Genomic DNA, 278,629 nt, shown 5'->3' on the forward strand with positions numbered 1-278,629 from the left:
GCCCCTTTGCATTTTTTTGCTTAGGGCCCTCAAATGGCCTGGGCCGGCCCTGCCCTAAAACAAACCAAAATTACTGAGAAATATCTTTTATTCAGCAAGTTCAGAGCCTCCGAATGATCTAAGGGCTGACTTGGATTGAGTTAAGAAAGAGTCATGCCATGCCATGTTACCGAATTCCTTTCAACACCACATTTGCTGGCATCATTTGATTTCATCGCATTCCAACTCCCAGAGCAGCTTTTCCAGCATGCAGTTTTAAATACAATGTTTGGCTGGATGAACATTGAAGTTAAAACAAACAAGCCATGGCTTTTTAGTTATGTTTTAGTTAGTAGGATCCAATTCAATTCAATTGTTTTTCTTCCACTACTTTTTATTCTTTCATCATTTCACACTTCATTTGTCCTTGCAGCGATCCCCAAAACGCTTCGGAACCAGTTGCCAAAAGCTGGTTTTAACAGTACTTTAATGAAATTTTAGTGTAATTTAAAATACCTTTCTACTAGGGTTGGGAATCTCTGACATGAAGCCGATTCGATATGTATCTAGATACACAGGTTACGATTCAATTTTAAAAAAGATACATTTTTAAGGCCAAGTGATTCGATACGATTTGATACAGTTTAAGAACGATACGGTTCGATACAGAGTGAAAACGATAAGATAGTAAACATTTGTTGTGTGTGTTCGTACAGTATTTTAAACATATAAAAAAGACCACAATTCTAATGGCAAAATTAAACAAAATTTCATACCAATGTTATGTTTTATTTTTTCTAAAAAAAATAAGGCTTACTTTATGACCGTCATTTTGTTGGATGGGATTGATAATAAAATAAAACTCCAGTGACAGACAACAATAAAGTGCAGTCATTCAATTACTGTATTTCCTGGTGTTTTGAACAAAAGAGGTAAGTAATTTAAGTGCAAACTTTCAACGTAATCATCTTACAAACAAAAAATATTTATTACATGCAGCAGAAAGTACACGTCCAGGCCATAACACATTCTCCCAGTCCTCTTCTGGATCATCCAAATGCTCTCTAGCGAACCGCAGACGGACCTGGACGTGTACTTTCTTCAGCAGGGGCACACGTCTGGCAGTGCTAGATTTGAGTCCCTGGCAGCACATTGTGTTCCCAGCTCTCTGGAGGTCATTCACTAGGTCCCCCCGTGTGGTTCTGGGATTTTTGCTCACCGTTCTTGTTATCATTTTGACGCCACGGTGTGAGGAGGGAGTTGAAAGTCCGTGTTGCCCAACGACAGCCCCAAAACATCACTGCTCTAGAGGAGATCTGCAGGGAGGAATGGGCCAAAATACCAGCAACAGTGTGTGAAAAGCTTGTAAAGAGTTACAGACAACGTTTGGCCTCCGTTATTGCCAACAAAGGGTAAATAACAAAGTATTGAGATGAACTTTTGGTATTGACCAAATACTTATTTTCCACCAAGATTTGCAAATAAATTCTTTAAAAATCAAACAATGTCATTTTCTGTTTTTTTTTTCCACATTCTGTCTCTCATGGTTGAGGTTTACCCATGTTGACAATTACAGGCCTCTAATATTTTCAAGTGGGAGAACATGCACAATTAGTGGTTGACTAAAATACTTATTTGCCCCACTGTATAGGCTACTCAATGTAAGTCGCGTTGCTATCTCGATATGACTACGCGGTAAAAATTTATTTGACAGTGGGTTCATAAGACTGCCATAACTATGACATGACACCGTCATGAGCATTAATTAATGAAACTGATGATAATTTGTCGGATGACACTAACTGACATCTGTCATAAGCATTCAATACTGCCCTGTGGGGAAAGGATACCTATGTAGAAACCAAAGGATGAGAAGAGGGAAGATAGGTCAGATCAGAGTGAAATTGGGTAAGGTGAGTAGGCAAACAATGTTGTCATTGTGTCAAGGGGAACCCAGTATTACAACAAATCACGTGAGTATTGAGTCACTATCCTACTTATTGCTTTCCGTGTGTCTAGTGGCACCCAGACTTGTGTGTGTTCCCACTCCAACACGTGTGTTAGTAATGCAGAGCGTGAAACTGCCCCCGCCAACACATAGGGGAACACGCATGGCCACGCAAGCCAATTGAACACTATCCACACCCCAGGACCCAGTGCGGTCCTCCAGCCCATCCGAGTCACCCCCAACAAGCCATCGGGAATAGGATGAGTTATTTTACGAGCATCACCAAATTGTATTAATAAAACAAGGGCAGGAGGAGGTGTTTTTGCGGTGTGGGGACAATCATTGGGACTTCCGCTAAGTGAAAAGATTGTCTTCATAACCTTAATTTGTCCACTTTTCTTCCTCCACTTCACTCATTATAAGAAACACTGAGTCATCTGGATTAGTTTTAAAACGTATTTCCACAGTACCTATCAAATCTAATTTCCCTGATGGGATAAATACATCTATTTAATCACCACATTAGCGATATTGGGAAGAAAAAAAAAAGTGTGTGTGTGCATGGCGGAATGGTCATGCACAAACAGTCCCCTAAAAAAGTTTGCCCAACTTTATGAAACTGGCAAATTAAAATCTTGAAAGAAAATGTATTAAATTGGACACCTACAGAGGTTGCACTAGACTTTTTCGTTGTCTGTCATTTTGACTGACAGGGTCATAAAAATCCGGTCATAATCTATTTTTACCCGTCACTTACATTTTTAAAATGATAATAATGACATATTCAATGGTATTTAGTTTTCATTCATTTTTAATTAATATTCTGTCCGAACAAGCTTAACAAGAGGCAAACAGACAGCGGAGTGCACCAATCAGCGACGGGCAGACGTGCCGTTAGCAAAGCGACGAGGGCAGGACGAGGGACTTGCGCGCGGAAGTAAACATACGAGAAGAACAGAGTTTATTCAACATGGCTAGCGCGAGGCAGACTGTTATCAATGACTCGTGTCGATGTGTTTTAGCTCATTTAAAACTGAATTTACCGCAGATTGGAACATATTCTCGGCTCTCCCGTTCGCCATCCGTGTTATAGTAGAGACGACTTTCGGCGCGCAAGAGTGACGTTGCTCGTGAAGAACACGTCACGCAAATAAACAAATCTGATTTGTCGATTGATTTTGTACCTACTCGAGAGGCTGTGTCCCAGACTTATCTCCCAGTGTTTGAAAAATACAGGCAGAACAGTCTGGCCGTGCCAGGCAAACACTCAGTTGCCTTGACATTTTTCCGAGTAAGGCCAACGACGTCATGCATCAAGAGAGACAATAGCTAATTAATATACTCACTCGCCACCCTGTGGTCTGGGGTGTGAATTGGAACCTGTCAAAATGACGGATGGACTTCAGTTTTTTCCGTCACCGTTTTAAAAAACCGGTCAACGACGGAAAATATTCGGTTAACGCGACCCCTGGACACCTATCAATATAATCTATGCAAAAAAAATGATTTTTTTCCCCTTTTTTATCAAATGAGTCCGCATGTAGTTCTATTACATGTATGCGTTCAGCAAACAATCAAGGTCTGGGCTTTCAAAATCATTATTTAGTTCAAGTCAGGGGCGGACTGGGACTAAAAAGCAGCCATGGACTTTGACTCAACCCAGCCCAAAAGAATGGCTGTATAAAGGGAAACACAGACCCTCTAGGAGTGTCCGGGGGCATGCCCCCCCAGGAGAATTTTTCATAACATTTTATTGTAAAATGCATCAATTTCGTGCACTTTGAGAGAAAAATGAAGAAAATTTGTCTAGTTGGGGCGCTCAAAGTACTGCAAGGCTGAACTGGAGTTGGATTCATCTTCTGCCCTAGCTCTATAATCAACCTGAATAAACAAATGAAAGAATTTATTTTTATTAAAGCAAGTTTTATGTATCCAATTGATTATAATAACATCAATCCCCTGTGTCTATAAAATGACTTCATTGTTTATGCCATAATTAATCTTGCCACACAAATAATACATTTCAATGAAAATACAATAAACATTTCAAGACAAATCCTGTATACATAACCTTCATTGGAAAGTATTAACCAGAAAACAAAACGATATATAAATGATTAAAAATATATATCATATCAATTTAACTACCTAAACTTTAAAGTGAAACCATTCATTTTATTAATATTTTAATGGGCGGTAATTAATTTTTTAAATTAATCACGTTAAAATATTTGACGCAATTAACGTACATGCCCCGCTCAGACAGATTTAAATGACAGTAGAGTGAAATGCCCACGTTAATTGTGTTTTGTGGAGTTTTGCCGCCCTGTGCTTGCGCTTGGGTGCGACTGATTTTATAGGCTTCAGCACCCATGAGCATTGTGTAAGAAATTATTGACATCAACAATGGCGGGCTACTAGTTTTTTTTTTTAATTTAAATTTTTACAAATTTTATTAAAACGAAAACATTAAGAGGGGTTTTAATATAAAATTTCTATAACTTGTACTAACATTTATCTTTTAAGAACTACGTCTTTCTATCCATGGATCGCTTAAACAGAATGTTAATAATGTTATTAACATATTAACATATGTTAATGTTGCTTGTTGATTTATTGTTATAATAAACAAATACAGTCCCTATGTACCTTATATTGAATGTATATATCCATCTTGTGTCTTATTTTTCCATTCCAACAATAATTTACAGAAAAATATGGCGTATTTTATAGATGGTTTGAATTGCGTTTAATTGCGATTAATTAATCTTTAAGATGTAATTAACTCGATTAAAAATTTTAATCGTTTGACAGCCCTAATTTTGTTATATTTCTTCTGAACTAATATTGCTGCTGCGTGTGCATACGTTGTTTTACAGCATACTGTAACTCAGTGTTTTTCAACCGTGTTTTCAACCTAGTGTGCTGTGAGAGATCGTCAGGTGTGCCGCGAGAAACTATCTAATGTCGCATTTATATATATAAATTTTGTAATGTCCGTAACCGTGCGAGGCCTTGAAGGGGCCATCAGACTGCAGAGTGGTGACGTAACGGGAAGCAAGCTAGGAGGGAGGGAGAACGGCATGAGAGCGAAGTTAGCGGTCGCATGTTGCGGATGCCGCTGTTATTTTATTATTTTCAGTTGTTGCCACAATAAAGTGGGAAAGTCATCACCGACTCCTCTCCTTTCTATTTCCCCATTCGGGGCTATTACAATATTGTTTTTACGTCCACGGGCAGAGTTGCAGTAGGAAGGAGTAGAAAGTTCTCGGTCGTGTCGCGTTCAAAAACTGCTCGGATTTCTAGCCATCAACGACCTTCCTGTCCGCGACAATGTGGACCCCAGCACGTGTACTGCACATTATTTGGTTGGACTCGTCATGTGTCGATATACTCGAAAGTGTCCTTTCTATTTTATCCATATGTCACGTCGTCAATCCTCCTCCTTTGTTTTATTCCAACGCATTGTCAACGACAGCAAAATGGCTGACGGCTAGAAATCCGAGCAGCTCTTGAACGCGACACGAGCAGCTCTCCTAAACGTCATCTCCAGACTAAACACCCGTCACTTCAAAACTAATCGATGGACTATTTTGTTCGCCTTTGTGAAAACACAGAGAAACAGGCAACTTTTTTGATAAAAACTACGAAGGTAAATGAGAAAGCACTGAAAGGCAGTCACCTTGTTGCCAAATCCAAAAAGTCCCACACCACGACAGAGAAATTATTACTGCCCGCCTGCAAAGCCATTGTCTGCGAGATGCTCGGCCCTGATGTGGTTAAAGACATTGCTCAAGTCCCCCTGTCTGATAATTCCGAGCTTTTTCAAGCCTAACTGCTATTTAAAAAAATTAAATAAAAACAGAGACTGAGAGCTGTTGAAGAATAAGGATATCGACTTTGCGTTCATCTAAACAGGCTCAAGTTTCACACTGAGTAAGTATACATACAGAGAAATTATTTTATAATTAAATATACTGTACAGAAAATAATTTTGGATAATTTTTGGTTTGTGGTGTGCCGCGAGATTTTTTGCAATGTAAAAACGTGCCGTGAGTCAAAAAAGGTTGAAAAACACTGCTGTAACTAACACGACTGCAAACGGGGACATTGAAAAGCTGGCACTAGCCCTTTAATTGCCATTTATTTCATTTAAATTGTAGCTACCTGGTGGACAACAATTGCCAATATACCTAGCAGGTAACCCTCTTCATTCCATCTCAGCCCGGTGGCAACTAGAAAGTCCGCCAAAGCTCTTATCGCTCTATCCTGCCCCTTCGTGGGCCACAGCAAGTCTTTCAGAGTCACGGCGCCTTGCGGCAATGGCCCACTTCTTCTTCGTTCTCCTCCTATCAGATTGGCGGTTAACAGCCAGGCGCATTGCTGCCACCTGTCGGATTGGATACGAACTGTAGATAATCATAGAGGATGGGGGGATAAAAACAGTGATGTATTTATGGTGGCCCGTCCAGAGCCGTTCTATGATCCTCCAGAAGCTACAGATTAACAGTCCGCTCCTGGTTCAAGTTATTAAAATCCTGAAATTACACTGTGAGGGCAAACTGGTAATTACCTTAGTTTACCTAACTCATGACCATAAATTGGAATCAAATTGGGAGGAGAGGAAAAACTAATGACTGGTATATTTATTAAAAAGTATGACCCTCCATCCATTCGCTTGCTTTGATATTACACCAGTGTTGGGAAAGTTCATTTTCTACATGGACTAATTCAAATTGCAGTTCACAAATGTTAAAATGAAATGTTCAGTTCATAATTCAACATTTTGTACTTAAGTTCATGGACAAAAAAAAAATAACTTACATAGTTCTTTTCCCCAATAATTGCTGCAAGCTATTGGGAATTGTTTACTGTCATCATCATCGGTTTCATTGACAGTTACAAGATAGCATTGTGATAAGATTAACCCGAAGAATCCCGAAGAAAAGACAAGGGCTGACGGGAGAAGCCTGGGCTTATTAAATCCTGTCCCCATTAAGCCAAAGGAAGCACATCATTGCATGATAGAGTAGGCATTTCACATTGTGGTACCAGTATAGTTTTTTTTTTTTTTTTTTTTTTTTTTTTTTACAAATCCTGTCAAAGTACTTAGTGACCAGTTAAGCAGTTCCATTTTACAAAATTTGTTACAGATTTAATCAAGACTCGACAGCATTCACATATGTCAGCAGATGGAATGTTCTGTCTTTGCGACAGAGCTGATTTTTAGAGCGTGTTATGACTACCTTATCTTTGGTCACTGAAATTCCTCCACTTTTTGTTATGGGAACAATACAGTGGGGCAAATAAGTATTTAGTCAACCACTAATTGTGCAAGTTCTCCCACTTAAAAAAAATAGGCCTGTAATTGTCAACATGGGTAAACCTCAACTATGAGAGACAATGTGGGGGGGAAAAACAGAAAATCACATTGTTTTATTTTTAAAGAATTTATTTGCAAATCTTGGTGGAAAATAAGTATTTGGTCAATACCAAAATTTCATCTCAATACTTTGTTATTTACCCTTTGTTGGCAATAACAGAGGCCAAACGTTGTCTGTAACTCTTCACAAGCTTTTCACACACTGTTGCTGGTATTTTGGCCCATTCCTCCATGCAGATCTCCTCTAGAGCAGTGATGTTTTGGGGCTGTCGTTGGGCAACACGGACTTTGAACTCCCTCCTCACCCCATGGCGTCCAAATGATAACAAGAACGGTGAGCAAAAATCCCAGAATCATATGGGGGGACCTAGTGAATGACCTACAGAGAGCTGGGACCACAGTAACAAAGGCTACTATCAGTAACACAATGCACCGCCAGGGACTCAAATCCTGCACTGCCAGACGTGTCCCCCTGCTGAGGAAAGTACACGTCCAGGCCATAACACATTCTCCCAGTCCTCTTGGGTGGCAGGGATGGGCAGTGCCCACCCACGGACACACTCTGTCCACCCAATGAAAACTGGATGTAGTACTCACGGCAGTCAGGGCACCGCATATCGTATCCCATTCATATAGCACTGATGTGTTCTAAGTTTTAAACTTTGCGTTGTTAACTCCTCTTTCACCTTAATTTTTTTTTTTTTTTTAAATGGGGCAGACAAAAGTATTGGCACCCTCAGCCTAATATTTGGTAGTACAAGCTTTAGACAAAATAACTGCGAACAACCGCTTCAAGTATCCATCAATTTCTTACAATGCTCTGCTGGAATTTTAGAACATTCTTCTTTGGCCAACTGCTCCAGGTCTCTGAGATTTGAAGGGTGCCTTCTCCAAACTGCCATTTTCAGATCTCTCCACAGGTGTTCTAAGGGATTTAAGTCTGGACTCATTGCTGGCCACTTTAGAAGTCTCCAGTGTTTTCTCTCAAATCATTTTCTAGTGCTTTTTGAAGTGTGTTTTTGGTTCATTGTCCTGCTGGAAGACCCATGACCTCTGAGGGAGACCCAGCTTTCTCACACTGGGTCCTACATTATGCTGCAAAATTTGTTGGTAGTCTTCAGACTTCATAATGCCATGCACACGCTCAAGCAGTCCAGTGCCAGAGGCTGCGAAACAACCCCAAAACATCAGGGAACCTCCACCATGTTTGACTGTGGAGACCGTGTTCTTTTCTTGGAAGGCCTCATTTTTTCCCCTGTAAACTATGTTGATGCCTTTTCTCAAAAAGCTATACTTTTGTCTTATCTGACCAGAGAACACTCTTCCAAAACGTTTTTGGCTTTCTCAGGTAAGTTTTGGCAAACTCCAACCTGGCTAATGTATGTCTCTGGGTCACAGAAGTGGGGTCTTTCGTATCTATCCTACCATGGAGTCCCTTTTCATTCAGACACCGACGTATAGTACGGGTTGACACTGCTTTACCCTCGGACTGCGGGACAGCTTCAAATTGTTTGGATGTTAGTTGAGGTTCTTCATCCACCATCTGCAAAATCTTTCATTGAAATCCCCCAATTTTTCTTTTCCGTCTACATCTAGGGAGGTTAGCCACAGTGCCATGGGCTTTACACTTATTGATGACATTGCGCACGACAGACACAGGAAAATTCAGGTCTTTGGAGATGGACTTGTAGCCTTGAGATTGCCCATGCTTCCTCACAATTTTGCTTCTCAAGTCCTCAGACAGTTCTTTGGTATTCTTTCTTTTCTCCATGCTCGATGTGGTACACACAAGGACACAGGACAGAGGTTGAGTCAACTTTAATCCATTTTAACTGACTGCACGTGTGATTTAGTTATTGCCACCACCTGTTATGTGCCACAGGTAAGTAATAGGTGCAGTTAATTTCACAAATTAGAGAAGCAGCACATGATTTTTCAACGGGTGCCAATACTTTTGTCCGGCCCATTTTTGGAGTTTTAAGTAAAATTATAATGATTTATCTATTTTTTTTCCATTCTCGTTGGTGTTTCTTCATTGCATGCAAAATAAATGAAGATATTACTACCAAAGCATTTGTAATTGCAATCATTTTCTGGGAGAAATTGAGCATTATCTGACAGATTTGCAGGGGTGCTAATACTTTTGGCCAGCACTGTAGGTCCTCTTGGGTGCAAGATGTCGGAAGGAGTGGGCAGATAAGGAGATGTTGCAGGTTCTGATCCTCTCCACACAGACAAGCGATGTCGCCATTCTCATTAAACCCCCACTTTGTCAGGTCTGTTTTGCATCGGCCGACAGCAGTTCTCAATCGGTTACGGCAAGACCAGAGTGGCCATGCTTCACTAGCACCATATGGAAAAGATTCGCATGGCCTTGTAGAAGAGACTGTGTGTCGGGCTTGGGCAAGATGTTCGGTCCACAGAGCGACATGATGCTTGTCCGGATTTCTGTCCAGAGCCTGAACAGAGTGCAGGAAGCTGTGCCTATACTTTAGCCCAGGGGTCCCCAAACTTTTTCCTGTGAGGACCACATAACCTTTCCCTTCTCTGATGTGGGGCCGGGGTCAGTTTGTAACAGAAAAAGTGTGACGATTGCAGGAGTGCCTAAATGTAAAAAATTGTTTTTCAGAAAGCCACAATCAAATATCCCTTTCGGGATTCTTCACGGAACAAAAGTAAATGAAATAAAAATAATAATATAATAATAATTAGGGCTGTCAAACGATTAAAAATTTTAATCGACTTAATTACAGCTTAAAAACTAATTAATTTAATTAATCGTAACTAATCACAATTCAACCCATCGATAAAATATGCCATATTTTTCTGTAAATTACTGTTGGAATGGAAAGATAAGACACAAGATGGATATATACATTCAACATACGGCACATAAGTACTATATTTGTTTATTATAACAATAAATCAACAAGATGGCATTAACATTATTAACATTCTCTTAAAGCGATCCATGGATAGAAAGACTTGTACTTTTTAAAAGATAAATGTTCGTACAAGTTATAGAAATTTTATATTAAAACCCCTCTTAATGTTTTCGTTTTAATAAAATTTGTAAAATTTTCAATCAAAAAATAAACTAGTAGCTCGCATTGTTGATGTCAATAATTACACAATGCTCCAGCAGAGGGCGACAAAACTCCAAAAAACACAACAAGTTGGCATTGCACTGTTGTGTCATCTTCATCTGTTTGAGCGGGGCATGTGCGTTAATTGCGTCAAATATTTTAACATGATTAATTTAAAAAATTAATTACCGCCCGTTAACGCGATAATTTTGACAGCCCTAATAATAATAAATAAAAATAACACTATTAATTAAATAGATAATAACCCTCCCTGAGTTCTTCACAGAAAAAGGCCAGGAAATAAATAACACTATTGAGAAAAAAAAATTCAAAATGCTCTCTGGTATTGTTCAGGGGGCCGGACCAAATGTGGAGGCCGGCCGGCCCGCGCGCCATAGTTTGGGGACCCCTGCTTTAGCCTTTTGACTGTTTGCTTATGATTGTAGAGTTGGTAGTAAGTGTCAGTTTCTTGTCTCAGCTTTTCCTTCTGGGATGCAACCATCCTGCTGATGCTTGGTGGAGCAATCCCACAAAGTAGGTATAGGTCATCAACCTTTGTAGGCTTCAAGCGGCCAATAACAGCACGGCAAGCAGAGTTTAGCGCTGCATCAGCCTTGGTTGCATGGGCTGATCTACACCAGACAGGTCATGCGTGCTTCGCTGCAGAGAAGCATAAAGCCACCGCTTTTGTACGTACTGTCTTGGCATCAGCACCCCACTTTGTGTTGGTAAGCTTCCTGAGAATGTTGTTACTCGATGGCACTTTGGCTTTGTGATGTGTTCCCTGTAGGTGAGAGACCTGTCAAGTGTCACCCCTCGGTAGACTGGCTTTGAGATGTGCTGCAGCCTCTTCCCGAACCAGCTGATCTGTAGCTTGCGATCGGCTTCCCTTTTTTCCTTCGGTCGCTGGTTCGTATCCGGCTCGAAGGACGGTTATGTTTGGGGGCCACTGAAGGAGTGTTCACGTCGCGGCCCCAGTCAGGTGTTTTTGCACTTGCTAATCCTTCAACTACACTGGGCTATCAACATAACCAATGGGATGAGACTTGGGGGGATGAGGGAAATCACTGTTCTATTATATCTAGTGAGATGTGCGCGAATTACGGTGCATTAAAGAAAAATCATATATACCACATTAGTCGTGTATGTTCTTTGCTACACAACACCAGTACTTGACAATAAATGAGGTTATGCACGCCACTCACAACCGCTAGAATTAGCGCATTCAGTCACGTTCAGGAGACAAAAATATGACGCTTTTAGTTCACGTTCGCCCAAAATATGAACGTGTTCATGCACAGCACTGTATTGCACTGCCTGGGTGGTTGCTCGTCAGGGGTCTTTAACTATTAAAATGACAATGTTCGCATCAAAGATTTCATGAGATGGCTGTCAGTGTAAATCTGTTGCGTATGACTGCAACGTCTTGATTTACACTACAAAACCGCACGTCGACCAGAAATGCATGGTTGAAGACAACCACAATTAGGCTCGAGCGTATGATGTGGCACTCGCGAGGTTTCCGCCGCTATCGCCATTATGGAAGCGGTAAACATAAACAGTGAGGCATTTCAACACAGGTCGCTCTTTAAAAATGGTTGGAAATTATTGTGCGGTAAAGAATTGCAACAACCGATCGAATAGAAAGGAGAATGTACAGCTCGACGGAACACCATTGAGTTTCTTCCGGATCCCTACATGTAGAAAAGGCGAGGGAAAGGTCATATCTGAACTTACCAAACGTCGAAGAATGGCATGGGTGGCCTCGATCAGAAGGAAGGGCATAACGTTTGATTCTCCAGTTACACACAGAGTTTGCTCTATGCACTTCCACTCCGGTAAGTTAATTTCGTTTGTTTATGCAAATTTCGGTGACTTTATGCCCTAAGTCGGCCTGTTGTTAGCTATAGCTACAGCTAAACAACTAGCATGCATACATGTGCATTGTCTTCGTAAGACATCATTCCTATCGTTGCTAAATGAAAAAGCTGTAATATTTTGACGTGAGAGAGTGGCAAAGAATTTGTACACAGGCTACATTTTCTGCAACGAAAAAATTGTACATCCGTGGTCACAGACTAATGTAAACACACATTGCCTACCTTTGCTAGAAAGATGCTGTTGCCGTTTGCTATGGTCATAATGTGCAGATCCTGCACCCATCCGCAGCAAAACTGTTCGTAGCTTTGTAGCGATTTGTAGTTTTGGAATTGCTGATGAGTGTAGTAACTTACACCAAACACTAAATACAGCACGATGTCAGTTTCGCGTAGTGGTGGAAGCTTGTCATTTGTGTTCGGCTTGCTCGTAAGGGTCAACATTGTTCACATCCTTAAAATTGCTCACATATCTGTCCTTCGCCGTGGTAACAAATTTGTCTCTGTATCGAACTGGCAAGTTTTCCTTACTTTTTTCCATCTTTGGCACTCGTAATTGAATTGTATTTGCCGTTAAGTTTAAATGTCCCGTGATGCAGACGTGCTTCCGAAATGGCTGGGTTGTCGCAAATCTCGCATGATCCCGTGCTGCTGTGACGTAAACGCTCGAGCCTAATACATTCCAATCAGATTTCCAAAACAAAGGGGAGAATCCGTTACTCTAACAAACATGTCAAAACTCGAGATAAAATTACAGCTTCTGTCATAAAAAAAAGACATAAGACTGAACTATCATGGTTTTGTATTCTGTTGGGATGCAGTGTGTTCTATAACAATAACAACAACAGTTAATGACAAAGGAGTATAAAAGTGTACTTTGTAGTCTTCTCCTGAATCGCCAAAAGTCATCCATGATTTTGTATGATCCAGCAAATTCTTCATAACGATTCACATAATTTTCTGTCATGTCCATATAACTGTGACAAAAGCACAACACTGTGCCTCAAAGTCCATCCTTGATTTGAGGTCGTCTTAGATTTAGGGGTGATTGTATAGGGGAAGGGTGACATCCGGTCCTCTGTATCCTTTTCACCTCTCCTCCTGATTACAGCTGACAGCATTCTGCAGGCCCACGACCCTCTCTAAATGCTTTGCTCTTACAGGAGGCAACTGACTGTACATTTCAAAGCCAAACTGGGAACCCTGTTTAGGCTGGTGGAAGAGCAGCAAGTGCTTCTTTAAAACCTGCATTTTAAGACAAAATAGAAAAGGAATGATGCACATACACATAAAAATAGGGGTGCACGATATCCATTTTTTGAAACCGATATCGATAACTTACTGCTCCTCAAAGCCGATACCAATATGGATAACCGATAATAAATACTGTGTATCATTTTTTAAATGTCTAACCTGAGTTTTTGAACACCTGGAGGTTTAAAAAAAAAAAAAAAAAAAAACTAGTGGTGGATTCGACATAGATTTGCCTTTGATCTCACCACATTTTTCAATGAACAAAACAGTGCGTTTCACTTCTGCACTGCCCGACAGCCAGCTAAGAATGAATGCACTTCCATAAACAACAAGGCTTGGTCTTTTCTTGCTTTTATGGGAAGACACTTGTCTTTTTTGTGAAAGTACAACAGAAAAATACACATATTCAATACTCAATATACAACAAACATACACAACTATTATATGTATAACATAGCACACTAGCTTGAGCTACTAAAGCATTGGCAGGCTTATATAACACAACAACATATAAAGTTCTGTACATATGACCCTTCACCACAGAAGTAAACACATGTTGCACATCCATATGTTATAGTAAACATAAAATACTTACTGACATATATTTCCAAGGCGGAAACATAACAGAAAGCTTTCACGATTGTCAATGCTACCGCTAGACACTGCAATGTGTAAGTGAATGAACCAAACTACTGTAACAAAAAATAGAAGCAGCGAAATATTCTGACCAGCAGGTGGCAGCAATGCCCCGCAAATGGTCAACTGATTTCCAATACTAGTGTGTAAACTGTCAAGCCAGCACAGTACATACAGCGCCCTCCATAATTATTGGCACCCCTGGTTAAGATGTGTTTTTTGGCTTCTAACAATTTTTTTTAATTCAAATAATATGGGACCTTAATGGAAAAAAAAAAAAAAAGAAAAATCCAACCTTCAACACAAGTGCATTCATTCAGTGGGGGAAAAAAATCCCACATAAAGAAATAATTATTTGACATCAAATAATGTGTGTCACAATTATTAGCACCCCTGGTGTTAATACTTTGTACAACCCCCTTTTGCCAACAAAACAAGGTCTGGGGACTGAGACGGCCATGGGAGGAGCTTGATTTTGTGTCTGGTGAACCATTTCTGTGTAGATTTGGCCATATGTTTAGGGTCATTGTCTTGCTGAAAGACCCAGTGACGACCCATTTTCAGTGGCCATTCACATCTGTGTCTTGACACTCCGTGATACATGCTACACAGAGTTTTTGGATCGAAACAAGATAGATAAGCGATAATATCTCGTAAAATAGTGGCGTCTTTAATTCTGCTCTCGCGTGTTCTCATCTCCAGTTAGTAGGGGTGTAACGGTACACAAAAATCTCGGTTCGGTAAGTACCTCGGTTTTCAGGTCACGGTTCGGTTCATTTTCGGTACAGTAAGAAAACAAAATGCAAAATATAAATGTGCTTGTTGTTTATTACACACTTTTGTGCTTTCAACAATAGGAACATTAGCCTATACAAAGCTAAAATTCTTCTCAAAAACTAGCAGGTATTTAAAGATAATCCAACAACAATTTGCTTTTCAGACCCCGCGTATTGGTCAGCTTTCTGAAAGAAAGAAGAAAAAAGAAGTCTTGTGCTAAAGAGAAAAGCAATCCCAATGACAAAGATTTTAACATGTTATTTTCCAAATGAAATGCCTCAATGAATCATTTTTTTTCTTATGAACGGTTTTCAAAAGCTTTATTGGTGGATTTTCACTAGTTAAAGCGCCACACAGAAATTAATAAATTTAATTGTGTAAGCAGGATCTGTGTATTATTCTTATTATTTAATTACAGGTGTTTTAGCTCATTTCAATTTATTTTATTTAACTGGGCTATTATTTATTATGTGTTTATATTTTACAAATGTGATGTAGTATTCATTTATATTGTATATGTTATGTTGTAACTTTTTAGTTCCTATGTTAATATTAGTTCCTACTTTTTTTGTTGTGGTAGGAGGGTTTTGCATTGAACACGGAGCCGTGTTGGTTATTATTATAGCAGAGAAGACAGCAGTAAATCAACAAAGACAAGCCAACTGTGCCCCGATCTACCACTCAAGAGATCTGATGGACTCAAAAAGTGGGTTACGATTGCATATTAGTTTGAAAATCGACCAGATCCACCATATTTTTACACGAGTGACTTCCGGTTTGCCCGATCCGAGCTACCGGTAGTAGTATTGACGGAGGAGGGTCGCGTCTCGCGTCAAATAATAAACTCTGTCGTCCTTTTCGCGTGCGTCGTGTTGAGCCGCTTCTGGGACGCCTCTGACACGCGGCCGCACTGCGACTGGTGTGCATTGGCTGATTGACTTTAACGCCCGCGTTTCACTGCGTTCTCGCGGCGGCCATATTGTCGCGCCGTTGACGTTTCTGGGTTATACTGTTCTACCGTGTTGGTCCTCATTATAGTAGAGAAGACGGAGTAAATATAATCTACACAAAGAAACTGTAACCCGATCGACTCACAGCCTCGAAAAGTAAGGGTTACATTACGTCAGAAACTCGTTCGGTATGCCTCCGTTCCGAACCGAGCACCACGTACTGAAACGGTTCAATACAAATACATGTACCGATACACCCTTACCAGTTAGGGTTTTCTTTTCTTTTTTTTTTTATTTCTTTTTTTTTTATTTAAAATGCCCTCCTGTTCAAAATGTTTCTTCCCCCAGAAAATTGAGATTTTAAGCTTTCCAATGATGTATCACACATGCATATCGGACAATTTTGAAATTTGGCCAAATTGAGAGTCTGAGAGCGGGACTTCAAGTCACCTGAATGTTCCGCCGTATATTAGGCCTGAACGATATTGGAAAAAACTATTGTTGCGATTTTTGGGGGGTTTGCGATATATCGCGATATTATATTGCGATATTGAAAAAAAATTTTCTTTTTTTTTTTTTTTAAAGAAATTTTTACTAGATGACTTGAATAGCTGTTTGGAAAGACTTTGGATGACTCACCATCACCACAGTGTACAGTGATCCTTCGTTTTTCGCGGTTAATGCGGACCAGAATCCGCCGCGATAAGTGAAAAACCGCAAAGTAGCACCCCCCCTCCCATTTTTTTTGGTGTGTTTTTTGCGCTCAATGTATTCAGATTTAGCATTGAAAAGAGATACATATAAGACATGTTTTTTTCTCACTTTTTCCCACAAATGATTTAAAAAATGGATGTAAATAAATGGTTTTTAAGCACTTCAAATGTCATAATTATGATCAGTTTTAAACATAACTGTCCAAGCAAATCATTTTTGAACAAGAAGAAAGTACTGTAGTAGATACATGCTTGGCTTTATTAAATGCTTGTTTATCTCCCTTAGCTGTGACCGTTGGAGTGACATGTAGAAATTTCAAACTCCTCATGATCACTTCTGGCATTTACTGTATATGTCTCCAACGTCTCCACACACACACACGGATTCATTCCAGCGCGGCTTCCTTGCAGAAACTGTTTAACAAGTTAAACGATGATTGACAGATGCCTGTGAGAAGTCTGCTTCTTTGGCTAGATCAAAGCCATCGTTAACTTTAATAAGCAAGTGCCGCAGTGACTGAAAGGAACAAAGGGCTGGGAGAGGGAGCGTGTGAGGCTGTGTGCAGAGCAGAAAGCAAGGCTTATGTGGATGAAAAAAAAAAAAACCTATCGCACGTGCTTGCGATGGCACTATCGCGCACGTGGACATCGCGATGGCGATGTTTAAACCATATATCGTTCAGGCTTACCGTATATTTAGGCATTGTGTGGCAACACACAATTGACCGAACGTATACCAGACAATGACAGTTGCAAGAAAGAGAAAGCAAAACATTCTACAAAGGAATAAACTGTATCATTGAGATGAGTGAGGAAAAAACACAGCGCAATTATGCAATAGCTGATGAGAGAATTTGCCGCGATCAATAAAAATCTCCCACTGTGTCTGCAAGCAAAAAAAGACTATGAAAAGTGTAATTACATGAAGAAAAAAAAAAAAAGTACCTCATCAGTCATGTAGTAGATTTTCCTCAGCATGCTGTGCCGTGCTGCTGCATGCCCCTGGAAAGGATGAGGGAAAATAAGATCAAAAGGCTCCAGTCCTGGTGCTCTGCATGCCATAAGTGTTTTTACAAACTATCAACTCGCGTGAATAACGGCAGACTCACAACTATAAAATGTAATCCGATTGATTTTTGCATTTCAAGAGACGCTTTTTCAGTTTGGGAACAATTTGCACTTTTTAATTTCTCCAAAATAAAAAAATATCTTACGTGCGAGCTAGAGCAGGGCGGTAAACCGAAAATTTACTGAATTTCTTCATGATGACCGACGTAATTTTGACCATGTCGGTAAATTCGGTAATTTAATTTAACTTTTTTAATTTGACTCTGTGTTGTTCGGCTCTGTTCATTCCCCTTTAAGAAAGCAGACAGTGTGCTTACGTATGGAGTCACGTGGTTTTCAAGAAGCCAAACAAACAGAAGCCCGGTAGGCTAACGCTAGCGGCTAACGCTACAAGCAAACGTGATGGAGTCGGGCTTAAGGGATCTTCGCCAAACTTTCACCCGACAATAAGTAAACTCTTGGCGGGTTCCGGACGGGCTTTCACCCGCTGTCCTCCCTGGTTCTCACGATTTCAGGAGAGGATGCTTTCAGTGCTTTCTTCTGGTAGCCAAGCCACAGGCTAACGCTAGCGGCTAACGGTACAAATGAACGTGATGGAGTCGGATAGCGGCTCTAACCTTGTCAAAACGGCTGAAATTAATGAGTGGACTGGGCACGGACTTCATGTAGCAATCATTATGTCGCGTTATTTGGTATCTCTGTGTGATTTCTCTGAAAGCTTTCATGATGGTAAAGCACTCAGCATAAAGTATAATCCAACAGTGAAGCCTATATATGACAGCTTAACGGCCACAGCTATTTTTCTGTATGTGTTTGCTTTATTCTGCCATCATACAATCTTAAATGTTTCATTGGCATCAGAGCAATACAGCTTTAATCTGGTTATGTCTGTGTGGGGGGTGCATGTATTAAAAAATGTTCTGGGAAAAAAAAAACTGAAACCTTGACATAAACACTTGTGTTGAATAATTATGTCACAGCAGCCATTACCAATAAGTTGTCTGAAGTGTATTGTTAAAGCTGCAAGTCATTTGTGTTAGAATGACATGTTTGCACAGTCGTCATATTGATTTTTATGTTGTGCATTTTTCAAGTCATACAAGCTGTTATAAATGTTCACACTAGAATTCTTATTGTTTACAAGATTTTTTTTTAATACTTAATGTTTAGACTGCATGTGCAATTGTTAAATAGAAAGCTGGTAAATAAATTTAACGAGAAATGGTTAATTTGTATTCCATGCATTGATTCAAATTTTCAAATTTTATAACAGTTCGCTTGGGCGAATTTATCCCCATTTATTGTTATCGAGGTAAATCTGCTCAATTTATCGTGATACGTACTTAAGACCATATCGCCCAGCCCTAGTGCGAGCGCATGTTCACTGGTAATGGTAAAAACTCACACATTTGCTACTTTGTGCAATTAGCAATTTTCTTGACATGAAATAAGTACCTGCACCGCAGCATCCTGAGAGAAGACAAAAGCGTTAACATGAGCCAAAGCCACCACGTACAGTACAGGACACCAGGAAGGCTTGGCGCTTCCAGTGACAAGCGAGCGGAAGTAGAGGCGCACAAGAGGGAGGGAGCCTTCAGGTGGAGAGGTAAAGCTCTCCATGGGGATACCAAGCTTCAATTGAAGAAATGCAAAAATCATATTAAAGAAACCTTGAATAGCAATCAAATGCTGGAAATTACAAACAAAAACACCTGGTCACCTGTTCTATGGTCACACCCAATGACCTCAGAATCCCCACATGTTCTCCAAACACAGCCAACCTCATGGTGGCGCTGTACTTCCTTTGCAGGGGTAGCAGAATCCAGCAGCCGAAAAGACGGTCTCCGAAAGACACGGCCTCGTACTGAGCCAAAAGTGCGCAATACAAATCCTGAAAAGAGGCCAGACCTGGAGGTGGGATGGTGAGATCTAAAGATTCCAATTTTGATGGCCTGCACACCAGAAAAAAAATGATTTCACAAGATCATTTTCACTTTTACCAAGAGATTATTTACCAGAATTCTCCAAAAAGTGAACAGTAAGTAGCAAGCCATTAGTTGAGTTAAAGTACAGTACAAATCCATTTGATTGTGTATAGATTCTATTAGGGTTGTCTCGATCCGATATTTGGATCGGATCGACCGCCGATATGCCCAAAAAAATGCGTATCGAATCGGCCGACACGGAAAAATTCCGATTCAGACTCCCGATCCAGTTTTTTTGAAAGTCCGGTCTGGGTTTTCCAGCACACCAATTTACATAGGCAAGGCAAGGCAAGGCAAATTTATTTATATAGCACAATTCAACACAAGGCAATTCAAAGTGCTTTACATCACATGAAGATCATAAAAATCACATTTAAATAAATACAATGTAAAAACCAAGACAATCAAAATCGAAAAATAAAATTATACATAAAAATCACATTTAATCACAAATAGAATGAAAATAAATAAAAATAAAACAAAAACTAATAATAATAATATTAATAATAATTGAAATCAGCATGGATATGCAGTGCTAAACAAAAGCGTCATTAGCCCTGATTTAAAAGAGCTAACAGTTTGAGCATACTTCAGACGTTCAGGTAACTTGTTCCAGAGGTGAGGCGCATAATAACTAAATGCTGCCTCACCCTGCTTGGTTCTTGTTCTTGGAACATGCAGGAGACCGGTTCCAGACGACCTTAGGGGTCTAGATGTCTCATAGGAATCTAACAAATCAAGCATGTATTTTGGTCCAAGGCCATTAAGTGTTTTATAGACGAGCAGTAGTATTTTGTAGTCTATCCTTTGACTCACTGGAAGCCAGTGTAGCGATTTCAAAACCGGTGTAATGTGGTCCAGCTTCCTTGTATTTGTGAGGACTCTGGCTGCAGCATTCTGTACTAGCTACAGCTTCCTGACTGATTTTTTATCAAGACCCGTAAATATACCGTTGCAATAGTCCAATCTGCTGAAAATGAATGCATGCATACGTTTTTCCAGGTCTTGTCTTGTCCATGTCATAATCCATTCCAGTTTTTGCTTTGGTTTTCCTAAAATCCGGTCTGCATTTTATGGCACACCTTCAGCACACTAGCATTACCGTCTCCCAATTTACCTCCGTGGCATCTCCTACATTATGACTGCAATGTAAATTTAATCGGTAAAAATGTCAGCTGTCACCTGAGCATCTTGAAATGCTTGTCTTTGTCAAAAAAAAAAAAAAAAAAAATCTCCCCATCATGCTGGGACTGCATCCAGGGCAAACAGCTGAAGGGAGTGTGTAGAATAGATGGAGATGGATCAACAAAGTGTGGAGAAGATTGGGGAGTAGAAGCCATTTTTGGTTTAAAATAGTATTATTTGCACAGATTTTTTTAAAGCCTTGGTACAGTTATTCAAGAGCAAAGAACTGATACTGAGTTAATAGTTTATTTTCCACTGAGGTTGTTTGTGTGTTTTGCTTTTTTAAGACAGTTTACAATATTTGCACGTTTTACTGACTGAATATGCCATTTCTGTTTGTTATTTATAATGTTTTGTGTTTATCACTGAATAAACAGGTCAGTTTCTTGTTGCCAACCATTGTGTGTTGTTCAAACTCACCTAACTCAACTGGCTAGTTGTTATCAAGAGTACTAAAACCCTTTTCAACATGAGTCTGACAACTAAGTAAGGAGGCTAAATAACTTTAACCTTTAATTCATGCTCAGATAGACCGGTATTGGTATCAGCCAGTATCAGTATGGGATCGGAAGTGCAAAACAATATCGGATCGGAAGTGCAAAAACCTGGATCGGGACATCCCTAGATTCTACAGCATTTACCATTGTGATAGTTCAAAACTGTGCAAAACCGTTGCTTTCGTCCACGATGACGATAACAAAAATATTTCGTCAAAAAACAATTTTTTCATGACAATGACGTCACGATGACGCGCTAAAAACGTGTCTTGGGAGAGTAAACCATAACGAGATGGATGCTAGTTGTCGTCTGACGAGACGAGAACGAGATGAAAATTCGCCATAGTTTCCGTAACACATTCACACTGTGTGATAGGGCGGCACGGTGGAACAGTAACATGTTTGGAACTTTTGGCTAAAAAAAAAAAAAAAACTTTTTGGGGGTAACAGATCAGGACACGGTATTATCAGATTCTCAAAATCAGGTGATTCGGAATCCGGTGCAGAAATGTGCGAACAGGTCATCCCTACAAAAAACTAAAGTCTTACTAAGAATTAGGCCTGTCACGATAACAAATTTTAGTAGGAATAATAGTAGTAGTATATTATCTCAGAAATTATTGCTGATATGCGATATTATTGTCAATTTTTCTTAACCAATTCAACCACTAATGTAGTGACAATACATCATAAGAAATCACCCATTCAAATGCAATAAATTGTTGTTCCCAAATAAAACACAAACACAATGCATAATAAGTCATTTGAAAGCAAGCTAAGTGCAGAATATGAAATAGATGAGAAACCCAAACCATTTTTGTTCTCTGCCAATTAAAGTCCATCAAAAGTGTTTTCACAGTATCTGATCCAAAATGACTCATCTTGTTTTGCAAAGTGCACGTTAGCAAATTTGAAGCCAAATTATTCATTACCAAACCGATTTTTCATAAAGGGTGTCATTTTAAAGCTAATCTTAGCATAGAATCTGAAGTATGTGAGATTAACTCCAGAAATCTTTATTTATATGTTGAACATGACGTGCCTTTATTTTGAAATGTTCACCAGTAGTAAGTTCGCTAACCCGCTATCTGTAAGCTTTACACTACAAATTTTAAAAAAAAAAGTGCATTTCTCTTTTCGTCTTGCATGTGGTGTCAGTAATATATATTTTTTTCTCTTTTTTTTCTTTTGTAAATGCTGTTAACCAGTGATTTTTCATGTTAAAGAGTCACCTTTTAACCGCAAGGTTGCGTTTTGGAGAAGACTGCCAATGTTTTATAGCAGGCTAAAGTGGTTCGTACATTGTATTTTGTCCCCATTAGCCTCAATGTAGCGAGGCTAAAATTTTACAGCGTTTAATATAGATGTGTTTTCTTATTTTGTATGTCTGAACTTTAATTCTACGGCGTGTTGATGACCAATAAACATCTGTGAAATGAACTGGGGTCTCTTATGCCATCAACCTGCGCGTGTAAACGCACGCACTAATGTATGCACACACGTGGCAATAAAAACCCGTGAAAATTACCGCCCTCATTTTTATCTAACGTGCGATAAATGCATATCGCGACAGGCTTAGTAAGAATAATTGTTAAGTTTGTAGTTTTAAAAATAATATATTAACACGTTCAGATAAAATCCCTTAAAAAGTACCATTTCAATAGGATATAAAGCCTTACTTTGGGTCAGTATTTACTTTTGTATTGGCAGATTTTTCTACTTTTTATAAGCAAAAAGTAAATGGTTTATATATTAAAAAAAACATCTTTGAAGTGGCATTTTTTCCAATAAATGAACAACTGACCTTCAGGAAAATGTATTGTTCCTATGTTTCCATTGCTTAGAAATTCACAAACTCAATCTTTAGTATTTTGAACAATGTTAAATCAAGGAAAAAAACAGTAAGTAAAGCTTTTTCCTACTAACCTGGATAGTAATCGGAACAGACCCCAGGTCAGTTTCTGAACAGGCCTCTCCAGGAACAAATCACTGGAACATAGGAACACGCAGGATAGCCGGGCCAGCTTTGCAACTGGAAGTATCCCCTAGGCAGAAGTGGGTAGAGTAGCCAAAAATTTTACTCGAGTAAGAGTTGAGTTACTTCCAAATAATAATACTCCAATAAAAGTAGTCAACCTGTAGTCATCGGTGAAAAAGATACTTAAGTTATGAGTAGCTATTTAAAATGTCTGCTTTAATTTGGTGTATTTTATTTCTCAGCACAATGTCATCTCAATGAACTGTTATTATACTGTACTTTAACCCATTACATGACCATTTTAGGCCGATAAAAACATGAAAAAAGCTACAAAAAATGAAAAATCATCCGTTTAAAGAGCATGAGTGCCCTCTAGTGGAGAAAACGTATTTCCTACTCTGAAATTAAAACGATCATATTGGCCGGTTTTATATGGTAATGTTGCCGCAGCGCTCAATGTGAAATAGTTGATTTTTTACAGTGGTTTAGACGCCATGTGATTGAACACGTCGGCGTGATCATAGGACTTCCAACTGCAATCTTGTGTGTGGTCATGTGACTGTACTGTAACGTCTGATTGTTATAATGGAGTCATGTGATTATTGTTGTGATGTTGAGAACTTTAGTGTAGCCCAAAGTCGCAGAGTCAGAGTAGTGTTCTTCACAAATCGAAGTAAAAAATATGGCGTAGTAAGAGTAATCTTAGAAGTACAATTTATCAAAATGTTACTCAAGTCATTATAACAGACTAAATGTAACGTATTATCAACCACCTCTGCTCCTAGGTAATATTAAACCCAAGATTTAGAAATATGTTCTCCTTAAATGCACAATAAAAAGTGGTTGATGTACCTTCAGGGCGTCTTCCCGCCAGACTTCCAGCACCAGCAACCACTGCAGACATTGGGTGACTGCCAAAAGAGCCCCTTGTGGGAGCTCCTCCACGGAAAGCCCTCCACCTGACACGCCGGTTTTCTCATAGAGGCTGACAAGTGGAAGGAAAGGCCAGTCCAACGGCAGGATGGGCCCGGTCAATTCTGGCAGGAGGTGGGATTTGATCCAGGGGTTGCGGCCGAAGAGAGCATCCTGGGAGACCAGAGTGGAGGACTCCAGGTGGGCGAGGTGAGTGAGAAAGCAGCCCCGGATGGAGGGCAAGTTGGCACAAGCTTCTCTCAGGAGAGCTCCCACAGTTTGCAGCGAAGGAGAGTTTTGTTGGCTCGATTCCTCGTGGAGCTTGAGTTCCCCGATCTCGATAGCCTCTGGACCGCCACTACGGCTCTCACTAAAAAAAAGTATTAACAACAGTGTTGTTTTAAGCAGCCTTTCTAATTTCCGTCTCGGTCTTTTGAACGAAAATACTTATTTGTCATTGTCATATTTTAGTCCTCGTCTCGTTTTAGTCGACGTATGCTCAAAAATGTTTTCCTTTGTAGAATTTTAGTCCGAAAAGAAAGAAATAAAGACAACAATTTGGAATGAACATTGGCAGACAAGCACATATTGTAGTGTCTATACCAGGGTTCACTAAATCCGGACCTCGGTGCCACTTTTCCTGTCGTGTTTTCCACGTCTCTCTCCCCTAACACCCCTGAATCAAATGATTATGTGATCAGCAACCTCTCCAGAAGCCTGATTATGATCCTGATTATTTTCATTCAGGTGTGTTGGAGGAGGGAGACATGGAAAACACGACAGGAAAAGTGGCACCGAGGTCCGGATTTAGTGAACCCTGGTCTATACGGACAATACCAACTTCAACAGGAATACAGAACATTATTTTCAATTAACCGGGATGCCATGAACTGCGTCACGATGATCGACATAATTTTGACTATGTCGGTAAATTTGTTTTTTAATGAAAAAAAAAAGAGTCTTTTTAGCCCGCTTTGACCATGTGTTGTTCGGCTATGCACATTCCCCTTTAAAAAAGCAGCCATTGTGCTTACGTGTGAAGTCATATGGCTATCAGGAGATCAAACAAACAGAGTACGCTAACGTCAGCGGCTAATGCTACAAGTGAAAGTGATGGAGTCGGATAATAGTGATTCGAGAAGGACGAAGTCGCCATCCCCACCTGTGACAGAGCCTTGAACCTTGTCTAAGCGGCTGAACTTAGTGAGTGGATTGGGCAGCATAAAGCATAAAGTATAATCCAACAGTGTCGCCTATAATAAGACCGTTTAATGGCCAAAGCCATTTTTCTGTATGTGCTTGTTTTACTCTATGTCATTACTGCCATCATAAAATCTTAAATGTTTCATTGGCATAGAGTTTGAGCAGTATAGCTTAATGTACTTGTGTGTTGCATGTTTGCAAAAAAAAAAACAAAAAAAAACCTTGAAGTAAACACTTGTGTTGAGTAATCATGTCACAACAGCCATTAAAATTAAGTTTCTGATACTCAGTCCTCTGTTTGAAGCAGTATTGTTAATAACGACGTTAGAGTATAACGGCGTTAGTAACGGCGTTATTTTTTTTCAGTAGTGAGTAATCCAATAAATTACTTTTATAATCCCGGCAACGCCGTTACCGTTACTGAGGATGTAAAGGCATGCGTTATTACGTTGATTGAATGACGCTAGAAAAGTGAGAGGCACGTACTCACGGGGAAAGCAGAGCGGGTGTGGGGCGGAGAAAAGGGAGTTGTGACACCATTGGAAACACGATGCTAGGTGGCTCCAATAATAACTGACTGTAGCCGATAGCCTACAAACTACGCCCACATGAAGCTACGGTAGATATTATATGTATATAGAACTAGATGTAAAATGACAGACACGGCCGCGTGAGCACATGTATAGAGAACTAGATGCGAAATGATATACTTGCCGGCAGCCACCGTCTTAAAGCAGTAGACTTCTCATGAAGGCTCTGTTGTAAAGACCCTTCCTAGCGAACCAAAGTAACTTTTTATCTAAAATACTCTTAAATCGGCAAAATCTTGACTTGAATCCATCGTTAAATGATGAAACAGTTTTAAAACTTTCACATGTCGAAAGAAGGCAGAAGAGAACTAATGCAATAACGGGAGCAATTTTAACAACTTTAGCAGTTGATTCACAACATTAAATGACTTCCAAACATAGCAAAGGTTCCTTTTTTTTTAAATGGGAAAAAAAAAAAAAACATGAAAGGTAACACCAGTTACTTTGCCAAGTAACTAATTACTCTCACATTCTGGTAACTAAGTTACTAACTCAATTACTTTTTGGGAGAAGTAATTTTTAACTGTAATGAATTACTTTTTTAAAGTAAGATTAACAACACTGGTTTGAAATGTACTGTTCAAGCCCCTCTTGCTGCAAGTCATTTGAGTTACAATGCATTTTTTTGCACAGTGGCCGTATTCATATTTGAAAATGTTGTTCATTAATCAAGTCATATTAGCTGTTATAAATGTTCCTACTTGAATGCTTATTGTTTACATGATATGTTTATTTACTTAATGTTTACACTGCCTGCATAATTGTTAAATTGAAAGCTAGTAAATAAATCAACGAGAAACTGTTCATTTGTATTTCATGCATTCAGATTTTCAAATTATATAACAGTCCGCTTGGGAGAATTTATCGTCATTTATTGTTATCGAGGTAAATCTACTCAATTTACTGTGATAAGTACTTAAGGCCATATTGCCCAGCCCTATCCTCACATACTAAATGCAACTCGTCGTGTTAGCATTAGCATCAACTTAAGCATGGGGGACAACTTTTTTTTTAGCATACAATTCTTGGCCTCTAGGTGAGTTTCATTAAAAATATTGTACTGCTTTTCCTCCTCAGTGTGTAATATCACGAAGTTGCCGTTACAATATGTGTTCGTCTGTATGTTCACTCAAAATTGTTGGAATTTTTAAAAAAGATTTTTAAATTTTACAGACGAAAACATTTTGAGTAACCGTCGACTAAAACTAAACAACATTTGAAAGGGATTTTGTCCGCAAAAACTAATCTGAGAGGTCATGGGACAAGCCAAGTTAGAGGAATTGCAAAACAATCAGATTCACTCATTTGGTTTTCTTTTGGACGCATGCCTTATTTTTGATGAAATATTTTGATTTTAGACCATGTACTAAGTTTAAACATATTTGCATGTTCTGTGATACAGTTCTATGCCATGTTTTCAAAACCTTATTTTATACAGTGTTTCAAAATGAGTTAAATAACAACCTAAAAAGTGTCGAATTAATGACCTTCCACCAATATAGAGTAACACTCAATTAGTGTGGCTCATTTTTTTTCCTGTTTTAAGTGGGTCATCTGCTCTTCTAATGAAATTCCGAATACATGAGGCTTAATGAGATTTATAAAATTATATTATATTTATGGGCTCCATTTCGCATGTAGTACCTCCAGGGAGTATACACAAAGAAAGCGTTGTTCCTAAAATGTCCAAAATAGAGTTAGACCTCCAATAAAATTCAATGTAAAGTTAAGAGTTTTTGGAAACTCACGCTATAAAGTCCTTGCTGAAGACGATGGTTGAGAGCAAGTCTTGAGCAAGCTGCTCGCTGCCAGGCAATAACCATGGGAGAAGAACGAGCGCCACCTGGTGGTAGAGCGGGGCATGCTTTGCCACTTGCTGCTCAACAGAGACCTGATTAAAAAACAAACTTGATAAAACAAGGAACTTAAATAGCCCAAACATGACATTGTTGATGATTTTTTTTTGTTTAATATTACAGTGCCCTCCATAATTATTGGATTTATCATAATTATGTGTTTTTTATTTTCTAATATTTTTTTTCTCAATAATATGGGACCTTAATGGAAAAAGAGAAAAATCCAACCTTCAATACAAGTGCATTTATTCAGTGGTGAAAAAAATCCCACATAAAGAAATAATTATTTGACATCAAATAATGTGTGTCACAATTATTAGCACCCCTGGTGTTAATACTTTGTACAACCCCCTTTTGCCAACAAAACAATCTTCTATAATGTTTCACAAGATGGGAAAAGACAGAAAAAGGGACCTTGAGACATTCCTCTTTGCAGAATCTCTCTAAATCATCCAGAGACCTGGGTCCTCTCCTCTACAGCTCACCCCACAGGTTTTCAATGGGGTTGAGGTCTGGGGACTGAGATGGCCATGGGAGGAGCTTGATTTTGTGTCTGGTGAACCATTTCTGTGTAGATTTGGCCATATGTTTAGGGTCATTGTCTTGCTGAAAGACCCAGTGACGACCAATCTTCAGCTTTGGGGCAGAGGAAAACAGATTTTGATTTAAAATGTCCTGGTATTTGACATTATTTGATATCAAATAATTATTTCTTTATGTGGGATTTTTCCCCCACTGAATAAATGCACTTGTATTGAAGGTTGGATTTTTCTCTTTTTTTCCATTAAGGTCCCATATTATTTAGAAAAAAAAAACATTAGAAGCTAAAAAACACAATTATTATAAATCCAATAATGATGGAGGGCACTGTATTTAAAACTAGAGGTGCAATGAACTGACAACTAATCCATTAGCAAATTAATCGACAACGATTTTGATAACCAATGAATTGTTCACGGACCTTCTTCACCTTAAACTTGCCTAAATTCTTGAAAGTAAAACATACATATAACTTCTCAGTTGTAAATATGATCAGATTTCTTCATCTTATTTAAGTTAAAGCGTGACATGAACAAAAATCTGCTTTTACTTTGGAAAACAATAATTCAATTTTTTTACCCATTTTCTCCACTAGCTTCTTAAGGCAACAACTAATCAATTAAATCGATTAATAAATTAGTTGCCAACGAATTTGATAACCGATACAGTTGTAGACTACAGTTAAGTCAGGAAGCTGTAATAAAATATAGTTCTTTAAGGAAATACTCATCCATTTTGTCTTCATTGTTACTTACAGCATGCCTAGAACAACTTCAAGGTAAAATCGTGAAGGTAATTGAAAAAAGTGACATTTATCCGATTAATCATTTAATTAATCAATTAAGAAAATAATTGTTAGTTGCACCCCTAATAAAAACAGGTGAACTTACTGATCTATATGCCAAGCGCAGCAGCAAGTAGATGAGGTGGTGCTCGTGACGGAGAATCCAGGAGCGTGCGTGAGCCAGGGTGGGCGTGGCCTGACTGACACTTTGCAGGTAACCAATCACAGGCTCTGACACAAGGAGGCCAGTGAACTAGAGGAGACACATCGTAAAAGAATTAAGTATAAGCAAATTGGTTCATTGTGGACAAGTACAACTATAAAGACCAATCACAAGTACACAGTTGTACATGATCCAAAATGTTGTGTGCTATTTTCAATTCCCCAAAGTGGGCGTGGCACCCAAATTTTGAAGGACCACAACACGAAAAACGTTTGAGTTATGAGGCTCAAACTTTAGATTCGATCATTTACCATTATGAGACACCAAGCCCATCCCTCCTCCCGCAGCCCAGTAAAGGAGCCTTCGTCACCCCCCCGGGATCCAGGGTGGTCCCCCGGGCCACCCGCGCTCCCATCAACTGGCCTTCGGGGATGGGAAGAGGGGACGCACCACCAGCCCAGGCAGAGGGGAGGCCACGCCCCGGGAGCCACGCCATAGAGAAAAAGCGTGGGACCCTCCTACCACCCTATTACTGCGCTAGGTTCCCGGGTGGCAGACATTACCCAGCACAGTGATGGGATTGTGTGGGGAGGGTAGTGCAATGTATGCATTGAAATAGGAGCGCTCGGCTTGGGCCAGTGGGACCACTGCATGGAATTTCTACCCAGCCGCCCTGTGCCGCAGCTCTCTCGTGGAGTATGATGTGTGTGGTGCGTTAAAAAAGGTGCAGGAATGGCGGGGCCTGCCGTGAGGAGGTGACCGTGAGCACCCCCCCAACAGTGGACTCATTCAATAATTCATTTAATAAAGCCAAGCATTTTTCTGCTTTATTCTTGTTTAAAAATAATTCAGTGGGGCAGTAACATGTTTCAAACTTATCATTCAAATTCATCTTTCCAATGCTAAATCTGAATAAATACATTTTTAAAAAACATTTTGAGGGGCGGGGGGCCCTACTAGAGCTGGGAATCTTTGGGCACCTAACGATTCGATTACGATTACGATTCAGAGGCTCTGATTTGATTATAAAACGATTATTGATGCACCCCCCTCCCTTTTTTTTTTTTTTTTGTTTAATGTTTTGTACATTAGTTCCAAAATTGTTCAAAAATCCTCTCAGGCTAAACCAAACTATTATTTCAGTATCAAGTTAACATATAACAGTAAAAAAATATACAAAAATAACAGTAAATAAAAAACTCCAGTCCCCATTCTGTATCAGCAGCTTTAAACTACATTCAATTAATTTAATGTTGTGAATCAACTATTACAGTTGTTAAAATTGCTCCTGTTATTCCATAATTTCCCTTCTGTCTACTTTTTTCAAAGTTTTAACACTTATTCATCATTTAAAGATTGATTCAAGACAAGATTCTGCCGATTTAGGAGTATTTTAGATAAAAAGTTAATTAGGTTCTCTACAACAGAGCCTTCTAGAGAGGTCTACTGCTTTAAGATGGCGACTTTTTACTCACGCCGGAAAGTCCGTCATTTCGCATCTCTGTTCAATAATACAAGGTCTAACACCGACGTCGTCTTTCATTTTGCATCTAGTTCTACATATATATGATATCTACTGTAGCCGTATGTTTGTAGCAACTAGCAACTGGGCGTTCTTTGTAGCGGCTATCAGCCGCAGTCAGGTATGATTGTTTTTTTTTATCTAGCAGCATGAGTTGAACATGATATTTACTCTCGGTCCGTTCCTTATTGCGTCCCAAAGACCGCACTGACTGTGTTTTACTTCCGGTTTACCTGGTATAATTCAATAATCGGAATTTGGATATTTGTGAATCGTTCTCGAATCTTCCACAGCTGAATCGCGAATAATCTAAGAATCGGAAATTTTGCACGCCTCTAGACGCTACGTTGTGATTTTTCACTTATCGCGGCTGATTCTGGTCCCCATTAACCGCGAAAAACGTGGGATCACTGTATCGCTGTATCCCGAGATTATCTGTGTCGTGAGCCTTGGATCGCGATTTGTATCATATCGTGAGGTACCTAGAAGTTCACACCCTTAATTTACACGACAATGAGTTAGATTGTTCCTAATGTGAAATGACAGTAACTGCAGTTCTTTTGGCATGGCTAACCTTGCAGATGAGCCCTTTGTGGATGCCCATGATAGTTTCCAAGAACAACGCCAGGCTTGTAAGAAGAGGGAAGGGAGAGCCTGGAGACATCAAACCCGGCCGGTCTCTCCATCCTGGGCAGGCTAAACCAGGAAGACTGGGAGAGGTGTCCGGACCCACATGACCAGATCGGACATTACATACTACTGAGGAGGACCTGGTAAGAAAAATAGTAAGAATTTGTCTTTTAAAAAGCTTCTTGAGAGAATGGTAATCATAAGGACGTTATGAGTTACATCACTGAGCATACTTTAAGTTCTTTATTAGGTCTTGCACAACACTGTGGGACATTAGAGGAAGAAGAACATCAGATGTCAGCTGCTCAAGTTCGTGAAGAGCTTCTACAGGCTTGAAACAGTTCTGATGAGGACAAAAAAACATAAGATGACAAATCGACACAGCGGCAATTAATCAGAACATTTTAGCTTTAGCAGTGATCATTCCGAGTCTGAAGGACTGAGTTCTGTTAAAATATGCAATAATGTCTTGTTCTCGAGCTTGTAATAGACTACAAGGTCACTGCAAGGCAAGCTCAGTTTCCCTCAAAATGTAAAAAAATAAGTGTCCCAATTTACTGCTGCAATGACTAATCGATTAACTCTGGTAATTCGATTAGAAAAAAGATTTAAATTAAAATTTTGCTGTTTCGAATATTCGTTTAAAGTGGCGTTGAAATGGTTTGTTTTTTAAAGTGTTTGCATTGAGTTTTATTTATTTGCGTGGATACCCTACCCTATGGTGGCAACAGTGAATATGACAACTCATTTCACATGGCTGAATCCAGCTGCTTCCTGTTAAGACCAACATAAATTAATAATTAAACAGTTTCTGTCATAAGTTCGCAATGTGTGACATTTTTTTGTTGTATTACACATACATTAGCACACATCATAGCACAGCACACAAGCTTACCGGTGTCCTAACTCTCCAGGCTTGCCTCTCTTTTTAAACACGTTCGGTGCTGCTTGGTAGGTTTTCTTTTCTTATCTTGACTCGGTATGCCATGTTGCTTTAGCCTTTAAAGTTCCATGCTGTGTGATCATTCATCACACACTAAATGTAACTTGTAGCATTAGCATAGGGTTCGCGTTGGCATTAGCATGGTGTGTCTCATCTTAAAACTCTTGGAAAACTTTTTACTTGCAGTTCGGGGCGTCCAGGGCAGTTTAATTCATTACTTTCCTGCTGAGTGTGTATTATCATTACGAAGATGATGATGTCCTTTTAGACTCTACAAATCTGCGCTTGCTTGTCAATGTTCATTTGAAATTGTTGGAAACCTTTGATTTAACCTCTTATTTATTCATAGAATAAAACTTTTGAAGTTTACAAACGAAAACATTTTGAGTCATTACTGATTAAAACTAGACAAAATTTGAGTTTTCATTGACTAAAACTAGACAAAGACGAAACACATTTTCAAACGACTAAAATTTGACAAAGACTACAAAGTATTTTCGTTCAAAAGACAAAGACGAAAATTAAAAGAGCTGCCGAAAACAACACAGCTTCTGGCACTCTATTTTCTTTCCCTACCGAGCGGCGGGTGCCGCTGAGCTCACAGGCTGACACACTTTGAGCTTCCCCTCATTGAAAAACCAGCAACTGCCCCTGAGATAGTGGGTAGAATAATGCAAAAAAACATAAGCGATGAGGAGAACCTGTTTGGAACGCTGATGGTAGAAGGCCTCAAAGTAGACCAAGTAAGCTGGTATCAGTGCCAGACAGCAGTCTCTCTGTAGTGGATTATCAAGCCCCTTTACAAAACTCTTCAAATGGCCCAAAAGTGGTGCAGGCAATCCTGTGACATGACCCCATGACACCGGAGGAGGAGGAGGGCATTCATCTCCTGAAGAACTTGAAAGAAGAACAGAATGACCATGATGTCAATGTGGAGAAAAAAAGATTAAGAACTAAACAAATAGTCACGGTTGGTTACTGAGGTTGGTAACATGACCACAAAAAGATAACTGATAGAGGCACCACTTTCCAAAAGCAATTGCAACTTTACTTGTTACTATTTACAGTTCTTCTTCTGATCATATGATGAAGCAAAATTATGATTCAACTTTGAATCTGCGTCTGCGTGTAATTGTTTTAAAAATCTCTCACGGGGTTCCAGGTTTTAATCCAAATGTAATCATGCTTGAAACCATTTTCTTCATTTTGTGAAATGATATGAAAAAAATACATGCAGTCATACCTCAAGATATGAAATTAATTCATTCCGGAGTGTCTTTCGCATCATGATTTCTTTAGTATGATGAATCATGTTTTCGACACCTAATTTGTTCCAAACTGTACAGAGACAGATTAAATTCACCGTTATGTCCTCTGATTGATTTTCATTACTTGTAATTATTTGCTGCCTCCTAGTGGCGTTTAAGTGTAACTAGTTTTTCAGGCTCATTCTACACCAGACATGTCCAAAGTCAGGCCCGGGGGCCAAATGCGGCCCGTGGTCAAATTTCATCCGGCCCCCAGCGTCTGTCGTAAAATCAATAACGTCTGGCCCGCACACAGACTTAATAAATTGGTCAGCAGTACTGCAACCAGCATATGAAGTAGCTTACACACGAAATGCTGCTCCTCATTTACCCACTAAAAGGCAGCAGCACTCGAAGCAACAGTACCCCGTGTGACCCTTTACTCCATATTTTTTTTAAATGGCGACAAGCCATATATACATATAAAATGTATATATATTTACTAGGGCTGTCAAAATTATCGCGTTAACGCGCGGTAATTAATTTTTTTAATTAATCACGTTAAAATATTTGACGCAATTAACGCACATGTCCCGCTCAGACAGTATTCTGCCTTTTGGTAAGTTTTACAGCAAGGCTTTTTGTGCTGTCTAACAGCGAACTCTTGTGGTCGCTTTGCGACATGGTTTATTGTCTTCTTGCCAGTTCAATATGGCTGCACGACGTCTCGGGCTGACGCCTACGTTGTAATGTTGTGCTTATATGATCCTTGGACAAGATTTGTCCGTAAGTATGGTTGTTGTAAAGAATGTACATATAATGTTAGTAAGCAAATGTTCTATTTTTTGTATGAGACACTTTTTATGTTTAGTGAACCTGTATAGCGTGCTAAGCTAACGTTGTTGCTAATGCAATGCTTGTGTACTTTTTTTTGTAGTTTTTCGACAGTCTAAAGAGGACAATGGTTTGAGGCCATTTTATTAATAAATCAGATGAAAAACAAAGAAGTCTGATTATTAAGGCGTCGTTCACTAAGCTGTCTAGCTTTGGAAAAAGTAAACGCGAAAGGCATCACTCCGAAAGTGATGACAGCATAGAGAGATTTAAATGACAGTAGATTGAAATGCTCACTACAGTCCTAATGTACCGTATGTTGAATGTATATATCCATCTTGTGTCTTATCTTTCCATTCCAACAATTTATTTTACAGAACATATATATAATTTACAGAAAAATATGGCATATTTTATAGATGTTTTGAATTGCGATTAATTGCGATTAATTACGATTAATTAATTTTTAAGCTGTAATTAACTCGATTAAAAAATTTAATCGTTTGACAGCCCTAATATATACATAAAAAAGAAAGTTGACTGCGACGACCGACGCTTCAAGGATAAGTTGAAATTGTTCTATTTCTTCACTAAAATACGCAACAACTGTGTCTGCCTCATTCTCAAAGAGACAGTCGCTGTTTTTAAAGAGTTCAATGTGAGGCGATATTACCAAACAAGACACACTGACATGTACGACAAGATTACAGGGAAGATACGTCGTGAGAAATTGAAGCTAGTTTAATTTTACACCAGCATTATTTCACAAGAGCCCGACAGTCGAAAGAGAACGCTACAAAGGCTAGTTGCAAGACTGTTGAAATTATTAATTAAAAAACATACTGTATTGGCCCGAATATAAGACAGTTTTTTTTGCATTGAAATAAGACTGAAAAAGAGGGGGTCGTCTTATATTCGCGGTCTAGACATCATACCCATTCACGACGCTAAATGGCGCCAGATATTGAAGCGATGTTCTGTCATGACAGATCTCAGCTACTCTCGTTTAACCAGTTAGCTTTATTTTATTGCAATGTTTTTCCTTATTCAGATTTGTTTCAAGACTACAGTTACAGTTATGACTTCACTTTGATGGTTAATGCAGTTATCGCAATTTTGTTTTATCATCACTATAGATTGGTTTATTTACATTTCAAAAACCAGATGCCATTCATTTACGAACGTGATTGCACTTTAGTTCACATATTTAAATATTCAGATATTAAGATTTGAATGAAGCAAAATAACATGCTTTTTCTCTCAAATATATTGTTATAATCATTTGTTTTGGATGTACTGTAATTATTTTCTGTATAAAAATTTGGTGTTCAAAAAGTCTTTTTTCAAACTTGAGTCTTGTAAAAGAGGGGTTGTCTTATAATCAGGGCCGTCTTATATTCGGGGCAATACGGTAATAAAGCAAATGTGACACACAGAATGGCTTGCTAAAATTTGCTTAAATATATTGTTCTATGTAAAAGACGTCAGCCAAGGTCGGCCCCTCACATTTTTACCACACCAAATCTGGCCCCCTTTGCAAAAAGTTTGGACACCCATGTTCTACACGTTACCACATTCCGACTGGGGCTCATACAATGAATGCTCAAAGATGACCTAACTTCGGCAGCCATTTCATCTCACTGTTTGTGCCTTGTAAGTTATATTCTTCTTTTGTTTCATAATGTGTAGTGAGAGCATATTTCGTGTTTACATTTACAGTGCTGGCCAAAAGTATTGTCCCCCCTGCAATTCTGTCAGATAATGCTCAATTTCTCCCAGAAAATGATTGCAATTACAAATGCTTTGGTAGTAATGTCTTCAATTATTTTGCACACAGAAGGGAATGAAAAAAAAATTAAATTGTTATCATTTAAACAAAACTCCAAAGAGAAGAAGAAGAAGTCCAGTGCCAGAGGAAGCAAAGCAACCCCAAAACATCAGGGAACCTCCGCCATGTTTGACTGAGGGGACCGTGTTCACTTCTTTGAAGGCCTCCTTTTTTTCCTGTAAACTATGTTGATGCCTTTTCCCAAAAAGCTCCAACATTCTTCCAAAACGTTTTTGGCTTTCTCAGGTAAGTTTTGGCAAACTCCAGCCTGGCTTTTTTATGTCCCTGGCTCAGAAGTGGGGTCTTCCAGTGTATCCCACCATAGTCCCTTTTCATTCAGACGCCAGCGGATAGGACAGGTTGACACTGACTGTTGTACCCTCAGACTGCAGGACAGCCTCAACTCGTTTGGATGTTAGTCGAGGTTCTTTATCCACCATCCGCAGAATCTTTCGCTGAAATCTCTCATCATTTTTTCTTTCCTTCCACATCTAGGGAGGTTAGCCACAGTGCCGTGGGCTTTACACTTATTGATGACACTGCGCACGGTAGACACGGGAACATTAAGGTCTTTGGAGATGGGACTTGGAGCCTTGAGACTATTTGTGCTTCCTCACAATATTGCCTCTCAAGTCCTCAGACAGTTCTTTGGTCTCCTTTTTTTTTCCATGCTCAATGTGGTACACACAAGGACAAATGACAGAGGTTGAGTCAATTTTAATCCATTTTAACTGGCTGCAAGGTGGATTTAGTTATGCGCCACCGGTAAGTAACAGGTGCTGTTAATTATACAAATTAGAGAAGCGTCACATGATTTTTCAAAGGGTGCCAATTAGGGTTGTTCCGATCATGTTTTTTTGCTCCCGATCCGATCCCGATCGTTTTAGTTTGAGTATCTGCCGATCCCGATATTTCCCGATCCGATTGCTTTTTTTTGCTCCCGATTCAATTCCAATCAATCCCGATAATTTTTCCCGATCATATACATTTTGGCAATGCATTAAGAAAAAAATGAATAAAACTCAGACGAATATATACATTTAACATACAGTACATAAGTACTGTATTTGTTTATTATGACAAATCCTCAAGATGGCATTTACATTATTAACATTCTTTCTGTGAGAGGGATCCACGGATAGAAAGACTTGTGACTTTGTATATTGTGACTAAATATTGCCATCTAGTGTATTTGTTGAGCTTTCAGTAAATGATACTGTAGCCATGCCCAAATGCATGATGGGAAGTGGAACCATGAGTGTGCGTAGTGCTACCAATTGATATATCTTCTCTGCGTTGGGAAAGAACATAAGTAGATCAATTGCTACCTTGCTTCCCATGATATTCCTAATCGTAGGGAGAGGGATTGTGAGGTTTTAGCCAATTAAAAAAAGGCTCCAAAGGCTGCCAAAATTCACTCTACTCATTTTACGCTGCCTTTTAGCTCTCTATACAGGTAAAACGGCGCCATTACAGATTGAGCGTGACAATGCGTGAGTGGGTCGTGCAGCGCATGCATTAATGGCGTTAAATATTTTAACGTGATACATTTTTTTAAAAATTAATTACCGCCATTATCAGGATAAATTTGATAACCCTACCTTAAGCCTAAACTAAAGACTCTGGATGAGTGTAACATATTATGTAACGTTAAATACAATTAGAAAACAATTTAATTAAAAAATATATATATATATTGAAAAAAGGCATGGCCGATATTTTTTTGCCGATTCCAATACTTTGAAAATGACGTGATCGGACCCGAGATGCCGATCGATCGGGACATCTCTAGTGCCAATACTTTTGTCCGGCCCATTTTTGGAGTTTTGTGTAAAATGATAATGAAATATGTTTTTTCCATTCTCTTTTGTGTTTTTTCATTGCAAGCAAAATAAATGAAGGTATTACTATCAAAGCATTTGTAATTGCAATCACTTTCTGGGGGAAATTGAGCATTATCTGACAGAATTGCAGGGGTGCCAATACTTTTGGCCAGCAGTGTATAGTCCAACGTAGTTACATTATTGCATTGCAAAGCATATTACTCATCTTTTTTGTTTTTTACCTGACCATGCCAGCCTGGAGTTCCTGGTGGCACCCGGCAGTATGTGTGACCTGAGTAAGGAGAGTAAGCAAAGCCAAAACTTTCTGGAGTTGAAGATGCATAAGTGGGTCAGAGGGTGCCAGAGCTCGACGAACAGACTGCAGCGCCGTCAGTAAAGCTGGATATATGTCTCTGTGGAATAGGAGTGTGACAAAATATGAAAATGGTGATTTTATCATAGATCCACTTGGATCCAGAAAGATTATCGATTTGCTCCTGCCAAAAATCGATATAACCTGGGGTGCACATAATTTTTTTGCCCAGGTTCTCAGAGGAGGACCTGGAGATGTGACTTGGTCCTCATTGAGCTTGAGAGCCGACCCGCCTGATGCGATAAATTTATGACAAGCTTTACTTAGAGCCAATTAACTTTAATTAATTATATTAACAATTAATGCTTGATTAACATCAACTGGCACAACAAAATTACCATTACTTTGAAGTGAAATGTAAAGAAATAAAAAGCACCAATTCAAAATAAAGGGCTTTATGCGGCTCCCACATTAACTCCAACCCTTTTTAAAAGTGGGATGTCCTCCTCATAGGACCTTATTGAACGTGCATGTTTAGCTTTGTAAAATGCGAGCAAAAACACGTTTGTCAGTGCATGTCGCTGTTCATTACCTTTATTCCGCCACTTGTCCATAGGGCGAGCGGGGTCCTGTTTGGCATCGATAGTTTGCTTAATTGCCACATACTCTGTTTTTTTCGTGCTTTTCAAAGTTTGGATGGCTGAAATTCTTTGACCCTACATAAAATGTGCTGCTCTCATCGGCGACATTGGGATTCTCACAGCACATTTTGTACCGCATTTCCGTGCGAGCATCATTTGCTTCTAGCCATGGTACCTCTTACTTTTCAGCAAAAGTCCTTTTTTTCGGTAGCTCCGGTGACGTCTCTGTCGTCCGTCTGTCTTTTGACGGGGGTGGGGGAACACGGAAGTAATTACTCAGTGTGGCCTGCCTCTTTGACATTTTGAGAAGTTATTTTCTCGTGTCCGCCGCAAATACGGTGGTCAGCCATCGGTACGCAAAAGCGTATGGAAGTCGTTGAGGGCCAGCGCGTTTGTCTACGTCCGGTACGCATGCGCGCATGCGGACCACTTATGTGCACCCCTGACTATAACAATAAATCAACAAGATGGCATTAACATTATTAACATTCTGTTAAAGCGATCCATGGATAGAAAGACTTGTAGTTCTTAAAAGATAAATGTTAGTACAAGTTATAGAAATTCTATATTGAAACCCCTCTTAATGTTTTCGTTTTAATAAAATTTGTAAAATTTTCAATCAAAAAATAAACTAGTAGCTCGCCATTGTTGATGTCCATAATTACACAATGATCATGGTGGTGAAACCCACAAAATCAGTCGCACCCAAGCGCCAGCAGAGGGTGACAAAACACCAAAAAACACAAGTAACAAGTGGACATGACACTGTGCTGTCATTTTAATCTGTTTGAGCGGGGCATGTGCGTTAAATGCGACAAATATTTTAACGTGATTTATTTAAAAAATTAATTACCGCCCGTTTACGCGATAATTTTGACAGCCCTAATTTAGACTTGGATGGCCGAATAAACGTTCATTCATCTGAAACCAGAGCATTCGCAGCAAGTCTTTCTGATTTTCTGGGCATTTACAGGTCATGTTCTGTCCATTTTAGGGCATTTACAAGTCACTTCATGTTGAGTCTGAGTCAGAAGCTATTCATTTGGGGAGATTCCTGGGTCCTTCCTCTTCTGTATCCCTAAATCAACAGGTAAATGCCCCAAAATACACAGAAATTGACTGAAAAGTCAACAGATAATAAATCTTATATGCCCCTAAATTTAACCAAAATCTTCCAATACAATAGTGTCTACATTAGCTCACTGGCTGCCATTGACGGCGCTAGACGTCTACAGTACATACGTATATAGTACATACATGTACAAGTCGCAGGCCTGGCCGTAGCCAGCTGCCACAGCCCACATCCTGTAGGCTTCCGTGGTGATCTTGAGGGCATCGTGAGGCTCCAAAAGGAGCTCGCTGGGCTCAGCACTGAGCAGACAGGACAGACGCTCCCTCACACCGACGGAGTTCAACTACAAAAAGGAAAATCATTACTGAAAGACTACAAACCAAAGCAACGAAGAGCTTACAAACAAAATTTACCAGTCTGGCACATGCGTGTCTGCCAGAAGTAGCCAAAACTCTTAGGAGCTTCATGGCACAAGCAAGGGGGAGTCCATAATAAGACTGAGGGAGGGGAAAACATTGCAGCGTCCAAGAAGTGGGGAGGAACTCCGACATCACCGTCTCCATCAGGCGAGGACAGTCCAACACCTAAGAGAAACATCCTCATCACAACTACATCCACAATCTGACAAGAGGTGATTTTAGTCACTACCTGAGTGGCAGATGATGAAGAGTGTCTGGCGATACGGGTCAGGACCTCCAGAATGTCCTGAACAACCCGGGGAGAGGGTCGAACAACCTCCAGGATGTAACGTAATCTGGGGAGAACTTTCATTCTTAGGAGACCCTAAAATCAGCAGAATGTGACAAAATCATGTCAATTGTCATACTAGCTTTGCTAATATAGAGCACAGTATTCTCCCAGTCCAGCCCAACCGCATCATCTCCCCAAGCGTGCATTGTGCGTGTAAAACCTTGGCGCTAGGCCTGCAAAATATATCATTTGAACAACGCCATCGCAATGTGCGCATGCGCAATAGTCCTGTCACAGGACATGTTGTTTTGTTGTTTTTCTTTTTGTGTGTGCTTCATAAAAACAGCAAGTGTGCAGAGACATGGCCTTTTGGATCCCTTTTATCAGAGCAGGTTAGAGTAGCCCAAAATTTTACTCAAGAGTAGCGTTACGTCAAAATAATATTACTCAAGTTAGAGTGGTCATCATCCCAAAAGGTACTCAAGTACAAGTGAAAAAGTATTTGGTGAAAAGAATACTCAAGTAATGAGTAACATGGTACAATGGAGTTAAGCCTGAACGATATATCGTTTAAACATCGCCATCGCGATGTGCGTATGCGGCATAGTCCCATCGCAAAGACGAGTGACATTTTTTTTTGTTTTTTTAATCCACAAACCTTTGTTCTGCTTCTTGTGCTTGCACAGTCTCTCTCCCTCCCTCCCACTCCCAGCTATCAGTCACTGTTGCACTTGCTTAGTAAAGTTAACGATGTTGACAGATGGTTGTCTTTGATCTTGCCAAAGAAGCGCTCTTCACACGCGCAGCAATGTGTCAATCATCATTTAACTTGTTAAAAAGTTTCTGCAAGGAAGCGCACGGTGGATGGGGGGTGTGTGTGTGGGGGGGGCTTTTGAGACATATAAAATAAACGCCAGAAGTGATCATGAATAACTTGTAATTTCAATATGTCACTCCAAGGATCACAGCCTAGGTAGGTAACAGAATCATTTAATAAAGCCAAGCATTTTTCTACCACAGTACTTTATTCTTGTTTAAAAATGATTTGGTGGGACAGTTATGTTTAAAACCGATCATAACTATTACATTTGAAGTGCTTAAAAAACATTTATTAAAAAAAAAATATATATATATATATATATATATACATATATATATATATACACATATATATATATATACATTTTTTATATGATACTTTGGGGAAAAATAAGAAAAAACATGTCCATTAATTATCTCTTTCCAGTGCTTAATCGGAATAAATACATTGAGCACACACACACACACAAAAAAAAAAAAAATGGGGGGGTGGGGGGGGGGCGCTACTTCGTGGTTTTTCTTCGATGGGTGGACTGTGTATATAAGTATGTATGGATGTATGTATGTATGTACAGTGGGGAGAACAACTATTTGATACACTGCCAACCATTGGCAGTGTATCAAATACTTGTTCTCCCGGATGGATGGATGGATGGATGGATGGATGGATGGATGGATGGATGGATGGATGGATGGATGGATGGATGGATGGATGGATGGATGGATGGATGGATGGATGGATGGATGGATGGATGGATGGATGGATGGATGGATGGATGGATGGATGGATGGATGGAAGGATGGATGGATGTTAACTGAGTTAAACACTATGCTAGTGGAAGATTTTGGTGTCAACTTGTTGTTTCCTTGGTTTTTTTTTTAAACAGTGACACCTTTTTAAAACGATGTATCCATTCCATACAGGAGCATATTGATTATCATTAAGGATACAAAGCATTACGATACATCACAATTTCGATATTTTGTCATACTCCAAGTCGCAATACTGTAAATGAAATAGTAAAAGCACCTTGACGACATCCTGCAAAGCCACGTCATGATCAGTCTTCCGCTCCTCCTTCTCCTTGGCAGTCTCTTTTAAACTTTCATCTAGCCCTTCATCATCCTCCTTCTCTTCCTCCAGAGATGGCAGCAGTGGGAAGGCGGCCAAGCCGCGAAACCAGTGGAAAGTGAGGTCCAAACACTCCTAAAAAGCAAAATGAAGATCGCTAAATGTTTGTCCACAAGTGTGCGTTCTGTTTGGACTTCTGTAGTCTCACCTCGTCCTCTGCGCACACCAGAAGTGCTTTGAGTGCCTGTACAGTGGCGGCCATGACTCCCTCTACGCCATCATCCAGCGCAAAGCGAAGTAGGAAGACCAGGCCGGCGTCGAGCAGAGTGGCCAACATGCTGCCTTGCAGGGATGAATGGTAGTCCCCAGCGCGAGCCTGTAAACCAGTGCTTCTCAATTATTTTCTGTTACGCCCCCCCAAGCAAGACGTAAATGTTTCGCGCCCCCCCAAACTCTCTGCCGCCACTGTAAATAGTATTATTTGTCTATAAAATTACTATTATAAATACGCATCTGCCTAACATTGTGTCCTTTTTTTCTAATAAAGAAAAAAAGTAACAGATCAACTTATAATAAAGTATAACTTTATTAACATTGTTTTGTTTGTAACAGAGAAGACTTGATGTGCATCAATTTGCCTGAATTAAAAAAAAAAAAAGTCACATTCAAACTGTAAAAATACACTCAAGGTACATTTCTGACCATTTGATACAGAAAAATAAAATGTAATAAAATCCGTAAATAATAACAAATTCAAATTGATTAGAAACATTTACTCATGAGGACAATATGCCAAAAAATTTGACCGAAAAAACAAAAATGAATAAAGGAAAAAAAGAGTGTCCTTGGACAGAAGGACAGTTTTTATTTTTGCTGCTCACACTCAGTATTACGTCCTTTGCAATGGCGTGGAGACATTTCGCAATGAGCATGCTAAGAATGCTCACTGGTTTACTGATATAACACTGACAAAGCAGGACTATTGTTGGCAATATTCGGCATGTTTTCGCTGAAAAACAATCAAGCGGCTTATCAATGAGATTGGGGTCGAATGTCTTTAAGTGGCGTCTTAATTGATTTGGCTTCTGGCAGTCCGCTATAATTATTTTCAGACACAGTAAACAGTAGTCTTTCCTCATCACCCCACTGTATTAAAAGTCAAAGCTAAAAGGCAAACGGCACGAAAAAAGCGCATTCTCGGCGGCCGAGGTAGAACCGTAGGTGAGGGCGGTCGTCGTGACAATCCCAAGCCGAAAATGGCACTTCTCGGGCGGCGACGTGAGAACCGGACAAGACAGTGGGTCGCTGCGTGAGTGAGTCCGGTCGGAAAACGGCTTTCGAAAACGGCGGCGGCGCACTGCTCTTCATATCTGTTTTCTGTGTGCTGAGTGCTCTTCCTTAGTTCAAAAATACTGCACGCACTCTGAAAATGAGAGCGCCACTGCCAACCACTGAGTGGATGTGCAAGTACACTTTATTCCAGTCCGGCAAAAAAAAAAAAAAAAAGAAAGAAAAAAAAAAAGAAAAAAGCATGTTCCCCGAGGACACATGCGCCCCCCCTGGCATCGCTCTGTGGCCCCCCAGGGGGGCGCGCCCCACTATTTGAGAAGTACTGCTGTAAACCATGCACATTAAGTAGCAATGCATTCCACTGATGCACACAAGACTGCATGTTTATTTAAGGATGCAACAATACTCGGTTTTATATTGACTCATTCGATACGCCTTCTTCGATTCAATTCGCAAAAACATTTGCTCCAAATGAAAAGCTCCCAAAATGTATTTTCTGATTTTATTCTCTTTCCTCTCTATAATGTCCGGCGCTGCTTTGCCTTGAAATAACAAACTGCCGCGAGCAGCCCCCCCCCCCTCCACCAAACTGCATGAAAGGTGGGAGCTGTGGGGTACGAGGGTCATTGCTCGTGAGGAAAGACAAACTCAAGGAGGCGACTTGCCGGTTTGATATCATACAGATTCATTGTTTAGCAGTATTTTGAGTAACTGATATGCTACCCCCACTCATACATATTAAACAAAGACTGTCTTTCCAGATACGTACAACAAAGTACGCCAATATATTGTTGCCGACTTGGCTACTACGAATAACCTAGCTTTGACAAAAGACAGGTTAAGACGGTAGGTGACAGAGAGCTAACTCACGGTTACTTGATGAACAATGAATGGCAAGTTAAGAGCGCTGTACTTCAAACTCGTCCTGTTTATGAAAGTTGATTGTCAAATGCTGGTGTTGTGCAGTAATGAGCAGACGTGACTTATGTGGTGTTTGTTAACTTTTTTTAATGCCCGACAACACTCGCGTGCACACACTAGATATCATCAAATAGCAACCTAGATGTGCTACGTTAGACCCCTCCCTAAGTCCCATGCCATTGGCTGCGTGAGCCCAGAGCGATCATGGGACACGTAGTCCATATACTACATCAATGAATTAAAAACCACCATGACTGAATGGAAGTTAAGCAGGCCAAATCAATCCATACCAGTGACTATAGATAATGCTGCAAAAATTGTTAATTCAGTACGTAACACAGATGGACTCGGACCACAAATGTGGTAAACATACCTGTTAAGAGAGTAATAGCAATCAACAGTGTGCCCCGCATCACTTTACAAACAGTAAAGATTGTCCTCAGCACTTTTATACAAGATTTCTTCAGATCAGATAGAAGCAAGCACATAAATATTATGCACTATTATGCGTGTGGCATTGTTATTTTTGCTTGTTAGGAAAAAGAAAAAAAAAAAAAACATAATTTTTTTTTTTTTTTTAAAATAAATAACACTTGTATTTTTTGTTTCAGAGCATTAAATCGAATCAAAAATTGTGTTCCTCGTATCTAAAATCGTACCGAACCGCGACTTAACTGTATCGTTGCATCCCTAATGTTTATGTACCTTTGAAAGAATATTGCCAAGGGTGGAGAGAGCCAAACTCCTCTGCTGGATGAGCTGGCTACGAGACAAAAGGAAAAGCTCCTGTAGGGAGTAACCTGCACGCTGAAAAAAAACAAATAAAAAAACAGAATGAGACACCAAAAGAGTGATCAGCAAAATGAATCACATTTTGTTAGGGGCTTAACATTTGCAAAATTCTGCCGTAAATTGGAATGAGTTTTATTTAGTAGACGTCCAATCTGTTTGAACTGGGAGGATGGCATCGCTGCTACCCCTCCCACTTCAAACGGATTGGACGTCTATTGACGTCAGTCACAGCAGATGCCAGGCAATGAGTTCATTTTCGGTCACTTCCTTTTCCTTTTGAGGTATTTATGGGTCACTTCCTGTTGATTTTGGAGCATTTACAGGTCATTTCCTGTTGATTTTGGGTTACTGAAAGAGAAGTGACTTATGAATGTCCCCAAATGAAAATGAAGTGACCTGTAAAAGCCCACAAAACAATGGTTGTGAATGCTCTGAATTCAGTGCCATTGATGGCTAGCACAGTCAGTGGAAGCCAGTGAATTAACGTAGATGCTATTCTAACTGAAGATTTTGGTAGCAACCTGTTGGCGCCGCTATTTTTTTTAAACAATGACACCCTTTTAAAACGATATATTTGGTAAGTACAACAACAACAACAACAAAAAACAATAATAGTTTATCGTGATTGAAACTGCAACTACAGGTAGTCCCCAGGTTACAAACGAGTTACGTTCCTAAGCTGCCGATGTACCCGAATTTCCGCGTGAGTCGGAATGAACCCTTTAAGTACCTTTAAATACAAAATAACTGTCCAAAAACATGTATTATACATCATATTAATAAGATCTAGTAGAAAATAAAATACTGCGAGGTACGTTGTGTTAAATGCTGATATATTGAATGACTATTCGGGCTTAAAAAAAAAAAAAAAATTCAAGTCTTAGTCCCTTTGCTGAGAGAAAAGGTCCCTGTGGAAAGAGTATGGAGGCAAGGCCACTTAGGTCGCCTCTCAACGCGAGCCCCTATTCTAACTGAAGATTTTGGTAGCAACCTGTTGGCCCCGCTATTTTTTTTTTTTAAAACAATGACTACCTTTTAAAACGATATATTTGGTAAGTACAACAACAACAACAAAAAACAATAATAGTTTAACGCGACTGAAACTGCGACAACAGGTAGTCCCCAGATTATAAACGAGTTACGTTCCTAAACTGGTGATGTACCTGAATTTCCGCGTGAGTCGGAATTAACCCTTTAAGTACCTCTAAATGCAAAATAACCGTCCAAAAACATGTATTATACGTCATATTAATAAGATCAAATAAAAAATAAGATACTGTGAGGTACATTGTATTAAATGCTGTTATATTGAATGACTATTCGGGCTTTAAAAAAAAAAACTATTCGGGTCTAGTCGATTTGCTGAGAGAAAAGGTCGCTTTGGAAAGAGTATGAAGGCGAGAGACGGCCACTTAGGTCGCCTCTCAATACGAGCCTGCCGTTCGAACTCGAAAAAACGGATCAGGACCCACAAGAGGAGACGATGCCGGGGGAGAAGCCGCAAATGCAGCAGCAACATGAGAACAAGGAAGTGTGTCAGGGAAATTCAACTTTGAACTCCAAGACAAGTGTCCACTCGATAGCTCAATGAGAAATGAATCAGACCAACATAGGATTGCCTGCCTTGAAGACTTTATAAACATGATATATCAAGGGTACAAAATGATGTGATTCAGCCAGGAGCTGTGATCACCCAGAAGTACAAAGAAGTACAATAGAGGCTGGACATTTATACTGATGAAACGGTGTTACCCAAGGACGGTTACTGCGAAAACGATACCTATGAAAACGAAAGTGAAACTTAAGTATCAACTGGTGGTTTTCCACAGAAAAACATCGTGACTTAGAACCTTGAGAACCTGGCTGTGGCTGGCACCAAAGGGAGTGAAAATTATATAAGAAAGTCCACAGGAACCCTTTTGTGTTATGTTCAAAGAAATACAGCACATAAACATGGATGAATACAGTCTAACAAATGAATACAGTATCACACCGGTTATGTGTTTTATAAGCATGAATAAAATTTCTTTCACAAAGTGGGAAGTCTGAAAAAGTCGGAGGGCAGGGAAGAACCAGAGATTGGGGCGGGCGTCATGACTCTCCCAAGCTGAAAAGGGCGCTTCTCTGGCAGACACATGAGAACCAAGGATGACAGCGGGTGGCTGCTTGGGCCCAGTCCGAAAAATACGCTTTGTCGGCAGTCAGAGGAGAACCGCCAGTTGGGGCAGGCATCATGACGCTTCCAGGCCAAAAAGGGCACTTCTCAGGCGGACGCATGAGAACCACAGATAACAACGGGTGGGACCTGACGCCGTGAGGAACTGAATGACGGCGGCGACGCTGCTGGGGAAGGAGGCATGGCAAGAACTACGTACCGTTTAAGTGACAAAAAAAAAAAAAAAACATGACTGGTGACAGAATGGCGGACCAGACTTCAGCGTCGTAAAGTCGAAATCGCATAAATCGGGTAGGTCGTAACCCGGGGACTACCTGTACTTTAAAAAGTAAACTTAAGTATCAATTAGGCCTGTCAAAATGATCGCGTTAACGGGCGGTAATTAATTTGCCCCGCTCAAACAGATTAAAATGACAGCGTCATGTCCATTTGTTACTTGTGTTTTTTGGTGTTTTTTCGCCCTCTGCTGGCGCTTGGGTGTGACTGATTTTATGGGGTTTAGGCACCATCCATGAGCATTGTGTAATTATTGACATCAACAATGGTGAGCTACTAGTTTATTTTTTGTTTGAAAATTTTACAAATTTTATTTAAACGAAAACATTAAGAGGGGTTTTAATATAAAATTTCTTGTACTAACATTGATCTTTTAAGAACTACAAGTCTTTCTATCCATGGATCGCTTTAACAGAATGTTAATAATGTTATTGCCATCTTGTTGATTTATTGTTATAATAAACAAATACAGTACTTATGTACAGTATGTTGAATGTATCTATCCGTCTTGTGTCTTATCTTTCCATTCCAACAATAATTTACAGAAAAATATGGCATATTTTATAGATTAATTACGATAAATTAATTTTTAAGCTGTGATTAACTCGATTAAATTTTTTAATCGTTTGACAGCCCCAATGTTGTCGTCAGAAAGATTTTCAAGAACAACCATGTAAACGTGCTGCTACAATTTCATTACGCAAATGATAAATCATAACAGGATGTATATTTATGGTACCTCAGGCTCGTCTCCATGGTGGTGCAGGCCTAGGTGGGTGGGCAAATCCTCCGTGGGGGGAATCAGTGTTCCGTTAAAATCAAACCGGGCTTGCATCGCCTAAATAACATCAAAATACAAAATCTATTTCCTCAGGTCACTTAAATTCTTTCTCATCATTAGAGATAATAATCATACCTGTTTGGTTCGTGTTTTTCTGGGGGCAGGAATGTCCGTCATCCATTCTAGTTTCTCAGGCTCCAGTTTATCCATGTGCAGCCATTCTTTCTGAGGCTTCACTGGTAGATGACTCTCTTGAGTAACACATAAACCACAATGACTTATATTGACTTGATATTATGGGTGTGAAGATACAGTGGTGCATCTACTTTTGAAATTAATTGGTTCTGGAAGTAGTTTCTTAACTTGAAAATTCTGTAAATAGAGACGCGTTTTCCATCTAAATGCCCGAATCCGTTCTGCCCCTACTGTCCAATACTCCAAAAATAGCCGTATTGGGTGCCAATACCGATACAGAGTATCCGATCGGGACATCACTATTAAAACAGTAGGAAAAACCTCTTAACGAGCAATACTTTCATCACGGCTCAGCGTAACCCAATGCAAAGATTGGTGAGAGTGACTTTCCAGCTAATCGAAGTAAAGTCAGCGTTTAGCTTCATGCATGGAATTCGACCATGCAGCAGAATCAGCACAGTAATATCCTAATAGCATGGGTGCTTGGTGAGAAGTGAAGTGAAAGACCAAGAAAGATAATGGAATTTGAAGAGGAATTCCCCTTTAGGCCGACAGAGGACAACTCTATTTATTTAAAAAGCCTCAGTGAGACTGATTCCATTCTTCCCTTTTGAGTCACAAGATAATAAATTAGTTACTTGACTTTGGCTACACCCACATTTTTAAGAGAATTTATGGGACAGACAATGTCGAGGATGAAGACGGAGAATACTGGCAGGCTTTTAATTGAATGCATCTTATTGACAAAGTGGGACAGAGTCCAGTATCTCATCTGGAGCTCCAAGAATTTAGCCTGATTAAAAGGATTTCACAAGCTCAGCAATGTTTACAAAGTGTTATATTAATACTAGAAAATGCCATTTCTGCAGAAATTATCATGGTACCTAAATTTTAGGAGTAGCAGCGTTTTGAAATGTCACCTTTTTTCTTTCCAAAAAACTAGCATTTCATAGCATCGTAAGACTGTCATAAGACCAAATGAACCGCCATGAAGGTTCGAACCAATTGGCTGCAAAGCTTCATTGCTTCAAGAATTTTCATTTAGCCATCAATGCTCCCTTGAGGGAGACTGTCAACCTCTGCTGCCTCCTGCTGTCAACTTTGTTGTCTTCCAACATGCCTCCAAGCATGCATTGCAGCGCTACGGATGTAAATAACAATCAAAATACATGTTCTGTGCTAATTATGTCTTCAGTTACTGTTACAGTTCTTTACTCAATTTCTAGTTATGGTATTTGGTAAAAATATTTGACAGTGGCGCCATAAGACTGTCATAAGAACATCTTAATTATGACATGACACTGCCATGAACATTAATAAATCTTTATGAAAGATATCAATTTGTGTCATCCGGCAAATTATCTCCCTTTTGAATGGATGTTAAAGATCCGAGTTGGACATAAATGGAGTTAGTGACATAATTTGTCAAATGACACTTAAGGACATCTGTCATATGAATTCATTCAAGCCCATGATAGTGTCATGTCATAATTATGACGGTCTTATAGCAGTCTTATGAAACCGCTATCAAATAAAGTGTTACCAAATACCATAAGTAGCAATTAATGAAACAACTAGAACAGTAACTGAAGAAATGATATTAGGGCTGCAGCTATCGATTATTTTAGCAGTCGATTAATCGATGAACTAGTTAGTTCGAATAATCGAGTAATCGGATAAAAACCATGAAAAATTAAAATACCTGAGCTGAGCCTCAAACGGTATAAAAAAATTTTAAAAAACGAGGATCTATGTACAACAAAAGAACAGTCGGCTAACTTACATAGCAAAAGTCTGCTAGCTTAAATGCTATAAAACGCTAACTTTTTTTTTTTTTAAACAATGCTCTTAACAAATGGTACAGACACACAATCCCACAAAACACAGCTAAATATACTTTATGAATGCATTAAAAAAACATTCGATCAAGAAAAATGTATCTTATGTTGGTCTTAACAGGGAGCAGCTGGATTCAGTCACGTGAAATAAGGCAGACTAGAGGCCAGTGTATCCACCCAAATGAATAAAACGAAATGTAAACACTTTCAAAACAAACCATTACAACGCCACTTTAAACGAATACTCGAAGCAACAAAATTTAATTTGAATATTTTTTTCTAATCGAATACTCGAGTTAATCGATTAATCCTTGCAGCACTAAATGATATAGAAGTATAGAATAGAGGTGGAAATTAGGCCTGAACGATATTGGAAAAAACTATTGCTGCGATTTTTGGGGGGTTTGCGATATATTGCGATATTATATGGCGATATTAAAAAATATATATATATGCACACAGTATTTTTTTTTTTTTTTTAAAGAAATTTTTTGAATAGCTGTTTGGAAAGACTTTGGATGACTCATCATGACCACAGTGTACAGTATTCCATCGTTTTTCGCAGTTAATAGGGACCAGAACCCGCTGCGATAAGTGAAAAACCGCGAAGTAGCGCATACCCCTCACACCCCCCCCACCCCATTTTTTTGGGGGGGGGGGGGTCTGCTCAATGTATTTATTCAGATCTAGCACTGGAAAGAGATATACGCTCACCGGCCACTTTAGATACACCTGTCCAACTGCTCGTTAACACTTAATTTCTAATCAGCCAATTACATGGCGGCAACTGAGTGCATTTAGGCATGTCGACATGGTTTAAGACAATCTCCTGCAGTCCAAACCGAGCATCAGTATGGGGAAGAAAGGTGATTTGACTGACTTTGAACGTGGGATGGTTGTTGGTGCCAGAAGGGCTGGTCTGAGTATTTCAGAAACTGCTGATCTACTGGGATTTTCACGCACAACAATATCTAGAGTTTACAGAGAATGGTCCGAAAAAGAAAAAATATCCAGTGAGCGGCGGTTCTGTGGGCGGAAATGCCTTGTTGATGCCAGAGGTCAGAGGAGAATGGCCGGACTGGTTCGAGCTGATAGAAAGGCAACAGTGACTCAAATAACCACCCGTTATAACCAAGGTAGGCAGAAGAGCATCTCTGAACGCACAGTACGTCGAACTGAGGCAGATGGGCTACAGCAGCAGCAGACCACGCTGGGTGCCACTCCTTTCAGCTAAGAACAGAAAACTGAGGCTACAATTTGCACAAGCTCATCAAAATTGGACAATAGAAGATTGGAAAAACGTTGCCTGGTCTGATGAGTCTCGATTTCTGCTGAGACATTTGGATGGTAGGGTCAGAATTTGGCGTCAACAACATGAAAGCATGGATCCATCCTGCCTTGTTTCAACGGTTCAGGCTGCTGGTGGTGATGTAATGGTGTGGGGAATATTTTCTTCGCACTCTTTGGGCCCCTTGGTACCAATTGAGCATTGTTGGAACACCACAGCCTACCTGAGTATTGTTGCTGACCATGTCCATCCCTTTATGACCACAATGTACCCAACTTCTGATGGCTACTTTCAGCAGGATAATGCGCCATGTCATTAAGCTGGAATCTTCTCAGACTGGTTTCTTGAACATGACAATGAGTTCACTGTACTCAAATGGCCTCCACAGTCACCAGAACTGAATCCAATAGAGCATCTTGGGATGTGGTGGAATGGGAGATTCGCATCATTAATGTGCAGCTGACAAATCTGCACCAACTGTGTGATGCCATCATGTCAATATGGACCAAACTCTCTTAGGAATGCTTCCAGCACCCTGTTGAATCTATGCCACGAAGAATTTAGGCAGTTCTGAAGGCAAAAGGGGGTCCAGTCCATTACTGGTATGGTGTACCCAATAAAGTGGCCGGTGAGTGTACATATGATATCTATTATCTACCGTAGCATTACGTGAACGTAGTTTGTAGCGACTGTCAGCAGCAGTCACATATTATTGTTTTTTTTTTTTTTATCTAGCGGCATGAATTGAGCCAGAGCCGTGCAAGCATGGCGTTTACTCTCGGTCCGTTCCTCATTGCGTCCCGAAGACCGTGCTGACTGTGTTTTAGCCTCGCTTTACTTGACATACGTATTTCAATAATTGGAATTTGGATGTTTTGTGAATCGTTCTTGAATCTTCCACAGCCGAATCGCGAATAATTTGAGAATCAGAAATTTTGCACACCTCTAGCACTGAACATGAATTGTGATTGTTATTTACATCTGTAGCGCTGCAATGCATGCTAGGAGGGATGTTGGACGACAACAGCGTTGACAGCAGGTGGCAGCAGAAGTTGACTGTCTACCCTAAGGGAACAGTGATGGCCAAATGAGGATTCTTGAAGCAATGAATAGTGGTTTATTACTAACCCAATAAATCAACAAATACGCCGCACTGGACTATAAACCGCAGGATTCAAAATGAGGGGAAAAAAGTAGCGGCTTATAGACCGAAAATTACGGTACTAAGAATGTTTGTTTTTAAAAATCATCATACCGCTCACGGCAGATTGGGTCGACAGTTCTTTCTCTTCTTCCTCTTTCATCTGCACTTCTTTGGGTTTCGACAAGGTCGCCGTACCGCTGTCTGATTTTCTGGAGTCTGAACTGAGATGAACACTTTCCCCGCTGCATTTCGCCTCAGGGCGTTCGCGTGACGAGGAAGAAGACGGAGCGCTCTCAGCTCTGCGAGATCGAATAAACTCCACCAGCCTTGGATCTGGCATGCAGAAATAATTGTTTTGAACAAGTTTCCAACATAATAGAAAAACAACGGGACTATTTGTGCACTGGCTTCATTGAAGATCATGTCATGTCACACCGGACGGATGCAAAAAGCCTACCGAGTTGAGATAAGAGTCTCTCCTGTTCCTCCAGTATCTCAGATGGGGACATTGCTAGGATCTTCTCTTGGTTTTCCCTGTGGATCCTCCTGGTCTCCTCTGACCTATCGGGACACCCCAGTCCTTCACCAGTCACCAAAGTTGACACTGTAGATGGCGCTGCTAAGGAATATTACAAAATCAGCAGCTGAACAAATCTGAAGTATGATGCATGCATTTTTGTCTTAAAATGAGTAAAATCGATGATTTAAGTAATCGATTTATTCATCAGTTACTTTGAATAATTGAGTAATCTGATTAAGAACATTTAATGCGTTACCGAATCAATTTTAGGGGAATGCTTGCTGAGATTGCACTTTCAAAAGAGCATTCAATGCAAATAAAAAGAATTTAATTCCCGACTGTTTTTTCAAACTGCAGAATTGCACTTTTATTTCACAAGAGCTAAAAGAATACATTCAAAAATGAATGAAAATACCTGAACGTACCCACAAACAGTGTAAAAAATGAAGTGGTGCTGCAGCGATTAATCGATTAACTCGAGTAATTCGATTAGAAAAAAGATTCAAATGTAATTTTGCTGCTTCGAGTATTCGTTTAATTAAAGTGGCGTTGTAATGGTTTGTTTTGAAAGTGTTTTACATTAAGTTTTATTGCTTTGGGTGGATACACTGCCCTCTAGTTGCAACAGTGAATATGACACGACTCATTTCACATGGCTGAATCCAGCTGCTCCCAGTTAAGACCAATTTAAGGTATGTTTTTGTTTGCCCTAATATGTTTGTTTATGCATTTGTTATTTAGCTTGGATGTATATTTTGCAGTTTTTGGAGGGAACATGTGTTTGAACCATTTGTTAAGAGCATTGGGAAAAATATTATTTTGTAGCATTAAGCTAGCAGATTTTTGTTATGCAAGTTAGCCAATTGTTCTTTTTTTGTACTTCGAACCTCATTTCTTTTCCTCATTTTTGATTCATTTTAGGGCTGCAGCTATCGATTATTTTAGTAGTAGATTTTTTGATGAACTCGTTAGTTCATCAAAAGTTTTTGTTTGAGCTAATATATTTTAATGCATTTTTAATTTATTTTATAGATATATTTAGCTGTTTTTTGTGGGAATGTGTGTTTGAACCATTAACAAGAGCATTTAAAAAAAAAAAAAAAAAAAAAAGTTATCATTTAATAGCATTTAAGTAAGCGGACAGTTGCTATGTAAGTTAGCCAATTCTTCTTTCGTTGTACTTATACCCTCATGTATTTATTTATTTATTCTATACCATATGAGGCTAAGCTCAGGAATTTTTATTTTGTATGTTCCTTACCCAATTATTCGAACTAACTAGTTCATCAAAAAATCGACTACTAAAATAATTGATAGCTGCAGCCCTAAAATGAATCAAAAATGAAGGATAGGAAATGAGGCTCAAAGTACAAAAAAAGAACAATTGGCTAACTTGCATAACAAAAATCTGCTAGCTCAATGCTACAAAATAATAATGTTATTTTTCACAATGCTCTTAACAAATCGTTCAAACACATGTTCCCACAAAAAAACTGCAAAATATACATCTAAGCTAAATAACAAATGCATAAACAAACATATTAGAGCAAACAAAACATTAAATTGGTCTTAACAGGGAGCAGCTGGATCCAGCCGTGTTAGATGAGTTATATCATATTCACTGTTGCCACTAGACGGCAGTGTATTCACCCAAATGAATAAAACTAAATGCAAACACTTTCAAAACAAACCATTACAACGTGACTAATTAAACTAATTCTGGAAGCAGCAAAATTTTATTCAAAGCTTTTTTTCTAATTCGGTTACTCGAGTTAATCGATTAATTGTTGCGGTACAAACTGCATCTTGATATTTTCCACACACACAATAAAAAGACAACTACTTACAGTCTCCAAAAGGAAAAGTCGTATCTATTTCCATAGGTTTGTAGGTAGATGTAAAGTTTAATGGAGGCTTTCCCTCTTTAAGTCTCTGGGCTTCAATCTGTTGCGCAAAGATGCTTTTCTTCCCACCCATGGCCGACAGAGGGACCTGGTTGACAAAGTGAGAAATGTGCACCATTCAGGGCTCACACGCAGTATTTGGAACATATTTCTCAACTACGTTTTGTGTATAAACCAGTACTTCTCAAATAATGGGGCGCAGAGCCGGGAATGGAGCATGTGACGTCAGAGAATATACTTTTTGTCAGACTAGAATAAAGTGTAATTGCACATCCACTCCATGGGTGGCAGTGGAGCTGTCATTTTCAGAGAGTGCACAGTATTTTTGAACCAAACAAGAGCACTGGAGATATGAAGAGCTAAGATGAGGAAATATGACAAAGCGTATGTAACATCTGGCTTTGACTTTTAATACAGTGAGAGACTAGGAAAGATAGCTAGCTGATAGCGAACCAACTTTTATTATAAACACCAAATAATATACACATTACACATACACATACTATATTGGTATCTAAAGACAAAAAACATTGTTGTTCAATTTCTAATAGTCAAGTCGCTGAGCACGCTTGGCTGAATTCATTCAGCGATAAACGGCAAGAGTTCGGTTAAACTCCTCTAGACTTGTCCCCACCAGAGTGATCCTTGTTATGTCCTCTGTCGTAGATACTGCTGAGCTGCTTCTTTTGGAGCTCTTAATCTCAGCTGATATCGGTAGCACTAACAGGTCTACTACTAATAGCCACCAACCTTGGTCAGAATTTATTCCAAATTATGGATTTACAGTACCACAAAAATGAGAACTGTAACCTGATTAAAGTTTACGTGAAGGACTTATAATTCATTCTTAATAGTAGAAATGCATAGTTTTGAGTATGGCAGTAGTCAGAGAGGTCCACTACTAAGATTCGACAACCTTGGCTAGTACTTATTCAGATTTATGGAATTGCAGTGCCACAAAAAATGAACTGTATTGTAACCTACCACCTACTAAAAGCACTTGCCTTGACAAGGATGGAAAACTGCACGTTGCGAAGAGGAATCAAATACATTTTTCTCAAAGTGTTACTCAAGTAACTGTAATGCGTTACTACCCACCTCTGGCTACAATGCATCGCGATTTAACACCTTTTCGATATATTGTCACACCCCTAGTTTCTTAAGGTTTCTATGCCTTTCGCTCCCACTCTTATTGTCAAGACATAAAAACCTGTGTGCCATTTGAAGTGTGAATAAAAATCAATTTAGATTACATTCAAAAGATTACTTTTGTGTATTTTTACCTGAAAGCCATTTGCAGAGCGATGCAAAGCTTTAGGGAACGCCAAGCCAGTAAATTCCGGTAGTGATATGGGAATGGAGCTTGTATCTCGCTCCTTCAAACAAGTAAAAGAGATTAGCAAATTAATTTTCATAGAATTACAGTGGGAAAAAAAAAAACTATACATCCTGTTGGTTTTCCTTCAACTAGATCTAGCTAGAAATAAGGCTAATTTTAGTTAGGGCTGAGGTGAAACGTTTAAATTGCTTACAACAATCTTAGAGAGAACTGCACTGATGTGAGTGTCATGTCTGTCCAGCCTCTCTCCCGCATCTTCATCCTCGAAGGTGACACGGCTGTTTTTGAAGCGGGACTTCTTAGGAGGCGCCGGTGTCAGAGATGGAAGCTCATCGGGAAGATCTAAAAAGGAATATGGTGTATTTGTAATCGATCTGTTGTGGTGGTGACGCTACTGCCCTCTCTTTCTCATTCTTCCACATCGTCACCATTGAAGTTGAGCGTGCTGACAGGTAGGCATGTGCCGGTGCGAGATTCTGATGGTAAAACAACATTAAGCAACAGTACCACGGTTTCCCGGTATCACGGTATTGCAATTACAGCTCTAAAATTTTTATTTTGAAATGTGTTGGTTAAAAATAATAACTTTCAAACAACATTATTAACAAATTGGAACATAAGTATAATGGGAAAATATATATATATTTTTTTTTAAACAATAACTGAAATATTCTAAATAAAATTAAAATAAATGCAGTCGTTTAGGTGAGCGTAAACCCACAGCCACAGCTAAACATGTTGCTTCACTTCCTGTTTTTTTTTGTCTTTTTCATTTTTTGGGTCGCTTCTTCGTTAACTCATTGGCTGCCCCCAGGCTGTGGAATAGCCTTCCTACTGAAATCCGCACCACTACAGATCTAGGCCTTTTTAAGTCTTGGTTAAAAACACACCTTTTTAGACTCGCCTTTTACACAGATTAGGACAGACATGTCCAAAGTCAGGCCCGGGGGCCAAATGTGGCCCGTGGTCAAATTTCATCCGGCCCCCAGCCTCTGTCATAAAATCAATAACATCTGGCCTGCACACAGACTTAATAAATTGGTCAGCAGTACTGCAACCAGCATATGAAGTAGCTTACACACGAAATGCTGCTCCTCATTTACCCACTAAAGGGCAGCAGCACTTTAACCCTTTATTGCCAAATGTATCACATTTGATAAACCTAAAATTTCATGATTTTCAGACTTATTTAGAATTTTGACATTTCTTTTTTGGAAAAAAAAAAATGATGGATGCAAGACAACACATGCATCTGCAGGTTCCATAAGAAAAAAACATTATTTAGCATGGGTTATAGATATTAGAGTGCTTACTACACATATTAATTTTGACTTTTCTTTTCACAAATTTGAAAAAAAGGTTTCATTAGGACCTTATTTTTCAAATTTTGGGATTCTCTGATAATTGCTTCATGTTGCAGGTATTTAAGGGATAAGCAACATTACTCCGTGTGACTCTCTACTTCCAATTTCCTAAAATGGCGACAATCAACAAAAAAAAGTTGACTGTGACGGCCGACGCTTCAAGGATAGGTGGAAATTGGACTATTTCTTCACTAAAATACGCAACAACTGTGTCTTGCCTCATTTGCAAAGAGACAGTCGCTGTTTTTAAAGATTTCAATGTGAGGCGATATTACCAAACAAGACATGCTGACATGTACGACAAGATTACAGGAAAGATACGCAGCGAGAAATTGAAGCAACCTGAAGCTAGTTTAATTTCACAGCAGTAGTATTTTGCAAGAGCCCGAGAGTCGAATGGGAACGCCGCAAAGACTAGTTGCGAGATTGTTGAAATTATTCATTAAAAAAATAATAAAGCAAATGCAACACAATGAATGGCTTGCTAAATTTTGCTTAAATATATTGTTCTACATAAAGGACGTCAGCCAAGGTCGGCCTCCCACATTTTTACCACGCCAAATCTGGCCCCCTTTGCAAAAAGTTTGGACACCCCTGGATTAGGATAGCCTGGTTTTATTTGCTTAAGGGTTTTTAATGTTTTTGGGTTTGCTGGACTTTTATCGCGGTGCAGTTTTTGTTGCATTTCTTTTTTTTCTTAATGTCATTGTATAATACTTTCCTTCCTTCTATTTATCTTGAGCCATGTATTGTTGTAAATCACTTTCAGGGCCTTTCAGGTTTTGTAAAGGGCTATATAAACAAATTTGATTGATTGATTGATTGATTGATTGATTGATTGATTGATTGATTGATTGATTGATTGATTGATTGATTGATTGATTGATTGATTGATTGACATATTACCACAAATTATATGCAAATATTTTAGGAAAGGTTGAAAAGTTCCATAGTGTTGCTTTAATTAAAAACCTGATCCTTTTCACCCAATTCCAATCCTCTGAATAATGGCATGATCGGCCTGATTTCCAATTATGTGACAGGTATATCTCAATAATTATGTTGTTTGAGCCCCCCGTTACTTGAAAAGTAAATCTTGGAGCAAAAAACAATGATCAACACCACTGATCTAAGCAATGTTCTTGATATTGTACATAGCAACAACTTCAGTTTAGTTTTTCACATAAATCCAACTTTGTTTTCTGTACGGTTCACGATTTTAACTAGGGCTGCAGCTATCGAATATTTTAGTAATCGAGTAATCGACTGAAAATTCTATCGATTAATCAAGTAATCGGATAAAACAAATATATTTTTAGGTGAAGAGCAATTATAAATATACATGAGAAAACAAGACATTTCATCTAATCTTGAACCATTTTCAGTCAATCAATGTCTTTATTTTTCATGTAAATTGTTGACAACAGCCAACAATTGCATCTCAGATGTAACTAGAACAAAAAAAAAGACTAATTCACTGCTTTCACTCAAAAAGCCTTTAGATTTAATATATATATATATATATACACCTAAAAATGCCATTACGCTTGATAACACACATCACTTTAAAGTTTGGATTTTTTCCCAAGTGTTTCATTTGAATTTCTATTTGTGTCAAGCCATTTAGTCTAAACTCTAAGTCCTGATAGGATTTTGAGTTTTTCCAGTGTTCAAAATAAATGTATGATACAGGCTGTATTGGAGCACATTAGGGACCAGTGCTACTTGGTGTTTTATCCAGCAATGACTACTGAGCTAAAATTGATAGTTAGCATTATTGAGTTTTTATTTTACACCCTCATCACTCCACAATGCTATGTTATGTTAAAGCCTGTATGTAAGACACGTTAGCCACGCATCGACAGTGGTCATAATTAATAGAAACCTAGCCCTCCGCAGGGCTAACGTTGCGTGAGCTAGTGACAGTAACGTTAATCTTATTTATTAGCGCTTAGCGCTCTTTATTAGCGCTTAGCGCTCTACTGCTTTAAGATGGCGGCTGTTTACCAACGCTGCCCAGACGCGGCCTAGTCTGTCATTTCGCATCTAGTTCAACATACATGTGATCTCTATGAGACTCATCAGACGCTACCTGCTATCAACTAGCATCATGCGGGCTAGTATTTAGCAACTTCTGCGTCGATTGTTGCGGCTGTTGGCTGATATAAGTTTTTTATTTTTTTATTTATTTTGTGCTTATTCCTCTACGCACGTGACATCAGCGCGTTATCCCGCATTAAAAGTAGTCCGAGCAAAACGTGATGCTTAGAGCTGTCAAAATAAACGATTACTCGAGGTGAATAAAATTACTCGGATCAGTTTTTAAACTCGAGTTACTCGAGTTGCTCGAGTATTCGTTTCAGCTCTAATTTTAACTAACCTTCTATGGTAACCACATCCCTCTGACTTTTAGCATTGTGATCAAGCCGATCCTCTTCAGGATCTTCCCCCGCCTCGCCGCGCCTCTTGTCGGGGCGACGGGTGACACTAGCTGCGGACAGAGCACCAGACCTGATGAACTCCTCCTGCTCCCTCAGGAGATCCTCCTCCGAGCCGCCTGGTTTGGGACGTCGCAGCATCCCTGTGTATAAAGAAAGAAACGATCAGTTCGATTTTCATATCTTACTTTTTCACTCAATGTCACATTGAGACTGACAACCAATCAACTCACATTCATTCTAGAGCTGAAAGGAATACGCGAGCAACTCGAGTAACTCGAGTTTAAAAACTGATCCGAGTAATTTTATTCACCTCGAGGAATCGTTTAATTTTGCCAGCTCTACGCCTCACGTTTTGCCCGGACTGCTTTTAATGCGGGACAACGCGCTGACGTCACGTGCGTAGAGAAAGAAGCAATAAAAAAAAATTAAAAAAAACATTACTGCAGCCGACAGCCACGACAAACTACGCCGACATTGCTAAAAACTACGCCAGCATGATGCTACCGTAATATCAGGTAGCATCAGATGCGTCTCATAGATATCACATGTATAGAGAATTAGTTGCGAAATGACAGACTCGGCGGCGTTAGTAAACAGCCGCCATCTTAAAGTAGTAGACTTCTCAACGCTTATAAATAAGATGAACGTAACTGTCACTCGCTCACATAACATTAGCCCTGCGAAGGGCTAGGTTTCTATTAATTATGACCATTGTCGATGCATGGCTAAGGTGTCTTACATACAAGCTTTATTTAATCTGTGAAAACATAGCGCTGTAGAGTGATGAGGGTGTAAAATAAAAACTTAATAATTAGGGCTGTCAAACGATTAAAATTTTAAATCAAGTTAATCACAGCTTAAAAATTAATTAATCTTAATTAATCGCAATTCAAACCATCTATAAAATATGCCATATTTTTCTGTAAATTATTGTTGGAATGGAAAGATAAGACGGATAAGTACTGTATTTGTTTATTATAACAAATCACCAAGATAGCATTAACATTCTGTTAAAGCGATCCATGGATAGAAAGACTTGTAATTCTTAAAAGATAAATGTTAGTACAAGTTATAGAAAGTTTATATTAAAACCCCTCTTAATGTTTTCGTTTTAATAACATTTGTAAAATTTTCAATCAAAAAATACACTATTAGCTCGCCATTGTTGATGTCAATAATTACACAATTCTTGTCTTGCCTGGCACGGCCAGACTGTTCTCCCTGTATTTTTCAAACACTGAGAGAAAAGTCTGGGAACCAGCCCATTAACGGCCTCTCGAGCAGGTACAAAATCAATCGACAAATCAGATTTGTTTATTTGCGTGACACGTTCTTAACGAGCAACGTCACTCTTGCGCGTCGGAAGTCGTCTCCACAACAACACAGATGGTGAACAGGAGAGCCGAGAATATGTTCCAATCCACGGTAAAATCAGTTTTAAATTACCAAAAACAAATCGACACGAGTCATTGACAACAGTGTGTCTCGCGCTAGCCATGTTGAATAAACTCCGCTCTCCTCGTATGTTTACTTCCGCACGCAAGGTCCTCGTCCTGCCCTCGTCGTTTCACTAACGTCACGTCTGCCCGTCGCTGATTGGTCCACTCCGCTGTCTGTTTGCTGTGGCTTGCTCCGCCCTGGAAATTGTATCCACTGAATGGTAGCCAGACTCAATAGCTGGAACAGCGGTGAGTCTGGTGTACCAGGCAAACACAATTTTCATGGTGCTGAACCCATAAAATCAGTCGCACCCAAGCACCAGCAGAGGGTGACAAAACTCCAAAAAACACAAGTAACAAATGCACAAGGCCCTGTGCTGTCATTTTAATCTGTTTGAGCGGGGCACGTGCGTTAATTGCGTCAAATATTTTAACGTGATTAATTTAAAACATTAATTACCGTGATAATTTTGACAGCCCTATTAATAATGCTAACTGCCAATTTTAGCTCAGTAGTCATTGCTGGATAAAACACCAAGTAGCACTGGTCCTTAATGTGCTCCTATACAGCAGGTGTCATACATTTATTTTGAACACTTTAAAAACCCAAAATCCTATCAGGCCTTACAGTTTAGACTAACTTAAAACTTAACTAGAACTTAAACATTGTTTGACACAAATGGAAATTCAATTGAAACACATAGGGAAAAACACCAAATTTTTAAGTGATGTGTGTTATCAAGTGTTATGATATTCTTAGGTAAGAAATATATATCTTTAATAAAATCTAGATGTAATTTGAGAGAAAGCAGTGAATGAGTCTGGCCGTTTAAAACAATGTACATCAAAACTAAAGACATTGATTGACTAAAAATGGTTGAATATTAGATGAAATGTCTTGTTGTCTCATGTATATTTATAATTGCGCTTTACCCCCCAAAAAATGTTTTATCCAACTACTCTAGAATTTTCAGTCGATTACTAAAATAATCGATAGCTGCAGCCCTAATTCATACATGTGGGAAATTTAGACTTGGGTCTTTTCAATTAAAGACGATTCCTCCATTATTTCTACAATATGCCATCTTAAATTAACTCATAGCATGAATGTGAACGATAGCATGCTGTACAGACGTCAGAACCAATGTTACCTCTGCTTCTAGGACTGAATTAATCACGACTTCAAACTAATTAACAAGCATCAATTGTTCCATCACATGGCAAAGTTTGCATCCGAATACTACAAAGTGAACCGAACGTTTTCATTCTTTTAAACGCAACAATTTTCCAATATATGTGGAAACTATCTTGTTAAATTATCAAAACAACCACTGCACTATTATAGAGATGTTTTAAAAGTGACCAAATGATAGAGCTAACCTTTAGCTGTGCGATGACAAACTAGCGAAAACACGGAAGCTCTTCAATGTGACGCAAGGAAATGCGGTTTTCAAAATAAAACCCAGCTCAGAAAACGGAAGTGATTTATACTATTTAAAAGACTTGGAAAACACGTCGTTTATCCTCACATTCATATCAAACCAAGGCATTTTCCGCTTTCAAACTTAATGGCGAAATAACCTCCGTTCGGAATGTAAATACCTGATTAAACTAAGCGTTACGGGAAAGCGTTGCGCGGGGCAATTTCAAAATAAAAGCCTAGAAATGTATTACGTAGCTCTTTGGGAAGACGTGGTTTTTCAGCTCCCAAAAGATTTGCGGATGTTGCCATCACGCAACCCGAAGACATTTTCATCATGACTCCTTCCCTTTGTGCAACAGTGAAAGCGTGCAAATAAGGTTAAATCAGGTCAAGTCCAAGCCCATTACTACCGTTGACTTTTTTCTCCGACTGCACGATGGTCAACCTTTGCTGTCTCTGCTGCGGTGAAATCCCACAACCCCGCCCCCCTCGCTCGGGACCACCACGGGATCCCCCCATCATCACGATGCAGCTGCAGACCACCAGCACTACCACGAAGAGCAGATTGGGAAAGCGAGCCGAGGGGGATACTAACGCACGCGCATGCACGAGAGGACAAGCCGACCAAACGGAGTGATCGTGCACTTGCCTCCTGACATGCAAGAAGTGCAGGATGCTCTCCTCCGACCTGGACTCTGCGGAAGACAGCGAGGCCAGCGCGCTCAATGATGCCGAGGAAGAGGAGCAGGAAGCGGACACTCCAGCCGAGAGTGATGTGGGGGAGGTACAGTATATACACTCACAGGTTCACTCGCACCATTTTCATGAGATCCCAAATTCGGCATTTGGCAATGATGAGTTTTGATCACTATTGATTGTAGTTTGCAATAGTGTGCAAATTTGCTTATTTTTCAAATGCGGGCATCTTTGCACTCCGTTGTAAGTCACTGCGAAATCAGTGGTAATGTACTGTATAATTCAAGATGACAATAATAAATGCAGAAGAAAGTCGAAAAAAAGCAGAGTGTCTCCGTTTCGAATGTTGCTTTTTTTTTTCCTTCTTCTTTTTTTAAACACTTTGGGCACATTACAATTTACATTACATTCATCTGTACATTTGGATGTTGTAGACATATGCTACTCCAATTAATTTTAACATTTGTTGCCAATTAGGATGCTATATTTGCATTATTCTGACTGTGAGTATTGCCTCGACGTGTATAATTATTCATTCCCAAGGCTAATTGCATCAGGCATGGCACACTAGTTAGGTACCGCAAATGTATTCTTAAATGCAAGGGCGTAGGTTTGGTCTCAACATTGGCAGGGACGATATTACTGCATAACCTGCATGTACATTTGGGGCCGGGACATAAATAAGACCAAACAGATTATTGAACGGGGGTCAGGGCTAAATTTCTCATGAATATGAACCTAATTAATTGATAGGCTTAATTGGGGGTCAGCAACCCGCAGCTCAAGAGCCTCATGTAAGCTCATTAGTCTGGAGGACCAAGAGTGCAAAAATGAAATAAATACACAATTAAATTAATTATTAAATTAAAATTAAAATGCTTAAATTTCAATATTTATTTATTTATTTATTTATTTATTTTAATATTTATTTCAAGATTTATTTCACTTTTTATATATATACTAGGTGTGTCAAACGATTAAATATTTTATTCGAGTTAATTACAGCTTAAAAATTAATTCATCGTAATTAATCGCAATTAATCGCAATTCAAACCATCCATAAAATATGCCATATTTTTCTGTAAATTATTGTCGGAATGGAAAGATAAGACACAAGATGGATAGATACATTCAACATACGGTACATAAGTACTGTATTTCTTTATTATAAAAATAAATCAACAAGATGGCATTACCATTATTAACATTCTGTTAAAGCGATCCATGGATAGAAAGACTTGTAGTTCTTAAAAGACAAGTTATAGAAATTTTATATCAAAACCCCTCTTCATGTTTTCGTTTTAATAAAATTTGTAAAATTTCCAATCAAAAAATAAACTAGTAGCCCGCCATTGTTGATGTCAATTATTACTTACACAATGCTCATGGGTGCTGAAGCCTATAAAATCAGTCGCACCCAAGCGCCAGCAGAGGGCGGCAAAACTCAGAAAAACACAACAAGTACACCTTTCACTGTGCTCTCATTTTAATCTGTTTGAGCGGGGCATTTGTGCGTTAATTGCGTCAAATATTTTAACGGGATTAATTTGAAAAAATAATTACCGCTCGTTAACGCGATAATTTTGACAGCCCTAATATATACCTCAATTTTTATTTATTTCAAAATGAATTTCTTTAATCCAATACATATGCATTTATCTATTTCAATATGTATTTATTTATTTCAATATTTATTTCGATATTTATTTATATATTTCACTTTTTATTTATTTATTTCAATAATTTAATTATTTAAACATTGATTCTTTTTTTTTTTTTAAATTTATTCCAATATATATTATTTATTTATTTTAATTTTCATTTACTTATTTCATGATTAATTTTTTACTTTTAAACTTTTTTTTAAACTTTTTATTTATTTCATTCTTGCACTCTTGTTCCCCTTGTACCACATGAAATAATTTTATCTGTCATTGGCTCATCAAACTTTACAATCTGGCTTATTTACATCTTTTCGATGTTCATCAATGTGCTCTGTCCCTATTACATGAATAAATAAATAAATGAATAAAAACATGGCAGCATGGCAGCGATTGATGAGGTTCTAATGAGCTCTCGCTCGTGATAAACCGCCGTGTAAACTACGTTCTCAGGATCCGAATTTCCTGCGTCAACGTTTTGTACCAAGTCTAACATGTCTGTTATTAAATCCAGAGAAAGCTCATGCAGAACCCCAGTGCCCGAAAAAAGAATGAGGCCTACAAAGAAAAGAACAGTGCCTACGGTCAAACATGGTGGAGGTGTTTAGGTTGTTTTGCTGCCTCTGGAACTGGGTGCTTTGACAGTGTACTCAGATCAATCTCCGGGTCAAGGATGAGATCCTGCCCCAAGTGGAGGAGTTCAAGTATCTTGGGGTCTCGTACACTAGTGAAGGTAGGAGGGAGCGGGAGATTGACAAGCGGATCGGTGCAGCGTCTGCAGTGATGAAGACTCTGCACCGGTCCGTACTGGTGAAGAAGGAGCTGAGCCGAAAGGCAAAGTTCTCGATTTACCTGTCGATCTATGTTCCTACCCTCACCTATGGTCACGAGCAGTGGATCATGACCAAAAGAACAAGATCCCGGATACAAGCGGCCAAAACGAGCTTCCTCTGCAGGGTGTCCGGGCTCTTAGAGATAGGATGAGAAGCTCAGTCATCCGGGAGGGACTCTGTGTCGAGCAGCTACTCCTCCACATTGAGAGAAGCCAGTTGAGGTGATTCGAGCCTCCCTGGAGAGGTGTTCCGGGCATGTCCCACCGGCGAGAGGCCCCTGGGACGACCCAAGACACTGGAGCAGAGGTCCCCAAACTATGGCCAACGGGTCGCATACGGCCCGCCTCCACATTTGGTCCGGCCCCTGAACAATTTTTAAAAAAATTTTCTCAATAGTGTTATTTATTCCCTGGCTTTTTTTCTGTGAAGAACCCAGAGAGGATTGTTTGGTTATTATCTATTTAATTAATGGTGTTATGATATGATATGATATGATATGATATGATAAGATATGATATGATATGATATGATATGATATGATATGATATGATATGATATGATATGATATGATATGATATGATATGATATGATATGATATGATATGATATGATATGATATGATATGATATGATATTATAATATATTATATTTTGGGCTGTCAAACGATTAAAATTTTTAATCGAGTTAATTACAGCTTAAAAATTAATTAATCGTAATTAATCGCAATTCAAACCATCTATAAAATATGCCATATTTTTCTGTAAATTATATATATTCTGTCAAAAAAATTGTTGGAATGGAAAGATAAGACACAAGATGGAATATATACATTCAACATACGGTACATAAGGACTGTAGTGGGCATTTCACTCTACTGTCATTTAAATCTGTCTATGCTGTCCTCACTCCGAAGCGTCTACTTTTTCCAAAGCTAGACAGCTAGTGAACGACGCCTTAATAATAAGACTTCTTACTTTTTCATCTGATTTATTAATAAAATGGCCTCAAACCATTGTCCTCTTTAGACCATAGTGAAACTACAAAAAAAAGTACACAAGCATTGCATTAGCAACAACGCTAGCTTAGCACGCTATACAGGTTCATTAAACATAAATAAAAAGCGTCTCATACACAAAATAGAACATTTCGCTTACTAACATTATATGTACATTCTTTACAACAACCATACTTACAGACAAATCTTGTCCAAGGATCATATAAGCACAACATTATAACGTAGGCGTCAGCCCGAGACGTCGTGCAGCCATATTGAACTGGCAAGAAAGCAATAAACCATGTCGCAAAGCGACCACAAGAGTTCGCTGTTAGACAGGACAAAAAACCTTGCTGTAAAACTTACCAAAAGGCAGAATACTGTCTGAGCGGGACATGTGCGTTAATTGCGTCAAATATTTTAACGTGATGAATTTTAAAAAATAATTACCGCGTGTTAACGCGATAATTTTGACAGCCCTAATATATTAAAAACAGGCATGGCCGATATTTTTTTGCTGATTCCGATACGTTGAAAATGACGTGATCGGACCCGATCGATCGGCATCTTCTCTAATACTAATACATCTATTCGATGCTACTGGAAGTATGAAAACTCCAGTTCAAGTGCGAACATGTCAAGTTATCAGCTGCCAAAGGGTGTATCATTTTTTTGGGGGGACACCCTGTATATGACTTGGTGAAGTCTTGCACGGTGAAGTCCAGTGACCATCATTTGAACATCTCAAAAGCTATTTTATCTTACCGAAAGGTTCAGACGGAAATGGCGAGCATCAATTGAATTCCTCTGAGGTTTCGTCCCTTTGATTTAGTACGTGCTTAGCTGTTGGAAATCCAAATAATTTACAGCTTGTGATCATTCACGAACATTTGGGTGACAGGTCGTGATATCACTGCCATGTTTTAAGAGGCTCATTGCTCTAAGTGGCCCATTCCTCACCATGCTTTTCTATTTCTCTCTGCAGCAGCGTCCAGCCAAGCAGTCTTTGGGTGCCTGCGTGTGCCGCGAATCTCACTGGCGCTGCTTGCTGCTCTCCCTGCTGATGTACAGCTGCCTCGGCGCAGTCAGCTGGTGCCAACTAAGCCGCGTCACCAAGATCAGCTTCAACTCGGCCCTCACCTTCACGGCTTCCTTCTCCTCGTCCTTGCAGAGGGGACACCACCCCGGAGGTCACTCCATGATCTACCACGACAGCCCTTGCTCAGACGGCTACATCTACATCCCTTTGGCCTTCCTTCTCATGCTCTACATCTTGTACATGGTAGAGTGCTGGCATTGCCGGGCCCGCAGCGAGCTCCAGTGCAAAGCGGACGTGGACAACGTCTACGAACGCGTGGCGCAAATGCGGCAGGCGGAGCCGTGCATTTGGTGGAAAGCCATAAGCTATCACTTTGTGCGCAGGACGCGTCAAGTGACCCGCTACCGCAACGGGGACGCCTACACCACCACGCAGGTGTACAACGAGAGAGTCAATACGCACGTGGCGGAGGGCGAGTTCGACTACGGTCGCTGCGGGATGAAAGACGTGTCCCGTGATCTGAGAGGGTTGGAGGAGCATCCGACGACTCGCCTGCAGTTCACCAAATGTTTCAGTTTCACCGAGGCGGGGCCGGAGAACGATTACCTCAACCAGCGGGCTCGGTTCTTCTCGGAAATCGAAGGTTTGGATGATTACATGGAGGCCAGGGAGGGGATGCAGCTCAAGAACGTGGACTTCAGGGAGAACCTTATCGCTTTCGTGCATCCGGATAAGATGCCTTGGTACACCTCGCAAGTAGCCTTCTGGCTAGCTGCTCTCTTTATGCTCTCGTGGCCTCTGAGGGTGCTTATCGAGTACCGCACGGCGTACGTGCACTATCGCGTTGAGAAACTGTTTGGAATGGACTACATTTGCAGCAGTGACTCTCCTCTGGATGAAGATGGGAACGTTAGCTGCGCTATTCCCAGAGTTGACACGCTGGACAGCACGGAGTTGGAGTGGCATATTCGCTGCAACCGCCAGGTGATTCCTAGTTACTCCGAGGCTATGCTGATCAACATGAGCGCGGCCGACTCGCCGCTCGGCACTGAATGCACCACGTCTTCCAACTGCTATCTCCTGGATAGCAGCCCCACCACGCAGAGCTACGGGGCCCTCCAGTCGGGGAGGGAAGGCGGACGCGGTAGGACGAGGAGGAGGACCGTCACTAGCTCCAGCTGCTCTTCTCTCTTCTCCTGCCAGGGAAACCGCTTCCGATCCCGCCTTTCATTGGCCACGTCCCGCTTCTCCTTGTGCCGCATGTACGGGTCGCGTCGCACGGTGGCGCTATGGAGGAGCCGCAGCAGCAACATGACGGACCCCTGCTGCGCGGACGAGCAGGGGCGCCAGTCGGACTCAAGCCAGCTGGCACTCAGCGACAGTCCGCCTAATTACAGCGATGCGAGATTCTTCCCGGTGCTGATAGTGCATGGACCTGACGGGTGTGGGGGCGAGGATGGCGCAGGGGGGCAACAGCATTGTTACATACGACGGGGCTCGTCATGTGTGGAGACAGCCCTGTGAGGAAGTGACTTGATTTATGTAAATACAGAAACATAGGAAAATGGACTTTTGATAAATATCTTTCCAAAATTTAGGCAATAATAATTTTGAAACCTGCCATGAAAAACAGATAAACCATCATATTTTTTTTTTCTATGGTCAACCACACTTGACGAGATATTATTTCATTCATATTTGTCTTGTGCCGTGTTTGGCGAAAACACTGTTACTCACACTGTACTAATATCAGCCGAAATTTGCGCTACCAGGAACTGAATTTGGAGAGTTAAACTGAATTTGAATTAGGGCTGCAGCTATTGATGATTTAAGTAATCAATTACCGTATTGGCCCGAATATAATACGGTGTTTTTTGCATCGAAATAAACATTAAAAAAGAGGGGGTCGTCTTATATTCGCGGTCTAGACATTATAACCATTCCCGACGCTAGATGCCACAAGATATCATTGAAGCGATGTTCTGTCATGACAGATCTCAGCTACTCTTTTTAGTTTAACCAGTTTGCATTATTTTTAGGCTTGTTCCGATCATGGTTTTTTGCTCCCGATCCAATCCCGATCGTTTTAGTTTGAGTATCTGCCGATCCCGATATTTCCCGATCCGATGCTTTTTTTTTTTTTTTTTTTTTGTGCTCCCGATTCATTCCAATCATTCCCGATAATTTTCCCCAATCATATACATTTTGGCAATGCATTAAGAAAAAAAGGAATAAAACTCGGACAAATATATATACATTCAACATACAGTACATAAGTACTGTATTTGTTTCTTATGACAATAAATCCTCAAGATGGCATTTACATTATTAACATTCTTTCTGTGAGAGGGATCCACGGATAGAAAGACTTGTAATTCTTAAAGGATAAATGTGACTTTGTATATTGTGACTAAATATTGCCATCTAGTGTATTTGTTGAGCTTTCAGTAAATGATACTCTAGCCGTTTAACTGTTCTGCCCAAATGCATGATGGGAAGTGCAACCATGACTGTGCGTAGTGGTACCAATTGATATATCTTCTCTGCGTTGGGAAGTAACATAGGGTGTTAAGGAAAAGATCAACCACTACCGTTCTTCCCCACATTGCTTCCCACGATATTTCTAATTATTGAGACAGGGATTTTAAGGCTTTAGCCAATTAAAAAGAGGCTCCAAAGACTGCCAAAATTCTCTCTACTCATTTTACGCTGCCTGTTAGCTCTATATACAGGTAAAACGGCACCATTATAGATTGAATGCGACAATGCTTGAGTGGGTCGTGCAGCGCATGCGTTAATTGCATTAAATATTTTAATGTGATTAATTTTTTAAAAATTACGCGATAAATTTGATAGCCCTACTTTAAGCCAAAACTAAAGACTCTGGATGAATGTAAGACATTTTGTCTGTAACGTTAAATACAATTAGAAAATGATTTAATTAAAAAATATAAATATATTAAAAAAAGGCATGTCCGATATTTTTTTGCCGATTCCGATACTTTGAAAATGACGTGATCGGACCCGATGCCGATCGATCGGGACATCTTTAATTATTTTATTATGTTTTTCCTTATTCAGATTTGTTTCAAGACTACAGTTACAGTTAGACTTCACTTTAAGGGTTAATGCAGTTATTGCAATTTTGTTGTTTTATCACAATAGATTGGTTTGTTTACATTTCAAAAACCAGAAGCCATTCATTCACGAATGTGATTGCACTTTAGTTTACATATTTAAATGTTCAGATATTAAGATTTGAATGAGGCAAAATAACATGCTTTTTCTCTCAAATATATTGTAATAATCATTGGTTTCGGATGTACTGTCATTATTTTCTGTATAAAAATTAATTTGGTGTTCAAAAAAGTCTTTTTGTCAAACTTGAGTCTTGAAAAAGAGGGGGTCGTCTTATAATCAAGGCCGTCTTACATTCGGGCCAATACGGCAATCCATCGATTAATTAGTTCGAATAATCAGGTAATCGGATTACGAACATTTGCAGAATAAATTTTAGGAGATATAAATAAAGAAACAAGTGCCTGCAATAACATTTAGTTTTGCTGGCTAAGATTGGACTCTCAAAAGAGCATTAATGTGAATACAAAATAAAATTCCTGATTTTTTCTTAAAACTATGCAGAATTGCACTTTCATTTCACAAGAGCAATAAATGCAACCAAACCTATGTTAAAATATCTCTGTTTAGCAAACAAACAAATGAGGATCTAAGTACAACAAAAGAACAATTGGCAAACCTGCAAAAGTCGGCTAGCTTAAATGCTATGAAATGCTGACATTTTTTTCCCCTCAAAGCTCTTAACAAATCATTCAAACACATATTTCCACAAAAAAACTGCCAATTATACTTCTCAACTAACTCATAAATGCATAAACAAACATAATAGCTCAAACAAAAACATACTTTATGTTGGTCTTAACAGTATGGAGCCCCTAAAGGGACATAGACAGAAATAAAACAAATTTTAGCAATCTGGTGCGCACCAGATAAACATTAGCATTATATAGCATTTAAGCTAGCGGACTTTTGCCATGCAAGTTAGCAAGTTAACCCCTTTTGTACTGTTTATTGTCTGTTTTCAGTTGTGGTTGAATACTTGGGGCGAGTTTATGTGATTGTTTTTGATGATGTGCGGACGCTAATTGATACATGCTAATCTATTGTTATTGCTGTATCAGCAGCTACTTGTAAACACAAATTTGAATTGCCGTTATTGAAGATATGACTGATTTCATTTCATTTTAGTTTCATTCTGCAAGTGTTGATGTCATGAGCAAATGAATAAAGTCAGCAAACCACACTGACGTCTGACATCGTCATTTCGGAGCTTAGCTCACTGTCTAGCAAGGACTTAGCTCCAACGTCTTGGCGAGGACAGTACAATGACGTATCATACATGTTTTTGGATAGTGTTTTTTAGAGGGTGTTTTGATGTATTTAAAGGGTGAATTCCAATTTAAGCGGAAATCCGGGTTACCTCGTGTGTTCCGAAATTTCCAGGTTCGTGGTGAATCAGTAACAGGCACACTTTTGCTCAATAGAAAATGTTTATTGATTAGAAAATGCAGAATAAATGAGATTCATTGATTACAATCCCACAAGAGCAAGCATCAAGTATCAAAAACAAGCATAACAAATGTCAACGATGACGCTAGATTTGAGTTTGTCAACCCCAGAATCCCCACGCTACGTTACAGCACAACCAAGTGTCCCCTAGCAATGAAAATCGCTTACCGTGACAAATGAGTGGGAAGCCAGCAACACTCCGGCAGAGCGGCAAAGGAACAAAGCAAGGCGATCCTGTCCGTGACGCCACTAATGATTTCCGAAATTTCGAGGTCCGCCAGCGGGTCATGTACGGATCGCCCGGCTTTGTCCCTTTGCCGCTTTACTGGAATGTTGTTGGCTTCCCACTCGTTTGTCACGGTAAGCAATTTTCATTTCTAAGGGACAACTAGTTGTGCTGTAACGTAACGCGGGGATTCTGAGATTGACAAACTCAAATCTAGCATCACGTTACCATTTGTTTGCTTGTTTTTTATATCTGTTTGCTTGCTCTTTTGGGATTGTAATCAATAAATCTCATTTATTCTGGATTTTCTAATCAATAAACATCGTCTATTGAGCAAAAGTGTGCCTGTTACTGATTCACCGCGAACCTGGAAATTTCGGAAAACACCTCGCCAGTGCAGGAACTGAACTCGTTCGTAAACCAGGGACTACCTGAAGTTATTTAGAGATATCGGGGTACTTAAAGGGTTAATTCCGATTTGCGGAGTTCGTTCGTAACCGGGGGACTACATGCACTTCTGCTTTGTTATGTCCCACCTACTGCAATGTTTTTGGAAGAGCTTAAAGTGCGTATGACAACAAAAAGCATGTTTATTTCATATTTGACGCGGTGTTTTATTCTCCTGAATGAAATGGACTGCTTGGATGTGTGTGGAAATGATCGTTTTATATATTCAATTTCTGAATCCCGCGCCATGAAAATGAGTGACTTAGGGCTCCAGTCTTGGGTTTAGGACAAATGTGAATGTGACGTCACACGGGTCAGCATCTCGCAATAGAGCATTGCTTTATAGCATGCATATGGACTGCGGATTCAGTTGATTTTGGGGATTAATTTGTTTATTTTTCGCAGCGCGCTAGCCGAACGGCTGCAGGCTTTTGTAGCTGCACCAGGGAGAGGCGTGTGAGCTTTTTTGGGTTTTAGAAAGTTTCCGTTCACCCTGATATCGGCCAAGACAACTGTGGGACCACTGGACTTACGAGGAAGTGAGTAAACATTGTGTTTTGTATTATGTCAATTACTGGGATCATGGCACTCGTTTTAATACGGAGGTGGCTTGCATTTTGTGGCTGACAATGCTCCTTGTCCACCGAGAATGCCAAACACACCCCCCGCCGGGAAAGTGCTGTACTCTGCTTATTGCCCTCTTCATGTGCCCGGTGTTCTGTCAAATTTCAACCTCATCAGCAATTGCAACTTTGTGTTAAAAATAGCCGCGAATACAGCGATTACAAAATAAACACTACAAACTTTCTTTAAATAAAGGACTATTTACGTTTGATCATGGACTGACATGTAGAAAAGTTCTCCTCAGACACATCCTGACTTGTTAACTGCACAACAACTGCACGCCGCTCTCACAGTGTTTACGTCCTTCGCCTTGTAGTAAAGCATTATTTCACAGCATATTCGTGTAAACCATTCGGCAGCTACGTGCTCCTCCGACGTCGGCCGGTTTCCCCGGCGAACGAGCTCTCTTGCCCGCAGCAGGGTAACGAGTCCGACGAACCGTAACTTGCTCGTTGCCGTGCGGGTTGCCGATTGGCAAAGACAATCAACAACACGCCGCCGTGTGAAATGATCCTGGGTTGTTTTGTGTGATTTTTCGCTTTGAAAGCCGAGAATAAGACTGAAACAGCACTCTTTTCGGGTTAGCAAATTGGCTATCTGTCACACCTCCTGGTTTCTTTATGCTCTCCGAAACCGGGGCAGGGAAATGACATAGAACTCCGGTGGCATAAAATATAGTTTGGGAGGTGCAAGAAGTGGACCATTTTGACCATTATGAAGTAATTTTGCCATGTCGTACTGAATAAATACATTTTTAATGTTTCATATTCAATTTAGCACTAGACTGTTATTTGTCATGACCATAACATTTATTTAGCAATTGGGGACAAATACTTCGATAAAAAGAATATCCTATAAAAATATTGGAGTAGAGAGATTAAAACGACCTTAGGGGTCTAGATGTTTCATAGGAATCTAACAAATCAAGCATGTATTTTGGTCCAAGGCCATTAAGTGTTTTGTAAACGAGCAGTAGTATTTTATAGTTTATCCTGTCACTCACTGGAAGCCAGTGTAACGATTTCAAAACCGGTGTAATATGGTCCAGTTTCCTTGTATTTGTGAGGACTCTGGCTGCAGCATTCTGGACTAGTTGCAGCTTCCTGACTGATTTTTTATCAAGACCTGTAAATATACTGTTGCAATAGTCCAATCTGCTGAAAATCAATGCATGCATAAGTTTTTCTATGTCTTGTTGAGTCAGAAGCCCCTTAATTCTGGCTATATTTTTTAGCTTCTTCCACCAGGCTGTCAGGGCTCTGAACTCCCTCCCTGCACTACCCCTTCGTACCCCTCTACCTTCTGCCAAATAAGGTAACCCCCCCTTCCATCAACCCCTGCCGTCCAATGCAGTAGCGTACTTTAATAGTCACTCAGGACTGTTACATTCAGCAAATGCAAACAAATGCACTACCTAACTTCAAGTCACTTTTGCACACATCTTTTGCACCGTATTACATTTTTAAATTATATTCATTTTGTTTGTACATAGTCCAGTTGCTATTTTATTTTATTTATTTTTTTATCTATTATTATTATTTCTTTATTTTTTTATGCTCTGTGTTATTATACGCATGTTTGCACGTGGGGAGAGAGGAAAGCAATTTCATCTGTGCTGTATGTTCTACGTATATGCATATTTGACAATAAAGCTGAACTCGAGGTGGTAATAAGCAGATTTAGTGACGGACTTTAGATTGCTATCAAATTTTAGGTCTGAGTCAATAATTACGCCAAGGTTTCTGACTTGATTTGTAGCTGTAAGTAACATTGTGCTAAGGTGCCTGCTTATCTTTGACCTTTCCTTTTTTTGGCCCAGTCATAGTAACTTCTGTCTCCTCCACAGTCTTCTGTCCTAAAAGACTAATTTCTCATCATCTACACTTTACCAAATGGTTATATATAGTCTAATCGTTTAAAAATATGATTCTAATTCACATAATAATGCTATTTAAGACTTTTTATCCTACCCTACGCACTTTAAAGTGCTTGTGACACGAAAAAGCATGTTTATTTCATAATACACGCGGTATTTTATGCTGCTGAATGATATGGACCGCTTGGATGTGTGTGGAAGCGATCGCTATATTTATTTAGTTTTTTGAATCCCGCGCCAGGAAAATGAGTGACTTCCGGCTTCGGTCTCGCATTGAGGAGGAGGGCGCTGTGACGTGTACGGTAGAAGACGTCCTCTTCACGCTACAGTGTACTGTTGTGTATGAGGACGAAGGATTCAGCTGATTTTGCGGATTAATACTTTTATTTTTTGCATCACGCCAGCCAAACGGCTGCAGAAAAATCATTCTGTATGCGGGAGAGGCGTATGCGCCTTTTTGGAGTTTCAAAAGGTTCCCATTCACCGTGGATATTTACTGTGGGACCATTGGACTTACAAGGAAGTGAGTAAACATCTTGTTTAGTATTATGTCAAATACGAATACAGTGATTACAAAGTAAACACTATAAAATTCCTTTAAATAAAGGACTACTTACGTTTGATCATTGATAGGCATGTAAAAAGCTATCCTCACGCTCATTAGCAGTTAGCTGTTAGCACGTTAGCTACACAACAATTCCAGCCACCCTCCTCCAGGGAACGAACTGTAAATTGCTCTCCGCCGGGCGGTTTGCCGATCCGCAAAGAAACTCGACAACCGGGTCGTCATGTCAAATAATCCAGGCTAGTTATGTGTGATTTTCCACTTCGAAGACTTTGAAACATCCCTCGGTTCGGGTTAGCATGTCGGCTAGCTGTCACTCCTTCTGGTCTGTTTACATTCTCCGAAGCCGGGGAAGGGAAATGACATATGTCCGATTTAGGTGTCATAAAATATCGTTCGGCAGGTGTGACAGTAAAGGTAAAGTCGACTGTTTTGACCATTATGGAGTAATTTTGCCATGTCGACTTGAATAAATGGATTTTTATTATTTTATATTCCATTTAGCACAAGTTATTTGTCATGACCATGCCATTTATTTAGCAATTGGGGAAAGTACTTGGGTAAAAAGAATATCCTGTAAAAATATTGAAGTAAAGAGACAGAAACAATGACATTTTGCCGCTCTCTTCGTCGCGTTTTCCTCATTGTGAATAGTTCCCCCTCGACGGGCTGACTGGTCCTTCTCAAGCCATTTATATAGCTATTGGGGAAAATACTTGGATAAAAAGAATATCCTGTAAAAATATTGGGAGTAGAGAGACTGAAACAATGACATTTTGCAGCTCTCTTCGTCTCGTTTTCCTCGTTCTGAACAATTCCCCCTCAATGGGCTGAATAGTAAAACCGATGAGCCTAGTCTACCGCTGACGTCATCCACCTGTTGGGGACGCTAAAGCCCTATAATTGTAGGCGTGGCTAACCGGCAGATTAAAAGACTAATTTCTCGTCATCTGCCCTTTGCTAAATTGTTGTATATGGTCGAATCGTCTCAAAATAGGATTCTAATTCACATAATAATGCCATTTAAGACTTTTTTCTGGTGTCGTATGCTCTTTAAACTGTTATGAGTTATTTTATTGTGAAAGGGAAGCACGTCACTTCCAGCGCGCGGGTTTACGCTAACAGCGAAGAGCTAATCTGACTACCCTGTCATCATTCACATTTAATTAACTATTCAGGGCCGAGACTTGGTGCTACCAAACACATCACATAGTCTCGCCATGTTTTATAATTGACAACTTGTCCCTCCGTGGAATGGCGTTTAATGAATCGTGGTGGAAATGCGACTTTTCGTCTTTTTTTCGTCCCACACCCAAGACGTGAGTGACTGCGGCGGGTTGTTTGTATCGAAGTTTCCGCCCGGTGGCATGCGTCGTCCCGGCCCTTGTTAGCTCGTCGGCTCGGAGCTTGCTAGCCGAGCAGAATGAAACTGCAGTGCGATGTGGAGGTGGTGAATCGTATGCTGCCCACCTTTGGCATGAAAAGTCGCGGTAAGGGCGCGAGGGCGGTGCTTTCCATAGGGAAACACTTGGATAAGACCAGCCAACGCTGTCAAGTCTACATGATGATCTGCACCGCCAAGGACAGAACAGGCTCCAAGTATAAGGTCTGGCACAGCTCTCTTCTTTTCTGGCGTACTTTATTTCATGAATTATCCTCTAGTGGAGGAACATATGTCACTATACGTCGCTGTCAGACACACAGGAGACAGAAATGGATCCAATTTGAGGAATTGTGTTCATGAAAATAGTCGCTTAACATTAACATCGATTAACATTGACGGGGATAGACGTCCAATCCATATGGACTGTGAGGAATCGGGGTGAGAACATATGGGTACCTAACGATAATGATGATCTCACGATATGGTGATTAGGGTTGCAGCTATGGATTATTTGAGTAGTCGATTAATCTATCAACTAGTTTGAATAATCTTGTAATTGGATTAGGAACATTTAATGCGTTGCAAAAATACATTTTAGGAGATGTAAAACAAAGACTTGCTAAGAGCAATAAATGCGAATACTTTCATTTCAAAACGTAAAATACCTGAGTTTTGTCTCAAACGGAATAAAAATAAATAAATAAATGAGGGTCTAAGTGCAACAAGAGAGCAATTGGCTAACTTGCATAGCAAAAGTCCGCTAGCTTAAATGCTATAAAATGCTGACGTTTTTTTGTTTTGTTTTTAACAATGCTTTTAGCAAATCGTTCAAACTCATATTCCCACAAAAAAAACTGCTAAATACAGTGATAACTCGTTTTATGTGGTTAATTGGTCCAGAACCCGCCACGAAAAGTGAAAAACCGCGAAGTCACAACCCCTCACCCCCCAGTTTTGTGTGTGTGTTCAATGTATGTATTCAGATTTAGCATTGGAAAGAGATACACATGAGACTTGTTTTTTTCACTTTCATTCCCAAAGTATACTTTAAAAAAAACTTTTATGTATATATATTTTAAGAAATGGTTTTCATGCACTTCAAATGTATTAATTCTGATTTAAGTTTTAAACATGTTACCGTCCCACCGAATTATTTCTAAACAAGAATAAAGTATTAAAATGCTTGTCTTTATAAAATGCTTCATCGAGTCCACTCAAGTCCACTCAAACTGCTCACTTACACACAATAAGTTGCCACAAAAACTGTTTAACAAGCTTAACGATGATTGACGCATGCGGCGCTTTGAAGTTTTGTCATCCAAGCATTTATGGCAAGATCAAACCTTAGAGTCTGTCAATCATCGTTAACTCTAATAAGCAACTCTGGTGCACTGCCAGACCAAGAAAAGCATCAGGAAGTCCGATCCTACTTGATTGGATCGGGACAGCTTTTCCGTATTTATTTATTTTTTCTTTGAAGAAGAAAAAAGTCCGTGATGGACTGTGGGCGCAAAGCTTGAAGCGCTATGTAGCGGGGAACCACTGTAAACCTATAAGCTAAATTACGAATGCATAAAAAAACATTAGCTCAAACAAAACTTACCTTTTGTTGGTCTTAACTGGGAGGAGCTGGATTCGGCCATGTTAAATGAGTTATGTCATATTCACTGTTGCCACTAAAGGGCAGTGTATCCACCCGAATCAATAAAACTAAATGCAAACACTTTCAAAACAAACCATTACAACACCACTTTAATTAAACAAATACTCGAGGCAGCAAAATTTGATTCGATGGTTTTTTGCAAACAAATTACTCGAGTTAATCGATTAATCGTTGCAGCACCAATGGTGATACAACAGATATCTAAACATGGGTAAGGAAATCATTCAAGAATATTCTATCAAGCAACTAATAAACAGAAAAGCAAGCTATTTACATCCTTCTACTGTGTGAAATGGAAAGAGTTTTTCACTAGGAGACAACTCCAATTCATTTGAAATTGATTCAATTCAATTCAAAACTCCAAACGAATTGAACGTCTTTGGCCGTCAGTGGCAGCCAATGTCAGGGAGTGAGTTAATTTTGGGCATTTCAGGTAATTTTCTGTTGGCTTGAGGTCACTTTCTGTTCGTTTTGGGGCCTTTAGAGGTCAGTCCTTGATGATTTTGGGTTACTAATAAGGAAATGACTCAGGAATATCCTCAAATGAATCAGAAGTGACTTAAAATCAACAGGAAGCAACCTGTAAATGCCCTAAAATGAACTGGAATGGGCCTGTAAATGCCTACAAAAGACTGGCTGTGAATACTCTGGTTTAAGTGCCATTGACGGCGCTAGACGTCCAATCCAGTCAAAATGAATTGGATGTTTAGCACTGTCAATGGCAGCTAGTGGGCGTAGACACTATTTGAATGGAAGACTTTGGTACCAAGCTGTTAGTTCCTTTTTTTTTTTAAATTTAAACGTTGACCTTTTTAAAAAGGATACAGTACAGTTGTGGTCAAAAGTTTACATACACTTGTGAAGAACATAATGTCATGGCTTTCTTGAGTTTCCAGTTATTTCTACAACTCTGATTTTTCTGTGATAGAATGATTGGAACAGATACTTCTTTGTCACAAAAAACATTCATGAAGTTTGGTTCTTTTATGACTTTATTATGGGTGAACAGAAAAAAGTGATCAAATCTGCTGGGTCGAAAAATATACATACAGCAGCGCTAATATTTGGTAACATGTCCCTTGGCCATTTTCACTTCAATTAGGCGCTCTTGGTAGCCATCCGCAAGCTTCTGGTTAAATCTTTGACCACTCCTCTTGACAGAATTGGTGCAGTTCAGTTAAATTTGATGGCTTTCTGACATGGACTTGTTTCTTCAGCATTTTCCACAACTTCTCAATGGGGTTTAAGTCAGGACTTTGGGAAGGCCATTCGAAAACCTTAATTCTAGCCTGATTTAGCCATTCCATTACCACTTTTGATGTGTGTTTGGGGTCATTGTCCTGTTGGAACACCCAACTGCGCCCAACACCCAATCTTCGGACTGATGACTTTAGGTTATCTTGAAGAATTTGAAGGTAATCCTCCTTCTTCATGATCCCATTTACTCTCTGTAAAGCACCAGTTCCATTGGAAGCAAAACAGCCCCACAGCATAATACTACCACCACCGTGCTTGACGGTAGGCATGGTGTACTTGGGGTTAAAGGCCTCACCTTTTCTCCTCCAAACATATTGGTGGGCATTGTGGCCAAACAGCTCGATTTTTTTTTCGTCTGACCACAGAACTTTCCTCCAAAAGTTCTTATCTTTGTCCATGTGATCAGCAGCAAACTTCAGTCGAGCCTTAAGGTGCCGCTTTTGGAGCAAGGGCTTCCTTCTTGCACGGCAGCCTCTCAGTCCATGGAGATGCAAAACACGCTTCACTGTGGACACTGACACCTGCGTTCCAGCAGCCTATAATTCTTGGCAGATTTGCTTTTTGGTGATTCTCGGTTGAATCTTCACCCTCCCGACCAATTTTCTCTCAGCAGCAGGTGATAGCTTGGGTTTTCTTCCTGATCGTGGCAGTGACAAAACAGTGTCATGCACTTTATACTTACAAACAATTGTTTGCACTGTTGCTCTTGGGACCTGCAGCTGCTTTGAAATGGCTCCAAGTGACTTTCCTGACTTGTTCAAGTCAATGATTCGCTTTTTCAGATCCATGTGTGTATGTTTTTGACCCAGCAGATTTGATCACTTTTTCTGTTAACCCATTATAAAGTCATAAAAGAACCAAACTGCATGAATGTTTTTTGTGACAAAGAAGTATCTGTTCCAATCACTCCATGAGAGAAAAATCAGAGTTGTAGAAATAACTGGAAACTCAAGAGAGCCATGACATTATGTTCTTCACAAGTGTATGTAAACTTTTGACCACAACTGTATATTGAATCTTGGCGGGAGCATATCGATAACCTTTTGGGTTACAAAGTATTGTAATATGTCATCTGTTTCGACATATTGTCACACCCCAAGTGAGGATCGCTACCACCCCCCTTTCAATTCAAATGGATTGGACTTCCAGAACAGTCAATGAGTTATAATGCTAAATATCCTTACATATAAAACATTTTACTGTAACAATAAAGAAACCATAGAAAATGTATGTGGCTATCTCAGATGCTACCTTCACCAAATGCTAACTTTTTTTTTTTTGGTATAATTATTGTGAAACTGCAAAAGTGTTTCAACAACGTGGCTGAATTCCTGTCTATAACGCATGATTATTCCTGTTTTATCATGTTGTGAAATGGATTTTTCCGCTTTTTGACTTTCAGCTCAAAGACAACATTGAGAAGTTTTTCACATGGTTTGTGGAGGAGGGCAAGGCCACGGTGAGATTGAAGGAACCCGCTGTGGACATCTGTCTGAGCAAGGTAGATGCTTCATTGATTTGTTTAAAGTCATTGGAGGGGGGCATTTTATTGTCAACCCATCCACTGTTGTCAGCGTCCGCTCGCCCGTTTGTTGGCCAGACAAAACGCATGTTTGTTTTGACGGCCACGGAGAGACACCATGGCAGCCTCATTGTTTCCAGCGGCTGCTGAGCCTGAATGCATTGAGGCAGCAGTGACCTTTCACCTACATTTTTAACAACAATGTTCACTTTGCAAAAGTGTAGATTTGATGGTTAGGTACGGTTTTATTGCTTGAAATTAGGGGTGGGAACCTCCCGGTACCACACAGTAGGGCTGGGCGATATGGCCTTCTGTACTTATCACGGTAAATTGAGCAGATTTACCTCGATAATGATAAATGACAATAAATTCGCCCAAGGGGACTGTTATATAAAATTTGAAAATCTGAATCAATGCATGAAATGCAATTTAACCGTTTCTCGTTGATTTATTTACCAGCTTTCAATTTAACATAATTAGCAATTGTGCATGCAGTATAAACATTAAGCATATACAAATATCTTATAAACAATAAGCATTCAACGATGAAGATTTACAGTGGGGCAAATAAGTATTTAGTCAACCACCAATTGTGAAAGTTTTCCAACTTAAAAATATTAGAGAGGCCTGTAATTGTCAACATGGGTAAACCTCAACCATGAGAGACGGAATGTGGGAAAATCACAAATTAGAATGGAAAATAAGTATTTGGTCACCTACAAACAAGCAAGATCTCTGGCTGTCAAAGAGGTCTAACTTCTTCTAACGAGGCGCCACTCGTTACCTGTATTAATGGCACCTGTTTTAACTCATTATCGGTATAAAAGACACCTGTCCACAAACTCAGTCAGTCACACTCCAAACTCCACTCTGGCCAAGAGCAAAGAGCTGTCAAAGAACACCAGAGACAAAATTGTAGACCTGCACCAGGCTGGGAAGACTGAATCTGCAATAGGTAAAATGCTTGGTGTAACGAAATCAACTGTGGGAGCAATTATTAGAAAATGGAAGACATACAAGACCACTGATATTCTCCCTCTATCTGGGGCTCCATGCAAGATCTCACCCCGTGGTGTCAAAATGATAACAAGAACAGTGAGCAAAAATCCCAGAACCACACGGGGGGACCTAGTGAATGACCTACAGAGAGCTGGGACTACAGTAACAAATGCTACAATCAGAAACACAATGCACCGCCAGGGACTCAAATCCTGCACTGCCAGATGTGTCCCCCTGCTGAAGAAAGTACACGTCCAGGTCCGTCTGCGGTTCACTAGAGAGCATTTGGATGATCCAGAAGAGGACTGGGAGAATGTGTTATGGTCAGATGAAACCAAAATAGAACTTTTTGGTAGAAACACAGGTTCTCGTGTTTGGAGGAAAAAGAATACTGAATTGCATCTGAAGAACACCATACCCACTGTGAAGCATGGGGGTGGAAACATCATGCTTTGGGGCTGTTTTTCTGCAAAGGGACCAGGACGACTGATCTGTGTAAAGGAAAGAATGAATGGGGCCATGTATCGAGAGATTTTGAGTGAAAATCTCCTTCCATCAGCTAGGGCATAGAAGATGAGACGTGGCTGGGTCTTTCAGCATGACAATGATCCCAAACACAGCCAGGGCAAGAAAGGAGTGGCTTCGTAAGAAGCATTTCAAGGTCCTGGAGTGGCCTAGCCAGTCTCCAGATCTCAACCCCATAGAAAATCTGTGGAGGGAGTTGAAAGTCCAACGACAGCCCCAAAACATCACTGCTCTAGAGGAGATCTGCATGGAGGAATGGGCCAAAATACCAGCAACAGTGTGTGAAAAGCTTGTGAAGAGTTATAGAAAACGTTTGGCCTCCGTTATTGCCAACAAAGGGTACATAACGAAGTATTGAGATGAACATTTGGTATTGACCAAATACTTATTTTCCACCATGATTTGCAATTTTTTTTTTTTTAATCAAACAATGTGATTTTCTGATTTATTTTGTTCCCCCCACATTCTGTCTCTCATGGTTAACCCATGTTGACAATTACAGGCCTCACTAATATTTTCAAGTGGGAGAACTTGCACAATTAGTGGTTGACTAAATACTTATTTGCCCCACTGTATTTTGCAATTGTGCATGCAGTATAAACATTAAGTATATAAAAATATCTTGTAAACAATAAGCATTCAACTATGAAGGTTTAGAACAGCTCGTACATTATAAATAATGCTATAGCCACTGTGCAAAAAATGTCATTGGAACACAAATGACTTGCAGCAAGAGGGGCTTGAACAGTGCACTTCAAACAGATGACTGAGTATCAGACAACTTATTGTTAATGGCTGGTGTGACTAATCCTGTCGCGATATGCAATAAGACCAATTATCGCACGGTAAATAAAAATGAGGCTGGTAATTTTCCCGGCTGCGGTTTATCGCCGTGTGCGTGCGTGTGCGGCGTGCACTCGGCACACGTGGATGTTGATTACATATCCAGTAGCTTTCACAGATGTTTATTGGCCGTCAACATCCCATGGAATTTTAAGTTCAGACATACAAAATAAGGAAAAACATTTATATTAAACATTGTAAAACATTGTAAAGTATTGCTACATTGAGGGTAATGGAAAAAAGACAATATACTAACCACTAGGGGTGCACGATATCCATTTTTTGAAACCGATATCGATAACTTCCTGCTCCTCAAGGCCGATACTGATACGATAATCGACAATATACAGTATATAAGTGCTGAAACGAATACTCGAGCAACTCGAGTAACTCGAGTTTAAAAACTGATCAGAGCAATTTTATTCACCTCGAGGAATCGTTTAATTTTGTCAGCTCTAAGCATCACGTTTTGCCCGGACTACTTTTAATGCGGGACAACGCGCTGACGTCATGTGCGTAGAGGAAGACCCAATAAAAAAAATACCTTACTACAGCCGACAGCCGTTACAAACTGCACCGACGTTGCTAAAAACTACGCCTGCATGTTGCTACGTGGTAGCAGGTAGTGTCTGTATGCGTGTCATAGATATCACATGTACGTAGAACTAGATGCACAATGACCGACTCGGCGGCGTTCATAAAACAGCCGCCATCTTAAAGCAGTACACTTCTCAGCGCTCATAAATAACATTAACGTTACTGTCACTCGCTAACGTAACGTTATCCCTGCGGAGGGCTAGGTTTCTATTCATTATGACTACTGTCGACGTGAACTTTTACATACAGGCTTTATTTAATCTGTGAAAACAGCGCTGTAGAGTGATCAGGGTGTAAAATAAAAACTTAATAATGCTAACTGCCAATTTGAGCTCAGTAGTCATTGCTGGATAAAACACCAAGTAGCACTGGTGCCTAATGTGCTCCAATACAGCACAACATTTATTTTGAACGCTGCAAAAACTCAAAATCCTATCATGACTTACAGTTTAGAATAACTTAAAACTTAACTAGAATTTATAGCTTGACACAAGTGGAAATTCAATTGAAACACGTGGGAAAAACACCTAACTTTTAAGTAATGTGTGTTATCAAGCGTAATTACATTTTTAGGTAAGAAATATATATATATTTTTTATAAGATCTAAAAGTTTGAATGAAAGCAGTGAATTAGTCTTTTTTTTTTTTTTTAAAGTCACATTTGAGACGCAATTGTCGGCTGTTTTCAACAATGTACATCGAAAATAGTCATTGATTGACTGAAAATGGTTCAATATTAGATGAAATGTCTTGTTTTCTCTTCTATATTTATAATTGCTCTTTACCTAAAAAAAAATGTTTTATCCGATTACTCGATTAATCGATAGAATTTTCAGTCGATTACTCGATTACTAAAATATTCGATAGCTGCAGCCCTACAGTATATATAATTTTTCAATGTATATTCACCTAAGTTTTTGAACACCTGTAGGTCAAAAATACTAGTGGTTGTTTCAGCTTAGATTTGCCTTTGACCGAGCCAGAATTTTCATGATGACATGAACATTATTATAATGAGAAAAACAAAGACATTAACAAAAACTTTGCATACTGGAAAAACAGGAGTGGAAACAAACGCACAAATCCCAATCCGACACTGTGCCAAAAATACTATTAATAGGGCCAATAATATATTATGTTATATTATCGGACTAGTAATAGATTGGTTTATTTACATTTCAAAAAACCAGAAGCCATTCGTTTATGAATGTGATTGCACTTAAGTTTACATATTTAAAGGTTCAGATGTTAAGATTTGAATGAGGCAAAATAACATGATTTTTCTCTCAAATATGTTGTTATAATCATTTTTTTTTTCAGATGTACTGTAAATATTTTCTGTATAAAAATTAATTTGGTGTTCAAAAAGTCTTTTTTCAAACTTGAGTCTTATAATTCGGGCCAATACAGTAGTCATATTTTTACTTGTTGTATAATGACGTCAGCCATTCTGATTGGACGCTGAATAAGTGTTTTGAAATGATACAACCTTTTTAGAGCATGTCTACAAATGTCTCCCGATCAACCGAAACAACAAACTGATTATGTCGCCTCATGCCCAGGCCGACGCGAACAGCTTGAAGAACTTCCTGTCTGCCGCTCGCTTGGCAGACAGAGGGAGCGAAGCCAGTAGCCTTCCGCTCTCCACCCTCACGCCTGTTCGTGCCAGAGACGTGGAGCAACCCAAGAAGAAGTTGACCATCGTCTCCAAGAAGGACTACCCGCTCACCTCCAGTTTTCCTTACTCCCTGGAGCAGCTACAGGTCTCTTACTGCAAGCTGTCGCGTGTGGACATGCGGATGCTGTCGCTTAAAGGTATGAGATGTGAAATGACGACTTCGCATTGAGAGTGCTGACCCAGTAGATTTGGAACCAAATATCGTTTGGTGTAGGGCTGCAGCTATCGAATATTTTAGGAATCGAGTAATCGACTGAAAATGCTATCGATTAATCGAGTAATCGGATAAAACAAATATATTTTTAGGTGAAGAGCAATTATAAATATACATGAGAAAACAAGACATTTCATCTAATCTTGAACCATTTTCAGTCAATCAATGTCTTTTTTTTATGTACAGTGATACCTCAGCTCACGAACGCTTAAGCTCACGAACTTTTCGCCTCAAGAACATTAAATTTGCGAGCATATAGTCTCTGCTGACGAACTAGTTTTCGGCGGACGAACCAAACCACGCGGTGGAACAGCGCCACGGTTGCCTGGTACATCAGACTCACCGCTGTTCCAGCTATTGAGTCTGGCCACCATTCAAGCGGATACAATTTCCAGGGCGGAGCAAGCCACAGCAAACAGACAGCGGAGTGGACCAATCAGCGACGGGCAGACGTGACGTTAGTAAACTGATGAAGGAAGGACGAGGGACTTGCGCGCGGAAGTAAACATACGAAGAGAGCGGAGTTTATTCAACATGGCTAGCGCGAGACAGACTGTTGTCAATGACTCGTGTCGATGTGTTTTTGGTAATTTAAAACTGATTTTACCGTGGATTGGAACATATTCTCGGCTCTCCAGTTGACCATCTGTGTTGTGGAGACGACTTTCGACGCGCAAGAGTGACGTTGCTCGTTAAGAACACGTCACGCAAATAAACGAATCTAAATTGTCGATTGATTTTGTACCTGCTCGAGAGGCCATTAATGGGATGGTTCCCAGACTATTTCTCTCAGTGTTTGAAAAATACAGGGAGAATAGTCTGGCAGAGCCAGGCAAGCGCCACGGTGGCGGCCACAAGAAGCTGACGCACGCCCAGTTCGTCCCCTCCCTCCCACTCCATTCCATCAAGCCATCAACTACCATCACAAAGGTAAATAAAACGACTATATTATACAGTACAGTTTATTTCTTTAATTACAATACAATAACACATTTATTATACATAAAATAAGGTATATTTTTGTGTAGTTTTAAGGCTTATTTAGTAGAAAATTATGTTTTATGGGGACCTGGGAACGGATTATTCTCATTTTAATGGTTTCTTATGGGAAATAAATGTTCGGAAGACGAACTTTTCGCCTTACACACACTTTCTGGGAACCAATTATGTTCGTGAGCTGAGGTATCACTGTATATTGTTGAAAACAGCCAACAATTGCATCTCAGATGTAACTAGAATTTAAAAAAAAGACTAATTCACTGCTTTCACTCAAAAAAACCTTTAGATCTTATTAAAAAAAAAAAACTAAAAATGCCGTTACGCTTGACAACATACATCACTTAAAAGTTAGGATTTTTTCCCACGTGTGTCAATTGAATTTCTATTTGTGTCAAGCTATTTTTAAGTTGGTCTAAAATGTAAGTCCTTATGGATTTTGAGTTTTTGCAGTGTTAAAAAAAAAATGTATGATACAGGCTGTATTGGAGCACATTAGCGACCAGTGCTACTTGGTGTTTTATCCAGCAATGACTACTGAGCTAAAATTGATAGTTAGCATTATTAAGTTTTTATTTTACACCCTCATCACTCCACAATGCTATGTTATGTTAAAGCCTGTATGTAAGACACGTTAGCCACGCATCGACAGTGGTCATAATTAATAGAAACCTAGCCCTCCGCAGGGCTAACGTTACGTGAGCTAGTAGTGACAGTAACGTTAATCTTATTTATTAGCGCTTAGCGCTCTACTGCTTTAAAATGGCGGCTGTTTACTTGCGCTGCCCAGACGCGGCCGAGTCTGTCATTTTGCATCTACTTCAACATACATGTGATCTCTGAGACGCATCAGACGCTACCTGCTACCAACGTAGCATCGTGCAGCCTAGTATTTAGCAACGTCGGCGTCGTTTGTAGCGGCTGTCGGCTGCAGTAAGTTTTTTTTCTTCTTTCCTTCTTCCTCCCCGCACGTGACATCAGTGCGTTGTACCGCATTAAAAGTAGTCCGAGCAAAACGTGATGCTTAGAGCTGTCAAAATAAACGATTACTCGAGGTGAATAAAATTACTCGGATCAGTTTTTAAACTCGAGTTACTCGAGTTGCTCGAGCATTCGTTTCAGCTCTAGTTTGGTGATATATCGTGATACAAACGGTTTGAGCTACGTATATAGCCCATAAATATTATAGTCAAATAGCTTTTCTAATCCAAGAACTTTACCATGAGAAGCCAGCAAACATTTTGTGGCGCTCAATAGCCAGGACGGATCAATTCCAGGAATAATTTGTAAGCAGAAGAACAAGCGTCCACTCATTTCACAAGCAATGACAAGTAATAGTAGGTCATTAATCCAAAGGTTTTTCAAACTCACGGTTTTAAAACATAACTAAACTGATCACATAACAAATTAAAAAGCATAACTAGCAATTAATGAAACAACTGGAACAGTAACTGAAAAAACAATTAGGCCAGAACATGAACTTTGAAATGTTATCCTCAGCACCGCCTTGCATGCTGGGAGGCATGAAGCATGCGTCGCAATATTTTAGGATGACAACAATGATGATTAGCAGGTGGCGACAGAGGTTGTATGTCTCTCCTAAGGGAAGTCAGAGATTACATTGCGCAGTGATGGCCAAATGAAGCTTAGCAGCCAATTAGTCAAAGCTTCATGGTGGTTCATTTATTTTACGATGCTATCAATTGGTCTTGAAGTCCAAGAGGCCAACAGTGTTGGGTATTGTATCGCTATTTGTTTAAGAAAATCATATGAACTAGGGCTGCAGCTGTCGATTATTTTAGTAGTCGATTAATCGATGAACTAGTTAGTTTGAATAATCGAGAAATCGGTAACCTGAGCTGAGCCTCATACGGTATAAAAAATTGATAAATGAGGATCTAAGCGCAACAAAAGAACAACTGGCTAACTGACTGTTTTACACGTTTGCGAAATTTCGTTTGCGGGTTCGCAGTGAGTCAGTAACGCACACTTTTGTGAAATATACAATGTTTAATGTAGAAAAAGGAAGAAAACAAGAACAACAATAACGCTAGATATAGAGTGTCACTTCTAAAATCCCTGCGCTACTGTTAAAGCACACAAGATATTCCTTTGAGCAATCAAATCTCTTACCGTTGAGCTGCAGAGGAATATGAGCTCGGCGTCCGTATACTAACCACTAGCAGACTCTAACTGAAGAGGGAAAAATCCCAGCTCTTATAGTGGTGCATCACGTGAGATCAGAGATGGTCAGTCCCTTACCTCAGATGACGAGCCACTTTTGCATTTTTACACGTGTTTTGATACATGTTTTGCAATCACACATCCCCAAGACGTCAAGGTGGCGAGGAAAACAAGGTTACAGCCACAAAGGGAATCATCACACTAAGGGAATCATCACAATATGCTGATACAGTCACAAAGGGAATCATCACAAAATGCTGATTCACTCTGGGTCACACTATATTTCTCCCATCACTGACATAAAAAAAGTCTGCTAGCTTAAATGCGATAAAATGCTAATAATGTTCTTGACAAATGGTTCAAACACATATTGCCACATAAAACGGCTAAATATACCTAAAAACTAAATTACTAATGCATTTAAAAAAACATGAGCTCAAACAAAAACTTAGCTTATGTTGGTCTCAACAGGGAGCAGTTGGATTCAGCCATGTGAGATGGGTTATGTCATATTCACTGTTGCAACTAGAGGGCAGTGTATCCACCCACATCTATAAAACTAAATGCAAACACATTTCAAAACAAAGTATTACAACGGCACTTTTTAATGAAACGAATACCCGAAGCAGCAAAATTTCATTTGAATCTTTTTTTCTAATCAAATTACTCAAGTTAATCGATTAATTGTTGCAGCACCACTGTATTTACAGTAACTGTAATTCTGCAGCTCTTCGCAAGCTGGACCTCAGCAACAACCACATCAAGAAGCTCCCCGCTACGATCGGAGATCTTGGCTGTTTATCTCAGCTGGTTCTCCACAGCAACCATCTGGAAAACTTCAGTGAGGCCCTCTGCCTGTCCACGCTGCAGCGGACCCTCCAGCTCCTGGACCTCAGCCAGAACCGACTGCAGTCGCTTCCCGTTCAGTTCTGCCAGCTCCGGGAGCTAGTCAATCTCAAGCTGGACGACAATAAGCTGGTTTCTCTGCCATTCCATGTGGGACGCCTCAACAAGTTGAGGTTCCTTTCCGCCGCGCACAACCAGCTGGCCGTGCTGCCCGGCGACTTCCGCAAACTGAGGCTAGAGAACCTGGACTTGTTCGGAAATCCGTTTGTCCAGCCTAACCCTCTGGACCACAGCATGCAGCTCACTTTCCCGGTTTCTCTTCAAGAGATGGCTTCCAGAGCTGTAGCCGACCTCAGGTTCGAATGGTTTTAATTGTGTTCTCATCTTAGTGTCTGAGTGTCATGTCCTAAAAGAGGCACTCTACTCAATTTCCAATATTTTGAACTGTTTTATGTAGGGCTGCGGCTATCAATTATTTTAGTCGTCGATTAATCAATGAACTAGTTGGTTCGAATAATAGATTAATCGGATAAGGAACATTAAAAAAAATACCGGAGCTGAGCCTCAAACGGTATAAAAAAATATATGAATGAGGATCTAACTACAATAAAAGAACAATTGGCTAACTTACATAGCAAAAGACCGCTAGCTTAAATGCAATAAAATGCTAACTTTTTTCTACAATGCTCTTAACAAATGAGTCAAACACATATTCCCACAAAAAACAACTAAATATACCTATGAACTAAATTAAGAATGCATTAAAAAACATTAGCTCAAACAAAAACCTACCTTATGTTGGTCTTAACAGGGAGCACCTTGATTCAGCCATGTAAAATGTCATGTCATATTCACTGTTGTTTCTAGAGGCCAATGTATCCACGGAAATCAATAAAACTAAATGTAAAACACTTTCAAAACAAACCATTACAACACCACTTTAATTAAACAAATACTAGAAACAGCAAAATTAATTCAAATCTTTTTTTTTTTAATAATTGAATTACTCGAGTTAATCGATTAGTCAGCAGCACTCGTATTCATAATTAATAGGAACCTAGCCTTCCACAGGGCTAACATTCCGTGAAGCCGTTTGATCGCTGTCGACCTGAATAAATTGTCAACTTGTGTTTTGAAGCCTTTTTCCAGCTTTCAAAATGGAGTCAGTACAAAGAGTTAAGACTAAGGTGAACGTGCGGAGTTTGGCCTTTTGGCCAGCTTGTCGGAGTTTTGCCGGCCCGGGTCCAGCGGTTTGGCTGGCGTGATTCTGGCAATTTGGCTAAAAGGTCAGATTCCTTCAGTACATATCTTGTAGTATTTCCTTGCAACAACAAAATCCGTGTCAGCCCTTCTGCATTCGGCAGCTGTAATATAATTTGTACCGGTAATTTCACGTTATTTTGGTCACTTAAGTGGCCGGTGTATCAATCTCCACCTCATGTTAACAAAGGCTGACAGGTTGTTATAATTTTGTCCACGAATGATCAACGAAGTGATAAGAACATGCAATCTTTTAGGTAGATCTGTAGGTTTAAAACGCATCCTTAACTTATTGTCTGCAGCTGGTTTTCATTTAAGGCGTAAGGCGAGGTAGAGCCACTCAGGCGCTTTAAATCTGGTAGCTGTTCAAAACATTCCACTTCCAAGTTCCAACCATATATATACTGCAACGGTTCAGTTAGCCCACGGTTCGGTTCGAACCTCGGTTTTGGGATCACTGTTTCGGTTCGGTTTTGGTTTGCGTTTTTTTAAACTGCCTTTATTTTGCTTTCAAGAAAATGAAATAAACACTTAAAATGTAAACATTTTCGACTGTTAAAATACCTCTTTGCTCTTTGGCTAGTGTAGTGACTGACTACTGAAATACACACACAGCAGTAAAAAAGTTACTTGGCAAAGTAACTGGTGTTACCTTTCATGTTTTTGTTTTTTTTCATTTAAAAAATAAATAAAATAAAACATAGTAACCTTTGCTATGTTTGGAGGTCATTTAATGTTGTGAATCAACCGTTAAAATTGCTTCTGTTTTTGCATTAGTTCCCTTCTGTCTACTTTCGACGTGAAAAATTTAAAACTGTTTCATCCTTTAAAGATAGACTCTAGTCAAAATTTTACGATTTAGAAGTATTTTAGATAAAAAGTTACTTAGGTTTGCTAGGAAGGTTCACTACAACAGAGCCTTTCTGAGAAGTTTACTGCTCTAAAATGGCGGCTGTTCACTAACGCTGCCGAGTCTGTCATTTCGCATGTAGTTCTATATGCATGAGATATCTAGGCGTATGTTGTAGGCTGTCGGCTATAGTCAGGAAATATTGGAGCCACCTAGCCTCGCATCGCGTTTGCTACAGCGTCACAACAAACACTCTTCCCTCTCCGTGTCGCTGACTTTTCTGGCGTCATTCAACCAACGTATTAACGCGCATTGTCTCGTTACCGAAACGGTAACAAAATATCCGAACGGAGAGAAAAAAACGTAATGCACGAAAAACGTACAGATTTTGAACGTAATGTGCGGAGTGCACATTTAAAAATCAGTGATCACTTGTACAAATTAAGACGAAATCGTACGACTTGACAGGTATGAATTATAGTGGACCGTCACAGTTAGGTAGTAGCACTCTGTAGCACGGGACGTCCAACTATCAGTGGTCAGGGCGAAGCTATGTGCTTTAGCGAAATCATCTTCGAAGGCTTTGCGTGCCATTTCATAAATGTGGGGGATTACGTTGTTTGTCCGCGAGGGAACAATGTTACGCGGGTCAAGCGTTGCAAATAAATTAACGAAGCCCGCCGTGTGTTTTGACTGGTGTCATCTTCGGGGTTGTCCTGCCCTGAGAAAGTGATATCTGTGGGTGATTCCGGCTGAGGTGCCGGAGTCATGTTTTAAAAGTGTTGCCATTAGCATGGGGAACAATCGCTGAGAAATTTTTGCAATTGTTTTTTTTTTTTCTTCTTTTTTTCAATATTTTCTCTCCCTCCGCATTGTAGTTCATGGGGAAACCGAAATGTTTTGCCGGTGCTTCCTCAAAATTCGGTCTCTCCACTCCTCCGCTCGCCATAGCTTTTTGTTTTCTTTCTTGTTTCACTTTCACTTCGCTCGTAAGCGAGAGAGGGCGTTACTCTGCTTCTATTACACAGGTGCTTGAGAGCGATCGGACATTTACTTGCGGGGCGGGAATTTCTCCACAGCTGTGCTTCATGTCGCACACAGGCACACAGAGATCGACCAATTCATTCCGCAAGCGTTTGGAATAAATCAATTGCAAAAACGAAAAGGCGCGGTTCATAAAGGCGTATTGAACCGTACAGGGTGAACCGTACGGTTCGGCTTTGAACCGCAAACCGTTGTACTGCTAATATGCGCTTCCAGGAGTTCACGCACAGCACGGAAAGTCTCGGAGTCTCATCTACATCGTGCTGAATCCATTTTTGGAGATTCCGTGGGTTCCTCTGGTTTGATTTTGCAGTTTTAACTTTGTAACACACTGCTTACTTCAACCACACTTCATGTTGTTCTGTCTAAACCAGACGTTCGGAGCAGAAATGATCAAAGATGGCCCTGCCCGTGTTTCACTCAGGAAACTTGTCTATATTCATGCATGGTTGGAATCAAATCTATCCGCTGCCTCTTCTTCCTGTACACACGTGACGAAAAGGTCATGCTTAGAGCTGGCAAAATTAAACGATTCCTAGAGCCGGAAAAAAAAATCAATTTTTAAAATCGAGGTCCTGGAATTATTCGAGTAATTTTTTTCAGCTCTACTTTCGATGTAATGTCCCACCCCTAGTTTTAACGCAAATTATCGCGCAAACCTGGTAAAATGGCATTGAATTTTATGGGAAATAATGTAAAAATGCACGTTCCTCCTTTATTTCATAAATGTACCATGACAGTTTATAATGGTGTTTCAGTACGTGTTTAATAAAGTTGGATTTTGTTTTCCCAGAATCTCATACGGACCTCACCTCATCCCTGCACACTTGTGTCGAGACCTGGAATCGGCCAAAATGTGCGATTGTGGGCGCTTTTGCGTCAGCTTCTACATCAAGACGGCTGTCAGCATGAACCTTCACCAGGTTTCTCACACGGTGGTCCTCGTGGACGACATGGGAGGCACAGACGCTCCGGTGCAACAGCACTTTTGCTCCCTTTCTTGCTACTCTGAATTCTTGGACAATTCTCTCCAGAGGGGAATCAGATGAGAACCTTTGTGTGCTTGAAGATTACATAGTTTGGAATGCTTAAGGACGATGTTGTAGTGGCAGTATTCAGCTTTTTTTAGTTTGAGAGAAGTCGATCAAATAGCACAAAAAAGCGTTCATAGGCTATCCGGCAGATTTGTGAAATGTTCATCCTGCATTCCTCTACTGACCTATTTAAGTAGGGAGAGGGAATAACGCAATTATACGTGCCATGACCTCATTGCCTGTAGGAGCGGGCTAAAGGGAGTTTTTATTGTGCTTTGTGACCCACTATTTTCATGTGTTAAAAAGCTTAAATAAAATCTATTTCTCCTAGGTTCATGATGGGACCTCAAAATGATTTGCTACAACCCCACAATCCAAGCTGTCAGTTCAGCCTTTTCCAGCGAACATTCTAGAGCAGAGGTCACGGAACCGCGGACCTCGGTCCAGTTCCGGACCCCCAAGCCGTCTGGACCGGATCTCAAGCTGTCCGGACTAATACGCGTTGCAACAACAAAAATCTTTTTTTTCTGCGGGTTTGCAGAGCGGAGGTGGGCAACAAACAAAAACCTTAGCGGTGACGCGCGTGAGCCAGCCAATGGGAGTGAAGCATTTAAAAGTTACTTTTAGAACAGCATGTCTCCAGACTCCGCGGAGTGACAGCCAAAAAACTGAGCCGAATCAAGTTGGAGGAAGAGGCGAAAAGGTACGGCAAATGGTGTCCTCAAAACTACGCAAGATTGATGCAGACAACATAAGTGTTTAAGGAGGAGTAGACCAACACATTTTTGTTCATTTTACCTGGCGGCAGCACAAGACCGCTATGCCTCATCTGTTCAGAGACGCGGTGTTCTGCCAAAATCTGCTACATCGGCGAAACGTCCTAAATGAGTCGAATTTGACACCCAAAGTACTACCGTGCGCGCTAAACTTGTTTTGTTTGGATGCATACAGGCAGAACGTACTAAAATGCCTTAAGAAAATACTTAAATGCAGTTATACCAAATAAGGACGGTTTAAATACGCTACGTGACTAATGTGGTCAACTGCTTCAAAGCTAACACAAAAAGCCACAATGGTTAAACGTATGAGAGGGTAATACATGCAAAAAGGCAATGAAAAGGTTCTAAAAAACTAAATAAAAACAAAAATAGTGAGTACTCGCCGCTTCTGACCGATGTGCGGATGCTTGCGCAAGCGCGCTGAGCGTTGTGTAGACGTTTCGCCGCTTAGTAAGGAATGGCCGAACAACGGCAGCGCCTGTATAAATTAGCAATTTGAAAAGGTACTATGAGACGAAGCACGCAGCTTTTTCGCAAAGTTTCCCTGTGAACTCTGCCATCCGTTCTCAAAAAATAGTGGAATTAAGGTCTCAATATGATCGCTTTATATTTATTACTAATTAATTATTATTAAATATTATCTATTAGGGTTGTTCCGATCATGTTTTTTTGCTCCCGATCCGATCCCGATCGTTTTACTTTGAGTATCTGCCGATCCCGATATTTCCCAATCCGATTGTTTTTTTTTTTTTTATGCTCCCAATTCAATTCCAATTATTCCCGATAATTTTTCCCGATCATATACATTTTGGCAATGCATTAAGAAAAAAATGAATCAAACTCGGACGAATATATACATTCAACATACAGTACATAAGTACTGTATTTGTTTATTGTGACAATAAATCCTCAAGAGGGCATTTACATTATTAACATTCTTTCTGTGAGGGATCCACGGATAGAAAGACTTGTAATTCTTAAAGGATAAATGTGACTTTGTATATTGTGACTAAATATTGCCATCTAGTGTATTTGTTGAGCTTTCAGTAAATGATACTGTAGCCATTTAACTTCTGCACAAATGCATGATGGGAAGTGCAACCATGATTGTGCAAAGTGTCACCAATTAATATATCTTCTCTGCGTTGGGAAATAACATAGGGTGTTAAGAAAAAGATCAACTACTACCTTTCTTCCCTACATTGCTTCCCACGATATTTCAAATTGTTGAGAGAGGGATTGTAAGGCTTTAGCCAATTAAAAAAAGGCTCTAAAGGCTGCCAAAATTCGCTCTACTCATTTTACGCTGCCTTTTAGCTCTATATATAGGTAAAACGGCACCATTATAGATTGAACGCGACATTGCGTGAGTGGGTCGTGCAGCGCATGCGTTGATTGCGTTTAATACTTTAACGTGATTAATTTTTTTTAAAAAATCAATTACCGCCGTTAACGCGATAAATTTGATAACCCTCCTTTAAGCCAAAACTAAAGACTCTGGATGAGTGTAAGGCATTTTGTATGTAATGTTAATACAATTAGAAAACGATTTAATTAAAAAATATATATATTTAAAAAAGGCATGTCCAATATTTTTTTGCCGATTCCGATACTTTGAAAATGACGTGACCGGACCCGATCGATCGGCAGGACAGCGCAACAACCGGAGAGGGAGGGGTGAGCGCTGCCGCTCCAAGCTATGGATTTCAGGCTGCATTTTTGGGACATGAAAAATCGAAGAATCGAAAATTGGAGTGCTTTCGAAACTGTGACGTTTCCATACCACGGTAAACCTTGAAACCAGTAACCAACACTTGCCTAGTTACGTTATGTTTTAGTCTCCCAAAACACGTTTTTTTGCTAGTTATCGTCTCGTTATCGTCATGAAAAAATAGTTCATTGACGAAATGTTTTTGTTATAGTCATTGTTGACGAAACAACAGTGATCCACACACTTATGAAGAAAGGCAATTAGAAGGCTTTATTCACCTGCATCTTTTCCTACAGATCTGCCATGTGTGCAATACAATGAAGTCACTCTACTCATTTTTATTTAAAATGCTTACTAATAAATCCAGAAGTGTTAGAATGTCTAAGTGAATGCTCAGAAGTAGCGTTAACAATCTGAAATCTAGCCAAGGTATGAATAATAAACTATCTGATGGATAGACATTGGTTCAACGACTTTCAGTCTCAGTCAAGTTCGAACACGAGGGAGTTCTGGAAGACAAATCCTGCTGATGTGACATGATCGCTTAGCACGGTCACGTTTCCATCTTTGTCAATTTCCCTCAGTGAGAGCGGCGGCGGGTTTTTGTCTGCTTTCGGGTGTTGTGTGGGCTGCTTTCCTGGCTGGCACTCTTCATCATCCTTTGTTGAAAGATTGGCGCTTTCCTCAGCCCCGTGGCTGGTTTCGCCCCCTCCTACCTTGATAGAAGCTTCATCTGGTGTGTCCTTGGTGTTTTTCAGGCTTGTTTCAGTAGCCGAGGGTTCACCACATGGTTCATCCACCTGCAATGTATGGATTTTATATGAACAAAAACATGAGTGTCTAGTTTTATTTACCACACATGCAATACATTCAATGTTCCTATATTGAATTAAATTGTTCTGATATTAAATAAAAATACCTTTTATAAAAAAAGAGGAACAGTACAGTATTAAAACATGTTTGGAACTTTTATTTATTTTTAACACTTTTTTTTCTCGGTATCTGATTGGGACTCCAAATCAGGTGACTCGGGTGCAAAAAATATTATATTATTAATATAATAATATTTTTTATGCCAGTATTCATTATTCCACTTTTACTGCTAATTGCAAATGGAAAGAATGCCACTTCTCTTGTCACTTCCTGTTCTGTCACGCAAAATCAACAGGAATTTGGTCAGAAATGCCGCAAAATTAACAGCAAATGACCCATAAATGCCCCAAAATCAGTAAGGCCGATAACCAAAAGCGGTATTTCCTTTTTGGCAAAATGGATTTCGCCATGTGGGTTGTTTTTTTTTTTTTTTTTTTTTGCCATGTGGCAAAATTGATTTTGCCATTTGGAATTTAAAAAAAAAAAAGCGACATACCCAAGTCCATTTTGCCACAAAGCAAAAAAAATGCTGCATGGCAAAAAAAAGCCACATGGTAGAATCAATTTTTCCACATTGCAAAAAAATGTCACATGGCAAAATCAGTTTTGCCATATGGCAAAAAAAAGCCACATGGAAAAAAACCAAAACAATGGCCACATAGTAAAAAAATGCCACATAGCAAAAAAAAAAAAAAAAAAAACACCTGGCAGCCACCTGGCAAAATCAACTTTTCCACATAGCAAAAAAAATTCATATGTCAAAATATTTTTTTCCACATAGCAAAAAAACATGCCACATGGCAAAATCAAATTTGTCACATAGCAAAAAAATGCCAAATGACAAAATCCATTTTGCCAAATGGCAAAAAAAAAAAAAAAAGCCACATGGCAAAATCAATTTTTCCACATAGCAAAAAAATGTCACATGGCAAAATCAGTTTTGCCATATGGCAAAAAAAAATGCCACATGGCAAAAAAAAAAATCCACATGGCAAAATCCATTTTGCCAAATGGTAAAGGGAAAAAAAAGCCACATAGCAAAAAAAAAAAGCCACATGGCAAAATCAATTTTTCCACATAGCAAAAAAATCTCAATGGCAAAATCAGTTTTGCCATATGGCAAAAAAATGCCACATGGCAAAAAAAAAAAAAAAAAAAGCAACATACCAAAAAAATGCCACATAGCAAAAAAAAAATCCACATGGCAAAATCCATTTTGCCAAATGGTAAAGAAAAAATGCCACATAGCAAAAAAAAAAAAGCCACATGGTAAAATCCATTTTACCAAATGGTAAAGAAAAAATGCCACATTGCAAAATCTATTTTGTCACATGGCATAAAATATGCCACATAGCGCAAAAAAAAAAAATATTTAAAAAAAAAGCCACGCGGCAAAATCAATTTTTCCGCATAGCAAAAAAAAAAAAAAAAAAGCCACATGGAAAAATCCATTTTGCCACATACAAAATACCACTTTTGGATCTAAGTACAACAAAAGAGCAATTGACTAACTTGCGTAGTAGCAAAGGGCTGCAAGTTTAAATGCTATTGAATGCTATGTTATTGTTTTTTTGTTTTTACAATGCTCTTAACAAGTCGTTCAAACACATATTCCCACAAAAACTGCTAAATATACTTCTAAACTATATATATAAAAAAAGCCATATGGCAAAATCAAGTTTTCCACATAGCAAAAAAAAAATGCCACATGTAAAAATCCATTTTGCCACATGGCAAATACCACTTTTGGATCTTAGTACAACAAAAGAGCAATTGACTAACTTGCATAGCAAAGGTCTGCTAGCTTAAATGCTATTGAATGCTATGTTTTTTTTTTTTTGTTTTTTTTTTTTTTTTACAATGCTCTTAACAAATCGTTCAAACACTTATTCCCACAAATACTGCTAAATATACTTCTAAACTATATAAAAAATGCATAAAAACATATTCGCTCAAACAAAAACCTAACTTATGTTGGTCTTAACAGAGAACCGCGGGATTCAGCCATATTAAAAGAGTTAGATCATATTTAGTGTTGCCACTAGAGGGCAGTGTATTCACCCAAATCAATAAAACTAATGCTTACACTTTCAAAACACACCATCACAACGCCACGCTAATTCAACAAATTCTCGAAACCGCAAAATTTGATTGCCAGCACTCACCTTAACGTCCTTCTCTTGTGTCGTGGTGGCTTCTTTCGTCAAGGCGTTCGTCACTAAAAATGCATCAGCACGTGAATCTTCTCCTGAAGAACTCGACTCGTGTGCCGAGTCAATTGTCATTGGTTCATCTATTTCTCTCACTTGATCCTCACTTTGAATTTCCTTGAGGTTGACTTGCCTTTCTTTAATGCATAGTACAGTCTCTTCTCCAGTTTCTTCCATCTCGCTTCTTGGTGTTTCTTCAACATCTTCCACAAGTTCTTTGCATGTTCTTTGCCCTGTCAAGCATTCCTCTTCATCCTTATGATCAGTGTGATTGAGGTTAATCTGGTTTTCTTTCATGGACAGTACATGTTGCTCTTCAGTTTCATCTACGTCATGCTTTTTTCGTTCTTCATCTTGTTCCTCTTCCAAAGGTTCTTTGCATGTTCTTTGCCCTCTTGAAAGTTTTTCCTGAAGAGGTGTCTGATGTTTATTTAAATTGAGGTTAACCAGATTTTCTTTAACGGACAGTCCATCCCGGTCTTCAGTTTCATCCACGTGATGTTTTTTTCCTTCTTGAACTTGTTCCTCGTCCAGAAGTTCTTTGCATGTTCTTTGCCTTCTAGAAAGCTTTTCCTGAAAAGGTGCTTGATGTTCATTTTCATTGAGGTTTACATGATTTTCTTTGAAGGACAGAGTATCCTGTTCTCTAGTGTCTTCCACCTTGTCTCCAGTCTTTTCTTCTACTTCTAGGACCTTTTTCATAAGTTCTTCACATGTTCCTTGTCTAGTCGAGCACTCCTCTTCCCTAAAACGTTCATTTTCATTGAGGTTGACTTGATTTTCTTTCATGTGCTCAAGTTGGTTTGCTTTGATAGACAGTGCATCCTGTTCTTCAGTTTCATCCACGTCCTGCTTTTTTCGTTCTTCAACTTGTTCCTCGTCCACAAGTTCTTTGCATGTTCTTTGCCTTCTAGAAAGCTCTTTTTCCTTAAAAGGTGCTTGATGTTCATTTTCATTGAGGTTAACTAGATCTTCTTTAAAGGACAGAGAATCCTGTTCTGTAGTTTCTTCCACGTTGTGTCTACTGTTTTCTTCAACTTTTTGGACCTTTTTCATAAGTTCCTCGCATGTTCTTTGTCTTGTCGAGCACTCCTCTTCCTTAAAACATTTGTTTTCATTGAGGTTAACTTGATTTTCTTTCATGTGCTTGAGTTGGTTTTCTTTCATGGACAGTGCATCCTGTTCTTCAGTTTCATCCGCGTCATGTTTTTTGGGTTCTTCAACAGGTTCTTTGCATGTCCTTTGCCCTATCGAAAGCTCCTCTTCATGGAAAGGTGCCTGGTGTTCATTTTCATTGAGATTAACCAGACTTTCTTTAACGGACAGAGTATCCTGTTCTGCAGTTTCATTCACGTCATGTTTTTTTGGTTCTTCAACCGTTTCTTTGTATGTTCTTTGCCCTATCGAAAGCTCCTCTTCATTGAAAGCTGCCTGATTTTCATTTTCATTGAGGTTAACCTGACATTCTTTAACGCACAGAGTATCCTGTTCTCCAGTTTCATCCACGTCATGCTTTTTTCGTTCTTCAACTTGTTCCTCTCCCACAGGTTCTTTGCATGTTCTTAGCCCTATCGAAGCCTCCTCTTTCTGAAACCGTGCTTGATGTTCATTTTCTTTGAGGTTAACCAGATTTTCTTTAAAGGACAGATTATCCTGTTCTCTATTGTCTTCCACCTTGTGTCCAGTCTTTTCTTCGACTTCTAGGACCTTCTCCATGAGTTCTTCGCATGTTCTTTGTCTTGTCAAACACTCCTCTTTCCTAAGACTTTCATTTTCGTTGAGGTTAACTTGATATTCTTTCATGTGCTCGAGAACTTCTACTTCCAGATGTTCTTCTAATGTTCCGTCATTCTCACAGCCATCTTCTTTCTGATTGGCCATCTGAGGTTCCCGATCTCCTTCGATGTAAACTCCATCTGGTTCTCCAATGTCCTGTACATTAAATTCTTCCTCTCTTCTCTCTTCTTCAACCCTGCGTTCCTCCTCCGCAATTTGAGACGTTCTTTGTTCCTCCTTACTAGTACCTTCACCCCAATCACCGTTTACAGGTTCCTCACCTTTAACATCTTTCATCACATTCTCTTCAAGTACTTGACTTTCTTCAGCTTCTGTCGCGTTTTCACCCCAACAAAACTCTGCGGCCTCACTTGAGGGAAGGACGGGCAACGTGACCGTCAGTTGTCCTTTCTGCTTGCTGAACTTGGCGCTCCCTTTCTCCTCGTCCACCGGGTAGGACAGAGGCAACTCCAACCTGTAGGCAGGCGTCTCGGACTCCAGCAGCAGGCTTTTTTCCTTCACTTCCAGATTAGCGTCCGCGACGGACTTTAGCAACGGTACGTCAATAGTGACGACGATCTCTTTGGGTCTGGGGCTCTTCCCGGAGTCCCTGGAACATCTGAAGTCCTGCATGTCGATGAATGATCTGTATTTCACAGTATAGCTCGGTTCAGTAGGCTCTTTGGTTTTCTTATTCTTAATCTCGAAGCTCCTAGGTTCCAGATCAGGGCTGATTTTTGTTTTTTTGTCATCAGGATAAGGGAAGGCAAGCGGGTTTTCTTCAGGAGGCTTGGCTGTATACCCCGGGATGGGTTTCCGGATGACACAAGGCTGAGGCGTGCCCTTGTACTTTGTGGTCATCTCCCGTACGTTGTTTTTGTCCAACGTCACCTTGAAGGCATCCTGGATTCCCTGAATCGCCGTGCTGCTCACCATTTCCATGAATTCTGCCTTTTTGTTAGCTATGTGGAGGGTGTCCGGGTGGAAAATAACATCGTAGATCATGATTTTGTTCCCTTTCGGATCGGTTTCTTGCCTCCCCGGGTGAAGATTGTGCGGCAGCGTCCAACTCTGTCCTCTGCGTCCATCGTCGGACACCGCAGACTTACACCGAGGCTTCCCAACTTTGTCATTGGCGCAGATGTTGATGTAGCACTTCTGTTTGCGGTTCACGCTGGTCCTCAAAGACCTGAACGGCTTTGGGTGGATGAACTCGATGTTGTTACCCCTCTCCTGCTCCAGTATTGCGATCTCCTCCTCGTAGAGTCTCCTGTTTTCTGGATTTGATAGCTCCTGGGCGTAATCATTGAACATCTCTCTGAATTTCTCATCTTTAAACGCCTTTGTCAGTCTTGCCACTTCGTCAGCGGTCATGTTAAGCTCTTTTAGCTTTTCTCCAATCTCCATTATGAAGTAGAGCAATCACAGGAGAGCCAGGGGGAGATCAATTTAAATAGGATATTGTGTTAAATCATTAGCGAAGGACTCTCATTCAGGTACCCTGCAACGAGAACCCAGAAATATCAATGTCAAGTAGTTCGGTTTCAATATCTCTCCATAGACCAAGGGCGTAGGTTTGCATAGGGACTGTAGGGACGTAACTCTAGCAACTTTTCAGGATGCTCAAATTGTCCCCAACAACTTTTAAGCAACTTTATTTGAATTATGAAGTTAAGAATATATCATCAATTTGCATTTTTTTTTTTTTTTTTTTTTTTTTTTACGCCAGCATAATAAGATAGTCAGAGGTGGGTAGTAACGCGTTACGTTTATTCTGTTATATTTATTTGAGAAACTTCTTGATAAAAATGTATGAGTAGTTTTAGTCAATTTTAAAAGTTTTAAATTCTAGTTTTTTAATTAATTTGGCATTTTAATGGTTAGTTTTGAAAGTGTTTGCATTTAGATTTACTGATTTGGGTGGATACACTGCCTTCTAGTGGCAACAGTGAACATGACATAACTCATTTAACATGGCTGAATCCAGCTGCTCCCTGCTAAGACCAACATAAGGTAAGTTTTTGTTTGAGCTAATGTTTTATTTTTAATTAATTCGTAATTTATAGGTCTACTGTTTTGGGGGGGAAATATGTGTTTGAACAATTTGTCGAGAGCATTGTTGAAAAATTTGCATTTTATAGCATTTAAGGTAGCAGACTTTTGCCATGCAAATTAGTCAATTCATTTTTTTTTCTTTTTTTCTTCTGTTTTTCATGCCATTTGAGGCTAAGCTCAGGTATTTTAATTAGTGCAATTCTGCATAGTTTGAAGAAACACTCAGGAATTTTATTTTGAAAGTGCAATCTTAGCGAGACTTTTATATCCCTAAAATTTGTTGTGCAGCGTAGAAATGTTAAATGTTCCTAATCCGATTACTCGATTATTCGAACCAAATAGCTGAATAATCGATAGCTGCAGGCTAGCCCTAGTTTATATAGACAACTTTGGGCTGAGACAGAAAAAACAAACATTGTTTAAAAAAAAAAAAAATCAAACACCTTGAGCATTTACAATTTTACTCATTACTTGGGTATTCTTTTCACCAAATACTTTGTTTTTTTCTTGTACTTGAGTAATATTATTTTGAAGTAACACTAACGCTACTCTTACTTGAATGAATTTTTTGGCTACTCTACCCACCTCTGCATAGTGTACACATTAACAAAAACAAGTGTTTGCTAAAATGTTCAATTACAAACAAAAAATTACCGTTTGCATTTTGATGCAATATCTTCTTGTTGAAGTAGATGTATTAAAACAGTTTTGCCCACGAAACAAACAAAATGAATGACAACAAAAGCATATGAAAAGGATGCACTCGTAATTACAACAAGCAAGTGGTAAAGTTCATCTTTCCCAGAGCACGTGAAGGCAGCACAAGTTTAGGCTTTGTTTAACATTAACGCTCGTGACGAACGACGCTTAGCTAGCTTAATTTGCATCCAAGGTGTACGGTACTGGTATATTTGTGTGTAGTTTGAGCTTACCGTGCATTTTACAGTCTTTAACGCACCTGGTATGTCTTAAATCGGATCTAATATATACTACGGAGAAAGTGACACATGGGAAAACTCCATTCTCTTGGCCAAAGTTGACAAGCTGTAGCCATAGTAACCTAAACGGGTTGATACGAAGAAAGGGCTTTTAAAAAAATAATGAAAGATTATTTTTTTTTTCATGAAAAAAAATATAATGGAAAGTGAAATTACCTTTATTCATGCATTTTACAACAAATAATGTTTTTGTAGTTGTAGTTTAAAATATATATATATTTTTTTAAATCCCGACAATTTAGGTGTACGGTTCAACTTCTCCACCAGATGTCACTGTTGACCGTGCTTCTAGACGGCAAACAAGGCGCGAGGAAGTCGGTCAGTAAGGCAAAGAGGCGAGTATTCAAGCAAGCGATTCGATTGGTCGCGCCCCCAACAATTCGTTTTATGTCTCTCTCTGATTGGAAGGAGGGCGCTGTTGCCAGGTGAGACCACTACCAGGAAGAAGCACGGAGAAGCTATTAAGTAAGCTAGTAAGGGCACACATGTTGCCTTATGTAAATTATATTTACATAAAATATTCGATGATAAATATCTATGGGACAGTAAGGTATATAATAACTCTGAAAGTAAGCGCTATTGAAAATGAAGTAATGAACGTCAACACTTTTAAAATGTGTTTAAATGACGTAATGTCAGGTATTGTCTTGTGTTTAAATTGTATTTATGCACAGCCCTACGAGTTGAAATTTCCTTATATGGGGTCACAGAACTTAAAAGTCACCCTGCATTGGTCTCTTAATCACATAGTACATGTTCAAAATAAAACTTAAATCGATTAGATAATTTAACATCTCCAATTAACTCATTTGTTGCCATTGATGTGGATAGACTTCCAATCCACTTGAACTGGGAAGGTTGGCAGCGAATGATCAGTAAATTTGAACCCATAATCTCAATCAACATGTCATAATCATAATCTAATTTCAATCATAGGTCAAGGTGAACTCTTATCAAGAAATATCTTCTCCATGTGACCTGAAGTGAATGGGATCTAACGGTAAGCAGTAAAAGAGACAGCACACTCAACATTTTTAGTCTGCTCTGACTCATTGAGCAGACCGGCAGCCTGGTGAATAAACAAGACATGACGTCTCCGCGTGGTCTTACAAAACCCAAGCTTTTACAGCTATGATAAACCAATCACCGGGCCGGGAGGGAAGATGGCCCACATGCTCGTCAGCACATTCAGGAGGATGCGCGTGCGAGCATCAGACCAAAAAAGGGTTGTGAGGGCGAATAGTGTCACGCAGGATGTGGGAAGGCACTACTCAAGTTTTTTATGGAGGATAGTTGACTCAACTGAGGGTCCACACCTTGTTTTTCCTGGATTAGACACTGGAAAAACTCATGACTAAGTAGAAAGAGACTTCACCATCAGTTGATGAGACAACTCCTACAGACAATACGCCACGCCTTCCCATAGGTGGCCAACCCAGGCAGAGCGTTGAGGTGGCTTTCATTGTGATAAACATGGGCTGCGTTCAAACGTCGGATTTAGGTTGAAAAGGACTAAAGTTTTACTGCATACGAACAGGCAGGAGTGTCTCGAGCATGATTGGTCGATATAAAATCTCCAGCAGGGCCGAGAACCAAAAGTGGTATTTGCCATGTGGCATTTTTTTTTGCCATGTGGCAAAATTGATTTTGCCATGTTGCAAAAAATGCTGCATGGTAATGAAAAAATGCCACGTGGCAAAAAAATGCCACATGGCATAATCAATTTTGCCACATGACAAAAAAAATGCCACATGGCAAAATCAATATTGCCACATGGCAAAAAAAAAAATGCTACATGGCAAAAAAAAAAAAAAAATGCCTTATGCAAAAATCCATTTTACCATATGGCAAAAAAATGCCACATGGTAAAGAAAAAATGCCACATGGCAAAATCCATTTTGCTACATGTAAAAAAAAATGCCACATGGCAAAATCAGTTTTGCCACATAGCAAAAAAATGCCACATGGAAAAATTCATTTTGCCACATGGCAAAAAATATCACATGGCATAATCAATTTTGCCACATGGCAAAAAAAATGCCACATGGCAAAATCCATTTTGCCATATGGCAAAAAAAATGCCACACGGCAAAATCCATTTTGCCACATGGCAAAAAAATGCCACATGGAAAAATTCATTTTGCCACACGGCAAGAAAATATCACACGGCATAATCAATTTTGCCACATGGCAAAAACAATGCCACATGGCAAAATCAATTTTGCCACATTACAAAAATATTGCCCCATGGAAAAATCCATTTTGCCACATGGCAAAAAAATGCCACATGGAAAAATCCATTTTGCCACATGGTAAAAAAATGCCACATGGCAAAAAAAAAAGTCCCATGCCAAAATCCATTTTGCCATATGGCAAAAAAATGCCACGTGGCAAAATCCATTTTGCCACATGGCAAAAAAATGTGACATGGCCACATGGCAAAAAAAAAATGCCACATGGAAAAATCTATTTTGCTACATGGCAAAAAAAATGTCACATGGAAAAATCCATTTTGCCACATGGTAAAAGAAATGCCACATGGCAAAAAAATGCCTCATGCCAAAATTCATTTTGCCACATGGCAAAAAAAAATGCCACATGGAAAAATCAATTTTGCCACATGTTAAAAAAAATGCCACATGGCAAAAAAAAAAAAAAAAAAACCCATGCCAAAATTTATTTTGCCACATGACAAAGAAAAATGCCACATGCCAAAATTCTTTTTGCTACATGTCAAAAAAAATGCCACAGGGCAAAATCATTTTTGCCACATGTCAAAAATAAATGCCACATGGCAAAATCATTCTTGCCACATGGCAAAGAAAAAATGCCAGATGGCAAAATCCATTTTGCCACATGGCAAAAAAAAAGCCACATGGCAAACTCCACTTTTGTTTCTCGCTTTCTCTTTATAAAATAGCACCATGAATGCACTTTGAAACATTGTGAAAAATATTTACATAAAATGAACGATAACTGCCTGTTTTTTATTTTTTTATTTTAACTTTCAACCAAGAATTTAAACTGTTTTATGTTCATATCTGTAGAAATTCTGGGATTTCCGCATTTTTTAACAAGAACTTTCAACTTAAAAAGCTCTGTTTTGTGATGACCGCCATGTTGGATTTTGTATCCATACACAATAGCGTAACTTTACATTCAAATGGTCAGGTAATTTTCAGCCAACTGCCCCTTTTTTTTTTTTTTTGTAGCAAAAAAAAAAGTAATTTAGACATTTCTGCGTCCATACAAAAAAAATGGCTTTTACGTGTTAAAACTTCGCTATTTCAGGCTAAAACCTATATATGTTAAATATTGCTATTAATCCTGTAAAAATATAGGTGATTATCTCTGCATTTGGGGATTTTTTTGCAACTAGCGTAAAATTTGAGCATTTTATCGCCCCTTAAATTTTGTTATACTCATATTAGAAAACAATGAATCAGGATTTTATTGAGGAACGACTTTTTGATGTTGCTGCTCATGGAGACTTAGATATGCCTAAAGGAGGTGCCAGTTTTGGTTTTAGGTCTGTAGCGGCTGTGGTTTTGAAAATATATGAAGTTTTTGATAATAGGCCCCCTACCGATCAGCCCCGTTTCCCGTCAACTGATCGTGAAGTCTATGGTAGAAAACAACCAACAAAGATACAATGAACAGTAAATGTGTCGTCTTTTTAATTACAAATATGTATTAAATAATATGAAAGTTAAACATAGAGGTATGCAGTAATCATAAACGTATAATCATAGTAATGTTGAGTACATATGAATATTTACATTGTTTATATATATATCAAGACTTTCCTGAAATAGGACACACAACAATACATTCACATATGTGACTCACAACAAATAAAAAATGTTGCGGAAAGGGTGGAGAATACCAAATTCGAAGTCGTACAAAGGCTTTGGCAAAGAGTGCATTCATTCAACAAAAACAATTCTTTTGTGTAAATGTACAAATGAGCAGTAGAGATGTAAAGGTCCAGTGCATGTTTTTTTTTTGTTTTTGTTTTAAATTTTATTTCCATGAGTCAAGACGGCCGTCGGTGCCGGGCCGCTCCCTGCGTTAGTTAAGTGTTCCTCGCCTATTGAGAGCCGGCAGGTACCAGCATGCTTATTGTGGCCAGGCCGGGCTTGGCGGGAGGGTTTTTGCCGGCGGCCATCTTGTTCAGATTCCGAACGTCGGCCTGCCAGGTGGGAATTTTCTTGGTGGTCATGTGGCGCCGGGCGTGTTTGGTGAGGTGGTCGCTGCGCATGAATCGCCGGTCGCACACGGGGCACACGAACTTCTTTTCGCCGGTGTGCGTCCGTCGGTGGCGGGAGAGCTCGTCGGAGCGGGCGAACCTTTTGTCGCAGCCTTCCCAGCTACAGCTAAACGGCTTTTCACCTAAAAAACAAAAAAAACAGTCGTGATCAGTGAGTCACTTAGTAGTACAACACTATCATTAATGTCAGTGGATTCTCACGTTTACGACAACTATGTACATATTAACGTTTACTTCAATGCGTCTGCATTAGTGCTGCAACGATTAATCGAATAACTCGAGTAATTTGATTAGAAAAAAGATTTGAATTTTGCTGCTTCGAGTATTCGTTTATTTAATGTGGCGTTGTAATTAAAGATGTCCCGATCGACCGATCACGTCATTTTCAAAGTATCGGAATCGGCAAAAAAATATCGGACATGCCTTCTTTTAAATATTTTTTAATTAACTCGTTTTCTAATTGTATTAACGTTACAGACAATCAGAGTCTTTAGTTTTGGCTTGAAGTAGGGTTATCAAATTTATCGCGTTAACGGCGGTAATTAATTTTTAAAAAATTAATCACGTTAAAGTATTTATCGCAATCAACGCATGCGCTGCACGACCCACTCACGCAATGTCGCTTTCAATCTATAATGGCACTATTTTACCTATATATAGAGCTAATAGGCAGCGTAAGATGAGTAGAGTGAATTTTGGCAGCCTTTAGAGCCTTTTTTTAAGTGGCTAAAGCCTTACAATCCCTCTTTCAACAATTTGAAATATCGTGGGAAGCAATGTAGGGAAGCAAGGTAGTAGTTGATCTTTTTCTTAACACCCTATGTTATTTCCCAACGCAGAGAAGATATATCAATTGGTGACACTTTGCACAATCATGGTTGCACTTCCCATCATGCATTTGGGCAGAACAGTTAAATGGCTACAGTATCATTTACTGAAAGCTCAACAAATACACTAGATGGCAATATTTAGTCACAATATACAAAGTCAAATTTATCCTTTAAGAATTACAAGTCTTTCTATCCGTGGATCCCTCTCACAGAAAGAATGTTAATCATGTAAATGCCATCTTGAGAATTTATTGTCATGATAAACAAATACAGTACTTATGTACTCTATGCTGAATTTATATATTCGTCCGAGTTTTATTCATTTTTTTTCTTAATGCGTTGCCAAAATGTATATGATCGGGAAAAATTATCGGGAATTATTGGAATTGAATCGTGAGCAATAAAAGCAATTGGATCGGGAAATATCGGGATCGGCAGAAACTCAAACTAAAACGATCGGATCGGGAGCAAAAAAACATGATCGGAACAACCCTAGTTGTAATGGTTTGTTTTGAAAGTGTTTTACATTTAGTTTTATTGATTTGGGTGGATACACTGCCCTCTAGTGGCAACAGTTAATATGACACAACACATTATAACACAATATCACATTATATCAGGTATGTATCTGCCGATCCTGAAAAAAGTTCAAATATTGGTCCGATACATTGGTTGACCTCCATGAGATAGATCAGCACCCAAACAGTAAACAGTTTCTCATTTAATAATGAAATAGTTCTTCTCCTACTTAATTTTATAACTCTGGCCACTAGGTGGTGCAAAATCACAATGTGACCATGACAGTTATCCTGTTGTATCGGCTATATAACGGCCGATCTTGAAAAAATATTGGCCCAATGTATCGGTACACCTTCTTAAGAAAGCTCATCACCTAAGCGGTAGGGGTTGGGTATCGAGCATCGATGGGAACCGGTTCTAAAACTCCGATGCTCCTGGAATCGTTCGAATTTTTAAATTTCAATTCCTTGTTTCGATCCCCTGACCGGCGAGCGGGAAAAAATTGCTCGAGTTTAAAGACTGATATTAATATACAAGTTATAATTAGCTCTGTGAGTAGTTCATTTAATTTAAAAAATCGTTGAGAACTTTAATATAAACTATGCAATTTTTTTCCACTCTGCATTTTTTTTTTTTACGCTGCCTAATAAAAGAATCGGGAATCGTTCGGAACCGGAATCGTTCAATTTCAAACGATGACCAACCCTACTAAACAGAGAAGATAACACTTATCTAATCAGTAAAATATTTTTTCTACCACTTAATTTCGTGACACTGGCCACAAGGTGGTGCAAAATCACAATGTGAACAGAATAGTTATCCTGTAATATTGGCGATATATCTTGAAAAAAAAAAGGCCATCTATCGGCCGGCCGATATGTCGGTTAAACTTAAGTGTTCACTACAAATAATGTGGGGCTGTCAAAATTATCACGTTAACGGGCGGTAATTTTTTAAATTAATCACGTTAAAATATTTGACGCAATTAACGCACATGCCCTGCTAAAACAGATCAAATTGACAGCAGTGTTATGTCCACTTGTTACTTGTCTTTTTTGTCTCCCTCTGCTGGCGCTTTGGTGCGACTGATTTTATGCACCATGAGCATTGTGTAATTATCGACATCAACAACGGTGAGCTACTATTTTATTTTTTGATTGAAAATTTTACAAATTATATTAAAACGAAAACATTAAGAGGGGTTTTAATATAAAATTTCTGTAACTTGTACTAACATTTATCTTTTAAGAACTACAAGTCTTTCTATCCATGGATCGCTTTAACAGAATGTTAATGTTAATGCAATCTTGTGTATTTATTGTTATAATAAACATACAGTACTTATGTACAGTATGTTGAATGTATATATCCGTCTTGTCTTGTCTTTCCATTCCAACAATAATTTACAGAAAAATTTGGCATATTTTATAGATGGTTTGAATTGCGATTAATTACGATGAATTAATTTTTAAGCTGTGATTAACCCGATTAAAAATTTTAATTGTTTGACAGCCCTAAAATAATGTATTATTCATTTGTGTATGCTAGCGACGTATAGCGACAGGTAGGCAAAACAGTTAAATACCCTTCCAGTAGAGGGCAGTGTTGACGTGTCAATTGAAAAACTCATGTCTTGGCAGTTATTGTACATTCTATGACGCTCTAATACACCGCAGATTTGACCACCAAAGCTAACTGGGAAGCATCGTGTCTACGTAGGAAGTTGAAGAGCAATTTCAGAGTGGCTAACACGACAAAAATTGCTCACCTGTGTGCGTGCGAAGATGAGCCTTGAGATGTGAGCTCTTGAAGTAAGTCTTCCTGCAGCCGGGGAAGTTGCAAACGTAGTTTCTCCGGCGGGAGAAGTCCATCTTGGTGGCGGCCGTGCCGCCGGCGGACCCCGTCGGCACGTACACCGGCGCCGGGGCCAGAGGGAGCAGTTTGGTGTTGCCCAGCGTCATGACAGTCTGAGGGGCGTGCGGGGCCTGGGGGACCGAGGACTGGGGGAGGACCAGCATCACCGTGCCCTGAGGAACCGCCGAGCCCACGATGAGGGGCTGCTGCACCGCGGCGGAGTTGGTGGCGGTGGGCTGGGGGAGAATGGGCGTGGACGCGGTCCGGGTACCGGCGGAGGACGTCTGGACCGCGCTGGGGATTAAGGCGGATATGATACCTGACTGGCTGTTAAAGGGGAACATCTGGCAGATGATTTGAGGGCTGGTAACCGGGGGCGGGGTCAGGCTCGCCTGAGCGGGAGGGCTGTTTTGCTGTTGACGGCTGTTACCAGTAATGGGTGCGGAGAAATTGTCCAAAGCGGGTTTAGGGGGACCAGCCTCTTTTGTTAAGGTTGTACTAGAAAGAGGAGGAGATGGAGGTGTGATGCTCTGCTGCTGCTGGCAGGCTGCCACCGCCTTTTCTATATTGGGGGTCACTGGAATGTGGTATTGGCAGAGGGAGCTGTCTGCCGTGTGGCGGATGACGCTCGTCGCCATGGACCTGCAGGGAGGGGCGAGCGAGGGCGGGCTCTTGGCGACGGAGCATTGCGAGGGAGCGCCGCCGCCGGAGGACGTCGACTCGGCAAAGCTGGGGCTGTGAGGCGGAGTCATACACTGTGACGAGACCAAAGACGACAATCAGGAGGCACGTCCATACAAAAAGTGATCATCTTCGGTTTTACTACTGGCTAAAAAGCAGTCGGTTTTTTATCACTCTGCCTGAAGCTCTCGAATTTCTACTGCTGAAAGGATTGATCGATTAACTCGAGTAAGTCGATTAGGAAAAAAGATAGTTTGTATAATAATAGTTTGTTTTAAAAGTGTTTGTGTCTATATAGACAGCGAAAGGGCAGCGTAAAATGAGTAGAGGGAATTTTGGCAGTCTTTGGAGACATTTTTTAATTGGCTAAAGCCTTACAATCCCTCTCCCAACGATTAGCAATAACGTGGGAAGCAATGAGGGGAAGCAAGGTTGTGAGTGATCTTTTTCTTAGCACCCTATGTTATTTCCCAACGCAGAGAATATATATCATTTGGTAGCACTACGCACAGTCATGGTTGCACTTCCCATCATGCATTTGGGTATGGCTACAGTATCATTTACTGAAAGCTCAACAAATACAGTAGATGGCAATATTTAGCCACAATATACAAAGTCACATTTATCCTTTAAGAATTACAAGTCTTTCTATCCGTGGATCCCTCTCACAGAAAGAATGTTAATAATGTAAATGCCATCTTGAGGATTTATTGTCATAATAAACAAATACAGTACTTATGTACTGTATGTTGAATGTATATATTCGTCCGAGTTTTATTCCTTCCTCGGGAATGATTGGAATTGAATCGGGAGCAAAAAAAGCTATCAGATCGGGAAATATCGGGATCGGCAGATACTCAAACTAAAACGGATTGGGAGCAAAAAAACACGATCGGAACAACCCTAAGTAAAACCCCTCTTAATGTTTTCGTCTTAATAAAATTTGTAAAATTTTCAATCAAAAAAATAAACTTTGTTGATGTCAATAATTACACAATGCTCATTGTGCTTAAACCCATAAATTCAGTCGCACCAAAGCGCCAGCAGAGGGAGACAAAAAACACAAGTAACAAATGGACATGTCACTGTGCTGTCATTTTGATCTGTTTGAGCGGGGCATGTGCGTTAATTGCGTCAAATATTTTAACGTGATTAATTTTAAAAATTAATTACCGCCCGTTAACGCGATAATTTTGACAGCCCTACTTAATTCATGTCCAGCTCAGATCTTTCACATCTGTCCAAAGAGGTTGACTGTATCCCCCAAGGGAGCAGTAAAAACCAAATGAAGCTTCTTGAAGCAATGACCCACCATGAAGCTTTGAACCAATTGGCTGCAAAGCTTCATGGTGGTTCATTTGCTCTTATGATGCCGCTGTCAAATAAAGTGTTACCGGTTAATATCTTTTGGTGTACATATACCATAATACAGTGAGGACGGCTACGGCTTATATAGTCCAGTACGGCTGAACATATGTCGTTTTTGTGTCAAATTTGTTGTATGGCGGCTTATGCTCAGGTGCGCCTTATAGTGTGAAAATTACATTACGCGATTAATCGAACTAACTAGTTGATAGATTAATCTAGTACTGCAACGATGAATCGATTAACTCGAGTATTCGATGAGAAAAAAGATTGGAATTAAATTTTGTTGCATTTATTTTTATGAATTTGGGTGGATACACTGCCCTCTAGTCTGCCTAATTTCACATGACTGAATCCAGCTGCTCCCTGTTAAGACCAACATAAGCTAAGTTTTTGTTTGAGCTAATTTTTTTTAATGCATTCGTAATTTATTTTAAAGGTATATTTAGGGCTGCAGCTATCGAATATTTTACTGGTCGATTAATCGATGGACTAGTTAGTTCGAATAATCGAGTAATCGGATAAGGAATATGAAAAATTAAAACACCCGAGCTGAGCCTAAAACGGTATAGAATTTTTTTTTTTTTAAATGAGGATCTATGTACTACAAAAGAACAATTGGCTAACTTACACAGAAAAAGTGCGCTAGCTTAAATGCTATAAAATGCTAAAGTTTTTTTTTTTTACAATGCTCTTAACAAATGGTTCAGACACTTATTCCCACAAAAACTGTTAAATATACCTATAAGCTAAATCATGAATGCATTAAAAAACATTAGCTCAAACAAAAACTTGGCAAATGTTGGTCTTAACAGGGAGCAGCTAGTTTCAGCCATGAGAAATGAGTTATATCATATTAATTGTTGCCACCCAAATCAATAAAACTACATGCAAACACTTTCAAAATAAACCAATACAACGCCACTTTAATTAAGCGAATACTCGAAGCAACAAAATTTAATTTGAATATTTTTTTCTAATCGAATACTCGAGTTAATCGGTTAATCGTTGCAGCACTAGTATATTTAGCCATTTTTTGTACGAATACAGTATGTGTTCGAACTATTTGTTAAGAGCATTGTAAAAAAAAAAAAAATGTTAGCACTTTATAGCATTTAAGCTAGCGCACTTTTGTTATGTAAGGGGCCGTTTACATGGTGAGTCTCCGAGAATACGAAAAATTTTACATTTGCATTTGCGTCTCCATTTGAACAATGTCGCAATTCCGCATGAAAACGATGTAGTATTCATGCCAGGCCCTAGGGGGCAGTGCAGATTTACAGGGCAACAGAGAATGATGCACTTTGACCCCATCAATCTCCCTCAGCCCGGAAAAAAATATGCCCGCCCACTCGCAACAATGGCATTTTTCTTTTGTTCAAAAAGGCACAAAAATTGAAACGTTCAACATATTTAATTAAAAAATATTATTAAAACAGTAAATGAAAGCCGACATTCCGCCATATTTGCTGTTTTTAATGTTTAGTAGCACCGCTACACATGCCAATTGTGACGTGTACGAGTGCTGACGTTAACGGCGCGGTCTCGCGCCGCGGGAGCCTTTCATATGCATGCCGAGGAAGCCCCTCTAAACCCCCCGCAATCGGATTCTTCCACTTTGGAGGCAGGATTCAGAATTTTTCGTCTTCGCCGACGCCATATGCACGCAAGGCGAGTCCGCTACTCAGTCGTTGCGTCTTTGTGTCGCAGTCGCCATGTAAACTGCCCATAAGTTAGCCAATTGTTCTTTTGATTTACATATATCCTCATTTAAGTATTTATTTGTTTAAGGCTCAGGTCAGATATTTTAAATATTTTATGTCTCTTATTCGATTACTCGATTATTCGGACTAACTCGTTCATCGATTAATCGACTACTTAAACAATCGATAGCTGCAATGCAAGGGTGATGATTGACAACCGCCGGAAGAGGATTTCAATTGCCGATAGATTGTTTCGAACCGTGACTCCACTATTTGATGGGTTAATCCAGGGGTCCCCAAACTACGGCCCGCGGGCACATCTGAACAAAAAAAAAAAAATTGTTTTTTTTTTTTTCCAATAGTGTTATTTATTTCCTGGCTTTTTTCTGTGAAGAACCCAGAGAGGGTTATTTAGTTATTATCTATTTAATTAATAGTCTTATTATTATTTATTATATTATATTATATTATATTATATTATTATTGTTATTTTATTTGTTCTGTGAAGAATACAAAAAGGGTTATTTGATTGTGGCTTTCTGAAAAACAATAAATTTTTACTAGGGCTGTCAAAATTATCGCGTTAACGGGCGGTAATTAATCTTTTAAATTAATCACTTTAAAATATTTGACGCAATTAACGCATATGCCCGGCTCAAACAGATTAAAATGACAGCACAGTGCAATGTCAACTTGCTACTTGTGTTTTTTGGAGTTTTGTCGCCCTCTGCTGGCGCTTGGGTGCGACTGATTTTATGGGCTTAAGCACCCATGAGCATTGGGTAATTATTGACATCAACAATAGCGGGCTACTAGCTTATTTTTTGGTTGAAAATTTTACACATTTTATTAAAACAAAAACCTTAAGAGGGGTTTTAATCTAAAATTTCTATAACTTGTATTAACATTTATCTTTTAAGAACTACAACTCTTTCTATCCATGGATCGCTTTAACAGAATGTTAATAATGTTCATGCCATCTTGTTGATTTATTGTTATAATAAACAAATATAGTACTTATGTACCGTATGTTGAATGTATATATCCAACTTGTGTCTTATCTTTCCAATCCAACAATAATTTACAGAAAAATATGGCATATTTTATTGATGGTTTGAATTGCGATTAATTACGATTAATTAATTTTTAAGCTGTAATTAACTCGATTAAAAATTTTAGTTGTTACACAGCCCTAATTTTTACATTTAGGCACTCTGCTATCTGTTTCTGTTACAAACTGACCTCCCATTAGAGAAGGGAAAAGTTATGTGGCCCTCACAGGAAAAAGTTTGGGGACCACTGGTTTAATCGGAGGACTTGTCAGCCAGAAAAAATAATTATAAGCAAATATAGGTCTTAATTTTTTGGGACTGTTTGTCGCTTGTGGGAATCTTACCAAAGAAGAAAGGGACACAAAGTCTTTCGGGGACTCCGACACCTCGGGCGGCAGGATGGAGTCGCATGAATCCGAGGCCGGGGTCAGGGGTCGAGGCTTGCATGGGTTGGGCCTGTTGCCGCCGACAAAGTGGCCCCAGGAGCTCATGCACACCAGCGCCTCGGCGGCTTCCAGGTCCGTGTACTCCAGAGTGGGAGAGCATCTGCTGGGCTGCTCGGCGGTATCGTGCCTCCTCCGCTTAGCCCCGCACTGATCGGCAGACTTGTTCTGAAAGTAAGCGCGGCAAAAATGAGCGAGTTCTGGTCGATTCATAGCGCGGGTGGCGGAAACGGGTAGGACGGCCGGCGGGTTATTATTTTCTCCATCCCAACTTGTATATGAAGTCAGAGGGTGGAGGTCTGCTGACTACACCCTGGCCCAGCATGCACTGCCCCACATTTAGAGCCAGGGCGCCTCCCATGGCCAAATATAGACCAGAGAGTGACGTGAACCCAGATGAGCCATGTGAAATCCCCATAAAGCAAGTTTGCCGCTGGAAGCTTACTTATAAATACACTTCCATACGTTAAACAAACCCTCTTACCGCATTACATGTTGACGCATAACAAAGCAAGTTCTATATTCAAACTGACATTAATAGACATCAATGAATTGTACAAAAAGAGGATGAAATGTTCAAAAAATTATGACGTAAGGTACTGACATTATTTTTTAAAATGACTACACTTTACGTAACGTTGAAGGTAAGGCATGTCGTGATAGTTAATGACTAATAAACAAGTTACAGTACAAAATAAAAGACGTTACAACGCGTTAAATGATGTTAGGAAAAATGTCTTACCCCGCGAGGGTCCATTTCGATATACTTCCGGGATGGCATGAGTGAACAAAACGTTGAAATGTCACTTTTTTATTGGTAGTCAAAGCCCAGTTAAGTGAACAAAGAGACGGCGCTTCCCGGTGCCGCTGCTTGTTCTGAGGTAGGGCTGAGGTCGCTTCTTTTTTTTTTTTCCACTGGCTCCCTCTTTTCTCTCAGCTGTGTGAGTAAAACGGGGGGCGGAGTGAAAAAAGAAAAACAAAACTCGCAACGCGCACCGGGCGGGTGGCAACACTCGGCCAATGGCAATCGAGTGTGTGCAGCGCCTCGGCCAATGAGAGGGCGGCGTGCGCGTGGACAGTGCATGCTCAGCGGCCGGTTGGAGGAAAGGGGGTGCGTGGCCGTTGGTGGGCGTGGCTTCGCGAGTCAGCAGTGTCAGAGTAAACCCGGTGAACTGCTACCCGTTAAACTAGGCGAAAGGTCGATCGAGTGTATGCTGCATTCGCGGAGTGTGGGAAAAGGAAGACTCCACATGTTTAGCGCGAAAAGAGGATGATGTCACATTGCGAATGCAGTTGTATCGACGGGATTGTGTCGTTTGGTGACTATTTAACGAGACGTGGGAAAAGAATTTAGATTTTAAACAAGTTCTGTGGGGGAAAATGATTTTAAGATTTTATTTTATAGCGTTTTTCGTTTCATTTTTGTATTATTATCTTCTCTTTCCTGACATTCTTTTCCTTGTACACCTCTTCAGAATTCTTAAGGCTCCATTTTAATTTGGACCACATAACTAAATTTTTTTGTAATGAAGACATTGAAACGACTGACCATTTATTTTTTTTAATGTAAACTTGTTAATGCTTTCTTGGAAGATTTTTATGAATGGTTATTTCCTAAATTGTCCAATTTCTCTAGCTTCACAAAGGAAAAGGTTTTGTATGGAATATATGTATTAGATTAATCAATACAATGATTATTCTTGGTAAATTTTTCATACATAAGAATAAATATTTCAAATCTATTCCAAATTTTAATATTTTTTCCACAAAGAATTATGTGAATTTTTTTCTTCTTTGAAATATACGAAGGCGGAAAAATGATTTGAAACTGTGTAGAATTGTTGAGGAGCGTGTGAATTAGCTGATAGACCCTGAAATCATCCTTAATTTTAATTTTTTTTTTTTTTTTGTGCGGCAACGATTAATCGATTAACTCGAGTAATTCGATTAGAAAAAAGATTAGAATTAAATTTTGCTGCTTCGAATATTCATTTAACTATAGTGGCGTTGTAATGGTTTGTAATTTGTATTTGCGTTTGCATTTAGTTGTATTGATTTGGGTGGATACACTGCCCTCTAGTGAAGACAGTGAATATGACATAACTCATTTCATATGGCTGAATACAGCTGCTCCCTGTTAAGAACAACATGAGCTAAGTTTTTGTTTGCGCTAATGTATTTTTTAATGCATTCATAATTTAGTTTATAGGTATATTTAACTGTTTTCTGTGAGAATATGTGTTTGAACGATTTGTTGAGAGCATTGTAAAACAAAATTAGCATTCTATAGCATTTAAGCTAGCAGACTTGTTCTGCAAGTTAGCCAATTATCCTTTTGTTGTGCTTAGATCCTTATTTATATTTTTATGCCATTTGAAGCTAAACGTAGGTATTTTAATTTATTTTTAAGTGAAGGTGCAATTCTGTATAGTTTGAAGAAACACTCGGGGAATTTTATTTGGTATTAGCATTTACAGTAATGCTCCTTTGAAAGTACAATCTTAGCTAGCCTTTGTTTTACATCTTCTGAAATTTACTCTGCAACGTATTAAATGTTCCTAATCCGGTTACTCGATTATTTGAACTAACTAGTTAATAGATTAATCGACTTCTAAAATAATCGATAGCCGCAGCCCTAATATATATATCTATATATATAATGTTTTCTCTCTCATTTATTTATTTATTTATTCTTGTTACTTACATTTATTATATGATTGTAATTTCGGATATTGGATTCAGGGCTATTCCTACTAGGCCTGTCTGTTATGTTTAAAGTTGGACAACAATGGGCCATGCAACTGATGTTTGGCACTGCATATCCATAACTGTCTATATATTTCAACCTACCTGCCTTCTATTCCTCTTGTGCTTATCTCCATTGCTGATTTCAATGATTATTATTAGTAGTAGTTTTTGCTTTATTTTTGTTTTATTTTTATTTATTTATTTTTATTCTGTGATTAAATGCGATCATTTGTCTTGGTTTTTACGTTGTGTTGATTTAAATGTGATTTTTATGGTCTTCATGTGATGTAAAGCACTTTGAATTGCCTTGTGTTGAATTGTGCTATATAAATAAATTTGCCTTGCCTTGCCGTGCCTTGATGTTGTACTGTTTATTTGGATGTATAATAAATAAAATAAAATAAATTAAATTAAAAAAAATCTATTCCTTGTTTTATTTTTTTAAATAATTTTTCAGATTTGATTTATGCTAAAATTATTATTGGAGACAAAAAGTAATATATTGAACTTTATTTTGTTTAATTTAGTTAGATTTTTTTTTTTAAATGAAGCTATTTTGACATAAAGGAGATCAAAAAAAACATTTTAGTTAGAGTAAATAATATAATTATATTAATATAGTACAAACTTTATTACTATTGTCTTCTGTCCAAGTTAGCTTATATCGCATCTGCACACAATTAAAAGTTATTAACTTAGTGTTGTTTATGCTAAAATTATTACTAGAGACAAAAACTAATAAATTGAGCTTTATGTTGTTTAATTTGCTAGCTGTTGCCATTTACATTGTGTTTGAGTTTTTTTTTTTAATGAGGCTATTTTGACATATAGGAGTTGAAAATACATTTAAGATTGTTTTGAAGGGGGAAAAAATAATAATAATGGTAATAAAGTTTGTCTTCCGTCCAAGTTAGCTTATATAGCATCTTCACACAATTAAAAGCTAGCTCTGGTATCTAACTTCATGACATGTCACAGAATTTAAACGTCAAAATAAGTATTCAGATCAGTTACTTAACCTCACAGCATAGTTACACTCACCCTAGCCTTTATCCTTGAGAATACATTATTCGGCGTATTTATGATTTGGAAAGGCGTCCGTTTTAAACAAAGCGACGCGTTTCATAAAGAGAGATGTTGACTCCAGCTTGACACTGTATTTTCGTACTGTCTTGAATGCAACATAAGCAGCGGCTGAAGCGCGCCTGTTTTTTTTTTTTTTTTTTTTTTTTGTTTTGAAGACGTTTTTGAATTTGCTAATAGCAAAGTTTAAAAAAAGATAGCTAGCTTTTATGCTTAAAAATGATGTTAGTACTTTTAAGATATGTTTTATTGCCATTACTATTGTTTGTGTAATGGTTCTACACCTTAAAATTGTAGATATTGAACGAATGTTGGTTTATATTTATGATAAAATCATTACATAGTCACTTTGTTTTCCTCAAAATGCATGCTAAATTCCAAATAAAAGTTAGCACTGACCTACATATGACGTTACAGCACTGACGCTGTGTCAAATTAAAGGAGCACGTGTCAGAAGGCCCGCTGGAAAGATTCAAATCGGGCCGTTCGTATCGACCGTTTAAGCTTATTTAATAAAGAAAAATATTAGCACTCGGAATCTTGGCTCCGGCCTTCCTTTGTGCATGTTCTTCCCGTGCATGCGTGGGTTTTTCTCCGGCTTCCTCCCACATTCCAACAACATTCACGTTAGGTTCAATGAAGGCTAAATCGCCCGTAGTTGAAAACAAGAGAGCGACCTGACGCTAGTTCTTGCTGTACGTGTGGTACAGCGATTAGCGGGTAATCAGTCCAGGCTGTACCTCGCTTCTGGCTTGAAGTCATCTCGGGTAAGCCGCGGCGCAGCGGTGACCCGATGAGGACAAGCGCTATAGAAAACGGGTGCATAAATTCATGGAGGATGGCAACAACAAGACAATCGTTCTGCTGTGGATTGGAAAGAGTTTATGAGTAGTAGACATCCAATCCATTTGAAGTGGGAGGGTGGCAGCGAATGAACATTCGTTCATTCGCTGCCATCCCTCCCACTTCAAACGGATTGGACGTCTACGGCCATCAGTGGCGGAAAATGCCGGGCAATGAGTTCATTTTGGGGCATTTCGCGTCGGTTCCTGTTGATTTTGGGTTACTGAATAGAATAGAACAGAATAGAATAGATTAGGTCTTAAAATGAATAGCACTTATACATACAGTGCCCTCCATAATTATTGGCACCCCTGAAAAAGATGTGTTTTTTAGCTTCTAATAATTTTTTTATTCAAATAATATGGGACCTTAATGGAAAAAAAGAGAAAAATCCAACCTTCAATACAAGTGCCCACATAAGGAAAAAAATATTTGACATCAAATAATGTGTGCCACAATTATTAGCACCCCTGGTGTTAATACGTTGTAAAACCCCCTTTTGCCAACAAAACATTGCCTGGCACGGCCAGACTGTTCTCCCTGTATTTTTCAAACACTGAGAGAAAAGTCTGGGAACCAGCCCATTAACGGCCTCTCGAGCAGGTACAGAATCAATCGACAAATCAGATTCGTTTATTTCCGTGACGTGTTCTTAACGAGCAACGTCACTCTTGCGCGTCGAAAGTCTTCTCTACAACAACACAGATGGTGAACGGGAGAGCCGAGAATATGTTCCAATCCACGGTAAAAATCAGTTTTAAATGACCAAAAACACATCGACACGAGTCATTGACAACAGTCTGTTTCGCGCTAGCCATGTTGAATAAACTCCGCTCTCCTCGTATGTTTACTTCCGCGCGCAAGTCCCTCGTCCTTCTCTCGTCGTTTTACTAACGTCACGTCTGCCCGTCGCTGATTGGTCCAATCCGCTGTCTGTTTGCTGTGGCTTGTTCCGCCCTGGAAATTGTATCCGCTGAATGGTGGCCAGACTCAATCGCTGGAACAGCGGTGAGTCTGGTGTACCAGGCAAAACAAAACAAGGTCTGGGGACTGATACGGGCCAATACGGTAGTCCTCGGGTTACGAATGGGTTCTGTTCCTATGCTGGCGAGGTAACCTGAATTTCTGCGTAAATCGGAATTAAGCCTTTGAGGGCGGTGGGACAGGAAGCTGGGTAGAAATTCCATGCAGCGGTCCCACTGCTCCAAGCCGAGCTCTCCTATTTTGATGCATACATTGCACGACCCTCCCCACACAATCCCATCGCAGTGCTGGATAATGGCTGCCAGCCGGGGACCTGGCAGCCACAGTAATAAGGTGGTAGGTGGGTCCCACACTTTTTCTCTATGGCGTGGCTCCCAGTGCGGTGCCTCCCCTCTGCCTGGGCTGCCGGCCGCTGCCGATCTCGCTTCGCCCCACGGCGGCTCCTCTGCGTTCTCCTGCTTCCGCCTTCCCCTCTCTTCTCTGCCTGGGTATCTGCCCTGCGCTCCGTAGCGGGTCGCTGGCTGGACGCCGGTATGTCGGCTGGATGTCACCTGCTCCGGCGGGGGACACTGCCCTGCCCTGGGCTTGGTGGGCAGTTGGGGGTCCTGTGGGACGCCGTGCGGGTTGGGGGGCTGCGGCTGTAGCTCGTGGGCCGGGTGCGCAGACGGGGTGGGGTTGGGGTTGGTGGTGCATCCGCTCTTCCCATCCCTGAAGGCCGGTTGATGGGGGCGCGGGTGGCCCGGGGAACCACCCTGGTTTCCTGGGGGGAGGGGGGTGACGATGGCCCCTTTGCTGGATTGTGGGATGGGCTGCGCTGCATTGCCCCCCCACCCACGGCCCCCACCCACCTAGCCCGGGTAGGGAGGGCGGGCGCCATGGCCCTGGGGTGGCGCCCGGGCAGCGTCTCTGCTCGTCTGCGTGGCTGTCGTGTGTTTGGTGGGGCTCGCGCACAGCTGGATGTGATTGGGCGTACTCGGGTGGGGGGCCCCGGTGCCGGGATTGGCGATTGGGCAGCGTAGGGTCGGTTGCCGATGGGCTTACACTCACAAGGGATTCACACGATTGCTGGTTTCTAGATCACAGAGCTGATTTGTGTAAACTCCACCCCTCCCAATCACTTATCTTATAGCCCCCCCCCCCTTCCCTTGGTCAACAGGCCCCCTACTTGGTGTCAACCGGAAATACATCTAGCTGACGATAGCAACAACATATTCATACTTAGTGTAGGCGTTCAATGTACAGTATTTCTTTACACATTAAAACTGTTCAGACCATCCAGACACTTGGACTTCCATTCTCCGTGTCAAACAGCTGAACAGGACAGGTTTAAAAAAAAAAAAAAAAAACTAAATGTAACTCGCAGCATTAGCATAGCATGCGCGTTAGCATTAGGCTGATGCTATTGGCGAGTGTCCTCTTAAATTCTTGGACAACATTCAACATTCATACATTTTTAGTAAACGTCGACTAAAACTAGACGAAATTAGCCTTAGGTTTTCGTCAACAAAAACTAGACGAAGGCAAACACATTTTGAGATGACTAACATAAGACTAATAAGCAGGGCCATTTGGGGGCCCTAAGCAAAATAATGCAAGGGGGCCCATATTTTTGGCCCACCATTTCGTCACATTGTACTGTGAAACCTACATACATGCAATTCAACCCATACGTCCATATTTTGTATATTAATCAGATTTTGTTGCACTGCATATTTCAAACTTCTCACCCCAAATGATTGTCAGTATTTACAGTAGATAGCGCCAAACCATTTTCTAAAAGAGGAAAGAAAGAAAAGTTAAGGAAGAACTTTTATTTTTTTAAGCTCGTAATCAAGTATCAAAACTCACAAAAGTCAAATAAAGCAAACTGTAGTAAACAAAATATATAAGTTAAACAATTGCCAGATTGGGGGCCCCCGAGTCGTCAGGGGCCCTAAGCAGCTGCATAGTCTGCGTATAGGCTGGGCCGGCCCTGCTAATAAGTGCACTAAACAACAATAAACAACAATAGTGCAATAAACAACACTGATTTAAACCCATTCCTGTAACAGTTTAGAGTCTGAACACAAATAACATGCCTCAAGTAAAACTGTGACGGTAATTGAAAAATAGTGACACTTATCCAATTAATCTGTGATTTAATTGGCCGATTAATTGAATTATCAAAATAATCGTTAGTTGGAGCCCTACTCTTAACAGCACTTTTAGAATTATTTGTGCAGACTACCCTACTGCAAACCTGTCTCCTGCTTTGTATGTGTGTCTCATACAGTATGAGCATGACTGGAGGGTGCAACGAGGGCAGTGTGTGGCATTGCAGAGGACGTGAGGGAGGGAGTGCATGCAGTGCAGGGGTGGGGGTGGTCGAGTAAACGTGTGACAGGCAGGCAGCCCGCCCGCCCGTTCCCGACTGATGTTTGCGGTCCAAAGTGGGGAAGTCCGCCTCAACTTAGTTAGGGAATCTAGAGGAAAGGTTACGCGGGCCCCAGCCGGGCCTCCGCACGCGCACCTCCTCCCGTGTGCCGCCCCTCCACCCGGTCCAGGAAGTCCAGGAGGGAAGGGGGAGTTGCCCGAGCAGGGTTAAATATACCACCCCGGGGCTGTATTTCACAAACAGCTCTCGGACGGTTTCACTTTTACATTAGCCATGTATAGCAAGGGTTGGAATCTTTGGGTAGCTAATGATACAATACGATTTGCGATACAACGATGATATCACGATATGGTGATACCACAATTATCGATACGTGGGTCAGGAAATCATTCGACGTTGAATGCTGTTGCTGCTGCTGTGAATTGGAACGAGTTTACGACGAGTAGACGTCCAATCCGTTTGAAGTGGGAGGGTGGCAGCGAATGAACGTTCGCTGCCACCCTCCCACTTCAAACGGATTGGACGTCGATGGCCGTCAGAGGCAGCCAACGCCAGGCAACGAGTTCATTTCGGGGCATTTCACATCCTTTCCTGTTGATTTTCGGTCACTTCCTTTTACTTTTGGGACATTTACGAGTGACTTCCTGTTGATTTTGGTAACTTTACAGGTCACTTCCTGCCGATTTTGGGTTACAGAAGAGGAAATGAGTTCATTTTGGGGCATTTCACATTATTCCTTGTTGAATTTTGGTCACTTCCTATCGATTTTTAGGCATTTACAGGTATGCTAGTTTTGGGTTACAGAACAGGAAATGGCTTCATTTTGGGACATTTCACATCATTTACTGTTGGTTTTTGGTCACTTTATTTTCCTTTTGGGGCATTTACGGGTCACTTCCTGTTGACTTTGGGACATTTACAGGTCACTTCCTGCTGATTTTGGGTTACAGAAGAGGAAATGAGTTCATTTTGGGGCATTTCACATCATTTCCTGTTGGTTTTTGGTCACTTTATTTTCCTTTTGGGGCCTTTATGGGTCACATCCTGTTGATTTTGGGACGTTTACAGGTCACTTCCTGTTGATTTTGGGTTACCTTAAAGGAAATAAGTTCATTTTGGGGCATTTCGGATAATTTCCTGTTGATTTTCGGTCACTTTGTTTTCCTTTTGGGGCATTTACGGGTCACTCCCTGTTGATTTTGGGGGCATTTACAGGTCACTTCCTGTTGATTTTTAGGCATTTACAGGTATGCTAGTTTTGGGTTACAGAACAGGAAATGGGTTCATTTTGGGGCATTTCGCATCATTTCCTGTTGGTTTTCGGTCACTTTATTTTCCATTTGGGGCATTTATGGGACACTTCCTGTTTATTTTGGGGGCATTTACAGGTCTGTTCCTGTTGATTTTGGGTTACTTAACAGGAAATAAGTTCATTTTGGGGCATTTCACGTCCTTTCCTGTTGATTTTCAGTCACTTCCTTTTACTTTTGGGACATTTATGAGTGACTTCCTGTTGATTTTGGTAACTTTACAGGTCACTTCCTGCTGATTTGGGGTTACAGAAGAGGAAATGAGTTCATTTTGGGCCATTTCACATTATTCCTTGTTGATTTTTGGTCACTTCCTATCGATTTGGGGGCATTTACAGGTCACTTCCTGTTGATTTTTCGGTATTTACAGGTATGCTAGTTTTGGGTTACACAACAGGAAATGGGTTCATTTTGGGGCATTTCACATCATTTCCTTTTGATTTTCGGTCACTTTATTTTCCTTTTGGGGCATTTACGGGTCACTTCCTGTTGACTTTGGGACATTTACAGGTCACTTCCTGCTGATTTTGGGTTACAGAAGAGGAAATGAGTTCATTTTGGGGCATTTCACATCATTTCTTGTTGCTTTTCGGTCACTTTATTTTCCATCTGGGGCATTTACGGGTCACTTCCTGTTGATTTTGGGACATTTCTAGGTCACGTCTTGCTTATTTTGGGTTACAGAAGAGAAAATGATTTCATTTTGGGGCATTTCGCATCATTTTCTGTTGGTTTTCGGTGACTTTATTTTCAATTTGGGGCATTTATGGGTCACTTCCTGTTGATTTTGGGGGCATTTACAGGTCTGTTCCTGTTGATATTGGGTTACTTAAAAGGAAATAAGTTCATTTTGGGGCATTTTGGATCATTTCTTGTTGGTTTTCGGTCGCTTTATTTTCCATTTGGGGCATTTACGAGTAACTTCCTATTGATTTTGGTAACTTTACAGGTCACTTCCTGCTGATTTTGGGTTACAGAAGAGGAAATGAGTTCATTTTGGGGCATTTCACATTATTCCTTGTTGATTTTTGGTCACTTCCTATCGATTTTGGGGGCATTTACAGGTCACTTCCTGTTGATTTTTCGGTATTTACAGGTATGCTAGTTTTGGGTTACAGAACAGGAAATGGGTTCATTTTGGGGCATTTCACATCATTTCCTGTTGATTTTCGGTCACTTTATTTTCCTTTTGGGGCATTTATGGGTCACTTCCTGTTGATTTTGGGTTACAGAAGAGGAAATGAGTTCATTTTGGGGCATTTCACATCATTTCCTGTTGATTTTCGGTCACTTTATTTTCCTTTTGGGGTATATACAGGTCACTTCCTAAAGATTTTGGGTTACAGAAGAGGAAATGAGTTCATTTTTGGGCATTTCACATCATTTCCTGTTGGTTTTTGGTCACTTTATTTTCCTTTTGGGGCCTTTATGGGTCACATCCTGTTGATTTTTGGGGCATTTACAGGTCACTTCCTGTTGATTTTGGGTTACCTTAAAGGAAATAAGTTCATTTTGGGGCATTTCGGATGATTTCCTGTTGATTTTCGGTCACTTTATTTTCCTTTTGGGGCATTTACGGGTCACTCCCTGTTGATTTTGGGGGCATTTACAGGTCACTTCCTGTTGATTTTTAGGCATTTACAGGTATGCTAGTTTTGGGTTACAGAACAGGAAATGGGTTCATTTTGGGGCATTTCGCATCATTTCCTGTTGGTTTTCGGTCACTTTATTTTCCATTTGGGGCATTTATGGGACACTTCCTGTTTATTTTGGGGGCATTTACAGGTCTGTTCCTGTTGATTTTGGGTTACTTAACAGGAAATAAGTTCATTTTGGGGCATTTCACGTCCTTTCCTGTTGATTTTCAGTCACTTCCTTTTACTTTTGGGACATTTATGAGTGACTTCCTGTTGATTTTGGTAACTTTACAGGTCACTTCCTGCTGATTTGGGGTTACAGAAGAGGAAATGAGTTCATTTTGGGCCATTTTACATTATTCCTTGTTGATTTTTGGTCACTTCCTATCGATTTGGGGGCATTTACAGGTCACTTCCTGTTGATTTTTAGGTATTTACAGGTATGCTAGTTTTGAGTTACACAACAGGAAATGGGTTCATTTTGGGGCATTTCACATCATTTCCTTTTGATTTTCGGTCACTTTATTTTCCTTTTGGGGCATTTACGGGTCACTTCCTGTTGACTTTGGGACATTTACAGGTCACTTCCTGCTGATTTTGGGTTACAGAAGAGGAAATGAGTTCATTTTGGGGCATTTCACATCATTTCTTGTTGCTTTTCGGTCACTTTATTTTCCATCTGGGGCATTTACGGGTCACTTCCTGTTGATTTTGGGACATTTCTAGGTCACGTCTTGCTTATTTTGGGTTACAGAAGAGAAAATGATTTCATTTTGGGGCATTTCGCATCATTTTCTGTTGGTTTTCGGTGACTTTATTTTCAATTTGGGGCATTTATGGGTCACTTCCTGTTGATTTTGGGGGCATTTACAGGTCTGTTCCTGTTGATATTGGGTTACTTAAAAGGAAATAAGTTCATTTTGGGGCATTTTGGATCATTTCTTGTTGGTTTTCGGTCGCTTTATTTTCCATTTGGGGCATTTACGAGTAACTTCCTATTGATTTTGGTAACTTTACAGGTCACTTCCTGCTGATTTTGGGTTACAGAAGAGGAAATGAGTTCATTTTGGGGCATTTCACATTATTCCTTGTTGATTTTTGGTCACTTCCTATCGATTTTGGGGGCATTTACAGGTCACTTCCTGTTGATTTTTCGGTATTTACAGGTATGCTAGTTTTGGGTTACAGAACAGGAAATGGGTTCATTTTGGGGCATTTCACATCATTTCCTGTTGATTTTCGGTCACTTTATTTTCCTTTTGGGGCATTTATGGGTCACTTCCTGTTGATTTTGGGTTACAGAAGAGGAAATGAGTTCATTTTGGGGCATTTCACATCATTTCCTGTTGATTTTCGGTCACTTTATTTTCCTTTTGGGGTATATACAGGTCACTTCCTAAAGATTTTGGGTTACAGAAGAGGAAATGAGTTCATTTTTGGGCATTTCACATCATTTCCTGTTGGTTTTCGGTCATTTTATTTTCCGTTTGGGGCATTTATGGGTCACTTCCTGTTGATTTTGGGTTACAGAAGAGGAAATGTGTTCATTTTGGGGCATTTCACATCATTTCCTATTGGTTTTTGATCACTTTATTTTCCTTTTGGGGCATTTACTTCCTGTTGATTTTGGGACATTTACAGGTCAGTTCCTGTTGATATTGGGTTACTTAAAAGGAAATAAGTTAATTTTGGGGCATTTCGGCTCATTTCCTGTTGATTTTCGGTCACTTTATTTTCCTTTTGGCGCATTTACGGGTCACTTCCTGTTGATTTTGGGACATTTACAGGTCATGTCATGCTGATTTTGGGTTCACGAAGAGGAAATGTGTTCATTTTGGGCCATTTCACATTATTCCTTGTTGATTTTTGGTCACTTCCTGATTTTGGGGGCATTTACAGGTCACTTCCTGTTGATTTTTAGGCATTTACAGGTATGCTAGTTTTGGGTTACAGAACAGGAAATGGGTTCATTTTGGGACATTTCACATCATTTCCTGTTGGTTTTCGGTCACTTTATTGTTCTTTTGGGGCATTTATGGGTCACTTCCTGTTGATTTTGGGTTAAAGAAGAGGAAATGAGTTCATTTTGGGGCATTTCTCATCATTTCCTGTTGGTTTTCGGTCTCTTTATTTTCCTTTTGGGGCATTTATGGGTCACTTCCTGTTGATTTTGGGGGCATATACAGGGCAGTTCCTGTTGATTTTGGGTTACTTAACAGGAAATAAGTTCATTTTGGGGCATTTCGGATCATTTCCTGTTGATTTTTGGTCACTTTATTTTCCTTTTGGGGAATTTACAGGTCACTTCCTGTTGATTTTGGGTTACTTAACAGGAAATAAGTTCATTTTGGGGTATTTCACATCATTTCCTGTTGGTTTTCGGTCACTTTATTTTCCAATTGGGGCATTTATGGGTCACATCCTCTAGATTTTGGGGGCATTTACAGGTCAGTTCCTGTTGATTTTGGGTTACTTAACAGGAATAGAAGTTCATTTTGGGGCATTTCAGATCATTTCCTGTTGATTTTCGGTCACTTTATTTTCCTTTTGGGGCATTTACGTGTCACTTCGTGTTGATATTCAGTCCCTTCCTATTGATTTCGGGGGCATTTACAGGTCACATCATGTTGATTTCGGGGCATTTACAGGTCATTTCCTGTTTATTGCTGATTTTCTTTATTTTCCGTTTGGGACATTTACGTGTCACTTCGTGTTGATTTTCGGACATTTACAGGTCACTTTCTACTGATTTTGGGTTACAGAAGAGGAGATGAGTTCATTTTTGGGCATTTCACTTAACTTCTTGTTGATATTCAGTCCCTTCCTATCGATTTCGGGGGCATTTATAGGTCACTTCCTGTTTATTGTTGATTTTCGGTCGCTTTATTTTCCTTTTGGGGCATTTACGGGTCACTTCCAGTTGATTTTGGGACATTTCCAGGTCACGTCCTGCTGATTTTTGGTTACAGAAGAGAAAATAAGTTCATTTTGGGGCATTTTGGATCATTTCATGTTGATTTTTGGTCACTTTATTTTCCTTTTGGGGCATTTACAACACTTCCTGTTGATTTTGGGACATTTACAAGTCAGTTCCTGCTGATTTTGGGTTCGCGAAGAGGAAATGAGTTCATTTTGGGGCATTTCACATGATTTCATGTTGATTTTTGGTTACTTCCTGTCGATTTTGGGGCATCTACAGGTCAGTTGCTGTTGATGTTGGATTTCTAAACAGGAAATTAGTTCAATTATGGGCATTTTGTGTCACTTCCTTTTTATTTTGGGGCATTTACAGGTCACTTCCTGTTGATTTTGGGTCACTGAACAGGAAATACGTTCGTTTTGGGTCATTTCATGTTATTTCCTATTGATCTTTTGGTCACTTCCTGTTGATTTTGGGTTACTGAACAGGAAATGAGTCCATTTTGGGTCGTTTCATGTTATTTCCTATTGATCTTTTGGTCACTTCCTGTTGATTTTGGGTTACTGAACAGGAAATGAGTTCATTTTGGGTCGTTTCAGGTCATTTTCTGTTGATTTTTTGGGTCGGTTTCTGTTGATTTTGGGGCAATTAGAGGTCACTTCCTGTTGATTTTGGGTGACAGTACAGGAAATGAGTTCATTTTGAAACATATCAGGTCATTTTCTGTTGTATTACCGGTCACTTCCTGTTGATTTTGGGGTATTTACAGGTCTCTTTTGGTTGATTTCGGGTCACTTAGCAGGTAATGAGTTCATTTCGGAGCATTTTCACATTGTTACCTTGGGATTTTCGGCCACTCCCTGTTCCTTTGTGGCCATTTACAGGTCACTTCCTGTTACTGAACAGGAAATAAGTTCATTCAGTAGTGACTTATTGTCTGAAAATGATGGTACTTTTAGTGTATGTACCATAAGAATGTACAGTTTTGCTTCCTTGCTGAATGTAGCCGTTAATAGACATTGATAGTTCTTCTGCCCTCAGCCGAGCGTATGGCTACTCGACTTTGGCAGCGAGCTAAACCGACAAAGAAACTTGGAGGCCCGAACTCCTTCCTCTCATTTATTTCTTTGTGTCAACGTGTGTGCGTGTGTGTGGTAAAACTGAAACATACATAAAACACCAATGTTATACACAAAATAAAAGGTTCTATACAATAACATGTTTATGTAAATAACAGAAAACTGGCTCCATTATGAGCAAATGAAATGAAGTGGCTACTTTAGCTTAGCACAAAAACGTGTGGGTTCGCGCCACATAAATAACAACAAAATAACAGAATAGACACACCAAAATTACATCTAACCCATTGTTAAAACGTACAAACTTACAGATTTTGTTTTGTCAAGGGTTCCCAACGATGTATGGTGCAGAGGAGGTGTGTAACGTCTTAACACCTCAAGGCCTCTTTTCCAACTGAAATAAAAAGTTCTTTCTGCCTGCTGCTTACAGCAAATCGCCACTAGGGGAAGCCGAGCGCAAACAGCAATACCAAAGAAAAACTTAAGATTCTGAGTTACAATAGCGACATCCTGTGGACGGATGAACAATATACAATCTTAGAAAGAAACCCAAAAAGTAGTCAACATAAGACCAGAGGACATAACACTCCCCGCCTGACATCTGCAAGATGTCAGCTCTTAACTAATGAACGATACACAACAATAACTCGTTTTACATGCTATCCTTAGACATCAAAAGCACAACTTCACGAATTGGGCGAATGTAAAACCTATTCTCGCCATTTCGGAAAATCTTAACCTCAACTTTTCTGACATTACCGTCCTCACTTGGGAAAGATTTTGTGATCAGTCCGAGTGGCCAATTATTCCTATGTTCCAGAGACTCCCTCATTAAAACAACGTCGCCCATTTGAAGGTTCGGCTTTTTTATTTTCCACTTGCGACGAACCTGCAAGCCTGCGATGTATTCTTTCTGCCAACGACTCCAGAAAACATTAGCTAAGTACTGCACGCGCTTCCATTGGGCTTTGAATAGGTCACTGGTCTGAAACTGCCCTGGTGGAATCGGTGGTGTGCCAACCTTTTGCGTGAGTAGCATCGCAGGAGTAAGAATGACTGGGTTTTCGGGATCTGTAGAAACAGCCGTTAGCGGGCGTGCATTTACAATTGCGGTGACTTCAGCTAACAATGTTACGAGTACTTCATGTGTGAGCTTCCCATATGGATGTTCAAGGAGCATTGCATTGAGGATTTTTCGGGTGACGCCGATCATGCGTTCCCAGGAACCAGCCATATGGGATGCATGTGGAGGATTAAACTGCCATTTGCACGCACTGTCTTTCAAGAATGTGCCTATTTTGTCATTGTGACAGCCTAGTTTGTCTATTTGGAGCTCTTTGCAGGCACTCACAAAATTTGTCCCACAATCAGATCTCAAGAGTTTGGCACCACCTCGGATGGCAAAGAAACGACGCAGTGCATTAATGAATGACGATGTGTCCATTGACTCAATCACTTCAATATGAATTGCACGTGTACTCATGCAGGTGAATATGACTGCCCATCTTTTAGCATCTGCATTAGCACCACGCGTTTTTCTCACTGTAACGGACCAGGGACCGAACACATCAAGGCCTACATTTGTGAAAGGAGGGTCCGTGGACAGCCTGTCCTCAGGAAGTTCAGCCATTATCTGTTCAGGTTGCCTGCCCCTTAATTTGCGGCATGTGATGCACTTGAAAATCACACTGCTTACTGCTCTTTTTCCTCCCACAATCCAAAAGCCCCCTGCTCTGACTGCTCCCTCCGTGAAATGCCTTCCCTGGTGACATAATTTTTCGTGAAAGTGTCTTATTATGAGCTGAGCAAGATGATGCTTTCCAGGGACGAGTATGGGATTGGTTTCTTCTGCAGACAACTGTGCTTTCTTTAGTCGGCCTCCAACTTTAAGGAGCCCTTGCGTGTCAACAAATGGATTCAGTTTGCTGAGTGGACTTGAGTTTTTTAGAGCTGTGCCTTTTTCAATGCATCCAATATCTTCTGCGAAGACCTCTCTTTGAACGGTGCGAATGATCGTGGTCTTGGCTAGTTGCAGTGACTTTTCAGTTAAATGTTTGTTGCAGTTGTGCCAGCCACGACAGGAAACCTCAGAGTTGTTCTTGAATGATTGAGCTATATGTTGGAGTTTGGCAATAGCCTTTTGCAGCACCTTCCAACTTGAAAACCTTTCAAATCTGGCACTATTAAACTGGCCTTTTGATAGGGTGGTAGTGCAAGTTGTTACCTCAGGACGCAACTCACAGTCAGTCTCTGGGTCTATGAGATCGAAGGTTTGACTTCGAACTTGACTTTGGTCCAACCTGGAGAGGAAAGCTGGGCCTCTGAGCCAGGTGGAGCTGGAGAGCTGCTCAGCGGGCAACGCTCGTGTGGCATGGTCTGCCGGATTTAAGTGTGTGGGCACGTAATGCCACTGGTGAGTTTGTGCAAAGCGCCTGATGCGTTCGACTCTGTTGTGCACATAAACGTGAAAGCGTCTCTTGGTGTTTGAGATGTACCCAAGCACTACCTTTGAGTCTGTGTAAAGATTCACCTGATCGACTGTGACATCCAGCTCCTCTAGAACCAACTCTGCTACTTCCACGGTCAGGACTGCTGCACAGAGTTCAAGTCGGGGTATGGTGATGTCTGGTTTAGGAGCTAAACGTGCTTTGCCGAGGAGGAATCCCACTTCGCTGTGTCCGTCCTCATTTGTGAGTTTGAGGTAGGCTACCGCACCTACGGCTTTTGTGGAAGCATCACAAAAAACGTCAATCTCTATTCTTTGGGCTGCAGACAGCGGTATTGAAGTGTACATTCTGGGAATTTCAAGATGTTGTAGGTGTCCGAGGGAACTTTTCCACTTTTGCCACTGTTCTAATTTGTCTTTTGGCAGTTCAGTGTCCCACTCTGAAACATTTGTGGAAATGTCTCTGAGTATGGTTCTACCCCCTACGATTACTGGAATAGCAAAACCAAGTGGGTCGAACACACTGTTGATAACTGACAGAACTCCCCTTTTTGTGAACGGCCTTTCATTTACTCTTACTTGGAACTTGAATTGGTCAGTCAACAGCTCCCATCCTAAGCCCAAACTGCGCTGCATTGGTGGGGTAGTCTGCCCAATGTCAAGACCTTGCATGCCTACAGCACGATCTTCGGTTGGAAAGGCTCCTGTTATGAGAGGACAATTGGATGAGATTTTGTGCAGGCGTATGTTACACTGAGCCAGCATCTTCTGTGCCCTACTAAGAACATCAATGGCCTGCTCTATGGAAGAGAATGACTTTAGCCCATCATCTACATAGAAGTGCCGTTCAATGAATTCTTTTGCGTCACTGCCAAATTCCATTTCTCCTTCTATGGCTGTTCTTTTCAGTCCAAAGATGGCGACTGATGGGGAAGGACAATTACCAAACACATGGACAGTCATCCTAAATTCTTGCACTTTTCCATCAAGGTCATGATTTTGGAACCACAAGAAACGAAGGTAGTTACGGTGGTCTTCTCGTACTATAAAGTTGTGAAACATATGCTCCACATCTGCCATAACGGCGTATGGGTCGGACCTAAACCGCATCAGAACTCCTACGAGAGTGTTGTTAAGATCTGGTCCCTTGAGGAGCACGTCATTGAGAGAAACATTGTCAAGTTGAGCACTCGAATCAAAGACTACCCTAATTTTTTCTGGCTTTTGCGGGTGGTAAACGCCAAAACTAGGGAGATACCAGCACTCTTGATCTGGCGCCAGTGCGGGCGCTGGTTCGGCATGGCCCTTGCTGAATATTTTCTCCATAAACTCAGCGTAATGCGCTCTCATTTCAGGTTTTCTTCTCAGCGTTTTGCGGAGCGACATTAAACGATTGTAGGCCTGCTCCCGATTGTCAGGTAGGCGCCGCCTAGGTGAGCGGAATGGAAGTGGAGCTACCCAGTTATTCGCCTCATCTTTAGCAAAGTTGTTGTGCATAATGTCTAGGAACAACGCATCTTCTGCCGAAAGTGCAACTTTGTCGTCATTTGTTGTTTGTTGGAAAATATGTTGTCCTAGTTCCGCTTGTGTGTTTAGTGGATCGTTTTTGGTGTATTTCTCTTTGATAACGATTGTGTTTTCGCAAGGACTGAGGAACGTGGGACGTCCACTGTTTAGAACGTTCGTCTTAAATGAGTTCAATGTGGGTTTATGAGCTCCAGAGAGACAGACATCACCTATGACAACCCATCCTAAATCGAGACGCTGGGCATGAGGTGCATTGTTTGGCCCATTTACCTGACCACGAACTTTATGAGCCTGAATGATGTCCCTTCCCAGGAGCAGAAGAATGTCTGCCGATGGGTCGAGAGGAGGAATCTGTGAAGCGATTGATCGCAAATGAGGGTGAGCTGCTGCTACCTCAGGGCTGGGAATTTCGTCTCTATTATCTGGAATCTGATCACATTCTGTTATTGTAGGCAGCAACATGGAGACCTTACCATCTACATCTTCTACAACAAAGCCATCAGCTTTGCGACCTCGTGTCTCTGAAAAACCTGCACATGTTCTCATGGTGTATGGGAATATGGTACCTTGCACATTAAACATGTCAAAAAACGCAGATCTGGCTAAGGATGAATTGCTCTGATCATCCAACATGGCATATACCCTCTTTTTCTTTTCTGGAGAAGTTCGGCGATATACATTAACTAAACAGATCTTTGAGCATGATTTTCCTTTTACGCCTTGCCCACATACTTCTGTGCAACTGGCTGTGTTCACAGGATTTGGGCCCTCAGACTCCCCGCCGTGACTCTGGGTTGGGGGATTAAAGTCTTGAGGTGTCCATGGAGGTGGACCGACATGCATGGCAGACACATGAGCATCGCTATCACATTCTGAGCATTGGATAATAGCTTTACAGTCTCGAGCCCTGTGATTTGTGGACGCACAACATTTAAAACAAATGGCGTGCTCTTTGAGAATGTTCTTTCTTTCGTCTAGTGTTTTCATTCTAAACCCCCTGCATTTGACGAGTGAATGTGGTTTTTGGTGGATAGGACATTGTTTGTCTGGATCGAGTGCTGTCAATTTAGCCGGACTGATCTCTATTTTATTCACCGCCAATGGAACTCTGTATTTGTCTCGTCTTACTGATGTCTTATCAACCCTTGGATTTATTACGTTTGAACACTGTAACATAAAGCTAGGGTCTGTTCTCATTTCAGCGTAGTCATTTACGAACCGCACAAAATACGAAAAAGGTGGATAGACTGCACCGTTTTCCCTTTTGTATTTGGTACCTTGTGTAACCCATGACTCCTGGAGTCCATATGGGAGTTTTTCAACTATCGGGTTTATGCCCCTTGGTGTGTCGAGAAAGCTAAGACCCGGCAAATAACTTTCACTTTTGGCATACGATAGCTCTAACAGAAGATCAGCAAGCTCCTGCAGTAAGTGAGTGTCTTTGTTGGAGATTCTTGGAAAAGTCTGCAACCGTTGGAAGAGTGAGGATTCAATTACCTCTGGAGAGCCATAAGTCTTGTCTAGCCGCTGCCACAGACGTTGGAGACCTGCCTGTGGATTACTCACGTGGACCGCCCTGATCCTCTGAGCGTGTTGAAGAGACTCCCCGCCGAGCCACTTGGTGAGAAGGTCGAGCTCTTCGCTGGGCTTGAGATTGAGGCCTTCCGTCGCGTTGCAGAACATGGACTTCCAGGACAGGTAGGACTCTGGCCGGTTGTCGAAAACCTTGAACCCCGATGTCAGCAGATCACGCCGTGCTAGATAGGCTGCTAAATTGGACAGTTCACTTTGTGGGGTTGCTGAAGGTGTAGGCTGGTGTGAGATGTCCGTTCTCGCACGATGAGATTGGAGATGCTCTTCGTCAGCGATGTCGATGTGACGCACATGTGGAAAAGCACCAGCTGATTTTGGGCTATTTTCTGGTTGTTGAGAGTCATTGTGCCTAACCAGGTGCTCATTGTTTGGCGTTTGTGTGCCATCTGCTTGGACACGCTGGTCGTCAAAGTGAGCATGCACATACTCTTGTGCACGCCTGATGGAGGGGGGTGTCTTGGAAAATACCCCTTGCTCGCTGAGGTCGACTTTGGCGCGCTCCTCTTCTTCGAAAGTCGCCTCCCAAACTTTAGCTGCGGCGAGCGCTGCTTCTGCTTCACCTTCCGTCTTCAGAGCGTGTAGTGTTGCCTCGATGCGTGCCTTCTCGACCTCCATGTCGATTTGGCGTTTGGCGTACCGTGCTCTGGCGTAGGCAGCTTCGGCGTCTGCTCGTGCTTGTGCAGCAGCTTGACTCGTTCTGGACCGGCGTGAAGAATGAGAATGACTGGCCTCCGACCTGGTGACCACTTGGCTGATAGGTGGTGAAACTTCTTGCTGAGACATCTTGGGTGCTTGATGTGTTGAAAATCTTTTTACTCTTCTGCCCTCAGCCGAGCGTATGGCTACTCGACTTTGGCAGCGAGCTAAACCGACAAAGAAACTTGGAGGCCCGAACTCCTTCCTCTCATTTATTTCTTTGTGTCAACGTGTGTGCGTGTGTGTGGTAAAACTGAAACATACATAAAACACCAATGTTATACACAAAATAAAAGGTTCTATACAATAACATGTTTATGTAAATAACAGAAAACTGGCTCCATTATGAGCAAATGAAATGAAGTGGCTACTTTAGCTTAGCACAAAAACGTGTGGGTTCGCGCCACATAAATAACAACAAAATAACAGAATAGACACACCAAAATTACATCTAACCCATTGTTAAAACGTACAAACTTACAGATTTTGTTTTGTCAAGGGTTCCCAACGATGTATGGTGCAGAGGAGGTGTGTAACGTCTTAACACCTCAAGGCCTCTTTTCCAACTGAAATAAAAAGTTCTTTCTGCCTGCTGCTTACAGCAAATCGCCACTAGGGGAAGCCGAGCGCAAACAGCAATACCAAAGAAAAACTTAAGATTCTGAGTTACAATAGCGACATCCTGTGGACGGATGAACAATATACAATCTTAGAAAGAAACCCAAAAAGTAGTCAACATAAGACCAGAGGACATAACAATAGTTATTAATGAGAATTGAATGATGAATTTGACTTCTTCCTAATGGACAAAGCAACTCACTGACACAAACAGGATTGGAGAACCACTTTTAGCCGAAACGCAGCAGTGGTGATGATGTCATCGACGGATACATTCTATCGCTCGGCCCCCTTTCCTCTCCTACACATGAGCAACAACAACACATTCCAGCACCAGCAACTACATCCTGATTGGTCAGCGGGAGGCACTGAGGCCAATCTGCTGCTAGGAGACACTGATTGCTTGCCGGCTAGCTGGCCGGCTGTCTGTTGTCATGGCAACTTGAAGAGCAGGAGGCAGGCTTGCCGGGCTCCCTACGGCGAGCGTGTGCGCCGTTTTATGATGCCGTTGCTGCTGAAGGCTGCAAAATCCGGGGAATTGTCCTCATGTAGTTCACCTTAGGAGGAAATTGCAACACAGACCGCTCACCGGAGATGACCGCTGCTATTTTCAGTGTGCGCGAGAAACAAAGGGGAGCTTCTGTTATGTCATAACAAGTGTGTAAACAACGAGTTGATGGGTTCCCAGCAGGACCTTTGATTTTTTTTTTTTTCCTCTGAGAGCCTTTCTGTGAAAATGATTTGCCCATAGACAACTTGGGGTGGGAACCTTTGGGTAGCTAATGATAAAATACGAGTTTGAATGCTTTTGGTGCTGCTGCTGCCAATGCTGGGAAATGAGTTCATTTTGGGACATTTACTACTCACTTCCTATTGATTTTGGGTGACTGAAGTGGAAATGAGTTGATTTGGGGGCATTTCAGGTCACTTCCTGTTGATTTTGGAGTACTGAACAGGAAATGAGTTCATTTTGGGGCATTTCGTGTCAATTCCTGTTTATTTGGGGGCATTTAGAGGTCACTTCCTGTTGATGTTGGGTGACTGAACAAGAAAAGAGTTCATTTTGGGGCATTTCATGTCACACCCCGTTGATTATGGGTCATTTCCTGTTGATTTTTAGGTTTTTACTGTTGATTTCGGGGCATTTAAAGGTCACTCTCTGTTGATTTTGGGTGACTGAACAGGAAATGAGTCTATTTTGGGGCCTTTTGTGTCACTTCCTGTTGATTTTGGGGCATTTAAAGCTCACTTCCTGTTGATTTTGTGTGACTGAACAGGAAATGAGTTCATTTTTGGGCATTTCGTGTCACTTCCTTTGTATTTTGGGGCATTTCAGGTCATTTCCTGTTGATTTTTAGTTTTTTACTGTTGATTTGGGGGCATTTACAGGTCACTTCCTGTTGATTTTGGGTGACTGAACAGGAAATGAGTTTATTTTGGGGCCTTTTGTGTCACTTCCTGTTGATTTTGGGGCATTTAAAGGTCACTTCCTGTTGATTTTGTGTGACTGAACAGGAAATGAGTTCATTTTTGGGCATTTCGTGTCACTTCCTTTTTATTTTGGGGCATTTCAGGTCATTTCCTGTTGATTTTTAGTTTTTTACTGTTGATTTGGGGGCATTTACAGGTCACTTCCTGTTGATTTTGGGTGACTGAACAGGAAAGTAGTTCGTTTTTGGGAATTTCGTGTCACTTCCTGTTTATTTTGGGGCATTTAGAGGTCACCTCCGGTTGATTTTGGCTGACTGAACAGGAAATGAGTTCATTTTTGGGCATTTTGTGTCACTTCCTGTTTATTTTGGGGCATTTAGAGGTCACCTCCGGTTGATTTTGGGTGACTGAACAGGAAATGAGTTCCTTTTTGGGCATTTTGTGTCACTTCCTGTTTATTTTGGGGCATTTAGAGGTCACCTCCGGTTGATTTTGGGTGACTGAACAGGAAATGAGTTCCTTTTTGGGCATTTTGTGTCACTTCCTGTTGATTTTGGGGCATTTACATGATACTTCCTGTTTATTTGGGGCATTTACATGTCACTTCCTATTTATTTTGGGTTGAATTTGGGTTACTTAATGGAAAATGAGTTCATTATGGGGCATTTCGTGTCACTTCCTGTTTATTTTGGGGCGTCCACAGTTCACTTCTTGTTGACTTGTGGACATTTACAGGTCACTTCTTGTTGATTTTGGGTTACTGAACAGGAAATGAGTTCTTTTTGGGTTATTTCAGGTCACTTCCTGATGTTTTTTTAGGCATTTACTGGTCATTTCCTGTTGATATTGGGTTACTGAACAGGAATCCAGTTCATTTGGGGGCATTTCATGTCCCTTCCTGTTGATTTTGGGACATTTACAGGTCACTTCCTGTTGATTTTGGGTGAGTGAACAGGAAATGAGTTCATTTTGGGTTATTTCATGTCATTTCTTGGGGGCATTTAGGGGTCACTTCCTGCTGATTTTGGGTTAATGAACTTGTTTCCTGTTCATTGGGTCGTTTCAGGTTATTTCCTGTTGATTTCCATTCACTTTTTCTTTTAGTTTATTTAAAAGTCACTTCTTGTTGATTTTGGGACATTTACAAGCCACTTTCTGTGTATTTTGGGATACATAACAGGAAATGAGTTCATTTTGGGTCATTTCCTGGTGATTTTTTGTTCACTTCGTATTGATTTTAGGGCATTTACGGGTCACTTCCTGTTGATTTTGTGTTAATGAACAGGAGATGAGTTGATTTTGGGGCATTATATGTCACTTCCTGTTGATTTTGGGGCATTTTCAGGTCGCTTCCTGTTGATTTTGGTTGACTGAACAGAAAATGAGTTCATTTTGGGTCATTTCCTGGTGAATTTGCAGTCGCTCCCTTTTGATTTGGTGTCAGTTTTGGTAGGGTGACCAAACGTCCTCTTTTGCCTGGACAAGTCCTACTTTCACGTAGTGTCCTCATGGTCCGGGCGGGTTTTATAAATTCATAAAAATGTCCGGTTTTTATGATTTTTTAAATGATTTTTCACGGGACCAATTTGAAGAGAATCCCTCTGACCGCTGGGTGGCAGCAGTTGACATGGCTCCTACGAGAATGGAGGGAAGTAGTAGTTCTTCTTGTTTTTGTTGGCAGTTTTCCCCTATCATGAGGCATTACCGCCATCTACTGGGTTGACGATTTGGCCACAATGCCTGAAATTTTAAAAAAAAAATTTTTATGATAAATACGTATATAATGGCAACTGTTGACTGTTGATGATTGTAAACTTTTATAGCAAAGTTTGATTTTTGGCTCAGCTAGCTATCAGTAAGCTAAACCGCACTAGGCATTATGGGAAACGTAGTTTTGAACTGCCATGTTTGGAAACATGCTGATTGAATAGTTTGTCAGTTTATTTCAGTTTTTGTTTGTGTGAAACCTAGAACATTGAATGAGAACATTAATTGAATGGGAATAACAATTTGTCAAGGACAATTGTCGTGATAGTAATTTATAAAAATGTTTAGTTGGCACATAGCCTACTGTGTGTATGTGTATTGACTGGACTACATTTCTATGGGTCTGCATTATATATGAATATATATATATGTATTTATATATATACAGTGCCTTGCAAAAGTATTCGGCCCCCTTGAACCTTGCAACCTTTCGCCACATTTCAGGCTTCAAACATAAAGATATAAAATTTTAATTTTTTGTCAAGAATCAACAACAAGTGGGACACAATCGTGAAGTGGAACAAAATTTATTGGATAATTTAAACTTTTTTAACAAATAAAAAACTGAAAAGTGGGGCGTGCAATATTATTCGGCCCCCTTGCGTTAATACTTTGTAGCGCCACCTTTTGCTCCAATTACAGCTGCAAATCGCTTCTATCAGTTTTGCACATGGAGAGACTGACATTCTTGCCCATTCTTCCTTGCAAAACAGCTCGAGCTCAGTGAGGTTGGATGGAGAGTGTTTGTGAACAGCAGTCTTCAGCTCTTTCCACTGATTCTCGATTGGATTCAGGTCTGGACTTTGACTTGGCCATTCTAACACCTGGTTACGTTTATTTTTGAACCATTCCATTGTAGATTTGGCTTTATGTTTTGGATCATTGTCCTGTTGGAAGATAAATCTCCGTCCCAGTCTCAGGTCTTGTGCAGATACCAACAGGTTTTCTTCCAGAATGTTCCTGTATTTGGCTGCATCCATCTTCCCTGTCCCTGCTGAAGAAAAGCAGGCCCAAACCATGATGCTGCCACCACCATGTTTGACAGTGGGGATGGTGTGTTCAGGGTGATGAGCTGTGTTGCTTTTACGCCAAACATATCGTTTTGCATTGTGGCCAAAAAGTTCAATTTTGGTTTGGAGCACCTTCTTCCCCATGTTTGGTGTGTCTCCCAGGTGGCTTGTGGCAAACTTTAAACGAGACTTTTTATGGATATCTTTGAGAAATGGCTTTCTTCTTGCCACTCTTCCATAAAGGCCAGATTTGTGCAGTGTACGACTGATTGTTGTCCAATGGACAGACTCTCCCACCTCAGCTGTAGATCTCTGCAGTTCATCCAGAGTGATCATGGGCCTCTTGGCTGCATCTCTGATCAGTTTTCTCCTTGTTTGAGAAGAAAGTTTGGAAGGACGGCCGGGTCTTGGTAGATATGCAGTGGTCTGATGCTCCTTCCATTTCAATATGATGGCTTGCACAGTGCTCCTTGAGCTGTTTAAAGCTTGGGAAATCTTTTTGTATCCAAATCCGGCTTTAAACTTCTCCACAACGGTATCTCGGAGACTTGATTACACACAGGTGGAGTCTATTTATCATCATCGGTCATTTAGGACAACATTGGATCATTCAGAGATCCTCACTGAACTTCTGGAGTGAGTTTGCTGCACTGAAAGTAAAGGGGCCGAATAATATTGCACGCCCCACTTTTCAGTTTTTTATTTGAGTTATTTGCATCTTTGAGTGAACTTTGAGTAAAATTCAAGTATCTTGAGGCTGGGCTGAGTGTCCTCTTTTTTAGAAATCAAAATATGGTCACCCTAGTTTTGGGGTCACTTCCTGTTCATATCAGTTGACTTTCTTTAGATTTTGGGTTGGGTTGTGTGCTATTTTTGATGGTGGCGTGGCTCAGTGGTAGAGTAGTTGTCCCCCAACCCATAAGTTTTGGATTCGATTCTCCGTCTAAGTTAGCTCCTGTGCTGCGTCACCAATAGGTAATGGCGATGTAGTGTAAAACACTTTGAAAGGTGGAAAAGCGCTATACATGTATAATATATCGAAATGAATGGCGATTAGGGCTAATCAAATTAAATGGGAAATGTTGGCTGTTAGAAATGAATGGGTGTATTTTTGGCCGAACGGTACGTTTTTAGCAAAAACTGTGTAGAACTTGTGTCTGGAATGATAGCTTATGTTATTCCATGCTAAGCTACCGTCAATGATGAATCCATTTTCTGCAGCGTTTGTCCTCACTCGGGTCACATATGAGACATCATCAACAACAAGTCTTCAATTGAACCGACCATGTTTTCAGAATCCCGCGAGAGCAACGTTCTTACCGCAGACCTGCCATATATTGAGATATGAAGATCAATGTGTGTTTTCTCAGAGATGAAATTGTCCTCGACTGCTCTCTTGTTTTTTTTCCCTCCGAATATATTAAAAGCAAAGAGCTTGGCTGGCTTTCGAGCGCAGAAACGGCAAGTGTGAGGTGAAATGAGGACAAGTGAGGAAAGTTGGCGTAGTGGCTGGAGATGGAGAAAAAGAGAGAGAGTCAAAGACTGGGAGCAGATGGCTTTGTCCTTAAGGGATGAAAATATTGGAGAAAAAAAAGCCAGTATGGTAATGTTTGGCGCGTGGGCTTAGTTAAATGATATCGGCGCGAGACATCCTCCACACTTGACTGTCATCTTTTATCACACTGACTGTTTGTACTCTGGGCAGGCACACCCGTAACAGCTATGATAAACAACAGCGTATACGTCACACCTTGTTAGGTGACCTAGTTTAAACATGAGCATCTATGGAAGGATGTCAAGATACAGTGGAATGAAAAAGTATCTGAACTGTTTGGAATTTCTCACATTTCTGCATAAAATCACCGTGAATCGGACCTTTGTTAAAATCACACAGATGAAAATACAGTGTCTTCTTTAACTCAGGGGCAGTTTACATGGCGACTCTGCGACACAAAGACGGAATGACTGTGTTGAGGAGTGGCCTTGCGTTTGTAATAGTGTTGGCGAAGACAGAAGGCAAAGACGCAAACCTTGGAATACTGCCTTCAAAGTGGAAGAATTCGATTGCCGGGGGTTGAGGGGGGCTTTCTCCGCATGCATATCAAAAGCTCGCGCGGTGCGGGACGGCGCCGATAACATCAGCACTCGTACACGTCACATAGGGCGTGCGCAGCGGTGCTACTAAACATTAAAATTTTTGTTTTTATAATATTTTTATTTTAAATATGTTGAACATTTCCATTTTTGTGCCTTTTTGAACAAAAGAAAATTGTTTGGAGTGGACGGGCATGTTGTCTTCCGGGCTGAGCAGGTCAAAGTGCATCATTCGCTGTCGCCTTGTAAATCTGCACTGCCCTCTAGGGCCTGGCATGAATAATACATCGTTTTCATGCGGAATTTTGACATTGTTCGAATGGAGACGGAACCATGTAGATGCAAACATGAAATTTTTCGCCTTCTCGAAGAGTCACCATGTAAACTGCCCCTCAAACCCATAGGCAGAGTTTGACTTTTGGAGCCGGAGATATTAAATGTTATAAAATAATAAATGTGATGGTTCACTTATTTTCCCCCTTCTGTCATTGCATACTATCCTCATTAAAATATAAAAACCTACAAATGTTTGGGCGGTTTTAGTTCAAGCTGTTTTTTCATCTGTGTGATTTTGACAAAGCTCAGCTCACATTTGATGGTGATTTTGTGCAGAAATGTGAGAAATTCCAAAAAGTTCTGATACTTTTTTTATACCACTGTAGTGAAGGATCACTGTACTGTATGATGTGATGTTTTAACTCACACCATCGTTCTTGATTTCATTCATTGGCATTTCATTCCATCAATACAGCTTGAGAAAGTTTTTAAAAACAGAATATTTAAGGGGCCAGCGCAGGAAATGGCATCCAGCTGGTGTCAGCACCCGCTCACCCTTCCCGTGTCCCCACGGTGTTGAGCCTATGCCCATTTCGACATATGCTCCTACACGTTTAAACACACACATACCATCACGTGATGTGAGTAGAAGACAGGCGCACAAACGAGATTTTTTTATTTTTTATTGCGCACGTTGTGCAATACAATCTTTACAAAAACAAAAACTTTATTAAAATGAAAAAACTTCTTGTCCCTTGACACTTGATGTAACCATAAAAAACATTATATTAGGCGTGATAGACATCTGAATATATTTATAAAGCAGAAGAAAAAAAACCCACAACCATTCTCTTAATAATAAATATATACACACGTAAGTACTGCAATACAAAGAGAACCAAAAAGCATGTTTTTGAAAGAATATGTACAATTTTTCATGCTGTTTTTTTTTTTTTCCTGACTCCAAATATGATATTGCACTTTCAGTATATCATAGGCACTTAACTAGATGAGTTAGTGTTCTTTATGTCATTCTTAAAGAGGAAGCTCAGAATTTTTCAAAATTAGGCTTAATTTTCAAGTTTCATTCATCGGTGGAGTTGATTTCGACAAATTCTGTGCAGTTTGTTAGCTATTTTTTAGTTTCAGGGCTTTGGAGTGGCTAAACTAGCATGAGTCAATGGTGCTTGCTAGCATGCCAATAAAAAACAATATTAACAGATCTAACATAGTCAAATAAATTCAAAATGCAGATCATTGTTCCAAATACCCATATGACTTTTAACGAGAAATTTCGACAAATAACATTTTTTTTCATGAAAACAACAAGACTATAACGAGCTAAAAACATGTCTCGGTTGACTAAAACATAACGAGAAGAAAATGCGCCATCTTTTCCATCACATTCACAATGTGTGACATTTATGTGTAGTTAGCAGTGTTGTTTTCGTCTACAAAAATAAAAATATTTCGTCAATGAACAATTTTTACGTGACACTAATGAGCTAAAACATAACTGGATGGATGCTAGTCACTTTTGTTTCTGTCATAAGTTCACAATGTGTGCGATTTTCTTATCGTATGTGTAGTTAGCACGCATCTTAACAGTGTTTGACACTGCTAAGACGACTAATTCTCAAGTTGAAAATTAAAATGATTGCAAAAAACAACACAGCATGTTCGCAAACACCACTGACTCGCGCTAGCTTAGCCACTCCGGACCCCTGCAACAAACAAAAATCAAACTTGACGGAATTTGTTGACACCAACTCCACCGACTAATTAAACCCCCGCTACCTCGGAAATTAAAGGTGAAAGTTCAGATTTTTTTACATGAGGCTTAACCTTCAAGTTAGCGGGGGTTTAATTAGTTCGTGGATTTGATTTCGACAAATTCTGTGCAGTTTGTTAGCTATTTTTTAGTTTCAGGGCTTTGGAGTGGCTAAGCTAGCATGAGTCAATGGTGCTTGCTAGCATGCCAATAAAAAACAATATTACCAGATCTAACATACGTCAAATAAATTCAAAATGCAGATCATTGTTTCAAATACCCATACGACTTTTAACGAGAAATTTCGACAAATAACTTTTTTTTTTTTTTCATGAAAACAACAAGACTATAACGAGCTAAAAACATGTCTCGGTTGACTAAAACATAACGAGAAGAAAATGCGCCATCTTTTCCATCACATTTACAATGTGTGACATTTATGTGTATTTAGCAGTGTTGTTTTCGTCAAAAAAAAAAAAAAAAAAAATTTGTCAATGAATAAGTTTTACGTGACAGTAATGAGCTAAAACATAACTGGATGGATGCTAGTCACTTTTGTTTCTGTCATATGTTCACAATGTGTGCGATTTTCTTATCGTATGTGTAGTTAGCACGCATCTTAACAGCGTTTGACACTGCTAAGCCGACTAATTCTCAAGTTGAAAATTAAAATGATTGCAAAAAACAACACAGCATGTTAGCAAGCACCACTGACTCGCGCTAGCTTAGCCACTCCGGACCCCCGCAACAAACAAAAATCAAACTTGACGGAATTTGTTGACACCAACTCCACCGACTAATTAAACCCCCGCTACCTCGGAAATTAAAGGTGAAAGTTCAGATTTTTTTACATGAGGCTTAACCTTCAAGTTAGCGGGGGTTTAATTAGTTCGTGGAGTTGATTTTGACAAATTCCGTGCAGTTTGTTAGCTATTTTTTAGTTTCAGGGCTTTGGAGTGGCTAAGCTAGCATGAGTCAATGGTGCTTGCTAGCATGCCAATACAAAAAAAAAAACCAATACTAACAGATCCAACAGTCAAAAAAACCTCAAAATGCAGATCATTGTTCCAAATACCCATAGGAATTTTAACGAACATTTTCTGCAATGAATAATTTTTTCATGAGAACAACTCGACGATAACAAGCTTAAAACATGTCTTGGGAGACATAACCAGACAAAAACAAGATGAAAATTCGCCATTTTTTCCATCACAATCACAATGTGTGACATTTATGTGTAGTTAGCAGTGTTGTTTTCGTCGACACAACAAAAATACTTTGCTTATGAACAATTTTTACGTGTTGAGGATGAGCTAAAAACTTGTCTTGGGAGACTAAAACATAACGAGATGGATGCTAGTTGTAGTCTGACGGGACGAGAATGAGATGAAAAATTCACCGTAGTTTCTGTCATAAGTTCACAATGTGTGCGATTTTCTTATTGTATGTGTAGTTAGCACGCATCTTAGCAGTGTTTGGTCGTGTCACTCACTGCTAACGACTAATTCTGAAGACGAAATTTAAAAGTGCATGCTGGTGTTACCTGGCAAATTATCTCACTTTTGAATGGATGCAAAAGATCCAAACTGGTCATAAATGGAGTTAGTAACACAATTTGCTGGATGACATTAATGATATGCCTTCATTAATGCCCATGATAGTGTCATGTCATAAATATGACAGTTATGACAGTCTTATGTATGACGCCACTGTCAAATAAAGTGTTACCAAATACCATAACAAGCAATTAATGAAACAACTGGAACATTAACTAAATAAATAATTAGCACAGAGTATGAATTTTGATTGTTATTTACATCTGTAGCATTCAATGCATACTAGGAGGCATGTGTTGCCTATTAACCCAAATAAATCAACAAATAAGCTGCAGGATTCAAAATGAAGGAAAAAAGTACAGGCTTTTAGTCTGAAAATTACGGTATTTGGTCGCCTCCCTTTGTTTTCTCCTGAGACAAAACTTTTTGCTAGAGATGTCGATCACGTCATTTTCAAAGTATCGGAATCGGCAAAAAAATATCAGACATGCCTTTTTTTAATATATACAGTGGGGAGAACAAGTATTTGATACACTGCCATGGGTTTATCCCGTTAACGGCGGTAACTATTTTATTTTATTTTTTTAAAGTATCATGTTTAAATATTTAACGCAATTAATGCATGCGCTGCACGGCCCACTCACGCATTGTCGCATTCAATCTGTAATGGCGCCGTTTTACCTATATATAGAGCTAAAAGGCAGCGTAAAATGAGTAGAGTGAATTTTGGCAGCCTTTGGAGCCTTTTTTTAGTTGGCTAAAGCCTTACAATCCCTCTCCCTACAATTAGAAACATCCTGGGAAGCAATGTGGGGAAGAAAGGTAGTAATTGATATTTTTCTTAACACCCTATGTTATTTCCAAACGCAGAGAAGATATATCAATTGGTACCACTACGCACAGTCATGAGTGCACTTCCCATCATGCATTTGGGCAGAACAGATGGCTACAGTATCATTTACTGAAAGCTCAACAAATACACTAGATGGCAATATTTAGTCACAATATACAAAGTCACATTTATCCTTAAATTACAAGTCTTTCTATCCGTGGATACCTCTCACAGAAAGAATGTTAATAATGTAAATGCCATCTTGAGGATTTATTGTCATAATAAACAAATACAGTACTTATGTACTGTATATTGAATGTCTATATTCGTCCAAGTTTTATTCATTTTTTTCTTAATGCATTGCCAAAATGTATATGATCGGGAAAAATTATCGGGAATGATTGGAATTGAATCGGGAGCAAAAAAAAGCAACCGGATCGGGAAATATCGGGATCGGCAGATACTCAAACTAAAATGATCGGGATCGGATCGGGAGCAAAAAAACATGATCGGAACAACCCTACTTTTTGCCTCTTTTGTTGCTCTGCCCTCTTTGCAGAATTTGCACAAATAAAGACTTCCATCTTTATAATGAATGCGGAAAGGGGGAAGTGACGTATGCCGTAAAGCAGGCAGCACATTTGTAGTTTTTTTAGAACGATAGGGTTCCTGCAACCCTCCTCAAAGTTAATTAGTACTGGTAAAAAGCGATACAGACCCACTTAGTCAATATATAAAAGAAAAGTCATTCAACTAGTTGTCAGTTGACATATTACCATAATATGAAAATATTTTATAACAGTTGAAAAGTTACCTAGTGTTGCTTTAAGGCAAAACACTACCGCTTTTGTCCTCCGCCGTCGCTAAAATTAACCAAAACTGAAATATTACCAAGTGTTGCTTTAAACCTCCGCGACCTCCGAAATTAAGCCTAATGTCATAAATTCTGAACTTGCCCTTTAAGCATGTTAACCTCTATTTAACTAAAGATGCTATGACTTCAATTGGTCAGACAGTTTAGCCATTTCACTCTCAAACAACAAGTTTTCTACTTCTAAAACACATGTATCCTTATCCTAATTTCACAATGATAGTTTTTACATGCTAAATACTGCCACGTTTCTTATTTATTGCATTTATACTCTCAACGCAAAGGGCTTTTCTTCCGCCCTGTTAAATCTAGCGCTCATTTTGCGAGCTATACAGTAACTATTTCATCATAACCGGTTGTAATCATCAGTGCTATGGCTTGATTTAGATGAGCTGTTCTCCTTACAATATGCCAAGATATTGAAGAACACTGCTGCTTTTTTTTGCAATAGAAGACTGAGGTATAGCAGCACCACAAAGCTTTGTACAAAACACACGCGAGACAAGAAAAAAACCTTCTGACATTCCTTGAATTCCATTAAAAATGTGGCACTTTAAGAGCTATATGGCTTGTTTAAATATCACTTCTTTTTTGTTATGCCTTGTAAGGTGATACAAGTCCATCATTACTGCATAGTGTAAACTATTTATACTCCTCCTCTTGCGGCGTCCAATCAGATTTCGGTGAGGGTGAGCTTGTAAATGCCGCCCATCTCCTCCATGGAGATCTGGAAGGTGTCTTCATTGGAGTAGTGCTTGATGATATTATCATCCATGTGGACCAAAATCCTGCAAAAACACATTTTTTTGTTTTTTAATCACATAATGGCTGTGCTAGCTAACAAGTGAAGCTAGGATGAAAACTGGCATGATTTTGTCACAGTCTGCTGCTGGTCAGATTGTTTTTTTACAGTGTGATGAGTTCCCGACGTCGTACCTGCATCCAATTCCAATCAATCAGCAGTGTCTTTAAACCGATCCTAGGCGGCTTGCCGAGATATTGACAGTTTGTATATCCCTTCGTTGCTAGTTGCCTTGTTTTTTCGTTTGTCTGCCTCTCACCGTGGTTTTCCCTCAGGTTTTTGTTATTGATCCCGACCTACATTATACTTTATAATGCATTATACTTCGAAATATTTACGTAAAATAACTGCTTACATCACTTTTTTTTGCTTTTAACCAAGAATTGAGACTGTTTTACATCTATATAAAGAATTCAGGGATTTAAGCATTTATTCACATGACTTTTCACCAGAAAAGCTCTGTTTACATATGGCAGGCCGCCACATTGACTGACAGACTAGCATCATACTTTGACATATTTACGTAAAATAAACACTAACTGCAGTTTTTTTTTATTTTTGCTTTTAACCAAGAATCGAAACTGTTTTACGTCCATATCTGTAAAGAATTTAGAGATTTAAGCATTTATTCATAAGAATTTTCACCAGAAAAGCTCTGTTTATATATCGCGGACGCCTCACTGAGTAAAAGACGAGCATCATACTTCAACATATTTACGTAAAATCAATACTAACTGCATGTTTTTTGTTTTGTTTTGGGTTTTAACCAAGAATCGAGACTTTTCTACGTCCATATCTATAAAGAATTCGGGGATTTAAGCTTTTATTCACAAGAATTTTCACCAGAAAAGCTCTGTCTACATAAGCCGCCGCCACATTGACTGACAGACTTTCACCATACTTCGACATATTTACATTAAATGAATACTAACTGCACGTTTTTTTTTTTTTGCTATCAACCAAGAATCGAGACCGTTTTACGTCCATATCTATTAAGAATTCAGGGATTAAAGCATTTATTCACATGAATTTTCACCAGAAAAGCTCAGTTTACATATGGCGGCTGCCACATTGACTGACAGACTAGCATCATACTTCGACACATTTATGTAAAATAAATGCTAACTGCACGTTTTTTTGTTTGTTTGTTTTTTTGCAACCAAGAATCAAGACTTTTACGTCCATATCTATGAATAATTTGGGGATTTAAGCATTTAGTCACCAAAAATATTTCCGGAAAAGCTCTGTTTACATCAGGCGGTCGCTAGCTAACTAACACTAACAAAATAGCATTGTACTTTGACATATTTACGTAAAATAAACGCTAACTGCACGTTTTTTTTGTTGTTGGTTTTTTTTTGCTTTTAACCAAGAATCGAGACTGTTTTACATCCATATCTATAAAGAATTCAGGGATTTAAGCATTTGTTCACATTAATTTTCACCAGAAAAGCTCTGTTTACATATGGCGGCTGCCACATTGACTGAAAGACTAGCATCATACTTCGACGTATTTGTGTAAAATAAACGCTAACTGCACATTTTTTCATATGTTTTTGTGCTTTTAACCAAGAATCAACACTCTTTTACGTCCATATCTATGAAGAATTTGGGGATTTAAGCATTAAGTCACAAAAATTTTCACCAGAAAAGCTCAGTTTACATATATGGCAGATGCCACATTGACTGACAGACTAGCATCGTACTTCGACACATTTATGTAAAATAAACGCTAACTGCACGTTTTTTTGTTTGTTTGTTTTTTTGCTTTTAACCATAATCAAGACTCTTTTACGTCCATATCTATGAATAATTTCGGGATTTAAGCATTTAGTCTCCAAAAATTTTTCCGGAAAAGCTCTGTTTACATCAGGCGGTCGCTAGCTACATTCACTAATATGATAGCATTGTACTTTGACATATTTACGTAAAATAAACGCTAACTGCACGTTTTTTTTGTTGTTGTTTTTTTTTTGCTTTTAACCAAGAATCGAGACTGTTTTACATCCATATCTATAAAGAATTCAGGGATTTAAGCATTTGTTCACATGAATTTTCACCAGAAAAGCTCTGTTTACATATGGCGGCTGCCACATTGACTGAAAGACTAGCATCATACTTCGATGTATTTGTCTAAAATAAACGCTAACTGCACGTTTTTTAGTTTGTTTGTTTTTGTGCTTTTAACCAAGAATCAACACTCTTTTACGTCCATATCTATGAAGAATTTTGCATTGTACTTCGACATATTTCCGTAAAATAAACTCTAACTGCACGTTTTTTTGCTTTTAACCAAGAATTGAGACTGTTTTACATCCATATCTATAAAGAATTCGGGGATTTAAGCATTTATTCACAAGAATTTTCAACGAAAAAAACTCTTTGTGATTCCACTCGGTCAGCTTTGACAGCCTCGCCAACAATGCAGGCCCCCTATTTATCGTCCCCGCGCCCCGTCAATACATTATGAAGTCTATGATAAATGGTGTTATACTTGTATAGCGCTTTTCCACCTTTCAAGGAACTCAAAGCGCTTTATACATCTGATGCCTTTAACTTTATCTAGAGTTTCACAATAACCCAAATCTGCCATTTACTGTATGGCAGCTGAACAAACTCTCTGCTTCAGTTGCAGTCGGAAAGTGAAACCTCCCACTGGAGGAGGAGAAGGGCATGCCCGAGTCGTGACGCCAGAGACGAGACGTGACAAACAAAAGGTACCTGTAATTCAGGTTTCCTCCTAGTGACTCATACGTACCCTTTCTTGCATTTTTTATACACTTTTCCAACCTTGTCCAGTGGCAAGTCGTATTTTTCTGAAATCTGGAAACACAAAATCATGTCATATTTCTACAGAGCCTCTATAGGGAGAGTAATAAAATACATTTGTGTGCACCAGATTGCCTAAAAAGTCTGCTAGTTTAAATGCTATATAATGCTAATGTCTACAACAATTGGGTAACTTGCACGGCAAAAGTCCGCAAGCCTAAATGCTATATAATGCTAATGTTTACAACAATTGGCTAACTTGCGTAGCAACAGTCCCCTATCCTAAATGCTATACAATGCTAATGTTTACCAGATTTACCAAAAACAGTCTGGACTTTTGCTATGCAAGTTAGCCAATTGCTGCAATTGGCAAAAGTCCGCTAGCTTAAATGCAATATTATGCTAATTTTTACAACAATTGGTGAATTTGCATAACAAAGGTCCTCTAGCATAAATGTTAAATGATGCTAATGTTTACCTGATAGTTTCTGGTGCGCACCAGAAACAATCTGGACTTTAGCTAAGCAAGTTAGCCCATTGCAACAATGGTCCGCTAGTTTAAACGCTATATTGGCCTATTGTTAATGTTTACAAAAATTGGCTGACTTGCATAGCAAAAGTCCCCTAGCCTAAATGCTATATAATGCTAATGTTTCCAACAATTGGCTAACTTGCATCGCAAAAGTCCGCTAGTTTAAATGCTATATAATGCTAATGTTTACAAAAATTGACCCTTGCATTACAAAGGTCCACGAGCTTAAATGCTATATAATGCTAATGTTTACCAGTTAGTTTCTGGTGTGCACCAGAAAACCAACTGGCCAACTGTTGCATTGTTACAAATGGCTAACTTGCATAAGAAACGTCCCCTAGCTTAAATGCTATACAATGCTAATGTTTTCAACAATTTGCTAACTTGCGTAGCAAAAGTCCGCTAGCCTAAATGCTATATAATGCTAATATTTATAAGGTAGTATCTGGTGCGCACCAGAAAAAAAATCTGGACTTTAGCTATGCAAGTTAGCCAGCTGTTGCATTGTTGCAATTAGCTAACTTGCAAAGCAAAAGTATGCTAGCTTAATTGCTATCTAATGCTAATTTTTACAACAATTAGCTAACTTGCATAGCAAAAGTCTCCGAGCTTAAATGCTGTATAATGCTAATATTTACAACAATTGGCTAACTTGCATAGCAAAATTCCGCTAGTTTAAGTGCCACAGTTAATCCTAATGTTTACCAGATATTTTCTGGTGCGCACTACAAACAATCTGGACTTTTGCTAAGCAAGTTAGCCAATTGCAACAATGCAACAATTGGCTAACTTGCATAGCAAAAGTCTGCTAGCTCAAACCCAGATAGCAGACCGATGTTGAAAAGATGTTGGATCAACATTCCGCTGTCGATTTTATATCACTGAAACAACGTCACTTTTGCACCCTCAATTAATGTTGAAGTTGAAATCCTTACAAAACCTAAACGTCATTTTGATTATTAATAATATATTATATATATATGGCGGAAAACACTCAGGTGACTTCAAGTTCTGCTCTGAGACCCCAAATTTGGCCAAATTTTAAAATTGTCCAATATGCATGTGTGATACGTCATTGGAAAGCTTAAAATCTCAATTTTCTGGGGGAATAAAAAATTTGGACAGGAGGGCATTTAAAAAAAAAAAAAAAAAATTCTAAACAGCAAAACCCTAACTGGAGGTGAGAGCACGCGAGAGCAGAATTAAAGACGCCACGATTTTAACGAGATATTATCGCGTACATACCATGTTTTGATCCAAAAAACTCTATGTAGCATGTATCACCGAGTGTCAAGACACACCTGTGAATGGCCACAGCCGGATTTTTTTTTTTTTTTTTATGGGTGAAACATGGTGATATAACAAGGGTCGCGATGCAGAAATCACAGACAACAAGGAGTGGTTGAGATGTTCTTTTTCATAAAAATAGCCTTTTAAACGTTATTTTTCAATTTTTTTTTTGTTTGGATCGATTATTTATCATCTCATATCGGGGAAAATGCGACAATAACAAAAAAAAAACAACAAAAAAAATACAATTAAGCGATAGTTATGAGGTAGATATCCGTGACTTTTTTACAGACGCCAAATTTTTCATTGTGACGTAATTTGTTTAAAAGTTTAAAAAATATGTGAGTGAATCATTTTTTAAAGTCGTTTTTTTTTTTTTTTTTATAAACTAAATATTAGACATCAATTAATAATTCTAAGGTAAAAATGACAGACATTTTGAATAAAAAATATAATTACCTTTTTAGTGCTAGGTTGAAAAAAAAGCGGTTGCGCGACGTCTGTAAATGGGTTTTTTTAGGGTAAAACAGACAAATTAAAAATAGTTCGGAGGCTTAGTTTTCTATGAATCTGCTATGGCAGCATATAGACATATTGTTCTATCAAACGCAACAGTTGTTTTGGCCTAAAATACAGCAGTTTCTTTTATAGCGGAGTGCAAGAGCAGAAACTGCTTTTTCAGTCTTGTCTGTGTTTTCCGCCATATTTATATTGGAACAACGCTGAATCAATGTTATGTTTTCGACTAAAACGCCCGCTCATCCATAGTTCAATCATATTTCCCGGTCAATCATAAATCAACTATTTGTCAACATTAGTTTCATCAACTATAAAACAATGTTAACCCAACCATCGCCTGACTAACGTCGTTTCATCGTCACTTGACGTTGAAAATTTCGATGTCAACCATACTGATGATTTTGATGGAAAATCAATGTTTATTCAATGTCGGTTTGCTATCTGGGAATGCTATATAATACTGTTTTTTACAACAACTGGTTAACTTGCATAGCGAAAGTCAGCTATCTTAAATGCTATATAATGCTAATGTTTACCAGATTGTTCAATTGCTTAAATTTATTTTATTTCTCTTGATGTCCCTTTAGGGGCTACGTATATTTCTTAAATGCTTCCCACTCTTGACCCGAGAGGGCCAGGTGGGCGTCCCGTCACAGCTCATTTGGCTGTTTTGTAGCCCCAGAGACGCAGACGGAGACATCTCCATCTGCCACTGATTAAACCGAAAGGTCCCCGAGTTCATCTGTAAAAGATTTTTTTTTTTTTTTTGATACTTACAGCGTCCACCAGGCCTTTCAGTGTAGGATTCTTTAACATGACGGCATCGAACACCTCCTCAGTTTCCTTGCGTACGTACAAAAGGACTGCAAAGGGCACAAACAAACAGTTCGATGAGTTGAGAATGTTGACCGGGTAGCTCAAGATACGAAATGTGATACAAGGCTCACGAAAACGATTCTCTCACGATATCGCGATACAACAATTATCAATACATGAGTCAAGATATCGTTCTATTCTACAATAGTACTTAAAAGGAAAACAAGCTCTTTTCATCCTTCTGCTGTGAATTTAAATGCATTTATCACTAGCAGACGTCCAATGCTATTGTTACGGGTCCCAAAAACTTGGAATCCCGGATGACAAAACGATTTGTTCGCAGTGTCTGAAAAGCACAGGCAAAGCAGGTAAGAAAAAGAAGACACGAACCAGTCTGCTCTCTTCCCAAATTTCCTCTCTTTATTACAAAATGTTCACTTTTAAAGTGCATGTCAAAAATCAAAATTATTTTCATTTAATCTCTAAATTCCTCAAAACATAAAATATCATTGCTATCATTTAAGTGTTTTATATAACTCATACTGAAATGGTCCATTGTGGTAACATATCACAAAACTAAATGAGGTAGGTAAAACACACTTTTCCTGAAAGGCGTTATGCTGGGAAGTTTTCTTTTTTCCAATGGACAATGACAGTAACAACAAGTCTTTTTTTTCCTTTCACATAACATATCAACACATGCACATTGCACACTTTAACATCGTTCTGAAGAATTGAAGTCGGGGGTGGAAATATAGTTTGCTAGCTGTATCATATTCAGTTCAACACTGGCCGTTAGCCGTTAGCTCGCGCGTAGCTAACGTTAGCGCATGAATTTGCTACTAAAGTTAGCTAAAGAAAACACAATTCTTTATGGCCTAAACTGAACACCTTAAGTCTTTAAGTGTTAGTGAGTCCCAAAATAAAGGTGGAAGTTCCTTCCAAACATTACTAACCTGAAACAGGTTAACTTGCAGAGCAAAAGCCCGCTAGCTTAAATGCTATCTAATGCTAATGTATGTAATGTATGTTGTCTGTGGCAGTCAAAAAGTTAATTTTGGAGCATTTCAGGTCATTCGCTGGTAATTTTGGGTCCCTTCCTGTTGATTTTGGGGCCCTTGTGGGTCACTTCGTATTGAGTCGGGGGAATTTACGTATCATTTCCTTGCATTGACAGGTCACTTCCTGTCGAGTTTGGGTTACCCAACAGGAAATACCGTATTGGCCCGAATATAAGACGGCCCTGTTTATAAGACGACCCCATCTTTTTCAAGACTCAAGTTTAAAAAGAGACTTTTTGAACACCAAATTAATTTTTCATACAGAAAACAATTACAGTACACCTGAAACAAATGATTATAACAATATATAGGCGAGAAAAGCATGTTATTTTGCCTCATTCAAATCTTAATATCTGAACATTTAAATATGTAAACTAAAGTGCAATCACATTTGTAAATAAATGGCTTCTGGTTTTTGAAATGTAAATAAACCAATCTATTGTGATAAAACAACAAAATTGCAATAACTGCATTAACCATCAAAGTGAAGTCTAACTGTAACTGTAGTCTTGAAACAAATCTTTGGGACACTGAAACAATTAAAAATAGAACGTATTTATTCGTTTTTGGGAGCAAATGAGTTTTTTTTTTTTTTCTTTTTTACAAATCTGAAAAAAAAAAAGGTTTCATTAAGACCTTATTTTTCAGATTTTGTGATTCTCTGAAAATTGCTTCAAATTGCAGGCATTAATGGGTTTTTAAAAAGTCTTACATTTGGCGTGTTGAAACCAGCAGAGACCCTGATATCATTTCGACCCTTCAGAATAGAAAAGATGAGGTCATGGGTGCAAGAACTAACCTCACCAAAAAACATCCTCCAAACACTTTTTGTGTTAGATGGTATATTTATTCATTGTATTTTCACTATTTTGCACTGTTGGTCTACTGTATACAGTGGGGCATTAGTCAACCACTAATTGTGCAAGTTCTCCCACTTGAAAATATTAGAAATGCCTGTAAGTTTCAACACGGGTAAACCTCAAGAATGAAAAGACAGAATGTGGAAAAAAAAACAGAAAATCACATCGTTTGATTTTTAAAGAATTTATTTGCAAATCATTGTGGAAAATAAGTATTTGGTCAATACCAAAAGTTCATCTCAATACTTTGTTATGGACCCTTCGTTGGCAATAACAGAGGCCAAACGTTTTCTGTAACTCTTTACAAGCTTTTCACACACTGTTGCTGGTATTTTGGCCCATTCTTCCATGCAGATCTCCTCTAGAGTTTTGGGGCTGTAGTTGGGCAACACAGACTTTCAACTCCCTCCACAGATTTTCTATGGGGTTGAGCTCTGGAGACTGGCTAGGCCACTCCAGGACCTTGAAATGCTTCTTACGAAGCCACTCCTTTGTTGCCCTGGCTATGTGTTTGGGATCATTGTCATGCTGAAAGACCCAGCAGCCACGTCTCATCTTCAATGCCCTTGCTGATGGAAGGAGATTTTCACTCAAAATCTCTCGATACATGGCCCCATTCATTCTTTCCTTTACACAGATCAGTCGTCCTGGTTCCTTTGCAGAAAAACAGCCCCAAAGCATGATGTTTCCACCCCCACGCTTCACAGTGGTTATGGTGCAATTCAGTATTCATTTTCCTTCAAACATGAGAACCTGTGTTTCTACCAAAAAGTTATATTTTGGTTTCATCTGACCATAACACATTCTCCCAGTCCTCTTCTGGATCATCCAAATGCTCTCTAACGAACCGCAGACGGGCCTGGACGTGTACTGGCTTCAGCAGGGGGACACGTCTGGCAGTGCAGGATTGGAGTCCCTGGCGGCGCATTGTGTTACTGATACTAGCCTTTGTTACTGTGGTCCCAAGCTCTCTGTAGGTCATTCACTAGGTCCCCCCGTGTGGTTCTGGGATTTTTGCTCACCGTTCTTGTTATCATGTTGACGCTACGGGTTGAGATCTTGCATGGAGCCCCAGATTGAGGGAGATTATCAGTGGTCTTGTATGTCTTCCATTTTCTAATAATTGCTCCCACAGTTGATTTCTTTACACGAAGTGTTTTCTAATTGCAGATTCAGTCTTCCCAGACTGGTGCAGATCTACAATTTTGTCTCTGGTGTCCTTTGACAGCTCTTTGGTCTTGTTCATAGTGGCGTTTGGAGTGTGACTGACTGATGTTGTGGACAGGTGTCTTTTATACCGATAATGAGTTAAAACAGGTGCCATTAATACAGGTAACGAGTGGAGCCTTGTTTGACCTCGTTTGAAGAAGTTAGACCTCTGACAGCCAGAAATCTTGCTTGTTTGTAGGTGACCAAATACTTATTTTCCACTCTAATTTGGAAATAAATTATTTAAAAATTAAACAATGTAATTTTCTGTTTTTTTTCCCCCAACATTCTGTCTCTCATGGTTGAGGTTTACCCATGTTGACAATTACAGGCCTGTCTAATCGTTTCAAGTAGGAGAACTTACACAATTGGTTGTTGACTAAATACTTATTTGCGCCATTGTATTGTCACACCCCTTACGTCAAAACTTGAAATTTAAATGAGTGCGTTCCAGACCAATACAATGACTAAAAGTCCATAAACCTTATCCACGTTCATGAGAAATGTGGTTTAGAAAATGGATGGATGTCAAAACTCTCCACTGTACAATAGCAATTATTACAGTAAGCATCTTGTTTTTAAAGCCCTTGAGAGCTTCCCCGATCTGTCATAACATGTCACTTATGGCAACATAATGACGCAAAAACAATCATACATTTGACACAGACATCTCAAGTGACACGGCCATGCAAAATACCTCCATTTTTTTAACTGGTTCCAGACCGCATGGGCATTTTTCCAAAACTTTAAAAACCCAGCCAGTGCATTCGCACGCACAGTAATCATCATACACGACTGCAAGCGCACAGACCGTCCTTAATTTCAAAATTCCAACATTTTTTGTAATGGCATGTTAATAAATGCATGATCTGTCAGCAGACTTTATTTAAAAACATAATTAGGGTGCACTTATGTGACTCATTTCCATGTTTTTCTGCTGTTTGTGTTGTGCGCTAGGGTAATAAGCATTTGTTTGGTTTCACTCGTGACCGGTCTTGTGTCGCCGGGTAAAAATGTGATCGGCGTCATTCTAAGAGACGGTGTTGGAAATGATTGACAGCTCCGTTCGACAACAACATCATCATCGAAGCGGACGAACCGGTTGAACCGCTGCAATGCTTGTCAAATAAAAAAAGTTCATGTGCAATGGCTTCTTTAAAAAGCTAAAAAGCTTCAATTTCTTTCAATGCATTCATGGTTAATGTGAAATGAGTCTTAAATTGTATTTAGTATGGTGTTTAACACCTTCTTGCCAAATGTATCACATTTGATTCACTTAGAATTTCATGATTTTGAGACTAATTCAGAATTTTGAAATATATTTCCTCAAAAAAAAAAAAAAAATAATGGATGCAAGTCAACTCATGCATCTGCAGGTTCCATGAGAAAAAAAAAAAAAGATTTAGCAAGGGTTATAGATAGAGATGTCCCGATCGATCGGGTCCGATCACATCATTTTCAAAGTATCGGAATCGGCAAAAAAATATCGGACATGTCTTTTTTAATATATATATATTATATATATATATTTGGGCTGTCAAACGATTACAATTTTTAATCGAGTTAATTAGAGCTTAAAAATTAATTAATCGTAATTAATCGCAATTAATCGCAATTCAAACCATCTATAAAATATGCCATATTTTTCTGTAAATTATATATATATTATGTAAAATAATTTGTTGGAATGGAAAGATAAAACACAAGATGGATATATACATTCAACATACGGTACATAAGGACTGTAATGGGCATTTCACTCTACTGTCATTTAAATCTGTCTATGCTGTCCTCACTCCGAAGCGTCTACTTTTTCCAAAGCTAGACAGCTAGTGAACAACGCCTTAATAATCAGACTTCTTCCTTTTTCATCTGATTTATGAATAAAATGGCCTCAAACCACTGTCCTCTTTAGACCGTCGTGAAACTACAAAAAAAAGTACACAAGCATTGCATTAGCAATAACGTTAGCTTAGCACGCTATACAGGTTCACAAAACAAACAAAAAGCGTTTCATACAAAAAATATAACATTTCGCTTACTAACATAATATGTACATTCTTTACAACAACCATACTTACGGACAAATCTTGTCCAAGGATCATATAAGCACAACATTACAACGTAGGCATCAGCCCGAGACGTCGTGCAGCCATATTGAACTGGCAAGAAAGCAATAAACCATGTCGCAAAGCGACCACAAGAGTTCGCTGTTAGACAGCACAAAAAACCTTGCTGTAAAACTTACCAAAAGGCAGAATACTGTCTGAGCGGGACATGTGCGTTAATTACGTCAAATATTTTAACGTTATTAATTAAAAAAATTAATTACCGCGCGTTAACGCGATACTTTTGACATCCCTAATATATATATATATATATACATATATGTATACATATATACATGTACATATATATGTATACACATATACATATATACATATACATATATACATATATATATAAATATATATATACATATATATATATATATATATATATATATATATATATATATATATAGTTTTTTTTTTTTTTTATTAAATCGTTTTCTAATTGTATTTAATGTTGCAGACAAAATGTCTTACACTCATCCAGAGTCTTTAGTTTTGGCTTAAAGTAGGGCTGTCAAATTTATCGCGTCAACGGCGGTAATAACATTATAATATTTATCGCAGTTAACGCATGCGCTGCACTACCCCATTCACGCAATTTCGCTTTCAATCTATAATGGCACCGTATTACGTTTTCATGTAACTAAAAGGCAACGTGAAATGAATAGAGAGAATTTTGGCAGCCTTTGAAGCCTTATTTTAATTGGCTAAAGCCTTAAATCCCTCTCTCAACTATCCCACGAGATATATCGTGGGAAGCAATGTGGGGAAGAAAGGTAGTAGTTGATCTTTTTCTGAACACCCTATGTTATTTCCCAACGCTGAGAAGATATATCAATTGGTACCATTACGCTCAGTCATGGTTGCACTTCCCATCATGCATTTGGGCAGAAGTTAAATGGCTGAATTATCATTTACTAAAAACTCAACAAATACACGAGATGGCAATATTTAGTCACAATATACAAAGTCACATTTATCCTTTAAGAATTACAAGTCTTTCTATCCGTGGATCCTTCTCACAGAAAGAATGTTAATAATGTAAATGCCATCTTGAGGATTTATTGTCATAATAAACAAATACAGTACTCATGTACTGTATGTTGAATGTATATATTCGTCCGAGTTTTATTCATTTTTTTCTTAATGCATTGCCAAAATGTATATGATCGGGAAAAATTATCGGGAATGATTGGAATTGAATCAGGTAGCAAAAAAAAAAAAAAAAAAAAAAAAGCAATCGGATCGGGAAATATTGGGATCGACAGATACTCAAACTAAAACGATCGGGATCGGATCGGGAGCAAAAAAAACATGATCTGAACAACCCTGGTTATAGATATTAGAGTGCTTATTACACATATTAACTCATTCACTCCCAGCCATTTTCAACCCCCTTCGCTCCCGGCCGTTTTACTGGATTTTGACTGATTTTGCAAGATCCATAGAAAATTCTGTTCTATTGCTATAAAAACGTGAAACCCACCAAAAGAAAGATTGGACTCTTTTTTTCAGCAGGAAAAAAAAGTTAGATCATATCTAAAAATGTCCTGATCCGGTCCGAACACGTCATTTTCAAAGTATCAGAATCGGCAAAAAAAATATCAGACATGCCTTTTTTAATATATATATATATATATATATAATTTTTTTTTTTTTTTTTTTTAATCGTTTTCTAATTGTATTTAACGTTACAGACAAAATGTCTTACACTCATCCAGAGTAGTTTTGGCTTAAAGTAGGGCTATCAAATTTATTGCGTTAACGGCGGTAATTACTTTTTTAAAATGAATCACGTTAAGTAATTAACGCATGCGCTGCATGACCCACTCACGCATTGTCTCGTTCAATCTATAAAGACGCCGTTTTACCTATAGATAGCGCTAAAAGGCAGCGTATAATGAGTAGAGAACATTTTGACAGCCTTTGGAGCCATTTTTTATGTGGCTGAAGCCTTACAATACCTCTCTCAGCAATTAAAAATAACGTATAGTTATAGTTATAATAGTTGATCATTTTCTTAACACCCTAATATGTATAGAGGCCAAACTCTTATGACCATACCTGCTGTTTCTGTTGAATTATCAAATATAAAAATATTCGGTTTCATTTCTTTCTGTTGAATGTTCATCCTAACAAGTTTAAATAAATAGTATCAAGCTTCAAAACACTTCATTTAGCATTTTTGGTTGTCAATATTGAAAAATTTGACCAAAAAAATTGGGATTTTCTTTGTCTTCATGATTTAAAATGGCTGCCAAAAACAACACTGTACGCTTGCAAGTCATACTTAACCTCGCGTTGATGTAGGGTAAAGGGCACAGGTTTGTTTGCATATATCTGTCTGCAATGGTATTTTGTTGGAAGCCAATGAGTGAAGGCCTCAGCATGTGTGCATGTGCGGTTGAAATGGAGAGGAGGCTACCAGAGCAAGCTGACATTCACGTGTACTAGCGTTCACGCATTTTTCCTACCGCGGAACCCCTCCCTCGTTCCTCTAACTCCCATACACATGTACAGTATACAGTACATATACATTAGAGCTGTAACTCTATATCGAAAAGGTGACAAAACACGATACTTTGTCGATATGCTCCCACCAAGAATCGATATATCGTTTCAAATAGGTGTCAATGTTTAAAAAAAAAAAAATAATAATAATAAAAAGAACCAACAAGTTGCAACCAAAATCTTCCATTAGAATACGTTCTCTTACATTGACTGGATTGGTAAGTCAATGGCACTGAAACCAGGGCATTCACAGACAGTCTTTTGTGGGTGTTTACAGGTCACTTCCTGTTCATTTTAGGGCATTTTTGGGCCACGTCCTTGTTGATTTTGAGTCACTTCCTATTCATTTTGGGGACATTCTTGAGTCATTTCCTTTACAGTAACCCAAAATCAACAGGAAGTGACCTGTAAATGCTCCGAAAAGAAAACAAAGTGACTGAAAATACATAGGAAATGACCCCAAATGATCTCATTTCCTGTCCGGTAACCCTAAATCAACAGAAAGTGACCTTTAAAAGCCCAAAAATCAATAGCAAGTGACTTGTAAATGGCCCAACAGGAAAAACAATGAATGAAAATCAACAGGAAATGACGTGAAATTCCCTAAAATGAACATATTTCCTGTTCAGTAACCCAAAATCAACAGGAAGTGACCTAAAAATGCCCCAAAATCAACAGGAAAAAATCTGTAAATGCCCAAAAAGGAAAAGGAAGTGAATGAAAACCAACAAGAAAGATGTGAAATGCCACTAAATTAACTCATTTCCTGTTCAGTAACCCTACATCAACAGAAAGTAACCTTCAAAAAGTTCGAATAAACAGGAAATGATCCGTAAATGCCCCAAAAGGAAAAGGAAGTGACCGAAAATCAACACGAAATGATGCGCATTGCCCCAAAATGAACTCATTTCCTGTTCAGTAACCCAAAATCAACAGGAAAAGGCATGTAAATATCTCAAAATCAACAGGAATTGACCTATAATTGCCCCATAATCAACAGGAAGTGACATAAAATGCCCCAAAATGAACTCATTTAATGTTCAGTAACCCAAAATCAACAAGGAGTGACCCGAAAATACCCCAGAAGGAAAAGGAAGAGACCCAAATATCAACAGGAAGTGACCCGTAAATGCCCCAAAAAGGAAAAGGAAGTGACCAAAAAAAAATCAACAGGAAAATACCTGAAATCGCTCAAAATGAACTCATTTCCTGTTCAGTAACCCAAAATCAACATGAAGTGGCATGTAAATATCTCAAAATCAACAGGAATTGACCTATAAATGCCCCATAAACAACAGGAAGTGACATCAAATGCCCCAAAATGTACACATTTCCTGTTCAGTAACCTAAAATCAACCGGAAGTGACATCAAATGCCCCAAAATCAACAGGAAGTGGCCTGTAAACGCCCCAAAATCAACAAGAAGACAAGAAGTGAAGTGTAAATGCCCCAAAATCAACTGGAAGTGACATGAAATGCTCAAATATGAACTCATTTCCTGTTCAGTAACCCAAAATCAACTGGAAGTGACCTCAAATGCCCCCAATTCAACAGGAAGTGAAATGTAATGCCCCAATATGAACTCATTTCCTGTTCAGTAACCCAAAATCAACAGGAAGTAACCTGTAAATACCCCAAAATCAACAGAAGTGACCAGTAAAGGCCCCAAAAGGGAAAGGAAGTGACATGAAATGCCTCTAAATTAGCTCATTTCCTGTTCACTAACCCAAAATCAACAGGAGGTGACATGAAATGCCTCAATATGAACTCATTTCCTGTTCAGTAACCCAAAATCAACTGAAAGCAACATCAAATGCCCCAAAAACAACAAGAAGTGAACTGTAAATGCCACAAAACCATCAGGAAGTGATATCAAATGCCTCAAAATGAACTCATTTCCTCTTCAGGGCCCAAAATCAACAGGAAGTGACCTGTAAATGCCCCAAAATCAATCACCAGGAAGTGGCATGAAATGCCCCAAAATTAACAGGAAGTGACATCAAATGCCCCTAAATGTACTCATTTCCTGCTTATTATCCCAAAATCAACAGGAAGTGACATCAAATGCTCCAAAATGAACTCATTTTCTGCACAGTAACACAAAATCAACAGGAAGTGACCTGTAAATGCCCAAAATCAACAAGGTGTGACCCATAAATGCCCCCAAATCAAAAGGAAGTGACCACAAATGCCCCTAAATGAACTCATTTCGTGTTCGGTAACCCAAAATCAACAGGAAGTGGCATCAAATGCCCCAAAATCAACAGGAAGTGACATGAAATGCCCCAATATGAACGCATTTCCTGTTCAGTAACCCAAAATCAACTGAAAGCAACATCAAATGCCCCAAAATCAACAAGAAGTGAACTGTAAATGCCCCAAAATCCCCAGGAAGTGATATCAAATGCCCCAAAATGAACTCATTTCCCGTTCAGGGCCCAAAATCAACAGGAAGTGGCATGAAATGCCCCAAAATTAACAGGAAGTGACATCAAATGCCCCAAAATGTACTAATTCCCTGCTTATGATCCCAAAATCAACAGGAGGTGACATCAAATGCCCCAAAATCAACACGAATTGACATGAAATGCCCCTAAATGAACTAATTTCCTGTTCAGTAGCACAAAATCAACAGGAAGTGACCTGTAAATGCCCAAAATCAACAAGAAGTGACCCGTAAATGCCCCAAAATCTAAAGGAAGTGATCAAAAATGCCCCAAAATGAACTCATTTCCTGTTCAGTAACCCAAAATCAACAGGAAGTAACCTGTAAATAACCCCAAATCAACAGGAATTGACCTGTAAATGCCCCAAAATCAACAGGAAGTGGCCGAAAATCCCCAGCAAATGACGTAAAACGCCCCAAAATTCAACTCATTGCCCAGCACTGACTGCCGCTGACATTGAAAGTACTAGTGATACAACTCATTCCAATTCACGGCAGACTACTACCGCTTTGTCCGTTTTTGCACGCCTACCTTTCTTAGGTTCCTCTGCCCTGGCCATCTTGTTGGGCGGCGCGCCGAACTCGTCATCGCTGAAGGGCAACCTCTTCATGCCGGAGCTGCGCGAGACGCATAAATCATTGCTTACGAGGCTTTAACAGCCAGTTAACAGGCAGTAAAAAGAACAAACGGCCTTTCCTCGAAACAACAGTGCCAGTTTTACTGGGACTGCCACGGTGGGAATAGCCAAAGCAAATGTAAAACGGGGGCTCACCTGTCTTCTCCATCTTCCGCCGCGAAAGGCTGTAAGACACACAGAGAAGCGGGCATGAATACCCAAAGCTGTGCATTTCTAATATCGGCCCTTTGCTGACACGGACTTTCCAGAGCGAGCGACCGGCGCGTGCTAAGGAAAGCGCTACGTGCCAGGGCCTCTCGGTTCAGACACAAGTTCACAGGGTTGACCCAGTTTGAGGGATGATCTAACCGTCGACTGAACAACGAGAACAGGAGGGAACAAGTATTTCATATCACTAGGGTTAGGGAACAAGTGGAAATTCTGGAGAAACTTTGTGTGACGGTTGTTATGTCGATCGCTTCCTGTTGATTTTGAGGCATTTCAGGGTCACTTCTTGTTGAATTTGGAGCATTAAAGGGTCACTTCCTGTTTATTTTGATACATTTTAAGGCCCCTTTGTTGATTTTGGGGCATTAATGGGTCACTTCCTGTTGATTTTGGGGAATTTCAGGGTCACTTCCTGTTGATTTTGAAGCATTGTAAGGCCTCTTTGTTGATTTTGGGGCATCAAAAGGTCACTTCCTGTTGATTTTGGGGCATTAAAGGGTCACTTCCTGTTTAGTTTGAGGCATTTCAGGTCACTTATGTGGATTTTGGGGCATTTCAGGGTCACTTCCTGTTGATTTTGGGGCATTTCAGGGTCACTTATGCTGATTTTGGGGAATTTCAGGTTCACTTCCTGTTGATTTTGGGGCGATACAGGGTCACTTCCTGTAGATATAGGGTCACTCCTTGTTGATTTTGAAGCATTTCAGTGTCACTTCCTATTGATTTTGACGCATTTCAGGGTCACTTCCTGTTCATTTTGGGTCATTTCAGTGTCACTTTCTGTTGTTTTTGGGGCAATAAAGGGTCACTTCCTGTTTAGTTTGAGGCATTTCAGGGCCCCTTTGTTGATATAGGGGCATTTCAGGGTCACTTCCTGTTGCTTTTGGGGCATTTCAGGGTCAGTTCCTGTAGATATAGGGTCACTTCCTGCTGATTTTGGGTCATTTCAGTGTCACTTTCTGTTGATTTTGGGGCATTTCAAGGCCCACTTGTTGATATAGGGGCATTTCAGGGTCACTTATGCTGATTTTGGGGAATTTCAGGGTCACTTCCTGTTGATTTTGAAGCATTGTAAGGACTCTTTGTTGATTTTAGGGCATCAAAAGGTCACTTCCTGTTGATTTTGGGGCATTAAAGGGTTACTTCTTGTTTAGTTTGAGGCCTTTCAGGTCACTTATGTGGATTTGGGGGCATTTCAGGGTCATTTCCTGTTGATTTTGGGGCATTTCAAGGCCCACTTGTTGATATAGGGGCATTTCAGGGTCACTTATGCTGATTTTGGGGAATTTCAGGGTCACTTCCTGTTGATTTTGAAGCATTGTAAGGACTCTTTGTTGATTTTAGGGCATCAAAAGGTCACTTCCTGTTGATTTTGGGGCATTAAAGGGTTACTTCTTGTTTAGTTTAAGGCCTTTCAGGTCACTTATGTGGATTTTGGGGCATTTCAGGGTCATTTCCTGTTGATTTTGGGGCATTTCAAGGCCCACTTGTTGATATAGGGGCATTTCAGGGTCACTTATGCTGATTTTGGGGAATTTCAGGGTCACTTCCTGTTGATTTTGAAGCATTGTAAGGACTCTTTGTTGATTTTAGGGCATCAAAAGGTCACTTCCTGTTGATTTTGGGGCATTAAAGGGTTACTTCTTGTTTAGTTTGAGGCCTTTCAGGTCACTTATGTGGATTTTGGGGCATTTCAGGGTCATTTCCTGTTGATTTTGGGGCATTTCAGGGTCACTTATGCTGATTTGGGGAATTTCAGGGTCACTTCCTGTTGATTTTGGGGCGATACAGGGTCACTTCCTGTTGATTTTGGGGTGATACAGGGTCATTTCCTGTAGATATAGGATCACTCCTTGTTGATTTTGAAGCATTACAGTGTCACTTCCTATTGATTTTGACGCATTTCAGGGTCACTTCCTGTAGATATAGGGTCACTTCTTGTTGATTTTGGGTCATTTCAGTGTCACTTTCTGTTGATTTTGGGGCAATAAAGGGTCACTTCCTGTTTAATTTGAGGCATTTCAGGCCACTTATGTGGATTTTGGGGCATTTCAGGGTCACTTCCTGTTGATTCTGGGGCATTTCAGGGTCACTTATGCTGATTTTGGGGAATTTCAGGGTCACTTACTGTTGATTTTGGGGCAATACAGGGTCACTTCCTGTAGATATAGGGTCACTCCTTGTTGATTTTGAAGCATTTCAGTGTCACTTCCTATTGATGTTGATGGATTTCATGGTCACTTCCTGTTTATTTTGGGTCATTTCAGTGTCACTTTCTGTGGATTTGGGGGCTTTACAGGGTCACTTCCTGTTCACTTTGAGGCATTCAGGATCACTTCCTGTTGATTTGTGGGGCATTTTCAATTCACTTCCTGTTCATATTGGGTCACTACCTGTTGAATTTGTGGCATCAGACTTCCTATAGATATCGGGTCACTTCCTGCTGATTTGGGGGAATTTCAGTGTCACTTCCTGTTAATTTTGAAGCATTTCAGGTTCACATTCTCTTTGATTTTGGGTCATTTGAGTGTCACTTCCTGTTGGTTTGGGGTCATTTCAGGGTCACTTCCTGTTGATTTTGAGGCATCTCGGACTTCCTATAGATATCGGGTCACTTCCTGTTGGTTTGGGGCATTTCGAGGTCATTACCTGTTCATATCGGGTCACTTAGATTGGAAATCAGTAGGAGTGAATGGAAGTTGTAGTGCTATTGACTTGAATGCCGAATAGGGCCATCGGAAATGAATGGGGAAAATATGGTCTTCTTCTTCACCTACTGTATTGATTGCAGGTGTAGCTGTTTTTAGAATGCTATTCTAGGAACAAGGAACAGGAGCTCGAAAGTTTATCAGAAAGTGATAGCCACGTTCAAAGTCAGCAGCAGCAGTACCAAAAATAACTAAAGTAAATGTTAACAGAGGGGGCTTTCTTTGGCACCAATACTCAGCAGATTATTGTTTAACCAGCAGGAGGCATTCGAAACGTACACGCACATTTATCAATGGCGCGGGGGGGGGGGTAGTTTCATTACCTTTTATGTCTGTATTATACTGCCCCCGATGGCTATTGAACTGAAGGACTAATTAGATAATAATTTGAATGTACGCTTCCATGTGATATGACGTGGACAACCTGGTCAGAGTCCACCATGAACACATCTCCACTGCTGCGTGCCAACATTGATAAAAATCGCAACTTAAATGAGCATGCTACGTGGCCCGACACGTTGATGTTGCACGACTGCCCTCCAGTCTAAATTTGTATTTATATCTGAAAAGTTTGAAAAGGGTAACAAGCCTACAAGCAAAATACTAGAAGTGTGACAATAAATCCAGTGATGCAACGATTGGAATTCAATTTGAAAAAGCGTCGAATCAAATTTTGCTGCTTTGAGTATTCATTGTAATTGTTTGTTTTGAAAGTGTTTGCATTAAGTTTTACCTATTTGGGTGGATACACTGTCCTCTAGTAGCAACAGTGAATATGACATAACTCATTTAACGTGGCTAAATCCAGCTGCTACCTGTTAAGACCAACATAAGCGAAGTTTTTGTTTGAGCTAATGTTTGTTGATGCATTCATTTAGGGCTGCAGCTATCAATTATTTTAGTAGTCGATTATTCGATGAACTAGTGAGTTCGAATAATCGACTGTTCGGATAAGGAACATAAAAAATTAAAATACTTGAGCTGAGTCTCGAACGGTATAAAAAAAATTAACGAGGATCGAAGTAAAACATAAGAACATCTGCTAGCTTAAATGCTATAAATTCTAACGTTTTTTTTTTTTTTTTAAAGTGTTTGCATTAAGTTTTACTGATTTGGGTGGATACACTTCCCTCTAGTAGCAACAGTGAATATGACATAACTCATTTAACGTGGCTAAATCCAGCTGCTACCTGTTAAGACCAACATAAGCTAAGTTTTTGTTTGAGCTAATGTTTGTTGATGCATTCATTTAGGGCTGCAGCTATCAATTATTTTAGTAGTCGATTATTCGATGAACTAGTGAGTTCGAATAATCGACTGTTCGGATAAGGAACATAAAAAATTAAAATACTTGAGCTGAGTCTCGAACGGTATAAAAAAAATTAACGAGGATCGAAGTAAAACATAAGAACATCTGCTAGCTTAAATGCTATAAATTCTAACGTTTAAAAAAAATTTTTTTTTTTTTTTAAAGTGTTTGCATTAAGTTTTATTGATTTGGGTGGCGACACTGCCCTCTAGTAGCAAGAGTGAATATGACATAACTCATTTAACGTGGCTAAATCCAGCTGCTACCTGTTAAGACCAACATAAGCTAAGTTTTTGTTTGAGCTAATATGTTTGTTGATGCATTCATTTAGGGCTGCAGCTATCAATTATTTTAGTAGTCGATTATTCGATGAACTAGTGAGTTCAAATAATCGACTGTTCAGATAAGGAACATAAAAAATTAAAATACTTGAGCTGAGTCTCGAACGGTATAAAAAAAATTAACGAGGATCGAAGTACAACATAAGCTAGCTTAAATGCTATAAAATTCTAATGTTTTTTAAAAAAGATTTTAAAATTTTTTTTACACAATGCTCTTAACTCATTCACTCCCAGCCATTTTCACCGGAGCAACCCCCTTCGCTCCCAGCCGTTTTACTGGATTTTGACTTGTTTTTGCAAGGCCCACAGAAAATATAAACATGGAACCCATCAAAAGAAAGATTAGACTCTCTTCTTTCAGCAGGAAAAAAAAGTAAGTTCATATCTTTTTCCATTCTTTAGAAATCAGCATTAGAAAATAGCTTAGTTTGAGCAATTTTCCAATTTCTGATGAAAAAACAGAAATTGAGCTTTTTGTAAAAGAATACATTTCAAACATAACTTTGCATTTAACACTGCTATTTTTTGCTTTTGTGACATCCCAAACATCTGAATGTTTTCGTTCTACAAAATAACATAAAAACAAGACAAATAGAGCTTTTGATAGCAAAGTAACAATTTATTTACACATAACTAAACTACTGAACTGAGAGATGACGCTGTTGTGGCCGCGACAGCCGGGCTAAATTTTTCCCTCATCACCACCTGTCTCATCAAGATAGATTTTTTTGAATCTTTCTTTTGTAGTGACCACTACCTCATAACAAAATTCACCTAGGAACTTGTGTGGGGCATGTGTCTTGTGTTTTACGTTCGTTCTCCACATTTTTCTCACGCTTCTTACTTCTTCCAACTTCCGTTTACTGACTATTTCTCTTCATTCATTTCCTTTCATGGTCCGATACGAGTTCTTACCAAATGCGCTACTGCCCCTCAGTGGCCAGTTTTATTGCTTTAAAATTGATTTTCAGCGTTGTGCTTTGGAGCGAAATTGCATCAGAACCTAGAGATGTCTCTTGTGGAAAAAAAAAAAACGTAAAAGATGTATAAATACCGTATTGGCCCGAATATAAGACGGCCCCGATTATAAGACGACCCCCTTTTTCAAGACTCAAGTTTGTAAAAAGACCTTTTGAACACCAAATTCATTTCTATACAGAAAATAATTACAGTATATCTGAGACAAATTTTGCCTCATTCAAATCTTAATATTAGGGCTGTCAAAAATATCGCGTTAACGGGCGTTAATTAATTTTTTAAATTAATCACGTTAAGATATTTGACGCAATTAACGCACATGCCCCGCTCAAACAGATTAAAATGACAGTGTCATGTCCTTATGTTACTTGTTTTTTTTGGTGTTTGGCGCCCTCTGCTGGTGCTTGGGTCCAACTGATTTTATGGGTTAGTACCATGAGTGAGCATGATGTAATTATTGACATCAACAATGGCGAGCTACTAGTTTATTTTTTGATTGAAAATCTTACATATTTTAATAAAACAAAAACATGAAGAGGGGTTTTAATATAAAATTTCTATAACTTGTACTAACATTTATCTTTTAAGCACTACAAGTCTTTCTATCCATGGATCGCTTTAAGAGAAGGTTAATAATGTTAATGCCATCTTGTTGATTTATTGTTATCATAAACAAATACAGTACTTATGTACCATATGTTGAATGTATATATCCGTTTTGTGTCTTATCTTTCCATTCCAACAATAATTTACAATAAAATATGGCATATTTTATAGATGGTTTGAATTGCGATTAATTACGATTAATTAATTTTAAAGCTATAATTAATTTGATAAAAAGTTTCAATCGTTTGACAGCCCTACTTAATATCTGAACCTTTAAATATGTAAACTAAAGTGCAATCACATTTGAAAATGAATGGCTTCTGGTTTTTGAAATGTAAATATCTATTGTGATAAAACAACAAAATTGCAACATTGGCAATAACCATCAAAGTGATGTCTATCTGTAACTGTAGTCTTGAAACAAATCGGTATAAGGAAAAACATTGCAATAAAATAATGCAAACTGGTTAAACTAAAAAGAGTAGCTGAGATCTGTCATGACAGAACATCGCTTCAATGATATCTGGCGCCATCTAGCGTCGTAAATGGGTACAATGTCTAGACCGCAAATATAAGGCAACCCCCTCTTTTTCAGTGTTATTTCAATCCAAAAAACACCGTCTTATATTTGGGCCAGTACGGTATATTTCGAACGCATAAAAAAAATATGACTTAATATACTAGTATGGATAATATTACTTATCCAGTGTGGCTTATCTATGAACAAATGCCATTTTCGTGCCAAATTTGGTGGGTGGCAGCTTCTAGTCGGGTGCGCCTTATAGTGCACAAATGACGGTAACTCAATTACTTTTTGGGAGTAGTAATTTGTAACTGTAACTAGTTTTTGAAGAGATTAAGATTAACAACACTAGTCACAAAGTACTTGCACTTTGCTACCACCTACCAACAGGCAAAGTGTAACCAAACAGAACTCTGTGTTTCCGCCAGCAAATGAGCAGGTCACCATGACCCACGAGTGGGCGGATACACGATTGTGCGCGTGTTTGTGCACATGTGTATGTGTCGACTCACATGACGCTGCAATGTGGAGAAGTGGATGTCAGGTATGAAGAGAACAGGCTGAGTCTCCAGATCGCTCATCATTTTAAAGATGGTCACATCGTTGCGTTTCTGCAGGATGGGCACTTTGACATCCACGACTGTAAAAGAAACATCGGGTTAAATCGGTTTTCACGGCGCCGACGTGCCACGCATTTGCCTCGTAAAAATTCCGAGGCGTCGCCACTCACAGGACAGGCCCGGGTTGAGGTCGGCCACCTTGCCTTTCCTGCGGGACTGCTTCCTCTCCTCGTCTCGGATTTTCCTTTCGGCTCCTTTGTCGCAGAAAACCTTGATTTGGCAGTAGGCCCTGTGGATGGGCTTGTTGCTGCGGTTGTTGTAGCTGTACGTGTCGATTTGAAGGTTGAGGGGGAGCCCTTTCACGCCTTTCTGAGAGGAGAAATCCGTGCTCAGGCAGTTGACTGAGATGAAAATCTAGGGAAGTGAGATGGACGGGATCATGAGTTGAGGTGTTGAGCGCAAAGCAATGTGTCACCAAAGGATATCTAGATATGTTGTTTTAAAAAGGGTCACTGTTTATATTAAAAAAGGATCAAACAGGTTACTACTAAAATTTTCCATTAGAATAATGTCTACGTTAGCTTACTGGCTGCTGTTGACAGCGCTAGTAGTCCAATTCATTTTGACTGGATCGGACGTCTACCGCCGTCAATGGCATTGAAAACCAGAGCGTTCACAACCAGTCTTTTGTGGGCACTTACAGATTACTTCCTATTCATTAGGGGACATTCTCGAGTCTCTTCCTGTTCAGTAACCCAAAATTAACAGAAAAGTGAACTGTAAATGTCTCAAAATCAACAGGAAGTAACCGTAAATGCCCCGCCCAAAAAAAGGTGACCGAAAATCAACAGGAAATGTCAAATAACCCAAAATGAACTAATTTCCTGTTCAGTAACCTAAAATCAACAGGAACTGACCCATAAATGCACCACAATAAACATGAGGTGACCCATAATTGCCCCAAAATCAACAGGAAGTGACTGAAAAATAACAGGAAATGAGGTTACATGCCCCAAAATGAACTCATTCCCTGTTCAGTAACCCAAAATCAAAAGGAAGTGACCCGTAAATGATCTAAAAGGAAAAGGAAGCGAATGAAAATAAACAGGAAATGACGTGAAATGCCCCCAAAATCACCAGGAAGTGACCCATAATTGCCCCAAAATCAACAGGAAGTGACCGAAAAATAACAGGAAATGAGAAGAAATGCCCCGAAATTAAGTCATTTCCTGTTCAGTAACCCAAAATCAACAGGAAGTGACTGAAAATCAACAGGAAATGACGTAACATGCCCAAATTTAACTAATTTCCTGTTCGGTAACCTAAAATCAACAGGAGGTGACCTCTATATGCCCCAAAATCAACAGGAAGTGACCCGTAAATGCCCCAAAATCAACAGGAAATGATGTGAAATAACCCAAAATGAACTTATTTCCTGTTCAGTGACCCAAAATCAAAAGGAAGTGACCCGTAAATGCACCAAAATAAACATGAGGTGACCCGTAATTGCCCCAAAATCAACAGGAAGTGACTGAAAATTAACAGGAAATGAGGTTACACGCCCCAAAATGAACTCATTTCCTGTTCAAAATAAACAGGAAATGACGTGAAATGCCACAAAATAAACAGAAAGTGACCTGTAAATGCCCCAAAAGGAAAAGGAAGTGACTGAAAATCGACAGGAAATTGCGTGAAATGCCCCAAAATTAAGTCATTTCCTGTTCAGTAACCCAAAATCAATAGGATGTGACCCATAAATGCCCCTAAAGCAAAAGGAAATGACTGGAAACCAACAGCAAATAACGTGACATTTCCCAAAATTAAAGCCATTTCCTGTTCAGTAACCCAAAATCAAAAAGAAGTTGTAATGATAGATATGCTACGAGTGTCCTATAGAGGGCGCAGCCTCCATTCTTATGTGCTTGTTTTACTTGTTGTACTTGTTCTTAGATCATGTGGTCACATGAAAATAAAAGCTAGCAGATCACTGGAGCTTGTACAAGATGTTGCTTATGTTAATAATGAAATAGCAGAACATTACAAAAGTGACTGAAAATCAACAGGAACTCAATTCCTATTCAGTAACCCCAAATCAACAGGATGTGACCCTCTAAACGCCCAAAAAGGAAAAGGAAGTGACTGAAAATCCAACAGGAAACAACGTGAAATGCCCCAAAATAAAACTCATTGTTGCCACTGACGTCTTACACTATTACATTACCTTTCTTTGTTATTTATTTCGAATCGGGGCACGTTTGTAATGGCGAATATGACGAGAGGATGCTCTTTTTGTGAACTTTAGTCAGAGCAATTCAAAGCTCATCCTGGCTACCGTCATAATGAAAACAATACAGACGAACGCCACCGGTCACACTATGACGTCATCTTGTGGCACCTATTAGCAATCAAGAGGAAATCAATATCACCTGGGCTACGAGTTAAATGAGGTTAAGCGCTTGAAAAATGGCGCCATAGAGAAAAAAAAGTACAGACAGCCCCGCTAATTCATATATAAATAAATAAATGATGCATCAAGATTATGTAACTGCTGCTAATTATAGAAATGCTCATGACAAAGCAGCATCTTTCAATGAGGGCAACAAGCGGCTCAAATGTTAAATGATCTATGTCTCCCTCTAGCGGTCAAATCTTGTCTAACAGATATTGTTGGCGGCACCTGGGCCCAGGAAGAAGCTGTTCAATTCTGGTTACTACTAGATGAAGAAAAAAAAGATCCTTTCAAGTAGAACACAAGGGCATTCATTTTAATGACAAAATGTTTGTATAACGTGCCTTAATAGGACAACCACGATCACTCTAAAACGATAACCACCAGGGTGTCCTTATATGATTTTAAATTATATTATAAGACTAATAAAGTACAAAAAAAAAAAAGAAAAGAAAAGAATTGTTTTCAGTAATATATTATTTATTATTTATTATTATAACTAATCTGTACCCACAGGTTAGTCCTCTGTACCCAAAGATTACAGTTTAGTCATTTGTACCCAAAGATTACTAAACTGTACCCAGAGATTACTAAACTATGGGTACAGATAACTAAACTGTACCCACAGTTTACCGATCTGAGTACAGTGTACTCATATGTACCCACGGATTACCAACCTATCGATCCAGATAACTAAACTGTACGCACAGTTGACTAATCTATGGGTACAGATTACTAAACTGGACTAAACTGTACCCACAGTTTACTAATCTTCACTCACATATTACTAATCTGTACCCACAGATGACTAAACTATGGATACAAATTACTAAACTGTACCCAGTTTACTAATCTGTGGGTACAGATTACTAAACTGTACTAAACGGCACCCACCGTTTACTAATCTTCACTCACATTACTAATCTGTACCAACAGTTTACTAATCTGTGAGTACAGTGTACTCATATGTATCCACGGGTTACTAAACTATCAATACAGATAACCAAACTGTACCTACAGTTAACTAATCTGTGGGTACAGATTAATAAACTGTACTAAACTGCACCCACAATTTACTAATCTTCACTCATATATTACTAATCTGTACCCACAGATGACTAAACTATGGATACAAATTACTAAACTGTACCCAGTTTACTAATCTGTGGGTACAGATTACTAAATTGTACTAAACGGCACCCACAGTTTACTAATCTTCACTCACATTACTAATCTGTACCAACACTTTACTAATCTGTGAGTACAGTGTACTCATATGTATCCATGGGTTACTAAATTATCAATACAGATAACCAAACTGTACCTACAGTTAACTAATCTGTGGGTACAGATTAATAAACTGTGCTAAACTGCACCCACAGTTTACTAATGTTCACTCACATATTACTAATCTGTACCCACAGATGACTAAACTATGGAAAATGATTACTAATCTGTACCCAAAGATTACTAAACTACACTAAACTGCACCCACTGTTTACTAGTCTTCACTCACATATTACTCATCTGTACCCACAGATTGCTAAACTATCAATACAGATAACCAAACTGTACCTACAGTTAACTAATCTGTGGGTACAGATTAATAAACTGTACTAAACTGCACCCACAATTTACTAATCTTCACTCATATATTACTAATCTGTACCCACAGATGACTAAACTATGGATACAAATTACTAAACTGTACCCAGTTTACTAATCTGTGGGTACAGATTACTAAATTGTACTAAACGGCACCCACAGTTTACTAATCTTCACTCACATTACTAATCTGTACCAACACTTTACTAATCTGTGAGTACAGTGTACTCATATGTATCCATGGGTTACTAAATTATCAATACAGATAACCAAACTGTACCTACAGTTAACTAATCTGTGGGTACAGATTAATAAACTGTGCTAAACTGCACCCACAGTTTACTAATGTTCACTCACATATTACTAATCTGTACCCACAGATGACTAAACTATGGAAAATGATTACTAATCTGTACCCAAAGATTACTAAACTACACTAAACTGCACCCACTGTTTACTAGTCTTCACTCACATATTACTCATCTGTACCCACAGATTGCTAAACTATGGATACAGATTACTCAACTGTACCCACGGTTTACTAATCTGTGGGTACAGATTACTTAACTGTACTAAACTGCACCCAGTTTACTAATCTTCACTCACATATTACTAACCTGTACCCACAGATTACTAAACTATGGATACGGATTACTAAACTGTACCCACAGTTTACTAATCTGTGGGTACAGTGTACTCATATGTACCCATGGATTACTGAACTATCAATGCAGATAACTAAACTGTACCTACAGTTAACTAATCTGTGGGACAGATTAATAAACTGTACTAAACTGCCCCCACAGTTTACTAATGTTCACTCACATATTACTAATCTGTACCCACAGATTACTAAACTATGGATACAGATTACTGAACTGTACCCACAATTTACTAATCTGTGAGTACAGTGTACTCATATGTACCCACGGATTACTGAACTATAAATAAAGATAACTAAACTGTACCCACAGTTTACTAATCTGTGGGCACAGATTATTAAACTGTACTAAACTGCTCCCACAGTTTACAAATATTCACTCACATATTACTAATCTGTACCCACATATTACTAAACTATGGATACAGATTACTAAACTGTACCCACAGTTTAATAATCTGCGGGTACAGATTACTAAACTGTACCCACAGTTTAATAATCTGCGGGTACAGATTACTAAACTACTACTACTAAATAAGAATACTAAATAATGATACTAAATAATCTGTGGGTACAGAGTACTAAACTGTACGAAACTGCACCCACAGTTTACTAATCTTCACTCAAATATTTCTAATCTGTACTCACAGATTACTAAACTACGGATTCAGATTACTAAACAGTCCCCACAGTCTAGCAATCTGCACTCACATATTACTCATCTGTACCCACAGATTTCTAAACTATGAATACAGATGACTAAACTTTACCCACAGATTACTAAACAATAGATACTGATTACCAAAATGTACCCAGATTTTACTAATCTGTGGATACAGTTTAGTAATCACTGGGTACTGTACCCACGGCTCATTAAACTGTGGGTACAAATGAGTAAACCGTGTGTACCGTTTAGCAATCTGCACCCAACGTTTAATAATTTGTGGGTACAGATTACTAAACGGTGGGTACGGATTAGCTAGGAATTCTTTTTTTCTACCCTGGCACCGGGGGATTCTGTACATTAACAATCCCTGAATGTGAAATTCAATTTAGATTATTTTCCTTTCACAAACCACAAATGCACACACAAGGATAAAGATCCTATGGGCACAAGACTGGAGTCATGAGACGTTGAGAGTCACATCCTGGTCTGAGTGTGTGACTGCACACTGACGGGAAGTTATATAGTTCAAAAGCGACAGCAAAAAACACCTCTGTGCTGTTGGCGGGTGAGCAAACAGTGAAAAATGTCTTCTTCATTGAAAACGGAGCCTCAAATTGAGCCCACCTGCTTAGTTTCCTCATTCTTTGGCAGACATGTTTTGTTGCTGTTCATAAATGAGGTCATATTTTGATGAAGGGAGCAGGCATTTGTCTCCCACTGTCTTTGATCCCAAAATATTTTTGTCCTATGTTGTTGTTTTATATTTTCTTTATTTTTTTTCCTTCACCTAAGCAGATTTATTAAATTTACAGTATTTTTTTTCGTAATGTTGGTTGTTTTTAGTATTGTTTTACTTTGGGTCAAAACTAGCGTTTTTATTCATATTAATTTAGTTTTTTTTAATTTTTTTTATTAACATTGTGCTCATTTACAAATGTATCTGTTTATTAAAACAATATGAAAAATACAATAGTTAGTTGTATAATACTAGTGCTGCAACGATTAATCGATTAACTCGAATAATTCAATTAGAAAAAAGATTTGATCAGTGGCATTGTAATGGTTTGTTTTAAAAGTGTTTGCATTTTGTTTTGTTGATTTGGTTGGATACACAGCCCTCTATTGGCGAGAGTGAATACGACGTAACTTATTTCACGCGGCTGAATCCAGCTGCTCCCTGTTAAGACCGACATAGGATACATTTTTGTTTGAGCCAATGTTTTTTTATGCATTCGGAATTTAGATTATAGGTATATTAAGTTGTTTTTTTGGGGGGGGGAATATTTGTTTGAACTATTTGTCAAGAGCATTGTTAAAAAAAAAAAAAAAAAAAAAAAAAAAAAAGTATTTTATAGCATTTAAGCTAGCGGACAAATTGTTCTTTTGTTGTTCTTAGATCCTGGTTTTTTTTTTTTTTTTCATACCGTTTGAGGCTCAGCTCAAGTATTTTAGTTTTTTTATGTTTCTTATTGGATTAGTCGATTATTCGAACTCAGTAGTTCATCGATTAATCGACTCCTAAAATAATAGATAGCTGCAGAAATGGATATGAACTCATCAGCAAACATAGTATCTCAAACAAAAACATACTGTATGTCGGTCCTAACAGGGAGCAGATGGATTCAGCCAAAAAAGTTAGCATTTTATAGCATTTAAGCTATTGGACTTTTGCTATGCAAGTTAGCAAGTTGTTCATTTGTTGTTTTGTTTTTTGTTTTTTACCGTTTGAGGCAAGATCAAGTATTTTAAATTAGGTTTAGGTGCATTTAGTGCTCTCTGTTAAGACCGACATAAGCTAAGTTTTTGTTTGAGCTAATGTTTTTTTATGCATTCGTAATTCATAGGTATATTTAGCCGTTTATGTGGGAATATTTGTTTGAACTATTTGTCAAGAGCATTATAAAAATAAAAAATAAAAAAAGTTAGCATTTTATAGCATTTAATCTAGACTTTTGCTATGTAAATTTGCAAATTGTTCTTTTGTTGTACTTAGATACTCAATTATTATCATTTTTTTTAATACCATTTGAGGCTCAGCTCAGGCATTTCAGTTTTTTATGTTTCTTACTTGATTACGCTATTAATCGAACTATGTAGCTCATCGATTAATCGACGACTAAAATAATCGATAGCTGCAGCCCTAAACAATACTAATTGCTAATATTTTCCCATAACGGGAAGAATTTTGCATATTTCTCATAATTTGCATCATCAGACCTGGAAAAGAACAGTGAGTATTTGTTTATTTTGTTGTCTTACTTTGGCCTCTTCATTTGTGTCCCAGGTGAAGGAAATTGCATTGTAGGAAATCTCTTCGATGTTGCCGATGGTGTTGAAGCTCTCTTTGTAGTCAGCTGTGACGACAAGAACATTCATGGATGTTTGATACAGCTCAATTTAAATAATAATACATTTTCTTTCCAAGGGCCTTTCACAACACTGTACGACTGCCAATATACAAGAGGTTGATCAATCTATTGACCCATTTATCTGTCGTTGATCGATCTGTTGATCGGTCGATCCATCTATCTGTCGTCAATCGATCGATCGATCAATCTGTCGACTGATCTATCAGTCAATCGATCTATCTGTCAGTCGATCTGTCTGTTGGTTAATCTGTCGTTCGGTAGATCCTTCTATCTGTCATTGATCACTCTGTCGACCCATCTATCTGTCAATTGATCTATCTGACGGTTGATTTGTCTTTTGATCAATCTGTCTCTCGATCAATCTGTCGGTCGAGCCGTCTATCTGTCGTTGATCAATCTCTTGACCCATCTATCTGTCATCAATCAATCTGTCGATCAATCTACCTGCTGTCGATTGATCGATCAATCTGTCGACCCATCGATCTGTCAATCGATCTGTCTGTCTGGCGATCTCTCGATCGATCAGTCTGTCGAACTATCTGTCAATCAATCTATCAGTCGATCGGTCGGTCGATCTATATCTGTCGATCGCGCTATCTGTTGATCGATCAACCTGTCGTCAATCAATCAATCTGTCGTCGATCGATCCATCAATCTGTCAACCCATCTATCTGTCGATCGATCTATCTGTTGGTCGACCTATCTGTTGGTCGATCTATTTGTCTGACAGATCGATCAATCTGCCGATCGGTAGGTCGAATGATCCATCTATCGTTCGAGCTATCTTTCGATCAATCTATTTGACATCCATCGATCAATCAATCTGTCGATCAACGTATGTGTCGATCGACCATCGATCAATCTGTCGTCGATCGATCATCAATCGATGAAATCAGTCGGTCGATCAAATCTATCGATCGATCGCTCGATCTATCCATCTGTCACATTTTTCCCACAGCTACCACAACACCTCTGCCAGTCGCCGTTTAATCCGGCCAGGAGCTATGCTGCTAGCCTTTATAGACCCTACCCACGTGACGTCACAACTCCTTCCTCCTGACTGGTGCCGCCCAATTGTCTGTCAACACATCATGTTTCCCTGTTACGGCTACGTACACTCCTCCTATTTACAACGTGTTTTTCTGCTCGTTAACATTAATAATCAAAATGGTGAAGGCGTGTGTGGCGGTCGGTTGCAATAACAGAGAAGATAGACGGAGAGACTTGAAGTTCTACCGGATTCCGAGAGACCCGGAGAGAAGAGAGCGAGATGGGCTGCTGCAATTCGACGAGAAAACTGGGCTCCAAACGATTACCACAGATTATGTAGTAGTCATTTTATATCTGGTAAGATGCTTTTAATATATATTTAGAGGGTTTTGGGGTGACAACCACAATTAAGATCATTGCTAGGCTAATCGCCGACAACATACACGTATGTATGTAGTGAGAGTGCTATCGCTAAACCATATAAACATTAAAAGCCCTAACTCCATTGATAAACGACATGAAATACATTAGACTTGACAGTGGATGTTAGCAATAACACAAGATTTTGAATTGAAAATTTCGTAACTCACCTTTCCAAGCACAAGATAGATTCCTGCCGAATTTTCGTGGACGAGGACCTGTTTCACCCAACCAGCAACGAAGTATTTATAAGCCTCCAAGCTCTTAAAGTTTTTCAAACTTTCGTGAGAATAGGCTGATTTTGTGTGGACAAGATAGTTGTACAGTTCAGGGTAGCTAGCAGATGTCAGGCAAATACGGCGGAGACAGCGGGTCGAAAAACATCGATTTAGGCATCAAATATGGATCTGGCGAATGGATAAACTGAAGCTTTTCCACATAACGCCTTTTATGCAACGCATCAAGTGAGTTTACGGCATCCGAAAGCACTGGGTCTTCCATGAAATTCATTATAAATTGCTCGATCAATTGAGACCATTGATAATACAGACACAAAATGACGGACAAGTGGGCGGAACCATACAGCGAGCACGTGATTTTGTGACGTCGGTGGGTAGGGTCTATTGGCGGTAGGACCTGGCCTACTCACCTGGTTCTCCATCGATTCCCCTTGTTGCACAAGAAAGCAGCCGCTTACAATATCTTATTTTAAAGAGTAAGAGAGTGCAATAGCCTTGTAAAGAGCTTTACTAGTTTCGGCAAGAATGGAATAGATTTTTGTGGATGTGAACTAGAGTTCCACACAAACGTACATTGAGATATCATCTAGTTTAGCAATTACAGGAGAGCCATTTCGTCCCATATCGTGACATGTGCGCCTCCACGCCACCACGCCAGCACTTCGTTCAGAGTTTGTCACAAAACGCTGAATGCCGCTGGGAACGCACTTTCCCAGACAAACCCTGTATTATCTAAGAAGAAACTGTTTAAAAAAGAAACGTACCAATATCCAGGCAGCGCTGCTTAGCGGTGTGTTGTCTTGAGTGCCAGTACTTCCAATGTTTCAGCTGGTCGTCTCTGCACTTCTCCTCACCGAACACCACCATCACCACACTCTGTGATAATACGCAGTCCTAATGATATACCTTACTTGTCTTTGCGTGATCGTAAAAGTCGGGTTTGTTTCTCACCCTGACTTTGGTGATGGGTTGCTGCAGGCCTTTGTTGTCAATCTCACGCAGAGTGATGGGATAAAACTGGCCCTTGTTCAAATACGTCATGGTCCCGTCGCCCGTCTTCTGACGCAGAGACTTGGACGCTTCGAGGGTGTACTCGAAATTATTCCTGCCATTGAAACATTTGAGAGGACAAATTGCAGTTAGGGTGGGAGCCTCTAGGTACTCTGGGTACTTGATCTCATGATACAGTGGGGCAAATAAGTATTTAGTCAATCACTAATTGTGCAAGTTCTCCCACTTGAAAATATTAGAGAGCCCTGTAATTGTCAACATGGTTAAACCTCAACCATGAGGGACAGAATGTGGAAAAAAAAAACAGAAAATCATATTGTTTGATTTTTAAAGAATTTATTTGCAAATCATGGTGGAAAATAAGTATTTGGTCAATACCAAAAGTTCATCTCAATACTTTGTTATGTAGCCTTTGTTGGCAATAACGGAGGCCAAACGTTTTCTGTAACTCTTCACAAGCTTTTCACACACTGTTGCTGGTATTTTGGCCCATTCCTCCATGCAGATCTCCTCTAGAGCAGTGATGTTTTGGGGTTGTCGTTGGACTTTCAACTCCCTCCACAGATTTTCTATGGGGTTGAGATCTGGACACTGGCTAGGCCACTCCAGGACCTTGAAATGCTTCTTACGAAGCCACTCCTTTGTCGCCCTGGCTGTGTGTTTTGGATCATTGTCATGCTGAAAGACCCAGCCACGTCTCATCTTCAATGCCCTTGCTGATGGAAGGAGATTTTCACTCAAAATCTCTTGATACATGGCCCCATTCATTCTTTCCTTTACACAGATCAGTCGTCCAGGTCCCTTTGCAGAACAACAGCCCCAAAGCATGATGTTCCCACCCCCATGCTTCACAGTGGGTATGGTGCAATTCAGTATTCTTTTTCCTCCAAACAAGAGAACCTGTGTTTTTACTAGGGCTGTCAAACGATTAAAATTTTTAATTGAGTTCATTACAGCTTAAAAATTAATTAATCGTAATTAATCGCAATTAATCGCAATTCAAACCATCTATAAAATATGCCATATTTTTCTGTAAATTATTTTTGGAATGGAAAGACAAGACAAGATGGATATATACATTAAACATACGGTACATAAGGACTGTATTTGTTTATTATAGCAATAAATCAACAAGATGGCATTAACATTATTAACATTCTCTTAAAGCGATCCATGGATAGAAAGACTTGTAGTTCATAAAAGAAATATTTTAGTACAATTTATAGACCCTACCCACCGACGTCACAAAGCCACGTGCTCGCCCACTTGTCCGTCATTTTGTCTCTGTATTAGCATTGGTTTCAATTGATCGAGGAATTTAAAATGCATTTCATGGAAGACCCAGTGCTTTCTGATGCCGTAAACTCACTGGATGTGTTGCATAAAAGGCGTTATGTGGAAAAGCTTCGTTCTATACAGTCGCCAGATCCATATTTGATGCCCAAATCGATGTTTTTCGACCCACTGTCTTCGCCCTGTCTGCCTGACATCTGCAACCCTGATATTTACAATTATCTTGTCCACACAAAATCAGCCTATTCTCACGAAAATTTGAAAAACTTCAAGAGCTTGGAGGCTTATAAATACTTCGTTGCTGGTTGGGTGAAACAGGTCCTCGTCCACGAAAATTCGGCAGGAATCTATCTTGTGCTTGGAAAGGTGAGTTACGAAATTTTCAATTCAAAATCTTTTGTTATTGCTTACATCCACTGTCAAGTCTAATGTATTTCATGTCGTTTGTCAATGGAGTTAAGGCTTTTAATGTTTATATGGTTTAGCGATAGCACTCTCACTACATACATACGTGTATGTTGTCGGCGATTAGCCTAGCAATGATCTTAATTGTGGTTATTTGTCAGCCCAAAACCCTCTAAGTATATCTTAAATGCATCTTACCGGATATAAAATGACTACTACATAGTCTGTGGTGATTTTTTGGTGCCCAGTTTTCACATCGAATTGCAGCCGTCCATTTCGCTCTCCTCTTTGGATCCCTTGGAATACGGTAAAACTTCAAGTCTCTCCTTCCATCTTCTCTGTTAGTGCAACCATCAGCCACACACACCTTCACCATTTTGATTATTAATGTTAAGGAGCAGAAAAACACGCCGTAAATAGGAGGAATGTACGTAGCCGTAACAGGTTAACACTATGTTTTGACGGACAATTGGGCGGTACCATTCAGGAGAGCGGAGTTGTGACATCACGTGGGTAGGGTCTATAGAAATTTTATATTAAAACCCCTCTTAATGTTTTCGTTTTAATGAAATTTGTAAAATTTTCAATCAAAAAATAAACTAGTAGCCCACCATTGTTGATGTCAATAATTACTTACACAATGCTCATGGGTGGCTGAAGCCTATAAAATCAGTCGCACCCAAGCGCCAGCAGAGGGCGGCAAAACTCCATAAAACACAATTAACAAGTGGTGTTTCACTGTACCGTCATTTAAATCTGTCTGAGCGGGTAATCTGCGTTAATTGCGTCAAATATTTTAACGTGATTAATTTAAAACATTAATTAACGCCCGTTAACGCGATAATTTTGACAGCCCTAGTTTTTACCAAAAAGTTCTATTTTGGTTTCATCTGACCATAACATATTCTCCCAGTCCTCTTCTGGATCATCAAAATGCTCTCTAGCAAACAGCAGACGGGCCTGGACATGTACTTTCTTCAGCAGAGGGACACGTCTGGCAGTGCAGGATTTGAGTCCCATTGTGTTACTGATGGTAGCCTTTGTTACTGTGGTCCCAGCTCTCTGTAGGTCATTCACTAGGTCCCCCCGTGTGGTTCTGGGATTTTTGCTCCCCGTTCTTGTTATCATTTTGACGCCACAGGGTGAGGAGGGAGTTGAAAGTCCGTGTTGCCCAACGACAGCCCCAAAACATCATTGCTCTAGAGGAGATCTGCATGGAGGAATGGGCCAAAATACCAGCAACAGTGTGTGAAAAGCTTGTGAAGAGTTATAGAAAAAGTTTGGCCTCTGTTATTGCCAACAAATTGTACATAACAAAGTATTGAGATGAACTTTTGAGATAGACCAAATACTTATTTTCCACCATGATTTGCAAATAAATTCTTTAAAAATCAAACAATGTGATTTTCTGGGGTTTTTTTTCACATTCTGTCTCTCATGGTTGAGGTTTACCTATGTTGACAATTACAGGCATATTTTCAAGTGGGAGAACTTGCACAATTACTGGTTGAGTAAATACATATTTGCCCCACTGTAAGTTTATTCTTCATTGACGTCCAATCCGTTTGAAGTGGGAGGGTGGCAACGACCGAACAAATGTTCATTCGCTGCCACCCTCCCAGTTCAAATGGATTGGACGTCTACTAGTCAGAAACTCAATTCAATTCACAGCAGAAGTCTCAATAGCTTGTTTTTACGAAATTCTTAACTTCCAGTTAACACACATCATGGCCTACAAAAAAAAATTGAGTGTGTGTATGTGTGCCCGGGTAACGGTCTGTTGTATTGTGTCTCCCTTGAGAGCGCCAAATAAAGAGTCTATTTTTCCGGGTGGTGTCAAAGCTGAAAGGCGGCGGGAGGCAGGTTGAGCAGTGGCATGACTTACCCCGGCACGGTGTCAAACTGAGTGTAGTCCTCAGGCGTCATGGAGCTCATGCGTAACTGGAGGTCACCCGGGAAAGAAAACACCTGTAAAGAGACCAAAAAAATGTTTTTTTGTTGTTGTCAAATCACTGTAATGGTTGACTTGGAGAACTCCCAATCATAAAACCAACCCAGACACATATGTGGACTTAAGATATCTATCATTTTATCTAGGGCTGTCAAAATTATCGCGTTAACGGGCGGTAATTAATTTTTTAAAATTAATCACGTTAAAATATTTGACGCATTTAACGCACATGCCCCGCTCAAACAGATTAAAATGACAGCACAGTGTCATTTTCATTTATTACTTGTGTTTTTTGGTGTTTTGTCACCCTCTGCTGGTGCTTGGGTGCGACTGATTTTATGGGTTTCGGCACCATGAGCATTGTGTAATTATTGACATCAACAATGGCGAGCTACTAGTTTATTTTTTGTTGGAAAATTTTATTTTATTTATTTTATTAAAACGAAAACATTAAGATGGGTTTTAATATAACATTTCTATAACTTGTACTAACATTTATCTTTTAAAAACTACAAGTCTTTCTATCCATGGATCGCTTTAACAGAATGTTGATAATGTTGATGCCATCTTGTTGATTTATTGTTATAATAAACAAATACAGTACTTATGTACAGTATGTTGAATGGATACATCCATCTTGTGTCTTATCTTTCAATTCCAACAATAATTTACAGAAAAATATGGCATATTTTATAGATGGTTTGAATTGCAATTAATTATGATTAATCAATTTTTAAGCTGTGATTAACTCGATTAAAATTTTTAATCGTTTGACAGCCCAAAATATGATATTAATATGATATAATATAATAATAATAACACTATTAATTAAATAGATAATAAGCAAATAACCCTCTCTGGGTTCTTCACAGAAAAAAAGCCAGGAAATAAATGACACTATTGGAAAAAAAAAAAAAAATTGTTCAGGGGGCCGGATCAAATGTGGAGGTGGGCCGTATCCGGCCCACGGGCCGTAGTTTGGGGATCCCTGCTATAGAGGCATATATATATTTTTAATTTTACCAAAGGGCTATATAAATAAATTTGATTGATTATTGATTGATATTAATTAGGGCTGTCAAAATTATCGCGTTAATTAATTTTTTAAATTAATCACGTTAAAATATTTGACGCAATTAACGCAGATGCCCCGCTCAGCGAGATTTAAATGACAGTACACAGTGAAACGCTCACTTGTTGTGTTTTATGGAGTTTTGCTGCCCTCTGCTGGCGCTTGGGTGCGACTGATTATATAGGCTTCAGCATCCATGAGCATTGTGTAAGTAATTATTGACATCAACAATGGCGGGCTACTAGTTTATTTTTTGATTGAAAATTTTACAAATTTGATTAAAACAAAAACATTAAGAGGGTTTTTTTGATATAAAATTTTTATAACTTGTACTAACATTTATCTTTTAAGAACTACAAGACTTTCTATCCATGGATCGCTTTAACAGAATGTTAATGCCATCTTGTTGATTTATTGTTATAATAAACAAATACAGTCCTTATGTACCGTATGTTGAATGTATATATCTGTCTTATCTTTCCATTCCAACTATAATTTACAGAAAAATATGGCATATTTTATAGATGGTTTGAATTGCGATTAATTGCGATTAATTAATTTTTAAGCTGTAATTAACTCGATTAAAAATTTTAATCGTTTGACAGCCCTAATATTAATAAATGTTAGATAAGCAATTAGATTAATTAATGTATTGTTACTTAAACATTAGTTATTGTCTAAAAATGCATTAACTAATGTTAATTAACGGCCCCATATTGTAAAGTGTTACCAATTTTCCAATCAAACCTTTTTCAAGTTTATTATATGGAGCTTTTACTCCTCTAGCTCGGAAGTTCCTCTTCGGGGTTTTGTTGGGTTACTCTTTTCTTTTTTTGCGGTAAAACCCCCTCCAGGTTAAAAAGAGGAGGATAGCGTTTTAACTATTGTAAAGGGAACAGCACCGCACTTTGTGTTGCTGAGACAATAGCATTTTAACACACTGGCTGCTATTTTGCCGTGTCGAAATAAAAGCAAAGGAGGCCGAGCCCACCGTCGGCTCCGAGAGATCGGGTGAAAGTGCCTTTGTTTGATGAGAGCGGAAAAAAGGAGGAGGAAGGCGCAATAACGGGATTCCGCTCACCTCCTGGGAACCGTCCTTGAAACTCTCCGAGAAGGTGGAGTCCGGGGGCGTGCGGGACTGCGTGCCGGGGCTGAACTGCACCGAGTTGTGGGCCAGCGGCGGCCGATCGAAGACGCCCACGTGGCCGTCGCTTTCGGCGCAGCTGCTGGGCACGGCCAAACTGTGAATGGGCACCTCTGTCTTTATGTGCTGGTAGTTCTGTAGCGCGGCGATGGACACGGTGACGGTCGTGTCTAAAGGAAAGAGGCCAAACATCAGTGAGAGGATGACAGTGAAAGAATAGGAGGTTTTTAAAGGTGTTCCAACGCTTGCCTGGGGATGGGAACTGGCTTCTCTTGTCTTGAGCCAGTTGGAGAATGTTGAAGGGCCCTTTTAGAACTTGGATTCTGTTCTCCATGCTGGTTTCTGGAAGAGTAGGGATGCCATGCGCTGACTGAAGCGTGTGCCTGCAGAGAGAAAAGTCATTCGATTCAGGGTGGACATTCAAGGAAGGGAGGAAGGAACAACAGTGATTTTAAAAAATTAGGGCTGTCAAAATTATTGCGTTAACGGGCGGTAATTAATTTTTTAAATTAATCACGTTAAAATATTTGACGCAACTAACTAGAGATGTCCCGATCGATCAGGATGCCGATCGATCGGGTCCGATCACGTCATTTTCAAAGTATCGGAATCGGCAAAAAAATATCGGACATGCCTTTTTAAAATTTTTAATTCTTTTATTAGATCGTTTTCTAATTGTATTTAACATGTGTTACACTCTTCCAGAGTCTTCAGTTTAAGCTTAAGGTAGGGTTATCAAATTTATCGCGTTAACAGCGAGAATGAATATTTTTGACATTTATCACATTACAATATTTAACGCAATTAACGCATGCGCTGCACGACCCACTCACGCATTGTCACGTTCAATCTATAATGGCACAGTTTTACCCATACAGTATATAGAACTAAAAGGCAGTGTTAAATGAGTAGAGTGAATTTTGGCAGCCTTTGAAGCCTTTTTTTAAATGGCTAAAGCCTTACAATCCCTCTCCCATCAATTAGAATTAATTGTGGGAAGCAATGTGGGGAAGAAAGGTAATAGTTGATCTTTTTCTTAACACCCTATGTTATTTCCCAACGCAGAGAAGATATATCAATTGGTACCACGACGCACAGTCATGGTTGCACTTCCCATCATGCATTTGGGCAGAAGTTAAATAGCTACAGTATCATTTACTGAAAGCTCAACAAATACACTAGATGGCAATATTTAGTCACAATATACAAAGTCACATTTATCCTTTAAGAATTACAAGTCTTTCTATCTGTGGATCCCTCTCACAGAAAGAATGTTAATAATGTAAATGCCATCTTGAGGATTTATCGTCATAATAAAAAAATACAATACAATCTACTGTATGTTGAATGTATATATTCGTCCGAGTTTTATTCATTTTTTTCTTAATGCATTGCCATAATGTATATGATCGGGAAAAATGATCGGGAATGATTGGAATTGAATCGGGAGCAAAAAAAAAAAAAAAAAGCAATCGGCTCGGGAAACATCGGGATCGGCAGATACTCAAACTAAAACGATCGGATCGGGAGCAAAAAAACATGATTGGAACAACCCTACAATTAACGCACATGCCCCGCTCAAACAGATTAAAATGACAGTACAGTGTAATGTCCGCTTGTTACTTGTTTTTTGGTGTTGGCGCCCTCTGCTGGCGCTTGGGTCCAACTGATTTTATGGGTTAGTACCATGAGTGCGCATGGTGTAATTATTGACATCAACAATGGCGAGCTACTAGTTTATTTTTTGATAGAAAATTTTACAAATTTTAATGAAACGAAAACATTAAGAGGGGTTTTAATATAACATTTCTATAACTTGTACTAACATTTATCTTTTAAGAACTACAAGTCTTTCTATCCATGGATCACTTTAACAGAATGTCAATAATATTAATGCCATCTTGTTGATTTATTGTTATAATAAACAAATACAGTACTTATGTACAGTATGTTGAATGTATATATCCGTCTTGTCTTATCTTTCCATTCCAACAATAATTTACAGAAAAATGTGGCATATTTTATAGATGGTTTGAATTGCGACTAATTACGATTAATTAATTTTTAAGCTGTGATTAACTCGATTTAATAATTTTAATCGTTTGACAGCCCTAATTCAAGTGTATATACATAAAAGTGAAAAAACATGTCTTATATGCAAATCTTTCAATGCTAAATCTGAATAAATACATTAAACACACACAATATTATTTTTTGGGGGGGCTTATTTTGCGGTTTTTCACTTATCGCAGCAGGTTTTAGTCCCCATTAACTGCGATAAATGAGGGATTACTGTAACAATGTATTTGTTGTTGTTGTTTAGTCTTCTCCTCTTCTGTCTGCTTCTTTCCTTTCTGTCCCCCTATCGCCCCTTCCTGTTTGCTGCTTTCTCCTAATAAATTAAATAAAACAACCACTGTGGGAGTATATCAAATTCTCAAGTGATACATTAAAACTGTTCAGACCATAAGCACACTCAGATTCTGTTTCTCTGTGGCTAAGCAGCTGAAACCATAATCTCTAGTTTTAACTACAAACCTGAAGCAAGCAAGAAACCTCACTTTGACGTGAATTGTGTAAATATTAGGGCTGTCAAAATGATCGCGTTAACGGGCAGCAATTAATTTTTTAAATAATCACGATAAAATATTGACGCAATTAAAACACATGACCCGCTCAAACAGATTAAAATGACAGCACAGTGCAATGCCAACTTGTTACTTGTGTTTTTTGGAGTTTTGTCGCCCTCTGCTGGTGCTTGTGTGCGACTGATTTTATGGGCTTAAGCACCCATGAGCATTGTGTAATTATTGACATCAACAATGGCGGGCTACCAGTTTATTTTTTGATTGAAAATTGTACAAATTTTATTAAAACGAAAACATTAAGAGGGGTTTTAGTGAAAAACGTCTATAACTTATACTAACATTTATCTTTTAAGAACTAGAAGTCTTTCTATCCATGGATCGCTTTCACGGAGTGTTAATCATGTTAATGCCATCTTGTTGATTTATTGTTATAATAAACAAATACAGTACTTATGTACCGTATGTTGAATGTATATATCTATCTTGTGTCTTATCTTTCTATTCCAACAATAATTTACAGTAAAATATGGCATATTTTATAGATGGTTTCAATTGCGATTAATTACGATTAATTAATTTTTAAGCTGTAATTAACTCGATTAAAAAATTTAATCGTTTGACAGCCCTAGTAGATATAATAAATGGCTACAAATAAAATACTACCCTGCCTCCTGCCCGTTGTTAGCTGGGTTAAGCTCCAGCACCCCCGCGATGTTCGTGAGGATAGGTGGCTCAGAAGATGAATGAATGAATGGTTCATTTTACAAACAAAAATTTTACAGGTTGTTGCTCAGTCAAGTCCAATCTATCATATTCAGTAAAGTACCCCATGACATCACAGAGGGACTTTCAGACATTGCACACTACACTGAGAGAATGCAACATTCCCTCCCTCCACGCTGGCCCAATGTATACGTACGACGGTCAGGCCTTACCTTTTGTTAGGATCCACATCAGAGACCAAAGCATCTGGCTTCCCCTGGGTTATTGTTCTTTTTTCCCGGGGCACCTGTAGGGGAGGGTAAACACAGCCGCTCAGCGTCTAACCACATCGCGTCTCGACAGCCTGCCGTCTTCAGTTACACGCGACATGGTGCACGCTACGCCTCACAGATGTTACGCCACGTGTGATAACCTTGCAAAAAGTTGTCCACTCAATGACACTCCATTCCCTGGGATTTTGACTGGGGGAGAAATCTACTGTGATTTAATCACCCAAATGTCAGCACGAACACCAGTGTAGGTGGCGATGTGACAAAATATCGAAATAGTGATATATCCGGGGTGATAGTGGCGTTATGCCCCCCTGGTGGCCAAAAATGTACTTGGCGGAAAACACTCAGGTCAATTGAAGTTCCGCTCTGAGACCCCCAATTTGGCCAAATTTCAAAACTGTCCTATATGCATGTGTGATACATCATTGAAAACCTTCTAATCTAAATTTTCTGAGGGAATAAAAATTTTGGACAGGAGGTGATTTTTGAAAAAAAAAATTTTTAACCGCAAAACGCTAACTGGAGGCGAGAATTAAAGACGCCATGATTTTAACGAGATACTATCGCGTACTTACCTTGTTTTGATCCAAAAACTCCATGTAGCATGTATCATCGAGTGTCGACACAGATGTGAATGGCCATTGCTGGATTTTTTGGGGTTTTTATGGGTGAAACATGGTAATATAACAAGGGATGCGATGCAGAAATCGCAGACATCAAGGAGTGGTGGAGATATTTACCCTTTTAAATGTTGTTTTTCAATTTTTCTTTGTTTGGATCGATTATTTATCATCTAACATATTGGAAAAATGCGATAGTAAGAAAGAAAAAAAAATACAATTAGGTGATAGTTATGAGTAGAGCTGGGAATCTTTGGCCACCTAACGATTCGATTACGATTCAGAGGCTCCGATTCGATTATAAAACGATTATTGATGCACCCTTTTTTTTTTTTTTTTTTTAAATAAATGTTTTGTACATTAGTTCCAATTTCGCACGCCTCTAGTTATGATGTAGATATCCGGGTCTTTTTTTACAGACACCATTTTTTTCATTGTGACGTCATTTGTTTAAAAATGAAAAATATGCGAGTGAATCATTTTTTGAAGTCGTTTACTTTTTCTTAATGAAATATAAGACATCAATTAATTATTCTAAGCTACAGTTGTGGTCAAAAGTTTACATACACTTGTGAAGAACATAATGTCATGGCTCTCTTGAGTTTCCAGTTATTTCTACAATTCTGATTTTTCTTCGATAGACTGATTGGAACAGATACTTCTTTGTCACAAAAAACATTCATGAAGTTTGGTTCTTTTATGACTTTATTATGGGTTAACAGAAAAAGTGATCAAATCTGCTGGGTCAAAAATATACATACATGGATCTGAAAAAGCGAATCATTGACTTGAACAAGTCAGGAAAGTCACTTGGAGCCATTTCAAAGCAGCTGCAGGTCCCAAGAGCAACAGTGCAAACAATTATTTGTAAGTATAAAGTGCATGGCACTGTTTTGTCACTGCCACGATCAGGAAGAAGACGCAAGCTATCCCCTGCTGCTGAGAGAAAATTGGTCAGTAGGGTGAAGATTCAACCGAGAATCACCAAAAAGCAGATCTGCCAAGAATTAGAAGCTGCTGGAACACAGGTGTCAGTGTCCACAGTCAAGCATCTCCATGGACTGAGAGGCTGCCGTGCAAGAAGGAAGCCCTTGCTCCAAAAGCGGCACCTTAAGGCTCGACTGAAGTTTGCTGCCGATCACATGGACAAAGATAAGACCTTCTGGAGGAAAGTTCTGTGGTCAGACGAAACAAAAATCCAGCTGTTTGGCCACAATGCCCAGCAATATGTTTGGAGGAGAAAAGGTGAGGCCTTTAACCGCAAGTACACCATGCCTACTGTCAAGCACGGTGGTGGTGGTAGTATGCTGTGGGGCTGTTTTGCTGCCAATTGAACTGGTGCTTTACAGAGAGTAAATGGGATAATGAAGAAGGAGGATTACCTTCAAATTCTTCAAGATAACCTCACGTCATCAGCCCGAAGATTGGGTCTTGGACGCAGTTGGGTGTTCCAACAGGACAATGACCCCAAACACACATGAAAAGTGGTAATGGAATGGCTAAATCAGGCTAGAATTAAGGTTTTCGAATGGCCTGACTTAAACCCCATTGAGAACTTGTGGACAATGCTGAAGAAACAAGTCCATGTCAGAAAGCCATCAAATTTAACTGAACTGCACCAATTCTGTCAAGAGGAGTGGTCAAAGATTCAACCAGAAGCTTGTGGATGGCTACCAAAAGCGCCTAATTGAAGTGAAAATGGCCAAGGGACATGTTACCAAATATTAGCGCTGCTGTATGTATATTTTTGACCCAGCAGATTTGATCCCTTTTTTCTGTTCACCCATAATAAAGTCATATAAGAACCAAACTTCATCAATGTTTTTTGTGACAAAGAAGTATCTGTTCCAATCACTCTATCAGAGAAAAATCAGAGTTGTAGAAATAACTGGAAACTCAAGAGAGCCATGACATTATGTTCTTCACAAGTGTATGTAAACTTTTGACCACAACTGTAAATACAGTCATTTTGAATAATAAATATGATTAATTACCTACATTTTATAGCCGGGTTGAAACAAAAGCGGTTGCGCAACGTCTGTAAACGGGGGTTTTGAGGATAAAACGGACAAATCAAAAATAGTTCGGGGGCTTAATGTGCAATGAATCTGCTATGGCAGCATATAGACATTGTTCTTTCAAACACAACAGTTTTTATGGCTTAAAATACAGCAGTTTATTTTAAAGAGGGTTACAAGAGCAGAAACTGCTTTTTCAGCCTTGTCTGTGTTTTCCGCCAATTGCATGTAATTGACTTTCCTATAAATGAATTTAAAAATTAAGACTTTGCCGGTGAAAAGTTGTATATAAAAGTTGTAAAGCAATAAAACAACAAAAATGAATGAAATGAACTAAAAAACAAATATTATAATGGGTCAAAATGATTTTTCGAACAGATCATGTGATTAGCACCAAGTTCATTTGCTGCCACCCTCCCACTTCTAACGTATTGGACATCTACTAGTGACAAACTCATTCCAATTCACAGCAAAAGGATGAAAACAGTAATTAAAGTAAGCCATAGAATGACTTCAACTCATCAAAGTGATATTAAAATAAATTTTGGCCGGCCGAGGATACCTTGTAGTAGTCGTAGAGCAGGCCGAGAGCGGCAGCGCTGTCCTCGTCCCCGTTGATGCTCATCATGGCTTTGGTGACGGCTGTCAAGGGGTTCTCCAGGAAGGACTTCCATGCTTCATCTTCTGTGGTGAAGGAGCGTCGCTGGCCGCCATAGTTGGGGTCGTTTTGCAGGACCAGGACGGCACGCTTGCTAAAAAAAAAAAAAAAAAATCACAAAGTTACCACTTTGACTTAAATAAAGATGAAGGTTTACCCGACCCCGGAGAATTGTTCTTGTGCATTTTGGCCTCTCTTTTATTCACTAAACTAGTGTTGACCAATCCCCCAAGGAAGTATCTGAACCTTTTGGAATTTGTCACGTTCCTGCATAAAATCACCAGCAAATGTTTGTCAAAATCACACAGATGAAAAAAACAGTGTCTGCTTGTACTAAAACCACCCAGACATTTATAGGTTTTCGTATTTTAATTAGGATGGTGTGCAAACAATGACAGAAGGGGGAAAATAGGTAAATGAACGACATTTAATATTTTGTGCCCCCCCCCCCTCCGCAGCAATAACTTCAACTTGACTCCTCCTTTAACTGCAGATCAGTCTGGCACAATCAGGACTAATCTTGGCCCATTCTTCTCTAAAAAACTGCTGTAGTTCAGTCAGATTCCTGGGATGTCCGGCACGAATCGCTGTCATCTCAATTGGGTTCAAGTCTGGACTTTGACATTCCAAAACGTGTATTTTTTTGTTCTTCTGAAACCATTCAGAAGTTAATTTACTTCTGATTTTTGGATCATTATTTTGTTGCAATATCCATCCTCTTATTAGCTTCAACTGTCTGACAGACAGCCTCAGGTTTTCCTGCAAAATATCCTGATAAACTTTTGAATTCGTTCTTCCATTAATGATTGCAAGTTGTCCAGGCCCTGAGGCTGCAAAACAGACCCCAAGTCATGATGCTCATGAGGCATGTTGCTGTTGGTTTTTAGAGCAGTAACTTTCTCCGTGGAGTCCTCCCATGAACACAATCCTTGACCTGAGCAGACACTCTAGGGTTCTTTTTTACCTCTCTGAGTATTCTGCGCTGAACTATTGGCATCATCTTTGGCGGACAGCCACTCCTTGGGAGAGAAGCAACAGTGCCGAACTCTCTCCATTTGTAGACAACTTCTCTGACCGTCGATTGATGAACATCCAGACTTTTAGAGATGGTTTCGTATCCTTTCCCAGCTTTATACAAATTAACAATCCTTGGTTGCAGGTCTTCAGATAGCTTTTTTGACTGAATCATGATGCACATCTGACAATGCTTCTCATCAAGACAATTCTTACCAGGTGTGTGTACGTTTTTTAATGGTCAGGGCAGCTTTGAACAGTGCCTGACTTAAAATGTTTGGTAAAAATTGGTTTCAATTGCTCTTCAAGTCCCCTTTGGCAGAGGGTTCACATAGTTATTTTCCCCCCTTCTGTCATTGTTTGCATGCTATCCTCATTAAAATATGAAAACCTATAAATGTTTGGTGTTTTTTAGTTAAAGCAGCCACTGTTTTTTTTTTCATCTGTGTGATTTTGACAAAGATCAGATCACATTTGATGGTGATTTAATGAAGAAATGTGAGAAATTCCAAAAGGTTCATATACAGTGGGGCAAATAAGTATTTAGTCCACAACTAATTGTGCAAGTTTTCCCACTTGAAAATATTAGCGTGGACTGTAATTGTCAACATGGGTAAACCTCAACCATGAGAGACAATGTGGAAAAAAAAAACAGAAGATCACGTTGATTTTTAAAGAATTTATTTGCAAATCATGGTGGAAAATAAGTATTTGGTCAATAGCAAAAGTTCATCTCAATACTTTGTTATGTACCCTTTGTTGGCAATAACGGAGGCCAAACGTTTTCTGTAACTCTTCACAAGCTTTTCACACACTGTTGCTGGTATTTTGGCCCATTCCTCCATGCAGATCTCCTCTAGAGCAGTGATGTTTTGGGGCTGTTGTTGGGCAACACGGACTTTTAACTCCCTCCACAGATTTTCTATGGGGTTGAGATCTGGAGACTGGCTAGGCCACTCCAAGACCTTGAAATGCTTCTTACGAAGCCACTCCGTTGTTGCCCCGGCTGTGTGTTTGGGATCATTGTCATGCTGAAAGACCCAGCCACGTGCCCTTGCCGATGGAATGAGATTTTCACTCAAAATCCCTCGATACTTGGCCCTATTCATTCTTTCCTTTACACAGATTAGTCGTCCCTTTGCAGAAAAACAGCCCCAAAGCATGACGTTTCCACCCCCGTGCTTCACAGTGGGTATGGTGTTCTCCGGATGTAATTCAGTATTCTTTCTCCTCCAAACACGAGAACCTGTGTTTCTACCAAAAAGTTCTATTTTGGTTTCTCCCAGTCCTCTTCTGGATCATCTAAATGCTCTCTAGTGAACCACAGACGGGCCTGGATGTGTACTTTCTTCAGCAGGGGGACACGTCTGGCAGTGCAGGATAGTAGCCTTTGTTACTGTGGTCCCAGCTCTCTGTAGGTCATTCACTAGGTCCCCCCGTGTGGTTCTGGGATTTTTGCTCACCGTTCTTGTTATCATTTTGACACCACAGGGTGAGAGCTTGCATGGAGCCCAAGATCGAGGGAGATTATCACTGGTCTTGTATGTCTTCCATTTTCTAATAATTGCTCCCACAGTTGATTTCTTTACACCAAGTGTTTTACCTATTGCAGATTCAGTCTTCCCAGCCTGGTGCAGGTCTACAATTTTGTCTCCGGTGTCCTTCGACAGCTCTTGGCCATAGTGGAGTTTGGCGTGTGACTGACTGCGGTTGTGGACAGGTGTCTATTATACCGATAATGAATTAAAACAGGTGCCATTAATACAGTGGAGCCTCGTTACACCTCGTTAGAAGAAGTTAGACTTCTTTGACAGCCAGAAATCTTGGTGAGCAAATACTTATTTTCCACTCTAATTTGGAAATAAATTCTTTAAAAATTAAACAATGTCATTTTCTGTTTTTTTCCACATTCTGTCTCTGATGATTGAGGTTTACCCATGTTGACAGTTACAGGCCTCTCTAATCTTTCCAAGTAGGAGAACTTGCACAATTGGTGGTTGACTAAATAACTATTTGCCCCACTGTACGTACTTTTTTCATACCACTGTACATGCTCAGCTGAACATCTCCCCAATGTCACATTTGCATCGTGTAAGCATTGTTGTTACTCTAACTTGCAGGAATCAGAAAAAAAGTTTGATACACTGAATATTATTTGATCTTTTCCACCATTACATGCATTGTAAGTATTGTGGAGGTGTGTGGTTTAGGTGCCCTAAATACCACTATAATTTCCAGTGAAATAGTACCACCCCAAAATTTACCAGTGGCTTCAATGAGGACAAGCACTATAGAAAGTGGATGGATTGGATGGAAGCAGTGTTGTATTGAGCAAAATAATGCCGCGTCATACTGTAAAAATGGCTGAAATTCCATTCTTGGCCTCAGTCTTCATGAGAATTAAGCATGTCAATAAAACTTCAGTTTCTAAAACAGTCCCAACTGCAAAATGAATGAGTCTTTTATCTGCCCGACCAGTTGTTCAGGCTTTTCCACGATTGTGCAACAAATCTCAGTCGCGCAACGGCCGATGCGCCTTCAAGAAAAGATGCTCTACAGGCTTGTCCAGTGTGACAACTCGGGCGCCGCCATCTGATTGGACCGACCGCGAGCGAGCGACGCATCCGACCCGGCCGGCCGCATTCTTGCTTCCTAACAACTTTTGTTTTTGGAAGACTGCGCCATTCTGCAAAAATGACAACGAAGTCTTGGTCCTGCCCCTCCCCTACGCCGCTTAGTCAACATTGTGCGAGTTCGGGCCCCCTTCGGCTTGTTGTGTCATCACTATGAGACTCTCGGCTCCAAACTTCACGTTCTCTGAATTGAGATGAGAATAAAACATGTGGGAAAATATTGGACTTTTTCACAACTGGCTCAGGTCTGTTTGCGCAGCATATATTGATTGACTTATGTTAAATTTAATGATGAGGTCTTGGTAGTGTTATTAGTAGAGCACACGTTAAGTTGGGTAAAATTTCCAGAGGAACCTGAGAGCCGCCAAGAGTGTCGAATCCAGCCTTCTGGTTCCCATTAACCGCGAAAAACAATTGTGCGTTTTCAATTGTGGTCGAATACTTGGGGTGAGTTTATGTGATGGTTTTTGATAATGTGGGGACGCCGACTGATAAATGCTAATCGTTTGTTAATGCTGTACACACAGCACCGAGAGACAGTGCTTATCAAAGTCCTAAATGATATTCGTCGGAATACCGATGAAAGCATCATCTGTTCTGCTACTATTGGATGTCAGCGCCGCATTCGACACGGTTGATCACATCATACTACTCAGCAGATTGGAACAGTGGGTAGGGCTTACTGACGCTGTTCTTCAGTGGTTCACATCTTATTTACATGATAGGGATTTCTTCAATCGGAAACCATCAGTCAGAACGAACCAAATTCACGTGTGGAGTCCCTCAAGGGTCAATTCTTGGACCACTCTTATTTTAGGGTGACCATATTTTGATTTCCAAAAATGAGGACACTCAGCCCGGCTTCAAGATACTTGAATTTTACTCGAAGTTCACTCAAAGATGTCTTTATCACTTTAAAATATTTAAAGTGTGCCCGCGCCCTCTGGATGGAAAAATGCAAAATAAAAATTAAAAAAATGACTAAAATATATATACATATATACATATACATATACACACACACACACATATATATTATATATATATACATACTGAGATGTCTAAAAGGCAGCGTAAAATGAGTAGAGTAAATTTAGGCAGCTTTTGGAGCCTTATTTTAATTGGCTAAAGCCTTACAATCCCTCTCCCCACAATTAGAAATATTCATGGGAAGCAATGTGGGGAAGCAAGATATCAATTGATCTTTGTCTTAACACCTGAAGTTAAAATTAGGGATGGGCGGATCGATACCTAAATATCGATATTTCGATCCAGCTCGTTAAATTTTAGGTATCGATCCCCAAGCAAAAGTATCGATATCTGGAATTAATATATTATATTTTCTTTGTCAAGCTTTGGGCATATTTTTGTGCACACTTTTTGTACTACTTTTCCCTTTTGCATTTTACACGCACGTAAGCAGTGCACCAGCGTGTGCTCCCTACTTTTCCTCCGCCCCTCTCACGCCTAATTTCTTACTTAACCTTATTATTATTTCTTATTCATTTAGTATTATTATTTCTTGTGAATTTATGTTTCATACTTTTATTTTTTCATGAAATGTTTTTCCATATTTTTTTATGTTACAAACAATTAAATGCTTGATTTCTCATGTTTTGTTGCTACTTATATTTATTTTGTTAAGGGTCTGTTTCAATTATTTCAAGATCTGTTTTTTAAAATTTATTTATTTTTATTTTTATTTTTTTATTTCAAAATCTGTTTGAAAATTGTGTTAGTAAAATCAAATTCAAAAACGGCAAGTGACTTGATTAATTGATTTGTTTTAAGTGATCTACCATTTGAGGGCGGTTACAAGCTACTATTAATTCGTTCTTTAATTAGATCAAAAATATTTAATTTAGGTAGATTAAAATTTGATCAAATACAACGTGTAGCAGGGAAATGTTCTGTGCATATGAATTTAAGGGTCATGGTTACAGAGTGAGACTGACTAATCAGAGTTTGTTGTTGATGGATTGGTTTGTGAGTTTGAGAGAAAATGCTTTGCTCGTTATTAAAAGCAGCAGTTTTCCATTGCAAAGCATATTTGACACAAAAAGACTTAATAGTTTTAGAGTGCTTGATGCAGTTGTACATTAGATATCATCAGAATGGCTGACAATGGCTGAGAACACTGCAGGGTTGTTGTATATATATATATATAATATGAACTTCCAGTATCGATATCGGGTCGGGTTCGCAATATTTGGCCTTGGTATTACTTTGTATCGGATCAAATCCAAAATCACTGGCATCGCCCATCTCTAGTTATTATCCATCGCAGAGAAGATATATTAATTGGTAGCACTACGCACAGTCGTGGTTTCACTTGTCATGGTTCCACTTCCCATCATGCATTGGGCATGGCCTTCAGTATCATTTACTGAAAGCTCAATACAAATCTCAATACAAAGCTCAAATACACTAGATGGCAATATTTAGTCACAATATACAAAGTCACAAGTCTTTCTATTAAGAGTGTGACAATATCTCGATACAGCGATATATCGCGATATTTTGCAACTCGATCGGTTATCGATATGCTCCCGCCAAGCATCGATACTTTTATTTGACATATTGGCCATACAATGGAGTATGGATGCTGTAAACTGCTCAATGTTTGTTGAGCAATTCCTTGGCGGTCCACTAGGGGCGCTTGACAGTGGCGGTGAAGGTAAAGTGCGCACAAGTTGCCTAGAGAAGAAGAGCGGTCCCAAGTGGGTTGAAAAAAATAAAAAAGCTTCGTGAGAACGGCGGAGGAAAAAATGAGAAAAATATTGCTGAAAATCACACATGTGGACACACTTTGGATTTTACACCAACAATAAAGGAAGTAAGGTGAACAAGGACTTTGCTGTATGCAAGAATTGTCTAATAAAATAAAGGTTCACTCGCAGCTGGTGACTAATTGGACACCGGATTTCTATGGAGCATCACTTGAGGTAAGAAAGTTTTGCAATGTACTAGTAATTGTTTTTTTCATTTAAATGTATTATTTTGATGACATAATTGAGAACCACTTTCCATCTAGTTGACTACACAAACTGTTATGACTGCCGTTTTGATACAATAAGCTATAAAAACGGTTTGAATAGCTTCCAAGATATATAAGGTGACGTGCATGATAATTAATGTGTCCTACATATTAAAAACAGGTAATTTTTGCATTTTTAATTTCTATTCATTCACTTCATATTTTTTCAAATTCACATCAATACTTCCAACACACCCAAAAAAAAAATCAGAATTTCAACTCAAAAGCTATTGAGTAGCTAATATTTTTTATTTATTTTGTTGTTTTTAAGGTGAGGAAGAATGTAACTGACTGAGTCTGACGTCACAAATGCTGAAGCAGATGGTGGAAGTGCTCAACCCAATGCTTTTGACAACAAAGGTCATATACAAAGAAAAGAGCCACCAATTTTATCATTGCCCCACTCCAAGCTCAACTGCTGACTGACACTTACAGCACTGTTAAAAAATGTCAAAAGATTTAAAACTTAAGAAATTAAGGGTGCCATTCATCATGATTTCGCCAAGAAATATCAGTGGTTGTGGCTTGTTTCCTCTATATGTGCAGGTACACAATTACCAGTAGATTTATATTTTACAGCAATGTTACACTGAAAAGGTGTCACTGTTTAATAAATGACTTAAACAGTATTTTTTCTATTTTTTTTTTAATATATTTGTTTTTTTCGTTTCAACAATTGTATCGTAGAATATCATGTATCAAATTTCTGACCAATATATCGACATTTGCTGTATCGTGATATCGTGAGATAATCGTTATCGTGAGCCTTGTATCGCGAATCGTATCGTATCGTGAGGTGCCTTGAGGTTCCCACTCCTACTTTCTATCCATGGATCCCCCTCACAGAAAGAATGTTAATAATGTAAATGCCATCTTGAGGATTTATTGTCATAATAAACAAATACAGTACTTATGTACTGTATGTTGAATGTATATATTCCTCCGAGTTTTATTCATTTTTTTCTGAATGCATTGCCAAAATGTATATGATCGGGAAAAATTATTGGGAATGATTGGAATCGAATCGGGAGCAAAAAAAAAGCAATCGGATCGGGAAATATCGGGATCGGCAGATGCTCAAACTAAAACGATCGGATCGGGAGCAAAAAAACATGATCGGAACAACCCTAATAAATACACCATTAAATATGGAATTAATAATTTCAAAGTTCTGTGGTATGGGGGACTAAAAGTGCCACAGATTTAAATGCAAACATTTGTTATTAAATGTGTCATTAATTCATTAACATGGTGATCACATTCATGTAAAAACATATTCAATTCTATTTATTTATTTATTTTTTTGCTATCATATATTATTGAGTTCATTATTATTGGATAGTCCTGTGTAGTTGCCGTGCTTCAAGACTTTATTTTCTTTTAACTACGCCCATCAAAGATAATGGCCCGATCCAATAGACAGGTACAGTAGGATGCAAGAATTTAGGCGCTATTATGATTATGTCATGCTGGTTTCACAATCAACAGCTATTTGACTGATATAATGTAACATTCAACTTTCTTCTCTTTGTAGATGGTCTTCTGAAATATTTTCTTTCTACCTCTGTACATCCTGGGCCATCTTTTACAGCAAACTTATCTACATCAGCACCAAGTCCAAGTCCACCAAGTCCAGGAAAGAAGTGCACCTTCCAAAACAACTGTCATATGAAAGTACAATAGATGCTTTTGCATCAGTGAAGACAAGGTGACTAAGGTCATAAGTCAAGGTGAAAAAAAAAAAAAAGTTGCATTTTAAAGTGTTCTGTGTGTCTTTATATAGGTTTGTGTTGGTGGGTGTTAATCATATTGTAATAACAAATGTAATTTATTTAATGCATTTGTTTTTTAAGTGTTTTCATTGGTGCTTTTGAATAGTTATAACATCATTTTTCTTTTAATTTCTGCACTTGTTCGTTGTCTTTTTTATATATAATAAATTAGAAAGAGATAACGTGCTTTTTCAGTGTGAGTGTTTAAATATATGTGGTGAAAATAGGGGGGGGGGGGGGGGGGCAATAATTATGTTGCCTCGGGCACCAAATTGGTCAGGAACGGCCCTGGGCTAACGTTACGTTAGCAAGTTACAGTAACGTTAAGCTTATTTGTTAGTGATGAGAAGTTTACTGCTTTAAGATGGCGGCTGTTTACTAACCCCATTGAGTCTGTCAGTTTGCATGTACAGTAGGAGTGGGAACCTCTTGGTACCTCACAATACGATACGATTTGCGATACAAAGCTCACGATAACGATGATCTGACGAAATGGCGATACAACGATTATCGATACATTGGTCAGGAAGTCATTCTAAGATATTCTACAAAAAACTAACTTCTAGTGTGAATTGGAATTAGGTTATCACTAGTAGACGTCCAATCCATTTGAACACATCCCTCTCAGTTCAAACGGATTGAACGTCTATGACTGTCAGTGGCAACTAGGTAATTTTGGGCCATTTAAAGTCTCACTGGAACGGCACCAAACAAAAGTCCCAGCATCATCACCTTCTCCAATGCAGATTCTTGACTCTTGATACCTTGTCCAATGCAGATTCTTGACAAGGTGATGATGCTGGAACTTTTGTTTGGTGCCATTCCAGTGAGATTTACAAAGATGATTGCCTGAAGAAGACATCAAAATTCCCTCAGTAAACATTGACACCTTTTTAAAACGATATCTCGATTCTTGGCAGGAGCATATCGATAACCTTTTGGGATACAAAGTATCACGATTTATCAACATTTCGATATTTTGTCACACCCCTAATCTACAGTGCTGGCCAAAAGTATTTGCACCCCTGCAATTCTGTCAGTAAATGCTCAATTTCTCCCAGAAAATGATTGCACTGCTTTGGTGGGAATATCTTCATTTAGTTTGCTTGCAATGAAAAAACTAGGGCTGTCAAACAATTAAAATTTTTAATCGAGTTAATTACAGCTTAAAAATTAATTAATCGTAATTAATCGCAATTCAAACCATGTCTAAAATATGCCATATTTTTCTGTAAATTATTGTTGGAATGGAAAGATAAGACAAGACGGATATATACATTCAACATACTGCACATAAATACTGTATTTGTTTACTATAACAATAAATCCAAATTGTTCTGATCATGTTTTTTTGCTCCCGATCCGATCGTTTTAGTTTGAGTATCTGCCGATTCCGATATTTCCTGATCCGATTGCTTTTTTTTGCTCCCGATTCAATTCCAATCATTCCAGATAATTTTTCCCGATCATATACATTTTGGCAATGCATTAAGAAAAAAAATGAATAAAACTCGGACGAATATATACATTCAACATACAGTACATATAGTAAGTACTGTATTTGTTTATTATGACAATAAATCCTCAAGATGGCATTTACATTATTAACATTCTTTCTGTGAGAGGGATCCACGGATAGAAAGACTTGTAATTCTTAAAGGATAAATGTGACTTTGTATAATGTGACAAAATATTGCCATCTAGTGTATTTGCTGAGCTTTCAGTAAATGATACTGTAGCCACTTAACTGTTCTGCCCAAATGCATGATGGGAAGAGCAACCATGACTGTGCGTAGTGGTACCAATTCATATATCTTCTCTGCGTTGGGTACACTACAGGGTAGAGATGGGTGATACCAGTTATTCTGGATTCGATCCGATACCAAGTAATACCAAGGCCAAATATTGCGATCCCGATCCGATATCGATACCGTAAGTTCATATTCTACATATATATATATATATATATATATATACATACATATGTTAGGGCTGTCAAAATCATCGCGTTAACGGGCGTTAATTAATTTTTTAAATTAATCACGTTAAAATATTTGACGCAATGAACGCACCCGCTGGCATATTGCCTCAAACATTACAATGAGGCCGTTTATGGACATTAAGAGTGAAGAGAATGCCACCGGCCGCTTGGGGGCAGCGCCGTTCCATACTCATGTTATGTCTTCTAAACGTGGGAGAATTAGTAGTTGTGAGAAGTTTATGCTGTATTCACAATGCAATGCAAATTGCTATTTGTGCTCCACACATATTTCGGTAAGTTTTCTTTCTTTTAGTGGCAATTATGTGTCTCTTGTTTTATTTTGGGTAAGATATGTACAGATACAGTGGTGAGAACAAGTATTTGATACACTGCCAATGGGTTTTGGCAGTGTATCAAATACTTGTTCTCCCCACTGTATATGTTATACAGTAAAGGCGAGTGGACACAGGCGCGCCGTTTATTGGCATAAGCTTCTCCTTCACAACAAACATAAGTATCGTTTAGTGAAAGCACAACAAAAATAATATTCCTACCTCTCAAAAAAAAAAAAAAAGTTCTCAAAAAGAAAAGCACTTCAGTCTATAGTAATGAGGCCCTATTCTGACACACAGTTAAACAACAATGCTAAATAAACTGGCATTCCATATCAATTTAGCTATGCAAAATACACGTAAAACTTTTCACTCTATTTTTATTCTTATTATTATTATATTAATACTTGATTGAAAATTTTACAAATTTTATTAAAACGAAAACATGAAGAGGGGTTTTAATACAAAATACTATAACTTGTAAGTATAACATTTATCGTTTAAGAACTACAAGTCTTTCTATCCGTGGATCACTTTAACAGAAAGAATGTTAATAATGCCATTTGTGGATTTATTGTTACAATAAACAAATACAGTACTGATGTACAGTATGTTGTATGTATATATCCGTCATGTGTCTTATCTTTCCATTCCAACAATAATTTACATAAAAATATGGCATATTTCAGAGATGGTTTGAATTGCGATTAATTGCAATTAATTACGATTAATTAATTTTTAAGCTGTAATTAACTCGATTAAAAATTTTAATCATTTGACAGCCCTAATATATATATATATATAACAACCCTGCAGTGTTCTCAGCCATTCTGATGATATCTAATGTACAACTACATCAAGCACTCAAGAACTGTTAAGTCTCTTTGTGTCAAATATGCTTTGCAATGGAAAACTGCTGCTTTTAATAACGAGCAAAGCAGTTTCCCTCAAGCTCACAAACCAATCCATCAACAACAAACTCTGATTAGTCAGTCTCACTCTTTAACCATGACCCTTAAATTCATATGCACAGAACATTTCCCTGCTACACGTTGTATTTGATCAAATTTTAATCTCCCTAAATTAAATTTGATCTAATTAAAGAACGAATTAATAGTAGCATGTTACCGCCCTCAAATGGTAGATCACTTAAAACAAATCAATTAATCAAGTCACTTGCCGTTTTTGAATTTTATTTTACTAACACAATTTTCAAACAGATTTTGAAATAAAGAAAAAAATAAATTAATTAATTAATTAAAAAAAAAACAGATCTTGAAATAATTGAAACAAACCTTTAATAAGTAGCAACAAAACATAAGAAATCAAGCATTTAATTGTTTGTAACATAAAAAAATATGAAAAAACGTCATGAAAAAATAAAAATATGACACATAAATTCACAAGAAATAATAATAAATGAATAAGAAATCATAATAAGGTTAAGTAAGAAATTAGGCGTGAGAGGGGCGGAGGAAAAGCATGCTGTTCGACACAGGATAGGGACGTGAATGGGGGCGGGAGCACACGCCAGTACACTGCTTATGTGTGTGCACTGCTTACGTGCATGTAGAATGCGAAAGGGAAAAGTAGTACAAAAACTGTGCACAAAAATATACCCAAAAATTGACAAAGAAAATATAATACATTCATTCCAGATATCGATACTTTTGCTTTTGCAGACACATCCTACCATGTTAGCTGCACACAGCAACTGCACCCCGCGCTCTCACTGTTAACGACTTCGCCGTGTCGTTAAGTATTAATTTACGCCATTTTCGTGTTGCACATGTATGTTTATGATGTATCTAGTTTAGTTAGCACCTTTGGATAACATTGAGAGTCCAACTGAATGTAAAAGAGGACTTTTTCAGCGCCACAAACGCTTTGGCAGCAAAATTTTATAAGGGAGCAAATTTTGACAGAACACCGGATACAGCGACATGTCATTCTGTGACGTCGGTGAGTAGGGTCTATACTGGCAAGCGGGGTGGCCAACCACGGCCACCCCCTGGTGGCGCCACTGACACTCCGTTTCGGGGTCATCAACACGTTGTGTCCCCCCCCCCGCCCCAAAATTCAAACTCCGCCTATGGTTTTTTCTTCACAAATCTACTCAAGTAAAAGTGAAGCTTAATTAATAGTACATTTTTTCTCCAAAAGTTACTCAAGTAAATGTAACGGAGTACATATAACGCGTTACTACCCACCTCTGCCCGCAACCTTCCCTGTCGCGACCCATCTTGAACAACACCGCCAACAAACGATGGCGTGGCTCAGTTTCTATGCCGAGTATCTACAACAACTGTGCCCTTTTCCCTCTCAATTGTTCCCGCAAAGTGATCATTAGTAATCCTAGATCTAATTGTGTCTTTCATCCAACCGCAACCTGATAAGAATCATTATTTAGCCCCTTATAAAACTCTTGGGAAAATGTCACTCACGAGGAAAAAAACATTATTTGGATGAGTAGAAAATCTTTGAAAAAAAAAAAAAGTTCAAGAAAAATGAACAAAAATGAGCTAAAACCTCAAATGCCTCCCCTATTCTTGCTCACGTTGTTGTAGTAAAGCCAACGCCTTCCAGATGTACAATTTCCCAAAAAATATCTCCAAAAAATTAATTTAAAATAACTAGACTAAACACATGATATACGAAGCCTCTTGGTGTGACATCACCCCCCGCTAGGTTATTCCTGAACAAACATCATTAGGACTAAACACATAAAAGAGCCCAACTGTTTAGCGCTCTAGGCAAAATCAAACAACCCAAAACGAACAAAAAACAGCCATCATCCTCACGGGACGGTCTTTTTTTTCCCTTCTTCTTTATTCTGATGATTCTGACAGTTCCCAAAACAGGTGCTGATCCACCTGTACAGGCTCCGACATGACAGGTGAATCAGTCGCAATGCTTGACGCAAGATGCCGAAGCTATACCCCGAAAAAATAACTTACCATTAACAAAAAGAGAAGAAAGAAATAATCCTAAAGTGACATTTTAAAAGCCGTGGTGTGTTCAATGAAGACTTTAAGAAATACGTAAAAAAAAAAAAAGGAAGAAGCAGCTGATTAGAGTCGAGTCAAAATGGACGTTGAAAAAAACGGAGAAAGATGGAACAAAAATAAACTTGAAAAAGTCCCCAAAAAGTCGAAATAAAGAGTGACCATGAGTGCGAGGAGGTTTGTTTTGAGGGTTTGCGAGTGGCGAGGTCAGGACAACTTACTTGTCATGCTCCTGTGACATCTCGGTCGGTCGAACTGGACTTTCTAGTTGGTACTGAAAATCCGATCCGTCTTCTTTTAAGCGTAGAAAAACGGCGCCGCGAACGTTTGGATGAGGGCAACGGCAACAAACAAGGTGTCCCCGGCGGAGTAGAACGGGTTTTGTCGGCTTGACTCGCTTTTTTCGGGGGGGGGGTGCATTACTGAGAAATTGAGGCCGGTTTTACCTGGGAAAACGCCACGGATTGGATTACAGGTGTTGGAGGGGCGGGGTGTGGCTGGCAATTGCCTTTTGCTAGGTTGTGATTGGCTGAGCCGGCTGCCTTTGAGTCAAAACGTGAAGGAATATGAACTGAGATTTGACAAGTGTTGTTGATAAATGTTGCGTTTAGAATCATTAATATTTATTGTTAAACATCACCAGGGGAAATATGGGGGGGGGGGGAAATTGGTGACTAGCGTTTTTATGAGTTGTTCCCACGATACAATACGATTTGCTCACGATAACGATGATCTCACGATATCATGTTGATTTTGAAGCATTCACAGGTGACAACAGGATCCTGTTGATTTTGGCCCACTGAACAGTAAATAATTTAATTTGGGGGCGTTTCACGTCATTCCCTGTTGATGTTCGTTTCACTTCCTGTTGATTTTGGGGCACTTACGGGCTACTTCCTGCTGATTTTGGGTTACTTAACAGGAAATACTTTAATTTTGGGGCATTTCACGACATTTCTGGTTGATTTTTCAGTCACTTCCTGTTGATTTTGAGGCACTGAGAGGTCACTTCCTTTTTATTTTGGGGCATTTAGAGGTCATTTCCTGTTGATTTTGGAATGGAATGGAATTTTATTGTCATCATCATCGGTATTATTGACAATCATTGACAATTACAAAATGTGACATGATTTGCCCGAAGGAACCGAAGAAGAAGACAAAGGCGGACGGGATGAAGCATATGCTTATCAGTTTCCCGTCCCCCATACAACTAAAGACGCACATTCAGGCATGGAACATACATCAAAACTGTACAATAACACAATCAACAATCTGGGTTTAGTAACTTAGCGTCCTGTCAAGCAGCTCGATTAATTTCAGGGCTTTTTGGGAATTAATTTTGGGTTACTGAACAGGAAACAAGTAAATTTGGGGGCATTTCACAACATTTCCTGTTAATCTTCGGCCACTTCCTGTTGATTTTGGGGCATTTACGGGTCACCTCCTGTTGAATTTGAGGCATTCACAGGTCACTTCCTGTTGATTTTGGGGCATTTACAAGTCACTTCCTGTTGATTTTGGGTCACCGAACAGGAAATGAGTTGATTTTGGGGCATTTAAAGTCATTTCCTGTTGATTTTTGGGTCTTTGAACAGGAAATAATTTAATTTAGGGGTATATCATATCATTTCCTGTTAAATTTTGGCCACTTCCTGTTCATTTTGGGGCATTCACAGGTCACTTCTTGTTGATTTTGGGCATTTAAAGGTCATTTCTAGTTGATTTTGAGTCACTGAACAGGAAATGAGTTCATTTTGTGGCATTTCACATTGCTTCTTGTTAATTTTCATGTCACTTCCTGTTGATTTTGAGGCACTTATAGGTCACTTCCGTTTGATTTTGGGTTACTGAAAAGGAATTGAGCTGTTTTTTTTTTCAGGCAAAGGAAGCCCTTTGCCTTTTGGGGCATTTATGAGTCACTTCCTGTTTATTTTGGGTAATTTACAGGTCACTTCCTGTTGTTTTTGGGTTACTGAACAGGAAATCAGTTAATTGGGGGGCATTTCATGTCATTTCCTGTTGATTTTCATTCACACCCTTTTGCTTTTGGGGTATTTATGGATAACTTCTTGTTCATTTTGGGGCATTTATAAGTCACTTCCTGTTGATTTTAGGTTACTGAACATGAAATGCGTTCATTTTGGGCTTTTCATGTCATTTCCTGCTGATTTTTGGTCACTTTATTTTCCTTTTGGGTCACTTCCTCTTGATTTTGAGGCAATCACAGGTAACTTCCTGATGATTTTTGGGTTACTGAACAGGAAGTGACTCAAGAATGTCCCCAAAATGCTTAGTAAGTGACTCAAAATCAACAGGAAGTAACGAACAGGCAAGTTTCTCGGAGCTCCGGCCAATTAAGGGGTCCCCAACGCTGCCAAAATATACTCCACAGAAATGAGAAGTATTGGCCATTTGAAATGAGCAAACCCCCCCCTCGTGGGGCTCCACCCGATCTGCAACAGCAACCTGCACTTGACGCTATCATTAGCTGAAACTAGGTATTTGAAGTGAGTACATGTAAATCAACTGTTATCCAGCATGCACCCAAATCAGAGGGTTGGCTAGGGGTGCTAGCAAAATGCTAAACTAGCTCATTTGTTTGTTGTCGTGCCACTGAAACATCTAATTGAAGGGTCCTGATGTGATATAAATAAATACTATACATGAAAAAACCAAAGGCGGCAATACATTAGGTGAAAACAAACAGCTTTGTTGAAGACAAAGGAGGCTTAGGAGATGCTATCAACGACCCCTCCCGCACATATAGAAACTAACTGTAACCCCCCCTCCAGCTCCTGGATCCTGCTTGACTGTTTATTTATCCCAGAGGAAAGACACCTGCTTCTCTTGGAACTTGTTTGTATTTGCACTGAGGATATGGGACAGTAGGGATGGATAAAGCGGCGTAGGCAGGGGGAATATGAGGCCTTGTTGCTGATGGTGGATGCTGACTCGACACTGGGCAGCGTGGGCAAACTATGGAAAAACAGGAGTAGATGTCAGTGGTAGTGGATGAGCTCCTGCTGTGAATTGGAATGAGTTTATCTCTAGTAGACGTCCAATCCGTTTGAAGTGGGAGGATGGCAGCGAATGAACAAACGCATTCGCTGCCACCCCCCATTTCAAGCGGATTGGACGTCTATGACCGTCAGTGGCAGCCAATGCCAGGCAATGAGTTCATTTCAGGGCATTTCACGTCATTTCAGAGGGATTTTCGGTCACTTCCTGTTGATTTTGGGGCATTTACAGGTCACTTCCTTTTGAGTTTTAGGTTACTGAACAGGAAATGAGTTACTTTTGGGTATTTTACATCATTCCTTGTTGATTTTCGGTCATTTCCTTTGCCATGTAGGGCATTTATGGGCCACTTCCAGTTGGTTTTGGCTTACTGAACAGGAAATGAATTGATTTTGGTGCATATACGGGTCATTTCCTGTTGATTTTCGGTCACTTCATTTACCTTTCGGGGAATTTACAGGTGACTTCCTGTTGATTGTGAGTTCAAAAATATTTTATAAAGGTTGAAAGTGACCTAGTGACCTGTGATTTAGCGGTCTGCGGTTAGCGATCATCACACGCTAAATGTAAATCGTAGGGTTAGCATTGCATTCGCTTTCGTGTTAGCATTAGGCTAATGCTAAGGGCGCGCAACCTCTTAAACTCTTGAACATTTTTTACATACAGTACTGTTTTCCTGCCGAGTTTGTATTATCACCAAGTTGGCGTTGTCCTTGTAGACGCTACAATATGTGCTCGACTGTCAATGTTCATTCGAAATAGTTGCAAATCATCCATCCATCCATCCATCCATCTATCCATGGATGCGATCCATCCATCCATCCATCCATCCATCCATCCATCCATCCATCCATCCATCCATCCATCCATCCATCCATCCATCCATCCATCATCTTCCGCTTTCTGTGGGATCGGGTCGCTTGGGCAGCAGCTTTAACAGGGAAGCCCAGACTTCCCTCTCCCCCAGCCACTTCAACCAACTCCTCCAGCGGGATCCCAAGGCGTTCCCAGGCCAGCCGAGAGACATAGTCTCTCCAGCGTGTCCTGGGTCGTCTCCGGGGCCTCCTGCCGGTGGGACATGCCTGGAACACCTCTCCAGGGAGGCGTCCGGGAGGCATCCGAACCAGATGCCCAAGCCACCTCAGCATGCTGTTCTCAACAGGGAGGAGTAGCGGCTCGACACTGAGTTCCCTCCCGGATGACATAGCTTTTCACCCTTCGTGAGTGACCTTATTGTTTGCGTGTCCCAGTGATCCTAGGAGCTATGTTGTCTGGGGATTTAAGCCCCTGACAGGGTCAACCATGGCAAACAGGTCCTAGATGAGGGGCTAGACAAAGCATGGCTCAACATGACCCCTTATGATGAATAAAAAAAATGGATTCAGGTCTCCCTTGCCCAGACGCGGGTTACCAGGGCCCCCCTCTGGAGCCAGGCCTGGAGGTCGAGCCCAAAGGTGAGCATCTGGTGGCCAGGCCTGTCCCCATGGGCAACGTGGGTTCTCCTTCCCACGGGCTCACCAACTGTGGGATGGGCCTTCTCCCTTGTCCTGGGGAACATTGAGTCCAAGTGGGCCGTGTTCTGCACCTCCATTGTTGAGGTGGCAGATCCGAGCTGTGGCCGTAAGGTGGTTGGTGCCTGTCGTGGTGGCAATCCCCGAACCCGCTGGTGATACCGTCAAGCTGAAGAAGGCCTCCTGGGCCTTTTAGGCCTGCGGGACTCCGGAGGCAGCTGGCAAGTACCGTCTGGCCAAGTGGACCGCAGCTTCGGCAGTCGCCGAGGCAAAAACTCGTACATGGGAGGCCATGGAAAACAACATACAGACAGTTTCGAGGAAATTCTGGTCCACCATCCAGCGTCTGAGGAGAGGAAAGCAGTGCACCATTAACAGTGTGTATAGTGAAGATGAGGTACTAGTGACCTCGACTCGGGACGTCGTCAGTCGGTGGGGAGAATACTTCAAAGACCTCCTCCATTCTACCGACACGCCTTCCTTTGAGGAAGCAGAGTGTTAGGACTCTGAGGTGGGCTCTCCGATCTCTGGGGTTGAAGTCACTGAGGTGGTTGGAAAGCTCCTCAGTGCCACGGGGGTCGTTGAGATCTGCCCGGAGTTCCTAAAGGCTCCGGATGTTGTGGGGCTGTCGTGGCTGACACACCTCTACAATATCGCGTGGACATCGGGGACAGTGCACCTGAATTGGCGGACCGGGGTGGTGGTCCCCCTTTTAAAGAAGGGGGACCGGAGGGTGTGTTCCAATTATACAGGTAAAGTCAATTCAGGGGTGCTGGAGAGGAGGGTCCATCAGGAGATTGAATCTCGGATTCGGGAGGAGCTGTGTTGTTTTCATCCCGGCTGTGGAACAGTGGGCCAGCTCTACACCCTCAGCAGGGTTCTCAAGGGTGCATGGGAGTTCGCCCAACCAGTCTACATGTGTTTTGTGGATCTGTAGTTCTACCGTGTGCCTCAGGGAGTCCTGTTGGGGCTGCTCCAGGAGTACGGGGTACCGAGCTCCTTGGTAAGGGCTGTTCGGTCCCTGTACGACCGGTGTCAGAGTTTGGTCCGCATTGCCGGCACTAAGTCAAATTCACTCCCTGTGAGGGTTGGACTCCGCCAAGGCTGCTTATGTCACTGATCCTGTTAATAATTTTCAGAGACAGAATTTCTAGGCGCAGCCGAAGCATTGAGGGCGTCCGGTTTGGTGCCCTCAGCATTGTATCTCTGCTTTTTGCAGATGATGTGGTGCTGTTGGCTAAAACTAGACGAAGACAAGGGTCACAACCATATACAATAGTGTTGTAGTATCCCACCAATGGGAATGTCGCATTGCCGTATCGAACGCACACACACACACACATCACCAAGACAGTTGCTTTTTAATGCTCTCTCCCTCAAACCGGGATGTAAATAAGATGCAAAATCCACTTCTCTGGCGTGTGCAGACCTGTTTGAGGTGTGTTAGGACCGTTAGGTCTGCAACACACTTGCAGCCAGGGAAGTGCTTGTTGGCTAAACAATAAAGAAGCAGTTCAGTAGCATGTGTGCGGGGATGATTATCAGACGGGTGTCTCTGGAATTGTGTACTGACCTTAAAAAGCATTTGTTAAAGTGATTATTAATCACATTTCAAAGACACACGCACACATCAGATCTGCAAATATCCATTTATTGACATTGTGGGATTGTCAGCTCTCCCCCTCTAACTGCTTCATGTCTGCCTTGGAGTCTCTCTGCCTTGTAAGTCTACAGTACAAACTAAAACAGAAAAACAAGCTGTACTGTGAATTGGAATGAGTTTATGACTAGTAAACATCCAATCTGTTTAAAGTGGGAGGGTGGCAGCGAATTAACATCCCACCCACTTCAAACGGATTGGACGTCTATGACCATCAGTGGCAAACAAAACTGCATGAAAATAACAAAATTTATACGTAAGCGGTAACGGCGATAGATGTGCTGTATTTTAGGACTAGATTTTATTTTTGCTAGCACAGTGGCTCTCCCAGTTTCACCAATCAGACGTCGCAACAACAGTCACATGACTTCATTATACCAATCAGATGTGAAAATATAGTCACAGGACCACACGCAAGTCCTATGATCACGCCAGCGTGATCAATTAAAGCACTGTAAAACTGAAACTATTATCATTTTATGGCAGGGGATGTTTTCTCCACTAGAGGGCACCTTTAGTCTTTGGACGGCTGATGTTTCATTTCTGTAGATTTTTCTAGTCGGAAATAGATAATTTCGTGTAATTATAATTATTTAATTAATATTATTATTTATTAATTATTATTTATAATTATTAATTATTATTTATTTATGATAAATTTTTTTCCCTAACATGGTCATGTAATAGGTTAGATTACAGTATAATGATAAATTTACACAGATGTTGTTGTAATGGGAAATATGTTTTCTCCACTAGAGGGCACTCATGCTCTTTGGACGCCTGATGTTTCATTTCTGTAAATTTTTCAAATGGAATTAGATGATTTCATGTAATTGTTTTGCCCTAACAGGGTTATAGTACAATATAATAATAAATTTACATAGATGACGTTGTACTAGGAAATATGTTTTCTCCACTAGAGGGCACTCATGCTCTTTGGATGGCTGATGTTTTATTTCTGTATTTCTAGTCGGAATTCAATGATTTTAGTGTATTTTTTGGGGGCCTAATATGGTGATACATTTGATTATAGTACAGTATATTAATGTTTATTCTCCACTAGAGGGTGCTGATGCTGTTTGGATGGCGATGTTTCATTTTTGTAGATTTTTCTAATGGAATTTAATTATTTTTCCTAATATGGTCGTGTAATAGGTTATAGTACAATATAATAATAAGTTTATATAGATGACGTTGTGATAGGAAATGTTTTTTCCACTAGAGGGCACTCATGCTCTTTGGATACCTGATGTTTCATTTCTGTAGAGTTTTCCAGTTGGAATTGGGTGATTTTTGTGTATTTTTTGCCTGGTGATTTTTGTGTATTTTTTTTGCCTAATATGGCCATACAATAGGTTATAGTACAGTATAATAATACATTAATATAGATGATGTTGTGATAGGAAATATGTTTTCTCCATTAGAGGGCACTTATGGTGTTTGGACGGCTGATGTTTAATTTCTGTATATTTTTTTGTAGACGGAATTAGATGATTTCTTGTATTTTTTTGCCCTAGTATGGACATGTAATAGGTTATAGTATAACAGTATAATAGTATAACAATACATTTACACAGATGACGTTGTAATGGGAAATATGTTTTCTCCACTAGCGGGCACTCATGCTCTTTGAATGGCTGATCTTTTGTCTCTGTATTTCTAGTCGGAATTGAATGATTTTTGTGTATTTTTTGTGGCCTAATATGGTCATGCAATAGGTTGTAGTACAGTAAATAATAGGTTCATATAGATGACGTTGGAACAAAAAAATACGTTTTCTCCACTAGAGGGCACTCATGTTCTTTGGATGGCTGATGTTTCATCACTGTAGATATTTGTAGTCGGAATTCAATGATTTTTGTGTATTTTTTGGGGGCCTAATATGGTCATATAATTGGTTATAGTACAGTACAATAATACGTTTATTCTCCACTACAGGGTGTTGATGCTGTTTGGATGGTTGATGTTTCATTTTTGTAGATTTTTCTAATGGAATGGAATGATTATTATGCTTTTTTTTTTGTCCTAATATTGTCATTTAATAGGTTATAGTACAATATAATAATACGTTTATATAGATGACGTAGTGATAGGAAATGTTTTTTCCTCTAGAGGGCACTCATGCTCTTTGGACACCTGATGTTTCATTTCTGTTGATTTTTCCTATAGAATCAAGATTATTTTTTTGTGTATTTTTTTTGCCCTAATATGGTACTAGTTTAATATTGTTCATACCCTCCCACGTCAAACTGATTGGATGTCTATGACGACCAATGAATTTAATTTGGTGGCAAATGATGTCATTTGCTCTTAATTTACAGTCCATTTGGGGGTATTTCTGGGTCAGTTTGACCTGTAATAGCCCTCAAATGAACAGAAATGGACCTTTAAATGCCCCGAAAATTGAAAAGATTGGCTACGACTGCTTTGGTTTCTATTGAACCCACCTCACCCCTGCCAGTTTAAATGGATTGGGCATCTAGTGCCGTCAATGGCAGCCATTTAGTTAACAGAGAGAATTGTAGTGGAAAATTTTAGCAGCAATTTGTTGTTTTTTAAAACAGAGACACCTTTTTAAAACGATATATCGATTCTTGGCAGAAGTATCTGCACTAATGCTATTATGTCACGGAGGTCCAAAACAGCTTATGATGTTTTGGAGTGTTTTGCTGAGGTGCTTTGATGCTATCTCATTGATGACACTCAAAACAGTCACAGCGACTAGAGGCACGGCAGACCCGTATTCTCCTACTTAACGCGCGCGCGTGCACATTGTGACCAAGTTCTCAGGTGTTGTGTGAGATTAGGGGATTTTTAATGGAGTGTTTATGTACAGTGTGTGTGTTTAGCTTTACAACACTGTCCATGTTTCCCTGAAGTGATGATATATTGTAGAACCATGACATTTAGAGGTAGGGAACCTCTGGATACCTCATGATTTGTGCAGCGCGTATCCACTCCTGCGACCCGTTAGGGCCAAACGTAGGCAACCCAAAATGTTACAAGAACCATATTGTACCAAAAAAAAACCAACAACAACAACAACAAAAAAAACCAAAACAAATATGTCTGGAGCCGCAAAAGATTAAAAGCCTTATCTAAGCCTTATAATGAAGGCAACGCATGCTGTATCTATATTATCTATATTAACCTATTATCAAAATGACTACGTTGGCTACAAATACATAAAGAGCCTTCATGATTACCGTAATTTTCGCACTATAAGGCGCACCTGACTATAAGCCGCCACCCACCAAATTTGGCACGAAAACGGCATTTGTTCATAGATAAGCCGCACCGGACTATAAGCCGCAGCTGTCCTCACTGTATTATGGGATATTTATACCAAAATCATAATTATGACATGACATTGCCATGAGCATTCATGAATGCTTATAACAGATGTCATTTTTTGTCATCCGGTAAATTATCTCCCTTTTCAATGGATGTAAAAGATCCGAGCTGGACATAAATGGAGTTAGTGACATAATTTGCCGGATGACACTTAATGACATCTGTCCTATGCATTCATTATTTCCCATGATAGTGTCATGTCATAATTATTATATTAACCCAAATAAATCAACAAATAAAATGACTATAAACCGCAGAAATTCAAAATGAGGGGGAAAAAAACGTAGCGGATTATCGTCCGAAAATGAAGGTAATAATTTTTATTAATCTCCAAAACTGTTATTTGTGTCTTTTGAATTTGAATTCTTGACTTTTCTCCGTTGTATTTTCAATGTTCATCTTTTTAACTAGAGTTACAGTGTATCACAAAAGTGAGTACACCCCTCGCATTTCTACAGATATTTAAGTATATATTTTCATGGGACAACACTGACAAAATGACACTTTGACACAATGAGTCACAAGTAGTCTGCGTGCAGCTTGTATAACAGAGTAAATTTATTTTCCCTTCAAAATAACTCAAAATATAGCCTTTAATATCTAAACCCCTGGCAACAAAAGTGAGTACTCCCCTTAGAAACTACATCCCTAAATGTCCAAATTGAGTACTGCTTGTCATTTCCCCTCCAAAATGTCATGTGACTTGTTACGGGAGTGCTGTCAGTGTTGCTTCAGAGATTGAAGAGGTGGGGGGTCAGCCTGTTAGTGCTCAGACCATACGCCGCACTCTACATCAAATTGGTGGGCATGTCTGTCACCCCAGGAGGAAGCCTCTTCTGAAGACGCTACACAAGAAAGCCCGCCCGTCTCATCATGGTTCCAGTAATCCATGTGCTTTGTTGACGTGTCTTCAACAAACTGTTTGCAGGCTTTCTTGTGTACCATCTTCATAAGAGGCTTCCTCCTGGGGTGACAGCCATGCACACCAATATTAAATGTGATGGTTCTTTTAATTACCCCCCCCCCCCCCCTTCTGTCATTGTTTGCATACTACCCTCATTAAAATATGAAAACCTATAAATGTTTGGGTGGCTTAAAGAGCATACGACAGGAGAAAAAAATTCTTGAATAGCATTATTATGTGAATTAGAATCATATTTTGAGACGATTCGACTATATACAACAATTTAGCAAAGCGCAGATGACGAGAAATTAGTCTTTTAATCTGCCAGTTAGCCACGTCTACCATTATACTCTAGCTCTTACTTCAATATTTTTACAGGATATTCTTTTTATCCAAGTATTTTCCCCAATTACTAAATAAATGGCATGGTCATGACAAATAACAGTCTTGTGCTAAATGGAATATGAAATAATAAAAATGCACTTATTCAGGACGACACGGCAAAATCACTCCATAATGGTCAAAACTGTCGACTTCACCTTTACTGTCGCACCTCCCGAACGATATTTTATGACACCTAAATCGGACATATGTCATTTCCCTTCCCCGGCTTCGGAGAATGTAAACAAACCAAGAGGCGTGACAGCTAGCCGACACGCTAACCCGAACCGAGTGATGTTTCAAAGTCTTCGAAGCGGAAAATCACACATAACTAGCCCGGATTATTTGACATGACGACTGGGTTGTTGATTGTGATCGGCAAACCGCCTGGCGGAGAGCAATTTATAGCTCGTTCCCCGGAGGAGGGCGGCTGCAGTTGTTGTGCAGCTAACGTGCAGCTAATGTGCATGAGGAGAGCTTTTTACATGCCTATCAATGATCAAACGTAAGTAGTCCTTTATTTAAAGAAAGTTTGTAGTGTTTACTTTGTAATCGCTGTATTCGTATTTGACATAAAACAAAACAAAATGTTGCAAGATGTTTACTCACTTCCTCGTAAGTCTAATGGTCCCACAGTAGTAGGGCTTGTTTTGGCCAATATCCACGGTGAATGGGAAACTTTTGAAACTCCAAAAAGGCGCACACGCCTCTCCCTGATATAGCAAGATTTTTCTGCCGCCGTTTGGCTGGCGTGATGCGAAAAATAAATGTAATAATCCGCAAAATCAGCTGAATCCTTAGTCCTCATACACAACAGTACAGCTCTATAGTGAAGAGGACGCCTTCATCCGTACACGTCACAGCGCCCTCCTCCTCAATGCAAGACCAAAGCCGGAAGTCACTCATTTTCATGGCGCGGGATTCAAAAAACTAAATAAATATAGCGATCGCTTCCACACACATCCAAGCGGTCCATATCATTCAGGAGCATAAAATATTATGGAATAAACATGCTTTTTCGTGTCACATGCACTTTAAAGTGAAAGCACTGTTTTTTCATCTGTGTGATTTTGACAAAGATCAGATCACATTTAATGGTGATTTTATGCAGAAATGTGAGAAATCCCAAAAAGTTCAGATACTTTTTCATACCACTGTTTGCCCTTTTAAGATGGAACTTTCCCGGCAGTTGGTCTTTGAAATTGCATCGACAACTTTCCCAAGGTGTTTAAAATGACAGCTTCACGGTCATACAGGAATGTTGCGCGTTGTGTTTGTCGACATTCCGTCGAGAGCCGGTTAGGCCGCTTGTTTAGAAGAAGCTCTTATATAAAAAGCGAGGTGTCCCTTTTCGGTAAAGTGGAAAAAGAGAAGGGTTGCACACACGACGACTGCTGTTTTGAGTGTCATTTTTAAATTTTGTTATATTTGTCTAGGAAAATGCGTGAGCCTGAAGGACATGGCTGACTAGGATAATGAAGGTTAAGTATGAAGACACATGTTCAGACGTTACCCAGACAACAATTATGAGTACTGAATTGTTTATTCAATTTTTTTCAATAAAGAATTGCTGTATTTGAGCAATTTTCTGTTTTTAAACTTGGACAAGCATGATTCAAATTAATTGATGATGTTTACCCTTATTTTTTAGTTCAAGTTGAGTCATAAATTCCTCCTTCTGATGGGCAGTGGGCGGACCAAGTGAGCTTTAAAACAGTGGTGTCAAATGAGCCGCCCAGAAACAAAGCGTAGATTTGAAATTTGTGTGCTCGAGGACACTTGTCTCACTTTCGTGCCCGCAGTTACGTTCGTTCAAAATGGATTGGGCGTCAAGCAACGTCAATGGCAATCAATGAGTTAACAAGAAAGTGGTCCAAAAATTCCCAAGAACCAACAGGAAGTAATAATACATTTTATTTCTAGAGCGCTTTTCAAGCCACACAAAGACGCTTTGACACTAAATCAAAAGGAAGTTACACAGAAAACAATTAGTGCTGCACTGATTAGTCAGTTAACTCGAGTAATTCAATTAGAAAAAAAGCTTTAAATTGAATTTTGCTGCTTCGAGTGGTCATCTAAATAAAGTGGCATTGAAATGGTTTGTTTTGAAAGTGTTTGCATTTAGTTTGACTGATTTGGGTGGATACACTGGCCTCTTGTGGCAACAGACAATATCACATAACTCATTTCACATGGCTCCTCCCTGTTAAGACCAACTTAAGCTAAGTTTTTGTTTGAGCTAATGTTTTTTTAAATGCATTCATAATTTAGTTTATAGGTATATTCAGGGGTCGCGTTAACTGAATATTTTCCGTCGTTGACTGTTTTTTTAAAACGGTGATGGAAAAAACAAGTCCGTCCGTCATTTTGACAGGTTGCAATTTACACCCCAGACCAGAAGGTGGCGAGTGAGCATATTAATTAGCTATTGTCTCTCTTAATGCATGACGTCGTTGGCTATTCTGTCAGAATACTGTAGCGTCACCGGGGTCTGGCGGCGGCACCGTGATTGACACATCAACGCGAGGTTCTTATTGGTGCACCCGGTGTGCCAGCACGTCATCCAATTGGTGGACTAGATTGCCGCCTGTGTATAGACCCCAATCACATGACGTCACAACTCCGCCCCCCTGACTGGAGCCGCCATATTGTGTGTCAGCTCGTCGTGTTTACACATTACCGCTACGTACAAGCCTCGTATTACGGCGTGTTTTTCTGCTCGTTAACATTAATAATCAAAACGGTGAAGGCGTGTGTGGCGGTTGGTTGCAGTAACAGAGAAGATAGACGGAGAGAAGTTCTACCGTATTCTGAGAGACTCGAAGAGGAGAGCGAGATGGACTGCTGTAATTCGACAACAAATCTGGGCACCAAACGATCACCACAGACTATGTAGTAGTCATTTTATATCTGGTAAGATGCATTTAATATATATTTAGAAGATTTTGGGCTGACAACCACAATTAAGATCATTGTGCGACGTTGGTGATTGGGGTCTATATAGTTGCCTCTTTTTCTTTGGGGGCGGAGTTGTTGTTTTGTTGGTGTTGTTGGCGGTAAGCAGAGTTAAAAAGAGGGAGAAAAATACCACGACTTCCGTGTCTAATTTTTCGCCGCCGAGCAAGCGTTACAATATTAATTAAAAATGAATGAAAACTAAATACTATTGAATATGTCATCATTATCATTTTAAAAATTTAAGTGACGGGTAAAAATAGATTATGACCGGATTTTTATGACCCTGTCAGTCAAAATGACAGACAACAAAAATGTCTAGCGCAACCTCTGGGTATATTGTCATTTTTTTGTTGGAATATGTGTTTGAACCATTTGTTAAGAGCATTGTAAAAAAAAAAAGTTTATGCATTTTATAGCATTCAAGCTAGCAGACCTTTGCTATGTAAGTAAGCCAATTGTTCTTTTGTTGTACTTAGACCCTGAAGGAGATATTAACTTTTCTCGTAGGCACCGTCTGTTTGCATTATTCTAACACACTTAATATAATCAATCAGGGAATGCTATCGTTTTACTGTTTGACTGTTTGTATTACACTAACACACCCAATATCAAATAAAAAGCACCTATACCGTAGTTTAAGGAAAACAAGCAGAATATAGGGCATAAGAGATAAACAACACCTTCTTATCACAGAAGCCGAACGTGTCCGTCATGAGCAAGATTGACGCTGATGAGCCCACATCTGCACCACCAATTCTCGCAATCAGTTCTCCGGGACAGTACAGAACAAATGTCAGGGCGCCTTGTCCCAACACAAGGAACAGCGGAGAACACCCGATATCCAATGGATAACACGAATGATAAGACTCCAAGAGCCCCTTTAATGCTGAAGTGGCAAAATTCACAACCCTCTTTGCCCTGACAACAGTAACTCCTGAATCCCCCTGTCCAATCCACAAACAGACCATAATCCCAAACACACCCTTCTTCCTGCCCAAGGCCTGTCCCGCGGGATCCTTCAAAAGACTGAATGTTTAATTAAGCATTGCCACTTTTCTCGGGAACCTTTTGTCGACTTCTGATATGGTGACCTTGGAACGAGTTTGCCTCCTCGCCTGAGTCTGTGTCTGTTTCGCCTTTCTGTTTGATTGCCGTCGACCCAAATAAATTGTCAACTTGTTCTATGAACCTTCTTCAAACCTTTCAAAATGGAGTCAGTACAAAGGGTTAAGACTAAGGTGAACGCGCGGAGTTTGGCCTTTCAACATACTGTACATAAGTACTGTATTTGTTTATTAAGACAATAAATCAACAAGATGGCAACAACATTATTAACATTCTATTAAAGCGAATCATGGATAGAAAGACTTGTAGTTTTTAAAAGATAAATGTTAGTACAAGTTATAGAAACTCTAGATTAAAACCCCTCTTAATGTTTTTGTTTTAATAAAATTAGTAAAATTTTCAATCAAAAAATAAACTAGTAGCTCGCCATTGTTGAGGTCAATAATTACACAATGGTGCTGAAACCCATAAAATCCCTTGCACCCAAGTGCCAGCAGAGGACGACAAAACGCTAAAAAACACAAGTTACAAGTGGACATGACACTGTGCTGTCATTTTAATCTGTTTGAGCGGGGCATGTGCATTAAATGCGTCAAATATTTTAACGTGATTAATTTAAAATAGGGCTGTCAAAATTATCGCGTTAACGGGCGGTAATTATTTTTTTAAATAAATCACATTAAAATATTTGACGCAATTAACGCAAATGCCCCGCTCAAACAGATTTAAATGACAGCTCAGTCATGTGCACTTGTTACTTGTGTTTTTTGGAGTTTTGTCGCCCTCTGCTGGCACTTGGGTGCGACTGATTTTATGGGTTCAGCACCTTGAGAACGGTGTAATTATTGACATCAACAATGGCGAGCTACTAGTTTATTTTTTGATTGAAATTTTTACAAATTTTGATAAAACGAAAACATTAAGAGTGGTTTTAATATAAAATTTCTATAACTTGTACTAACATTTATCTTTGAAGAACTACAAGTCTTTCTATCCATGGATCACTTTAACAGAATGTTAACGTTAATGCCATCTTGTTGATTTATTGTTATAATAAACAAATACAGTCCTTATGTATTATATGTTGAATGTATATATCCGTCTTGTCTTATCTTTCCATTCCAACAATAATTTACAAAAAAATATGGCATATTTTATAGATGGTTTGAATGGCGATTAATTACGATTAATTTTTAAGCTGTGATTAACTTGATTAAACATTTTATCGTTTGACAGCCCTAATTAAAAAAAATTAATTACCGATCATTTTGACAGCCCTAGTTAAGATACTTTTCCATAACACTGTAAGTACAGTAACGAAGTACTTTTACTTCGTTATATTCCACCACTGCTTGTAATACTGGCACAGGTACAGGTACAAAACTTGAGGTTAGATCCAGTGTAAAAAGGCAATACTTCATCATAAGTCATCAAAGTATCAATAGTTAAAACACTTAATGGCTCCATTACGCATATAGTACGCATGACATATTGATTGACAAATGGCCTAACTGTGAAAGCGATCGTTGGCGAAAAGCGTGGGACGGAGTGCCGAAACCAGCTCTGCCACTTTTTTTTTCCCCCATCGTCAGGCCTGTCAAGTTTGCTTTCTTCTCACGAGTCGTCACGACTCACCTCGTGAGGAAACAACAATCACGGCCAGTTAACGTCATGATTGCCTCCTCCTCCTTTTCTTTTTTATAACGCTTCCTTATGTCTGCATGACGTGATGCCAAATTATTCATTTATTTTCTATTCCGCTTATTTTATTTTATTTTTTTAAATGTTACCCCACTTATGTGACACTAAAACGTTTACAGTAAACTCTAATTAACATTATTCCTAATACCTCTCCCCTAATTGTACAACAGGGTTTATGTGGGTCATCAAAAAGCACTAAACTAAATATCTGAGGCATTTAAAAGGATGTAAACTTGATGGTTAAAGAAACTTTTTTTTAACATAATTTATTAAATTTGCTCAATAAAATTATTTTAGAGATATCCTGATCGATCGGGGGATGCCGATTGATCGGGTCCGATCACGTCATTTTTAAAGTATCGGAATCGGCAAAAAAATATCGGACATGCCTTTTTTAAATATATATATATTTTAATTAAATCGTTTTCTAATTGTATTTAACGTTACAGACATAATGTGCAGGGCCGGCCCAGCCTATACGCAGACTATGCAGCTGCTTAGGGCCCCTGACCACTAGGGGGCCCCCAATCTGGCAATTTTTAAAATTTATATTCTATTTTGTTTACTACAGTGTGCTTTATTTGACTTTTGTGAGTTTTGATACTTGATTACAAGCTTAAAAAAATAAAATTTCTTCCTTGACTTCTTTCTTTCCTCTTTTAGAAAAAGGTTTGGCGCTATCTACTGTAAGTACTGACAATCATTCTGGGTGAGAAGTTTGAAGTATGCAGTGCAACAAAATCTGATTAATATACAAAATATGGACGTATGGGTTGGATTGCATGTATGACAAAATGGTGGGCCAAAAATATGGGCCCCTTTGCATTATTTTGCTTAGGGCCCCCAAATGGCCTGGGCCGGCCCTGATAATATGTTACACTCATCCAGAGTCTTTAGTTTAGGCTTAAGGTAGGGTTATCAAATTTATCCCGATAATGGCGGTAATTAATTTTTTAAAAAATGTATCACGTTAAAATATTTAATGCAATTAATGCATGCGCTGCACGACCCACTCGTGCATTGTCGCGCTCAATCTGTAGTGGCGCCGTTTTACCTATATAGAGAGCTTAAAGGCAGCGTAAAATGAGTAGAGTGAATTTTGGCAGCCTTTGGAACCTTTTATTAATTGGCTAAAGCCTTACAATTTCCCTCCCTACGATTAGAAATATCGTGGGAAGCAATGTGGGGAAGCAAGGTAGTAATTGAGCTTTTTCTTAACACCCTATGTTTTTTCTCAACGCAGAGAAGATATATCAATTGGTAGCTCTACGCACAGTCATGGTTGCACTTCCCATCATGGATTTGGGCAGAAGTTAAATGGCTACAGTATCATTTACTGAAAGCTCAACAAATACACTAGATGGAAATATTTAGTCACAATATACAAAGTCACATTTATCCTTTAAGAATTACAAGTCTTTCTATCCGTGGATCCCTCTCACAGAAAGAATGTTAATAATGTAAATGCCATCTTGATTGTCATAATAAACACATACAATACTTTTGTACTGTATGTTGAATGTATATATTCGTCCGAGTTTTAGTCTTTTTTTTTTAATGCATTGCCAAAATGTATATGATCGGGAAAATTTATCAAGAATGATTGGAATTGAATCGGGAGCAAAAAAAAGCAATCGGATCGGGAAATATCGGGATCGGCAGATACTCAAACTAAAACGATCGGGATCGGATCGGGAGCAAAAAAAAACATGATTGGAACAACCCTAATTATTTTGAAATGATATCGGTTAATATCGACATTGGTTGTTCATGATCAGTTCAAAATTGCTTCAAAGCCTTTGTTCATTTGACCATTAGATGTCTCCAAATTTAGATGCTTGATCATACCATTTGCATTCATTGTGCAAATATTAAATAAACAATAATTAAATGACATACCTTATTCACTGAGTTGAAGCTGTGTGCCCTTGTTATTATTTTGAGCCATATTGCCTTACTGCCACTTTGCACGTGCACTTAATCGGAAAACTGATGTTTGCACGATTTTTAATTACACAATAAATTTAGTGGTGCAATATAGGCACGTTATAAATATTTTCAGTTGAAGTTGATCCCTTATATTTCACAGAATGTTTATTGGGAAAACTTGCAAGTTGTTACATTTATCATGATTAAAGTATCCAGTGTGTCATCACAATACAATTAGCCATCATACAGTATATCAGTATCAGGTTGATATTGGTATCAGATATTTGGAGTTGGACAATACTGGGATATCGGTTATCGGTTAAAAAGTAATTATCGGACAACTCTACTTACAATGTGTGTGTGTGAAACTACCTGCAGTTGGGCATTAAATTTTTTTTAAAGGGGCATTAAAAAAAGCATTCAATGAGATTTGCTAATGCCTGTTGAAAGCCTGTACAAGCCCAATTCAAATGAAGTTGGGCCGTTGTGTTAAACATCAATATAAACAGAATACAAAGATAAGCAAAATCATGTTCAACCTATTATGCATATATACAGTGGGGCAAATAAGTATTTAGTCAACCACTAATTGTGCAAGTTCTCCCACTTGAAAATATTAGAGGCCTGTAATTGTCAACATGGGTAAACCTCAACCATGAGAGGCAGAAAGTGGGAAAAAAAAAACAGAAAATCACATTGTTTGATTTTTAAAGAATTCATTTGCAAATCATGGTGCAAAATAAGTATTTGGTCAATGCCAAAAGTTCATCTCAATACTTTATTATGTACCCTTTGAAGGCAATAAACGTTTTCTGTAACTCTTCACAAGCTTTTCACACACCGTTGCTGGTATTTTGGCCCATTCCTCCATGCAGATCTCCTCTAGAGCAGTGATGTTTTGGGGCTGTCGTTGGGCAACACGGACTTTCAACTCCCTCCACAGATTTTCTATAGGGTTGAGATATGGAGACTGGCTAGGCCAGGCAGCACCCTTCATAAGCGTCAATGGAATCAGGGTCATTTGGGGGACACATCCTATTGATATCAGGTCCTTTCCTGTTGATTTGAGGACATTATTTTTTTTCTAATTGAAAATGAATGGGAAAATTATTGGACGTCCATGGCCGTTAATGGCATCGACTTACATAGGCGTCAATGTAACCCAAGTATATTAGCATCAATAGATTCGACATATATGGCCATCAATGGCATCAATGCAATGTAAATTCCGTTGGAAATTCTACTCGAAGTGAATGGAAAATTTCCCATTAAAAATGAATGGGAAAGTTTTTGGCAAATTTCCGGGGGAACTGAAATCCGAATTCGTGCGAATACATTTTTTATGCTCCTCACCGTCCCGGAATTTTTGATGCGCAAATTATGTCATTTGTTCAAAAATTGTAGAACTAGATACATTTTGAAACTTTTTTTTTTTTTTCCGGAAAATTGCCATTTACGGGCAAACTGAAAATTTTTCGGGGCCGTTTGAAAAATTCCCTGCGTCACGCCAAGATTCCGGTCGTGCCGATACTTGAACGGTGCCGATCGGTGCAAGGGTTCGGGCTACGCGGCGCGCCGAAAAAACGCGGAGGATAAGATGAATAAAGAACAACACTGTCTGGTCTTTTTCAAAGACCCCAGATAATAAATAAATAAGTAGGCTAAAGTTGTAGAACAACACTATCTGGTCTGTTTCAAAGCCCCAGATAACTACATTTTTGGTGTTACAGTGCCAACACCAATGTGTTAACATTCTCTCTCACACATGCACAGTGACGGACCTAACTTGTTTGGGGTTGAAACAGTCAGCAGAGGACATGTAAAAGCGTGCGCTGGTTTCTGTTGTCTTGGAGCCAACCGTTGCTGCTGCTTAGATGATTGGGAAGAATGAGTAGTGAAACCTCTGCTTGAGAAAAGACACTTATCACTGCATTCATATTTATGTGGGACGGACAAGTGACTACCAAAAGAGAAACGACTGAGAAAGTTGCCATGAGAAGTGTGTGATGGTCTTTTATTTTGCAATATAGCTCAAAAAATATAAATGGTCGGGGGAATAAAATTGTTATTTGAGTTGTTAATGAAGCCTTGAACATTCATGTTAAAATGCATTGCACACAAAAGTTGAATATTTTTTCCCCCAGGATAAAACAAACTGTTCTTAAACACTGTATGAACAGCAAAATGATAGTGATAGATGCAGGGGTGAAAGTGGGCCAGAACGGTCAGGAACGCAGTTCCGGTATAAGGTTCAGGACCGGAATACTGTTCCGGTACACGGCGCTTTGATTCCGAAAATATGACGGCAACTGTCAAATCGCTATGTTAAAAAAAATAATAATGCTAAGCTGCCACACATGCATTTCATCTCCAAGAAGGCGGCAATCTACCAACATCAGATTTAAATACACAAGTGTTAACAACAAGCATAATAAAGTGCTTGTGCAGCGTCATCCGTTTCCACCGATATTTATTATCTATTTTATTCCACGGACGGCATGGAGGTTTCCCCAGCTGCTGCAGTTATCTGAGTCTGACGATGATGAGTCACGTCACTGTGCGAATGCACGCAGCAAAGCAAAACGCCTGGACTCATTTATCTGTTCAATTAGCTGACATACTGACATGTGATCAGCAGAGATAGTTAGCTCTGATGGGTTCAAATGTGCATGTTTTCTGGAACAGCAAAAAAAAAAAAAGGGGGGGTTTGAATTGATGCGACAAAAAAAGGGCAATGCAACATAAAATGGATCAAATCTTTAAGAGCAACGAACGAGTTGAGGAGGCTTACTTATCATATTTAGTTTTATTTGCTTTGATGGGGAGGTTCAGGACATCTTAGCTGTCAATGTGCACTTTGGACGTGTCACGTATGTGCGGGGCAGGCAAGCGGTGTGTGGACCCAAATGCAGGGAAAGTGAGGCGAGGCAGGTAGACGATGCAAAAATGATTTAATTAAGGCTAGCAAAAACAAAGTATCAACAAATAACTCAGGTCACTAACAAAGGCTGGATATCAAAAACTTACTGAGACGAACACGAGGGCTTGGACAGGACTTGAAACTGGCGTTGACATAGACATTGACGGAGACTGACATCGACAAGCACATGGGCATTGACATTGACAATGACGCAACAAGGAGTGACAAGAAACTGGGTCATTATATACACACACGCAGACAAGGGGTAACGAGACGAGGAACAGCTGGGTAACACAGGTGGATGCAGATTGCAGGATACCCTGGGAGAACACACACAGGTGAGAGCAATGGGCAATCACAGTGACAAGTCACACGAGGAGAAAAACACAAAACCTAACAGGACGTATATTTGTTCATTTATGTTAGGCTACTTTTTCATTTCCTCATGATTTAAAAAAGTCAATGTTTGCGCGATATTCAAAATATATTCCATTTCACTCTATAATATAAGTTATTTGTACTTATTTTTCTGAATGTATGTTACTTATATCTTTACTATTAAAAAAAAAAAAAAAAAAAAAAAGGGGAAATGTTTACATTAACCTCAATTTAATTATACATCCTATGTTCTTAAGTAGTTAAAATTGAGATTTGGCATTTAGTATGTGAGGAAATGAGGGAAAATAAAAATTAGGAGATGGAGGTTGGAGTTATTGCTGTTTTTGCTAACTTTTAAAAACGACCATTTTGAATGAAAATCAGTTTTTGTATGTGTTAAAGAAATAACTGTGCTAAAACAGTTTTCTTTGCATTTCAGTAGTTTAATAGGTTTGACCCCCCCAAATGAAAGAAAAAATAAATAAATGAATAAAATTTCTGGCTCCGTGGCGACCTTCACGTCGGAGAGTTCCGGCAAGAAATTCTAGCCACTTTCACCCCTGGTTAGATGTAACTAAAGTGCACTTGGGCAGAGATATTGGCTTTCCATAAGTAGTACTAGCGCCACACTGTGGCAGTGATAGTTTCATTTCTATGCGGTGTGTTAGAAAACGAATGTCAAATATATTCACGGAACACTTGGGTTAAGGTTTCAAAGTAGGGTTTCGAACCCAGTTTAAAGTGCATATGACATGGGGAAAAAAATCTTAAATAGCATTATCATTGGAATTAAAATCATATTTTGAGACGATTCAACTACATACAGTGTATCACAAAAGTGAGTACACCCCTTGCATTTCTGCAGATATTCAAGTAACAAGTTGGCATTGCAGTTTTTTTGTTTTTTTTTTAAACCTGTCCTGTTCAGCTGTTTGACACAGAGAATGGAAGTCTAAGTGCCCGGGTTGTCTGAACAGTTTTAATGTTTCACATTGAGAGTCTGATATACTCCCATTGTGATCATTCAAAATACCTGTTTATTATGACAAAGCAGCGAACAGGAAGGGATTATGGGGGACAGAAGAAAAGCAACACAAGAGAAGAAAGAAAAGAAACACATACACAAACAACGAGAAATACATAGAACATCTAGCCTAATTATTAATATGCTGGTGCCATCGTCAGCGAGATGTATTTCCGGTTTACACCATGTGGGGGCCTATTAGCCAGTGAAAGAGGGGGACAGGGGTGGGGGTGTCTCGAAGCTAAGTGATTGAAAGAGGTAGAGTGTACACAAATCAGTTCTGTGATCTAGAACCCAGTAATCATGTGAATCTCTTATGAATGTAAGCCCGTTGGCAACCAAGCCTACGCCGCCCCATCGCCAATCCCGGTGTTCTGCCAAAATATGCTACATCGGCGAAACGTCCTACATTAGTCGAATTTGACACCTAAAGTACTACCGTGCGCTCTAAACTTGTTTTGTTTAGATGCATACAGGAATAACGTACTAAAAAAATGCCTGCAGAAAATACTTAAATGTAGTTATATCAAATAAGGACGGTTTAAATACGCTACGTGACTAATGTGGTCAACTGCTTCAAAGCTAACACAAAAAAAACACAATGGTTAAAAGTATGAGAGGGTAATACATGCAAAAAATATCTTTGAGGCAGTGAAAAGGTTCTAAATAACTAAATAAAAACAAAAATATTGAGTACTCGCCGCTTCTAACCGATGTGCGCATGCGTGTGGATGCATGCGCAAGCGCCCTGAGCATTGTGTAGGACGTTTCGCCGCGTAGTAAGGAATGGCCGAACACCGGCACCGGGACCCCCAACCCGAGCATGCCCTACCGCATCCAGCAGCATGTGAGCCCCATCGGGCGCGACAGCCACGCAGACAGGCGGAGAGGCCGAGCGGGCGCCAACCCAGAGCCACGGCCCCCACCCAGCCAGCCCGGGGGGGCAGCCCATCCCTCCTCCCACAGCCCAGCAAAGGAGCCATCCCCCCCGGGATCCAGGGTGGTCCCCTGGGCCACCTGCGCACCCATCAACCGGCCTTCAGGGATGGCAAGAGGGGACGCACCACCAGCCCCACGTCTACACCCACACTCACCTGCCCACCCGGGCCAGGAGCCACAGCCGCAGCCCCCCAACCGGCACGGCACGCCACGGGACCCCCAGCGGCCCACCAAGCCCAAGGCAGGGCAGGGCCCGCCGCTGGTGTAGGCAACACCCAGCTGATACACCGGCGCCCAGCCAGCGGCCCGCAACAGAGTGCAGGGCGGATGTTCAGTCAGAGTAGAGGGGAAGGCGGAGGCAGGAGAACGCCGAGGAACTGCCACGAAAAAAAAAAAAAACACAAGTAACAAGTGCACATGACTGAGCTGTCATTTTAATCTGTTTGAGCGGGGCATGTGCGTTAATTGCGTCAAATATTTTAACGTGATTCATTAAAAAAAATAATTACCGCCCGTTAACGCGATCATTTTGACAGCCCTATTATTTTTATTTTTATTTTTGTTACTTTTGTTCCGTGAAGGATCCAGAAAGGGTTATTTGATTGGGGCTTTCTGAAAAACAATACATTTTTATATTTAGGCACTCCTGCAATCGTCACACTTTTTCTGTTACAAACTGACCCCGGCCCCTCATCAGAGAAGGGAAAAGTTATGTGGCCCTCACAGGAAAAAGTTTGCGGACCCCTGGATTAGAGCATTATTCACAACACCAATGATGAAATGACAGTTACGGCCACACCAATAATGACAACCATGGCAACAACAGCCATGATAACAGTGATGACATCGCGACAACAAAACACTTATATTACAACTCTACTAATCATAATGATTACACAGATAATAATAGTTGCAGTGATCATAATAACACCACTATATCAGTAATAATAGGTAACTATGTTCAGATATCAAGATTTGAATGAGGCAAAATAACATGCTTTTTCTCTCAAATATATTGTTATAATCATTTGTTTCAGATGTACTGTAATTATTTTCTGTATAAAAATCAATTTGGTGTTGAAAAAGTCTTTTTTCAAACTTGAGTCTTGAAAAAGAGGGGGTCGTCTTATAATCAGGGCCGTCTTATATTTGGGCCAATACGGTATATAAGCTGCACACAGACTACTTTTCATTGTGTATTTTGTCAGTGTTGTCCCATGAAAAGATATGGCGGAAAACACTCAGGTGACTTGAAGACCGCTCTAAGACCCCCAATTTGGCCAGTTTTCAGAATTGTCCGATAAGCATGTGTGATACATCATTGGAAAGCTTAAAATCTCAATTTTCTGGGCGAAGAAAATTTTTGAACTGGAAGGCATTTAAAAAAAAAAAAAAATTTAAACAGCAAACCCCTAACTGGAGGTGAGAGCACGCGAGAGCAAAATTAAAGACGCCACTATTTTAACGAGATATTATCGCGTACCTACCTCTTTTCGATTGAAAAACTCAATTTAGCATGTATCACCGAGTGTCAAGACACAGCTTTGAATGGCCACAGCCAGATTTTTGGGTAATTTTAAGGGTGAAACATGGTATATAACAAGGGTCGCGATGCAGAAATCACAGACATAAAGGAGTGGCCGAGATTTTCTTTTACATATATTTACCCTTTTAAATATTTTTTTCCAATTTTTCTTTGTTTGGATCGATTATTTATCATCTAAAATATTGGGGAAAATGCGACAGTCACGAAAAAAATACAATTAAGCGATAATTATGAGGTAGATATCTGTGACTTTTTTACAGACAGCAATTTTTTAAATTGTGATGTAAATTGTTTAAAAGCTTAAAATATGCGATTTTTTAAAATCTTTTTTTTAATCTAAATATTAGACATCAATTAATGATTAAAATGACAGACATTTCAATTAATAAATACGATTACTTACCTTCTTTTTATGACTAGGTTGAAACCAAAGTGGTTGCGCGACGTCTGTAAACGGGGGTTTTCAGGGTAAAACGGACAAATTAAAAATAGTTAGGGGGCTTATCACGCCATGAATCAGCTGTGCCAGCATATAGACACATTGCTCTATCAAACACAGCAGTTGTTTTGGCTTAAAATACAGCAGTTTATTTTAAAGAGGGGTGCAAGAGCACAAACTGCTTTTTCAGCCTCCCCAGCCGGGGGGGGGGGGGGGGGGGGATTGGGGGGGTCTCATTAACCGCGAAAAACGAGGGTTCAGTTTATACAGTACATTTACAGCCAATGCAGTCAAGACTCCTGTTGGTCCAGAGTGATTCCTTGTGCAACCTGCAGATGGCGTTAGGGTTGTAGAAAGGCCTCACATGCTCCTGAAAGCAACAGCCATCAACTACACATTATTTTTCCCCTCACAGACTGCACAAGATTGATCTCCTTTCTCCCTAGGTCACATTCTGTCACTGTCACAATTTGAGTTATTAGTCACACGAGTGCAGTGTCCACTCACATTAAGATGTTTTATTTGTCTTTTTTTCAGAAACAGCTTGGTCTTTACTGATTTGTTCCTACATGTCCAGACACAACGCTCATAGCCACAAACGAACACACACTTCCTCACAATAAACGAGCAATTTCACACACCTCTGAGGGTCTTTTTTATGTACAGTGCAGCCATTTTTCTTAATGCAAATATCTTCCTGTGGGACAGCGTGAATAATTTCCTGTCGTGATTAATTAGACTGTGACGTTTAATAAAAGAAAATTGCCGGCTGGGTGGGCCTCTTGCTAAGAGGCCTTGTGCTCCATTTGATTTTTTTATGTATGCACTCACACATGAGCGCAAACAGGTTCATGCTCTAATGAATATTTCACCACATCGCAGTCCCCGTTTGAGTGGTCTCCCCTGGGCTGCGCCGGCTTTATTGTCTTCCTATTTTGCGCACACTTTTCGTCGAGAAGTGCTATTGATGTTCGCGCATTCATCATCACGGTGCATCTCCCCTTTATTTGAGTATGAATAGGTCCTTAAAACCTTAGTGCGAGGTCCAAAATTAACTCATATGTGCTGTACATTCAAGGTTATCCAATACAATGGGAGTATAATTACTCGGATAATATAAATCTATTTTTGATGAAGAGATTTGCAGAGGTTTATTCCTTTTGAAATTAAGTTGTACCTTGGGCAAAACAAGTTGATGACCCCGAAACGCAGTGTCAGCAATGAAATTAAGTTGCCGCAACTTTCGGACTAAAATCCGTTACTTTTTCCTTAATTTTGAATCCTGTGGTTTATAGTCCAGGGCAGCTTATTTCTTGATTTATGTGGGTTAATGGGCAACACTTTATTTGACAGCGGCGTCATAAGACAGTCATAATTATGACATGACACGGTCATAAGCATTCATGAATGCTTGTCATAAGCATTCATGAATGTTTATGACCGTGTCATGTCATAATTATAACTGTCTTATGACATGACACTCATAAGCATTCATGAATGCAAGCATTCGTGAATGACACCTGTCATAAGCATTCACGAATGCTTATGACAAGCATTCACGAATGCTTGTCATAAGCATTCATGAATGCTTATGACAGTGTCATGTCATAATTATGACTGTCTTATGACATGACACTGTCATAAGCATTCGTGAATGCTTGTCATAAGCATATGCTTATGACAGGTGTCATTCAGTATCATCTGGCAAATTATGTCACTAACTCCATTTATGTCCAGTTTGGATATTTTACATCCATTCAAAAGTGAGATAATTTTCCAGTTAACACTAAATGACATCTGTTATAAGCATTCATTAATGCTCATGACGGTGTCATGTCATAATTATGACAGTGCTATGGCGCCACTGTCATATACAGTGTTACCAAATACCATAACTAGCAATTAATGACAACTAATTAATAACAACTAGAACAGTAACTGAAGAAATCATTAGCATCGAACATGAATTTTGATTGTTACATTCCTGGCCAAAAGTATTGGCACCCCTGCAATTGTGTCAGATAAATCTAAATTTTTCCCAGAAAATGATTGCAATCACAAATGCTTTGGTAGTTATATCTTCATTTATTTTGCTTGCAATGAAAAAACACAAAAGAGAATTTAAAATGAAAATGAAATGATTATCATTTCACACAAAACTCCAAAAATGGGCCAAACAAAAGTATTGGCACCCTTTGAAAAATCAAGTTATTTTTCACTAATTTGTGTAATGAACAGCACCTGTTACTTACTTACCTGTGGCACATAACAGGTGGTGGCAATAACTAAATCACGCTTGCAGCCAGTTAAAATGGATTAAAGTTGACTCAACCTCTGTCTTGTGTCCTTGCGTTTACCACATTAAGCATGAAGAAAAGAAAGAAGACTAGAGAACTGTCTGAGGACTTTAGAAGCAAAATTGTGAGGAAGCATGGGCAATCTCATGGCTACAAGCCCATCTTCAAACACCTGAATGTTCCTGTGTCTATCGTGCGTAGCATCATTAATAAGTTTAAAGCCCAGGGCACTGTGGCTTTTCAACATTTGAAACTAGAAACTGCAATTTCTGGAGAAATTACATCCATCTCCAAAAACAATCCATCTCCAAAAACCTGAATGTTCCTGTGTCTACCGTGCGCAGTGTCATCAATAAGTCTAAAGTGACTTACCTCCCTCAATGTGGACGGAAAAGAAAAATTGATGAGATATTTCAACAAAAAATTGTGCAGATGATGGATAAAGAACCTCGGCTAACATCCAATCAAGTTCAAGCTGTCCCGCAGTCCGAGGGTAGAACAGTGTCAACCCTGGACTCTATGGTAGGATACCTAAGAAGACCTCACTTCTGAGCCAGAGACATAAAAAAGCCAGGCTGGAGTTTGAATGTTTGAAGAATGTTCTCTGGTCAGATGAGACAAAAGAAGAGCTTTTTGGGAAAAGGGATCAATATAGTTTACAGGAAAAAAAAAAAACGAGGCCTTCAAAGAAAAGAACATGGTCCCCACAGTCAAACATTGGAGGTTCCCTGATGTTTTGGGGTTGCTTTGCTGCCTCTGGCACTGGACTGCTTGACCGCGTGCATGGCATTATGAAGTCTGAAGACTACCAACAAATTTTGCAGCATAATGTAGGGCCCAGTGTGCGAAAACTAGGTCTCCCTCAGAGGTCATGGGTCTTCCAAATAAATGAAGATATTACTACCAAAGCATTTGTAATTGCAATCATTTTCTGGGAGAAATTGAGTATTATCTAACAGAATTGCAGGGGTGCCAATACTTTTGGCCAGCAGTCTAAGCAAATTTTAAAATACACTGCCCTCTGGTGGCAGCGTTGGGTCTGGCTGGACTGTCACCTCGTATGATTGAGAAGCTGACTTACGTCTGACATGGATCAAGGATAGCTGCACTCTGGTTTGGCCCACATAAGGCTGTAAGTTGTTTCAGCTAATATATGTTTGTGTATGCATTTGTAATGAAGTTAAGAGCTACAGTTTGTGGAGTTACGTGTGAGCGATTTGCTATGAGAATTGTAAATACGTTAGCATTCGTAGCATTTAAGCTAGCAGACCTTTGTGAGGCAAATTAGGCAGGTAAATTATGATTAGGAAAACTTGATTTGGATGGATGGATGGATGGATGGATGGATGGATGGATGGATGGATGGATGGATGGATGGATGGATGGATGGATGGATGGATGGATGGATGGATGGATGGATGGATGGATGGATGGATGGATGGATGGATGGATGGATGGATGGATGAAGTAGAGGAAACAGGAACAAGTACATAAAGACAGGAAGTGCAACAAAAGAAGTATCAAGCCTTCTCCTCCTACTAACAGATGCTCCCGTGTAATTCACCTCTCAATCCTCACTGGTAACTGCAACATGCTGCCAGTTACCATGGAAACTGCAGCGGGAACGTGTTCATAGCGATGGCGCCATGAAGACGTGACTACCACGACGAGGCTGGGGGGAGGGACGGAGACTACTTTCATCAGCATGATGGGGGTTAGGAAGGTAGCTTTGCATGTGATGAAAAAGCTACCATTTATAACATTCCAGAATGACCGTTCGCCCAAAAACATCATTTCTGCATCAAAAATCCAGGATGGTAAGGGGCACAAACGATCTATACAGTTTTTGCTGAAAACGTACAGTTAGGTCAAATTGTGCCAAAAACATACCCATTCATTTCTAATGGCCCTAATTTCCCATTCATTTTCAATGACCTTTTCCATCATTCATTTTAACAGAACAAAACTTCTATTCACTCCTATTGATTTCCAACCAGAGTGACCCGATATCAACAGGAAGTGACCCAAAATGAACAGGAAGTGACCCTGGAATGCCCCCAAATAAACAGGAAGTGACATGACATCAACAGGATGTGTTCTGATATTAACAGGAAGTGAACTGATATCAAGAGGAAGTGACTACCAAATGCTCCTAATCAACAGGAAGTGATCCCAAAATTCCCCTCAATCAACAGGAAGTGACCACAGAATGCCCCCAAATAAACAAGAAGTTTGATATGAGCAGGGGTGACCATGGAATGCTCCCAAATCAACAGGAAGTGATCCAAAAATGCCCTCAAATCAACAGGAAGTGATCTGATATCAATAGGACATGTCCCCGAAATGTCCTCAAATCAACAGGAAGTGAGCTAATATCAACAGGAAGTGAACCGATATCTACAGAAAGTGATCCTGGAATGCCTCAAAATTAACAGGAAGTGACCATGAAATGCCCCCAAATCAACAGGAAGTGACCTGATATCAATAGGACATGTCCCCGAAATGTCCCCAAATCAACAGAAAGTTACCTGACATCAACAGGAAGTGTCCCCCAAATCAACAGGAAGTGACCTGATCGGACCAGGACATGTCCCAGAAATGTCCCCAAATCAACAGGAAGTGACCTGATATGAACAGGACATGTGCCCAAATCAACAGGAAGTGACCTGATATCAATAGGAAGTGATCCAAAAAATGCCCCAAAATCAACAGGAAATAACCTGATATCAATAGGACATGTCCACGAAATGCCCCCAAATCAACCGGAAACGACCTGATATCAACAGGAAGTGACCCTGGAATGCCTCAAAATCAACAGGAAGTGACCTGATATCAAAAGGAAGTGATCTGATATCATCAGGAAGTGATCCAAAAGTGCCCCCAAATCAACAGGAAGTGACCTGATATCAATAGGACATGTCCCCAAAATGCCCCCAAATCAACAGGAAGTGACCATGGAATGCCTCAAAATCAACAGGAAGTGACCTGATATCAAAAGAAGGTGATATGATATCATCAGAAAGTGATCCAAAAGTGCCCCCAAATCAACAGGAAATCACCTGATATCAACAGGAAGTGATCCTAAAATGTCCCCAAATAAACAGGAAGTGACCTGATATCAACTAGAAGTGATCAAAAAATGCCCCCAATCAACAGGAAGTGACCTAATATCAACAAGAGGTGATCGGGTATCAACAGGAAGTGACTACCGAATGCACAACTTTTATTTTGTTGATCGAATGGTCCAGTTGGTATGAAAAATATCAATTTGACAAATGAAGTGACCTGATATCAACAGGAAGTGCTCCAAAAATACCCCTAAAGCAACAGGAAGTGACCTGATACCAACAGAAAGTGATCCAAAATGACCCCAAATCAACAAGTGACCTGATATCAAAAGGAAGTGACCCCAAAATGCCCCCAAATCAACAGGAAGTAACCCTGGCATGCCTCAAAATCAATAGGAAGTGACCCAAAGTGAACCAACTTTTTTTTTTGTCGATTGAAATGTCTAGTTGGTATGAAAAAATATCAATTTAACAAATGAAGTGACCTGATATCAACAGGAAGTGCTCCAAAACTACCCCTAAAGCAACAGGAAGTGACCTGATATTAACAGAAAGTGATCCAAAAATACCCCCAAATCAACAGGAAGTCACCTGATAACAAAAGGAAGTGACCCTGAATTGCTTCAAAATCAACAGGAAGTGATCCAAAGTTAACCAACTTTTCTTTTGTTGGTTAAACAGTCCAAATGGTATGAAAAATATCAATTTGACCATTGAAATGACCTTATATCAACAGGAAGTGACCCTGAAATGCTCCAAAATCAACAGGAAGGGACCCTGGAAGGCCTCAGAATAAACAGGAAGTGATCCAAAAATGCCCCCAAATCAACAGGAAGTGACCTGGTAACAAAAAGAAATTACCCTAAAATGCCCCAAAATCAACAGGAAGTGGCCCAAAATGACCCTGGAATGCTTCAAAATCAACAGGAAGTGACCTGATATCAAAAGGAAGTGACCTCGAATTTCCCCCAAATCAACAGGAAGTGACCCAATAAATACAGGAAGTGAGCCTGGCATGCCTCAAAATCAAAAGAAAGTGACCCAAAGTGAACCAAGTTTTATTTTGGTGATTGAACAGTTCAGTTGGTATGGAAAAATATCAATTTGACTAATGATTCTATTTCTTTATTCCATAAGGAAACAAAAGGCATAGCGTCAACAAAGCAAAATGTGTGGTGACTACTAATCAAACCACCATTTTAGAACAGAAGTGAGAATTCAAATGCGTGCAGCGTCAAGACAAGACGCTGACTCGCGCTTTTTAATCTCCTTCTTTTGTCCGACTAAAGCAACGAGTCTGTCTACTCGGCGGTGACGACACCGTTCAGGCATCCTCGGTGTCTGACCTCGCCGTACAAAGGTTATACACTGAGTGACTTCTCTTTTTTTCTCTCTCTCTCTTAACTGTCCTTGGTCTCCATAGCAACAGTCAAAGTCAGAGTATGGGAGAGTGACGCGCCGCTAGAAGAAAGGGGGATGAATCACGAGCGTCTGAGTGTGCAAAAGGCTTACATTTGTGTGACGCTGCAGTCACGCTTTAAAAGCAGTATGATAACTGACAAGACAAATCAGCTTTGTGTATGAGCGCATGCAACTGCCCACAGCGCAACAGGGGTTTTCCTCAAAACAGCTCAACACCCAAATTAAACAATGACATTTATCCTCAATAAACTATCTGATGTAGGGGTGTGACAAAATATAGAAATATGGGATATGTCAGGACATAGTGGTACCACTATATACGGTATATCTACGGTAATTTGCTGATGACAGGTCTGTCCACGCCCATGTACACAGACGCCATTGACGCCCATGTATGTCCACAGTAAGTCGATGCCATTGACGGCCATGTATGTCCAAATTTCCCATTCATTTTCAAAGGGATTACATGTCCCGGAAATGAACCGGAAGTGACCTGATATGGACAGGACATGTCCACAAATCAACAGGAAGTGACCTGATATCACCAGTACATGTCCCCAAAATGTCCCCAAGTCAACAGGAAGTGACCTGACATGATCAGGACACGTCCTCGAAATGTCCCCGAATTAACAGGAAGTGACTTGATATGAACAGGACATGTCCCTCAAATGTCCCCAAATTTACAGGAAGTGACCCAATATCAACAGGACATGTCCCCAAATCAATAGGAAGTGACCCGATATGACCACCACATGTCCCAGAAATGTCCCCAAATCAACAGGAAGTGACCTGATATCAATAGGAGATGTCACCAAAATGTCCCTAAATTAACAGGAAGTGACCTGATACAACCAGAACATGTCCCCCAAATGTTCCCAAATTTACAGGAGGTGATCCGAAATCAACATGACATGTCCCCAAATCAACAGGAGGTGAACTGATATGACCAGGACATGTCCAAAAAATGTCCCCAAATCAACAAGAGGTGACCTGATGTCAATAGGACATGTCTACAAAATGTCCCCAAATCAACGGGAAGTGACCTGATATCAATAGAACATGTCCCCAAATCAACAGGAAGGGACCTGATATGACCAGGACATGTCCCCAAATCTACAGGACGTGACCTGATATCACCAGGATATGTCCCCGAAATGTCTCCAAATCAATAGGAAGTGACCTGATATCAACAGGAAATGTCCCCAAACCAACATGAAGTGACCTGATATCACCAGGACATGTCCCCAAATCAACAGGAAGTTACCTGATATCAACAGGACGTGTCCCCTAAATGTCCCCAAATGAATAGGAAGTTAGCTGATATCAACAGGACGTGTCCCCCAAATGTCCCCAAATTTACAGGAAGTTACCCGATATCACCATGACATGTCCCCAAATCAACAGCAAGTGACCTGAGATCACCAGGACATGTCCTCCAATCAACAGGAGGTTACCTGATATCAACAGGACGTGTCCCCTAAATGTCCCCAAATTAATAGGAAGTTACCTGATATCAACAGGACGTGTCCCCCATATGTCCCCAGATTTACAGGAAGTGACCCGATATCACCATGACATGTCCCCAAATCAACAGGAAGTGACCTGATATCACCAGGACATGTCTCCAAATCAACAGGAAGTTACCTGATATCAACAGGACGTGTCCCCTAAATGTCCCCAAATTAACAGTAAGTTACCTGATATCAACAGGACGTGTACCTAAATCAACAGGAATTGACCTGATATCACCAGGTCATGTCCCCGAAATGTCCCCAGATCAACAGCAAGTGACCTGATATCAACAGGAAATGTCCCCAAACCAACATGAAGTGACCTGGTATCACCAGGACTTGTCCCCTAATTGTCACCAAATCTACAGGAAGTTACCTGATAGCAACAGGATGTGTCCCCCAAATGTCCCTAAATTTATAGGAAGTGACGTGATATCAACAGGACGTGTCCCCCAAATGTCCCCAAATCCCCAATCTCAGATCTGTATCCCTCCAGAGCAAAGCCCCATAGTAATTTCTCCAGAAATTGCAGTTTCTAGTTCCAAATGTTGAAAAGCCACAGTGCCGTGGGCTTTACACTTATTAATGACGCTGCGCACGGTAGACACAGGAACACTCAGGTCTTTGAAGATGGACTTGTAGCCTTGAGATTGCCCATGTTTCTTCACAATTTTGCTTCTAAAGTTGTCAGACAGTTCTTTGGTCTTCTTTCTTTTCTCTATGCTCAATGTGGTACACACAAGGACACAGGACAAAGGTTGAGTCAACTTTAATCCATTTTAACCAGCTGCAAGTGTGATTTAGTTATTTCCACCACCTGCTATGTGCCACAGGTAAGTAATAGGTGTTGTTATTTACACAAATTAGAGATGCATCACATGATTTTTCAAAGGGTGCCAATACTTTTGTCCTGCCCATTTTTGGAGTTTTGTGTAAAATGTTAATGATTCATTTTTCCCCATTCCTTTCCAGTTTTTTTCATTGCAAGCAAAATAAATGAAGATATGACTACCAGAGCATTTGTAATTGCAATCATTTTCTGGGACAATTTGAGCATGATCTGACAAAATTGCAGGAGTGCCAATACTTTTGGCCGGCAGTGTAAGCAAACATCACAGCAGATGGAGGATACATGGCACATAGGAAGAGGGAGGGGAAGAGAGACCAAGGCTGCTGCATTATAACTGAGTGAGGTCACCTTGGGAGAGGAGGCCTTCAACAATCACTTTCATGAAACGCAGAAAAAAAGCAACCTTTTAAACAGGGAGGACTAGATCACGCTTAGTCACTGAGCTAATTCTCTGTGTTACAATTAACCCTTAGCTGCATAAGTGGCTCAAAAATGACCCGGTGAGGTTGTTTTCTTGAAATATCTTTGGAATGAAAAATTGTTATCAATTCATATTCCAGGTATTCCTCAAAAAACATGTTCTTGATATAATGCCATTCGAATTTTTGATGAACTTTTTATAAATTTGAAGAAATTGTCATTTTTGTATTAATACTCTAAGCTTCCACAAGTGGGTCAAAAATGACCCACATGCATTTTCTATGGAATCCAATGGGAATCTTTCATTCTTATCAACTTTGGTTGTCAGGAAGAAATTTACCGTGGACTAGGTATGTAAAAAGTGACATCCCTTAAGAAGATTATTTTACACAGCTAGAGCTGATACGTGTACTGTAAGTATTATGTCCATATAGTATTTTGTGTGTGTGTGTGTCTTTCATGACTCTATATTATTATTTATCAACAAATTAACCAACTTCATAACTAGCTAGCTAACTAAGGCTAGGTTCATACAGCTTGTCCTAATGCACAATTCTGATTTTTTTGTCATATCTGTTTTTTTTGGTGTACCCACTCAGACTGCCTTTGTCCATTGAGCCTGTTCAAGTCTCTGATGTTAATTGCTGCATGAATTCCAATTTGGGGGACTTGACAGTTCGGACTGTCGCCACATTCTGGATAAATGTGGCCCGGACAGGATTTTAACCACATACGAAAGTGACCTGGATCGAATTTGAAAATGGTCCACTTTTATGCGACTTTGCCCGTTCAGTCGAGTCGGAAAAACAGGGAAAAAATCGGATTTGTGCTAGATTTACAGCCGAAACGGTCGTACAGATGTTGGATAATGGAGAGGCAGTGACGGGGTTGGACTCAAGTGTCTGGGAATTTCTGATGATGAGGACCCAGACTATTGTCCAGGTGGCACTGGCAGTTGTCCACCTGGAAATCCAACTGAACAGCATCAATCTGACTCATAAGATTCCACTTATGTGTAGAGCTGTCCCGACTTGTCGACATAGTCGACGTCATCGATGACGTAAATCCGTCGACGAGCACAACATCCCGTCGACGGTTAATGAAGGGTTAAAAAAATATGCGTGGAAAGTTAGAATGTCGGATGCTCTGTTTGCAAGCGGGGAAAGCGGCACAAAGCCAAAAAAAGCGCACCAGAGTGTCCAAAACATTGCCTTATTTCAAAGAAACAAAGGAGAGTACACTCTTCTGTCCTGTCTCTTCAATGCCAAGCTTGGCTGCACGTCGGCCGTGAATAAACACCTCAAGCGCCTTCACGCAGTTTGTAATTTTTTTTTTTTTTTTTTTGTACACCAGAGGGTGCTGTCGCCTTACTAAATAATAATGTTTCATTGACAATGGGCCTATAAGTGCTATTAGTATTGTTCTTAACGCTAATTGAAAGGTTTATTTCATGTTATGGTTTATTTTATGGTATAGAAAATTATATAAGGTTAAAAGGTCATAAATATATACAGTATATACAGTGATTGCACTCAAGGGAGAGATTGTCAATGATAAGGTAATAAATTAAGGTAAAGGCAATTCATATAGGCAATTCATTGATATTTAAATAAGGTTTAAAAGGAAAAAGGTGAAAAGTTTTTGTTAATTTCTAATTGTGTTGCTTTATTTGTGTGCACCGTAGCTCTTACAGTGTGTTTACATCAAGGATGGAATAAAAGTTGTAAACCATCAGTTTAAGAGACCATCTTTTCAATCGGGATGCTACACTAGTTAATTCTATCAGCATATGAACTCATTGTTTATTTGTGATTTATTATTGTTATTTACGTGTTTATTTGTACTTTAATAAATAATTTGAGTGTTCCAATATGTTTTTTGTGAATTGATAAGCGTCAACAAAAATTTCATTGCTAAATTAGTAAAAAAAAAAAAAAAATATTATTAGATTAGTCGACTAATCGTAAAAATAGTCGGCTAACTAATCGGGAGAAAATTAGTCGTTTGGGACAGCCCTACTATGTGTCCTCTGAAGATGAAAGTGTCCAAATCATGGCCAACAGAAAAGTTGGTAGGGCTCTAACTAGAGAGAATTACCTCCCACCTAGGAAAGAAAACAGAGCCACAATATCCTCAGAAATCGGTCAGTGCCTCCACAAGGGCTTAGCACCGCTGTCTCACCAAAAAGATGCATGGGAGCTCTTCATCATTGATGATAAAATACAAGGAAGGATGAAGTCTATTGCTGTTCTTTTTTATTTTTTATTTTTTTTTAATGTTAATTGAACAATAAAGATATTTCAAGCATGAAATCTATCTTGTTTGGCCCTAAATATCATACTAATTAATATACAAGTGATTCTTCTTCACCAAAATGACATAAAAACACATTGGTTCAAATATGGGTCATTTTTGACTCACTTATGGAAGAGTGTTGGGTCCAGTAACTTGTGCATCTAAGGGTTAAGTAAACAATATGTACTTTTATAAAGCTTGTGTTACAACTTCCAGAGTTGTACTGTATAATTTTGCTATTAAAAAATAGAAGGGAAGCTCAGTCCATATTTGGGACATGAATCCTTCCTGTTGGCTACAGGACACAGAAAAGGTGGCACTTCCTCCAGGGATATCCTTTGTGTGTTTATAGACTCAGAAGGATATTAGTACCAGGCCTGGCTTGAAGCCTGCAGCAAATATAGATTTGATTTGACTGCGAATATTCAGTAATGCTCACACTGCAAAAATAAGCCTCCCTTGTTTTCAGTCTAAATCTACAAGAAAATAAGTGAAAATACCTGCCAGTGCTTCAAGTAAATTTTACTCACCTACACTCAAAAAATGAAACATGGTATTTATGCAAGAACCTTATTTCAAGTGGTTACACACAGCTGTTTTGATTACAGTTACCGGGGGGAGAACAAGTATTTGATACACTGCCGATTTTGCTGGTTTTCCCACTTGCAAAGAGGTCTGTAATTTGGATCAAAAGTTCTCTTCAACTGTGAGGGACGGAATCTAATACAAAAAAACCAGAAAATCACATTGTATGATTTTTAAATAATAACTTTGCATTTCATTGCATGAAATAAGTATTTGATACATCACAAAAATCGAACTTAATATTTGGTACAGAAACCTTTGTTTGCTATTACAGATACCAAACGTTTCCTGTAGTCCTTGACAAAGTTTGCACACACTGCAGCAGGGATTTTGGCCCACTCCTCCATGCAGATCTTCTCCAGAGCCTTCAGGTTTCGGGGCTGCTGCCGGGCAACACGGACTTTCAGCTCCCTCCATAGATTTTCTATCGGGTTCAGATCTGGTGACTGGCTAGGCCAGTCCAGTACCTTAAGATGCTTCTTACGGAGCCACTCTTTAGTTGCCTTGGCTGTGTGCTTTGGATCGTTGTCATGCTGGAAGACCCAGCCACGACCCATCTTCAGGGCTCTCACTGAAGGAAGGAGGTTGTCAGCCAAGATCTGGCGATACATAGCCCCATCCATCCTCCCCTCAATACGGTGCAGTCGTCCTGTATTCTTGGCAGAGAAGCAGCCCCAAAAAATGATGTTTCCTCCTACATGTTTCACAGTTGGGATGGTGTTCTTGGGGTTGTACTCATCCTTCTTTTTCCTCCAAACACGACGAGCCGAGTTTAGACCAAAAAGTTCCATTTTGGTCTCATCCGAACGCGACCTTCTCCCATTGCTCCTCTGGATCATCCAGATGTTCAGTGGCAAACTTCAGACGTGTCTGGACATGCACTGGCTTCAGCAGCAGGACCTTGCCCATGACGGCGTAATGCGTTTCCGATGGTTTTTCTTCGAGACTGTGGTTCCAGCTCTCTTCAGGTCATTGACCAGGTCCTGCCGTGTAGTTCTGGGCTGATCCCTCACGAGGCGAGATCTTGCATGGAGCCCCAGAACGAGGCAGATTGACCGTCAACTTGAACTTCTTCCATTTTCTAATAATCGCTCCAACAGTTGTTACCTTCTTGCCAAGCTGCTTGCTTATTTTTCTGTAGCCCATCCCAGCCTTGTGCAGGTCTATTATTTTATCCCTGATGTCCTTACACAGCTCTTTGGTCTTGGCCATTGTGGAGAGGTTGGAGTTTGTTTGTTGGAGCATGTGAACAGGTGACTTTTATACAGGTAACAAGTTCAAACAGGTGCAGTTACTTCCGGTAATGAGTGGAGAACAGGAGGGGTTCTTAAAAAAAGAACTAAGAGCCGAAATATTTACTAGTTGGTAATGTATCAAATACTTATTTCATGCAGTTAAATACAAATTTATTATTTAAAAATGATACAATGTGATTTTCTGGATTTTTGTATTAGATTCCGTCCCTCACAGTTGAAGAAAACTTTCAAAATTACAGACCTCTACATGGCTTGCAAGTGGGAAAACCAGCAAAATTGGCAGTGTATTAAATACTTGTTCTCCCCAATGTATGTCGTTAAATAAAAAATGCCTAAATGATTTAAGTAAGAACACAGACTTCCTAATGTATTGACGTGTAATATATCATTGGAAAGCTTAAAATCTCAATTTTCTGGGGGAAGAAAAATTTGGAACAGGACAGCATTTTTAAAAATATATATGGCGGAAAACCCAGACAAGACTGAAAAAGCAGTTTCTGCTCTTGCACTCCTCTTTAAAAGAAACTGCTGTAATTTAAGCTAAAACAACTGTTGTGTTTGAGAGAACAATATGTGTATATGCTGCCATAGCAGATTCATGGTGCATGAAGCCCCCGAACTATTTTTAATTTGTCCGTTTTACCCTGAAAACCCCCATTTACAGACGTCGCGCAACCGCTTTTGTTTCAACCCAGCCATAAAACGAAGGTAATTATATTTATTATTCAAAATGTCTGTCGTTTTTAGCTTGGAATCATTCATTGATGCCTCATATTTTGTTTGAAAAAGAAAAAAAAATTCACTCACATATTTTGAACTTTTAAACAAATTATATCACAATGAAAAACATGGCGTCTGTAAAAAAGTCACAGATATCTACCTCATAGCTATCGCTTAATTGTATTTTTTTGTTACTGTGGCATTTTCTCCGATATGTTAGATGATAAATAATTGATCCAAACAAAAAAAAGTAGAAAACAAAAACGTTTAAAAGGGTAAATATATGAAAAAAGAAAATCTCGACCACTCCTTGATGTCTGCGATTTCTGCATCACGACCCTTGTTATATTACCATGTTTCACCCATAAAATCCCCCCAAAATCCAGCTGTGGCCATTCACAGCTGTGTCTTGACACTCAGTGATTCATGCTACATTTTTTTGGAGTTTTTGGATCGAAACAAAGTAAGAACGCAATAAAATCTCGTTAAAGTTCTGGCGTCTGTGATTGTGTTCTCGCGTGCTCTCACCTCCAGATAGGGTTTTGCTGTTCAATTTTTTTTTTTTTTTTTTTTAAATGTCCTCCTGCTCAAAATTTTTCTTCCCCCAGAAAATTGAGATTTTAAGATTTCCAATGATGTATCACAGATGCATATTGGACAATTTTGAAAAATTCTCACCTGAGTGTTTTCCGCCATATATATATTTTAAACAGCAAAATCCCACCTGGAAGTGAGTGCACGCGAGAGCAGAATTAAAGACGCAATGATTTTAACGAGATATTATCTCATACTTACAGTGGGGCAAATAAGTATTTAGTCAACCACCAATTATGCAAGTTCTCCTACTTGAAAAGATTAGAGAGGCTTGTAATTGTCAACATGGGTAAACCTCAACCATGAGGGACAAAATGTGGAAAAAAACAAAAACAAAATCACACTGTTTGATTTTTCAATAATTCATTTCCAAATTTGAGTGGAAAATAAGTATTTGGTCACCAACAAACAAGCAAGATTTCTGGCTGTCAAAGAGGTCTAACTTCTTCTAACGAGGTCTAACGAGGCCCCACTCGTTACCTGTATTAATGGCACCTGTTTTAACTCATTATCGGTATAAAAGACACCTGTCCACAACATCAGTCAGTCACACTCCAAACTCCACTATGGCCAAGACCAAAGAGCTGTCGAAGGACACCAGAAACAAAAAAATTGTAGACCTGCACCAGGCTGGGAAGACTGAATCTGCTATAGGTAAAACACTTGGTGTCAAGAAATCAACTGTGGGAGCAATTATTAGAAAATGAAAGACATACAAGACCACTGATAATCTCCCTCGATCTGGGGCTCCATGCAAAATCTCACACCGTGGCGTCAAAAACGGTGAGCAAAAATCCCAGAACCACACGGGGGGACCTAGTGAATGACCTACAGAGAGCTGGGATCACAGTAACAAAGGCTACTATCAGAAACACAATGCGACACCAGGGACTCAAATCCTGCACTGCCAGACGTGTCCCCCTGCTGAAGCCAGTACACGTCCAGGCTCGTCTGCGGTTCGCTAGAGAGCATTTTGATGATCCAGAAGAGAACTGGGAGAATGTGTTATGGTCAGATGAAACCAAAATAGAACTTTTTGGTACAAACACAGGTTCTCGTGTTTGGAGGAGAAAGAATACTGAATTGCATCCGAAGAACACCATACCCCCTGTGAAGCACGGGGGTGGAAACATCATGCTTTGGGGCTGTTTTTCTGCAAAGGGACCAGGACGACTGATCTGTGTAAAGGAAAGAATGAATAGGGCCATGTATCGAGAGATTTTGAGTGAAAATCTCCTTCCATCAGCAAGGGCATTGAAGATGAGACGTGGCTGGGTCTTTCAGCATGACAATGATCCCAAACACACAGCAAGGGCAACAAAGGAGTGGCTTCGTAAGAAGCATTTCAAGGTCCTGGAGTGGCCGAGACAGTCTCCAGACCTCAACCCCATAGAAAATCTGTGGATGGAGTTGCCCAGTCCGTGTTGCCCAACGACAGCCCCAAAACGTCACTGCTCTAGAGGGGATCTGCATGGAGGAATGGGCCAAAATACCAGCAACAGTGTGTGAAAAGCTTGTGAAGAGTTACAGAAAACGTTATTGCCAACAAAGGGTAAATAACAAAGTATTGAGATGAACTTTTGCTATTGACCAAATACTAATTTTCCACCATTCATAATCAAACAATGTTATTTTCGTTTTTTTTTTTTTTCACATTCTGTCTCACATGGTTGAGGTTTACCCATGTTGACAATTACAGGCCTCTCTAATATTTTCAAGTGGGAGAACTTGCACAGTCAGTGGCTGACTAAATACTTATTTGCCCCACTGTATACACATTTCAAACAAAGTGGTATCGGCCGATACTGCACAGCCAGGTATTGGTATTGGAGCCAATAAATGGTATCGTTGCAACACTACTACTAACACAAGTGGTGTCACTTAACCCACAAGTCTTTGCGCCTGCTTTGTTTTCTGAGATGTGCACTTAAACTGGGTGTGGTTAATTAACTCTGCTAGTACAGTTAGCTCTGCTAGGGGTGTCTGTGTTTAACTCACTCAATTGACACTGCGCCAAGAGCAATCGTGACATGCCATGCTCCCAGGTTGGACCTCTCCGAGTCCTGGCCAGGGGGGCTTTTGGCTCCAGAGGCCGGGCTGTTGATGTCAGCAGGCCGCAGACTCAATTATTCACCAGCACGCCTCATTTCCGATGGATTTATTGACTGACAAGCATTTTTTCCACGACACAGTTGGTGCATTAACACGTTCGAGGTTTGTTTTTGCTCAACGATTTCATCTAAAAGACACTTTTGATGTTCATATCAAGCCCACTTCGACAGTTGGTCTCAACCGGTTCTGTCAGTCGGTGCGACTTTTTAATCCGAGCGGCTTTAGAGGCCGACACTAGCAGAAGGTCACAGCACGTGCTGCCGTCATTCCGCAGCACTACGCGAGACCGTGATGGCTGTTACATAATAGAATGCCAGGGCAAATGCAACGACTCTAGTAGTTCTCTCACTATCTCACGCCCACTTACTGGAAAAAAACAATAAATTGAAAAAGTAAATGCACTCTGCTCGCCCACACGACTCTGCGTTATAGCATCTCTGAACATGAGTTTGCCTAACTAGTAGCGGCGCTCCCTGTCTTTGGTGGTCTGGCCCCGCGTGCCTCCGGGGCACCGCTTGGCACAGAAGATAAAGTTAGTAACAGCAAGATGGCTCATGTGGTTCCGACTAAAAGAGACAGCAGCAGGTAAAAGAGGTCACGCAGCCGAATCAAAGCCAAGACAGTTAGGTGAATGCAAATCGCGTTTACAAATACAGTACCGTGTTGTTATATCTATGTAAACATCACAGAGCAGTTACTTTTATGGCAGCATTGCACAATAGAGGATCTTTTAATGACACTCATAAAAGACAACTATGCTGGATTATTATGTTTATGTCTCCATAACGACTGACAAAGAGTGCGCGCAATTTTATTGTTTTTTTTTTCATATAATGTAGAATTTACGGTGGCGGAGAGGTGTCAGGCGAAATGCAAAGTCCAAACACTTTGCAAACAGAAAAAGCACGAACCCCAATTGCAAACGCTTTGCAAAAGAAAAAAAGCACGAATGCAAAAGTCTCGCAAGACAATTGCAAAAACGATGACCCAGAAGTTAAATAAAAAAAAAAAAATAATAATAATAAAAAAGACGACACTTTGTATATTGCTATATGTGCTTTATGACCATCTCTACGGGCCTCCGTAAAGTTCCCCCCGCCCCATCAGACGCAAATTTCTATAGAAATGATGTTAATTGTTTGTGCTGCAACGGTTCTGTAGATACAGTATTATGGTTTTATTGAGAGATTAATTACGAGTGGGGACGTCACTCGTAGCTTTTTCTTAGCTTATCTCCCTCAGCTAATGGAGCGTACCAACTCTCTCAATAACAAAGGGATGTCCTAACAAGGCTAGCACAAACGTAGCGCAAACAAATTCGGGTCCATTTTGCAGTAAATTGGGGGGCTTGAGATATTAATTTTGAGTGATGATGTCCCTCTAGGGTTGCCATCTTTCAGAAATAAGAAATACAGGACGCCCCCCTCGTGCCCAAAGCTGTACAGGCAGAGAGAAAAAGGGACATCCCAAAAACTCCTAAAATGCATAGAAATGTATCTATTCATTTATATTCCGTATTAGTTCAATACGGAACGCAACATTTCATTCCCAATTATGGATCGTTCCTTATTTTAAGGGACAGGTGGTAACCCTATGTCCCTCTAAGCCCCCAATTTACTGCAAAATGGTTCCGAAGTGGTGCCATTCGTTTGTGCTACGTTTGTGCTAGTTGTTAGGACACCCCTCTGTTATGTTATGTTAATGGCGCGTACCAACTCTCTCCCTCTGTTATGTTATTTTAATGAAGCGTACCAACTCTGTCAATAACAGAGGGGGATGTCCTAACAACTAGCACAAACGTAGCACAAACGAATGGCACCATGAGTGAGCATGGTGTAATTATTGACATCAACAATGGCTAGCTTCTAGTTTATTTTTTGATTGAAAATTTTACAAATTTAAATAAAACGAAAAATTTAAGAGGGGTTTTAAAACAAAATATCTATAACTTGTACTAACATTTATCTTTTAAGAACTAGTTTTTCTATCCATGGATCACTTTAAGAGAATGTTAATAATGTTAATGCTATCTTGTTGATTTATTGTTATAATAAACAAATACAGTACTTATGTACCATATGTTGAATGTATATATCCGTCTTGTGTCTTATCTTTCCATTCCAACAATAATTTACAGAAAAATATGGCATATTTTATAGATGGTTTGAATTGCGATTAATTATGATTAATTAATTTTTAAGCTGTAATTAACTCGATTAAAAATTTTAATCATTTGACAGCCCTACTATCTATCTATCTATCTATCTATCTATCTATCTATCTATCTATCTATCTATCTATCTATCTATCTATCTATCTATCTATCTATCTAGCTATCTAGCTATCTAGCTATCTAGCTATCCTGCTATCTATCTTATTTGTTACTTTATTGTATTAATATGACGTATAATACACGTTTTTGGATAGTTATGTTGAAGATGGGTAATTAGGGGTTCATAAAAGGTTAATTACAACTTAAGCGGAAATTCGAGTTACGTCGCCAGTAGAGGTGTCCCGATCAATCGGCATCGATCGGGTCCGATCACGTCATTTTCAAAGTATCGGAAAAAAATATCGGCCGTGCCTTTTTAAATTTTTTTTTTTTTTTTTTTTTTTTTTTAATTAAATCATTTTCTAATTGTATTTAACGTTACAAACATAATATGTTACACTCATCCAGAGTCTTTAGTTTAGGTTTAAGGTAGGGTTATCAAATTTATCCCAATACTGGCGGTAATTAATTTTTTAAAAAATGTATCACGTTAAAACATTTAACGCAATTAAAGCATGTGCTGCACAACCCACTCACACACTGTCGCGCTCAATCCGTAACGGCGCCGTTTTACCTATATAGAGAGATAAAAGGCAGCGTAAAATGAGTAGAGTGAATTTTGGCAGCCTTTGGAGCCTTTTTTGAATTGGCTAAAGCCTTACAATCCCTCTTCCTACACTCAAAAAAAAAAATCCACTGGCTCTACTTAAAAAAATTGTTGTAACAATTTGCATTTAATTTTTTGAGTAAATTCAACTAAGCAATGATTAAGTACTTCCCTTATAAATTTTCTAACTGGACTAACTCAATTATTCTAGTTGAACCATCATTATTTATTGTCCTCCACAAGCTTTATTGTGTAGAACCAACTCAATTTTTATAGCATTAATAAGAAATAAAACTACTTCATTTAGGTTGCTATAACTCCTTCATTTTAATTTCTCAACTCAAAAGTTGATGCAAAATGGTACTTTAATTTATTGAGTAAGAGCAACTCATTCATTTTCCATGTCGCTTTTTCCTCACGAGGGTCGCAGAGGTGCTGAAGACTATCTCAGCTAACTACGGGCAGTAGGCAGGGGACACCCTGAACTGGTTGCCAGCCAATCGCAGGGCACAAGGAGACATACAACCGTTCATGTACACTCATACCTACAGGCAATTTAGAGTGCTCAATCAGCCTACCATGCATGTTTTTGGGATGAAACCGACGCGGGCACGGGGAGAACATGCAAACTCCACACAGGAAGGCCGAAGCCTGGGATTGAACCCTTGATCTCAGAACTGTGAGGCGGACGTGCTAACCAGTCAGCCACCGTGCCGCCTAAGAGTACCTTGTTTTTCAAAATAAATTGGACATGGCAACTCCAGTTTTATTTGGAAAAAAATACATATTTCAAAACTCAAAAGAATGGACAAAATGAAAGTGCAGAGCAAAACCAATATAAACATCCTAAACATTGTCAACAGTTCACTTCAGGTGCAGGTATAAACGAAAAGTGTACTTCCAGTACTTTGATTCACAGATATGGCACAACAACACACAGTGCAAAACAAGTGTACAACAAAATGTTTGCAAATGTACAAACAATATAGGGTGATTGAAAAGTAACTCCTGTTTTAAGATAATTTATTTAAATGTTGTAAACATTTTTGTAATTTTTTCGAGTATGCTGCTTGATGTATGGTAATGAAATCTGTTTTCATTTTCTTTCTGACTGCAAATATTGTAAGGCAGAAAATGGCCAATTCTTTTCCCGTGGTAATATGCACATGTGATGGGAATTTAGGAAATTGCACGAACTTAATAATGGAATAGAAATTAAATTTCACTCACTTAATCTTTCCCTTTGTTACGTGAAAGCAGAAAAGCTTATTCAAAAACAATATACTTTTAAGTTAATACGTCTTTCTTAATATTTAACTTTGATTAACTCCATAAAAGAAGTTACCAACTTAGTAAAACAATGAATAGTGAAAAAAAGCCATTTTTATGTTGAAAAAGCTCATGTTTTCAAGTCATACCAACTAGCCTCATGAATCATTTTTTAGAGTGTATGATTAGAAATATCATGGGAAGCAATGTGGGGAAGCAAGGTAGCAATTTTTCTTAACACCTTAAATTATTTCCCAACGCAGAGAAGATATATCAATTGGTTGCACTACGCACAGTCATGGCTCCACTTCCCATCATGCATTGGGGCATGGCTACAGTATCATTTACTGAAAGCTCAACAAATACACTAGATGGCAAAATTTAGTCACAATATACAAAGTCGTAAGTATTTCTATCCGTGGATCCCTCTCACAGAAAGAATGTTAATAATGTAAATACCATCTTGAGGATTTATTGTCATAATAAACAAATACAGTACTTATGTACTGTATGTAAGAATGTATATATTCGTCCGAGTTTTATTCATTTTTTTCTTAATGCATTGCCAAAATGTATATGATTGGGAAAAATGATCGGGAATGATTGGAATTGAGTCAGGAGCAAAAAAAAAAGCAATCGGATCGGGAAATATCGGGATCGGAAGATACTCAAACTAAAACGATCGGGATCGGATCGGGAGCAAAAAACATGATCGGAACAACCCTAGTCGCCAGCGTAGGAACGGAACTCGTTCGTAACCTTGGGACTATCTGTAGCGCCTTATTCAACGTGACCTTGTAGCAAGCAAAGTATGGGGTGGTGACCACATTATTAACACAAAACCTTTTTCAACATTTTTAAGCCTCAAAATTAAATACAATTTGTTTTATTTACTTTTAACAAAAACAAAAGCCACCAAAACATTTTTTTTTTGTCCCAAACACCAGAGGGTGCTGCAGCACACTTAGCACCCCGCTTACAGCGCCACTGCTTCTAAGTACATATTTTCCTCAAAAAGTTACTTAAGTCAATGTAACGGAGTAAATGTAACTTGTTACTCCCACCCTTTCTTGGTAATAAACCCACGCGGACTGACAGACAAACTCTCAAACAAATTTTCCTTTGCGTTTTACCCCAATGACAAAAGAGGAAGGGAGAGGCTTGCGTGAAAGAAAGGAGGCTAACGGACGTGACTGTGCGCTTTGTCATTTTTGGTGATTCATATACCTTGGAAGGCCATAAGTAATAATGCAGATATGTTGTCTGATAATAGTCTACATTGAGGTTATGAACATGAAACAGAGATGGAGACATAGGTGGTAAGTGAAATAGAAAGTCTCCCACTTTGGGTGGGAATATTGTTGTGTAACACTTCATTCCTCCTCCACACCATTGCCGAACTCCAAGGTTGAATCACAGCAGCTTTCACCATCCGTTGTGGGATGTTTCACACTCCTATGCTTTTTTTCGTGCCTCCACACTTTCACTCAAGATCAAGCAGTCTCAGTTAGGTGAACACAAATCTCTCATAATCTGATTAAGTCGTTCATTATCGACACGTTAAGTCCACATTAGGGTTGTTCCGATCATGTTTTTTTGCTCCCGATCCGATCATTTTAGTTTGAGTATCTGCCGATCCCGATATTTCCCGATCCGATTGTTTTTTTTTTGCTCCCGATTCAATTCCAAGCATTCCCGATAATTTTTCCCGATCATATACATTTTGGTAATGCATTAAGAAAAAAATGAATAAAACTTGGACTAATATATACATTCAACATACAGTACATAAGTACTGTAGAAAATAAAAAAAATACAAATAAATCCTCAAGATGGCATTATCATTATTAACATTCTTTCTGTGAGAGGGATCCACGGATAGAAAGATTTGTAATTCTTAAAGGATAAATGTGACTTTGTATATTGTGACTAAATATTGCCATCTAGTGTATTTGTTGAGCTTTCAGTAAATGATACTGTAGCCATGCCCAAATGCATAATGGGAAGTGCAACCATGACTGTGCGTAGGGGCACCAAATGATATATTTTCTCTGCGTTGGGAAAGAACATAGGGTGTTAAGAAAATGATCAACTACGACCTTTCTTCCCCACATTGCCACCCACGTTATTTTTAATTGCTGAGGGAGGTATTGTAAGGCTTTAGCCACATAATAATTAACACATAATTTTTCCCGATCATATACATTTTGGCATTTTGGCAATGCATTAAGAAAAAAATGAATAAAACTTGGACGAATATATACATTCAACATACAGTACATAAGTACTGTATTTGTTTATTTTGACAATAAATCCTCAAGATGGCATTTACATTATTAACATTCTTTCTGTGAGAGGGATCCACAGATAGAAAGACTTGTGACTTTGTATATTGTGACTAAATATTACCATCTAGTGTATTTGTTGAGCTTTCAGTAAATGATACTGGAGCCATGCCCAAATGCATGATGGGAAGTGGAACCATGACTGTGCGTAGTGCTACCAATTGCTATATCTTCTCTGCCTTGGGAAATAACATAAGGTGTTAAGAAAAGGATCAATTGCTACCTTGCCAACCTATTTTGCTTCCCATGATATTTCTAATCGTAGGGAGAGGGATTGTAAGGCTTTAGCCATTTAAAAAAAGGCTCCAAAGGCTGCCAAAATTCACTCTACTCATTTTACTCTGCCTTTTATCTCTCTATGTATAGGTAAAACGGCGCCATTACAGATTGAGCGCGACAATGCGTGGGTGGGTCATGCAGCGCATGCATTAATTGCGTTAAATATTTTAACGTGATACATTTTTTTAAAAATTAATTACTGCCGTTATCGGGATAAATTTGATGACCCTACCTTAAGCCTAAAGACTCTGGATGAGTGTAACATATTATGTCTGTAACGTTAAATACAATTAGAAAACGATTTAATTTAAAAAAATATATATATATTTTAAAAAGGCATGGCCGATATTTTTTTGCCGATTCCGATACTTTGAAAATGACGTGATCGGACCTGATCGATCGGGACATCTCTGGTCCACATGGGACTCTTTTAGGTAGCATTTAGGACCAGTGTTGTTAATCTTGCTTTAAATCTTAATCTTACTTCTCCCAAAAAGTAATTGAGTTTGTAACTCAGTTTCCTCATTATTGTAGGAGTAATTACTTACTCAGCAAAGTAACTGATGTTACTTTCCATATTCTACACGCTATTCCATGTTATATTCAATAACATCTTTCAAATCAACATTCTATAACATTTTTTACATCAAATGTGCTGATTGACTGAATTGATTTTTTAATTCCCCCCCAAAAAACAACAGGTTACGCTTATATCCACTTATACACCTATATAAGAGTGTAATGGTATACAAACTAACTTTCAAATGTTGTGACCAAAAAGCCTTTTTGTTTTTTCCTGTTGTACTCAACCTGCACTTTTGTTCATACCGTCTGCTCGTTAACACTTAATTTCTAATTAGCCAATCACATGGCGGCAACTCAGTGCATTTAGGCATGTAGACATGGTTTAAGACAATCTCCTGCAGTTCAAACCGAGCATTAGTATGGGGAAGAAAGGATTTGAGTGACTTTGAACGTGGCATGGTTGTTGGTGCCAGAAGGGCTGGTCTGAGTATTTCAGAAACTGCTGATCTACTGGGATTTTTACGCACAACCATCTCTAGGGTTTACAGAGAATGGTCCGAAAAAGAAAAAATACCCAGTGAGCGGCAGTTCTGTGGGCGGAAATGCCTTGTTGATGCCAGCGGTCAGAGGAGAATGGCCAGACTGGTTCGAGCTGATAGAAAGGCAACAGTGACTCAAATAACCACCCGTTACAACCAAGGTAGGCAGAAGAGCATCTCTGAACGCACAGTACGTCGAACTTTGAGGCAGATGGGCTACAGCAGCAGAAGGCCACGCCGGGTGCCACTCCTTTCAGCTAAGAATAGGAAACTGAGGCTACAATTTGCACAAGCTCATCAAAATTGGACAATAGAAGATTGGAAAAACGTTGCCTGGTCTGATGAGTCTCGAGTTCTACTGCGACATTCGGATGGTAGGGTCAGAATTTTGGTGTCAACTACATGAAAGCATGGACCCATCCTGCCTTGTATCAACGGTTCAGGCTGGTAGTGGTGGTGTAATGGTGTGGGGAATATTTTCTTGGCACTGTTTGAGCCCCTTGGTACCAATTGAGCATCGTTGGAATGCCACAGCCTACCTGAGTATTATTGCTGACCATGTCCATCCCTTTATGACCACAACGTACTCAACGTTCTGATGGCTACTTTCAGCAGGATAATGCGCCATGTCATGAAGCTGGAATCATCTCAGACTGGTTTCTTGAACATGAAAATGAGTTCACTGTACTCAAATGGCCTCCACAGTCACCAGATCTCAATCCAATAGAGCATCTTTGGGATGTGGTGGGAACGGGAGATTCGCATCATGGATGTGCAGCCGAAAAATCTGCACCAACTGTGTGATGCCATCATGTCAATATGGACCAAACTCTCTTGTTGAATCTATGCCACGAAGAATTGAGTTAGTTCTGAAGGCAAAAGGGGGTCCAACCCGTTACTAGCATGGTGTATCTAATAAAGTGGCCGGTGAGTGAATATTGGGTGGAAAACAAAGACAAGGCTGAAAAAGCAGTTTCTGCTCTTGCACCCTTTAAAATAAGCTGCTAAGCCAAAAGAACTGTTGTGTTTGATAGAACAATATGTCTATATGCTGCCATAGCAGATTCATGGCGCATTCAGCCCTCAAACTATTTTTAATTTGTCCGTTTTACCCCGAAACCCCCATTTACAGATGTTGCGCAACCGCTTGTTTCAACCCAGCCATAAAAAGAAGGTAAGTAATAGTATTAAATGTCATTTTTAACTTAGAATCATTAATTTATGTCCAATATTTAGTTTTAAAAAAGAAAAACGACTTTAAAAAAAATAATTCACTCGCATATTTGAAACTATTAAACAAATTAAGTCACAATGAAAAAATTGGCATCTGTAAATAAGTCACGGATATCTACCTCATAACTATCGCTTAATTGTATTTTTTCTTTGTTACTGTCGCATTTTCCCCAATATTTTTGATGATAAATAATCGATCCAAACAAAGAAAAAAAATTTTTTAAGGGTAAATATATCAAAAAGAAAATCTCGACCACTCCTTGATGTCTGCGGTTTCTGCAGCACGACCCATGTTGTATTCCCATGGTTCACCAAAAAAAATCCCCCCAAAAAGCCGGCTGTGAACATTCATAGCTGTGTCTTGACAATCGGTGATTCATGCTACATGGAGTTTTTGGATTGAAAAGAGGTAAGTACGCGATAATATCTCGTTAAAATCATGGCATCTTAAATTATGCTCTCTCATGCTCTCACTTGCAGTTAGGGTTTTGCTATGAAATTTTTTTTTTTTTTGGTTTAAATGCCCTCCTGTTCAAAATTTTTCTTCCCCCAGAAAATGGAGATGTTTAGCTTTCCAAGGATGTATCACACATACATATAGGACAATTTTGAAATTTGGCCAAATAGGGGGTCTCAGAACGGAACTTCAAGTCACCTGAGTGTTTTCCGCCATATACTAGTCCTTCTCAAAAAATTTGCATATTGTGATAAAGTTCATTATTTTCTGTAATGTACTGATAAACATTAGACTTTCATATATTTTAGATTCATTACACACAACTGAAGTAGTTCAAGCCTTTTATTGTTTTAATATTGATGATTTTGGCAAAAAAGTCAAGAACAAAACAAGAATCCCTATCTCAAAAAATTAGCATATTTCATCCGACCAATACAAAAAAAGTCAACCTTCAATGAATTATATCAGCTATGCAATCAATACTTGGTCGGGAATCCATCCATCCATCCATTATCTTCCGCTTGTTCCGGGGTCGGGTCGCGGGGGCAGCAGCTTTAACAGGGAAGCCCAGACTTCCCTCTCCCCAGCCACTTCAACCAGCTCCTCCGGCGGGATCCCAAGGCGTTCCCAGGCCAGCCGAGAGACATAGTCTCTCCAGCGTGTCCTGGGTCGTCCCCGGGGCCTCCCGCCGGTGGGACATGCCCGGAACACCTCTCCAGGGAGGCGTCCGGGAGGCATCCGAACCAGATGCCCGAGCCACCTCAGCTGGCTCCTCTCTACGCGGAGGAGTAGCGGCTCGACGCCGAGTCCCTCCCGGATGACCGAGCTTCTCACCCTATCTCTAAGGGAGAGCCCGGACACCCTGCGGAGGAAACTCATTTCGGCCGCTTGTATCCGGGATCTTGTTCTTTCGGTCACGACCCAAAGCTCGTGACCATAGGTGAGGGCAGGAACGTAGATCGACTGGTAAATCGAGAGCTTTGCCTTTCGGCTCAGCTCCTTCTTCACCACTACGGACCGGTGCAGCGTCCGCATTACTGCAGACGCCGCACCGATTCGCCTGTCGATCTCCCGCTCCCTCCTACCGTCACTCGTGAACAAGACCCCAAGATACTTGAACTCCTCCACTTGGGGCAGGATCTCATCCCCGACCCGGAGAGGGCACTCCACCCTTTTCCGACTGAGGACCATGGTCTCGGATTTGGAGGTGCTGATCTTCATCCCAACCGCTTCACACTCAGCTGCGAACCGCTCCAGTGAGAGTTGGAGGTCACGGCTTGATGAAGCCAACAGCACTAAATCATCTGCAAAAAGCAGAGATTCAATGCTGAGGTCACCAAACCGGACCCCCTCAACGCTTCGGCTGCGCCTAGAAATTCTGTCCATAAAAGTTATGAACAAAATCGGTGACAAAGGGCAGCCTTGGCGGAGTCCAACCCTCACTGGGAACGGATTCGACTTACTGCCGGCAATGCGGACCAGACTCTGACACCGGTCGTACAGGGACCGAACAGCCCTTACCAAGGGGCTCGGTACCCCGTACTCCCGGAGCACCCTCCACAGGATTCCCCTAGGCACACGGTCGAACGCCTTCTCCAAATCCACAAAACACATGTAGACTGGTTGGGCGAACTCCCATGCACCCTCGAGGACCCTGCTGAGGGTGTAGAGCTGGTCCACTGTTCCACGGCCGGGACGAAAACCACACTGCTCCTCCTGAATCCGAGATTCGACTTCCCGACGGACCCTCCTCTCCAGCACCCCTGAATAGACTTTACCGGGGAGGCTGAGGAGTGTGATTCCTCTATAATTGGAACACACCCTCCGGTCCCCCTTTTTAAAAAGGGGGACCACCACCCCGGTCTGCCAATCCAGAGGCACTGTCCCCGATGTCCACGCGATGTTGTAGAGGCGTGTCAGCCATGACAGCCCTACAACATCCAGAGCCTTTAGGAACTCCGGGCGGATCTCATCCACCCCCGGGGCCTTGCCACCGAGGAGCTTACCAACCGCCTCAGTGACTTCAACCCCAGAGATCGAAGAGCCCACCTCAGAGTCCCCAGACTCTGCTTCCTCAAAGGAAGGCGTGTCGGTGGAATTGAGGAGGGCTTCGAAGTATTCTCTCCACCGACTCACGACGTCCCGAGTCGAGGTCAGCAGTACACCATCTTCACTATACACAGTGTTAATAGTGCACTGCTTTCCTCTCCTCAGACGCCGGATGGTGGACCAGAATTTCCTCGAAGCCATCCGGAAGTCGTTTTCCATGGCCTCACCGAACTCCTCCCATGTCCGAGTTTTTGCCTCGGCGACCGCCGAGGCCGCAGTCCGCTTGGCCAGCCGGTACCTGTCAGCTGCCTCCGGAGTCCCACAGGCCAAAAAGGCCCGATAGGCCTCCTTCTTCAGCTTGACGGCATCCCTTACCGCTGGTGTCCACCAGCGGGTTCGGGGATTGCCGCCACGACAGGCACCAACCACCTTACGGCCACAGCTCTGATCGGCCGCCTCAACAGTCGGGAATCCTTTTGCAGAAATGACTGCTTCAGTGCGGTTGGGCATGGAGGTAATCAGCCTGTGGGACTGCTGAGGTGTTATGGAGGCCTAGGATGCTTCGATAGCGGCCTTAAGCTCATCCACAGTGTCGGGTTTGGTGTCTCTCAACTTCCTCTTCACAAAATCCCACAGATTCTCCATGGGGTTCAGGTCAGGAGAGTCAGTAAACCATTTACCAGTGGTTTTTGGCACTGTGAGCAGGTGCCAGGTTATGCTGAAAAATGAAATCTTCATCTCCATAAAGCTTTTCAGCAGGCATGAAGTGCTCCAAAATCTCCTGATAGCAAGCTGCATTGACCCTGCCCTTGATAAAACACAGTAGACCAACACCAGCAGCTGACATGGCACCCCAGACCATCACTGACTGTGGGTACTTGACACTGGACTTCAGGCATTTTGACATTTCCTTCTCCCCGGTCTTCCTCCAATCTCTGGCACCTTGATTTCCGAACGACATGCAAAATTTGCTTTCATCTGAAAAATGTACTTTGGACCACTGAGCAACAGTCCAGCGCTGCTTCTCTGTAGCCCAGGTCAGGCGCTTCTGCCGCTGTTTCAGGTTCAAAAGTGGCTTGACCTGGGGAATGCGGCACCTGTAGCCCATTTCCAGCACACACACGGTGGCTCTTGATGTTTCTACTCCAGACTCAGTCCACTGTTTCTGCAGGTCCCCAAAGGTCTGGAATCGGCCCTTCTCCACAATCTTTCTTAGGGTGCGGTCACCTCTTCTGGCTGTGCAGAGTTTCCTGCCACACTTTTTCCTTCCCATTGAGGTGCCTTGATACAGCACTCTGGGAACAGCCTATTCGCTCAGAAATTTCTTTCTGTGTCTTAGCCTCTTGCTTGAGGGTGTCAATGATGGTCTTCTGGACAGCTGACAGGTCGGCAGTCTTGCCCATGGTTGCGGTTTTGAGTAACAAACCAGGGTGGGAGTTTTTAAAGTTATCCTCTACCTTAAATACATGTAGGCTTTAATAAACCACAATTCTTCTCTTGTACTAAAATATGTTGTTAGAAACACATAAAATGTTGAATCAATGGCAATATTTTATCATATGTAGTACATATTTTGACCGATAGTTGGCGCCATGTTTTGCGGGCTCGCAGTGATGACGTAAATGGGATGTTTCCAAATGTGTAGCGTGTACAACAATTGCGTATTGCGGCTTAAACTCGCTTAGTAAAATGCCATGATGTGCTGCTTTTGGATGCACTTTCCAGTCAAATGGTAACAAGTGGAGTGACGTGAGTGGTCAAGGTGGAATTATTATTTTTTCTTAATAAATGTGCATAAGTGGAAGCTTCTCCCCATTTTGGTCCCTGTATGCTCGTATTCTACCTACCACGTGTTACAACTGGCGCCCGAACATTTTTCCTGGATCCTCAGTCAAGTAAGGGATCCATCTAATTTGTGGATCCGACGGTCCCACCGCGGCTGCAATATTGGTTTCGGATCTGTCTAGTTTCTGGATTCATCGGTCCCGCAGCGGCTTTTGGGATCAGTCTATTTTGTAGATTCGACGGCCTGATAGCGGTTGCAACATTGCCGTGAGATCGGTCTAATTCCTGGATCTTCGAGTGAGTGAAAAAAACGCGGATTTGGATTACTATTGCTATCTTTTTTGTTGACTATTCTTCGTGGGAGTTTTTCCCAAATCATACCAAATAATTAAAGCACTATGGCACGCTACAGTGACGACTGTGACTCTGACATGGACCTTATTTTTGTGTTGGAGTTCGTCTGGGAACGTGTGTGTGCGTACCGCTGAGCTCCTGAGTGACGAGTGGTCAGGGTGAAAATATTATTTTTTGTGTGAATAAATGTGCATGAGTGGAAGCTTGTCCCCTTTTTGGTACTTTAATGCACGTATCCTACCTACCACGCGTTACAATGTACAAGACATGGATTACACTCGATTCCAGGATTTGTTCCCGTCAAACTGTTGGGCTTGTACTGTATGTAAAGCATACGACAGCTCTGGACACTAACAATCTACATAATTATACTGGGATAAGTTTGAAAACACAATATCTTACCTTGAAGATCTGCCAACAAAAACGGAGTTCTCAACAGCATGCACTCTCTGCTCCGTTATCATTGAGACGCACTTGCAGCGAGTACATCACCAGTTTTGCCCAATTCTTCTCTTATAAGATACTGTATTTCCTGTTCTCATTTTGCCTTTGCTGCTCGTCTTGTGAACGACCGACAGTGCTGTCCTGCTCTTCACTTTTCCGACCTGGTACAAATTGGAAGGGCAGAACCGACAACATGTTGGGGTAGTTAAGAGTGACACGCTGGAAGTTCGGCCCGGTGACGTCACGCACTGCGACGTAACAAGAATGGCGACCTATCACTTAAAATAATTTTACAAATTTTATGAAAACGAAAACATTAAGAGGGGTTTTAATATCAAATTATTATAACTCATACTAATATTTATCTTTTAAGAATTACTTGTCTTAAAGGATCACTTTAAAAGCCTCAGGAATCTTTCACAGGGGTTTTGAGTTAATTCGTTGATTCAGATGATTAGGTTTAGTAGCTTCTTTAGAGTAACTTTTCATGATATGCAAATTTTTTTTAGATTTTTTAATTATTTTTTTCTTGACTTTTTTGCCAAAATCATCAATATTAAAACAGTAAAAGTCTTGAACTACGTCAGTTGTGTGTAATGATTCTAAAATATATGAAAGTCTAATGTTTATCAGTACATTACAGAAAATAATGAACTTTATCACAATATGCTAATTCTTTGAGAAGAACCGGTATATTAGTATAGTGGATGAAATTTGAGGTTGCTCAAGCCTTTCTGACTCCGGAACTACAAGAGGAAATACAAAATGGCATCCACACCAGCAATGGATTGTCTCTTTCCCCTCCGTTCAGCACTGACCTCTTACTGTACCAGGCCAATAGCTCTGCCGCTGACTCGGCCAGCGCGACCGTAAGGCTAATTACAGCCCATCAATAATTGATTATCATTGCAGTTTATCCGCTGCAGCAGGGGAAAAAAAACAACGTACTTTTAAAAGCATTCGTTGGACATCACCCTTCTCCGAAAGGGAGGGAGGGAGCTCACAAAGGGGCCGCAGGCTGGTGCGACGATGCTCGGCCGCTCTTTGCTAGCAGTGCTGCAGTGCTGCTTCGCATGCACGGGACTGCGGGAGAAGCTGCGTATACGGTTGATTGACAACGACCTCAGTCTGTGCGTCAAGGCCCAGGCGCACGTACTTTGCGCGGGGCGTCTTGTATTATTCACGGGAAAACATCTGCAGGTTACACGCGAGCACGCAGGGCTTGTCGAGAGTGCCCCTCTGTGCTAACGTTTGTCTTTGAAGGTGTTGATTAAGTTTGTTTTATTTGACTGTAATTAGAGGTGAGGCTGATTTATGCCTTTGTGTTGCGGTGACGGCGTAGACCCTACGTCGTCACTGAGCCTTCAAAGGTCTGCGTCAAGGGAACACGATGCTCTGTAATTCACCGCCAAGACACTAGAGGGCTGTGGCTTTGTCTTCGTACCATTTTGGAGGATTTTTGTCAAATTCCTTTAGTGTTTTTCCAGTCATTAGCCACGTTTACATGCTGACTTTTATTCATACCGATTCAAATCATTCCGAATGGAAATTTCAGATCAGCTGTTTACATGTCACTTCATCTATTCCGATCCAGCGTTTACATGTGACTGCCTTTATTCCGAAAGGACGTTTGACAACTACCGTCTGACATGCGCAGATTAATCAAAACAAAGCGTCACGTTGCAAAACATGGAGATCGATCGTCGGAGTGCTGCTGTTTTAACTTTAACCCACTTGTTGTGTTTGTGGGGTCGTATCCGCTTCTGCTGTTTTGCTCTTTTGCCTTGTAGCCGGTTTTCCACCGGTTTCTAATCTGGTCAACGCTCCGGTCTATTCCGGCTTCGTGTAACCTCTCGCGAACTTTTTTAAATAGTTCACTGTTCCTCGTTTTACGCCCGTCTAAGCGAGCAGTTATATTCAATTCTTTTAAAGTTTGAATTAAATACAATCTTTCCGCCGGACTCCAATTAGGTGCGCTGTGCTTGGAAGCCATGTTGCAAGTGACGTTACTTACGTCACAAAGTGACGTCACCACGTCAGTACGGAGCATGTGCAGAAAGAACGCAACCAGACACCATTCCGCTTCCCTGTTTACATGATATAATTTTACTTCTAATCGGTTTGGGAAAAGGAATATTCCACCCCTGTGAATCGGAATGAAATTCCATCCGGTTTGGGCCTGTTCATTCCGAATGAGGTGTTTATATGGAACACATTTATTCGGTTTGAACAAATATTCCGATTGTAATTGGAATATTTGGCTCCATGTGAACGTGGCAACTGACAGAAATGGCAACAGAGATGGAACTATAATGCCTTGAAGCAGTGTTCTTTTCCAAGCCCTTTTAATTTACGTCTTAAGTCTTTTGGGCGATAATAATGGAATGAAGACTTTATATTGAGGGCAAACCAGTCCAAACTCTAGTTTAAAACAACACTTTGCCTTTAGTCAGCGTATGAAAATAGGGCCCTGTGTGTCTTAACCTTCGCCGAACACCTGGGTTTCGATTGAACCCAGGTTAAGAACGACTGCGTTACAGGTTTTCTCAATTGCTTTGGAACGTTTCTCAGACCAGAACTGAAATTCTCAAAACTACTTGTTCAATCCTTGCAACATCATATCACTAGTGAACATCAAAAAAGCAGTTTTTCATTTCTTTGAGCAAGTTGCAGATGTTTTTGTGCATCCATGCAAATGATTTTGTACAATTATCTGCTGTTTCCTACATTATCAGTTGCATCTGTCATAATGGTCAAAATGGATGATCATGGGTCGCTATTGAATAGTCTCACCACCCACAACATTTAGGGGCAGTTTACATGGCGACTCTGCGACACAAAGACGCAATGACTGAGTAGCGGACTCGCCTCGCGTGCATATGGTGTCGGCGAAGACGAAAAATTCAGAATCCTGCCTCCAAAGTGAAAGAATCCGATTGCTGGGGGTTGAGGGGGGCTTCCTTGGCATGCATATCAAAGGCTCCTGCGGCGCGAGACCGCGCCGTTAACATCAGCACTCGTACACGTCACATTGGGCATGCGCAGCGGTGCTACTAAACATTAAAAACCGCAAATATGGTGGAATGTCAGCTTTGATTTACCGTTTTAATATTTTTAAATTAAATATGTTGAACGTTTCAATTTTTGTGCCTTTTTGAACAAAAGAAAAATGCCATCGCTTCGAGTGGGCGGGCATATTTTTTCCTGGCTGAGGGGGCTTGGTGGGGTCAAAGTGCATCATTCTCTGTCGCCGTGTAAATCTGCACTGCCCCTTAGGGCCTGGCATGAATACTTCATCGTTTTCATGCGGAATTGCGACATTGTTCAAATGGAGACGCAAATGCAAATTTGAAATTTTTCGTATTCTCGGAGAGTCACCATGTAAACGGCCCCTTAGTCATTACTTTATTGCATAAGTCTTTACATGCAAAATGCATGAACATGTTGTCAGAATATTTCAACATGTGTGTGCTTATTTCAAAGCATTTTTGTTTCTTATTTTACGTAACTGATTTTAACCTCCCAAAAATTGTGTTAGTTTGGGTCAATGTGGGTTTCCACCAAGGGCGTAGGTTTGGTTTCAATATTAGTAGGGACCATAACCCTAACAAAAATAAATAAAAATGAAGTCTTCCTTCAAGTAAAACAGTACTGCTTTTGTCCACAAGCACAGCCAAACTCAACTCAAAAATGAAAGCTCCTTTGGGCTCCTTAAAGACTACATAAATAAAATAAAAATGAAAACTGGGGAAAAGGGGGTTGATGGGGGAAAATATTACATTATGCCTTTGTGATGTATGATTGCTTCTGTGACCTAGATTGTAACAACTTCTATTGTTTTTTACCTTGAGTTACATAGTTAGGAGGGAATCTCACGAGATAACTTGTTTTGCACCATGGTCCCATAGTTAGGAGGGAATCTCACGAGATAAGTTGTTTTAATTGTTTCTTACACGCCTGGGTTCCATAGTTAGGAGGGAATCTCACGAGATAACTTGTTTACTATTTACCATGGGAACACAACTTCTGCTACTGGACGGCACAACCTGGGAACCACGCAAAGAAAAGCCTCTGAGACGGCCAACCTCCGCCCCCGTGTGGCGCGTTCCTACAAAAACCGGGCAGTTCCGGGCGACCAGTGAAGTCCGCCAGCGGGTCACGTACGGATCGCCTGGCTTTGTTCCTTCGCCGCCTTACCGGAGCGTTGGCTCCCACTCATTTGTCACGGTAAGCGGTTTTCATTGCTAAGGGACACCTGGTTGTGCTGTAACGTAGCGCGGGGATTCTGGGATTGACAAACTCAAATCTTGCGTCGTTACCCTTGTTATGCTTGTTTTTGATGCTTGTTGCTTGCTCTTGTAGGATTGTAATCAATAAATCTCATTTATTCTGCATTTTCTAATCAATAAACATTGTATATTGAGCAAAAGTGTGCCTGTTACTGTTTCACCGCGGACCTGGAAATTTCGGAAAACAGGTAAACCTTGGTTTAATACATTTCTTACAGTTTAATTAACATTAACAGTAGGAAACATACAGGAGGATATTTCTCTCAAAGCATCTTCCTCCTAAAGTTCGAGAAATTCATATAGAGTAATGTTACGCTAACTCTGATGCAGCTCGGACTTTCACTTGCAAAAATAGTGGTGTGTTCCCCACATCCACAACATCGATGTCTTTTACATTACTTACATTGGGTGCTGCTGGCGGAAAAAAAACGAATATCCGTTGTCTTCAAAGGGGGCAGAGGAGACGGCATGTTGCATTTCTGTCGGGGCTGTGAATGCATGTGTGTGTGTGCCAATCAAACATGGTTAAAGGGGAAAACATTCAGCAAGTGAAAAGGGGTCAATGTAAGTCAGCATAATGACAGTACTGTAATTCACCTAATAATGCTAGGGTCAATTACATCCTTACATCATATCCTATATACCTGAAGTCATGATATAATGCAAATAAGGTTGCTTAGGTGGGGACAATTTCAGCATCCTAAAAAGTTGCTAGTGTTATGTCCCTACCGTCCCTATGCAAACCTACGCCCTTGGTTTCCACCACTCTCACATAGTCAGGGAATGGTTTGCAACCCACAACAGAATGGTAATGGAGTTCCTCTCACCATACTCTCCATTCCTCAGTCCCATAGAATTTTTTTTTCTCCACATGGAGATGGCAAGTGTATGATTGCCAGTCTCACACTCAGATTACTCTTCTGGATGCCATGAATGCAGCATGCAGTGACATCACAGCAGATGCCTGCACAGGCTGGATAAGGCATTCAAGATTCTTTCCAAGCTGTATAGCAAGAGCGGACATCCATTGTGACGTGGATGAAAATTTGTGGCTCAACAGAGAGGAATGTCAAGATTTGTAGAAAGAATGGGGGAAAATCCTGACATGAAGCACTCAAAGTTGTCTTGTGTTCACATTTCTAAATGTTGCCTTTATTTTTTGTTTGTTTGTGATACTTAGTGCTGTCTTTTGCTCTCTGTATCGCAGTGACATGGTCTGTCAAGAAATTGTAAAAGCAGTAAAAGTGTAAACAGAATCATGTCCAGTCTCTTGCAATCAATATCCCACACATGAAGGTGTAATTTGCAATTTTCATCAAAATTTACGTACACCATTTTCAGCATCAGAGCCTTCCACTAGATTAACTGTTCAACTGAGAGCATGACTAAGCCATTTGACTGTCTTGTCTGTACACAATTAAACAAGGACTCGTTCTGACAGGACTGACATGTTCATTGACAGACATTTAATTTTGAGCGAAAGACTAATTATTTTGCACAAAAAACTGGCTATTGCACGTCATCCATGTTGTTTTGCTACTTGTGCGATATGTTGTGAGGATTGAACAAGTAGTTTTGAGAATTTCAGTTCTGATCTAAGAAACGTACCAAAGCAATTGAGAAAAACTGTAAGACAATCCATTCCAGGACACTGGACTACCCGTGCAAACCGTTTGATCTTTTCCCATAAGTAACAATAGAGATTTCATTAAACTGTCACCATCATAAAACATTCATCAATTGGACGGGCAATACTGAAGAGAAGAGACATAAAAAATAAAATAAAAAAACTCAGTAGACCAAAATTAGAAGACCTTTAGCCTTGCTGATTCTTGTCCTGAAATCAGCTTTGTTTATTTTGTGTCATCTGCTTTGTTGCTGTTTTTCCAAGCTTTTCTGAGTCACGGCAATTTTTACATTGCTTCTCTCCCAAGGAGTGACCGTCCACCAAAGATGACGCCAAGAGTTCAGTGCAGAATACTCAGAGAGGTAAAAAAGAACCCTAGAGTGTCTGCTAAAGACTTATAGAAATCAATGGCACAGTCCAATATCTCTAACTATATGTAAAACTATGGCGAAGAATGGTGTTCATGGGAGGACTGCACAGGGGAAGCCACTGCTATCCAAAAAAACATTGTTGCTCCTTTAATGTTCGCATAAGGCACTTGGACACTCCACAAAGGTTTGGGCAAAATATTTTGTGGACTGATGAAACCAAAGTTGAATTGTCTGGGAGTGACAAACAACGTCATGTGTGGAGGAAAAATGGAACAGCTCACCAACACCAACACTTCATCCTCATCATGATGCTCTCGCCATCATGATTTGGGGCTGTATGCTTCCTCAGGGCCTGGACAACTTGCAATCATTATTGGAAGAATGAATTTAAAAGTTTTGCAGGAAAACCTGAGGCCGTCTGTCAGACAGTTGAAGCTAAAAAGAGGATGGATGGTGAAATAAGACAATGATCCAAAATATACAAATAAATCAACTTCAGAATGGTTTCAGAAGAACAAAATACCCATTCTGGAGTGGCCAAGTCAAAGTCCAGACTTGAACCCCATTGAGATGCTGTGGCATGACTTTAAGACAGCGATTAATGCAGGACATCCCAGGAATCTGACTGAACTACATCATTTT

At 39.7% G+C, this 278,629-nt stretch overlaps 9 protein-coding genes across 16 annotated transcripts; 3 read left to right on the forward strand and 6 right to left on the reverse strand.

Moving 5' to 3' along the window:
• Positions 1-13,058: 13,058 nt before the first annotated feature.
• On the reverse strand, positions 13,059-63,953 carry rpap1 (RNA polymerase II associated protein 1). 3 transcript variants are annotated; one of them, XM_057860249.1, is made up of 27 exons: positions 63,887-63,953; positions 61,007-61,207; positions 57,456-57,604; positions 57,207-57,299; positions 55,867-56,011; positions 53,957-54,115; positions 53,611-53,832; positions 49,170-49,285; positions 48,993-49,091; positions 45,715-45,816; positions 43,007-43,174; positions 42,757-42,933; positions 40,866-41,000; positions 40,631-40,801; positions 40,403-40,560; positions 38,434-38,604; positions 33,161-33,356; positions 31,750-31,859; positions 31,461-31,656; positions 29,308-29,454; positions 27,770-27,912; positions 24,169-24,598; positions 23,265-23,383; positions 19,392-19,623; positions 19,127-19,303; positions 17,549-17,605; positions 13,059-13,518 (listed from the first exon to the last, which is right to left on the reverse strand). In XM_057860249.1, exons 2-27 carry the CDS (start codon positions 61,203-61,205, stop codon positions 13,363-13,365), a joined length of 4,227 nt encoding a protein of 1,408 aa, XP_057716232.1. In that variant the 5' UTR covers positions 61,206-61,207; positions 63,887-63,953; the 3' UTR covers positions 13,059-13,362. The 3 variants fall into 3 exon arrangements, with proteins under 3 accessions (XP_057716232.1, XP_057716230.1, XP_057716231.1); XM_057860247.1 differs by having other exon boundaries at positions 53,957-54,118; XM_057860248.1 differs by lacking the exon at positions 63,887-63,953 and adding an exon at positions 63,658-63,777 and having other exon boundaries at positions 53,957-54,118.
• A 254-nt stretch (positions 63,954-64,207) lies between these two features.
• On the forward strand, positions 64,208-73,463 carry si:dkey-13p1.4 (transmembrane protein 151B). Its single transcript, XM_057859627.1, has 2 exons — positions 64,208-64,713; positions 69,098-73,463. Exons 1-2 carry the CDS (start codon positions 64,603-64,605, stop codon positions 70,673-70,675), a joined length of 1,689 nt encoding a protein of 562 aa, XP_057715610.1. The 5' UTR covers positions 64,208-64,602; the 3' UTR covers positions 70,676-73,463.
• A 5,111-nt stretch (positions 73,464-78,574) lies between these two features.
• On the forward strand, positions 78,575-98,516 carry lrr1 (leucine rich repeat protein 1). The gene is made up of 5 exons (XM_057859273.1): positions 78,575-79,082; positions 83,183-83,281; positions 87,829-88,081; positions 92,066-92,540; positions 96,132-98,516. Exons 1-5 carry the CDS (start codon positions 78,900-78,902, stop codon positions 96,385-96,387), a joined length of 1,266 nt encoding a protein of 421 aa, XP_057715256.1. The 5' UTR covers positions 78,575-78,899; the 3' UTR covers positions 96,388-98,516.
• A 582-nt stretch (positions 98,517-99,098) lies between these two features.
• On the reverse strand, positions 99,099-106,856 carry dnaaf2 (dynein axonemal assembly factor 2). Of its 2 annotated transcripts, none has more exons than XM_057859270.1 (3): positions 106,709-106,856; positions 101,901-105,222; positions 99,099-99,662 (listed from the first exon to the last, which is right to left on the reverse strand). In XM_057859270.1, exons 2-3 carry the CDS (start codon positions 105,126-105,128, stop codon positions 99,345-99,347), a joined length of 3,546 nt encoding a protein of 1,181 aa, XP_057715253.1. In that variant the 5' UTR covers positions 105,129-105,222; positions 106,709-106,856; the 3' UTR covers positions 99,099-99,344. The 2 variants fall into 2 exon arrangements, with proteins under 2 accessions (XP_057715253.1, XP_057715254.1); XM_057859271.1 differs by having other exon boundaries at positions 106,735-106,820.
• LOC130930933 (uncharacterized) lies at positions 106,455-114,372 on the forward strand. 3 transcript variants are annotated; one of them, XM_057859277.1, is made up of 3 exons: positions 106,455-107,092; positions 107,183-107,239; positions 107,711-114,372. In XM_057859277.1, exon 3 carries the CDS (start codon positions 108,507-108,509, stop codon positions 109,464-109,466), a length of 960 nt encoding a protein of 319 aa, XP_057715260.1. In that variant the 5' UTR covers positions 106,455-107,092; positions 107,183-107,239; positions 107,711-108,506; the 3' UTR covers positions 109,467-114,372. The 3 variants fall into 3 exon arrangements, with proteins under 3 accessions (XP_057715260.1, XP_057715258.1, XP_057715257.1); XM_057859275.1 differs by having other exon boundaries at positions 106,455-107,239; XM_057859274.1 differs by having other exon boundaries at positions 106,455-107,199.
• Positions 110,414-120,449, reverse strand: klf11b (Kruppel like factor 11b). Its single transcript, XM_057859272.1, has 4 exons — positions 120,234-120,449; positions 119,393-119,659; positions 114,162-115,002; positions 110,414-111,166 (listed from the first exon to the last, which is right to left on the reverse strand). The coding sequence occupies exons 1-4, from the start codon at positions 120,270-120,272 to the stop codon at positions 110,865-110,867; spliced, it is 1,449 nt and encodes a 482-aa protein (XP_057715255.1). The 5' UTR covers positions 120,273-120,449; the 3' UTR covers positions 110,414-110,864.
• A 14,021-nt stretch (positions 120,450-134,470) lies between these two features.
• LOC130930554 (uncharacterized) lies at positions 134,471-137,645 on the reverse strand. The gene is made up of 2 exons (XM_057858493.1): positions 134,779-137,645; positions 134,471-134,550 (listed from the first exon to the last, which is right to left on the reverse strand). The coding sequence occupies exon 1, from the start codon at positions 137,585-137,587 to the stop codon at positions 135,122-135,124; it is 2,466 nt and encodes an 821-aa protein (XP_057714476.1). The 5' UTR covers positions 137,588-137,645; the 3' UTR covers positions 134,471-134,550; positions 134,779-135,121.
• LOC130930555 (uncharacterized) lies at positions 137,512-141,562 on the reverse strand. Its single transcript, XM_057858494.1, has 2 exons — positions 138,713-141,562; positions 137,512-137,619 (listed from the first exon to the last, which is right to left on the reverse strand). The coding sequence occupies exons 1-2, from the start codon at positions 140,816-140,818 to the stop codon at positions 137,590-137,592; spliced, it is 2,136 nt and encodes a 711-aa protein (XP_057714477.1). The 5' UTR covers positions 140,819-141,562; the 3' UTR covers positions 137,512-137,589.
• A 7,046-nt stretch (positions 141,563-148,608) lies between these two features.
• On the reverse strand, positions 148,609-215,078 carry grhl1 (grainyhead-like transcription factor 1). Of its 3 annotated transcripts, none has more exons than XM_057859295.1 (16): positions 214,907-215,078; positions 200,816-201,005; positions 197,556-197,629; positions 194,282-194,415; positions 193,970-194,202; positions 191,751-191,833; positions 188,108-188,261; positions 187,921-188,032; positions 185,398-185,492; positions 177,960-178,170; positions 177,709-177,836; positions 170,660-170,688; positions 170,419-170,504; positions 159,647-159,732; positions 156,518-156,582; positions 148,609-153,745 (listed from the first exon to the last, which is right to left on the reverse strand). In XM_057859295.1, exons 1-16 carry the CDS (start codon positions 214,924-214,926, stop codon positions 153,631-153,633), a joined length of 1,815 nt encoding a protein of 604 aa, XP_057715278.1. In that variant the 5' UTR covers positions 214,927-215,078; the 3' UTR covers positions 148,609-153,630. The 3 variants fall into 3 exon arrangements, with proteins under 3 accessions (XP_057715278.1, XP_057715276.1, XP_057715279.1); XM_057859293.1 differs by having other exon boundaries at positions 177,927-178,170; positions 214,907-215,077; XM_057859296.1 differs by lacking the exon at positions 214,907-215,078 and adding an exon at positions 214,638-214,868 and having other exon boundaries at positions 177,927-178,170.
• Positions 215,079-278,629: the final 63,551 nt, after the last annotated feature.

This window comes from Corythoichthys intestinalis, chromosome 15, assembly GCF_030265065.1.
Source record: "Corythoichthys intestinalis isolate RoL2023-P3 chromosome 15, ASM3026506v1, whole genome shotgun sequence".
Lineage (NCBI taxonomy): Eukaryota > Metazoa > Chordata > Actinopteri > Syngnathiformes > Syngnathidae > Corythoichthys > Corythoichthys intestinalis.

Coding starts and splice junctions, on each gene's coding strand:
- LOC130930555 (XM_057858494.1), bottom strand. CDS start 140,818: ATGTCTCAGCAAGAAGTTTCACCACCTATCAGCCAAGTGGTCACCAGG. Junction 137,620..138,712: donor CTCATAAAGTTCGTGGTCAG/GTAAATGGGCCA, acceptor CTCTCATAACAG/GAGCCTTTCCAACCGAAGAT.
- dnaaf2 (XM_057859270.1), bottom strand. CDS start 105,128: ATGGAGATTGGAGAAAAGCTAAAAGAGCTTAACATGACCGCTGACGAA. Junction 99,663..101,900: donor CACAAGAGAAGGACGTTAAG/GTGAGTGCTGGC, acceptor CATACATTGCAG/GTGGATGAACCATGTGGTGA.
- grhl1 (XM_057859293.1), bottom strand. CDS start 214,926: ATGTCACAGGAGCATGACAA. Junction 185,493..187,920: donor GCAGCGCTGCCTGGATATTG/GTACGTTTCTTT, acceptor TTGTCGTCACAG/CTGACTACAAAGAGAGCTTC. Junction 177,837..177,926: donor CCTCAACCCGGGCCTGTCCT/GTGAGTGGCGAC, acceptor TTTCTTTTACAG/TCGTGGATGTCAAAGTGCCC.
- lrr1 (XM_057859273.1), top strand. CDS start 78,900: ATGAAACTGCAGTGCGATGTGGAGGTGGTGAATCGTATGCTGCCCACC. Junction 79,083..83,182: donor GAACAGGCTCCAAGTATAAG/GTCTGGCACAGC, acceptor TTTGACTTTCAG/CTCAAAGACAACATTGAGAA. Junction 88,082..92,065: donor GCGGATGCTGTCGCTTAAAG/GTATGAGATGTG, acceptor GTAATTCTGCAG/CTCTTCGCAAGCTGGACCTC.
- klf11b (XM_057859272.1), bottom strand. CDS start 120,272: ATGCCATCCCGGAAGTATATCGAAATGGACCCTCGCGGG. Junction 119,660..120,233: donor TCGAAATGGACCCTCGCGGG/GTAAGACATTTT, acceptor GCTTACTTTCAG/AACAAGTCTGCCGATCAGTG. Junction 115,003..119,392: donor TTGTGTCCCTTTCTTCTTTG/GTAAGATTCCCA, acceptor GTCTCGTCACAG/TGTATGACTCCGCCTCACAG.
- LOC130930933 (XM_057859275.1), top strand. CDS start 108,507: ATGACAAAAAAAATGCCACATGGCAAAATCAATATTGCCACATGGCAA.
- si:dkey-13p1.4 (XM_057859627.1), top strand. CDS start 64,603: ATGCTCTCCTCCGACCTGGACTCTGCGGAAGACAGCGAGGCCAGCGCG. Junction 64,714..69,097: donor CCGAGAGTGATGTGGGGGAG/GTACAGTATATA, acceptor TTCTCTCTGCAG/CAGCGTCCAGCCAAGCAGTC.
- rpap1 (XM_057860247.1), bottom strand. CDS start 61,205: ATGCTGCGACGTCCCAAACCAGGCGGCTCGGAGGAGGATCTCCTGAGG. Junction 57,605..61,006: donor GGATGTGGTTACCATAGAAG/GTTAGTTAAAAT, acceptor ATTCCTTTTTAG/ATCTTCCCGATGAGCTTCCA. Junction 45,817..48,992: donor ACCATGGAGACGAGCCTGAG/GTACCATAAATA, acceptor GTTTTTTTTCAG/CGTGCAGGTTACTCCCTACA.
- LOC130930554 (XM_057858493.1), bottom strand. CDS start 137,587: ATGCAAGGTCTTGACATTGGGCAGACTACCCCACCAATGCAGCGCAGT.